Here is a 270,000-nt window from a genome sequence, read left to right on the forward strand (position 1 = left end):
CCCTTTTTACTTCACAATTAATTTGATGTAACACCACCTTTGTAAATATTCTATTGTGTCTTAACTTAAAATCATTATTTTCACACTCCTTACAATTATATTTTACATTTAAATTTTCCCATATCTTTTTTTCATTCAATTCTGGAAAAACTGTTTTCCAAAATTTTTCAGCAGCCGGCCTTCTATAACATTTTCCTACCATTATTCTATACAATATTTTCACTGGTATAGTAGATAAATGTACTTTCTTCTCACTGCTACCAATGAACAAATTAGGAAATACAAACAGATTTTCTCTTTCAACCTCACTATTTATTAAATCCACCCATGCGCTTGGTATGCTATTTTTTTTCTTGTCATACATATTATTCACTGTTCCCCTTCCCACCTCTTCATCCCATTCCTTGATAATATCAAAAATAGCTTCTTCAGGTAAAAACCCTGGAATTACCTCATAGGTATAATCTTTTATTTGTCGTAGACCTGCACTCCTAAATACTTTATTATACAAAACTTGTTCTTTGTTCTTGATTTTCTCATTCAGAAATATAGGTTGATTTATAATCAGGTCAATATGACCACATTCATAATATACATTAGGCAACAACTCTGCCCATGCATTTAGCACCTCTTTATAAAAATCTGGTACCTTTTCAAACATTTTCCTTTTAAGCCCCATCAATAAACCATTATCTCCACATCCACCACTCTCCTCTAAGTAGACCTTAAAGAAGTGTTTCCAGCCATAATCTTCACTGTCATACAAATATTTCTTTACTGTTTTTATCCTAATAGCTTTTCTTTTGACATCTAAATCTACAAGTTTTAAACCTCCATCCACATAGTCAGCTATCAATGTTTTCTGAGATATTCTAACACCTTTACCATCCCATATAAAATTAGACACCACCTTATTTAATTCATTTAGCACCCACTCAGGCATGTCCAGGACTCCCAAAACATACACACATTTAGATAATACCAAAGCATTTGCAACCATTACTTTACCTTTTAACTTTAATTTTCTATTTTTCCAGAAATTTAACGTTAGCTTGACCTTATTAAGGATCCCAGTCCAAGTTATATATTTTGCCTCTTTCTCCTTTACACCAATGTTTACTCCCAGCACTTTAATAAAATCCCTTGCTATCTTGAATGGAATCTCACACTTATTTGCATCGATATCCCCAACAAACATTATTTCAGTCTTCTCTATATTAACTTTAGCGCCCGATGCCTTACCATATATATCTATGATTCTCATAATGCTTCCAATGCTTCCTATATCTTTCACAGTGCAAGTAGTGTCATCAGCGTACTGATGTACAACACTGATACCACCACCTGGGATTCCGACACCCCTTACCTCTTTATTACTATTTATTAATGTAGCTAACGGTTCTGTAGAAACACTGTACAACAGAGCTGACAAAGGACAGCCCTGCCTTACTGACCTCTCTACAGGAAAAGTATCTGTTAACACTCCGTTACATTTGACACAACTTTTAGCCCCGCTGTACAACAGGTTGATCCAAGATACAAACTTTGGCCCAAAACCAAACCTCTCCATAGTCTGTAATAGGAAGCTATGCTCCACTCTATCAAAGGCTTTGTTAAAATCCAAACTTAATACTATACCGCCTTCATTTTTCATTTGATTAACAACATCTCTAATTGTACAAATTACATCTGCAACATCTCTTCCAGGTATACCGTAGGCTTGTGTTGATGCAATAATACTCCCAATCACCTTTTTCATCCTATTCGCTAACACTTTAGTCAATATCTTATAATCCGAATTTAGAAGACTGATAGGCCTATAATTTTCTAACTTTAATCTACTGCCCCTATTCTTGAATAAAATCGTTAACATACCAGTTGACATAGACTCAGGGATTTCCTTATTCTCTTCCATATAATGAAACACCTTCCCTAAAATGGGTGCCAAAATATCTACAAAGACTTTATAGAACTCATTTGTTAAACCATCCAAACCCGGACTTTTATTGCCTTGAGTGTTAACAATTGCTTCCTTGATTTCCATAATCGAAATCTCTTCATCACACATCATTCTATCTACCTGAGATACTTTGGCACTAATTGTATCCAACACTTTTTCAACACACACTTTATCTACATCATTCTTTTTGTAAAGATTTCTGTAAAAGGTTTCAACTGTATCTAAGATCTCAACAAAATCGTTTACCTTTACACCTTTTTCATCTTCCAACTCTACAATGTAACTCTTAGTTTGTTTTCTTTTTTCAAGCCCCAAAAAAAAGGATGTACATTTCTCTCCCTCCAAAGCGTACTGTGCCCTACTCCTAACAATAGCACCCAAACATTTCTTTTTTTCATAACGACCCAGCTCTGCATGGATTTTCAAATAGTTCACAACATCATAGTCCGGATCAGTATCAGCCTTTTCAAGTTCATGCAACATCCTATTTCTAAGCATTGTTTCCTTCTGCTTATCTAACCGGTTGTGATTTCTAGCATACCTAATACTCCTGTTTTTTCCTTTTCCTTTCACTTCCTCCCACCATAAACACACATTCTCTTTTAACAGTACATTAGACATTTCATCATTAATACATTCAACAATTTCATTTCTATATCCTTCCTCCTTTAACAGACTGGCATTTAAACACCAGACACCTCCCCCTCTCCTCTCCACACCAAAACCCATTTGAAATGACATTACTGCGTGATCACTATATGCTGTAAAGTTATATGACATCTTCTTAACATGCTGCACCAATTCTTGTTTTGCTAGACATAAATCAATTCTGCTTTGTTTTAATTCCTTTAGCACCACCTGCCTTCTAGAAAACACTCTTCTGTTTGGATTTTCAGCCCTCCATATATCTACTAGATTCTCCTCATTCCTAAGTTTCCATAATGCATTTCTAGAAGAGTCATATCTGAATCTAGCACAACTAGAGGCATCCATTCTACTACACCTCACATTAAAGTCTCCTATCAATATACAGTTTTCTGAGCACAGTGTTTTTAAGTTGTGAAACATTTCTCTCCTTTCAGATTCAATGTTTGAAGCATAAACATTGATTAAACGAAAAACTACATTTTGCACTTCAAATTCAATTGCAATAAGTCTGCCATCATTGTCTGCATATATTTGTTTTACATTTTGAACCACGTCGTTTTTTATCAAAATAGCCACACCACATGTTTTATCACTTCCATGACTACAAAAAATTAACTCAGACCATTTACTCTTAATCTCCTGTATTTTGGAATCTGTCCAATTGGTCTCTTGAAAACACAACATGTCTGCCTTAACAGACACTAAAACCTGCTCAAATTTGCTCATGTTTCTCAAACTGTTACCATTTAGGGATGCGACTGTAATCATTATTAATGTGTGCAGAGGTATAATCAGAGCAAAACAAGTCCTTTCAAAACCGACTTTTTCTTTTTTCCAAATCCCATCATCTCCCTAGTTTTCGACAATGACCTCTTATTTTTTGCAAACAACTGATGATCCTCACTATCTATTTCATCCTCCGTCTCCTGATTTGGAGCGGCAGGGAAGCCTTTTGAAAAGTGCGCTTTAACAGTGCCAGTGACTTCAGTGGACCCAGCTCGCTCTTTGGTGTAATTTTTACACACGCTTGAAACTGGCTCAGGCACCTGAGAAGCACCTTGCACCATCTCTACCTGTGTATGTATTTCACCCATCATGTGCTGCTGTTCCACCTTGTCAGCAGCAGAGACCAAAACTGCGTCTCGTGTTTTGCCAGAAGACATTACAGGCTCTTCAGGCATATCTGCCACTGTCTCTGAAGTCACACTCCCCATGTCACTCTCTTTTTCTCCCTCCATAAACACACTCCCCTCCTCTTCCTCAGAAGTGAGGTCCATTGTTTGCAAAAGTAAGTGATCTTTTCCCTTCTTACAGCTACATCTAACTTTCGGTCTGTCACACATTTCACACACATTACCTATGTTCAAACATTCTCTGGCATAATGCCCTTGTTCACTACATTTATGGCAAGTGAATTCTGGACATTCCTTAAGTATGTGCCCCGGCTGAATACATAGTCTACATACCTTCACTTGATTGTCATGGATTACACGAAAATATTCAAATCCCTCGACAGTGTTAAATTTGGTAGAATATGGCAAGGATTGCACATTGTCTGTGAACTTCACCTTGCAAAATCTCGTCCCGTCTACAATGTCTGTTCCTGGCCACATCCTCCTCTTGATTGGCGTGGTCGCCTTCACTTTCCAGCCTCTTAGTTTCTCATATATCTCTCCATCTGTAATGTATGCAGGCAAGTTCAAAAAGGACACCACAAGCTCATCGTTCCCAAGCTCTTTAGCCATGATTTGACAGTTCTTTATCTTTAGCCCGTCCATTAGTCTTTCTTTTCCCTTTACATGAGACATTGTTATTTCATACTTATTTCCGTCTCTCATTCTACATCCAAGTATTGTTCCACAAACTTCCCTTATTCCTCTCAGCAATTCCATCGTTGTTATTTTCCCTTCTCCAATTATTTCTACGTTCACCGTCAGTTCCTTCTCATACTTTCTTTTCTTCAGTTCTTCATTTGAAATTCTAATTTCACTGTTGTCCTTTCTCGTCGTCGTTTGTATTCTTGATGTTGACGCCATGTTGTCCATCCGGTTATTTTAATCAATATCCCCCAAACAGCTCACGCCGATGGGGGATACTAACAAAAAAGTTTCAAAGAAAATCAACTACAATCACACACAAACTTTCAAACTTATAAATCAAATAAACCTCCAAAAAACTATATCCTCTCTCAAGCACTCAGACACCTGCCGCTCATCCACTTCCTGAAATTCCAAAAAGGGGCGTATTCAGGCTGGTATGGCCGTAAGCGAGGGAACAACTCTTGGTACACTATATAAAGTCAATGTGTCACTCACTCTGAAAGGGACACAGAAACGTATCCACTTTGTGACACAAACTGAAGAAGCTCAACCCCTGCTTACATTTCCAATATATATATATATATATATTTGAGTCTTGTTGGGGGGGGGGAAGAGGGCATATCCTATGTTGATTTATGACAAGTTCATTGACTAGGGCCCTATAAAATAGGCGTTGCGGACCGAATCACAGAATCCAGACATTAAACCGAAATTCAACAATATTCAAACATTTATTGAACTTATTAGTAAGAAATCAACTAAAACTATTCAACTTGTTAGAAAACGCATTAATTTGCCCAAGTCAATCATAAGACATGAACAAAATGCATCAGTGATTCGTATTTCCATGAACTTTCTGAAACGGCACAGGAATGCCCCTGTCTGTGTGCATGTGTGCGGTGCGCGCGTATATCTACACTTTGTGTAGCCGTTAGCGATGATGCTAATGATAACCTTCTTCTGGTAGGGAAGGAATGGCTTTCCCCAAAACCTTCGCAAGTAAATGTTAACTACAAAGTAGCCTATGCCTGCCTGGCAGAATTATACCGTGATCATTTGCATCACTCCAGTGGCCATTTGTTCTACAGCAACACCGCTTAACCAAACAAAGGTCTCTTCCTGGTGCACGCTTGCATTTAAGGGTAACTACACCCCAAAATCTAAATGTCTTACATTTTTCCCAGACCTCACAAATGGTCACCTGATAGGGTTTAAACAATGTTGTGGACATAGAACATCCAATTGTGCTGTTTTGCTATTAAAAAGGTGTACTTTTGAGAGCGAAAACCTGCCAAAACAGGGACAAACGGTCAACGGGGAAATCTAAACAGAGAAAAGGGAACTTGGGAATTAACGGAATCAGGCAAAACATTGAAGGGATTTTATAGTGCCCTAATGGACTACAGACATTGACTGTCTCCTAGACTAAAAACAAAGGCTGCATGTACTGCCTATATTTTGAGGGAAACGCACTGTCCATTATTTGATTTGATCAGGGCAGGGCAGCACACACAAACTGCATTTAGTCCAATAACAATCCATGAAATTATTAGGGTGATAAATAAAAGGCAGTTGCTCCATGACACAAGAGCACGCTCTACTGGGACAAAAAGCTTACAGCACCTGGTATTCCCAGGCGGTCTCCCATCCAAGTACTGACCAGGCCCGACCCTGCTTAGCTTCCGAGATCGGACGAGATCGGGCGAATTCAGGCTGGTATGGCCGTAAGCGAGGGAACAACTCTTGGTACACTATATAAAGTCAATGTGTCACTCACTCTGAAAGGGACACAGAAACGTATCCACTTTGTGAAACAAACTGAAGAAGCTCAACCCTTGCTTACATTTCCAATATATATATATATATATATATATATATATATATATTTGAGTCTTGTGGGGGGGGGGGGGGAAGAGGGCATATCCTATGTTGATTTTTAACAAGTTCATTGACTAGGGCCCTATAAAATAGGCGTTGCGGACCGAATCACGGAATCCAGACATTAAACCGAAATTCAACAATATTCAAACATTTATTGAACTTAGTAAGAAATCAACTAAATCTATTCAACTTGTTAGAAAACGCATTCATTTGCCCAAGTCAATCATAAGACATGAACAAAATGCATCAGTGATTCGTATTTCCATGAACTTTCTGGCACAGGAATGCCCCTGTCTGTGTGCATGTGTGCGGTGCGCGCGTATGTCTACACTTTGTGTAGCCGTTAGCGATGATGCTAATGATAACCTTCTTCTGGTAGGGAAGGAATGGCTTTCCCCAAAACCTTCGCAAGTAAATGTTAACTACAAAGTAGCCTATGCCTGCCTGGCAGAATTATACCGTGATCATTTGCATCACTCCAGTGGCCATTTGTTCTACAGCAACACCGCTTAACCAAACAAAGGTCTCTTCCTGGTGCACGCTTGCATTTAAGGGTAAGTACACCCCAACATCTAAATGTCTTACATTTTTCCCAGACCTCACAAATGGTCACCTGATAGGGTTTAAACATTGTTGTGGACATAGAACATCCAATTGTGCTGTTTTGCTATTAAAAAGGTGTACTTTTGAGAGCGAAAACCTGCCAAAACAGGGACAAACGGTCAACGGAGAAATCTAAACGGAGAAAAGGGAACTTGGGAATTAACGGAATCAGGCAAAACATTGAAGGGATTTTATAGTGCCCTAATGGACTACAGACATTGACTGTCTCCTAGACTAAAAACAAAGGCTCCATGTACTGCCTATATTTTGAGGGAAACGCACTGTCCATTATTTGATTTGATCAGGGCAGGGAAGCACACACAAACTGCATTTAGTCCAATAACAATCCATGATATTATTTGGGTGATAAATAAAAGGCAGTTGCTCCATGACACAAGAGCACGCTCTACTGGGACAAAAAGCTTACAGCACCTGGTATTCCCAGGCGGTCTCCCATCCAAGTACTAACCAGGCCCGACCCTGCTTAGCTTCCAAGATCGGACAAGATCGGGCGTATTCAGGCTGGTATGGCCGTAAGCGAGGGAACAACTCTTGGTACACTATATAAAGTCAATGTGTCACTCACTCTGAAAGGGACACAGAAACGTATCCACTTTGTGACACAAACTGAAGAAGCTCAACCCTTGCTTACATTTCCAATATATATATATTTGAGTCTTGTTGGGGGGGGAGGAAGAGGGCATATCCTATGTTGATTTATGACAAGTTCATTGACTAGGGCCCTATAAAATAGGCGTTGCGGACCGAATTACGGAATCTAGACATTAAACCGAAATTCAACAATATTCAAACATTTATTGAACTTAGTAAGAAATCAACTAAATCTATTCAACTTGTTAGAAAACGCATTCATTTGCCCAAGTCAATCATAAGACATGAACAAAATGCATCAGTGATTCGTATTTCCATGAACTTTCTGGCACGGCACAGGAATGCCCCTGTCTGTGTGCATGTGTGCGGTGCGCGCGTATGTCTACACTTTGTGTAGCCGTTAGCGATGATGCTAATGATAACCTTCTTCTGGTAGGGAAGGAATGGCTTTCCCCAAAACCTTCGCAAGTAAATGTTAACTACAAAGTAGCCTATGCCTGCCTGGCAGAATAATACCGTGATCATTTGCATCACTCCAGTGGCCATTTGTTCTACAGCAACACCGCTTAACCAAACAAAGGTCTCTTCCTGGTGCACGCTTGCATTTAAGGGTAACTACACCCCAAAATCTAAATGTCTTACATTTTTTCCAGACCTCACAAATGGTCACCTGATAGGGTTTAAACATTGTTGTGGACATAGAACATCCAATTGTGCTGTTTTGCTATTAAAAAGGTGTACTTTTGAGAGCGAAAACCTGCCAAAACAGGGACAAACGGTCAACGGGGAAATCTAAACGGAGAAAAGGGAACTTGGGAATTAACGGAATCAGGCAAAACATTGAAGGGATTTTATAGTGCCCTAATGGACTACAGACATTGACTGTCTCCTAGACTAAAAACAAAGGCTGCATGTACTGCCTATATTTTGAGGGAAACGCACTGTCCATTATTTGATTTGATCAGGGCAGGGCAGCACACACAAACTGCATTTAGTCCAATAACAATCCATGATATTATTAGGGTGATAAATAAAAGGCAGTTGCTCCATGACACAAGAGCACGCTCTACTGGGACAAAAAACTTACAGCACCTGGTATTCCCAGGCGGTCTACCATCCAAGTACTAACCAGGCCCAACCCTGCTTAGCTTCCGAGATCGGACGAGATCAGGCGTATTCAGGCTGGTATGGCCGTAAGCGAGGGAACAACTCTTGGTACACTATATAAAGTCAATGTGTCACTCACTCTGAAAGGGACACAGAAACGTATCCACTTTGTGACACAAACTGAAGAAGCTCAACCCCTGCTTACATTTGCAATATATATATATATATATTTGAGTCTTGTTGGGGGGGGGGGGGAAGAGGGCATATCCTATGTTGATTTATGACAAGTTCATTGACTAGGGCCCTATAAAATAGGCGTTGCGGACCGAATCACGGAATCCAGACATTAAACCGAAATTCAACAATATTCAAACATTTATTGAACTTAGTAAGAAATCAACTAAATCTATTCAACTTGTTAGAAAACGCATTCATTTGCCCAAGTCAATCATAAGACATGAACAAAATGCATCAGTGATTCGTATTTCCATGAACTTTCTGAAACGGCACAGGAATGCCCCTGTCTGTGTGCATGTGTGCGGTGCGCGCGTATGTCTACACTTTGTGTAGCCGTTAGCGATGATGCTAATGATAACCTTCTTCTGGTAGGGAAGGAATGGCTTTCCCCAAAACCTTTGCAAGTAAATGTTAACTACAAAGTAGCCTATGCCTGCCTGGCAGAATTATACCGTGATCATTTGCATCACTCCAGTTGCCATTTGTTCTACAGCAACACCGCTTAACCAAACAAAGGTCTCTTCCTGGTGCATGCTTGCATTTAAGGGTAACTACACCCCAACATCTAAATGTGTTACATTTTTCCCAGACCTCACAAATGGTCACCTGATAGGGTTTAAACATTGTTGTGGACATAGAACATCCAATTGTGCTGTTTTGCTATTAAAAAGGTGTACTTTTGAGAGCAAAAACCTGCCAAAACAGGGACAAACGGTCAACGGGGAAATCTAAACGGAGAAAAGGGAACTTGGGAATTAACGGAATCAGGCAAAACATTGAAGGGATTTTATAGTGCCCTAATGGACTACAGACATTGACTGTCTCCTAGACTAAAAACAAAGGCTGCATGTACTGCCTATATTTTGAGGGAAACGCACTGTCCATTATTTGATTTGATCAGGGCAGGGAAGCACACACAAACTGCATTTAGTCCAATAACAATCCATGATATTATTAGGGTGATAAATAAAAGGCAGTTGCTCCATGACACAAGAGCACGCTCTACTGGGACAAAAAGCTTACAGCACCTGGTATTCCCAGGCAGTCTCCCATCCAAGTACTAACCAGGCCCGACCCTGCTTAGCTTCCGAGATCGGACAAGATCGGGCGTATTCAGGCTGGTATGGCCACAAGCGAGAGAACAACTCTTGGTACACTATATAAAGTCAATGTGTCACTCACTCTGAAAGGGACACAGAAACGTATCCACTTTGTGACACAAACTGAAGAAGCTCAACCCTTGCTTACATTTCCAATATATATATATTTGAGTCTTGTTGGGGGGGGGGGAAGAGGGCATATCCTATGTTGATTTATGACAAGTTCATTGACTAGGGCCCTATAAAATAGGCGTTGCGGACCGAATTACGGAATCTAGACATTAAACCGAAATTCAACAATATTCAAACATTTATTGAACTTAGTAAGAAATCAACTAAATCTATTCAACTTGTTAGAAAACGCATTCATTTGCCCAAGTCAATCATAAGACATGAACAAAATGCATCAGTGATTCGTATTTCCATGAACTTTCTGGCACGGCACAGGAATGCCCCTGTCTGTGTGCATGTGTGCGGTGCGCGCGTATGTCTACACTTTGTGTAGCCGTTAGCGATGATGCTAATGATAACCTTCTTCTGGTAGGGAAGGAATGGCTTTCCCCAAAACCTTCGCAAGTAAATGTTAACTACAAAGTAGCCTATGCCTGCCTGGCAGAATAATACCGTGATCATTTGCATCACTCCAGTGGCCATTTGTTCTACAGCAACACCGCTTAACCAAACAAAGGTCTCTTCCTGGTGCACGCTTGCATTTAAGGGTAACTACACACCAAAATCTAAATGTCTTACATTTTTTCCAGACCTCACAAATGGTCACCTGATAGGGTTTAAACATTGTTGTGGACATAGAACATCCAATTGTGCTGTTTTGCTATTAAAAAGGTGTACTTTTGAGAGCGAAAACCTGCCAAAACAGGGACAAACGGTCAACGGGGAAATCTAAACGGAGAAAAGGGAACTTGGGAATTAACGGAATCAGGCAAAACATTGAAGGGATTTTATAGTGCCCTAATGGACTACAGACATTGACTGTCTCCTAGACTAAAAACAAAGGCTGCATGTACTGCCTATATTTTGAGGGAAACGCACTGTCCATTATTTGATTTGATCAGGGCAGGGCAGCACACACAAACTGCATTTAGTCCAATAACAATCCATGATATTATTAGGGTGATAAATAAAAGGCAGTTGCTCCATGACACAAGAGCACGCTCTACTGGGACAAAAAACTTACAGCACCTGGTATTCCCAGGCGGTCTACCATCCAAGTACTAACCAGGCCCAACCCTACTTAGCTTCCGAGATCGGACGAGATCAGGCGTATTTTTTTTTTTTTTTTTTTTTTTTTTTTTTTTTAAATTAACCCATCTTTATATCATAGCTTCATATTTCACATCTTCACATCATATCATAGCTTCACAGCTTCTTTTTACATATCATAGCTTCATATTTCACATCATTTCTTCACATCTCATAGCTTCACAGCTTCTTTTTACATATCATAGCTTCATATTTCACATCTCATCGCTTCACAGCTTATTTTCATATCATAGCTTCATATTTCACATCACTTCTTCACATCTCATAGCTTCACAGCTTCTTTTTACATATCATAGCTTCATATTTCACATCACTTCTTCACATCTCATAGCTTCACAGCTTCTTTTTACATATCATAGCTTCATATTTCACATCTCATAGCTTCACAGCTTATTTTTACATATCATAGCTTCATATTTCACATCTCATAGCTTCACAGCTTATTTTTTCCATATCATATCTTCATATTTCACATCTTCACATCTCAGCCTATAACGCAGATTATCAGTCCACGTCATAGCTTCTTACATGCTTTTACAGCAACTGGTATTCCAAGGTGGTCCCCCATCCAAGTACTAACCAGCCCTAAACCTGCTTAGCTTCCGAGATCTGATGAGATCGGGCGTATTCAGGCTGGTATGGCCGTAAGCGAGGGAACAACTCTTGGTACACTATATAAAGTCAATGTGTCACTCACTCTGAAAGGGACACAGAAACGTATCCACTTTGTGACACAAACTGAAGAAGCTCAACCCTTGCTTACATTTCCAATATATAGATATATATTTGAGTCTTGTTGGGGGGGGGGGGGGGGGAGAGGGCATATCCTATGTTAATTTATGACAAGTTCATTGACTAGGGCCCTATAAAATAGGCGTTGCGGACCGAATCACGGAATCCAGACATTAAACCGAAATTCAACAATATTCAAACATTTATTGAACTTAGTAAGAAATCAACTAAATCTATTCAACTTGTTAGAAAACGCATTCATTTGCCCAAGTCAATCATAAGACATGAACAAAATGCATCAGTGATTCGTATTTCCATGAACTTTCTGGCATGGCACAGGAATGCCCCTGTCTGTGTGCATGTGTGCGGTGCGCGCGTATGTCTACACTTTGTGTAGCCGTTAGCGATGATGCTAATGATAACCTTCTTCTGGTAGGGAAGGATTGGCTTTCCCCAAAACCTTCGCAAGTAAATGTTAACTACAAAGTAGCCTATGCCTGCCTGGCAGAATTATACCGTGATCATTTGCATCACTCCAGTGGCCATTTGTTCTACAGCAACACCGCTTAACCAAACAAAGGTCTCTTCCTGGTGCACGCTTGCATTTAAGGGTAACTACACCCCAAAATCTAAATGTCTTACATTTTTCCCAGACCTCACAAATGGTCACCTGATAGGGTTTAAACATTGTTGTGGACATAGAACATCCAATTGTGCTGTTTTGCTATTAAAAAGGTGTACTTTTGAGAGCGAAAACCTGCCAAAACAGGGACAAACGGTCAACGGGGAAATCTAAACGGAGAAAAGGGAACTTGGGAATTAACGGAATCAGGCAAAACATTGAAGGGATTTTATAGTGCCCTAATGGACTACATACATTGACTGTCTCCTAGACTAAAAACAAAGGCTGCATGTACTGCCTATATTTTGAGGGAAACGCACTGTCCATTATTTGATTTGATGAGGGCAGGGCAGCACACACAAACTGCATTTAGTCCAATAACAATCCATGATATTATTAGGGTGATAAATAAAAGGCAGTTGCTCCATGACACAAGAGCACACTCTACTGGGACAAAAAGCTTACAGCACCTGGTATTCCCAGGCGGTCTACCATCCAAGTACTAACCAGGCCCGACCCTGCTTAGCTTCCGAGATCGGGCGTATTTATTTTTTTTTTTTTAAGTTTAATTCCTCCACATCATAGCTTCCTATATCATGTCATAGCTCCTTACGAAACACCATAGCTTCAGAGCTTTTATTTACATGTCAAAGCTTCTTATATCACAGCTCCTAATAACCCATCATAGCTTCACAGCTTATTTTTCCATATCATAGCTTCATATTTCACATCACATCTTCACATCTCAGCATATAACACAGATTATCAGTCCACGTCATAGCTTCTTACATGCTTTTTACAGCAACTGGTATTCCAAGGTGGTCCCCCATCCAAGTACTAACCAGCCCTAAACCTGCTTAGCTTCTGAGATCTGACGAGATCGGGCGTATTTTTTTTTTTTTTTTTTTTTTTTTTTTTTTTTTTTTAAATTAACCCATCTTTATATCATAGCTTCATATTTCACATCTTCACATCATATCATAGCTTCACAGCTTCTTTTTTACATATCATAGCTTCATATTTCACATCATTTCTTCACATCTCATAGCTTCACAGCTTCTTTTTACATATCATAGCTTCATATTTCACATCATTTCTTCACATCTCATAGCTTCACAGCTTCTTTTTACATATCATAGCTTCATATTTCACATCTTCACATCATATCATAGCTTCACAGCTTCTTTTACATATCATAGCTTCATATTTCACATCACTTCTTCACATCTCATAGCTTCACAGCTTCTTTTTTTTTTTACATATCATAGCTTCATATTTCACATCTCATAGCTTCACAGCTTATTTTACATATCATAGCTTCATATTTCACATCTCATAGCTTCACAGCTTATTTTCCATATCATATCTTCATATTTCACATCTTCACATCTCAGCCTATAACGCAGATTATCAGTCCACGTCATAGCTTCTTACATGCTTTTACAGCAACTGGTATTCCAAGGTGGTCCCCCATCCAAGTACTAACCAGCCCTAAACCTGCTTAGCTTCCGAGATCTGACGAGATCGGGCGTATTCAGGCTGGTATGGCCGTAAGCGATGGAACAACTCTTGGTACACTATATAAAGTCAATGTGTCACTCACTCTGAAAGGGACACAGAAACGTATCCACTTTGTGACACAAACTGAAGAAGCTCAACCCCTGCTTACATTTGCAATATATATATATATATTTGAGTCTTGTTGGGGGGGGGGGGAAGAGGGCATATCCTATGTTGATTTATGACAAGTTCATTGACTAGGGCCCTATAAAATAGGCGTTGCGGACCGAATCACGGAATCCAGACATTAAACCGAAATTCAACAATATTCAAACATTTATTGAACTTAGTAAGAAATCAACTAAATCTATTCAACTTGTTAGAAAACGCATTCATTTGCCCAAGTCAATCATAAGACATGAACAAAATGCATCAGTGATTCGTATTTCCATGAACTTTCTGAAACGGCACAGGAATGCCCCTGTCTGTGTGCATGTGTGCGGTGCGCGCGTATGTCTACACTTTGTGTAGCCGTTAGCGATGATGCTAATGATAACCTTCTTCTGGTAGGGAAGGAATGGCTTTCCCCAAAACCTTTGCAAGTAAATGTTAACTACAAAGTAGCCTATGCCTGCCTGGCAGAATTATACCGTGATCATTTGCATCACTCCAGTTGCCATTTGTTCTACAGCAACACCGCTTAACCAAACAAAGGTCTCTTCCTGGTGCATGCTTGCATTTAAGGGTAACTACACCCCAACATCTAAATGTCTTACATTTTTCCCAGACCTCACAAATGGTCACCTGATAGGGTTTAAACATTGTTGTGGACATAGAACATCCAATTGTGCTGTTTTGCTATTAAAAAGGTGTACTTTTGAGAGCGAAAACCTGCCAAAACAGGGACAAACGGTCAACGGGGAAATCTAAACGGAGAAAAGGGAACTTGGGAATTAACGGAATCAGGCAAAACATTGAAGGGATTTTATAGTGCCCTAATGGACTACAGACATTGACTGTCTCCTAGACTAAAAACAAAGGCTGCATGTACTGCCTATATTTTGAGGGAAACGCACTGTCCATTATTTGATTTGATTTGATCAGGGCAGGGCAGCACACAAACTGCATTTAGTCCAATAACAATCCATGATATTATTAGGGTGATAAATAAAAAGCAGTTGCTCCATGACACAAGAGCACGCTCTACTGGGACAAAAAGCTTACAGCACCTGGTATTCCCAGGCGGTCTCCCATCCAAGTACTAACCAGGCCAAACCCTGCTTAGCTTCCGAGATTGGACGAGATCGGGCGTATTTTTTTTTTTTTTTTTTTTTTTTTTATTTAAATTAACCCATCTTTATATCATAGCTTCATATTTCACATCTTCACATCATATCATAGCTTCACAGCTTCTTTTTACATATCATAGCTTCATATTTCACATCATTTCTTCACATCTCATAGCTTCACAGCTTCTTTTTACATATCATAGCTTCATATTTCACATCTCATCGCTTCACAGCTTATTTTCATATCATAGCTTCATATTTCACATCACTTCTTCACATCTCATAGCTTCACAGCTTCTTTTTACATATCATAGCTTCATATTTCACATCACTTCTTCACATCTCATAGCTTCACAGCTTCTTTTTACATATCATAGCTTCATATTTCACATCTCATAGCTTCACAGCTTATTTTTTACATATCATAGCTTCATATTTCACATCTCATAGCTTCACAGCTTATTTTTTCCATATCATATCTTCATATTTCACATCTTCACATCTCAGCCTATAACGCAGATTATCAGTCCACGTCATAGCTTCTTACATGCTTTTTACAGCAACTGGTATTCCAAGGTGGTCCCCCATCCAAGTACTAACCAGCCCTAAACCTGCTTAGCTTCCGAGATCGGACGAGATCGGGCGTATTCAGGCTGGTATGGCCGTAAGCGAGGGAACAACTCTTGGTACACTATATAAAGTCAATGTGTCACTCACTCTGAAAGGGACACAGAAACGTATCCACTTTGTGACACAAACTGAAGAAGCTCAACCCCTGCTTACATTTCCAATAGATATATATATATATATATATTTGAGTCTTGTTGGGGGGGGGGGAAGAGGGCATATCCTATGTTGATTTATGACAAGTTCATTGACTAGGGCCCTATAAAATAGGCGTTGCGGACCGAATCATGGAATCCAGACATTAAACCGAAATTCAACAATATTCAAACATTTATTGAACTTAGTAAGAAATCAACTAAATCTATTCAACTTGTTAGAAAACGCATTCATTTGCCCAAGTCAATCATAAGACATGAACAAAATGCATCAGTGATTCGTATTTCCATGAACTTTCTGAAACGGCACAGGAATGCCCCTGTCTGTGTGCATGTGTGCGGTGCGCGCGTATGTCTACACTTTGTGTAGCCGTTAGCGATGATGCTAATGATAACCTTCTTCTGGTAGGGAAGGAATGGCTTTCCCCAAAACCTTTGCAAGTAAATGTTAACTACAAAGTAGCCTATGCCTGCATGGCAGAATTATACCGTGATCATTTGCATCACTCCAGTTGCCATTTGTTCTACAGCAACACCGCTTAACCAAACAAAGGTCTCTTCCTGGTGCATGCTTGCATTTAAGGGTAACTACACCCCAACATCTAAATGTCTTACATTTTTCCCAGACCTCACAAATGGTCACCTGATAGGGTTTAAACATTGTTGTGGACATAGAACATCCAATTGTGCTGTTTTGCTATTAAAAAGGTGTACTTTTGAGAGCGAAAACCTGCCAAAACAGGGACAAACGGTCAACGGGGAAATCTAAACGGAGAAAAGGGAACTTGGGAATTAACGGAATCAGGCAAAACATTGAAGGGATTGTATAGTGCCCTAATGGACTACAGACATTGACTGTCTCCTAGACTAAAAACAAAGGCTGCATGTACTGCCTATATTTTGAGGGAAACGTACTGTCCATTATTTGATTTGATTTGATCAGGGCAGGGCAGCACACAAACTGCATTTAGTCCAATAACAATCCATGATATTATTAGGGTGATAAATAAAAAGCAGTTGCTCCATGACACAAGAGCACGCTCTACTGGGACAAAAAGCTTACAGCACCTGGTATTCCCAGGCGGTCTCCCTTCCAAGTACTAACCAGGCCCGACCCTGCTTAGCTTCAAAGATCGGACTAGATCAGGCATATTTTTTTTTTTTTTTTTATTTTTTTTTTTTATAACCCATCATAGCTTTACAGCTTATTTTTTTTACATATCATAGCTTCATATTTCACATCACATCTTCACAGCTTATTTTTTACATATCATAGCTTCATATTTCACATCACATCTTCACATCTCATAGCTTCACAGCTTATTTTTACATATCATAGCTTCATATTTCACATCACATCTTCACATCTCATAGCTTCACAGCTTATTTTTTACATATCATAGCTTCATATTTCACATCACATCTTCCCATCTCATAGCTTCACAGCTTATTTTTTTACATATCATAGCTTCATATTTCACATCACATCTTCACATCTCAGCCTATAACACAGATTATCAGTCCACGTCACAGCTTCTTACATGCTTTTACAGCAACTGGTATTCCAAGGTGGTCCCCCATCCAAGTACTAACCAGCCCTAAACCTGCTTAGCTTCCGAGATCTGACGAGATCGGGCGTATTCAGGCTGGTATGGCCGTAAGCGAGGGAACAACTCTTGGTACACTATATAAAGTCAATGTGTCACTCACTCTGAAAGGGACACAGAAACGTATCCACTTTGTGACACAAACTGAAGAAGCTCAACCCCTGCTTACATTTCCAATATATATATATATATTTGAGTCTTGTTGGGGGGGGGGGGGAAGAGGGCATATCCTATGTTGATTTATGACAAGTTCATTGACTAGGGCCCTATAAAATAGGCGTTGCGGACCGAATCACGGAATCCAGACATTAAACCGAAATTCAACAATATTCAAACATTTATTGAACTTAGTAAGAAATCAACTAAATCTATTCAACTTGTTAGAAAACGCATTCATTTGCCCAAGTCAATCATAAGACATGAACAAAATGCATCAGTGATTCGTATTTCCATGAACTTTCTGAAACGGCACAGGAATGCCCCTGTCTGTGTGCATGTGTGCGGTGCGCGCGTATGTCTACACTTTGTGTAGCCGTTAGCGATGATGCTAATGATAACCTTCTTCTGGTAGGGAAGGAATGGCTTTCCCCAAAACCTTTGCAAGTAAATGTTAACTACAAAGTAGCCTATGCCTGCCTGGCAGAATTATACCGTGATCATTTGCATCACTCCAGTTGCCATTTGTTCTACAGCAACACCGCTTAACCAAACAAAGGTCTCTTCCTGGTGCATGCTTGCATTTAAGGGTAACTACACCCCAACATCTAAATGTCTTACATTTTTCCCAGACCTCACAAATGGTCACCTGATAGGGTTTAAACATTGTTGTGGACATAGAACATCCAATTGTGCTGTTTTGCTATTAAAAAGGTGTACTTTTGAGAGCGAAAACCTGCCAAAACAGGGACAAACGGTCAACGGGGAAATCTAAACGGAGAAAAGGGAACTTGGGAATTAACGGAATCAGGCAAAACATTGAAGGGATTGTATAGTGCCCTAATGGACTACAGACATTGACTGTCTCCTAGACTAAAAACAAAGGCTGCATGTACTGCCTATATTTTGAGGGAAACGCACTGTCCATTATTTGATTTGATTTGATCAGGGCAGGGCAGCACACAAACTGCATTTAGTCCAAAAACAATCCATGATATTATTAGGGTGATAAATAAAAAGCAGTTGCTCCATGACACAAGAGCACGCTCTACTGGGACAAAAAGCTTACAGCACCTGGTATTCCCAGGCGGTCTCCCATCCAAGTACTAACCAGGCCCAACCCTGCTTAGCTTCAGAGATCGGACGAGATCGGGCGTATTCAGGCTGGTATGGCCGTAAGCGAGGGAACAACTCTTGGTACACTATATAAAGTCAATGTGTCACTCACTCTGAAAGGGACACAGAAACGTATCCACTTTGTGACACAAACTGAAGAAGCTCAACCCCTGCTTACATTTCCAATATATATATATATATATATTTGAGTCTTGTTGGGGGGGGGGGGAAGAGGGCATATCCTATGTTGATTTATGACAAGTTCATTGACTAGGGCCCTATAAAATAGGCGTTGCGGACCGAATCACGGAATCCAGACATTAAACCGAAATTCAACAATATTCAAACATTTATTGAACTTAGTAAGAAATCAACTAAATCTATTCAACTTGTTAGAAAACGCATTAATTTGCCCAAGTCAATCATAAGACATGAACAAAATGCATCAGTGATTCGTATTTCCATGAACTTTCTGAAACGGCACAGGAATGCCCCTGTCTGTGTGCATGTGTGCGGTGCGCGCGTATGTCTACACTTTGTGTAGCCGTTAGCGATGATGCTAATGATAACCTTCTTCTGGTAGGGAAGGAATGGCTTTCCCCAAAACCTTCGCAAGTAAATGTTAACTACAAAGTAGCCTATGCCTGCCTGGCAGAATTATACCGTGATCATTTGCATCACTCCAGTTGCCATTTGTTCTACAGCAACACCGCTTAACCAAACAAAGGTCTCTTCCTGGTGCATGCTTGCATTTAAGGGTAACTACACCCCAACATCTAAATGTCTTACATTTTTCCCAGACCTCACAAATGGTCACCTGATAGGGTTTAAACATTGTTGTGGACATAGAACATCCAATTGTGCTGTTTTGCTATTAAAAATGTGTACTTTTGAGAGCGAAAACCTGCCAAAACAGGGACAAACGGTCAACGGGGAAATCTAAACGGAGAAAAGGGAACTTGGGAATTAACGGAATCAGGCAAAACATTGAAGGGATTTTATAGTGCCCTAATGGACTACAGACATTGTCTGTCTCCTAGACTAAAAACAAAGGCTGCATGTACTGCCTATATTTTGAGGGAAACGCACTGTCCATTATTTGATTTGATTTGATCAGGGCAGGGCAGCACACAAACTGCATTTAGTCCAATAACAATCCATGATATTATTAGGGTGATAAATAAAAAGCAGTTGCTCCATGACACAAGAGCACGCTCTACTGGGCCAAAAAGCTTACAGCACCTGGTATTCCCAGGCGGTCTCCCTTCCAAGTACTAACCAGGCACGACCCTGCTTAGCTTCCGAGATCGGACGAGATCGGGCGTATTCAGGCTGGTATGGCCGTAAGCAAGGGAACAACTCTTGGTACACTATATAAAGTCAATGTGTCACTCACTCTGAAAGGGACACAGAAACGTATCCACTTTGTGACACAAACTGAAGAAGCTCAACCCCTGCTTACATTTCCAATATATATATATATATATATTTGAGTCTTGTTGGGGGGGGGGGGAAGAGGGCATATCCTATGTTGATTTATGACAAGTTCATTGACTAGGGCCCTATAAAATAGGCGTTGCGGACCGAATCACGGAATCCAGACATTAAACCGAAATTCAACAATATTCAAACATTTATTGAACTTAGTAAGAAATCAACTAAATCTATTCAACTTGTTAGAAAACGCATTCATTTGCCCAAGTCAATCATAAGACATGAACAAAATGCATCAGTGATTCGTATTTCCATGAACTTTCTGAAACGGCACAGGAATGCCCCTGTCTGTGTGCATGTGTGCGGTGCGCGCGTATGTCTACACTTTGTGTAGCCGTTAGCGATGATGCTAATGATAACCTTCTTCTGGTAGGGAAGGAATGGCTTTCCCCAAAACCTTCGCAAGTAAATGTTAACTACAAAGTAGCCTATGCTTGCATGGCAGAATTATACCGTGATCATTTGCATCACTCCAGTTGCCATTTGTTCTACAGCAACACCGCTTAACCAAACAAAGGTCTCTTCCTGGTGCATGCTTGCATTTAAGGGTAACTACACCCCAACATCTAAATGTCTTACATTTTTCCCAGACCTCACAAATGGTCACCTGATAGGGTTTAAACATTGTTGTGGACATAGAACATCCAATTGTGCTGTTTTGCTATTAAAAAGGTGTACTTTTGAGAGCGAAAACCTGCCAAAACAGGGACAAACGGTCAACGGGGAAATCTAAACGGAGAAAAGGGAACTTGGGAATTAACGGAATCAGGCAAAACATTGAAGGGATTGTATAGTGCCCTAATGGACTACAGACATTGACTGTCTCCTAGACTAAAAACAAAGGCTGCATGTACTGCCTATATTTTGAGGGAAACGCACTGTCCATTATTTGATTTGATTTGATCAGGGCAGGGCAGCACACAAACTGCATTTAGTCCAATAACAATCCATGATATTATTAGGGTGATAAATAAAAAGCAGTTGCTCCATGACACAAGAGCACGCTCTACTGGGACAAAAAGCTTACAGCACCTGGTATTCCCAGGCGGTCTCCCATCCAAGTACTAACCAGGCACAACCCTGCTTAGCTTCAGATATCGGACGAGATCCGGCGTATTTTTTTTATTTATTTTTTATTATGAAAACCAGACAATTTTACATAATTTCAATCATCATTAAAGGGTGAACAATTCACCCTTTTACAAAATCAGAAAGAAAATACAATAAATCAACAATTAAAACACTCACCTAATCTCAATTAATAATTAAACACAAGTTTTCCATTTGCTGAAATTCTAATAAATGTACTCCCCCACACAAATTCTTTTTCAAAGTTGCCCCCACCATATCTCTGCATTATCTCTATATTTCCCTCCAACATACTCTTAAAAAGTACCTCCACACTCACACATTTCCCTTCATAATGCCCCAAGTTCCTTCTTAGTCCTACAGCATATCGAGCATGACTTAAAACATAATTAACCAAATTAAAATTCAAAACCTTACTTTTCCCATTAATACCAAAAAGAAAAAATCTCCTCCATTCCACCCCATTAAAAATCTCCTCCCCCCAATGTTTCACTAATAGCTCCTTTAAAAACTCATGAAAACCTCTTATTCTACTGCATTCAATGAAAAAGTGCATAAAGTTTTCCACCTCTATATGACAAATGTCACATTCTCTATTAATATTTCTGTTGATTTGATGTAAGACCACATTAGTAAAAATCCTATTATGTTTTATTTTAAAATCATTGTCTTCACATTCTATGGAGTTCCCCTTTACATTAACATTCCTCCATATTGACTTCACATCCAAATCTACAAAAACCTCCGACCACACTTTCTCCGAAGCAGGCACTCTTATCTCTTTTAAAATACATTTACTATAGACTGTTTTAACTTTCAAGCCTGACAAATCACATTTCACTCCACCACTTTCATACAATAAAACCGGCAAACCCCTGGCTCTCTTAACCGCCCCTGTATTTATTAAAACACCCCACTCCTTCGGAATGCACCCTAAAATTCTCTTATACATATTTTCTACTGTAGTTTTGCTTATTTCATCCTCAACCTCAACAACATTGTCATAAATCGCTTGTACCGGTAGAAACCCCGGCCTGACCTCATACAGAATATCACCAATCTGTCGCATCCCAGCTCTCATAAAATATTTACAATACAACATTGTATTATTATATTTGATCTTTGGATTCAAAAAGATAGGCTGATTTAAAATATTTTCCAAACTGTTACATTCATAAGAAATGTGTGGTAAAACCTGCCCCCAAGCCTCGAAAACTTCCTTATAAAACAAAGGTATATTTCCCAACATTTCTTGTTTTACACTCATTAATAAACCATTATCCCCTATCCTCCCAACCTCCTGCAAATACTCTGCAAAAAACTTTTTCCACCCGTAATCTAATTCCCCATATAAATACTTCCGAACCATTTTCACTCTTATTGCTATTTTCCTCACCCTTAAATCCACTAACTTCAAGCCCCCCTCCTCATAACCCGCAATCAATGTTTTAAAAGCGATTTTCGCCCCCTTCCCATCCCATAAAAATTCAACTAAAATCTTATTCATTTCAATTAAAACCCATTCTGGCACATCTAAGACATTCATGACGTGAATACAAATTGACATCAGTAAAGAATTTATAACAATAACCTTCCCCTTTAATTTTAACAACCTCCCCTTCCACATATTTACAACCTTTCTGACTTTATTTATCACCCCACTCCATGTCAAATCCCTAGCTTCTTTTTCTTTTACACCTAAAAAAACTCCTAACACCTTAAAATATTCTTTGGCCTCATTAAAAGGAAAATTCCCCTCATTTACCTTCCCAATATACATTACAACAGACTTTTCCATATTAACTTTAGCTCCTGATGCTCTTCCATATACTTTAAAACCTTCTATTACCCTTTTTACACTGCCCTCATCTCTAACTGTTATAGTTGTGTCATCTGCATATTGGTGAATCAAACTAAATCCCCCCTGTGGAGTCTGTACACAATTAATAAAATTATCCTTCTTAAGAAAAGCCGCTAAAGGCTCAGCTGATAAAACATACAATAAAGCAGATAAAGGACATCCCTGTCTCACAGATCTCTCCAGAGTAAAAGAATCGGTTAAAACCCCATTGCATTTCACCCTACTTTTTGCATTTCTATATAATAATTTAATCCACCCTATTATTTTATTACCAAAGCCAAATCTTTCCAAGACCCTAAACATAAAATCATGTTCTACTCTATCAAAAGCCTTATTTAAATCTATGCTTAAAACAATACCTCCTATCTTATCCCCGTTCATTTTGTGTATCACGTCTCTAATCGTATTAATTGTGTCAGCTATATCTCTCCCAGGAACACTATAATTCTGTGTTGATGCTATAATATCATGTAAAACTCTCTTCATCCTATTCGCTAAAATTTTGGCTAAAATCTTGTAATCCACATTTAATAAACTAATTGGCCTATAATTTTCCAATTTCACCTTACTCCCTTTGTTTTTATATAAAATAGTTATCATTCCTGTCACCATTGATTCTGATACACAATCATTCTCCTCCATATAGTGATAAACCTCCAATAAAATAGGTGCTAAAAGACTTTCATAAACTTTATAAAACTCTGCAATGATACCATCTACACCAGGGCTCTTATTCACCTGTAAACCCTTTATCGCATCCATCACTTCATTTACTGTAATCTTCCCATCACACATCACCTTATCTTCTCCATTAATTTTCACCTCCACACTATCTAAAATCTCCTGTACACACCCCTCATCCACCTCCCCTTTTTTAAATAAGTCCTTATAAAAACTCTGCACTGTCTCTAAGATCTCTACATAATCATCTACTACTTCCCCCTTTACATTTTCAATCTGTCTAAGATATGTTCTTCTTTGAGTACTCTTCTCTAATCCAAGAAAAAAAGAAGTGCATTTCTCCCCCTCCAAAAAATACTTTGCTTTGCTTCTTATAATGGCCCCCATACACTTATCCATGTCATATTTACTCAATTTTGCTCTCAACTCTAAAAACTTTTCTATATTATAATTAGGTTCACTGTCACACTTCCCCATTTCCTCAACCAATTTGGCTCTCAACTCATTTTCTTTTCTTTTCATCCTGCCTCTCTTTTGCCTTGCATATCTTATACTAAAACCTTTTATTTTTTCCTTAACCTTGTCCCACCATACACACTTATCCTCCCCTTTCTGCTTATCCTCCATTTCACATATTATCAAAGATTTAAGTTGTTTACAATAATCCTCATCCCCCAAATAACTCGCATTCATACACCATGTACCACCTCCTATTCTTTCTTTGTCTAAACCCACCGAGAAATTTAAACATGCATGATCACTGAGTGTTGTAAATACATACTTAACATCTTTCATACAATCCCTTAAATCTTCTTTAACTAAAATCAAATCTATTCTGGTTTGTTTTAACTCCCCTAAAACCACCTGCCTTCTAGAAAATTCTCGTTTATCGGGATTGTCATCTCTCCATATGTCAATAAGTTTTTTCTCAACCATCATTTTCTTTAAAACCCCTCTAGATGCATCATTTCTAAAAGCAGCTCCCCTTGTCATATCTAATCTGTCCAATTTCACATTAAAATCCCCCACCACGATGCAATTTCCCACACTCCATCGTCCCACTTCAACAAATAAACCCTTGCGCTCTATTTCATTATTTGGCGCATAAACATTTATAATTCTAAACTTCATATCCATATACTCAAAATCTAAAACTAAAATCCTCCCATTATTATCATCATGTACATGTACCACTTTATCCACCACATCCTTTCTCACTAGAATAGCAACCCCACTAGAATTCCCTCTACCATTATTAACAAAAATAAAATCCCTCCATATTTGTTTTACGTTCAATACACAATCATTGTCCCAATGCGTCTCTTGTAGGCATAAGATATCCACATTCTTCATTTGAACTATATTTTGAAATTTATCCATCGTCCTTAAACCATTTACATTTAGGGACACAAACTTAACCATTTCAAAAAATAATAAAATGAAAAGAAATACCTTCATTGTCCTCTACTTTTTGTCCTGTTTCTTTCCTCTTCTATCCTTCTTCTCCCCCGCCGTCGCTTTCCTCTTCCTGTAGCTTTCCCTTAGTTTTTCTACCTTTGCCCCTTCGTCCGTATCAGATATCTCCTCCAAGCCCATTTCGTCCAACCAACTCAAGTTCTTTACTCCCACATCCGTTGTGCTCCCCGTATCTCTCTCCATCTCTGGTATTGTCGTCAAACTCAAACTGCCCTCCATGTCTTCACCCCCTGCGGTACTCGCAGGGCCTGAGCTTTCCCCAAAAATCTGCGCGTCCCCAGTGCCTCCACCCAGCCCGATCCCCCCCTCCTCCTGTAAACTCCCTCTTCTCATCTCTGAGTCCAAGCTGCTCCCTATTTCGTCTGCCTTTTGCTCTTCCATCTCTCCACCTTCCTCCACATCCTCTTCCCCATCCTCTTCTTCTCCTCCCGGTGATACATCAGCTTCCATTAAGAGGTCCTGGCTCTCCTCCTCACTTACAACCTCTCCACAGTTGCACTCATCGGTTCCCTTCCGACATCCTGCGCAAACTGCCCTATCCCTCGCTCCAGCACATTCCCTCGCATAGTGTCCCTGGTTTCCGCACTTAAAACACCTAAAGTCAGGGCAGTCCTTTAAAATATGTCCAGGTTGAATACACAGGCGACATACCCTAACCTGCTTGTCATGAATCACCCTGAAATATTCACCACCCTCCATTGTCTCGAACTTAGTGGAATACGGCAAGGACTGCACGGTGTCCGTGAACTTTACCTTACAGTATCTTGTCCCATCCACGATTTCCGTACCCGGCCAGACTCTCCTTCTGATTTCTGAGACCGCAGCTACACCCCAGATCCGCAGTTTATCCAGTATAGCTCCGTCTTCGATATAAACTGGCAAATTCATAAACGAGACTATGAGTTCGTTTGCAATCATATCTCTCGCCATTACCTTCGTGTTCTTAATCATGAACCCATCCATTAAACACTCTTTTCCATTTTCATCCCCCATCGTGACTTCGTATTTCCTTTCTCCTTTTATTCTGCACCCCACCACCTTTCCGCACACATCTTTAATTGATCTTAGTAATTCCATCGTCGTTATCTTGTCTTCTCCCATCAATTCCACTGCCACTGTTCGTTCCTTGCCGTATTTTGAGCCACCTTCAGGTCCAAGTTTTGTCCGTTGCGCATTGCCTTTGTCTTTATCCGTTCCATTATTCTTTGCCATGTTGTCCGTCATTAACCAAACAGAAAAAAAGTCTCAAAAAACTCACCCCCAAGCAGCAGAACTGCAAGGGGGGGAAAAAACTAACTAACCTTAAACTTAATTGAATTCAAAATCAAACAAATGTCCTTCAATAAACTAAGAAACTCAAGGAAATAGTTCTCTCCCAAACACTCACTTACAGCTTAATCACCTGCACCTGTCTCACTCAACTCACCGGAAGGGTGTATTCAGGCTGGTATGGCCGTAAGCGAGGGAACAACTCTTGGTACACTATATAAAGTCAATGTGTCACTCACTCTGAAAGGGACACAGAAACGTATCCACTTTGTGACACAAACTGAAGAAGCTCAACCCCTGCTTACATTTCCAATATATATATATATATATATTTGAGTCTTGTTGGGGGGGGGGGGGGGGAAGAGGGCATATCCTATGTTGATTTATGACAAGTTCATTGACTAGGGCCCTATAAAATAGGCGTTGCGGACCGAATCACGGAATCCAGACATTAAACCGAAATTCAACAATATTCAAACATTTATTGAACTTAGTAAGAAATCAACTAAATCTATTCAACTTGTTAGAAAACGCATTCATTTGCCCAAGTCAATCATAAGACATGAACAAAATGCATCAGTGATTCGTATTTCCATGAACTTTCTGAAACGGCACAGGAATGCCCCTGTCTGTGTGCATGTGTGCGGTGCGCGCGTATGTCTACACTTTGTGTAGCCGTTAGCGATGATGCTAATGATAACCTTCTTCTGGTAGGGAAGGAATGGCTTTCCCCAAAACCTTCGCAAGTAAATGTTAACTACAAAGTAGCCTATGCCTGCCTGGCAGAATTATACCGTGATCATTTGCATCACTCCAGTTGCCATTTGTTCTACAGCAACACCGCTTAACCAAACAAAGGTCTCTTCCTGGTGCATGCTTGCATTTAAGGGTAACTACACCCCAACATCTAAATGTCTTACATTTTTCCCAGACCTCACAAATGGTCACCTGATAGGGTTTAAACATTGTTGTGGACATAGAACATCCAATTGTGCTGTTTTGCTATTAAAAAGGTGTACTTTTGAGAGCGAAAACCTGCCAAAACAGGGACAAACGGTCAACGGGGAAATCTAAACGGAGAAAAGGGAACTTGGGAATTAACGGAATCAGGCAAAACATTGAAGGGATTGTATAGTGCCCTAATGGACTACAGACATTGACTGTCTCCTAGACTAAAAACAAAGGCTGCATGTACTGCCTATATTTTGAGGGAAACGCACTGTCCATTATTTGATTTGATTTGATCAGGGCAGGGCAGCACACAAACTGCATTTAGTCCAATAACAATCCATGATATTATTAGGGTGATAAATAAAAAGCAGTTGCTCCATGACACAAGAGCACGCTCTACTGGGACAAAAAGCTTACAGCACCTGGTATTCCCAGGCGGTCTCCCTTCCAAGTACTAACCAGGCACGACCCTGCTTAGCTTCCGAGATCAGATGAGATCGGGCGTATTCAGGCTGGTATGGCCGTAAGCAAGGGAACAACTCTTGGTACACTATATAAAGTCAATGTGTCACTCACTCTGAAAGGGACACAGAAACGTATCCACTTTGTGACACAAACTGAAGAAGCTCAACCCCTGCTTACATTTCCAATATATATATATATATATTTGAGTCTTGTTGGGGGGGGGGGAAGAGGGCATATCCTATGTTGATTTATGACAAGTTCATTGACTAGGGCCCTATAAAATAGGCGTTGCGGACCGAATCACGGAATCCAGACATTAAACCGAAATTCAACAATATTCAAACATTTATTGAACTTAGTAAGAAATCAACTAAATCTATTCAACTTGTTAGAAAACGCATTCATTTGCCCAAGTCAATCATAAGACATGAACAAAATGCATCAGTGATTCGTATTTCCATGAACTTTCTGAAACGGCACAGGAATGCCCCTGTCTGTGTGCATGTGTGCGGTGCGCGCGTATGTCTACACTTTGTGTAGCCGTTAGCGATGATGCTAATGATAACCTTCTTCTGGTAGGGAAGGAATGGCTTTCCCCAAAACCTTCGCAAGTAAATGTTAACTACAAAGTAGCCTATGCCTGCATGGCAGAATTATACCGTGATCATTTGCATCACTCCAGTTGCCATTTGTTCTACAGCAACACCGCTTAACCAAACAAAGGTCTCTTCCTGGTGCATGCTTGCATTTAAGGGTAACTACACCCCAACATCTAAATGTCTTACATTTTTCCCAGACCTCACAAATGGTCACAAATGGCTTTGTAGAGCAGTCTGTGCTGTGCTGTGGTCGGGAGAGGTTGTGTTTTCTCTAGCAGGAGGTAAGCTTGAGGTAAGCTTGGCTTCTTATATGGTGTTGAGTAAAGCTTAAACCATGCATTTGATCGTAGGTAGGTAGTTGTAGTTAGGTATTGTAGGTAGTTTATTTAGGTAGTTATTGTAGGTTTCCGTAGGTAATTATTGTAGGTAAGTATTGTTTACGGCGGAGCCCGGAGAAAGCACGAGGCTAGCTAGCTAGCGGGTAGCTACTGGTAACGTTTAGCAACGGTGGAGAGTTGTTTCCAATGTTAATGTGCTAGCTAGCCAACGTTTAATTTTTGCTGCGTTATGAAAGGAACTAGACACGGACACGAATTATCTGTTTAGTGTGTTAACACACTATTGGTAGTTTGTTGTAACCAAGTATTGGTGCTAAACTGTGTGTTATTGGATGCTAGCATGCTAGTTAGCCATGGCGTCATAGTTAGGCATCGTGGGCTGTTGTGGGTAGTTACTGTAGGTTAGCATTGTTTTTCGGCGGTGCCGGGTCTAGCACGAAGCTAGCTAGCTAGCCGTTCTTCAAACAAAGTCAACACAGTGGCCATTGCTAGCTAGCCAACACGACCAGCTAACTGTACTGTAGTAGCTAAATACAATATACTTATGCTAGCTAGCCAACCTTTAATTATTGCTGCGTTATGAAAGGAACTAGACACGGACGCGAATGATCTGTTTAGTGTGTTAACACACTATTGGTAGTCTGTTGTAACCAAGTATTGGTGCTAAACTGTGTGTTATTGGATGCTAGCATGCTAGTTAGCTATGGTGTCATAGTTAGGCATCGTGGGCTGTTGTGGGTAGTTAATGTAGGTTGGCATTGTCTTCGGTGTAGCACGTTACTGCTATCTTCAACTTAATGGTGCCCACTTTATCTGGGATGGAGTCTCCTCTCCATCTCTCCAGATTTGACATCACACTGGCTAGAGGAACCTGGTGTACCCGCCACCCGCCAGTAGCTGTCATTTGATTTGAACTGTCTAATCAGAGACTTCAACACATTAGTTCCCACAATGAGTTCATCAACCTGCCCATCAACAATAAGCACTGGGACTACATAACAGAAGCCATAAAGTTGAATTTTTAAGTCACACATGCCCACTGGGCTAGTTTGTTCCCACCACAACCCACCAGGATGATGTCTGAAGGAGCTAGAAAGTTCCCCTCTACCACTCCTGCCTCCCTCAACCGAGGTACAATATCTGCGCGCAGAGTAGTAGCCATGGACCCACTATCTAACATCCCCTTCAGCTCAACTTTATCCTGTACTAGCACAGTGGTGTAAAACAAACTGTCATTCTGATTGTGTTCTGAAAAATGACTGTGTTGTTCTTGGGTACTGACTCACAAAAGTAAGAATAAACAGATTGGATATCATCATCAGTGGAGAAAAAATAAGAATGCCCCACATTGCCCTCATTTAGCAGACGCTCTTATCCAGAGCGACTTACAGTTAGTGCATACGTTATTAATTTTTTTCATACCCCCCGTGGGAATCGAACCCACAACCCTGGCGTTGCAAACACCATGCTCTACGAACTGAGCCGGCCATTCCCTCCACTACCCTGGTCCAATTGTGCGCCGCCCCATGGGTCTCCCGGTCGCGGCCGGCTACGACAGAGCCTGGATTCAAACCAGGATCTCTAGTGGCACAGCTAGCACTGCGATGTAGTGCCTTAGACCACTGCGCCACTCACAGACTGAGTATTGCTGACCAGAGCCTTCTCTAACAAAGTCAAAACTTTCTTTAACGTCCCACCCTCAGATACAGATGGTACCTGGTCTGGTTCACGGCCACATTGAGAAAAAGATGACACATTAGGTCTTTTCACAGGACCCACTCCCTCCTGAGGGCAGTCAAAAACAGCAGCAACCTGCTGTGAAAGTTGTGTTCTACATGCTTTACGTTCCCTTAACAGTTCATCCAACCGATCCTGTACCTCACTGGCTGTCCAGTCACGAATGGGTTTGCTCTTGAACACTTGGGCCAACTCTTTATCAGGACAGTTGCGTACAAACATGACTGCCAACTCTGAGCACTGATTGGGTAAGGTCCTGCCCTCACTCACAAGGTACTGTTCGGCTGCCTCTGCAGCTTTGTTAAGCCTAATCCAGAAATCTATTGGACCCTCGTTAGCATATGGTTTGATTGAATAGAAATCAGCTAATGGCATACCTGAGCAGACAGTATCCCCAAAGTGTTGCTTGAAAACACTGAACACCGCCTTAACATCTGTGACAACAAGGTTGTTACGCTTCCAGACTTTGGTCACATCCCGTGCTCTCCCCATGAGCCTAGACATCACCTCCCCAACATTCCCAGACCCAGTGTAACCCCTCTTCTCTAGGTAGACTTCCATTAACTCCTCCCACTCCAGGACAGAGTACTTATCTGAGCCATCACCCCTAAAAAGAGGTGGAGCACTAACATCTGACTTCACAACCAGATTCAGCTTGGACGCATCAATAAAGGTTGACCCACACTGCTCAGGCAGGGGAAACTGCTGGGGTTGGTGAGGGGGACGGGCAGGAGAAAGACTTGAAACCCCAGGCTGCAGTAAACTCGCTCTGATAGATTCTCCTATCTCTGAACCAATCTGCTTAATAAGGTCACTAAGCTGACTCGGAGGCGTCCCATTATCACCGAGTACTGTGGATGATGGTACATCAAAAGACAGAGGTGGGATACCCTGGTCAGGTGGAACAAACATGTAGCATATTCATTAGATACAGGTATTCGTGCCTCCCAGTGCTTGCAAACTCAGGACTAGCAAACGCTCTACTCCCAGGAGCTGACTGTACAATTGGTGTAAATGGAAGGACACCCCTCCCTCTACCCACACTAAAATCCACAGCATAACACGTCTTATGGATTTGAGAATCTTCCATGGCTCAACAGAGCACTAAAATACAATGTAATTTAGTGCATTCAAATACCAAAAAAAATTTATGCAATAAACAAATTCATCCAAAACATACAAATAAGCACGAATACATGTATCTAATGAATATGCTACATTCACTTTCACTGTTTACAGTATATATTCACTTACAGTAAGCCATCAACAAATTCACATGCGCAGGTCGTGCACCTCATCCACATGCACAGCTCCGGCGGTCGGCTTGAGCTGACCAGTCGGCAGGTCACGTAATTAGGACACTGCCACAACTGGAATTCTGATGGTTGGATAATTTTTATTCGACCTGCACACGAAGAGACAACACACAATATGTTAGCTCTTGGTGCAGCCACAGCTCTCGGGCACCTTGCTAGTTGAAGGTCAGGCAAAAATGAACAGGTGCTGCATGCACACATTCAGTGCCTAACAACACACTATACAATACAAGTAAAATGATATACAACATAATTCTGACAAAATAAATGACATACCTGTACACGAAGAGACAACACACAATAGCTTAGCCCTTGGTGCAGCCACAGCTCTCGGGCACCTGCGTGAGCACATAGCAACTCACTCAAACACTGACCCAAATACTCCCGAGTTACAATAGGTACCCTAATTAGCGAGCTCGGTGAAAGTTGTTAACATACATCTTTATATTGTCCACATTGTAACAAAACCTGTAGTTGCGTAACAGCACTTTGTGTAACTTTACCACAGTTTTATATCGACAAATTACGGCGCCAAGGACAACATACCTTGCTAGTTGAAGGTCAGGCAAAAGAGAACAATAAGAGGGTACATAAATACAGATAACCCGCGATGGACCAAACCAAAATATACACAACTTTTACAATTAGGTGTATTTGCAATATAGATACATAAAAATGTTTGCACACCAAAAAATAACATTAGCTATGCAGCTTTAATTAAATAAAGAAACCACATTGAATTATTATTATTATTAACTTATTAACATCCCCTCTTGACCTGGCCTACTTGAACTGTCCTTGTGTGCAATTTGGTGCATAATCTAGGGGAACAACATCACACTACTACACATATAATTCAAGTCATACCTTTATTGTCATTCATGCTCTTATTTTTAACCTAGTAGTTTTGCAAAAGTGTAACCTGCGTCAATTCTAGGAAATATTGGAATAACGTGCTTAAGAGGAGCCCTGACACGCACAACAGGATAACACAACTACCACATTTTCAATTGACAATCATTGATTTAAATGGATGTGGTCAATAGATTTGTATAGGCATATATACTAATTTAATTTAACTTGTAAGCCAAGGTTGGATTAGTAGGTCTATGCAACATGCACCTGGATAACCGCGTCATGAATCGGAACGGGCTCCAACGTCCTCATATACACATTATGACAAAATAAAGATCTTAATATTTCACGAAATAAAGACATAGAAGAAAACAGGTTCTAGAAACTCAATTTCTCCATGGCAATAGAATGTAAACATGTAAATTGCGCCAAACATATCCAAATATCGCCTACAACTCAATTCTCAGCGCAGCATATTGGACGACTCCACAGGCATTGATCATTCGCGACTTTAAGTCATTCCTGTTATCTCTAGAGCATCCCGTATATTTATAGCGCTGCATTTCGTCCCCCTCTGACCATGGATAGGGTTGGGAGCATTCCTGAGTTCACTTATGGTCCCACTAAGGTAATCTTAGGAGATATTCCTTTTGGCATACTGTAAATGCCTGTGCATAATGTACCTAATAAAGCATAATTGTTTTAATTATCTTCAAAGGAATTCTGTAGAAGCAGCCTTTATTTTCAGACTCTGCAGGCCTGCTGGGAGGAAGCATATTACAATAAACAGGTAAGATTCATCCCACAAAAAAAGTAACCACAGAAAAAAAGAGATAGATTTAATCCCAAAACAAGAGTTTTATTTCAAGACAGTTTAGAGAAGATGGTCATAAGAGTTTTTAATATCACTTGCAAATTGTGAGACATGAGCAGTTGTGAAATGTTGCGAGAGGCCCTTCTGAAAGCACATTATATGGTCTTTAGTGGCACGGTCTCACACCTTACCTCATCTTGCAGAAGAAGTTCATGGTCCACTATCTGCTGCTCCAGAGTCGAGGCCAGGTCTCGCCCCATGTCACCATGGAGCACATGAGCGACTGGCTGGTGTCTCAGGGCAAAAAATCCCTTAGGGAGAGGTGAGTACCACATCAGCTCTCACCTTCACTGCCATTCTCTGTCACCAGCAGCACTCCAGGAGGTGTGGGTAAAATAAACAACAGATAAATAGGAAGCCAGGAAAGTTGAAATGCTTTGTGTTTTATTTGAAGGGTGTGGAAGGAAACCCTGGAGGAGGGGAACGAACTCGCTCGGCTGGTAAGAGAATGAGAGTTAGAGACTTAGACTATCAGTCAGTGAGCTCCTTTCTAGCCTTTCAACAACTAGTCAGTACAGAAGAATATATCTGTTGTGAAATTACACTAATGGGACTTCCTGTTTCCTACGGCAGACCTGGGAAGTAAACACCTGCCTAAAAATGATTGACATGGAGCACAAGGCTGTCTGCAAGCTCCGCCGCTCTATGCACACCACCTCTCCAGCTGGCGCTGACATGTGAGTTCCATGTATTGCCCTGCATACAGCTTGCTCCATTCATCTACACATCTGGAGCTATGCAGAAAATAACTAGGGCAGTGTTCTCTGTGTGAACATTGCACATCGTTTAGCTTTCTCTGCTGCTTTTTGTTGATTTCAGCGACCCCAAGGTCCACATCATCGTGGAGAGAGCTGTGAGGAGCATTCTGGACAAGCTGTCCAATAAGCCCTGTAGCAACCTGCTCATCCCATCCCAGGTGGTGGTGGAGCTGGTGCCTAGGATCCTCCTGGCCCTGTGGCTTCAGCCAGAGGAAGGCCATTCAGATCACCCCATCCTCCTAAGCGGGATGGCTGTGAGTATGGTGGTGGCCGTAGGGGAGAAGCTCTCCAACACGTTGAAGGCCTCTTCTCCTCACACCCCTTTCTCCCGGGCTGCTGCTTTTGACTCTGTGAGGTCGATCCTCGGGAGAATCAGCCAGTCCTTCTCCCTGGATGACCTCAAGACCCCTTTTTTTATGAGCTCTGTCTGTGCCTTTGTGGCGGACGAGGTGAAAAGCTACTTCCAGCCTACTGCAGACACCCTGCGAGTTCCCCCTGTCCTAGTGGTGGCCTTCTCCGCCACACTACCAGCTGATATCCAAGCAGGTGAGTAGCACTCATAGAAAGCACTCTGACAGATGCCTTTTGTCATGACATCCTGGTGCCTTGTAGTAGTAGAGCCAATCAGGATTTTAATTGTCACCCCTAACACAGATGCAGACCAGGCTTCTTCCCACCTGGAGGTTGTGGAAATCCCCCATAACACAGAGGCAGACCCAGCTTCTTCCCACCCGGAGGTTGTGGACCTCACCCCTAACACAGAGAAAGACCCGGCTTCTGCCCACCTGGAGGTTGAGGGATTCACCCCTAACACAGAGTTTGACCCAGCTTCTCCCCACCTAGATGTTGTTGACATCACCTGTAGCAGAGAGGAAGACCCGGCTTCTTCCCACATAGTGGTTTTGGACATCACCCCTAACACAGAGGCACACCTGGCTTCTTCCCACCTGGAGGTTGCTGACAAAACCCGTAGCACAGAGGCAGACCCGGTATCTTACCACCTGGAAGTTGAGGACATCACCCCTAACACAGAGGCACACCTGGCTTCTTCCCATCAGGAGCTTGTGGACATCACCCCAAACACAGAGGCAGACCCGGGTTCTTCCCACCTAGAGATTGCGGTCATCAACCCTTACAAAGAGATACACCTGGCTTCTTTCCACCTGGAGGTTGTGAACGTCACCCCTAACACAGAGGCTGAGACGGTTTCTACCCACCTGAAGTTTGTGGACATCACCCCTAACACAGAGTCAGACCCTGCTTCTTCCCACCGTATGGTTGTTGACATCACCCATAACTCAGAGGCAGACCCAGCATCTTCCCACCTGGAGGTTGTGGACATCACCCCTAACACAGAGGCAGACCCGGCTTCTTCTCACCTGGAGGTTGTGGACATCACCCCTAACAAAGAGGCACACCTTGCTTCTTCCCACCTGGAGGTTGTGGACATCACCCCTAACAAAGAGGCACACCTGGCTTCTTCCCACAAGGAGCTTGTGGACATCACCCCTAACACAGAGGCTGAGACGGCTTCTACCCACCTGAAGTTTGTGGTCATCACCCCTAACACAGAGTTAGACCCGGCTTCTTCCTATCAGGAGGTTGTGGAAACCACACCTAACACAGAGACAGACCCGGCTTCTTCCCACCTGGAGCTTGTGGACATCACCCCAAACACAGAGGCAGACCCGGCTTCTTCCCACCTAGAGATTGCGGACATCAATTCTAACAAAGAGGCACACCTGGCTTCTTCCCACCTGGAGGTTGTGAACATCACCCCTAACAAAGAGGCAGACCCGGCTTCTTCCCACCTGAAGGTTGTGAACATCACCCCTAACAAAGAGGCAGACCCGGCTTCTTCCCACCTGAAGGTTGTGGACATCAACCCTAACACAGAGGCAGATCCTGCTTCTTCCCACCTGGAGTTTGTGGACATCACCCCTAACACAGATGCAGACCCGGCTTCTTACCACCTAGAGGTTGTGGACATCACCCCAAACACAGAGGCAGATCCTGCTTCTTCCCACCTGGAGCTTGTGGACCTCACCCCTAACACAGATGCATACCCTGCTTCTTCACTCTTGGAGGTTGTGGACGTCACACCTGAAGAAAAGCCTCTCATGGTGGCCGTCTACGCCACTCTGCCATCTGACATCCAAGCAGGTGAGTAAGACTTATAGAAAGCACTCTGACAGGTGCCGTTCATCATGATAACATGTAAAGTGTTGGTCCCATGTTTCATGAGCTGAAATAAAAGATCCCATTCAACTGGCCAGTGTTTAGAACCTACGGTTTGCATTTATTTACATTCTGTCCCGCTTTTGTCCCTTTCCAGAGGATGATGCTGTGGTCACCCTGGACGTCACCCCACACGTCACCAAGGACGTGACCCTGGATGTTCCATCCAGGGCGAGGAAAGGGGCAGTCCAGCGTTTTTTTTGCAGGCTTTGGAGGGCAGTGTGCTGCTGCGCTTGCCACAAGGAAGAGGAGGAACAATATTAACTATTCATTAGACCAGAAACAGGATTGAACCATATACCATTAAATTCTTTGCATTATAGTTGCCTTCAATTCTGATTTTCTTCTGTTTAATTCTTAATTAATTTCAGAACATTTCTCTAAACTTTGTGGAGTAGGTTGTATAAATAGGTGGGAAACATCCCAATCCCAATTTTAATGCTTTTAATAATTAACTTATTACATTTTTTTTAGATGTATTATTTGACAAAAAAGTGGAGGGCGCGACAAAAAAACTTTAATCATCATAGAAAACTCTTGCTCACTATTAAAAATGCATTGTTTTATTTAAGCAAGGTTAAAAGATTAACGTTTCGGCCTAGTCTATGACAATATGCAAGTTGTGTTTGCCCAGTTAAAGGGGGACCCAGACTCACCCTGGTTCTTGAGGGTTGCAGACACTGAATAATTATCATTTGAAATAAATGGCACTTTTCAAGTCTTGACTAAAAATCTTTAATGAATATGAATTTAAATACAATTGACTTGAGGATCAGAGCAGGCAGGCTGACTGGCTTGCCCTGAAGGCCCTCTGCCTCTACCTCTGTGTGGTTAATCTCAGCCAAGAGGTTGTATGGGTTGTCTGTCTCTCTCTGGGTGTGAATCACTATCACTATGACCTCTCGCTCCGCCTGCCCGTTGGCCTGATTAGAAGGCTTCCCCTCTCATTCCTTGTTCACAGGAGCAGGGGTGATGGCATCCGGGGTAACCTCCTCCTCTCCTGTATCTAACCCATCTTTCTGGCTGTGAGTTCGACTGAGGTCACTCGTTCTCTCTCCCAGGGTGTTGGATAGTTTCTCCTCCTCTGTGTCTTGTGTATTTTCTACATTGTAGAATAATAGTGAAGACATCAAAACTATTAAATAACACATATGGCATCATGTAGTAACCCAAAATGTGTTACACATATCAAAATATATTTCAGATTTGAGATTCTTCAAAGTAGCCACCCTTTGCCTTGATCACAGCTTTGTACATACAGAATAATACGAAATGTTCTGAGACCAGGTTGCGCTTTCACCTCCCCCGGTAAGAGGGGAATAAGGCAACCTCAGAGTTACATTCAAGGATACTTTATTGACACACACGGATGAAATGGACATGGAAAGGCAGTGGAATGATAGTGGTCCTGTAATGGACAGATAACAGGGGTAATGAATATGCACAATATCTGATAGCACAAGTAGAGCAACAACGCTATTAACAAAGGAAGGGCTGTATTAATGGCATAATGCTACCTGCGGAGTATTACACAACACAGTAAAACACAGAGAGGCAACTTACAATAGGCAATGGTAGTAAATATAAAGAACAACAAGTAAGAATGATATACATGTTACAAACTCACTTTGTGCACGTACACTATCCCACGGTATATCTGTGCATTCAAATTGTCATCGATAAATGCAATTGTGTTCATTGTCTGTAGCTTATGCCTGCCCATACCATAACCCCACTGCCACCATGGAGCATTCACAACGTTGACATCAGCCAACAGCTCGCCCATACGCTGCTGTACAAGTGGTCTGAAGTCGTGAGGCCAGTTAGAAGTACTGCCAAATTCTCTAAAGCCGCCTTGGCTTATGGTTGAGAAATTAACATAAACATATCTGTTAACAGCTCTGGTGGACATTCCTGCAGTCCGTAAGCCAATTGCACGCTGCCTCAAAACTTGAAACATCTGTGCATTGTGTTGTGTGACAAAACTGCACATTTTAGAGTGGCATTTTATTATCCTCAGCACAAGGTGCACCTGTGTAATTATCATGCTGTTTAATCAGCTTCTTGATATGCCATATTTGTCAGGTGGATGGATTATCTTGGCAAAGGAGAAATGCTCGCTTACAGGGATGAAAACAAATTTGTGCACACAATTTGAGAAAAATAAGCTTTTTGTGCGAACAAAATATTTCACGCTTTTATTTCAGCTCATGAAACATGGGACCAACACTTTACATATTGCGTTAATATTTTTGTTCAGTGTAGTTATTAGGTTGGGAGAATGGGATCCTATCTGGGCTAGCTAAAGCCAACTTCATGGTTAGTAGTATGACAGAGAAAAAATAACAAGACAAATTTAAACATCACAAATCTGAGGGGGCAGGTGACCCTGTGCCCCCTTTGGGCATGACGTCTCTGCTATCAACCACATCATTCTGTCTCCGTGAATATTCAAAACAGACACATTCATTCAGGTCTGGTACAGTTCCTACCATATAGATCAGGGATGGACAATTCCTGTCCTCGGGGGCCGGAGTGGTGTCACACTTTTTCCGCACACTCTAGGAGCTCAGATGCAATAATTTAATAACCTAATAACCAAAGTTTCGACAGACAAGCTGTCTTCATCAGGGTATCCTGACGTTGGTTATTAAGTTATTAAATTATTGCATCTGAGCTCCTAGAGTGTGCGGCTCTCCTTTTCTTTTTCAAGTGTTCTACTCCGATAGCCAGCACCTCGCCTAAATAGGTGTGCGTTTCTTTCGCCTCCATATTAATCTGGTACTGGTCCTACCATATAGATCAGGCATGGACAATTCCAGTCCTTGGGGGTCGGAGTGGTGTCACACTTTTTCCCCATCCCTAGCAAACACAGCTGATTAAACTTATTGCATTCTAAACTGAAGCCCATGAGTAATTGATTATTAGAGTCAAATGTGTTAGCTGGGGCTGGGGAACAAGTGTAACACCAATCAGGTCCCGAGGACTGGAGTTGCCCATCCCTGATATAGATGCTCTGTTTGCACACATCGAGGGATGTGGTGACAGTGGAGACAAGGGAACACACATAAACAGCTTTGTCCTTTTAGAAGGTCGTCATAATCCTTACATAAATATGATGTGTATGCAAGAAATGCAGAGCCACTTCCAAAAACATATTGACAGAGTCTAGTATCTAGTAATCTAATCAATTAGTTTTCAATCCCTTTGTTATGGCAAGCCTAAATAATCTCAGGAGTAAAAATGTGCTTAACAAGTCACATAATCAGTTAGATGGACTCACTATGTGTGCAATAATAGTGATTTTCAAATGACTACATAATCTCTGTACCCCACACATACAATTATCTATAAGGTCCCTCAGTCCAGCAGTGAATTTGAAACATAGATTCAACCACAAAGACCAGGGAGGTTTTCCAATGCCTCGCAAAGTAGGGCACCTTTTGGTAGATGGGTACAATTAAAGCAGACATTGAATATTCCTTTGAGCATGGTGAAGGTATTAATTACGCTTTGGATGGTGTATTAATACACCCAGTCACTACAAAAATACAGGCGTCCTTCCTAACTCAGCTGCAGGAGAGGAAGGAAAACTATCAGGGATTTCACCATGAGGCCAATGGTGGCTTTAAAACAGTTAGAAAGTTTAATGGCTTTGATAGGAGAAAACTGAGGATGAATCATCAACATTGTAGTTACTCCACAATACTAACCTAATTGACAGAGTATGCACTCACTAACTGTAAGTCGCTCTGGATAAGAGCGTCTGCTAAATGACTAAAATGTAAATGTAAAAGAAGGAAACCTTACATGCTGTCACGGTTTCGGCCGAGGCTGCCTCTCTCCCTTGTTCGGGCAGGTTTCGGCGTTCGTCGTCTCCGGAATTCTAGCTGCCACCGCTGTATGTTTCATGTTCGTTTGCTTTTGTCTGTTTGTTTCCACACCTGTTTCTGTTTTGACGTAATTAGTGTCCTATAAGTTTCTCGTTGTGTTTGTCTAGTGTTGTGTGTAATTATTTTCCGTCAGTTGTGTGTATTGCTCGGTTGAGCTTCTCTCCACTACGCTGGAGGATTATCGCACCTGTTTGTGCGCGGTTACATTTGGTCGCACCTGTTTGTGCGCGGTTACATTTTGTCGCACCTGTTTGTGCGCTGTTTATTTTCGCCTTCGGGCCAAGTTGTCCTTGTGCCTATGTATGGGCCGTAATACAAGAGATTGGAATATCGTTCTGAGTCCTGCGTTTGATTCCAACATTGCACCTACAGCACGCCCTGACAGAATTACACACCATCTATGGAATCAGCAGGAGCCGAAGCGGCCCAGACGAGACTGGAGGCCCAGGTTCGGGACCAACAAGATCAGCTCCTGCAGATGGGGAACGCCCTGCAGGAGGTGATTTCCACCCTCCGAGGCTGGGGTACGCCTCCACCGCCTCCCTCCCTGCCAGCACCATCGGCCAGCCCGCCCATTCCAGCGCCGGAACCTCGAGGAGTCCGACTATCTCTCCCGAGGGCCTACGACGGAACCGCGGCTGGGTGTCAGGGATTCCTACTCCAGGTGGAGCTATACCTGGCCACAGTGCACCCGGCACCTTCAGGGCATGAGAGCGTGTCCGCCCTGATCTCCTGCCTGGCCGGAAAAGCGTTGGAGTGGGCCAACGCGGAGTGGAGGAAGATCGACGCCACGACGATTACTTACAACGAGTTCTCCCGCCGCTTCAGGGCGGTGTTTGACCATCCCCCGGAGGGGAAAGCGGCGGGGGAGCGTCTGGTCTTCCTCCGGCAGGGGAGGAGAAGTGCCCAGGAATTCGCGCTCGAATTCCGTACTCTAGCGGCAGATGCAGGGTGGAATGATCAGGCCCTCATCGATCTATACAGATGTAGCCTACGAGAGGACGTCCGTCGGGAGCTGGCTTGTAGGGACACCAGCCTCTCTTTCGACCAGCTGGTTGACATGTCCATCAGGCTGGATAACCTGCTGGCTACCCGCGGACGTCCTGCGGAGGGTCCGTCCATTTCACCCTCCAGCGCCTCCGAGCCGTGTCCTATGGAGCTCGGGGGCGCTGGCGCTAGAGAGAGGAGGAGTCGGCAGGCTAGGGGGTCCATCCACTGCACCAACTGTGGTCGGGGAGGACACACCGCGGCTAGGTGCTGGGGATGGCCTCCTAGGGGAGATGACGACAGGTCCCGCACTGGGGATTCCCTCCAGGTGAGTAGGCGCCCCACTCACCCAGAGCTCACTGTTGCCCATTTTTGTATGCCTGTACGTTTTCCACAGGTAGCACCTCATTCCCAGCATAAGGCGCTGGTAGATTCAGGCGCGGCTGGGAATTTTATTGATAAAAAGTTTTGTTTAGCGTTAGGGATTCCCCTCATTCCTGTTGATGTTCCTTTTCCCGTTCACGCCCTAGATAGTCGTCCGTTGGGTACGGGCTTAATCAGGGAGGTCACGGCGCCGCTTAGGATGTGTGCGCAGGGGGATCATCAGGAGATGATTCAGCTGTTCCTGATTGACTCTCCTGCGTATCCGGTGGTGCTGGGCATGCCCTGGTTGAGTACCCATAACCCAGTTATTTCGTGGCAGGAGAGGGCTCTGATGGAGTGGTCTGCTCAGTGTGTGGGTAGATGTTTGGGCGTTTCCGTAGGGGCTACCTCGGTGGAGAGTCCAAACCAGGTGCCCGCATTGCGCGTTCCACCTGAGTATGGGGATTTGGCTATTGCGTTTAGTAAGGCGAGGGCGACGCGGTTGCCACCCCATAGGCAGGGGGATTGTGCGATAGACCTCCAGGCAGGAGCTGCGCTCCCACGGAGCCATGTGTATCCTCTGTCTCAGGAGGAGAAGAAAGCTATGGAGATTTACATAGACGAATCGCTGAGACAAGGATACATACGGCCTTCCACTTCCCCTGCGTCCTCGAGTTTCTTTTTCGTGAAGAAAAAGGATGGTGGTTTGCGCCCGTGCATCGATTACCGTGGTCTCAATCAGATTACGGTGAAGTATAGTTATCCACTCCCGCTGATTGCGACCATGACTGAGTCGTTGCATGGGGCGCGTTTCTTCACGAAATTAGATCTCAGGAGCGCGTACAACTTGGTGCGCATCAGGGAGGGTGATGAATGGAAAACAGCCTTTAGTACCACCTCGGGCCATTACGAGTATCTGGTCATGCCATACGGGTTGATGAACGCTCCGTCAGTTTTCCAATCATTTGTGGATGAGATCTTCAGGGACATGCAGGGGCAGGGGGTGGTGGTGTACATTGATGACATTCTCGTGTACTCACCTACCCGTGTCGAGCATGTGGCCCTGGTGCGTAGAGTGTTGCGGAGGCTGGTGGAGCACGACCTGTATGTGAAGGCAGAGAAGTGTCTGTTTTTCCAGGAGTCGGTCTCCTTTTTGGGTTATCAGTTGTCTGCGTCAGGGGTGAAGATGGAGGTAGACCGGGTGTCGGCCGTGCGTAATTGGCAAACACCAACCACTGTGAAGGAGGTGCAGCAGTTTTTGGGGTTTGCAAATTACTACAGGAGGTTTATCCGGGGTTTTGGACAGGTGGCAGCTCCCATCACGTCTCTGTTGAAGGGGGGTCCGGTGCGTCTGCAGTGGTCGGCCGAGGCGGACAGGGCGTTTGGGAGGCTGAAGGACCTGTTTACCTCGGCCCCGGTGCTGGCGCATCCGGATCCCTCTTTGCCGTTCCAGGTAGAGGTGGACGCGTCGGAGGCCGGTTTAGGAGCCGTGCTTTCACAACGGTCTGGCGCGCCACCTAAACTCCGCCCCTGTGCTTTTTATTCTAAGAAGCTCAGTCCGGCGGAGCGGAACTATGACGTAGGGGACAGGGAGCTGTTAGCCGTGGTACAGGCTCTAAAGGTGTGGAGGCACTGGCTTGAGGGGGCTCAACACCCTTTCCTCATTTTGACGGACCACCGTAACCTGGAGTACATCCGGGCGGCGAGGAGGCTGAACCCTCGCCAGGCAAGATGGAGTATGTTCTTGACCAGGTTTACTTTTAAGATCACGTACATCCCTGGGTCACAGAATGGCAAGGCAGATGCGCTGTCTCGGCGGTATGACACGGAGGAGAGGTCCGTGGAGCCCACTCCCATACTGCCTGAGTCGTGTCTGGTGGCACCGGTAGTGTGGGAGGTCGATGCTGAACTCGAGCGGGCGTTACGCACCGACCCTAGTCCACCACAGTGCCCGGAGGGTCGGAAGTACGTTCCGCTCGAGGTTCGGGATCGATTGATCTATTGGGCTCACACGTCACCCTCCTCTGGACATCCGGGTATCGGCCGGACAGTGCACTGTCTTAGTGCCAAGTACTGGTGGCCCACGTTGGCAAGGGATGTGAGGGTTTATGTTTCCTCCTGCTCGGTGTGCGCCCAGTGTAAGGCGCCTAGACATCTACCTAGGGGTAAGTTGCTACCCCTGCCCGTTCCACAACGACCATGGTCCCACCTCTCAGTGGACTTTATAACAGACCTTCCCCTCTCCCAAGGGAATACGACCATCCTGGTCGTTGTGGACCGGTTCTCTAAGGCCTGTCGTTTGCTCCCCATGCCGGGTCTTCCTACTGCCCTACAAACTGCCGAGGCATTGTTTACCCATGTGTTCCGGCACTACGGGGTACCCGAGGACATTGTGGCTGATCGGGGTCCCCAATTCACCTCCAGAGTCTGGAGAGCGTTTATGGAGCGGTTGGGGGTCTCGGTGAGCCTCACCTCGGGTTACCACCCGGAGAGTAATGGGCAGGTGGAACGCGTAAACCAGGATGTGGGTAGGTTTCTCAGAACATACTGCCAGGACCGGCCGGAGGAGTGGTCAAGGTACGTTCCCTGGGCCGAGATGGCCCAGAATTCCCTACGCCATTCCTCCACTAACCTAACTCCATTTCAATGTGTGTTAGGTTACCAGCCGGTTCTGGCACCCTGGCAGCAGAGCCAGATCGAGGCTCCTGCGGTGGATGAGTGGGCGCGGCGCTCGGAGGAGACTTGGAACGCTGCACACGTCCACCTGCAGCGGGCCCTCCGACGTCAGAAGGCGAGCGCTGATCTCCACCGCAGTGAGGCACCGGTGTACGCACCTGGTGATCGAGTCTGGCTCTCTACCAGAAACCTGCCCCTCCGCCTGCCCTGTCGGAAACTGGGTCGGCGGTTTGTAGGGCCATTTAAAGTCCTGAGAAGGTTGAACGAGGTATGTTATAGATTACAGCTACCTGTGGAGTATAAGTGTATTAACCCCTCGTTCCATGTGTCCCTTCTCAGGCCGGTGGTAGCGGGCCCACTCCAAGAAAATGAGATCTTGGAGACTCCTCCGCCCCCGTTGGACATCGAGGGGGCACCGGCGTACTCCGTGAGATCCATCTTGGATTCGAGACGTCGGATGGGGGGTCTCCAGTATCTAGTGGAGTGGGAGGGGTACGGTCCGGAGGAGCGGTGCTGGGTGCCGAGGAGAGACGTTTTGGACCCGTCGCTCCTGACGGAATTCCATCGGGGGCATCCGACGCGCCCTGCTCCGCGTCCTCCTGGTCGTCCCCGAGGCCGGAGTCGGCGCACGTCTGGAGCCGCGCGTCAAGGGGGGGGTACTGTCACGGTTTCGGCCGAGGCTGCCTCTCTCCCTTGTTCGGGCAGGTTTCGGCGTTCGTCGTCTCCGGAATTCTAGCTGCCACCGCTGTATGTTTCATGTTCGTTTGCTTTTGTCTGTTTGTTTCCACACCTGTTTCTGTTTTGACGTAATTAGTGTCCTATAAGTTTCTCGTTGTGTTTGTCTAGTGTTGTGTGTAATTATTTTCCGTCAGTTGTGTGTATTGCTCGGTTGAGCTTCTCTCCACTACGCTGGAGGATTATCGCACCTGTTTGTGCGCGGTTACATTTGGTCGCACCTGTTTGTGCGCGGTTACATTTTGTCGCACCTGTTTGTGCGCTGTTTATTTTCGCCTTCGGGCCAAGTTGTCCTTGTGCCTATGTATGGGCCGTAATACAAGAGATTGGAATATCGTTCTGAGTCCTGCGTTTGATTCCAACATTGCACCTACAGCACGCCCTGACACATGCATTGTGTTTGCAATAAGGCACTAAAGTAAAACTGCAAATAATGTGGCAAAGAAATTAACTTTATGTCCTGAATACAAAGTGTAATGTTTGGGGCAAATCCAACACAACACATCACTGAGTACCACTCTTCATATTTCCAAGCATGGTGGTGGCTGCATCATGTTATGGGTATGCATGTCATTGGCAAGGACTAGAGACTTTTTTAGGATAAAAAGAAACAGAATAGAGCTAAGTACAGTCAGAATCCTAGAGGAAAACCTGGTTCAGTCTGCTTTCCAACAGACACTGGGAGACAAATTCCCTCTTCAGCAGGACAATAACCTAAAACACAAGGCCAAATATTCACTGGAGTTGCTTACCAAGATGACATTGAATGTTCCTGAGTGGCTTAGTTACAGTTTTGACTTAATTTGGCTTGAAAAGTTATGGCAAAAAAAAAAATGGCTGTCTATATAATGTATATTGCATATATTTTACAATCCAGTTGTGCAAAGCTCTTGGAGACTTACCCAGAAAGACACAGCTTTAATCGACTCAGGGGTGTGAATACTTATATAAATGAGATATTTCTGTATTTCATTTCCAATACATTTTCAAAAATTTCAAAAACGTGTTTTCACTTTGTCATTATGGGGTATTGTATGTAGCTGCGTGAGAGAAAATATTATAATTGAATCCATTTTGAATTCAGGCTGTAAGAAAACAACATGTGGAATAAGTTAAGGGGTATGAATACTTTCTGAATGTACTGTATATCTGCAAGAAAATGATAAATATGTGAATGTTTGAAAGGGGGTCATATAAACATTGCCTTATTTATATTTTTACAGACAATATTAAGTGAATTCTGTCTGAAATAGTCATGCTATAATGGGCATAGTTTCTCAGACCAAATTTCCATTCTGGCTGAAACAAAGCAATCTGATCATGCTCCAGTCAAATATAGCTATAGGGAATGCCTATACATTGTCCAATCTCCTTCCACACATTGATTTCATTCTTCGCATCTTTATTCAGAAACAAACAAACTTGAAATTAAGTGCTGTTTCAGTGTCTTGTTGCAGGTTGTGCAATGTTCAAAAGTGTGTGTGATATTAGCATTAACTTGTGTGTGTGGTGTCAAGTGTGGATGGTCCTATGTATGCAAATAGCCGAGATTGGATATTTCAGCACCATGGACAGCAGCGACATTGGGATAGCGAGATCTGTAATTCAGCAACACATGACACTGGATAGCGGCTGTCTCAGGTGAACTTGGCATTGGGAAAATCCCATCTAATAGGAAACGAGGCATAGGAGGCAAAAAGACTGAAGGAGAAGACTCCCACAGGAACTCTATGCTTAACTGTTCTGCCACATTCATTTCAAATGTTACATTTTTCGATTTGTAAATAAAAGGGAACACATCTGCAAATAATGTAAATTGACTTTTCTAACTACACTGTACAGCTTTAGTGTGTCTGTGTGTCATAGGTACAACTGCAAGCAATTCGCTTCTCAAATCCTTCTCAAATGTCTGTTTAATGTGAGAAACTAAATTAAAAACAACCGTTAGACTAATACAATGCGTACTGTCACAAATTATTACTATTCCCAACAAGACAACGAAGTGATGGTCTTTACCCACCATGGAGACTTATAAAGTCTACTTCCCCCCCACCAAAAGTTCCCACGCGGAGCGATGTTGTTTACTACATCATTATGCATATGCAGCGTGGTTCGTTCTGCGTTGTGTACTTTTAATTAGGACACTGCCACAACTGGAATTCTGATGGTTGGATAATTTTTATTCGACCTGCACACGAAGAGACAAAAAAAAAGATGTTAGCCCTTGGTGCAGCCACAGCTCTCGGGCACCTTGCTAGTTGAAGGTCAGGCAAAAGAGAACAGGTGCTGCATAAACACATTCAGTGCCTAACAACACACTATACAATACAAGTAAAATGATATTCAACATAATTCTGACAAAATAAATGACATACCTGTACACGAAGAGACAACACACAATAGGTTAGCCCTTGGTGCAGCCACAGCTCTCGGGCACCTGCGTGAGCACATAGAAACTCACTCAAACACTGACCCAAATACTCCCGAGTTACAATAGGTACCCAAATTAGCGAGCTTGGTGAAAGTTGTTAACATAAATCTTTATATTGTCCACATTGTAACAAAACCTATAGTTGCGTAACAGCACTTTGTGTAACTTTACCACAGTTTTATATTGACAAATTACGGCGCCAAGGACAACATACCTTGCTAGTTGAAGGACAGGCAAAAGAGAACAATAAGAGGGTACATAAATACAGATAACCCGCGATGGACCAAACCAAAATATACACAACTTTTACAATTAGGTGTATTTACAATATAGATATATAAAAATGTTTGTACACCAAAAAATTACATTAGCTATGCAGCTGTAATTAAATAAAAACCACATTGAATTAATATTATTATTATTATTATTATTAACTTATTAACATCCCCTCTTGACCTGGCCTAGTTGAACTGTCCTTGTGTGCAATTTGGTGCATAATCTAGGGGAACAACATCACACTACTACATTCACCCCTACTGTTTTACACTATATTATAAACACAAAGCAAAGAAAGAAAAAAAACATTCCACACCCACAGGGCGACTGTCACACTCTGGTTCTAGGACTTTTTGTGTTTAGTCAGGGTGTGTAGATTTCCGTGTGTTGTGTACTGTGGGTAGTGTCTAGGTGTTCGCGTTCTATGTTTGGTCAGTGACTCCCAATCGGAGGTAACGAGTGTCAGCTGTCGGCTCGTTATCTCTGATTGGGAGCCATATTTAAATGTCTGTGTTCACCTTGTGGTTGTGGGTTTTTGTTCTTTATTCAGTCGGTGTAACTGAGGACGTCACGGATCGTGTTTTGTTTTGTCGTGTGTTTCAAAATTAAAATCATATCATGTTCACTCCCAACGCTGCGCTTTGGTCATACTTCATTGGCGATCGTGACAGAAAAACCCACCACAACGAGACCAAGCAGCAGTTGGATAACGAGTGGTGGAGCCAGAAGAGCGAAGGTTGGGAGAGGACTATGGAGGCCTGGTCCACCGAGAGGAGAGACCCCCAGAAAATTTTTAGGGGGGGGCTCACGACGTCGGGGCAGAAGGTGTACGGCCCGGAGGAGTGCAAGAGGTTGGCAGATATGGCCGCCAGTTTAAGGGGGCCACTGGTTACGAAGGGGATGGAAAGTGTGGAGGCACGGCGAGAGGTACTGGGGGGTGTTTCCAGTCCGGTCCGGCCCGTTCCTGATCCCCGTGTAGGGCCAGGGGTGTGTGTCCCCAGTGTGGTTCTGTCTGTCCCTGCTCAACGCACCAAGCCTACGGGGTGCGTCGCCAGCCCAGCTCGGCCTGTTCCTGCGCCCCGCACCAAGTCTGTGGTGCGTTTCGCCAGCCCAGCCCGGCCTGTCCCTGCTCAACGCACCGAGCCTACGGGGTGCGTTGTCAGCCCTGTCCAGCCAGAGCCGTCCGCCAGACAGGATCAGCCAGAGCCTTCCGCCAGACAGGATCAGCCAGAGCCTTCCGCCAGCCATGAGCAGCCAGATCCTTCCGCCAGCCATGAGCAGCCAGATCCGTCAGCCAGCCATGAGCAGCCAGATCCGTCAGCCATCCATGAGCAGCCAGATCCGTCAGCCAGCCATGAGCAGCCAGATCCGTCAGCCAGCCATGAGCCGTCCAGCCAGGATCCGCCAGAGCCGTCCAGCCAGGAGCCGTCCAGCCAGGATCCGCCAGAGCCGTCCAGCCAGGATCCGCCAGAGCCGTCCAGCCGGGATCCGCCAGAGCCTTCCAGCCGGGATCCGCCAGAGCCTTCCAGCCAGGATCCGCCAGAGCCGTCCAGCCAGGATCCGCCAGAGCCGTCCAGCCGGGATCCGCCAGAGCCGTCCAGCCGGGATCCGCCAGAGCCGTCCAGCCGGGATCCGCCAGAGCCGTCCAGCCGGGATCCGCCAGAGCCGTCCAGCCAGGATCCACGCACCAAGCCAGGGGCGCGTGTCGTCAGTCCGGTTCCGGCCAGCGGGGCTAGGCAGGACCAGGGGTACTTTGGGGGGTTGGAGAGGAAGTGGGGAGGAAGCCCGGAGCCGGAGCCGCCGCCGAGGAGGAATGCCCACCCAGCCCTCCCCTGTTTGCTTGTAGTTAGGCGCGGTCGCAGTCCGCGCCTTTGGGGGGGGGGTACTGTCACACTCTGGTTCTAGGACTTTTTGTGTTTAGTCAGGGTGTGTAGATTTCCGTGTGTTGTGTACTGTGGGTAGTGTCTAGGTGTTCGCGTTCTATGTTTGGTCAGTGACTCCCAATCGGAGGTAACGAGTGTCAGCTGTCGGCTCGTTATCTCTGATTGGGAGCCATATTTAAATGTCTGTGTTCACCTTGTGGTTGTGGGTTTTTGTTCTTTATTCAGTCGGTGTAACTGAGGACGTCACGGATCGTGTTTTGTTTTGTCGTGTGTTTCAAAATTAAAATCATCATGTTCACTCCCAACGCTGCGCTTTGGTCATACTTCATTGGCGATCGTGACAGCGACAGAGTAACCCAGTGTAGTCCCTTAATTCTAGACCCACAAATGGTCGATCAGCTGGAAAGCTATCCCGTGAAGGATTAGGAAAAATAAGAGGTAGCTAATCCCTTATTCAACCCTATACAAAAAATGCCAAATACATTTTATGCTGATGAACTACACACAAAGTTACATGAATTGTCAAAAATATTAGACAAACCCACAAATCACTCTAAGACCCACTTAGATTACCACATACACACAACAAAGAAAAGGTAGGCAATATCCTACCGTCACTGAGAAACCAAGAATTGTTTCATTTCCTGTGTAGACATAGTTTGGATTAGCCTATTCACTGGATTAATAAATCTACCTAGTCTAGTCCGAACACCCTCACCCAAAAACCTAGCAGGAATGTCACGGACAGCACCAACCGTGCTCAAAGGTCTAACCTCAGGTTGGGGAGTACTACAGATCAGCATATCCGGAGCCAGCACACTTTCAATTTCCGACTCAACACTAGTAGTGTCAGACGACTGATCAGAATCCTGGTAGATTGTCACAGACCAGACTGACAAAGCATCTTCAACCAAGTTAACAACATCAGGCACAGCACCATCCCAGCTGAGTGGAGTTTCACTATCAGAATTCTTGTAGGCTTTGGGGATCTCAGCCCCGAAACCTGAAGGATCTGGAGAAGGTCTGTATGGAGGAGTGGGCCAAAATCCCTGCTGCAGTGTGTGCAAACCTGGTCAAGACCTACAGGAAACGTATGATCTCTGTAATTGCAAACAAAGGTTTCTGTACCAAATAATAAGTTCTGCTTTTCTGATGTATCAAATACTTATGTCATGCAATAAAATGCAAATTAATTACTTAAAAATCATACAATGTGATTTTCTGGATTTTTGTTTTACATTCCGTCTCTCACAGTTGAAGTGTATGTATGATAAAAATTACAGACCTCTACATGCTTTGTAAGTAGGAAAACCTGCAAAATTGGCAGTGTATCAAATACTTGTTCTCCCCACTGTATGTACTGGATATCATTTTTATTTTACATTTTTAGTCATTTTTAGTCATACTGGCCCCCCGTGGGAATCGAACCCACAACCCTGGCGTTGCAAACGCCATGCTCTACCAACTGAGCAACATCCCTGCCGGCCATTCCCTCCCCTACCCTGGATAACGCTGGGCCAATTGTGCGGCGCCCCATGGGTCTCCCGGTCGCAGCCGGCTACGACAGAGCCTGGATTCGAACCAGAATCTCTAGTGGCACAGCTAGCACTGCGATGCAGTGCCTTAGACCACTGCGCCACTCAAAGGGTGCCAGCTTTGCAACCCATCTCTGCTCGCATGCATCGTCTCGGCTTTGTAAGAATATATTTGAGTGGATCGTTGTCGGTCCACACAGTAAACTTATGCCCTCGCAGCCAATGGCTGAATTTATCATGAATGGCCCATTTCATGGCTAGAAATTCCAGCCGGTGAGCAGGATACTTGGATTGTGCATGATTAAGAGATTTACTAGCAAAAGCTATCGGCCTGGCTATGTCCTTCCCATCTTGCACTTGTGATAGTACAGCTCCCAAAACACTAGTAGATGCATCCACGGAAAGTAGAAATGGCTGAGAAAAATCTGGATGAACCAGCAGTGCCTGGTCAACTAGTGCTGATTTCAAAGCTTCAAAAGCGAGTCGACATTCGGCAGTCCAGTCTGCAGCAGTGAGCCTGCGAGGGGGACCAGGCCTCTTCCTACCCTTGCCTCTCCTAGGCTTCTTCTGACCTGTAGTTAGCTGAAACAATGGCCTAGCAACCATGGAACAATTCTCAATGTAGTGCTAATAGTATACTACCATACCAAGGAAATAACCTATTTTGATAGGAGACGGTGTGACACCATCAGCTTCACTCTCAGCTTCACTCGCAGTCACATTCAAAATGGTTTGAACTTTAGCAGGGTCAGTGGCTACACCCTCCTGAGAAATGATGTGGCCCAAAAACTTTACAGACCTCCTCAGAAACTTGCACTTAGACGGAGACAGTTTAAGGTTGTGCGCCTGCAACCGCTGAAAAACCATCTCAAGTCTCTGCAGACTCTCTTCCTCCGTCTTAGCAAAAACCATCAGATCATCCAAGTAACAAAGGAGACTTAGAACGTTTTGGTCACCAAAGATGGTCAGCATCATTCTCATAAAAGTAGCCGGGCTGTTGCAGAGGCCCTGAGGTAACCGATTGTACTCGTGCAGACCTAAAGGGGAGGAAAAGGCAGTGTATTTCTTGTCCTCTTCATGCAGTGGCACGTTGTAATACCCTGACGTCAAATCCATTGTGCTGAAGAAGGCATTACCTCCCAGCGCGGCCAGTACATCAGCCTGATGAGGCAGGGGATGAGCATCCTTTACTGTGCGGGCATTTAACCACCTGAAGTCAGTACATAGGCGCAAGTCCCCATTCTTTTTCCATACCAGCACCAATGGTGAGGCATACTCGCTGCTGGATTTTCTGACGATTTCCTTTTCCTCCATATCATCCAGTGTTTCCCTGAGTTTTTGGTAATGAGCTGGAGACAGCCTACGATAAGGTCATCGAAATGGGCGGTCATCAGTCAGCCGTATGCGAAGGCAGAACTCCTTTGCCTCGCCACAATCTAGGCTATGTCTAGAGAACACTGTGTCATACTTCCCAATTAAGTTGACAAGTTTATCTTTCCAGAACTGTGAAACTGGACACTCCTCAACAGACAGGCCTTGAAGTCCAAGATTCCTCAGTGTACTGTTGCCATTATCTACACTGCCACCAACTGAACTCTTAGCTGTCAGACTGCCATGTGATCTGTCACATTGAGCCTTTGCCACATTCTGATGAGCTGCTTGCTGCTTGACATCATTAAAATACTCCAATGCAATGCAAGGGTACACATCCGCCACTTTAGCATTTCGTCTCAGGGTAACTGCCGATGTTGTTGGATTCACAATCTTCACAGGGAGCCATCCATCCCCCCACAGAGGCGTAACTACTCTCCCCACTAGTATGTGTCGATTCACACAACGAGACGTGCTGGGCTCGACAACAACAGTACTGCCCACAGAGAGTTTTGTCTTTGGCGGTAGGCGGCCCCACACCAGATGCTCACTCATGGGTTGGAGCGTTACTGCTATCTTCAACTTAATGGTGCCCACTTTATCTGGGATGGAGTCTCCTCTCCATCTCTCCAGATTTGACATCACACTGGCTAGAGGAACCTGGTGTACCCGCCACCCGCCAGTAGCTGTCATTTGATTTGAACTGTCTAACCAGAGACTTCAACACATTAGTTCCCACAATGAGTTCATCAACCTGCCCATCAACAATAAGCACTGGGACTACATAACAGAAGCCATAAAGTTGAATTTTTAAGTCACACATGCCCACTGGGCTAGTTTGTTCCCACCACAACCCACCAGGATGATGTCTGAAGGAGCTAGAAAGTTCCCCTCTACCACTCCTGCCTCCCTCAACCGAGGAACAATATCTGCGCGCAGAGTAGTAGCCATGGACCCACTATCTAACATCCCCTTCAGCTCAACTTTATCCTGTACTAGCACAGTGGTGTAAAACAAACTGTCATTCTGATTGTGTTCTGAAAAATGACTGTGTTGTTCTTGGGTACTGACTCACAAAAGTAAGAATAAACAGATTGGATATCATCATCAGTGGAGGAAAAATAAGAATGCCCCACATTGCCCTCATTTAGCAGACGCTCTTATCCAGAGCGACTTACAGTTAGTGCATACGTTATTAAATTTTTTCATACCCCCCGTGGGAATCAAACCCACAACCCTGGCGTTGCAAACACCATGCTCTACGAACTGAGCCGGCCATTCCCTCCACGACACTGGTCCAATTGTGCGCCGCCCCATGGGTCTCCCGGTCGCGGCCGGCTACGACAGAGCCTGGATTCGAACCAGGATCTCTAGTGGCACAGCTAGCACTGCGATGTAGTGCCTTAGACCACTGCGCCACTCACAGACTGAGTATTGCTGACCAGAGCCTTCTCTAACAAAGTCAAAACTTTCTTTAATGTCCCACCCTCAGATACAGATGGTGCCAGGTCTGGTTCACGGCCACATTGAGAAAAAGATGACACATTAGGTCTTTTCACAGGACCCACTCCCTCCTGAGGGCAGTCAAAAACAGCAGCAACCTGCTGTGAAAGTTGTGTTCTACATGCTTTACGTTCCCTTAACAGTTCATCCAACCGATCCTGTACCTCACTGGCTGTCCAGTCACGAATGGGTTTGCTCTTGAACACTTGGGCCAACTCTTTATCAGGACAGTTGCGTACAAACATGACTGCCAACTCTGAGCACTGATTGGGTAAGGTCCTGCCCTCACTCACAAGGTACTGTTCGGCTGCCTCTGCAGCTTTGTTAAGCCTAATCCAGAAATCTATTGGACCCTCATTAGCTTATGGTTTGATTGAATAGAAATCAGCTAATGGCATACCTGAGCAGACAGTATCCCCAAAGTGTTGCTTGAAAACACTGAACACCGCCTTAACATCTGTGACAACAAGGTTGTTACGCTTCCAGACTTTGGTCACATCCCGTGCCCTCCCCATGAGCCTAGACATCACCTCCCCAACATTCCCAGACCCAGTGTAACCCCTCTTCTCTAGGTAGACTTCCATTAACTCCTCCCACTCCAGGACAGAGTACTTATCTGAGCCATCACCCCTAAAAAGAGGTGGAGCACTAACATCTGACTTCACAACCAGATTCAGCTTGGACGCATCAATAAAGGTTGACCCACACTGCTCAGGCAGGGGAAACTGCTGGGGTTGGTGAGGGGGACGGGCAGGAGAAAGACTTGAAACCCCAGGCTGCAGTAAACTCGCTCTGATAGATTCTCCTATCTCTGAACCAATCTGCTTAATAAGGTCACTAAGCTGACTCGGAGGCATCCCATTATCACCGAGTACTGTGGATGATGGTACTTCAAAAGACAGAGGTGGGATACCCTGGTCAGGTGGAACAAACAGCCTACCCCTCCCAGTGCTTGCAAACTCAGGACTAGCAAACGCTCTACTCCCAGGAGCTGACTGTACAATTGGTGTAAATGGAAGGACACCCCTCCCTCTACCCACACTAAAATCCCCAGCATAACACGTCTTATGGATTTGAGAATCTTCCATGGCTCAACAGAGCACTAAAATACAATGTAATTTAGTGCATTTAAATACCCCAAAAAATTAATGCAATAAACAAATTCATCCAAAACATACAAATAAGCACGAATACCTGTATCTAATGAATATGCTACATTCACTTTCACTGTTTACAGTATATATTCACTTACAGTAAGCCATCAACAAATTCACATGCGCAGGTCGTGCACCTCATCCACATGCACAGCTCCGGCGGTCGGCTTGAGCTGACCAGTCGGCAGGTCACGTAATTAGGACACTGCCACAACTGGAATTCTGATGGTTGGATAATTTTTATTCGACCTGCACACGAAGAGACAACACACAATATGTTAGCTCTTGGTGCAGCCACAGCTCTCGGGCACCTTGCTAGTTGAAGGTCAGGCAAAAGAGAACAGGTGCTGCATGCACACATTCCGTGCCTAACAACACACTATACAATACAAGTAAAATGATATACAACATAATTCTGACAAAATAAATGACATACCTGTACACGAAGAGACAACACACAATAGCTTAGCCCTTGGTGCAGCCACAGCTCTCGGGCACCTGCGTGAGCACATAGAAACTCACTGTCTAATCAGAGACTTCAACACATTAGTTCCCACAATGAGTTCATCAACCTGCCCATCAACAATAAGCACTGGGACTACATAACAGAAGCCATAAAGTTGCATTTGTAAGTCACACATGCCCACTGGGCTAGTTTGTTCCCACCACAACCCACCAGGATGATGTCTGAAGGAGCTAGAAAGTTCCCCTCTACCACTCCTGCCTCCCTCAACCGAGGTACAATATCTGCGCGCAGAGTAGTAGCCATGGACCCACTATCTAACATCCCCTTCAGCTCAACTTTATCCTGTACTAGCACAGTGGTGTAAAACAAACTGTCATTCTGAGTAATTCTCATTGTGTTCTGAAAAATGACTGTGTTGTTCTTGGGTACTGACTCACAAAAGTAAGAATAAACAGATTGGATATCATCATCAGTGGAGGAAAAATAAGAATGCCCCACATTGCCCTCCTCAGAACGGAGGCTTTCTAGTTTTCCTGAGACCTGCCAGTCTGTCCACATCCAGGGTTCTGTCGCTGCCCAGCCTCACTACAGTCAAAGCTCATGTGGCCCGGAGAAAAGCACTTGACGCACAGCTGGTGCATCTGACAGTGAGCTTTGGTCCAGTGATTAGTGCTTCCACAGTCAGCGCACTCATGCTGACGTTTGTGGAACTGTTTACGGGGCCCTCTACATTTAACATGTTTAAGTCATTTAGCAGACGCTCTTATCCAGAGCGACTTACAGTTAGTGCATACGTAACTTTTTTTTTTCATACCCCCCGTGGGAATCGAACCCACAACCCTGGCGTTGCAAACACCATGCGCTACGAACTGAGCCGGCCATTCCCTCCACTACCCTAGGCGACGCTGGTCCAATTGTGCGCCGCCCCATGGGTCTCCCGGTCGCGGCCGGCTACGACAGAGCCTGGATTCAAACCAGGATCTCCAGTCCCCCAGGACTGTGTTGTGTTACCTGCTTGACAATAGTATTGATGTCCCCCAGGAGAGCAGCAGCAGGTTGCACGTTGTTCCCCATCTCCTCAGCACACAGATCAACCTTGACATTGACCTTGACATAAATAACGTATGTGGAACGTTACTACAACATACCAGCAACGACACGACAGGAAGAGCGCCGTGCGTGACACATGTAACAGCAGCTGGAGGAGTGGCCAAACCTCAAGCTAAACACAACAGAAATAACCAGGCACCACCACATAATGCTAAGGCTGACACACACACGTTCCCTTTTATAAACCGGGTGACTCGAGCCCTGAATGCTGATTGGCTGAAAGCTGTGGTATATCTGACCGTATAACATGGGTCACGTTGAGGGAGGAGGTCAGAGACCTGGCCGTGTTGTGCCAGGATAACAACCTCTCCCTCAACGTGACCAAGACAAAGGAGATGATTGTGGACTACAGGAAAAAAAAGAGGACTGAGCACGCCCCCATTCTCATCGACGGGGCTGTAGTGGAACAGGTTGAGAGCTTCAAGTTCCTTGGTGTCCACATCACCAACGAACTATCATGGTCCAAACACACCAAGACAGTCGTGAAGAGGGCACGACAAAGCCTATTCCCCCTCAGGAGATTGAAAAGATTTGGCATGGGTCCTCAGATCCTCAAAAAATTATACAGCTGCACCATCGAGAGCATCCTGACTGGTTGCATCACCGCCTGGTATGGCAACTGCTTGGCCTCCGACCGCAAGGCACTACAGAGGGTAGTGTGTACGGCCCAGTACATCACTGGGGCCAAGTTTCCTGCCATCCAGGACCTCTATACCAGGCGGTGTCAGAGGAAGGCCCTCAAAATTGTCAAAGACTCCAGCCACCCTAGTCATAGACTGTTCTCTCTGCTACCGCACGGCAAGCGGTACCGGAGTGCCAAGTCTAGGTCCAAAAGACTTCTCAACAGCTTCTACCCCCAAGCCTTAAGACTCCTGAACAGCTAATCATGGCTACCCGGACTATTTGCACTGCCCCCCCACCCCATCCTTTTACGCTGCTGCTACTCTGTTAATTATTTATGCATAGTCACTTTAACTCTACCCACATGTACATATTACTTCAACTACCTCAACTAGCCGGTGCCCCCGCACATTGACTCTGCACCGGTACCCACCTGTATATATAGCCTCCCTACTGTTATTTTATTTTACTTCTGCTCTTTTTTTCTCAACACTTTTTTTGTTGTTGTTTTATTTTTACTTTTTTGTTTAAAATAAATGCACTGTTGGTTAAGGGCTGTAAGTAAGCATTTCACTGTAATGTCTGCACCTGTTGTATTACGGCGCATGTGGCCAATAAAATTTGATTTGATTTGATTTGAAATTTATTTTGACTGTTCGAATTACGTTGGTAACCAGTTTATAATAGCAATAAGGCACCTCTGGGGTTTGTGGTATAGGGCCAATATACCACGGCTAAGGGCTGTATCGTCGAGGCACTCTGCGTTGCATCGTGCTTAAGAACAGCCCCTAGACGTGGTATATTGGCCATATACCACACCCCCTCGGGCCTTATTGCTTAAATATAGATGTACTGTACAGCACTAAGACAGCCATGACATTATTTGGAGAGACCACAAAGACTTATAGAGAAGCTATATAATTGATAGACTAAATCCAATAGACTGAGTCAAATACCTTTATACCTGGTTACAATGAAATGTAGTTCACTATGAAATGACCTGTGACTAGGGTTGCAAAATTACAGTTACTTTCCCCAAATTCCCAGAAATCCCTGTTGGAAGATTCCAGAAATCAGAACGGAATAAGCAGAAAATCTGGAATCCGAAAAAAAGAAGGAAAAAAAAGAAACCCTACTGGTGACCTTTGACCTAGCTGGATGACCTTTACTTGGGTGTCAAACCTGGGGGGAAGGCCAAAGTGCAGGATCCAGTTGAGTCTGGCACCAAGTAGGACCACAACATCAGACTGGAGCAGAGCTCTGCAGTCCCCACCAAGACCATAGAACCAGGAGGATAGGAAGAGGAGGAGGAGGAGGAAGAGAGGAGGAGGAGGATAGGAAGAGAGGAGGAGGAGGATAGGAAGAGAGGAGGAGGAGAGCAGGGACAAAACAAAATGTAATGAAAAGAGGCTAGTTATAGGAGTAGTGTAGTTGTTTGATTGACACCAGTTTACATTGACATGACCTGGCCAGGAGAGACTAGTTATAGATAGGGATTTCAGGAGTTTCGTGGTCCGTTCAAATGGTCAGGGAAATTCTTGGTCCTACTTATACAGTCAATGGTCTGTACATGAATATGATGCCAGCTGAGAGAAGGAGAGGCTGACCTGGAGCGGGCAGCAGCAACACAGTTGGGGTGATCGTCAGGCAGCACCCCTTTACCCATGGGGGTGGGCAGGAAGGGCAGGTCACACCCCTCCACCAGCTCCTTCAGAGCCCCCTCTGCTCTTCAATGGGCTGCACCTGCAGAGGGACACAGACAGAGGGCACTGCCACACGGATTTCAACAGACTGGTCTTCACAACTGGGATGCATTCAGCTGAGCAAAACGTTGTGCAACGTTCAGATAGAAATATAGCATGTAGAACGAACGTGCCTCTCAGACAGGTAGAATGAGAAATCATGTCAACAACATTTGTCGACTGAACGTGGCCCAGTTTTCAACTGAACCGTGGTACAGTGCTATATGTGTTACAGTGCGTCTCAGCTGGCTATTGATCTCTCTTGGACAGACGCACGTAACATAACTGGAAGTAGCGTCTGTCAACAGAATGGGATGTGACAACTTTGTTCCGGTACGCTGATTTTTCACCACTAATCATTTGGACAAATCCCGATTTCGCAGGTGCTCGCATCTTTTCAATTTCAGAACGGGAGGGGACATTTGGCCCATAAACTTGCCGGAAACTTGCAGAGAGTTTCCGTTTAGGGGGGTGGAGAGTTCGCAAGTGGCGTTAGTATCTTTCTCTTAACATCTCCCCAGACCTTATCCAAGTATCTGACGCAATTATGCAAGATTTTAGTTCTGTTTCCCCCAGATTATCTGGCTATTAAAAAAGCAATGCCTACCTTTGCCAATGATGAGTAAAGTCCGTTTGGCTCCTTTCAGGACCGCCAGTGCTTCTGTGATCACCATATGGTCAGCCATACTCACAGGAGGAGGTGGACTACAGGGCACCTCTCTGACAAAGGAAATAATAAATAATAGGTCAAACATTAAACATGTTACCTAGCAACTTTATTGCATATGTAAATAAACCATGAAGGTCTATCGAGGCTTATTGCTATTCTCTGATGAGAATATTTTGATATAGTGCTATATTTTCTAAGTAATTTAATTTCTGGTTCACTTCAGACGTTAAAAGGTATAACAAGATAAAATAAAAATGACTACGGTGATGTGAATTCAGAGGTATACATATTCAACAGTAACACATTAGTATACATTTTAAATGGATGAAAGACAGTGATGGCCACTAACCTGGCTCTGCTCCTGTCCAATTTAGCATTGACCATGTCCCCAGATATGTCTACGTATACAGCACCTGGACGTCCATACATGCTAGTGCGTGCTGCCTTAGACATACCAAACACCCTTAAATTCAGATCAATTAAGGCTGTGCTGTGCTCTTATGAAGCAGTTAAGGTACCTTGCTAAGCTGGAAAATTAGTGGTCAGAAAAAAGACAATTGCAGGTGATACCAAATGATATGAAGAGGACTACACAGAGGGAGTCAGAGTAGACTGTATACCTTCTCTACCACTGAGGAGATCATATCCAGACTGCTAGACCTAGCAGAGAACTTACTGTACAATCTGCATGCCTCCACCTGACAGAGAAAGAGGACCACAAATAACAAATTATTTCCTCTTTCAGCAATTAAACTGCTAGGGCCAGTTTCCCAGACAGAGATTCTCTATTGAGTTTGCTTTTTAGGCCATGACTAGGCTTAATCTGTGTCCTGGGAAACAACCCCCTAATGTTCAAAAGTCATAAATATCATGGTTCAATCGGTACCTGTGGAAACTCTTGAAATGCCACAGTGGTCTCTTGGTTTTGATCGGAGGAGCCTCCAATAACAATCACAGGCCTACAGAGAGAGAGGTATCACACAATGACATCAACTGACAATCTGAGATAGTTTGGAGTCCTCAGATCATTTTTTGCAGTGTGCGGATAGCATCCCTTCTTTTGAAAGGACCACTGAACATGAGTAGTAGGGTCTTCTGTTTGTGGAGTTCTAGCATACCAGCAGTTCATGTTAGCGTTGGCCATTCCACCAAGTGCATGGATGAGTCCCGGTCCAGACACAACCAGACACGCACCTGGACTGGAGAGGAACAGACAGACAGAGGGACAGACAGGAAGACAGGCAGACAGACACACAAAGGGTCAGACAGACAGGCAGACATAATTAGCAATGCAAAAAAGCTATGAAACTGACCCTCACACACTACACGCTCCTGTAGTCTATGTACGGGTAGTTAATATCACATGATTTGGGGAGAGCTGGTTTAGTAATAAAAAGGTGGCTTATGGCTTGTTCATTGCGCATTCCCACATACTTGATTCCTGAGGCTTGAGCTGCCTTAGCTACTTCAATGACTGGAACACCAACTATTCCAAACATATATTCTACATTCTGTAGAGAGTTACATGTAGATACAGTATATTTACCTTTTTTTAAACATTTTTAGTCATTTAGCAGACGCTCTTATCCAGAGCGATTTACAGTTAGTGAGTGCATACATTTTCATACTGAATTGTATATGAATTGTTACAATGTAGTTTAGATTTTCTTTGCATTGACACACACATTGGCATGCATCAACAAGGGTGTTAACATATACTATTCCACATAAACATCTAAATGTTTTTCTACAACAATATTAATAGTTAGCTATACCAGTGCAATGACCTATGGCACACTTTCACAACTCATAGTGTTACATTCTCACTGCCAAGGACATGATCAGCGACTAATATATTATTAGCAACACGGTTACACAGTATAACACTGTTTTATATATATTGCACACACTTCACCTGAGCTTTTAGTGCCTCTGCAATGAGCTGAGCCCCAGTCACATCTTCCATTATTATTGTCGAGAAATCTGTTCAAAGTGCAAACGCGGTTAGCAATGATTTCTTGGACTTGTTGTTCAGTAGCTTATAAATCGTGTTTAGATCTCTTGCAAATCATTAGTTTTGTCTGCTTTCCAGCATGCATTACATGAGTAGCTTTTTCTTCTTCAGTGGGGTTTATAGGCAGTTGGCATCCAACGTTATGGTGCATTACTGCCCCCTATTGTACAGAAGTGTGGACATGAGCCGTGCAATAGCAGTCATGAATATTTAATAAACTAGTAGCATTTTTCTTTTTTTATTGCAAGAAATACATAATAAGCCCTCATTATGTGTTTATAACTGCACTTTACTTAACACTTAACTCAGTTAAGTCATTATGAGTGTATGACAGTATGAGAAAAAAAAATGTATGCACTCACTAACTGTAAGTCGCTCTGGATAAGACCTTCTGCTAAATGACTAAAATGTAAAATGTAAATGACTTGAGTGTATGCATTATAGATATAGGCTTCATAGAAAGTGTTACAAATGTTCTCCTGTCATCTTATAGGAGATCCATTCATGGATTTAGTTATGGCTTGAGAATGTGACTGGTCTACGGAGTTCTCCTTTATGTCTGTCTTTATATGTGACAACAACTTTTCTGTATTATGTGTATTTCCACAATCAATAATCATAAACGGTACTTCACTATGAATACTTTTGACTATGTGGTTTGAAGTACTTTACCGTTATCTTGCACATACATGAAGACTACTATAGACAGAAATCAATGCAGTAATGTTTTATTAAATAAAGGCTCTGATTAAAATATCATATTAATAAAATCAGGCATTTGGCTAATTCTTCTTCCCAGAAGCTCCTGTGAATGGTTTGGAGATGGCTCTGGAGAGAGCGTGTAACACCCTGACTATGAGTGGGCGTTTACGGGACTGGGACTCCTGGGGAGCAGGGGCCGGTGTGGTTGTCAGGTCCTCCTTGGGTGGGGAAGTGGATGGAACCTCTGGAACCTCACACTCAGCATCTGTCATGAGAACATTTCATAATCAGAAAATGAATGTGTGTGTTTGTGTCTGTCCGTCTGTCCGTCTGCCTGTCCGTCTGTCTGCCTGTCTGCCTGTCTGTCCGTCTGCCTGTCTGTCCGTCTGTATGCCTGCCTGCCTGTCTGTCTGTCTGTCTGTCTGTCCGTCAGTCTGTCTGTCTGTCTGTCTGCCTGCCTGCCTGTCCGTCTGCCTGTCCGTCTGTCTGTCTGCCTGTTTGCCTGTCTTTTTGTCTGCCTGTATGTCTGTCTGCCCGTCCGTCTGCCTGTCAGTCTGCCTGTCTGTCTGCATGTCTGTCCGTCGGTCTGCCTGTATCTGTTGTCACTGTTTTAACAAGCTTGTCATAGGGTGATACATCAATATGACATTATCGATGCTTATCACTTACCCTGTGAAATATTTATTTTATTATTTATTTATAAAATAAATGAGTCTCTCTGAGATGTTTGGTAGGCAGCGCATCCTGTTCAGGGTGTCTCTTCGGTTCCCCTTTTGTCTTGAACAGCTGTTGACAAAACACATCAGGACAACTGAGCCTGTGTAAAATACAGAGTGTGCATCCTAAAAGGCACCCTATTCGCTACGTAAGGCACTACTTTTGACAAGGGCCCAGAGAGCTCTGGTAAAAAGTTGTGCACTATATAGGGAATAGGGTGCCATTTGGGACTCTCCCATGTGTATTAGGATTGCATTACAGCGTCCTCACTCAACCTCCTAAAGACAATGACAACAGTTTTGTTCTAATGCTGAGAGACAATAGGGGTGTAGTGAATCTGTAGGGTAAATTTCAGCCCTGCCTTACAGAGGTAATCTCAAAACACAGAGCACCCTACCTTAATCATGATCTTTGGAAACTTATGCATTTTCGGTAGGAAACGCCACTTCCTGTTCTTCTTAGTCTCTTCCCCTCTGGCAGAGGGAAGACGGGCCATGCCGTCAGCCTTTACATCAGCCGGGCTAAGGCTCCTGGCAGGGAATTCCTCAGTAGCATTAAGGTCAGCTACAACACCATGAGTGATGTCACTTGTGGCATTGCTGGTGTCTGAGTGAGAAGAGCACGCTAGTGTGACCGACCTGTGTACAATAACTGGGAGAAGAGGACGCAGCCATTGAAGTCAGTCACTGCATCCCAAATGGCATTCTCTTCACTTTATAGTGCACTACTTTTGACCAGGGCCCATAGGGTCTGGTCAAAAGTAGTGCACTAAATATGGAAGAAGGTGCCATTTTGGACACAACCAGTGAATTTCACATCATAAAACGCAATGTATTGAGCATCATGTTACAATTAAGTCCTATGCAGATGAAAATAGGTACTTTCACTTACCATCCTCCATTGTAGACTTGGACACATAAGTCAGGCTGTCCATCACCACGTCTGTCATCAACTTGATGACCTGATCCAAAACCATTTCAGCCGATGGTGGCATAGGCCTTCCCATACACTGCCCCAGGAGTCTCCTAACAGAAGTCTGGGCAAAGTTGTAAATGAGCTCTGAGGCATCGTCCTTTGACAGCTTCCTCAGGGCTGGTTTAGGCAGCGCTGGTTGAGAGAGGCTTCTGTGGCCAACCATGGATTGAAGCTGGCGGTTTATGGTTATCTCCTGAATGAGACCATGGACCTTTGCGATCAGGTTGCCAGATGCACCTTGAAGGGCTTCAAATGACAGGAGCCTATCCAGATGTTCTTCTGCTGAAGTCATCTCTGGGTCGTCCGTCTTCAATGTGTCCATTATAGTTTTCACTATGATATTGGTGTCAGATATGTTTATTTCTTGTTGGCTCACAAGCGTTGACCGTGAACCTGTCTCGTCCATTGCGATAGAGGTATGGGATTCTGTCCTTGTGATTTCATCGGCAGCGCTCATGTCAGGCAACTGGTCAAGGCTCTCCAGTACAGAGTCTAACATGTTAGTGGCTATCAGACACTCCTCACTTGCAATCTGCCCAACAGATGAACTCTCAGAGTTGGCCACTCTACACTTGATCACATTTAGGATCAAGCTGAGCGTCTTCTTTGCAGTTTTGCTAAAGCCTTCTTGGCTGACTGCCACTGTTACGTCTTTTAGAGCCACAAGAGGTTTGCAACTTTCACTCAATCCACTGCCGTGGAGAGGAGAGGCTCTCTTCAAACTGTTGTTGCTCACAACTGACATACTCCTGGTGGGCAGAGTGACATCCTCACTGCATGTGTCAATTATATGGTGGTCTGTTGAAGAGCCACTCGAAGACACAAGGGCTTTAGACCTTTTAGCCAAACAGACTTTTGACAAAGGCTTCTCACTTCTCACAGACGGAGGGCGGCTCCTGTCCTCAACAAGAGCAGTGTCAGCGGACTTAGAATGTCTGAGTGTCTCCACAGGGGCGGAGTCCAGCACATATTTGGCTGTGGTGACTGACACTGGTGGAAAAGAGAAAAAGATGTTCAGTCTATCCTTTACTCTGTGGTACATGGTTTGAGCAGCATCCAATAAGTTGTCAAAGACAACTCTGGGTTTGAGCTGGAACTCCAGCTTTTTCTCTCCTACTGGGAAGGAGTCTGCGTCGTCCACAGTGTACTGGGATACACTTTCAAGGTCTTGCATGATAATATTTACTATATCTTCGGCTGTAGAAACCGCATGGTGTGAGAAGGTGGTGCTAGGCATGCTCTGTAGCAAAGAATGGCTGGCTTTGCTAGCAGCTCTGAGAATGGTCTCACTCACAATGTGTTTGGCCTTAGCTCGGAACTCAGCACTGTGAAAGCTCTGGATGGAAATGTTAGAGGTTCTGCTGGCTGCACTAAGAGATCGCGTGAGTGTGGCAATCTCGGCTGATGTCACATCACTCGAAATGGTGAGGTCCTCCAATTTCGAAATTATCGAGTCCAACTTCTGGTTGAAGTCGAAGGATGAATTTGACGTGCTCTCCCCAACGGAAGCGGAGCAGTCTTCCTTTGAAGTGTCCACCCTCAGCACCGAGATCACCTGTTTGATTACCCCTTTAGTGCAGGTGTCGAGGGTGAGCTGGTAGGCTGAGGCTGGGGACTTAGAAGGGTCTTACTGTCTGTCTTCTGTACAGGAGACACTGCCAAAGTGGCCTCAGTTACAGGAGATTCCTGCACAGTGGCCTCAGTTACAAGTAGTCCAGTTGCAGAAAGCTCGATTTGCACAGGAGTATTTTTTCCCTCAGTGAGATGGTGGGAGGTGAACAGCTTCCTTAGTTTGTCCAGGGTTTTGGTATAAATCTTCTGGGAACCTGAACTCACTTCCACCCAGAACATTTTGCGACCTGATTTCGTACGCATGGAGGCCTTATTGACCTCAGATACCTCATGCAGGTCGGAAATAATTCCACCAAAGAGATCAGAGGATGCCTCCTCAATATTCTCTGAGGAAACATGGACAGATAGGATTTCCGACAGTTTCCCACAAGTGTCGGTTTTATCCAGCGCAGCAGTATATGTCACAGCTGCATCCTGAATGACCTGAGTGATGCATTGCTCAGCTTTGACAATATACTCCTCCACTGGTTGACCATGGAGGATGTCAACTTTATCAGCAGGGAGCTCCTTCTGAATACTCACATTCTCCTCTGATGGGCATGGGTTGTTGAAGATAATGCTCTCAGTGACCATCTTAGAGGAGGCGAGAGATGAGTCGAGAAGCAGAGATCTGTATATTGTCGAGGTGGACATCTCTGGGTGCTTTATCACAGCAGCCTCCTCCAAAATGGCCGACGGGCCCTGGAGGATGTCAGAGATATCCATGTCCTCAATGGTCTCTACCAGAGACGATAGTAGGTCTCTGGCTGCCAGGTTGGTAGGTCTCTGGTTCTCAAGCTCTGTTTTGATTGCTTGACAGGCAGTTGCCAGAGCAACAACAGAGCGAGAACACAACTGCTTCAAGGTGGAGTCAGAAAAAGATGATGACAGATCTGTCATGGACATGGTGGAGAGTTGACTCTCAGAGACAAATGGGCTGAGTTTGACAGACACCTGTCTGACCAAGTCCCCAGCAAGAGCTCTCATATCTATTGCTCCACTAGCTGAGTTGTGGGAGCAGGCACTCTGTGGCCTTGACGGGTTCCTGTTATCCAAAAATCCTGTTATCCAAAAAACCTCAAGTACAAGATCCACAACATCGGATGACACTTCTGTCACTCTGTTGTCGGACAGAAATGTACTTGGATGAATGGTGCCTGCATTCACAATCCAGTCGCAAATGGAGTTGTTGGACTGACTCTGGACTAGTGGAACTAGACAGGTTTCACTTGGACCTTGGCCAAAGAGCTCTGCCATTTTGAGCAGAACTGATCTTAAGAATTGGAAATGTTCAGCAGTGGGTCGTTGTTGGACAGTCTGGTGGATGGTCTGCTAGCCGATCTGTGAACCACTAGGCTTTGTATTTCTGCCGAAATGGCAGTTAGAAAATAGGTCAAGGGGCTGGACGCTCTCCCCTCATTTCCTCCGTTGGCTTTAGCCTTGATGATGCTATCTATGATGATGACTATGACCTGTCCAGCCAGAGGACCCAAGATGGCCTCAAGCTCCCTCTCTAACTCAAGGGGAGACTTGTGGCCGAGCGCAATATGCTCTATGGCATGGGAATACATCTTAGAAGTCGCCATGCTTAGCATCTCTTGGGCAAACTGTTGACTTGCTGAGATACTTCCAGTCAGCAGAACTAGAGTTCCCTGACTGACACTTCGCATTAGCTCAGCCAATCTGGAGTTGAGAAGGTTTATAACCAACTCGACAATACCCATCATAAACTTGCCGTCCGTTGACATTTTGCTAGGTCTGTATTTCTCCTGTCTACTCCGTTTGGGCAGCGGTACGATGTCACCCTGCGACTGGCCGCTCTGGACCATGTCGAAGACAGAGTCCTCAGAGATGCCAAACACAGATCTCAGTGGTGCTGAGTGTTGTCTGTGTCTCATCTCTCTATCGCCACCCTCAGGTGAGGAGACATATCGCTCTTCGTTCTCACTTAGCAAAGAGGTCATGGACCTGCAGAATGCACAACATAAATGAATAGTATATGGTAACAAAATAAAAAATATGATCCAAGAATTTGGGACACAAACTCAACCTTGTTATTATTATTCAAAGGAAGCATTGTGAACCATCTCAAACCACACTCAGAGCAAACATTAACATTCAGAGTAAACGTTTTAGAGTGGTTGTGTAGTATCTAAGTAGTATTTCTCACTAAGTGGATCTGGAATGGATATTTGTACCTATAACAGGAAATACCTGCAAAAAGAGGAGGGGATAGAGCTAGGTATCTGTGAGAGGAGGGGATAGGGCTAGATACCTGTGAGAGGAGGGGATAGGGCTAGGTACCTGTGAGAGGAGGGGATAGGGCTAGGTACCTGTGAGAGGAGGGGATAGGGCTAGGTACCTGTGAGAGGCGTGGATAGGGGTAGGTACCTGTGAGAGGAGGGGATAGGGCTAGGTACCTGTGAAAGGAGGGGATAGGGCTAGGTACCTTTGAGAGGCGTGGATAGGGGTAGGTACCTGTGAGAGGAGGGGATAGGGCTAGGTACCTTTGAGAGGCGTGGATAGGGGTAGGTACCTGTGAGAGGAGGGGATAGGGGTAGGTACCTGTGAGAGGAGAGGATAGGGCTAGGTACCTTTGAGAGGAGGGGATAGGGCTAGGTACCTGTGAGAGGAGAGGATAGGGCTAGGTACCTTTGAGAGGAGGGGATAGGGCTAGGTACCTGTGAGAGGCATGGATAGGGCTAGGTACCTGTTAGAGGCATGGATAGGGCTAGGTACCTGTGAGAGGCATGGATAAGGCTAGGTACCTGTGAGAGGCGTGGATAGGGCTAGGTACCTGTGAGAGGAGGTGATAGGGCTAGGTACCTGTTAGAGGCATGGATAGGGCTAGGTACCTGTGAGAGGAGGGGATAGGGCTAGGTACCTGTGAGAGGAGGGGATAGGGCTAGGTACCTGTGAGAGGCGTGGATAGGGGTAGGTACCTGTGAGAGGAGGGGATAGGGCTAGGTACCTGTGAGAGGCGTGGATAGGGGTAGGTACCTGTGAGAGGAGGGGATAGGGGTAGGTACCTGTGAGAGGAGGGGATAGGGCTAGGTACCTGTGAGAGGAGGGGATAGGGCTAGGTACCTGTGAGAGGAGGGGATAGGGCTAGGTACCTGTGAGAGGCGTGGATAGGGGTAGGTACCTGTGAGAGGAGGGGATAGGGCTAGGTACCTGTGAAAGGTGGGGATAGGGCTAGGTACCTTTGAGAGGCGTGGATAGGGGTAGGTACCTGTGAGAGGAGGGGATAGGGCTAGGTACCTTTGAGAGGCGTGGATAGGGGTAGGTACCTGTGAGAGGAGGGGATAGGGGTAGGTACCTTTGAGAGGAGGGGATAGGGCTAGGTACCTGTGCGAGGAGAGGATAGGGCTAGGTACCTTTGAGAGGAGCGGATAGGGCTAGGTACCTGTGAGAGGCATGGATAGGGCTAGGTACCTGTTAGAGGCATGGATAGGGCTAGGTACCTGTGAGAGGCGTGGATAAGGCTAGGTACCTGTGAGATGCGTGGATAGGGCTAGGTACCTGTGAGAGGAGGGGATAGGGCTAGGTACCTGTGAGAGGAGGGGAAAGGCGTGGGACTGCGTGTGCTGCAGGCAGTTCTGGCGCTGGTGCACCTGCTGGGTCCTCCACTACAGCTGAATCTGACGCTGCGGCCAAGAGAGGTCACCTCTCCTGCCTCATTACTTCCTGATCCAGAAGAGCTTGGCGAATCAGAGAGCTCTATCTGCATGGTGAGGTCAAGGGCGGGAACAACCACAGTGGATGTAGACTCCATCACCCATGCTACAATATCCATGCACTTGGCACTAAACTCATGTCTGCTCATCTGCAATGTTAAAAGACCATACAGAGTTAGTTTGTTAAAGGGGCTGCACTGATATAAAATGTAGAACCATTTACTCAAGCTAGTCAATTAAAGCAGTGGTTCAGGATTAAAGGTCCTGCAGGATTTCCACAAATGAATGTTTGGTCCATTTTACCAACATTAACTACTTTAGAGGTGACTATAACTCACCCCGGCACGCATATTCTCACTCAGCAGATTCCAATGGCTGAAAAGTAAATAAATGCAAGTACACAATGAACTACATGACATTACCTCTATTATCTTAGACTATGTTATGGATGGACATTACCTCTATTATTTTAGATTACGTTATGGATGGACATTACCTCTATGATTTTAGATTACGTTATGGATGGACATTACCTCTATTATTTTAGATTACGTTATGGATGGACATTACCTCTATTATTTTAGATTACGTTATGGATGGACATTACCTCTATTATTTTAGATTACGTTATGGATGGACATTACCTCTATTATCTTAGATTACGTTATGGATGGACATTACCTCTATTATCTTAGACTACGTTATGGATGGACCTCTATGGAACTAGGCCACACCCAGACATCCCTGATTGGTTATTTGGTCCGTTGAGTCCTTTGTATTGGCCCGAGACTATGGGAGACTCTCAATCTCCTCGCCTCCTTCTCAAAACCCATTGGATGAGAAGGTCAGAAGGGCGGGACCTCTGGCTTTCTCATCCAATGGGTTTTGAGAAGAGAGGACACGAGGAGTATGCAATTGAGATAGGGAACATATCTAGGGGATGCATGGGGAAGCCAAAGAGCAACTTACTCGTCCTTCATGTCCTGCACAAAGGTGTGTAGGTCTGGGTAGCTTCTCTTTCCCCTGCTGAGGGTGAGGCTGGTCTGGGAAGTTTCATCCTTGTGGGTCACGGTAGTGAAGGTCACCACTGCAGCCTGATGGCGACAACAGAAAGCAGAGTTAGGCTGTAATTCAATTTTGCGTCATTAAAACACAAAATATCTCAATGAAATGTCATACATGTAATAGAAAAATACATCAAATACATCAACTTGTCCGAGAGAGATTTACATGGTTACAAAAACGTCACGCCACTTTTTTCCAAGATGGCGAAGTAGTGTAGTCCTGTTTCTGTCGTGTGTCTGTAAATAGCCTGTAAATACCCTGTTTTTTGTATTTTTCGTACATATTTCCCTATCAGACTTTTCATCCTTCTACAAAATATACTTTCCTGCAACCCGCCTCACTCAATGTGGAACGGATTCTATTATCGACTTACCTTTATCTAGAATCTAGAATCTCCAGTTGAAACTAGCTAGCCAGCTAACTAGCTACTTGCTATTAGCCACAGCTAGCGGTGTTTCACCCAGAACATTGGATTTTTTTCCGCGGGATTAATTTTAATCACTGGACATTGATCACCGGATATTCGGCCAGTCTGCACAGCGCGTTATCGACCCAGAACATATCAGTTTTTCCGCCGGAATCACTGAATCACTGGACCTTTAACTCCGGATTCATCGCTACCAGCTAGCTACCACCAGCCAGCTACAACAAAACGGACGCTGTGGTCTGGCTAATCATCCTGAGCTAGGCCCATCGCCCATCTCCCGGCTATCTACCTCTCTGTCAACCGGACGGGACCACCTAGTGTTGACACGGAGCCCCGCCGATCCTACACGACTGGTCTGCCGACGAAATCGTCTGATGTGGTTACGACGTTAACCACGAAGATTCCATCCATCTGCTAGCCCTGGCCCGCTAGCACATGCTAGCCGTGGCCTCTTACTAGTGCTTCACCACCGGACCTTATGATAACTCAGATATACAGCTGATATCTGCTGGACTGTTCCTTTTTACGGTACTACATCCTGTTTATGTTTAGCCTCAGCCCAAACATGGTTAGTTTATTGTTGTTTCGGTTATTTCTAATTGTACTATATCACTGTAGACCCCCCAGCCTAGCTAAACCTGCCTTAGATAGCTCCTTTGCACCTTCCCCTATACACGCGGAGACCGACTCAATTGATGACTCCAGCGATGCTATCTCTTTCATTGTTACCCAACGCTTAGGTTGACCTCCACTTTACTCATATCCTTCCATATCCTTGTCTGTACATAATGCCCTGAATCTTTTCTATAACACCCGGAAATCTGCCCCCTTTATTCTATGTACCCAACGCACTAGAAGACCAGTTCTTAAAGCCTTTAGCCGTATCCTTATTCTAGTCCTCCTCTGTTCCTCTGGTGATGTAGAGGCTAACCCAGGCCCTGCAGCCCTCAGTATCACTCCTACTCCCCAGGCGCTATCATTTGATGACTTCTGTAATCGCAAAAGTCTTGGTTTCTTGCACATAAATATCAGAAGTCTACTTCCTAAGTTTGAGTTATTCACTGCGTTAGCACACTCTGCCAACCCTGATGTTCTAGCAGTGTCTGAATCCTGGCTCAGGAAGGCCACCAAAAATTCTGAAATGTCCATCCCCAACTATAACATTTTCCGTCTAGATAGAACTGCCAAAGGGGGTGGAGTTGCAATCTACTGTAGAGATAGCCTGCAGAGCTCTATCATACTATCCAGGTCTGTGCCCAAACAGTTTGAGCTTCTACTTCTAAAAATCCACCTTTCCAGAAATAAGTCTCTCACTGTTGCCGCTTGCTACAGACCCCCCTCAGCCCCCAGCTGTGCCCTGGACACCATATGTGAATTGATTGCCCCCTATTTATCCTCAGAGTTTGTACTGCTTGGTGACCTAAATTGGGATATGCTTAATACCCCAGCCATCCTACAATCCAAGCTAGATGCCCTCAACCTCACGCAAATTATCAACGAACCTACCAGGTACAACCCTAAATCCGTAAACATGGGTACCCTCATAGATATCATCCTGACTAACATACCCTCTAAATACACCTCAGCTGTCTTCAACCAAGATCTCAGCGATCACTGCCTTATTGCCTGCGTCCGTAACGGGTCCGCGGTCAAACGGCCACCCCTCATCACTGTCAAACGCTCCCTAAAACACTTTAGCGAGGAGGCCTTCCTAATTGACCTGGCCCAGGTATCCTGGATGGATATAGATCTCATTCCGTCAGTAGAGGATGCCTGGTTGTTCCTTAAAAGTAATTTCCTCTCAATCTTAAATAAACATGCCCCATTCAAAAAATACAGAACTAAGAACCGATATAGCCCCTGGTTCTCCTCAGACTTGACTGCCCTTGACCAGCACAAAAACATCCTGTGGCGTACAGCATTAGCATCAAATAGCCCCCGCGATATGCAACTTTTCAGGGAAGTTAGGAACCAATATACACAAGCAGTCAGGAAAGCAAAGGCTAACTTTTTCAAACAGAAATTTGCATCCTGTAGCACTAACTCCAAAAAGTTTTGGGACACTGTAAAGTCCATGGAGAATAAGAGCACTTCCTCCCAGCTGCCCACTGCACTGAGGCTAGGAAACACTATCACCACCGATAAATCTACAATAATCGAGAATTTCAACAAGCATTTTGCTACAGCTGGCCATGCTTTCCATCTGGCTACCACTAACCCGGCCACCAACTCTGCACCCTCTGCTGCAACTTGCCCATGCCCCCCCCGCTTCTCCTTCACACAAATTCAGACAGCTGATGTTTTGAAAGCGCTGCAAAATCTGGACCCCTACAAATCAGCTGGGCTAGACAATCTGGACCCTTTCTTTCTAAAACTAGCCGCCGAAATTGTCGCAACCCCTATTACTAGTCTGTTCAACCTCTCTTTCATAACGTCTGAGATCCCCAGAGATTGGAAAGCTGCCGCGGTCATCCCCCTCTTCAAAGGGGGTGACACTCTAGATCCAAACTGCTACAGACCTATATCCATCCTGCCCTGCCTTTCGAAAGTATTCGAAAGCCAAGTTAACAAACAGATCATCGACCATTTCGAATACCACCGTACCTTCTCCGCTATGCAATCCGGTTTCCGAGCTGGTCACGGGTGCACGTCAGCCACGCTCAAGGTCCTAAACGATATTATAACCGCGATTGATAATAGACAGTACTGTGCAGCCGTCTTCATCGACCTGGCCAAGGCTTTCGACTCTGTCAACCACCGCATTCTTATTGGCAGACTAAATAGCCTTGGTTTCTCAAATGACTGCCTCGCCTGGTTCACCAACTACTTCTCAGATAGAGTTCAGTGTGTCAAATCGGAGGGCCTGTTGTCTGGACCTATGGCAGTCTCTATGGGGGTGCCACAGGGTTCAATTCTTGGGCCGACACTTTTCTCCGTGTATATCAATGATGTCGCTCTTGCTGCTGGTGACTCTCAGATCCACCTCTACGCAGACGACACCATTTTGTATACATCTGGCCCTTCATTGGACACTGTGTTAACAAACCTCCAAACGAGCTTCAATGCCATACAACAATCCTTCAGTAGCCTTCAACTGCTCTTAAACACTAGTAAAACTAAATGCATGCTTTTCAATCGAACGCTGCTAGCACCCGCCCACCCAACTAGAATCACCACTCTCGACGGGTCTGACCTAGAGTATGTGGACAACTACAAATATCTAGGTGTCTGGTTAGACTGTAAACTCAACTTCCAGACTCACATAAAGAATCTCCAATCCAAAGTTAAATCTAGAATCGGCTTCCTATTTCGCAACAAAGCCTCCTTCACTCATGCTGCCAAACATGCCCTCGTAAAACTGACTATCCTACCGATCCTTGACTTCGGCGATGTCATTTACAAAATAGCCTCCAACACTCTACTCAGCAAACTGGATGTAGTCTATCACAGTGCCATCCGTTTTGTCTCCAAAGCCCCATACACTACCCACCACTGTGACCTGTACGCTCTTGTTGGCTGGTCCTCACTACATGTTCGTCGTCAAACCCACTGGCTCCAGGCCATCTATAAATCACTGCTAGGCAAATCCCCGCCTTATCTTAGCTCATTGGTCACCATAGCAGCACCCACCCGTAGTCTGCGCTCCAGCAGGTATATCTCACTGGTCATTCCCAAAGCCAACACCTCCTTTGTCCGCCATTCCTTCCAGTTCTCTGCTGCCAATGACTGGAACGAATTGCAAAAATCTCTGAAGCTGGAGACTCTTATCTCCCTCAATAACTTTAAGCATCAGTTGTCAGAGCACCTTACCGATCACTGCACCTGTACACAGCCCATCTGAAATTAGCCCACCCAACTACCTCATCCCTATATTGTTATTTATTTTGCTCTTTTGCACCCCAGTATCTCTATTTGCACATAATCTCTTGCACATCTAGCATTCCAGTGTTAATACTATTGTAATTATTCTGCACTATAGCCAATTTATTGCCTTACCTCCATAACTTGCTACATTTGCACACACTGTATATATATTTTCTGTTGTATTTCTGACTTTATGTTTTCTTACCCCATATGTAACTCTGTGTTGTTTTTATTGCACTACTTTGCTTTATCTTGGCCAGGTCGCAGTTGTAAATGAGAACCTGTTCTCAACTGGCTTACCTGGTTAAATAAAGGTGAAATAAATAAAAATAAAATAAAAATAAAAGCCTACACGAAATACAGCCCTTATTTTATGTGTTTCTAAAATCGCCTATGGGAAAAATTAATGGTGGAAAAACGATTGGAACCATTTCCCTGTTTGACCGCTAGGTTTTATGGGTATTATCACACCTCCACTGTAACACTCTATAGAGGGGTTGGTTGTTTAGCAACAAAACTGGCATGCAACTATGGGGCAAAATAGACAGGGTTTGACTTAGACAACATGTAAACTATATTTAGTCTCTAAATGTTTAATGCAAACATAAATACATTTGAACAATGAACTCGTCTCAAATACATTGTTACAGTTGTTGTTGGTTAGCTAGGTAGCGAATTTTAGTCATTGCATAGACATGATATCAGTCAAAACACCTCAAAACAAGACATGGTATCAATAACACCATACAACGAGCTGAAACATGCCATAGAGCTACGATTCCCCACATGGCAGCTTGTTGTTAGCTGAGGTACAGAATCATAACAAGATACACGACTTCCGGCCATCGATGCGCGAGCATCATTTTCGTGACGTCAGCCAACCCTTCTATGGCTCCTGGTCAAAAGTAGTACACTAGCCTACATAGGGAATAGGGTGCCATTTTGGACGAATTTATGAAGGTGCTGTCATAACCTTTGACCCCCATTTGACCCTACTGTACCTTTAGCCAACTCTCATGACTCCCCGGCCATATACTTTCTAGTTTGATATTACAGCATGAATAGCACATTATTTCATTTGTTAAACAATATTTAATCCACAGTAATTAATATAATTGAAGATTTAAAAATAAATAACATGTCTACCTTGAACTCTTTATTCTCCATCTCCTTGCAAAATCAGCACATTTCCTTGCCAAAATGAACGCGCATCCAGAGCGAAAACAAACGCAATCCTCCAGCACTAGGGAGGATTAGACTGAACTGCTCCAGCGGTTTTTGATCAGTTTCAACATTTATCAGTGATGACGTAACAATGACCTGTACAGATTTGACGCACTTTCGATCTCGTGCTGATGCAACACTCTGTGTTGTTGAAAGCTCATGTATGGAAATCCTGCGAGTTGTAAACAAATGTAGGCTATTGTTGCACTTAAAACTGTAATGTTGAGGACGCCATGAAAAATAAAATACATAACCCACACCGTTAGGCCAAGGTACATGCAATATTCATCACTTTGCCAATAGACTTCTTGTTCCTTGTTGTATGTAGCCTTTCTTTTGGGATTAGCACCACTGTCACCTAGAAATTGATACTGCGGTTGTCACATAAAACAGATAACCCATAGTTCATTATTAAATAACATAACTCATTTCTTTATTTTATTACTCATAAAATATACAGCAATCTTCAGATACTGAAAGAATTCATGGGAGTTTCGAATTCAGTCACTATTTCATATGTACATGCTAGTTTCATCCTTTTAAAGAAAAAAAAGGACACGAAAAAACCTGTGAACCTCCTGATCCTGATTTGACGAACATAGCATATGTATTGTACATATTTCCAGTTAAAATTATTTTCAAAAAGAGACAAAAACGGGGGTTTGAACAAGCAATCACATAAAAGGATTGAGTGGTTTCATTTTTTTGAAGAAGTTAAGCAAGCAAAACCTGTCAAAATACATTGATTATAAGACCAAGACAAATAATATATATATATTTTTTTCAACAGAAGAAAATCTAAATGCTGCTGTCCTACCATTGGTTTACAGTGTTTCTCCTCTCCAAGGGAGGCATGTTTTCCCCCTCGTATGCCTCGGAATAGTATCAGTGCTTTTCACAAACGTTGTAGTACTTAGTGTGCATCATTGTTTTCGCTCATACAGCTGCCCCTACTCTCCTAACCTCCCCTCAGTAACTAAAGAAGGCACAAAATGATGACATAAATATCACAAGAAAGAATACATGAATTAATAATTTACTTTCTAAAATATTTTCTAGAGGGCAAAGGACAGGTAGGTTTAATAACGCAAATGTAAAAAGTCCTGTCGCTCACATACAAATGCAAAATCTAAATGGCACCCTATTCTTTATAGAGTACACTACTTTTGACCAGAACCCTATGGCCCTGGTCAAAAGTAGTGTACTATAAAGGGAATAGGGTGCCATTGGGGATGGAAATTCTTTGAAATTACTCATGAGAGCAAATACTACGATTCTTTGGTTCCCACAGAGGGTCAGGAGCTTAAGACATGAATGATTTTATTAAAATGTTTGTTCATAAAAAATAAATGATTTCCCCTCCTCCCACATGGATTACAGACAAGAGGCTAGGTGCGTTCTGACTGTCTTAGTGTGCGGATAAACATGACCATCACTCTCATAAAACTTAAATGAAACATCACTCCTTATGTTTTTTCTCAGGCCAAAACGCTCAATCCCATTTCTACTGTCAAAACAGGTTTTGAAAAGGCTTCTTCCACATCTTTTGGTCCATGTCTGTTTTTCACTCAGTGAAGTGCTACTATCCCCTTGGACTACAGGTTATTGCCGTCATAAGGTGTCCGTCTGTCTGTTGGCTGGACAGTTTCTACCGTTTAGGACCTTTGTGGGTAAAGGTAAAGGTGGGGTATAGCAGCAGCAGTTCCTCTGAAGTCCAGTATCTGCTGGAAGGACACCTGGTGGTATGAGAGGATGAGTGTGGCCAGCCAGCCTGTTGTGCCTCCCCCTCTCCCTCCCTCCCTCCCTCCATTTCTCTCTCTCCAACTGCGGGACTCTTAAGGCTCCTGTGCGGACTGTCTCGGCTCGTGCCCTCCCAAAGCTGGCTGTGGTGATTTAAGACACGGTGTGTATGTGTGGATTTGTTTGTGGCCTCTGCCCCACTTCACTGTCCATCCGCCTGCCCTTGGCTCCCCTCCTAGGCAGCGACCACCACCCCCCTCAGTATGTCTCTGAGTCTGAGTCGTTGAGTTCCTCATCCTTGTAGAAGCCTCCATCGTGGTCGCGGTGGCCGATGTTGTTGAAGCTGCAGTAGGAGCTGTGCTCGCTGCGCAGCACGGGCAGGCTGTCGAAGGTCACACTCTTGGAGGGGCTGGTGGTGTAGTGGTTAATGGCACTGAAGGACAGGCTGGGTGCCGGGTTGCAGGGGGACACGGGCATCATGGTGGCCAGGATCAGCGCCAGGCAGTCCGCCACGTCTTTGTTGGGGGCGCAGGCCAAGGCAGGCGTGTAACCTGAGGGGTTCAAACAGAACAGCAGAGGGTCACTTCAGGAGCATCACCGTTTACTATAACACTTTTGGTGAAAAACATGAAATAACACCAGGCTAGGAGATACAAAGTTAAGACAATAACCAAGCAGTGGACTAGAGAGAAACATTTGTGGACACATTGAGAAGAGAAGTACAGAAGAAAACGGTGTTAGCGTTATGGATCTTACCATTCTCATCGACTGCGAGCACACTAGTAGCTCCTGAACCACCACCGTCAGACCATTTCTGGCTGCAACGTGTAACGGCCTGAGGAGAAAGTACCGTCAGATTAGCCAGCAGCAAATGAGGATACCTCCCAAATGCCAGACTATTCCCTATATAGTGCACTTCTTCTAATTCTTCTGGCCCAATTAATACAGCTGAACCATACGTACGTCTGTAAGGCTGCGTTAGTCGAGTTGATGAGGTTCCTGTCTGTAATCTTCTCCAATATCAACAAAGCACTGGTTTCATGCCCCTTTAAAAACCAGAGTCAAACATGTCAGACCAAAATTTCAACCAGAGAGAGCCAACTGTTCAGATGAACGTCATCTTCATGTGGGGATGCTCACCTTACTGCAGGCCAGATGAAGAGCAGTGTTCTTGACTGCATCCTGCAGGGTGAGCTCTGCTTTGGCACTGCTCACCAACAGCTCTGACACAGACAGAGAAACATAAAGAAACTCAATTAGGAAATTAAGCGACTTATTAAAATGTAAAACAGACATGTTGAACTTAAGCCGGCTGGGCGAGGCAAAGCGGAGGAGAGGGGGCTGCGTACCGACAGCGTTGGTTTGTCCGTTCTCAGCAGCCATCATGAGGGAGGTCTTCCCGGAGGCATCGGGGGAGTTGACCTGGGCGTTGTGGCCTAGCAGCAGCTGAAGACACTCCACGTGGTCCGTGAAAGCCGCCGCATGCAGGGGGGTCCTGGAGAGAGAGGAAACTTATTTCACCGATATCATGTAGGACTGTTGTAAACAAGTTTGTTCAATTAACCCTGTTTATACCATAGAAATATAAAATCACTAATAGATGTATTAAAAGTAATCTACAATCCCTCATCCAACCCCAGAGGTCATTTTATTCCCAAGACAACATTATTCTCCAGAAGAAAAGGACTTTGTCATGTGCTGTAGTTACCGGTTCTTGGTGTCAGTGGCGTTGACAATGGCCGGCCCCAGAGTGTCAATCAGCATCTCTGCAGCCCCCTCGTTGTCATTGATCACAGCTCAGTGGAGGGGGCTGAACGAGTTGCCCTCGGTCTTGTGGAAAACCTCCTGTTCCAGCAGCACCTCTACACACGTGTCATGGCCTAGTGGAAGATTGATTCATACCGGAAAAAGATGACGTCGCTGCAGACCACAACAATACTCTCAGAGAAAGCTACACATCTGACAATGGTGAAGTCACAAAATATGTTTTAGCTACAACATATGCTATGTCAATCCCTGACAAAGTCCTGTTTCAGTGTAAGGTCCTCCACTGAGAGTCATAACCCCTAATTCTGTTGTAGTCTTGTTCATTCCCCCACATGGCTCCGTCCACACCAATCGAATGCTTTTCAAGCCACAAGAGGGAGTGAATGAGTGTACACTTCATGGAGGAGAGAACAGAGCTACAGTCCAGTTAGTCAGTACGTACCGTTGTATGTAGGGGTGTAACGATCCATCTACTACATCGATGTATCGATTTATATTCCTATGATCCAACTACATCGATCTGTGCTCGGCGAGTTGGCCTTTTGGACAACATATATCACTCTAACATCGTTTTAAAATGTAATAAATCGATTGTATCGATACTAGGAAATAACCCATTGGATTTAAGCACGTCAGACTTTATATGGATGTTTTTTCTTAGCACTTTTAATGATAAAGGCTTTAAACATTACTCGATTCAGTCTGCCTATCCGTGACGTCATCGCCCCACGCCAGCAGCAGCGCAAAGGCGCAAAGACAACAAAACATAGCATGGCGGACGACAGAGGAGAAGCCGACGAGCGAGAAATTATCAAGCCACCATTGCGGTCCTTACAAGGAACAGGAATCTAGGAAACTTCACCTGCACTGTCCAGTATCCAGGTATTTATTTCAGTCACACTGGTTGAATTTTTGGCTAAAAGGTTACTGAATCGATTTCAAGTCACTGAATCGTTTCGGATCGTATCGTTCTAAATGAACCAATATCGTCCTTGAATCGTATCGACAACCACGAATCGTGATACAAATCGAATCGTTACACCCCTAGTTGTATGGCCTGCCTAATTCAGGGACATGTTTACGGTGCTGAAGAGAGAAAATCAGAAAAGATCTAGTGTTCCGTTAGTCCAGTACGTACCGTTGTAGCAGGCCCAGTGTAGTGGCGTGTAGCCCTGGTTGTCTGTGATGACGGGGAGGGTCTCCACTGACTGGGCGGCGTGTAGGAGCCCCCCCAGCACCCCGATGTGTCTGGATGCCGCCGCCAGGTGGACAGGGGTCCGCCCCTTACAGTCCCGAACCAGGAAGCTGGCGCTGTGCTGCAGCAGGGCCTCCACACACTCCTCATGACCCGTCAACGCCTGGGAGGAAGGGCGGGGAGACAAGAATGGATTTGAATAACTAATAATCAATGATATAATAATGAATCATCAATTATTACAAATGATGTCTGGAGGCAGGTCCCCCTACAGGGATGAATACACCACTACCCATGGACAACTACTTTTCTGAAGATAATATGTATATTTGAGCCTCCCCGTCTCTTTCTGTGTGTGAGCGTATACAGCCAGCTCTCCTCCTCACCCCTCTGTGTAGCGCTGTTCTGCCCCACTTGTCTTTGGCTTCTACGCTGGCTCCCTTGTTGAGCAGTGAGTACACACAGTCTGTGTGTCCGCTCAGCACCGACAGCATCAGAGGGGTTCTGATACACAAGACAACAAGGTCATATTACAAACTGGTAATAACCAGGCTGAGTCCCAAATGGCAACCTATTCCCTATATGGTACACTACTTTTGACCCGAGCCCATAGGGTTCTGGTTTAAAGTAGTGCACCAAGTAGGGCATAGGGTGCCATTTGGGACGTAGACCTAGTGTCAAAATCTCTTTATTTCAGGAATTGTATCCAAAACCCAATTGACTTACTGTCCATTCCCGTCTTGAACGTCCACTGCACTCTGGAGGTCAGCATTTCCAATCAGCAAACGCAAACACTCCGAATGACCGTTGGTAGCTAGAGGAGGATAAACAGAGAGGATATAAGAATGTGAGATGATTGACCGTTGGTAGCTAGAGGAGGCTAAACAGAGAGGATATAAAAATGTGAGATGATTGACCGTTGGTAGCTAGAGGAGGCTAAACAGAGAGGATATGAGCTGATTGCTGGACGACTATTACCTTCACATGAACAGACAGATTTCTAGAACAGTGGTATTGGTAGATGACAATGATGTTAACACAGCAGATAATAAAACATTTTGGGGCTGAGGCCCTCGAAGCCTGTCACCTGCTAGCTGTGTACCTGGCTCTGGATAGAAGTCCCCCTGTGCACTGATCTAGGATCAGCTTACCCTCCCCAGATCCTCAGCAATAATGACAAAAAATGACCTTAGATCAGTGTGTAGTGGGCATTTTCACACTATGCTATATAATATCCCTAGAGTGGACATTGGCGTCCTAGCAACATGACCAAACAAATGTCCATCTTGGTAAGGAAAACTTTTGAATTACAGAATCTCTAGGTCTTACGTGATATCCTATGCGTACCTGCAGCGTGGATGGGGGTCCTCTTCAGGGTGAAGTCTTTAACCAGGATGGAGGCTCCCTGGTTGATGAGGACGTCAACACACTCCACATGGCCTTTAAAGGCATTCAGGTCCAGAGGGGTGCGCCCCTGGCTGTTCCTCACGTCTAGATCCAGCAGAGACTGAACCAGGACCTCCATAGCATGGTGGTGGCCGTGGTACGCCTGAATGGAAACAAACACACAGTCTGAAGCAAAGTCCAGTGGTATGCCTGAACAGATATACACTCCTAATATAATCAATGTCCTATAGTAGACCAGTGGTATGCCTGAACAGATATACACTCCTAATATAATCAATGTCCTATAGTAGACCAGTGGTATGCCTGAACAGATATACACTCCTAATATAATCAATGTCCTATAGTAGACCAGTGGTATGCCTGAACAGATATACACTCCTAATATAATCAATGTCCTATAGTAGACCAGTGGTATGCCAGAACAGATATACACTCCTAATATAATCAATGTCCTATAGTAGACCAGTGGTATGCCTGAACAGATATACACTCCTAATATAATCAATGTCCTATAGTAGACCAGTGGTATGCCAGAACAGATATACACTCCTAATATAATCAATGTCCTATAGTAGACCAGTGGTATGCCAGAACAGATATACACTCCTAATATAATCAATGTCCTATAGTAGACCAGTGGTATGCCAGAACAGATATACACTCCTAATATAATCAATGTCCTATAGTAGACCAGTGGTATGCCAGAACAGATATACACTCCTAATATAATCAATGTCCTATAGTAGACCAGTGGTATGCCAGAACAGATATACACTCCTAATATAATCAATGTCCTATAGTAGACCAGTGGTATGCCAGAACAGATATACACTCCTAATATAATCAATGTCCTATAGTAGACCAGTGGTGCGCCTGAACAGAAATACACTCCTAATATAATCAATGTCCTATAGTAGACCAGTGGTGCGCCTGAACAGATATACACTCCTAATATAATCAATGTCCTATAGTAGACCAGTGGTATGCCAGAACAGATATACACTCCTAATATAATCAATGTCCTATAGTAGACCAGTGGTATGCCAGAACAGATATACACTCCTAATATAATCAATGTCCTATAGTAGACCAGTGGTGCGCCTGAACAGAAATACACTCCTAATATAATCAATGTCCTATAGTAGACCAGTGGTATGACTGAACAGATATACACTCTTAATATAATCAATGTCCTATAGTAGACCAGTGGTATGCCTGAACAGAAACAGTCCTAGACCTCTAAAGTAGACCAGTGTCTCTCAAATCGGGTGCCCATTTTTTCTCCCGCCCAGCATCAACATCGAAGGTCCCTGCCAAGCGTGAGATTTAGAAACAAACACACTACTACTCCTCTGTTGGAGGTTGATTAACTCAAATGGCAAAATAAGGAAATCATCCTCATCATCACCGTGTCAAAATATGCATGTATTTTACACTAATCAGGAACAGATAGGAACATGGTGTGTGAGTGTCTGGACAATCAACTTTTCGTGGAAAAACAACACCATGCCTGCATCCCAGATAGCACCCTATTTCCCATGTAGTGCAGTACTTTTGATCTGGGCCCATAAGGTTCTGGTCAAAAGTAGTGCACTAAATAGGGAATAGGGTGCCATTTGTCATGTGGCGAGACCCCTACAGGAGCAGGTAGGCTTTACTCACAGCTAAGTGTAGGGGGCTGATGGGAGCTCTGACATCAGAGTCGTTCAGGATGTCTGTCCCTGAGGTTTCCATTAGCTGGGGAAAGACAAGGACGGGCCAGTTTAGACTTGTAACATATTTACTTTGAAGGTTAGTCTAGTAGCATGTTTCATGTTGTAAATCTCAGTGACCAGCCCCTGCAGACATACTGGGGTGTTGCATTCGTATCTTAAACAAGCTAGTGTGAGGAAAAGTAACCAACTGGTACTTACCACATCTAAAGGTGTTTCACTTGCAATCTGGAAAAAGAACATCAAGAGTGACGATGCGGCCACGACAAACATGCAACCACACCTTAAAACCTACTGAATATCAACGTCTGTCCCAAATGGCACCCTATTCCCTATATAGTGCATTACTTTTGACCAGAGCCCTATGGGCCCTACATCCATTTGGGACGCAGACAAAATGGTCTGTGAATGCAGGGCGTCTAGTCCCCTGTGGTTCTGACTCACCAGCTCCAGACAGAGGCGGTGTCCGTACGCAGACGCGTAATGGACTGCGTTGTAGCCCTGATTGTCCCTGATCCCTGGGTTAGCGTCGTTTCGCAGCAAATATTCCAGACACCTAGAGGTCAGAGGTCAAGAGTTCACTAATCATTATACCAACATCAAGACAGACAGATAAGCAAGCAGAGACACTTTCCCAAAGGAGACGTGGCCAAGCTTTCACACTGCAGATTTAACACTAGTATGTATTCAAACACGGCCAACAACATACTCTAGACTACAGTGAAATGTGAAAGGTCATGGCACCACAACATACTCTCCAGACTACAGTGAAATGTGAAAGGTCATGGCACCACAACATACTCTCCAGACTACAGTGAAATGTGAAAGGTCATGGCACCACAACATACTCTCCAGACTACAGTGAAATGTGAAAGGTCATGGCACCACAACATACTCTCCAGACTACAGTGAAATGTGAAAGGTCATGGCACCACAACACACACAACAGTAAGAGAGGTGTGAGACGTACTTTCCGTCTGTGTCGGAGGCAGCAGCGTAGTGGAGCGGGGTGCAACCCCTTTTATCCAGATCGTTCACACTGGCCCCAGACCCCACCAAGGCAAACAGACACTGGTAGTTACAATTGGCTGCCGCATAATGCAGAGGACTCCTAGAAGAACGCACAGAAACCATTCAACATCAACAACAGAAACAGCTTATTGGAGCTGTAAAACATTTACATTTTACATTTACGTCATTTAGCAGACACTCTTATCCAGTGCGACTTACAGGAGCAATTAGGGTTAAGTGCCTTGCTGCAGTGCACATAGACACATTTTTCACCTAGTCAGTTAGGGGATTTGAACCAGCAACCTTTCGGTTACTGACCCAACGCTTTTAACCGCTAGGCTAAAGAAAGGCTTAAAGAAAAGAGAAACCCGTACACTGCTCTTGCTAGTATCACTGTTTTTATAATGCTAATAAAAGCAATAATAAAAAGTGATACTAGCAAGAGCAGTTTGCAGGTTTCTCTTCTCTTTCAAGAAGATATAAAGACAATTTAGACCAGAGCGCAAGTCAATACCACCATGGCATGGAACCACATTATACAGAAATTATACTGCACTAATGATCTATACGATTTTTTTATACTGCTAAACAATGTGAAATGTAAGAGTGTGAATATGTGTTTGTTCTTTCTGGTGGCTTTCCAGTTCATGAACTAAATATTCCTTGGTGTAAAGCCTGGACCAGTCCACTCACCCAACAGCTGCTGCAGCATGTAAACAGGTCCTTCCAAAGTCGTCAGGGGTGTCTATATCAAAGCCTGATGAGAGGAGCTTCCGACAGCAGTCAGAGAACCCACTGAGAGCAGACAGGTGGAGGCGGAACATCCCATGGACGCCTCGCCTGCAACACATTTTTACATTTTAGACTTTAAGCAGACACTCTTATCCAGAGCGACTTACAGTTGATTCAGCTAAGATTGGAAACAGCACCACATCACAGTCCTCATTAAACCCCACAGCAGATCAACACATCAGCATGCTGCAATGCCCTGTCTATCAACCCCCCACACACCACAATGTGTTGAGCATAGTCTCCAAGCGGGAATTCGGTCAATGACAGAATTGCAGATGCATGTTGCATTTTTGCTGGAAACTGTGTGTGTTCTCACTTGGCTGTGTCAGCTCCGTTCGTGATGAGTGTATTGATGAGTAACTCATGGCCGTAGCGAGCAGAGATGTGCAGAGGTGTGTTTCCATTCTTTTCTTCACAGTCGATCTCAGCACCTACAGAACACACACACACACACACACAGACACACACAGACACACACAGACACACACACATACACACACACAGACACACACACACGTCAACCACTTGACCCTAGAGGCCTCATGAAGCTTCATGTTCAACCACATTGCAAGTAACATTGCTCTGTGCCAGTGAATCATGGTTTGAAGACAAAAGACAATGCTGAAGAGCCTACTGGTTCATATATATTCAGTTGAGAGCATTCACAGCGACTCACCATTCTGGATGATGGCTTGAGATCTGGAGAAGCGTCCGTGGATGGCCGTCATGTGGAGGGGGGTCTTTCCATCTTTACTCTGCAGATAGAAAGACAAAGATGGTTCACACGGCAGTCTGTGCTGCTGACCACAGGCAAAATCAAACACGTATTGGAGGAGCGCTTGATGGCATTTAGTTTGCATTGTTAGGCCTATTCCATTGGTATTTGAATGTAGACCAGGGCCAAATACTAAGCCATGTGCTGCGTCAGTGTGTGCGTCCCAAATGGCACCCTATTTATAAGTACACTACTTTTTGAACCAAAGTAGTGTACTTATAAAGGGAACAGGGTGCCATTTGGGACACAGACAGTGTCATCACGGCTCCTTGCTCTATGGGCCCCTGGTCAAAAGTAGTGCACTACATAGGGAATAGGGTGTTATTTAGTTCAGACACAGTGTTGGTCATCCGGTCTCCTCACCTTGATGTTGACGAGGGCCCCGTTGCCCACCAGCAGCTCCAGGCAGAGCGCCCCATGGCGCGAGGCGGCCGTGAAGTGGAGTGGGGCGAAACCCTTCTCGTACACCTGGTTCACGTTGGCGCCACACTCGATCAGCTCATTCACCACCACATCATGCCCGTTGTAGCATGCCACGTGGAGGGGGGTGTTACCGTACCCATTGGGCTAATTTATCTGGAGGGAGCAAGGGAGGGAAAAGAGTGGAGAGAGAGAGAGAGAGGGGGGGGGGGGGAGAACAAAACAATACATTCCTGATCAGGTCACTTGGTTCTGAAAACCCCCTGGTCCAACCTCTCTCTCTTCATTACTTGGTTCTGAAAACCCCCTGGTCCAACCTCTCTCTCTTCATTACTTGGTTATGAAAACCCCCTGGTCCAACCTCTCTCTCTTCATTACTTGGTTAGGAAAACCCCCTGGTCCAACCTCTCTCTCTTCATTACTTGGTTCTGAAAAACCCCTGGTCCAACCTCTCTCTCTTCATTACTTGGTTATGAAAACCCCCTGGTCCAACCTCTCTCTCTTCATTACTTGGTTCTGAAAAAACCCTGGTCCAACCTCTCTCTCTTCATTGCTTGGTTATGAAAACCCCCTGGTCCAACCTCTCTCTCTTCATTACTTGGTTCTGAAAACCCCCTGGTCCAACCTCTCTCTCTTCATTACTTGGTTCTGAAAAACCCCTGGTCCAACCTCTCTCTCTTCATTACTTGGTTATGAAAACCCCCTGGTCCAACCTCTCTCTCTTCATTACTTGGTTATGAAAACCCCCTGGTCCAACCTCTCTCTCTTCATTACTTGGTTATGAAAACCCCCTGGTCCAACCTCTCTCTCTTCATTACTTGGTTCTGAAAACCCCCTGGTCCAACCTCTCTCTCTTCATTACTTGGTTATGAAAACCCCCTGGTCCAACCTCTCTCTCTTCATTACTTGGTTCTGAAAACCCCCTGGTCCAACCTCTCTCTCTTCATTACTTGGTTATGAAAACCCCCTGGTCCAACCTCTCTCTCTTCATTACTTGGTTCTGAAACCCCCCTGGTCCAACCTCTCTCTCTTCATTACTTGGTTATGAAAACCCCCTGGTCCAACCTCTCTCTCTTCATCACTTGGTTATGAAAACCCCTTGGTCCAACCTCTCTCTCTTCATTACTAAGCTAGCTAGCTAACTCACCTCCTGGATTAGCTGGTGAGTTGCTAATAGCAACGGTTGCAACTAAAAACAATATCCTTTTAGCCAGCTACATTCGTTCGCAGCGACGCCGTTTTTCAAACAAAGTCAACACAGTAGCCATTGCTAGCCAGCCAACACTACCAGCAGGCTGTGGTAGCTAAATACAATATCTTTGTGCTAGCTACCCAACGTTTAATCGTTGCTGCGTTATGAAAGGTAAGCTTGGCTTCTTATATGGTGTTGAGTTAAGCTTAAACCATGTATTTAGATTGTAGGTAGGTATTGTAGTTTGGTATTATAGGTAGCTTACTCAGGTAGTTATTGAAGGTTATTGTAGGTAATTATTGTAGGTAAGGACTGTATTCGGCGGACTCCGGCGAAGCACGAGGCTAGCCTACCCACTACTTGGACCAACAAAGCTAGCTAGCTAGCTAGCGGGTAGCTACTGGTAACTCTTTGCAACTATGGTTAATTGTTTCCAATGTTATTTCATGGTTAAGAGTACCTGTGATTGAGCCAGCTAGCTGCTACCATTCAGCTGTTTTTCTAACCTCATCCGAGGCATTAACGTTAGGTGGTTGGTAGCTGCTGTACTTAATTATAGCTACTGATAACAGTCTGCTGTAGTTTACAACAATTCTAATTTCTAAAGTGGAAGTTGGGAGAGTTTTACTCGGGTGGTTCAGTGAAACAATTATAGTTTCTGAGGTGGAAGTTGGGAGAGTTATATATATATATTTTTTTTTGGTGAGGGAGGCCTGCTCTCTCCTTTCCCTGATGTTTAGTTCATTTCATCCCGATCTCCTCTGCATTATTGTAGCCATCTGCTGCAGCCTGTCAACTATGCCTCTACCTATCCCTGTTCTCTCCTCTCCGCACAGGCTACACAAACGCCCCACACCGCGTGGCTGCTGCCTCTCTAACCTGGTGGTCCCTGCACGCACCACACACCTCAGGCAGCCTCTGGAACTGCCGTTCTGCCGCCAACAAGGCTGACTTCATCCCAGCCTATGCCACCCTCCAGTCCCTCGACTTCCTGGCACTGACGGAAACATGGATTACCACTGAAAACACTGCTACTCCTACTGCCCTCTCCTCGTCTGACCATGTGTTCTCGCATACCCCGAGAGCATCTGGTCAGAGGGGTGGTGGCACAGGAATCCTCATCTCTCCCAAGTGGTCATTCTCAATTTTTCCCCTAACCCATCTGTCTATCTCCTCATTTGAATTCCACGCTGTCACAGTCACTAGCCCATTTAAGCTTAATATCCTTGTCATCTATCGCCCTCCAGGTTCCCTTGGAGAGTTCATCAATGAGCTTGACGCCTTGATAAGTTCCTTTCCTGAGGATGGCTCACCCTTCACAGTTTTGGGTGATTTCAACCTCCCCACGTCTACATTTGACTCATTTCTCTCTGCCTCCTTCTTTCCACTCCTCTCCTCTTTTGACCTCACCCTCTCACCATCCCCCCCCACTCACAAGGCAGGCAATACGCTTGACTTCATCTTTACTAGATGTTGCTCTTCTACTAATCTCACTGCAACTCCCCTCCATGTCTCCGACCACTACTTTGTATCCTTTTCTCTCTCGCTCTCCTCCAACACTACTCACTCTGCCCCTACACAGATGGTAACGCGCCGCCGCAACCTTCGCTCTCTCTCTCCCACTACTCTCTCCTCTTCCATCCTATCATCTCTTCCCTCTGCTCAATCCTTCTCCCTCCAATCTCCTGATTCTGCCTCCTCAACCCTCCTCTCCTCCCTTTCTGCATCCTTTGACTCCCTGTGTCCCCTATCCTCCCGGCCGGCTCGGTCCTCCCCTCCAGCTCTGTGGCTTGATGACTCATTGCGAGCTCACAGAACAGAGCTCCGGGCAGCTGAGCGGAAATGGAAGAAAACTAGACTCCCTGCCGACCTGGCATCTTTTCACTCCCTCCTCTCTACATTTTCTTCATCTGTTTCTGCTGCTAAGGCCACTTTCTACCACTCTAAATTCCAAGCATCTGCCTCTAACCCTAGGAAGCTCTTTGCCACATTCTCCTCACTGCTGAATCCCCCCCCCCCCCCTCTCTGTGGATGACTTTGTCAACCACTTTGAAAAAAAGGTTGACGACATCCGATCCTCGTTTGTTAAGTCTAATGACACTGCTGGTCCTGCTCACACTGCCCTACCCTATGCTTTGACTTCTTTCTCCCCTCTCTCTCCAGATAAAATCTTGCGACTAGTGACTGCAGGCCGCCCAACAACCTGCCCGCTTGACCCCATCCCCTCCTCTCTTCTCCAGACCATCTCCGGTGACCTTCTCCCCTACCTCACCTCGCTGATCAACTCATCCTTGACCGCTGGCCATGTCCCTTCCGTCTTCAAGAGAGCGAGAGTTGCACCCCTTCTCAAAAAACCAACACTCGATCCCACTGATGTCAACAACTACAGACCAGTATCCCTTCTTTCTTTTCTTTCCAAAACTATTGAGCGTGCCGTCTTTAGCCAACTCTCTTGCTATCTCTCTCAGAATGACCTTCTTGATCCAAACCAGTCAGGTTTCAGGACTGGTCATTCAACTGAGACTGCTCTTCTCTGTGTCACGGAGGCTCTCCGCACTGCTAAAGCTAACTCTCTCTCCTCTGCTCTTGTCCTCCTAGACCTGTCTGCTGCCTTTGATACAGTGAACCATCAGATCCTCCTCTCCACCCTCTCCGAGCTGGGCATCTCCGGCGCGGCTCACTCCTGGATTGCGTCCTACCTGACCGGTCGCTCCTACCAAGTGGCGTGGCGAGAAGCTGTCTCCGCACCACGTGCTCTCACCACTGGTGTCCCCCAGGGCTCAGTTCTAGGCCCTCTCCTTTTCTCCCTATACACCAAGTCACTTGGCTCTGTCATATCCTCACATGGCCTCTCCTATCATTGCTACGCTGACGATACACAACTAATCTTCTCCTTTCCCCCTTCTGATAACCAGGTGGCGAATCGCATCTCTGCATGTCTGGCCGACATATCAGTATGGATGACGGATCACCACCTCAAGCTGAACCCTGGCAAGACGGAGCTACTCTTCCTCCCGGGGAAGGACTGCCCGTTCCATGATCTCGCATTCACGGTTGACAACTCCGTTGTGTCCTCCTCCCAGAGTGCGAAGAGCCTTGGCGTGACCCTGGACAACACCCTGTCGTTCTCCGCCAACATCAAGGCGGTGACCCGATCCTGCAGGTTCATGCTCTACAACATTCGGAGAGTATGACCCTGCCTTACACAGGAAGCGGCACAGGTCCTAATCCAGGCACTTGTCATCTCCCGTCTGGATTACTGCAACTCGCTGTTGGCTGGGCTCCCTGCCTGTGCCATTAAACCCCTACAACTAATCCAGAATGCCGCAGCCCGTCTGGTGTTCAACCTTCCCAAGTTCTCTCACGTCACCCCCCTCCTCCGCACACTCCACTGGCTTCCAGTTGAAGCTCGCATCCGTTACAAGACCATGGTGCTTGCCTATGGAGCAGTGAGGGGAACGGCACCTCCGTACCTTCAGGCTCTGATCAGTCCTTACACCCAGGCGAGGGCATTGCGTTCATCCACCTCTGGCCTGCTGGCTCCCCTTCCTCTGCGGAAGCATAGTTCCCGCTCAGCCCAGTCAAAGCTGTTCGCTGCTCTGGCACCCCAATGGTGGAACAAGCTCCCTCACGACGCCAGGACAGCGGAGTCACTCACCACCTTCCGGAGACATTTGAAACCCCACCTCTTTAAGGAACACCTGGGATAGGATAAAGTAATCCTTCTACCCCCCCCCACTCCCCAAAAAAAATAAAAAAAATAAAGTATAATTGTAAAGTGGTTATCCCACTGGCTATAGGGTGTTTGTAGTCGCTCTGGATAAGAGCATCTGCTAAATGACGTAAATGTGCCCTTGAGCAAGGCACTTAACCCTAATTGCTCCTGTAAGTCGCTCTGGATAAGGGCGTCTGCTAAATGACTAAAATGTAAATGTAAATTACTTGGTTATGAAAAACCCCTGGTCCAACCTCTCTCTCTTCATTACTTGGTTCTGAAAACCCCCTGGTCCAACCTCTCTCTCTTCATTACTTGGTTATGAAAACCCCCTGGTCCAACCTCTCTCTCTTCATTACTTGGTTATGAAAACCCCCTGGTCCAACCTCTCTCTCTTCATTACCTGGTTATGAAAACCCCCTGGTCCAACCTCTCTCTCTTCATTACTTGGTTCTGAAAACCCCCTGGTCCAACCTCTCTCTCTTCATTACTTGGTTATGAAAAACCCCTGGTCCAACCTCTCTCTCTTCATTACTTGGTTATGAAAACCCCCTGGTCCAACCTCTCTCTCTTCATTACTTGGTTATGAAAACCCCCTGGTCCAAATCACTGGCTCTAACCTCTCTCTCTTCATTACTATTATGAAAACCCCCTACACATTTGAATGCGTGTTGACTCACATCCACACCAAGGTCCAGGAGGTACTTGACCACACTGATCATTCCACTGGAGGCTGCAGAGTGGAGAGGGGTGTAGGCCTTCTTGTTTTTACAGGACACCTCTGATCCATGAGAGGCCAGCAGTTTCACCACCTCAATGTGCCCTATGGTAGAGAGAGAGGGGGAGGGATAAATAGAGAGAGAGAGAGAGAGAGAGAGAGAGAGAGAGAGAGAGAGAGAGAGAGAGAGAGAGAGAGAGAGAGAGAGAGAGAGAGAGAGAGAGAGAGAGAGAGAGAGAGAGAGAGAGAGAGAGAGAGAGAGGGGAGGGAGATAGTAAGGGGGTTAAGAGAGAAACAGAGATACAAACACAGAGAGATAGGCAGAGAGAGGGAGAGATAGATTAGTTTACAGTGGTACACAGCACCATAAGCAACACCTACATCATGTTAGTACAACTGAAAACATCTAATCAACCTACTTAGTACATGATTCTGACATAATAACACACTAGACGTGGCTCATACAGCTGAGCTGTGAGACTAACACACAGTCCATTCATTCATTCATTCATTGGTATAAAGGACATTAGTCAGAATGTAAATGATGTGGTAAACTCATCACCCATGTAAGCAGCCCAGTGGATTGCTCGGCGATCCTTCTTGTCAAAGGCATTAATGTTGGCTCCTCTGGAGAGAAGCAGCCTCACCATCTAACAGGGAGAGGAGAGAGAAACAAAACACAGGTTGAGGAAAACTAAACAGCAAAATCCGCTAAATCTGGCTTCAAAGCCTTCCCTTTAAAATTATATATTTTGTATTCACAATGAATGAAAGATAACATGTAAAGACATGGTACATTTCTCCCCTTTTAGTCCCCCTTTGACCTCCCCCTCCCCCCAGAATGCCTCCAAACACATTTAAAAAGAAAGGGAAAGTAATTGAGTTACATGTCAGAAAACAAAACAAAAGTATACAACAACGTTACTTCAAGCAAAAATGTAATAGCCTAACAATTTCAGGTGATTAAGTGATTTTATAGGCCTATATAGCAGTAATCTCAAGGTGGGGCCAAGAGTACTAATCTGGAGGAAGTGTTTGGAGCTGTTCAAAATAGGATATCATCGGGTCCCAGGAGGAATAAAATGAGTTGGTTGACCCTCGAATGGTAACTTCATTTTTTCTCATTTTAGGAACAGCTTCAGATCTTTGAGCCAAAGAGAGGCTAAGGGAGGATTGATAGATTTCCAATCCAATAAAATCCTTCTGCGGGCTAACATGGAGGCAAAGGCAATGGCATCTAGCTGTCTATTGGTCAGAGAAGGATTGTTGTTTGGTACTCCAAAAATAGCAATTTCTGCACTAGGCTGCAACTTTATATCAAATGCTTCAGAAAGGGTTTTAAATAGTGGACAAATAATCTGCCAGACGGGGACAGGACCAGAACATGTGGGTCAAGTCCGCCAAGGAGCTTTTACACCTGTCACATGTACCATCAATATTTGGGTAGAATTTGGACAATCTGGCCTTACTGAAATGGATACGGTAAAGTACCTTAAACTGTATAAGGCTGAGCCGGGCACAAGAGGAGCTTCCATTTACCCTCAGTAAGGCATTTCACACTCAGATCGGATTTTATTAAAAGCCTCCTCTGAACAAACTCAAGCATACAACTAGGGCTGTGATGGTCATGGAACTTCAGGTGTCGGTGATTGGCGTGTCTTATGTACGTGGTCATCGACAAAACTGACAGCTGACAGGGGGGCGGGACGGACATTAGCAAAGGAAAACATTAGCGCGTTTAGGCCAGTCTTGCTCTCAAGTTTGGGGAAGCTAATTTTCTCCATGAAAAATATCAAGCATTCCATGCATCATCACATTTGCAAACTTATTTAAAAAAAAAAAAAATTGTTCACCTTTATTTAACCAGGTAAGCCAGTTGAGAACAAGTTCTCATTTACAACTGCGACCTGGCCAAGATAAAGCAAAGCAGTGCGATAAAAACAACACAGAGTTACATTTGGGGTAAAAAAACATAAAGTCAAAAATACAACAGAAAATATATATACAGTGTGTGCAAATGTAGCAAGTTATGGAGGTAAGGCAATAAATAGGCTATAGTGCAAAATAATTACAATAGTATTAACACTGGAATGCTAGATGTGCAAGAGATTATGTGCAAATAGAGATACCGGGGTGCAAAAGAGCAAAATAAATAACAATATAGGGATGAGGTAGTTGGGTGGGCTAATTTCAGATGGGCTGTGTACAGGTGCAGTGATCGGTAAGGTGCTCTGACAACTGATGCTTAAAGTTAGTGAGGGAGATAAGAGTCTCCAGCTTCAGAGATTTTTGCAATTCGTTCCAGTCATTGGCAGCAGAGAACTGGAAGGAATGGCGGCCAAAGGAGGTGTTGGCTTTGGGAATGACCAGTGAGATATACCTGCTGGAGCGCAGACTACGGGTGGGTGCTGCTATGGTGACCAATGAGCTAAGATAAGGCGGGGATTTGCCTAGCAGTGATTTATAGATGGCCTGGAGCCAGTGGGTTTGACGACGAACATGTAGTGAGGACCAGCCAACAAGAGCGTACAGGTCACAGTGGTGGGTAGTGTATGGGGCTTTGGAGACAAAACGGATGGCACTGTGATAGACTACATCCAGTTTGCTGAGTAGAGTGTTGGAGGCTATTTTGTAAATGACATCGCCGAAGTCAAGGATCGGTAGGATAGTCAGTTTTACGAGGGCATGTTTGGCAGCATGAGTGAAGGAGGCTTTGTTTGCGAAATAGGAAGCCGATTCTAGATTTAACTTTGGATTGGAGATTCTTTATGTGAGTCTGGAAGGAGAGTTTACAGTCTAAACAGACACCTAGGTATTTGTAGTTGTCCACATACTCCAGGTCATACCCGTCGAGAGTGGTGATTCTAGTCGGGTGGGCGGGTGCCAGCAGCGTTCGATTGAAAAGCATACATTTAGTTTTACTAGTGTTTAAGAGCAGTTGGAGGCTACTGAAGGAGTGTTGTATGGCATTGAAGCTCGTTTGGAGGTTTGTTAACACAGTGTCCAATGAAGGGCCAGATGTATACAAAATGGTGTCGTCTGCGTAGAGGTGGATCTGAGAGTCACCAGCAGCAAGAGCGACATCATTGATATACACGGAGAAAAGTGTCGGCCCAAGAATTGAACCCTGTGGCACCCCCATAGAGACTGCCATAGGTCCAGACAACAGGCCCTCCGATTTGACACACTGAACTCTATCTGAGAAGTAGTTGGTGAACCAGGCGAGGCAGTCATTTGAGAAACCAAGGCTATTTAGTCTGCCAATAAGAATGCGGTGGTTGACAGAGTCGAAAGCCTTGGCCAGGTCGATGAAGACGGCTGCACAGTACTGTCTATTATCAATTGCGGTTATAATATCGTTTAGGACCTTGAGCGTGGCTGAAGTGCACCCATGACCAGCTCGGAACTTATGTAAAATAGCTGACTATTCCTAATGTGATTAGTAAATTGGATAGTCATAATTTAGGCTAATAATATAACTCAATCACAGGCTGTTCAATGCAGCGGGTGGTGGAGTAGGTTTCTTTTCACTGGAAAAATGTGGCCTTTTATTATTTTAAAATCACGCAATTCTACTACACTTTATATGACTAGAGAGATTAGCAGAATCTTTTTCAACACGACTTTCAAGTGGCACTGACCCAGTGATAAAGACAGTGAATATGCACACTCACCGGGGATATAGCCGATGCCAATAATACTGTTCCCTCAATTAAGTTGAGGATTTTGATCATTAAAAAGACATTAGTATTTTCATCTTCTTCTCTTTGAAGCAATAAGCCAATTGCTTTCCAAACTGTTTTCCCTCCATTGTATTTTGAAAAATTGCGATATGCCTGGTTGAGCCTCTCTTTCACTGACATTCACAACTCAACAGTCATCTATTTGGAAGCCTATTCGCCGCACCCGCTGCCTTCCGACAGGCTACGCGATTTAAAACAATCCAGAAGAAGCTAATGATCATGCTTTCTGGTATAGTATACACACGTAACATGTAGGATTCCCAGAATATGTTCTATATTCTCATTATTAACTCATTATAATCAGTGGTTTAATTAGAGTATGATTGGCTAAATAAAACAATGGGCCTATGGTAATGCAACATTAAGTGATTCAAGGAAACTAGCCTATTTTGTTTGTTTATTTGCTCGGGCATCTGAATTACAATTATTCATGAACAATAATTTTGCATAGCTTATTCTTTTAACATTGAATAGCCTATAAATGGTTATTACAGCTTAGTTATTAAAACTTAATTTCTCACAAGAATGAGGTTGTGAATTGGGAGGTTCAGCTCGGTCTGGGCCTTACTAGGTCCCTCTTTTAAATCGCCAGCTCTGCTAAAAAGTGCCCACCAGAGTTCTACATAGGCCTAGAACACGGCCTGTGCTCTGGCTTCACATTGATGGTGACAGCGAGATGGAGATTGTGGCCAAAGCAATTTAGCCAAGGCCAGTTCAGTTGCCTCACTTCAGCCACAATGTTGGCCCTGTTGTCTGTGGCGATACAGGACATTAGATTTTCGTCAAGGGCCCAGTCAAGGAATTCCGGAATGTAGGTTGTTTCCAAACAGTTGGATTTCAGTGTCCAGTCTTTCGTCAGATAGTGCACTGTTAGGTTCATGTAAGGAGTCATATTTACACTTGACCACATGTCCATATTCAGTGCAAAAATAAACAAATCTACGTCCTTTAGCTCTGCCTTGTCACGGTGCTGTGTATGGGTGTGGTGTAGAATCAGGCGCAGGCAGCAGAGGGTAAGTCCAACAAGACTTTACTGAGCACGAAAATTAATCCAAAACAGCCCGGAGGCAAAAGACGCACACAGGCGTAAAATACAAGCGCACACACAGGTGCGTAAATCTCTCCTCACAAAACGAGGAGGAAGCTCAGGAAAAATAGCGTACCGACACGGGTAGCGCAACCACGACACGAACAATCACACACAACACAAACCTAACAACAAGGAAACTAAATAGGGTGCTAAATGAGACCTAACACAAAACAGGTGTGACTAACAGACAAAACCAAACAAACAAGAAACATCGAGCGGTGGCAGCTAGAACTCCGGAGACGACGACCGGCGAAACCTGCCCGAACAAGGAGGAGGAGCCGCCTCGGCCGAAACCGTGACATGCCTGAACCTCCCCCTTCACCTTGTTGAACAAGGTAGGGACCGCTGTTTGAGACAAATACTTTCTCCCCGGTAACTCGTATAGTCTGTCAACTTTCCAGAGCATTTATTTGAAGGCGGGTTTCTCCACCGTTCGTAAAGGCACCATTCCTATGACTAAATAACGAGTTCCAGTGTCTGGCAGTGCTCGCCACTTATCGGTGTCCCGTTTGTGGTGCTGGAATTCTTAGTAGGTAGCCTATGGGTTTTGCGCATATTCTGCAAACAGGCTGGCCAAGTCATCTGGTTCTCCATCGTCGTTAGGTGTGAAACTGAAATGTGCCCAAACAGGTTGTTATGTTTTTTTTTTTGCTATGAGAGCCATCTTTTTCACCTCACTCCTCTGATCTACTGTAACAATGAAAAAGGTCAGAGGTGAAGGTCAGAGGTCAGAGGCTACCCACCCACCCCCAGCCTGTAGGCTATAGATCTAGAGGTACTATAGTTACCCCCGGTCCCCACTTTTCACCTCACCCCCCCCCCCCCCTCTTCAATTAACCTGAATTGACCTTCAAAGATTCTCTCCTATTCGCGCATAGAGCAGATTTGGTGATTGCGGTGCATCAAAACATAGTCCATCTATTAAACTGTCTATATCTCCTCCAACTAAGTCAGCAAAACAATACCATATAATCAATAGTTAACACTCCCGCTATGGATAAAGTATATCTACATTAAAATAAAGGTGATAAAACATTTTATGGAGAGAAAATCATACTTCTTTTTGGTTTTGACGGTAATTTTATTTTCATGGTGTTCTTCATCCAAAACCGTCAATGTCACGGTTATCCAATTACCGTCACAGCCCTACATTCAACCATTGTAAGTAATCGGATGCACAGTAAGCTCAACATGGGGATAGGACAGGTATAAAGTGTAGACTACAGTGTGTAATCATGTCCATGCTAATTGCTAACCTCCTGGTGTCCACTGAAGGCTGCATGGTGCAGCGCCGTGCGCCCGGCCCGGTCTGACACGTTCACGTTGCTGAGGAGAGGGACCAGGGCCTCGGCCCAGCGGACTGCCTTATTGGCCGCAGCGATGTGGAGCGGCGTTTGCCAGTTCTTGTCCCTGGCGTTCACATCAGCAGAGTGTTTCAATAACACCTGGACAGCCTCCTACAGGAACACAGTTCAAATAATAATAATAATATGCCATTAACAGACGCTTTTATCCAAAGCGACTTACAGTCGTGCGTGCATACATTTTTGTGTATGGGTGGTCCCGGGGATTGAACTCACTACCTTGGCGTTACAAGCGCCGTGCTCTACCAGCTGAGCTACAGAGGACCACAGTCCAAAGTTGAACAAATCATGTTCAACTTTGTTTAAAGTGCATTTAAAAATCACAACACACTTAACAGTCAAACACATATGCACAGGAGTGTGTGTGAGGGCTGACAGTATCAGTACACGTACCTCACTGCAGGAAGCCAAGGCCCGGTGCAGAGGAGTGAGCCACTTGTTGTCTTTGGCATTTACTCTGGCTCCTGGGACACAGACAGAAAAACAGGTGACAGACCGACAGGGGGACAGACCGACAGGGGACACATTCAGTGCCTAACAACACACTATACAATACAAGTAAAATGATATACAACATAATTCTGACAAAATAAATGACATACCTGTACACGAAGAGACAACACACAATAGCTTAGCCCTTGGTGCAGCCACAGCTCTCGGGCACCTGCGTGAGCACATAGAAACTCACTGTCTAATCAGAGACTTCAACACATTAGTTCCCACAATGAGTTCATCAACCTGCCCATCAACAATAAGCACTGGGACTACATAACAGAAGCCATAAAGTTGCATTTTTAAGTCACACATGCCCACTGGGCTAGTTTGTTCCCACCACAACCCACCAGGATGATGTCTGAAGGAGCTAGAAAGTTCCCCTCTACCACTCCTGCCTCCCTCAACCGCAGAGTAGTAGCCATGGACCCACTATCTAACATCCCCTTCAGCTCAACTTTATCCTGTACTAGCACAGTGGTGTAAAACAAACTGTCATTCTGAGTAATTCTCATTGTGTTCTGAAAAATGACTGTGTTGTTCTTGGGTACTGACTCACAAAAGTAAGAATAAACAGATTGGATATCATCATCAGTGGAGGAAAAATAAGAATGCCCCACATTGCCCTCCTCAGAACGGAGGCTTTCTAGTTTTCCTGAGACCTGCCAGTCTGTCCACATCCAGGGTTCTGTCGCTGCCCAGCCTCACTACAGTCAAAGCTCATGTGGCCCGGAGAAAAGCACTTGACGCACAGCTGGTGCATCTGACAGTGAGCTTTGGTCCAGTGATTAGTGCTTCCACAGTCAGCGCACTCATGCTGACGTTTGTGGAACTGTTTACGGGGCCCTCTACATTTAACATGTTTAAGTCATTTAGCAGACGCTTTTATCCAGAGCGACTTACAGTTAGTGCATACGTTATTTTTATTTTTTCATACCCCCCGTGGGAATCGAACCCACAACCCTGGCGTTGCAAACACCATGCACTACGAACTGAGCCGGCCATTCCCTCCATTACCCTAGGCGACGCTGGTCCAATTGTGCGCCGCCCCATGGGTCTCCCGGTCGCGGCCGGCTACGACAGAGCCTGGATTCAAACCAGGATCTCTAGTGGCACAGCTAGCACTGCGATGTAGTGCCTTAGACCACTGTGCCACTCACAGACTGAGTATTGCTGAGTATTGCTGACCAGAGCCTTCTCTAACAAAGTCAAAATTTTCTTTAATGTCCCACCCTCAGATACAGATGATGCCTGGTCTGGTTCACGGCCACATTGAGAAAAAGATGACACATTAGGTCTTTTCACAGGACCCACTCCCTCCTGAGGGCAGTCAAAAACAGCAGCAACCTGCTGTGAAAGTTGTGTTCTACATGCTTTACGTTCCCTTAACAGTTCATCCAACCGATCCTGTACCTCACTGGCTGTCCAGTCACGAATGGGTTTGCTCTTGAACACTTGGGCCAACTCTTTATCAGGACAGTTGCGTACAAACATGACTGCCAACTCTGAGCACTGATTGGGTAAGGTCCTGCCCTCACTCACAAGGTACTGTTCGGCTGCCTCTGCAGCTTTGTTAAGCCTAATCCAGAAATCTATTGGACCCTCATTAGCATATGGTTTGATTGAATAGAAATCAGCTAATGGCATACCTGAGCAGACAGTATCCCCAAAGTGTTGCTTGAAAACACTGAACACCGCCTTAACATCTGTGACAACAAGGTTGTTACGCTTCCAGACTTTGGTCACATCCCGTGCTCTCCCCATGAGCCTAGACATCACCTCCCCAACATTCCCAGACCCAGTGTAACCCCTCTTCTCTAGGTAGACTTCCATTAACTCCTCCCACTCCAGGACAGAGTACTTATCTGAGCCATCACCCCTAAAAAGAGGTGGAGCACTAACATCTGACTTCACAACCAGATTCAGCTTGGACGCATCAATAAAGGTTGACCCACACTGCTCAGGCAGGGGAAACTGCTGGGGTTGGTGAGGGGGACGGGCAGGAGAAAGACTTGAAACCCCAGGCTGCAGTAAACTCGCTCTGATAGATTCTCCTATCTCTGAACCAATCTGCTTAATAAGGTCACTAAGCTGACTCGGAGGCGTCCCATTATCACCGAGTACTGTGGATGATGGTACATCAAAAGACAGAGGTGGGATACCCTGGTCAGGTGGAACAAACAGCCTACCCCTCCCAGTGCTTGCAAACTCAGGACTAGCAAACGCTCTACTCCCAGGAGCTGAATGTACAATTGGTGTAAATGGAAGGACACCCCTCCCTCTACCCACACTAAAATCCACAGCATAACACGTCTTATGGATTTGAGAATCTTCCATGGCTCAACAGAGCACTAAAATACAATGTAATTTAGTGCATTCAAATACCAAAAAAAATTAATGCAATAAACAAATTCATCCAAAACATACAAATAAGCACGAATACCTGTATCTAATGAATATGCTACATTCACTTTCACTGTTTACAGTATATATTCACTTACAGTAAGCCATCAACAAATTCACATGCGCAGGTCGTGCACCTCATCCACATGCACAGCTCCGGCGGTCGGCTTGCCACAGGACACTGCCACAACTGGAATTCTGATGGTTGGATAATTTTTATTCGACCTGCACACGAAGAGACAACACACAATATGTTAGCTCTTGGTGCAGCCACAGCTCTCGGGCACCTTGCTAGTTGAAGGTCAGGCAAAAATGAACAGGTGCTGCATGCACACATTCAGTGCCTAACAACACACTATACAATACAAGTAAAATGATATACAACATAATTCTGACAAAAATAAATGACATACCTGTACACGAAGAGACAACACACAATAGCTTAGCCCTTGGTGCAGCCACAGCTCTCGGGCACCTGCGTGAGCACATAGAAACTCACTCAAACACTGACCCAAATACTCCCGAGTTACAATAGGTACCCTAATTAGCGAGCTCGGTGAAAGTTGTTAACATACATCTTTATATTGTCCACATTGTAACAAAACCTGTAGTTGCGTAACAGCACTTTGTGTAACTTTACCACAGTTTTATATCGACAAATTACGGCGCCAAGGACAACATACCTTGCTAGTTGAAGGTCAGGCAAAAGAGAACAATAAGAGGGTACATAAATACAGATAACCCGCGATGGACCAAACCAAAATATACACAACTTTTACAATTAGGTGTATTTGCAATATAGATACATAAAAATGTTTGTACACCAAAAAATAACATTAGCTATGCAGCTGTAATTAAATAAAGAAACCACATTGAATTATTATTATTATTAACTTATTAACATCCCCTCTTGACCTGGCCTACTTGAACTGTCCTTGTGTGCAATTTGGTGCATAATCTAGGGGAACAACATCACACTACTACACATATAATTCAAGTCATACCTTTATTGTCATTCATGCTCTTATTTTTAACCTAGTAGTTTTGCAAAAGTGTAACCTGCGTCAATTCTAGGAAATATTGGAATAACGTGCTTAAGAGGAGCCCTGACACGCACAACAGGATAACACAACTACCACATTTTCAATTGACAATCATTGATTTAAATGGATGTGGTCAATAGATTTGTATAGGCATATATACTAATTTAATTTAACTTGTAAGCCAAGGTTGGATTAGTAGGTCTATGCAACATGCACCTGGATAACCGCGTCATGAATCGGAACGGGCTCCAACGTCCTCATATACACATTATGACAAAATAAAGATCTTAATATTTCACGAAATAAAGACATAGAAGAAAACAGGTTCTAGAAACTCAATTTCTCCATGGCAATAGAATGTAAACATGTAAATTGCGCCAAACATATCCAAATATCGCCTACAACTCAATTCTCAGCGCAGCATATTGGACGACTCCACAGGCATTGATCATTCGCGACTTTAAGTCATTCCTGTTATCTCTAGAGCATCCCGTATATTTATAGCGCTGCATTTCGTCCCCCTCTGACCATGGATAGGGTTGGGAGCATTCCTGAGTTCACTTATGGTCCCACTAAGGTAATCTTAGGAGATATTCCTTTTGGCATACTGTAAATGCCTGTGCATAATGTACCTAATAAAGCATAATTGTTTTAATTATCTTCAAAGGAATTCTGTAGAAGCAGCCTTTATTTTCAGACTCTGCAGGCCTGCTGGGAGGAAGCATATTACAATAAACAGGTAAGATTCATCCCACAAAAAAAGTAACCACAGAAAAAAAGAGATAGATTTAATCCCAAAACAAGAGTTTTATTTCAAGACAGTTTAGAGAAGATGGTCATAAGAGTTTTTAATATGACTTGCAAATTGTGAGACATGAGCAGTTGTGAAATGAGGCCCTTCTGAAAGCACATTATATGGTCTTTAGTGGCACGGTCTCACACCTTACCTCATCTTGCAGAAGAAGTTCATGGTCCACTATCTGCTGCTCCAGAGTCGAGGCCAGGTCTCGCCCCATGTCACCATGGAGCACATGAGCGACTGGCTGGTGTCTCAGGGCAAAAAATCCCTTAGGGAGAGGTGAGTACCACGTCAGCTCTCACCTTCACTGCCATTCTCTGTCACCAGCAGCACTCCAGGAGGTGTGGGTAAAATAAACAACAGATCAATAGGAAGCCAGGAAAGTTGAAATGCTTTGTGTTTTATTTGAAGGGTGTGGAAGGAAACCCTGGAGGAGGGGAACGAACTCGCTCGGCTGGTAAGAGAATGAGAGTTAGAGACTTAGACTATCAGTCAGTGAGCTCCTTTCTAGCCTTTCAACAACTAGTCAGTACAGCAGAATATATCTGTTGTGAAATTACACTAATGGGACTTCCTGTTTCCTACGGCAGACCTGGGAAGTAAACACCTGCCTAAAAATGATTGACATGGAGCACAAGGCTGTCTGCAAGCTCCGCTGCTCTATGCACACCACCTCTCCAGCTGGCGCTGACATGTGAGTTCCATGTACTGCCCTGCATACAGCTTGCTCCATTCATCTACACATCTGGAGCTATGCAGAAAATAACTAGGGCAGTGTTCTCTGTGTGAACATTGCACATCGTTTAGCGTTCTCTGCTGCTTTTTGTTGATTTCAGCGACCCCAAGGTCCACATCATCGTGGAGAGAGCTGTGAGGAGCATTCTGGACAAGCTGTCCAATAAGCCCTGTAGCAACCTGCTCAGCCCATCCCAGGTGGTGGTGGAGCTGGTGCCCAGGATCCTCCTGGCCCTGTGGCTTCAGCCAGAGGAAGGCCATTCAGATCACCCCATCCTCCTAAGCGGGATGGCTGTGAGTATGGTGGTGGCCGTAGGGGAGAAGCTCTCCAACACGTTGAAGGCCTCTTCTCCTCACACCCCTTTCTCCCGGGCTGCTGCTTTTGACTCTGTGAGGTCGATCCTCGGGAGAATCAGCCAGTCCTTCTCCCTGGATGACCTCAAGACCCCTTTTTTTATGAGCTCTGTCTGTGCCTTTGTGGCGGACGAGGTGAAAAGCTACTTCCAGCCTACTGCAGACACCCTGCGAGTTCCCCCTGTCCTAGTGGTGGCCTTCTCCGCCACACTACCAGCTGATATCCAAGCAGGTGAGTAGCACTCATAGAAAGCACTCTGACAGATGCCTTTTGTCATGACATCCTGGTGCCTTGTAGTAGTAGAGCCAATCAGGATTTTAATTGTCACCCCTAACACAGATGCAGACCAGGCTTCTTCCCACCTGGAGGTTGTGGAAATCCCCCATAACACAGAGGCAGACCCAGCTTCTTCCCACCCGGAGGTTGTGGACATCACCCCTAACACAGAGAAAGACCCGGCTTCTGCCCACCTGGAGGTTGAGGGATTCACCCCTAACACAGAGTTTGACCCAGCTTCTCCCCACCTAGATGTTGTTGACATCACCCGTAGCAGAGAGGAAGACCCGGCTTCTTCCCACATAGTGGTTTTGGACATCACCCCTAACACAGAGGCACACCTGGCTTCTTCCCACCTGGAGGTTGCTGACAAAACCCGTAGCACAGAGGCAGACCCAGTATCTTACCACCTGGAAGTTGAGGACATCACCCCTAACACAGAGGCACACCTGGCTTCTTCCCATCAGGAGCTTGTGGACATCACCCCAAACACAGAGGCAGACCCGGGTTCTTCCCACCTAGAGATTGCGGTCATCAACCCTAACAAAGAGGCACACCTGGCTTCTTCCCACATGGAGGTTGTGAACGTCACCCCTAACACAGAGGCTGAGACGGCTTCTACCCACCTGAAGTTTGTGGACATCACCCCTAACACAGAGTCAGACCCTGCTTCTTCCCACCGTATGGTTGTTGACATCACCCATAACTCAGAGGCAGACCCAGCATCTTCCCACCTGGAGGTTGTGGACATCACCCCTAACACAGAGGCAGACCCGGCTTCTTCTCACCTGGAGGTTGTGGACATCACCCCTAACAAAGAGGCACACCTTGCTTCTTCCCACCTGGAGGTTGTGGACATCACCCCTAACAAAGAGGCACACCTGGCTTCTTCCCACAAGGAGCTTGTGGACATCACCCCTAACACAGAGTTAGACCCGGCTTCTTCCTATCAGGAGGTTGTGGAAACCACCCCTAACACAGAGACAGACCCGGCTTCTTCCCACCTGGAGCTTGTGGACATCACCCCAAACACAGAGGCAGACCCGGCTTCTTCCCACCTAGAGATTGCGGACATCAATTCTAACAAAGAGGCACACCTGGCATCTTCCCACCTGGAGGTTGTGGACATCATCCCTAACACAGAGGCAGACCCGGCTTCTTCCCACCTGGAGCTTGTGGACATCACCCCAAACACAGAGGCAGATCCTGCTTCTTCCCACCTGGAGTTTGTGGACATCACCCCTAACACAGATGCAGACCCGGCTTCTTCCCACCTAGAGGTTGTGGACATCACCCCAAACACAGAGGCAGATCCTGCTTCTTCCCACCTGGAGCTTGTGGACCTCACCCCTAACACAGATGCATACCCTGCTTCTTCACTCTTGGAGGTTGTGGACGTCACACTTGAAGAAAAGCCTCTCATGGTGGCCGTCTACGCCACTCTGCCATCTGACATCCAAGCAGGTGAGTAAGACTTATAGAAAGCACTCTGACAGGTGCCGTTCATCATGATAACATGTCAAGTGTTGGTCCCATGTTTCATGAGCTGAAATAAAATATCCCATTCAACTGGCCCGTGTTTAGAACCTACGGTTTGCATTTATTTACATTCTGTCCTGCTTTTGTCCCTTTCCAGAGGATGTTGCTGTGGTCACCCTGGACGTCACCCCACACGTTACCAAGGACGTGACCCTGGATGTTCCATGCAGGGCGAGGAAAGGGGCAGTCCAGCGTTTTTTTTGCAGGCTTTGGAGGGCAGTGTGCTGCTGCGCTTGCCACAAGGAAGAGGAGGAACAATATTAATTATTCATTAGACCAGAAACAGGATTGAACCATAGACCATTAAATTCTTTGCATTATAGTTGCCTTCAATTCTGATTTTCTTCTGTTTAATTCTTAATTAATTTCAGAACATTTCTCTAAACTTTGTGGAGTAGGTTGTATAAATAAGTGGGAAACATCCCAATCGCAATTTTAATGCTTTTAATAATTAACTTATTACATTTTTTTTAGATGTATTATTTGACAAAAAAGTGGAGGGCGCGACAAAAAAACTTTAATCATCATAGAAAACTCTTGCTCACTATTAAAAATGCATTGTTTTATTTAAGCAAGGTTAAAAGATTAACGTTTCGGTCTAGTCTATGACGATATGCAAGTTGTGTTTGCCCAGTTAAAGGGCGACCCAGACTCACCCTGGTTCTTGAGGGTTGCAGACACTGAATAATTATCATTTGAAATAAATGGCACTTTTCAAGTCTTGACTAAAAATCTTTAATGAATATGAATTTAAATACAATTGACTTGAGGATCAGAGCAGGCAGGCTGACTGGCTTGCCCTGAAGGCCCTCTGCCTCTACCTCTGTGTGGTTAATCTCAGCCAAGAGGTTGTATGGGTTGTCTGTCTCTCTCTGGGTGTGAATCACTATCACTATGACCTCTCGCTCCGCCTGCCCGTTGGCCTGATTAGAAGGCTTCCCCTCTCATTCCTTGCTCACAGGAGCAGGGGTGATGGCATCCGGGGTAACCTCCTCCTCTCCTGTATCTAACCCATCTTTCTGGCTGTGAGTTCGACTGAGGTCACTCGTTCTCTCTCCCAGGGTGTTGGATAGTTTCTCCTCCTCTGTGTCTTGTGTATTTTCTACATTGTAGAATAATAGTGAAGACATCAAAACTATTAAATAACAAATATGGCATCATGTAGTAACCAAAAACGTGTTACACATATCAAAATATGTTTGAGATGTGAGATTCTTCAAAGTAGCCACCCTTTGCCTTGATCACAGCTTTGTACATACAGAATAATACGAAATGTTCTGAGACCAGGTTGCGCTTTCACCTCCCCCGGTAAGAGGGGAATAAGGCAACCTCAGAGTTACATTCAAGGATACTTTATTGACACACACGGATGAAATGGACATGGAAAGGTAGTGGAATGATAGTGGTCCTGTAATGGACAGATAACAGGGGTAATGAATATGCACAATAACTGATAGCACAAGTAGAGCAACAACGCTATTAACAAAGGAAGGGCTGTATTAATGGCATAATGCTACCTGCGGAGTATTACACAACACAGTAAAACACAGAGAGGCAACTTACAATAGGCAATGGTAGTAAATATAAAGAACAACAAGTAAGAATGATATACATGTTACAAATTCACTTTGTGCACGTACACTATCCCACGGTATCTCTGTGCATTCAAATTGTCAGCGATAAAATGCAATTGTATTCATTGTCCGTAGCTTATGCCTGCCCATACCATAACCCCACTGCCACCATGGGGCATTCACAACGTTGACATCAGCCAACAGCTCGCCCATACGCTGCTTTACAAGTGGTCTGAAGTCGTGAGGTCAGTTAGAAGTACTGCCAAATTCTCTAAAGCCGCCTTGGCTTATGGTTGAGAAATAAACATAAACGTATCTGGCAACAGCTCTGGTGGACATTCCTGCAGTCCGTAAGCCAATTGCACGCTGCCTCAAAACTTGAAACATCTGTGCATTGTGTTGTGTGACAAAACTGCACATTTTAGAGTGGCATTTTATTGTCCTCAGCACAAGGTGCACCTGTGTAATTATCATGCTGTTTAATCAGCTTCTTGATATGCCATATTTGTCAGGTGGATGGATTATCTTGGCAAAGGAGAAATGCTCGCTTACAGGGATGTAAACAAATTTGTGTACACAATTTGAGAAAAATAAGCTTTTTGTGCGAATGGAACATTTCTGGGATTTTTATTTCAGTTCATGAAACATGGGACCAACACTTTACATGTTGCGTTTATATTTTTGTTCAGTGTAGTTATTAGGTTGGGAGATTGGGATCCTATCTGGGCTAGCTAAAGCCAACTTCATGGTTAGTAGTATGACAGAGAAAAAATAACAAGACAAATTTAAACATCACAAATCTGAGGGGGCAAGTGATCCTGTGCCCCCTTTTGGCATGACGTCTCTGCTATCAACCACATCATTCTGTCTCCGTGAATATTCAAAACAGACACATTCATTCAGGTCTGGTACTGGTCCTACCATATAGATCAGGGATGGACAATTCCAGTCCTTGGGGGTCGGAGGGGTGTCACACTTTTTCCCCATCCCTAGCAAACACAGATGATTAAACTTATTGCATTCTAAACTGAAACCCATGAGTACTTGATTATTAGAGTCAAACGTGTTAGCTGGGGCTGGGGAAAAAGTTTAACACCAATCAGGTCCCGAGGACTGGAGTTGCCCATCCCTAATATAGATGCTCTGTTTGCACGCATCGAGGGATGTGGTGAGTGACAGTGGAGACAAGGGAGCACACAGAAACAGCTTTGTCCTTTTAGAAAGTCGTCATAATCCTTAAATAAATATGATATGTATGCAAGAAATGCAGAGCCACTTCCAAAAACATATTGACAGAGTCTAGTATCTAGTAATCTAATCAATTCGTTTTCAACCCTTTGTTATGGCAAGCCTAAATAAGCTCAGGAGTAAAAATGTGCTTAACAAGTCACATAATCAGTTAGATGGACTCACTATGTGTGCAATAATAGTGATTTTTGAACGACTACACAATCTCTGTACCCCACACATGCAATTATCTATTAGGTCCCTCAGTCGAGCAGTGAATTTCAAACATAGATTCAACCATGAAGACCAGGGAGGTTTTCCAATGCCTCGCAAAAAAGGGCACCTTTTGGTAGATGGGTACAAAAAAAGCAGACATTGAATATTCCTTTGAGCATGGTGAAGGTATTAATTACGCTTTGGATGGTGTATCAATACACCCAGTCACCACATAAATACAGGTGTCCATCCTAACTCAGCTGCCAGAGAGGAAGGAAAACGCTCAGGGATTTCACCATGAGGCCAATGATGACTTTAAAACAGTTAGAAAGTTTAATGCTTTGATAGGAGAAAACTGAGGATGAATCATCAACATTGTAGTTACTCCACAATACTAACCTAATTGACAGAGTATGCACTCACTAACTGTAAGTCGCTCTGGATAAGAGCGTCTGCTAAATGACTAAAATGTAAATGTAAAAGAAGGAAACCTGTACATGCATTGTGTTTGCAATCAGGCACTAAAGTAAAACTGCAAATAATGTGGCAAAGAAATGAACTTCATGCCCTGAATACAAAGCGTAATGTTTTGGGCAAATCCAACACAACACATCACTGAGTACCACTCTTCATATTTCCAAGCATGGTGGTGGCTGCATCATGTTATGGGTATGCATGTCATTGGCAAGGACTAGATACTTTTTTAGGATAAAAATAAACGGCATAGAGCTAAGTACAGGCAGATTCCTAGAGGAAAACCTGGTTCAGTCTGCTTTCCAACAAACACTGGGAGACAAATTCCCTCTTCAGCAGGACAATAACCTAAAACACAAGGCCAAATATTCACTGGAGTTGCTTACCAAGACGACATTGAATGTTTCTGAGTGGCTTAGTTACAGTTTTGACTTAATTTGGCTTGAAAACCTATGGCAAAAAAAAAATGGCTGTCTATATAATGTATATTGCATATATTTTACAATCCAGTTGTGCAAAGCTCTTGGAGATTTACCCAGAAAGACACAGCTTTAATCGACTCAGGGGTGGGAATACTTATGTAAATGAGATATTTCTGTATGTAATTTCCAATACATTTGCAGAAATTTCAAAAGCGTGTTTTCACTTTGTCATTATGGGGTATTGTGTGTAGCTGCGTGAGAGAAAATATTATAATTGAATCCATTTTGAATTCAGGCTGTAAGAAAACAACATGTGGAATAAGTTAAGGGGTATGAATACTTTCTGAATGCACTGTATATCTGCAAGAAAGTGATAAATAAGTGACTGTTTGAAAGGGGGTCATATAAACACTGCCTTATTTATATTTTTACATATAACATAAAGTTAATTCTCTCTGAAATAGTCATGCTATAATGGGCGTCGTTTCTCAGACCAAATTTCCATTCTGGCTCAAACAAAGCAATCGGATCATGCTCCAGTCAAAAACAGCTATAGGGAATGCCTATACATTGTCCAAACTCCTTCCACACATTGATTTAATCTTTATTCAGAAAGAAACAAACTTGAAATTAAGTGTTGTTTCAGTGTCTTGTTGCAGGTTGTACAATGTTCAAAAGTGTGTGAGAGAAAAAGCATTAACTTGTGTGTGTGGTGTCAAGTGTGAATGGTCCTATGTATGCAAATAGCCGAGATTGGATATTTCAGCACCATGGACAGCAGCGACATTGGGATAGCGAGATCTGTAATTCAGCAACACATGACACTGGATAGCGGCTGTCTCAGGTGAAGTTGGCATTGGGAAAATCCCATCTAATGGGAAACGAGGCATAGGAGGCAAAAAGACTGAAGGAGAAGACTCCCACAGGAACTCTTGGCTTAACTGTTCTGCCACATTCATTTCAAATGTTAAATTTTTCGATTTGTAAATAAAAGGGAACACATCTGCAAATAATGTAAACTGTATTTTCTAACTACACTGTACAGCTTTAGTGTGTCTGTGCGTCATATGTACAACTGCAAGCAATTCGCTTCTCAAATCCTTCTCAAATGTCTTTTTAATGTGAGAAATAAAATGAAAAACAACTCTTAGACTAATACAATGCGTACTGTCACAAATTATTACTATTCCCAACAAGACAACGAAGTGATGGTCTTTACCCACCATGGAGACTTATAAAGGCTACTTCCCCCCCACCAAAAGTTCCCACGCAGAGCGATGTTGTTTACTACATCATTATGCATATAATTAAAGTCATACCTTTATTGTCATTCATGCTCTTATTTTTAACCGAGTAGTTTTGCAAAAGTGTAACCTGCGTCAATTCAGAGCTAGGAAATATTGAAATAATGTGCTTAAGAGGACCACACCCGTCGCTATGGGCGGGCCATAGGGGGCCGGGCCCGCCCCCAAAAATGCTTGGCAACCCCCACTTGAGGCACAGATCTCTTAAAAAGTGAGGTGGATCTTTCTGAGGTGGAAGTTGGGAGAGTTATATTTCAGTGAAACGTAAGTGAAGGAGGCCCCGCTCTCTCGCTTTCCCAGATGTTTAGTTCATTTCATTCCGATCTCCTTTGCATTATTATAGCCATTTTCTGTAGCCTGTCAACTATGCGTCTGTCTATCCCTGTTCTCTCCTCTCCGCACAGGCTATACAAACGCCTCACACCGCGTGGCTGCTGCCACTCTAACCTGGTGGTTCCTGCGCGCACGACCCACATGGAGTTCCAGGTCTCCGGCAGCATCTGGAACTGCCGTTCTGCGGCCAATAGGGCAGAGTTCATCTCAGCCTATGCTACCCTCCAGTTCCTCGACTTCTTGGCGCTGACGGAAACATGGATTACCACTGAAAACACTGCTACTCCTACTGCTCTCTCCTCGTCTGACCATGTGTTCTTGCATACCCCGAGAGCATCTGGTCAGCGGGGTGGTGGCACAGGAATCCTCATCTCTCCCAAGTGGACATTCTCTCTTTTTCCCCTGACCCATCTGTCTATCTCCTCATTTGAATTCCATGCTGTCACAGTCACTAGCCCATTCAAGCTTAACATCCTTATCATTTATCGCCCTCCAGGTTCCCTTGGAGAGTTCATCAATGAGCTTGACGCCTTGATAAGTTCCTTTCCTGAGGATGGCTCACCCCTCACAGTTCTGGGTGACTTTAACCTCCCTACGTCAACCTTTGATGCATTTCTCTCTGCCTCCTTCTTTCCACTCCTCTCCTCTTTTGACCTCACCCTCTCACCGTCCCCCCCTACTCACAAGGCAGGCAATACGCTTGACCTCATCTTTACTAGATGCTGTTCTTCTACTAATCTCACTGCAACTCCCCTCCATGTCTCCGACCACTACTTTGTATCCTTTTCTCTCTCGCTCTCCTCCAACACTACTCACTCTGTCCCTACTCAGATGGTAATGCGTCATCGCAACCTTCCCTCTCTCTCTCCCACTACTCTCTCCTCCTCCATCCTATCATCTCTTCCCTCTGCTCAATCCTTCTCCCTCCAATCTCCTGATTCTGCCTCCTCAACCCTCCTCTCCTCCCTTTCTGCATCCTTTGACTCTCTATGTCCCCTATCCTCCCGGCCGGCTCGGTCCTCCCCTCCTGCTCCATGGCATGACGACTTATTGCGAGCTCACAGAACAGGGCTCCGGGCAGCCGAGCGGAAATGGAGGAAAACTAGACTCCCTGCGGGTTTGGCATCTTTTCACTCCCTCCTCTCTACATTTTCTTCCTCTGTTTCTGCTGCTAAAGCCACTTTCTACTACTCTAAATTCCAAGCATCTGCCTCTAACCCTAGGAAGCTCTTTACCACCTTCACCTCCCTGCTGAATCCATTTTGAAAAGAAGGTTGACGAAATCCGATCCTCGTTTGTTAAGTCAAATGACACTGCTGGTCCTGCTCACACTGCCCTACCCTATGCTTTGACTTCTTTCTCCCCTCTCTCTCCAGATGAAATCTTGCGACTTGTGACGGCCGGCCGCCCTACAACCTGCCCGCTTGACCCTATCCCCTCCTCTCTTCTCCAGACCATTTCCGGAGACCTTCTCCCTTACCTCACCTCGCTCATCAACTCATCCTTGACCGCTGGCTATGTCCCTTCCGTCTTCAAGAGAGCGAGAGTTGCACCCCTTCTCAAAAAACCTACACTCGATCCCTCCGATGTCAACAACTACAGACTAGTCTCCCTTCTTTCTTTTCTCTCCAAAACTCTTGAGCGTGCCGTCTTTAGCCAACTCTCTTGCTATCTCTCTCAGAATGACCTTCTTGATCCAAACCAGTCAGGTTTCAAGACTGGTCATTCAACTGAGACTGCTCTTCTCTGTGTCACGGAGGCTCTCCGCACTGCCAAAGCTAACTCTCTTTCCTCTGCTCTTGTCCTTCTAGACCTGTCTGCTGCCTTTGATACTGTGAACCATCAGATCCTCCTCTCCACCCTCTCCGAGTTGGGCATCTCCGGCGCGGCTCACTCTTGGATTGCGTCCTACCTGACAGGTCGCTCCTACCAAGTGGTGTGGCAAGAATCTGTCTCCGCACCACGTGCTCTCACCACTGGTGTCCCCCAGGGCTCAGTTCTAGGCCCCCTTCTATTCTCGCTATACACCAAGTCACTTGGCTCTGTCATATCCTCACATGGCCTCTCCTATCATTGCTACGCAGACGAAACAAAACTAATCTTCTCCTTTCCCCCTTCTGATAACCAGGTTGCGAATCGCATCTCTGCATGTTTGGCAGACATATCAGTGTGGATGACGGATCACCACGTCAAGCTGAACCTCCCGGGGAAGGACTGCCTGTTCCATGATCTCGCCATCACGGTTGACAACTCTGTTGTGTCCTCCTCCCAGAGTGCAAAAAGCCTTGGCGTGACCCTGGACAACACCCTGTCGTTCTCCGCTAACATCAAGGCGGTGACCAGATCCTGTAGGTTCATGCTCTACTACATTTGGAGAGTACGACCCTGCCTTACACAGGAAGCGGCACAGGTCCTAATCCAGGCACTTGTCATCTCCCGTCTGGATTACTGCAACTCGCTGTTGGCTGGGCTCCCTGCCTGTGCCATTAAACCCCTACAACTCATCCAGAATGCCGCAGCCCGTCTGGTGTTCAACCTTCCCAAGTTCTCTCACGTCACCCCGCTCCTCCGCACACTCCACTGGCTTCCAGTTGAAGCTTGCATCTGCTACAAGACCATGGTGCTTGCCTACGGAGCTGTGAAGGCACCTCCGTACCTTCAGGCTCTGATCAGTCCCTACACCCAAACGAGGGCATTGCGTTCATCCACCTCTGGCCTGCTGGCCCCCCTACCTCTGTGGAAGCACAGTTCCCGCTCAGCCCAGTCAAAACTGTTCGCTGCTCTCGCACCCCAATGGTGGAACAACACTTGAAACCCCACCTCTTTAAGGAATACCTGGGTTAGGATAAAGTAATCCTTCTACCCCCCCCTTACCTCACCCCACAAAAAAATAAAAAAATAAAATGGTTGTAAAGTGGTTATCCACTGGCTGTAAGGTGAATGCACCAATTTTGTAAGTCGCTCTGGATAAGAGCGTCTGCTAAATGACGTAAATGTAAATGTAAAAAAAATATATATATATATATATATTATAATAGTTGCTAATTTTGTGTTGCATTAATGTTGCATTCTTTATCATTAAAACATAAAAAATATAAAGAAACAATGGTGTGATTTTGTTTGATTGATGGGAATCTACACTGCAACAGCCTATCACGGCCTTAATAAAAAGAAAGTTAGGCTACGTACGTGACGTAGCCTATGTCAGTGTAGCCGCTCAACAGTTACCGCGCATTTTTGAAAGCTGGATGAGTTTTCGCCGGCTTACTCGCTTCAGTTCGTCATATATATCCGTAAGTGGTTGAAAAGCCCACCAACAGTCTCCTCTGCCAAATTGGATACGACACCGACGCTTCCTGATGTTGTAGTTGGAGAAGGAGACCCTGGACGACAGTCTGAGCCTGATGCTAGTAGCTCCGTGGAGTCCGGGGCAGCATTTGGCCCACAACTGCCTGTTGAATCAGTGGGTATGAGTGACCTCGGCATGGACAAACCCAAACAGGTTGTGTTGAGGAAATATTCAGTCAAAATGTTTGGTTAAAAAAAACGATCATTTTCCTCTAGCTCAGGGGTGTCAAACTCATTTTAGCTCAGGGGCCACATGGAGGAAAATCTATTCCCAAGTGGGCCGGACCGGAAAAATCATGGTATATATAACTTAAAAACAACAACTTCAGATTGTTTTCTTTGTTTTAATACGATCAACATACAACATAAAGCTGGAGCCTGAGGACAGTGTGTCCAAAATAGTACAAGCACAACATCACTATTAATCATAAAACACGTCAAGTTTATTTGAAAATTTTAAAGAAAAAGAACACACAAACACACAATGCCTCAGTGATTAACAGAACTGTTTCACAGATCACAGAACTATATCAGGGTGTCATTTCTCAGGCAGAAATGTAGATAAAAATAATGAAATCCTGTTCCCCAAACAAGTGCAAGAACCACAGAGTCAAGAATAGGTTAAATATACAAATAAAATAAAATCAATTAAAAACAATAGCACATCAACATAAAAACATATAAACATAAATCTGAAAGCGTTGCTCAAACTCCCGTAACAGTCCAGTTATTTTATCTTTGAACCGCTTCATGTCTGCGACATGTTGGGTCGCGCACACATTTTTCAGACAGGGGAAGTGAGCTGCATCACCACCGGCAAGTTGCGTCTCCCACAATGACAGCTTCAACTTGAAAGAACGTATGCTGTCATAATACTGCGTGACAACTTTGTTGCGCCCTTGCAGCTGTTTGTTCAAGTTATTCAGGTGCTCTGTAACATCCACCATAAATGCAAGGTCCGGCATCCATTCTGCGGAATGAAATTCTAACACTGGTTTGCCATTTTCTTCCATGAACTGTTCAATTTCTTCTCGTAAATCAAAGAAACGCCTCAGCACAGCACCTCGGCTTAACCATCTTACCTCAGTGTGGTATGGCAGGCCATAGATGTGGTCTTTCTCTCTGAGAAGGCTGTCAAACTGACGGTGATTCAGGCTTCTGGATCGGATGAAATTAACAGTTTGGATGACCACCTTCATGACGTTATCCATCTTTAATGACTTGCAACACAAAGCCTCCTGGTGCAAAATACAGTGAAAAGTCAAAAAATCACGTCCTCCATTTGCAGATTGCACTTTCTCTCTGAACTTTGTCACAACGCCTGCTTTTTTCCCGATCATTGAGGGCGCACCTTCTGTAGCCAGGCTGACAGCGCGGGACCAGTCCCCTGACCCTGATCAGCGCGCCGACCAGTGCGGTAAAAATATCAGCTGCTGTCGTTGTATCTGTCATCGGCACCAACTCCACGAACTCCTCGGTGACGGTCAATGTGTCATCAACTCCGCGGATGAAAAAATGGCCAGTTGTGCAACATCTGTAATGTCCGTGCTTTCATCAATTGCAACCGAAAACGCAATAAATGACTTTACTTTTTGCTTCAACTGGCTGTCCAAATCCACTGAAAGATCGGAAATCCTGTCTGCAACTGTGTTTCTTGTCAGGCTGATATTTGCAAAAGCCTGCCGCTTTTCAGGGCACCAAATCTCAGCTGCCTTCATCATGCATGTTTTTACAAATTCACCCTCACTAAATGGTTTTGAAGCCACTGCGATTTCATTAGCAATGAGGTAGCTAGCTTTCACTGCAGCGTCACTGATGTCTCGGCTGTGAGTAAATACAGACTGCTGTTTCTTCAGACCCGCCAACAGTTCATTCACCTTCTCTCATCTCCGCTGTCCTTGAAAGTTGTCATATTTGTCGGCATGAAGACTCACATAGTGGCGACGAAGGTTATATTCTTTCAGCACTGCAACATGCTCTGAACACACCAAACATACAGCTTTCCCATTCAATTCCGTGATTAAATAGGATGACCATTTTTCTTGGAACACTCTGCACTCTGCGTCCACTTTTCTCTTTTTTGACAGAGACATATTGGGGCAATGAGGGTGCCAAAGCACATAATGTTAAAAGTAGAAGCCGTAATAAATATCGCGGGCAAAACAAAGTAGCTCATTGGCTGCACGTGCTTGACCTACTTGCTCTGCCCCGGTATAAACAGTTTGCTTGCTTAACACAATTGCTATTGCGCCATCCAGTGGACGAAATTGGAACAGCAGTTTATTTTATTGAAAAATTGCAGCGCATTTTTATACTTAAAAAATAAAAATAAAAAATAAAAAAATATTTTTATTTTTTAAATCATCTCGCGGGCCGGATTAAACCCGTTTGCGGGCCTGATCCGGCCCGCGGGCCGTACGTTTGACACCCCTGCTCTAGCTGGTATTTGAACAGGGACTGGCTTGAGTACTGGTGGAAAAGGACTCCGCATTTTGTTATGCGTGCAGGAAATTCAAATCTGTATCATCGGACGCGAACTTCTCCATTAAGGGATGTAATGATTGGAAGCATGCAATTGGAACAGGCAAGCGCTTAAATAAGCATGCAGCTTCAAAAGAACAGTTAGCCTGTGAAGCAATGTGGAGAGATTCAGAAAAACGTAGAGAGACAGGAAAAGAGATTTCCACTCTTAAATTTAGAGCAACTGGCTCGCAACAGATACTACATGTCAGCTGTAATTGATATGCTGGAGTTTTTAGTGGTGAATCAATTGCCGTTACGTGGAGATAATGCTGGTTTTGCCAGTGTGCTAGATGATAATAGCTCAATGGGGCTGTTTTTGTCTCTCTTTGAGTACACCATGCGCAAAGATCCTGAACTGACACGGATTACAAAAACAATCCCACAGAATGCACGCTATACCAGCCCACAGATACAAAACGAGATTCTCGAAATGATGAGCAATCTCGTGACAGAGGAGATAGTGAGACAAGTCGGCGATAGCTGGTATTAAAGTGGATGTCACACGGGATCCTTTAAGCCAAGAAAACATATCTGTAGTTGTGCGTTTTGTTGACAAACACTATGGTCTGTGTGAGCGCCTCTTGGTAATGGCCACATCTGAGAAAAGTGATGCAGAGGCTCTGACAGGTGTCATCATTGATGAGCTCACCAGCGCCGGACTCAGCACGGACAAAATCCTGAGTCAAGTTTATGATGGCGCATCACTCATGTCTGGCAGGCATGGTGGTGTGCAGAAATTGCTCCAAAACAAGCTGGATCATAACATACCATATATTCACTGCTTTAATCACCAACTTCATCTGGTTGTGATTCATGCCATGTCCAGTGAAGCAGCTGTCGATTATTTTTTTGGAGTATGCAACATGCTGTACAACTTCATCAGGAAGCCAACCGTGGCTATTCTGTACAAAGGCGATACCCTGAAACGTCTCTTGAACCAGAGATGGACTGGCCACTTGACAACGGTCAAAGTTGTGGTGAAGAGTTTTCACGACATATCCACATTACTGACGGAGGTGGAAAACACACGAGGCCTTGGAGCGGAGGTGCGCGTCGAGGCTACCGGGCTGCTTCGTGCCATTACGCAGCGCAGTTTTCTTTTCATTGCGCACCTTGTTATGAAACTGTTGTCACTTTTCGAGCCGCCTAACAGACTACTACAGGCCGAAGATATGGACTTGTTCACTGCGGTGACACTTGTGAACAGCGCTTCTGACTGCGTGAAGACAATGACATGCAAATTACATCGACAGCTATATGCCTCCATACATAGCAACAGAGAGTCATGGTAATTTGGAAACATTTGTGAATGTGGAATGAAAAACCTTCATAACCTGGTGTTGACATCATTTCATATTCTTTCATAATAATAATAATACATGATTACACTAATAATATGTATATGTTTTTTTTACAAAATAACCCACTTAACAATACAGCCATTGAAAAGCCATTTTTAAATAAAGCTTACTTCGAATTTCCATAAAGGCAGTTAGCTACAGTACACATGACAGGTGACACTACTACATTGTTCCATCTCAAAGCAGCATCAGGAATGCCGATTGCGAACCCTGGGTGACCCTCAATTGTAATTGGGTGATTCCTCATGTCATCTCTGCTTTCCCCTTTCTCAAAATGCGGGAGAAGGGAGGAAAGGAAGATGGATACGGGGTTGATGACAATGATGATGTTCAACTGATAGTATTGAACAAAATATAAACGCCATATGCAACAATTTCAACAATTTTACTGAGTTACAGTTCAAATAAAGAAATCAGTTAATTGAATAAAATAATTAGGCCCTAATCTATGGATTTCACATGACTGGAAATACAGAAATGCATCTGTTGGTCACAGATACCTTTAAAAAAAGATAAAGGCGTGGATCAGAAAACCAGTCAGTATCTGGTGTGAACACCATTTGCCTCTTGCATCAGGCTGTTGATCAGGCTGTTGATTGTGGCCTGTAGAATGTTGTCCCACTCCTCTTCAATGGCTGTGCGAAGTTGCTGGATATTGGCAGGTACTGGAACACACTGTCGTACACGTCGATCCAGAGCATCCCAAACATGCTCAATGGATGACATTTATGGTGAGTTTGCAGGCAATGGAAGAACTGGGACATTTTCAGCTTCCAGGAATTGTGTACAGATCCTCGCGACATGGGGCTGTGCATTATCATGCTGAAACATGAGGTGAGGGCGGCGGATGAATGGCACGACAATGGCCCTCAGGATCTCGTCACGGTAACTATGTGCATTGAAATTGCCATCAATAAAATGCAATCGTGTTCGTTGTCCGTAGCTTATGCCTGCTCATACCATAACCCCACCACCACCATGGGGTGTTCACAACGTTGACATCAGCAAACCGCTCACCCACACAACCTCATACACGCTGTCTGCCATCTGCCCGGTACAGTGTAAACCGGGATTAATCTGTGAAAAGCACACTTCTCCAGCGTGCCAGTGGCCATCGAAGGTGAGCATTTGTCCACTGAAGTCGGTTACGATGCCGAACTACAGTCAGATCAAGACCCTGGTGAGGTGGCTTATGGTAGAGAAATGAACATTAAATTCTCTGGCAACAGCTCTGGTGGACATTCCTGCAGTCAACATGCCAATTGCACTCTCCCTTAAAACTTGAGACATCTGTAGCATTGTGTTGTGTGACAAAACTGCACATTGTAGTGGCCTTTTCTTGTCTCCAGCACAAGGTGCACCTATGTAATGATCATGCTCTTTAATCAGCTTCTTGATATGCCACACCTGTCAGGTGGATGGATCATCTTGGCAAAGGTGAAATGCTCACTAACAGCGATGTAAACATATTTGTGCAAAACATTTGAGAGAAATAAGCGTTTTGTGCATATAGTCATTTCTGGGATCTATTATTTCAGCATACTACAGCATTTCATGCATGGTGGCTAGCTATGACAATCGGTTTGTATTGCTAGTACTGTATTGGTTGGGATAATTTTTCATTGTTTAACTAGCTAGCTAGCTAATTTACATGTCTAAACAAAAGACTCCACTTCGCCAGATGATTACATGATCTGCTTAGTAATATTATATATATCTAAAAAAATCATTTGCATTGCTAGTTATAGCCTAATGTTAGCTAGATAGCTAAAATGGAACCTAGTTGGTTAGCTTTAGCTACCTGCAGATTCATACTACAGCATTTCATGCGTCGTGGCTAGCTATGGCAATTGGTTTGTATTCCTAGTACTGTATAGATTGGGATAATGGTTCATTGTTTTGCTAGCTAGCTATCTAGCTAATTTACATATCTAAACAAAAGACTCCACTTTTCCCAATGATTACATGACCCATCAAGTTAGCCAGGTGTGTCTGGGGGTGATTACGCCCATCTATTGTATTTCATGAACATGTGAACAGGTCTAGACAATAGAGACCCATCCACTTAGCTAGATGTCAATTTAGAGAATTGTGTCTGGGTAAAATCTTTTATTGCTAAAATATTTGTAACTGGAATTTGTTTTTCAGCATCAATAGAACACGCCTGACTCTCCTCCACAAGTCATACAAGAAGAATGGTCTAATTCAAAAATAGATGGCCCAAGCAAGCGCAGGTTACACCTGAAGCATGAGGACTTGCAGCGAGTTATGAACTTCATCAACAACTATGCAGAGGATAATGCAATAGTATTACCAGGACGCCACCCAGGACACAAACACTTTGGTGGAAAGCTGCTGCCATCTCATGTGACAAAAATAGCGGTGTGGCGTCTCTACAAGGAATCAATGACAACACTTGTAAAGTATGTAAAGCATAAACAAACCCTTTTTTATTATTGCATTTACCGGCAACATGATTGGCACTATTTTTATTGATCTTACATTATTTGTGTATTTTCCAGAGGTACGTGCAGTCGGGCTGTCTTCCTTCAAGACTCTGTGGTGACAATTGCTACCCCACGTCTCAAGCACTAAGCCCAGGACAGACCTGTGCTGGCAATGCAAGAGGAACAACTATCAGGTCTTCAGATCTGCCAATCTGAAAAAACAAGTGCAGCATCTCCTGCTTGTTCAAAGTGAGCAGTCTGTCTACCAGAAGATGGTTGCTGACTACATGACCACCTGTCAAGACCTGTAGTTGTCTCTGAGGTGCCCTACTGACCCAGCAAGCAAAGACATCAGGATGCATTACAGCTTTAACAGGACAGGTTCCACTCAGAACAGGCCTCACCATGGTCGACCAAAGAAGTTGAGTGCACGTGCTCAGCGTCATATCCAGAGGATGTCTTTGGGAAATAGACATATGAGTGCTGCCAGCATTGCTGCAGAGGTTGAAGGGGTGGGGGGTCAGCCTGTCAGTGCTCAGACCATACGCCGCACACTGCATCAAATTGGTCTGCATGGCTGTCGTCCCAGAAGGATGCCTCTTCTAAAGATGATGCACAAGAAAGCCCGCAAACAGTTTGCTGAAGACAAGCAGACTAACGACATGGATTACTGGAACCATGTCCTGTGGTCTGATGAGACCAAGATAAACTTATTTGGTTCAGATGGTGTCAAGCGTGTGTGGCGGCAACTAGGTGAGGAGTACAAGCATGGTGGTGGGAGTGTCATGGTCTGGGGCTGCATGAGTGCTGCCGGCACTGGGGAGTTACAGTTCATTGAGGGAACCATGAATGCCAACATGTACTGTGACATACTGAAGCAGGGCATGATCCCTTCCCTTCGGAGACTGGTCCGCAGGGCAATATTCCAACATGATAACGACCCCAAACACACCTCCAAGACTACCACTGCCTTGCTAAAGAAGCTGAGGGTAAAGATGATGGACTGGCCAAGCATGTCTCCAGACCTAAACCCTATTGAGCATCTGTGGGGCATCCTCAAACGGAAGGTGGAAGAGTGCAAGGTCTCTAACATCCACCAGCTCCGTGATGTCGTCATGGAGGAGTGGAAGAGGACTCCAGTGGCAACCTGTGAAGCTCTGGCGAACTCCATGCCCAAGAGGGTTAAGGCAGTGCTGGAAAATGATGGTGGCCACACAAAATATTGACACTTTGGGCCCAATTTGGACATTTTCACTTAGGGGTGTACTCACTTTTGTTGCCAGCGGTTTAGACATTAATGGCTGTGTGCTGTGTTATTTTGAGGGGACAGCAAATGTACACTGTTATACAAGCTGTACACTCACTACTTTACATTGTAGCAAAGTGTCATTTCTTCAGTGAAAAGATATACTCAAATATTTACAAAAATGTAGATACTGTATATGTACACTTATTTATTTCAGCTTCAGAAGTTGACATACTTGTGGGAGGTGCTTCAGGAAGCATGGGGTGAAATCTCTTCAGATTACCTCAACAAATTGACAACTAGAATGCCAAAGGTCTGCAAGGCTGTAATTGCTGCAAATGGAGGATTCTTTGACAAAAGCAAAGTTTGAAGGACACAATTATTATTTCAATTAAAGATCATTATTTCTAACCTTGTCAATGACTACATTTCCTATTCATTTTGCTATATTTCCTATTCAAACTCATTTCATGTATGTTTTCATGGAAAACAAGGACATTTCTAAGTGACCCCAAACTTTTGAACGGTAGTGTGTGTATATATATATTTGCGAGGAAAAAATACATATGGGGGATTGGAAGTGATGCAGGCAATTACATTGATGGAAGTTACAATCTATCTGCAATATTAAAGCTGATCTACCCCCAAAAATAAAAAATAAAAAATAAAATAACAGAAACACAGCATGGTAGCAATACCACATGGCGACACAACATGGCAGCAGCACAACATGGTAGCAGCACAAAACATGGTACAAACATTATTGGGCACAGACAACCCCACGAAGGCAAGAAGGTAGAGGTAAAAATTCATCACGCAAAGCAGCCACAACTGTCAGTAAGAGTGTTCTTGATTGAGTCTTTGAATGAAGATATGGAGATAAAGCTGTCCAGTTTGAATGTTTTTTGAAGCTCAATCCAGTTGCTAGCTGCAGCAAACTGAAAAGAGGAGCGACCCAGGGATGTGTGTGCTTTGGGGAACTTTAACAGAATGTGACTGACAGAATGGGTGTTGTATGTGGAGGCTGAGGGCTGCAGTATGTGTCTCAGATAAGGGGGAGTGAGGCCTAAGAGGGTTTTCTAAATAAGCATCAACCAGTGGGTCTTGTGATGGGTATACAGATATGACCAGTTTACAGAGGAGTGTAGAGTGCAGTGATGTGTCCTATAAGGAGCATTGGTGGCAAATCTGATGGCCGAATGGTAAAGAACATCTAGCCACTCGAGAGCACCCTAACCTGCTTATCTGTAAATTACGTGCCCGTAATCTAGCATTGGAAGGATGGTCATCTGAATCAGGGTTAGTTTGGCAGCTGGGGTGAAAGAGGAGTGATTACGACAGAGGAAACCAAGTCTAGATTTAACGTTAGCCTGCAGCTTTGATATGTGCTGAGAGAAGGATAGTGTACCATCTAGCCATACTCCCAAGTACTTGTATGAGTTGAATACCTCAAGCTCTAAACCCTCAGAGGTAGTAATCACACCGGTAGGGAGAGGGGCATTCTTCTTACCAAACCGCATTACCTTTGTTTTGGAGGTATTCAGAACAAGGTTAAGGGCAGAGAAAGCTTGTTGGACACTTAGAAAGCTTTGTAGTAGAGCATTTAACACAAAATCCGGGGAGGGGCCAGCTGAGTATAAGACTGTATCATCTTCATGTAAATGGATGAGAGAGCATCCTACTACCTGAGCTATGTTGTTGATGTAAATTGAGAAGAGCGTGGGGCCTAGGATCGAGCCTTGGGGTACTCTCTTGGTGACAGGCAGTGGCTGAGACAGCAGATGTTCTGACTTTATACACTCCACTCTTTGAGAGACGTAGTTAGCAAACCAGGCCAAAGACCCCTAAGAGACACCAATACTCCTTAGTTGGCCCACAAGAATGGAATTGTCTACCGTATCAATAGCAGCACAACATTGCTTAGAGGGCACTGGTGACATCATTAAGGACCTTTAAGGTTGCAGTGACACATCCATAACCTGAGTGGAAACCAGATTGCATACCAGAGAGAATACTTTAGACATCAAGAAAGCCAGTCAGTTGATTATTGACAAGTTTTTCCAACACTTTTGATAAACAGGGCAGAATATTATATTAATGAGTGTGGTGGAGTGCATCCGGGGAATGAGAAAACATAACTGTGGCTTGGGCATTGCCAACCCAAAATCCTATGTTGCCCACCCAATTGATTATGCCAGAATCATGTTAAACGGTTAAAATAGCAGTAAGAAAGCTTTGAAACAGACAGAAAATGTCTGGCTGCCCACCCAGACATATCATCCTGAAGCGGCCCTAGGAATCACACAATTTATTGTTTATTGTGAATTATGTTAATGGTTGGCTGAGAAAAAAACGGGGACATTGATATATACTTTCACTTTGATAACACTGTTTCATTCAACAACAATAAGAGCATTAGAGCAGAGAGGCATGTACACTAGTATTTGGTTTATGTCACGAGTGCTGAAGGTGGGTGTGGTGCAGGAATCAAGCGCAGGACGCAGAAACAAAGTCCAAAAGACTTTAGTGAAATATTCACGTAGTACACGAGCACAACAGGCCCGGAGGCGAAATAAAGGCGCACACAGGCATCAAACAAAAGGCGCACTAACATGTGCGAAAACCTCTCCAAAACAACGGAGGGAAACACGTAGCACAGAACACCAAACAGAAGCGTAATCACACACAACATCTGACACACACAACGAGAACTAAATAGGACACTAATGAGCACTAACTAGAAACAGGTGTACAACATCAAGACAAAACCAAACGAACATGAAACATACAACGATGGCAGCTAGTACTCCGGGGGACGACGACCGCCGAAACCTGCCCGAGCAAGGAGGAGGAGCAGCCTCGGCAGATTCCGTGACAGTTTATCTAAGCAACAGGTCTGAGATTGCTTCCAGAGTATGTGATCAGAGTTGAACAGTTGGAAATCCCACTCATTGCTCACGGACAGCACCAGCGCTCAATGTCCTTTCCCCCATTCCGCTAAAAAACGCTCAGCACTCACAGGAAAAACAACTGCCGCTCCAAATTCACTCCATTCATAAAATATTAAAATATAAGATAATTTAACAAACACCCTATCTATTTTTGTGACTATGTACCATTTGGTTTTGAAGTAGGCTATTGTAAGAGAGAAGGGTGAATTTGTGGCCTGCAATTTGGGGCGTTATTGCATATGGGCATTCCTCAATCTGCAGGAACCCCTCTTTATACTTCTATTGGCCATTTTTAAACTAGGACTCCGCTACACAGGCAGGAGGCAGGGGCAGTCCAGTACAGTAGGTGGCGGTAATGCACCATAACATTGGATGCCAACCGCCGATAAACCCCACAGAAGAAGAGCTTGATATGTCAATGGTAGACAGTGTCCTTCGCCTTCGCCTGTCGAGCACTGTTTTCCCGCGGGAATGCCCACATGCAGGAACGGCGAATTGCGAGCCGCAATGACACTCTATTGTCGTAAGAAGTTTCAACATTACAACAACATGTCATAGGCTATTAAACAAGGACCTAACTGATGAAATGCGGCTGCTGTGTTAAAAAACTAATAGCTTTTTCTCTAATCTATTGATGATCAGATACTTCAGTTGTAACAAAACATATTTTTTTTGTATTGTTGGTTAAGGGCTTGTAAGTAAGCATTTCACTGTAAGGGCTACACCTGTTGTATTCGAAGCATGGGCTACCGAGTGACGCAGCGGTCTAAGGCACTGCATCTCAGTGCTTGAGGCGTCATTACAGACCCCCTGGTTCGATTCCAGGCTGTATCACAACCGGCCGTGATTGGGAGTCCCATAGGGCAGTGCACAATTGGCCAAGCGTCGTCCGGGTTTGGCCGGTGTAGGCTGTCATTGTAAATAAGAATTTGTTCATAACTGACTTGCCTGGTAAAATAAAAATGTGCCAAATTTGATTTGATTTTAACTAGCTCAGTTGCGCTCACATTTTTTAGTTGATAAACAACTTTAGCAATGTTACAAACTTAGACTCCTCTTTTTTAACAATAGCCTATATAGAAATCAAAATGTCTCTGGGTAGGGTAGACGTAACATTGTAAACGTAAATCCAGGACACTCCAATTAGTATGACATGTTAAGTTTCTTATGGTATGTACAGTATTCATTTATGGATGTCCATCATCCATTTCGAATTATATGTTATGAATTACAATATTCGTACAATATGTTATGAATTACAATTCGTACAATATGTTATGAATTACAATTCGTACAATATGTTATGAATTACAATATGTTGTGGCTAACGTTAGCTAGGTGGCTAATTTTAGCTAGGCTAGGAGTTAGGGGTTAAGGTTAGTGATAATGAAACCAGAAACATGTCTGTGAACATCCCAGATGCTAGATGGCACTGTCAGGGGAAACCTCAAGACGGGCTATATTTATAACGTGTTAGAAGTGCTGCTGCTTAGAGTCTGAGGGGTATGATGATGTGAGACTGCTGTGCTGAATTTTTACATGGCTATTGAAAGTGACTGTACCTGAATCCCAAATGACACCCTATTACCTAGATAGTGCACTACTTTTGACCAGAGCCCTAGGGTTCCATTCGTGAGGCAAGTTGTATCTGCAGCATTGGAATCCTCTGGTGCCCACACTGTAATGGAAAACTGTAATTTATACGGTAATTTGGATATTAACAGTAAAATACTCTGACATTTTTTATTGCAGCATACTGTAAGTTATGGCGCATTGTGGGAAAATATTGTGGGCAGGGAAAGAATTGTTGTGTTTCGTGGCATTTTTCAAATGTGAAAAAGGGGGCCCTGGGGAAGAAAGGTTGGGAACCCCTACTCTACAAGTGCAAGTGATATATAACACCAAATATTCATTGATATGCTGTAATGTGTAAACACATTATCTAACAGCCACCCTGCTTGCACCAATCTCTTGTAATTACAGTAAAATACTGTGAAATAAAAAAACCCTCCCCTCAATGAATTTCATTCATTCAGATTATGGTGGCATTTACTTTTGTACAGTATAATACAATAAATGTACTTGCTTTGATACCATAACTAGATTATATTACAGTAGATTACAGTAGTATGAAATACAGAGATTTACTTTCAGTGCCTTGCAAAAGTATTCATCCCCCTTGGCGTTTTTCCTATTTTACAACCTGTAATTTAAATGAATTTTTATTTGGATTTCATGTAATGGACATACACAAAATAGTCAAAATTGGTGAAGTGAAATGAAAAAAAAGATGTTGATTCAAAGAATTCTAAAAAATTAATAACGGAAAAGTGGTGCGTGCATATATATTCACCCCCTTTGCTATGAAGCCCCTAAATAACATCAGGTGAAACCAATTACCTTCAGAAGTCACATAATAAGTTAAATAAAGTCCACCTGTGTGCAATCTAAGTGTCACATGATCTCAGTATGTATATACACCTGTTCTGAAAGGCCCCAGTGTCTGCAACTCCACCAAGCAAGGGGCACCACCAAGCAAGCCGCACCATTAAAACCAAGTGGCTCTCCAAACAGGTCAGGGACAAAGTTGTGGAGATGTACAGATCAGGGTTGGGTTATAAAAAAATATCAGAAACTTTGAACATCCCACGGAGCACCATTAAATCCATTATAAAAAAATGGAAAGAATATGGCACCACAACAAACCTGCCAAGAGAGGGCCGCCCACCAAAACTCACGGACCAAGCAAGGAGGGCATTAATCATAGAGGCAACAAAGAGACCAACGATAACCCTGAAGGAGCTGCAAAGCTCCACAGCGGAGATTGGAGTACATGTCCATAGGACCACTATAAGCCGTACACTCCAAAGAGCTGGGCTTTACGGAAGAGTGGCCAGAAAAAAGCAGTTGCTTCAAGAAAGAAATAAGCAAACACATTTTGTGGTTGCCAAAAGGCATGTGGGAGACTCCCCAAACATATGGAAGAAGGTACTCTGATCAGATGAGACTAAAATCGAGGTTTTGTCCATCAAGGAAAACACTATGTCTGGCGCAAACCCAACACTTCTCATCACCCCGAGAACACCATCCCCACAGTGAAGCATGGTGGTGGCAGATTCATGCTGTGGGGATGGTTTTCATCGGCAGGGACTGGGAATCTGGTCAGAATTGAAGGAATGATGGATGGCGCTAAAGACAGGGAAATTCTTGAGGGAAACCTGTTTAAGCCTTCCAGAGATTTGAGACTGGGATGGAGGTTCACATTCCAGGAGGACAATGACCCTAAGCATACTGCTAAAGTAACACTCGAGTGGTTTAAGGGGAAACATTAAAATGTCTTGGAATGGCCTAGTCAAATCCCAGACCTCAATCTAATTGAGAATCTGGTGTATTAATTTTTTATTTTTCATTCACCTTTATTTAACCAGGTAAACCAGTTGAGAACAAGTTCTCATTTACAACTGTGTCACGTACGTTGATGAATGGGTCAGACCAAGGTGCAGTGTGATATGCAAACATGTTTATTTGACTTATAAACACAACGACAAAACAAGAAACGAAACGTGAAGTCCAAGGTACACAAACAACATACCTCACACAAAACAAGATCCCACAACCCACTAGTGCCAATAGGCTGCCTAAGTATGGTCCCCAATCAGAGACAACGAGCGACAGCTGCCTCTGATTGGGAACCACACCGGCCAACATAGAAATAGACATACTAGATTCTACAACAAGAACTAACACAACAAAGAATACACACAGCCTGAATCAACATATAAGCGTCCCCTGAGTCAGGGCGTGACAGTACCCCCCCCCCCCCCCAAAGGTGCGGACTCCGACCGCACAGCATAAACATAAGAGGGTAGGGGCTGGGTGGGCATTCCGCCTCGGAGGCGGATCCGGCTCCGGGCGTGACAACCACCGATTCTCCGCCTCCCTGTTGCGCCCCTGGCTTGGTGCGAGGAGCAGGAACAGGCCGGGCCGGGCTGGCGACGCGCACCACTGGCTTGGTGCGAGGGGCAGGAACAGGCCGGGCCGGGCTGGCGATGCGCACCACTGGCTTGGTGCGAAGAACAGGAACAGGCCGGGCCGGGCTGGCGACGCGCACCACTGGCTTGGTGCGAAGAACAGGAACAGGCCGGACCGGGCTGGCGACGCGCACCACTGGCTTGGTGCGAAGAACAGGAACAGGCCGGACCGGGCTGGTGACGCGCACCACTGGCTTGGTGCGAGGAACAGGAACAGGCCGGACCGGGCTGGCGACGCGCACCACTGGCTTGGTGCGAGGGGCAGGAACAGGCCGGGCCGGTGACGCGCACCACTAGCTCGGTGCGAGGGGCAGGAACAGGCCGGGCCGGGCTGATGACGCGCACCACTATCTTGGTGCGAGGGGCAGGAACAGGCCGGACCGGGCTGGCGTCGCGCACCACTGGCTTGGTGCGAGGGTCAGGAACAGACGGGCCTGGCTGGCGACGCGCACCACTAGCTTGGTGCGAGGGGCAGGAACAGGCCGGACCGGGCTGGCGACGCGCACCACTGGCTTGGTGCGAGGGACAGGAACAGGCCGGACCGGGCTGGCGACGCGCACCACTTGCTTGGTGAGGGGAGCAGGAATGGGCCGGACCGGACTAGCGACATGCACCACTTTCTTGGTGCGAGGAGCGGGACTGGGTTCCTTTATTAACCCCCGCTCCTTCTGCTGCCTAACCAGCTCCTCTCGCCGTGCCTCTACACTTTTCTTCTCCCTTTTAGCCTCCTGTAGCCTCGTCATCCACCCCGTGTGCCCCCCCAAAATTTTTTTATTGGGGTTGCCTCTCGGGTCTCCGTCGTTGGCACGGTTGGCGCCGTTTCACCTCTCCTGCCTGGGCATCTACAGTGGGGAAAAACAGTATTTAGTCAGCCACCAATTGTGCAAGTTCTCCCACTTAAAAAGATGAGAGAGGCCTGTAATTTTCATCATAGGTACAGGTTTATACAGTTGAAGTCGGAAGTTTACATACACCTTAGCCAAATACATTTAAACTCAGTTTTTCACAATTCCTGACATTTAATCCTAGTAAAAAATCCCTGTCTTAGGTCAGTTAGGATCACCACTTTATTTTAAGAATGTGAAATGTCAGAATAATAGTAGAAAGAATGATTTATTTCAGATTTTATTTATTTCATCACATTCCCAGTGGGTCAGAAGTTTACATACACTCATTTAGTATTTGGTAGCATTGCCTTTCAGTTGTTTAACTTGGCTCAAACGTTTCTGGTAGCCTTCCACAAGCTTCCCACAATAAGTTGGGTGAATTTTGGCCCATTCCTCCTGACAGAGCTGGTGTAACTAAGTCAGGTTTGTAGGCCTCCTTGGTCGCACACGCTTTTTCAGTTCTGCCCACACATTTTCTATAGGATTGAGGTCAGGGCTTTGTGATGGCCACTCCAATACCTTGACTTTGTTCTCCTTAAGCCATTTTGCCACAACTTTGGAAGTATGGTTGGGGTCATTGTCCATTTGGAAGACCCATTTGCGACCAAGCTTTAACTTCCTGACTGATGTCTTGAGATGTTGCTTCAATATATCCACATAATTTTCCTTCCTCATGATGCCATCTATTTTGTGAAGTGCACCAGTCCCTCCTGCAGCAAAGCACCCACACAGCATGATGCTGCCACCCCCGTGCTTCACGGTTGGGATGGTGTTCTTCGGCTTGCAATTTACCCCCTTTTTCCTCCAAACATAACGATGGTCATTATGGTCAAACAGTTCTATTTTTGTTTCATCAAACCAGAGGACATTTCTCCAAAAAGTACGATCTTTGTCCCCATGTGCAGTTGCAAACCATAGTCTGGCTTTTTTATGGTTGTTTTGGAGCAGTGGCTTCTTCCTTGCTGAGCGGCCTTTCAGGTTATGTCGATATAGGACTAGTTTTACTGTTGATATAGATACTTTTGTACATGTTTCCTCCAGCATCTTCACAGGGTCCTTTGCTGTTGTTCTGGGATTGATTTGCACTTTTTGAACCAAAGTACGTTCATCTCTGGGAGACAGAACGCATCTCCTTCCTGAGCTGTATGACAGCTGTGTGGTCCCATGGTGTTTATACTTGTGTACAATTGTTTGTACAGATGAACGTGGTACCTTCAGGCATTTGGAAATTGCTCCCAAGGATGAACCAGACTTGTGGAGGTCTACCATTTTGTTTCTGAGGTCATGGCTGATTTCTTTTGATTTTCCCATGATGTCAAACAAAGAGGCACTGAGTTTGAAGGTATGCCTTGAAATACATTACAGTTACACCTCCAATTGACTCAAATGATGTCAATTAGCCTATCAGAAGCTTCTAAAGCCATGATAACATAATAATAATAATATGCCATTTAGCAGACCCTTTTATCCAAAGCGACTTACAGTCATGCGTGCATACATTTTTGTGTATGGGTGGTCCCGGGGATCGAACCCACTACCTTGGCGTTACAAGCGCCGTGCTCTACCAGCTGAGCTACAGAATTTTCCAAGCTGTTTAAAGGCACAGTCAACTTAGTGTATGGAAACTTCTGACCCACTGGAATTGTGATACAGTGAATTATAAGTGAAATAATCTGTCTGTAAACAATTGTTGGAAAATGTACTTGTGTCATGCACATAGAAGATGTCCTAACCGACTTGCCAAAACTATAGTTTGTTAACAAGAAATTTGTGGAGTGGTTGAAAAACAAGTTTTAATGACTCCAACCTAAGTGTATGTAATCTTCCGACTTCAACTGTATATACTGAGATCATGTGACACTTAGATTGCACACAGGTGGACTTTATTTAACAAATTATGTGACTTCTGAAGGTAATTGGTTGCATCAGATCTTATTTAGGGGCTTCATAGCAAAGGGGGTGAATACATATGCACGCACAACTTTTCCGTTATTTATTTTGTTGAATTTTTTGAAACAAGTAATTTTTTTCATTTCCCTTCACCAATTTTGACTATTTTGTGTATGTCCATTACATGAAATCCTAATGTAATGGATTTACATGGGGCGCCATGCCCACACGAGTGCAATTGTTTTCCTTGTCCCTGCCGGAGACACTGGCAATGAGGGAGTATATCGACGAGGCACTCGTCAAGGGTCTCATCTGCCCCCTCTACCTCACCGCGGGCGCGGGCTTCTTCTTCGTGGGCAAAAAGGACGGTGGGCAGCGGCCGTGCATTGATTACCAGGCGCTCAATGACATCACGGTTAAGAACCGCTACCCACTCCCCCTGACGGCATTCGAGTCATTGCAGGGAGCCCGGGTCTTCACCAAGCTGGACTTACGAAATGTTGCCAATGCGCCTGCGGTGTACATTTACTAGTTAGCTAGCACTGTAGTGGCATCTAATATAGGATACTTGTATCAGCTGTTATAGATTAATTTCATGACGATGAGCTCCTACATGTGCTCCAGTATTAAAGTTGCCCTCCAGTGGCCGCCACATCTGGAACTCCAAGACGGACAGATAGACACACACACACATACACACACAGTGTGAGAGCTGGGTAAAATAGAATAACGCAAAAACAAATGTTGCTATTCATAGGTTGCACCTCCGTCACTGGGTTACATCATGCCATTGTTATGAACGTTCTCAAGCCGCCCACTGGCGCCTTAGTGGTGTGATAAATGGAAGCTAATGGCTGTTTAGTCTAAATAACACTATAGTGGCCTGGAAATATGATGGCATTGCTAAAGTAGGCAAATGTTTAGTAGGAAACAACTTTGCCATCATTATCATGTCGTCAAATGGATGGCAACGTTGTCATTAGCTAACAAAGTTAATCAAAAATAGCTATCAATGCTAATGTTAGCTAGCTAGCTAAAATCGGTGGTCTCCCCTAAATCTTAGCTATCTAGCTAGCTAACGTTATACTGCACCTAAAGTCAATCTGATGACATCAAAATGATGAAAATATGTTTTCCTACTAATTATTTGCCTCATTTTGCAATGTCATTGTATTTCCAAGCCACTCTAATGCACTTTTTATGAAATCATGTGTTCATTGACAATGCATTGAATAGAATACTCGATCAGTCGAACATGCTTCTCAGATAGGGGCTTGCTTGTTCCTGAGAATAGCCATTGCTAACTACCATAGTGACCCCTCAGTCGCTAATTTCAGCGCATTATTCATATATTTTGCTTGCTAGTTGTTGGCTGTGCTAGAAATGAAATAATAATTTTGTTTCAGTGCACCTTCCAAATGTGAAATTACAAGACAAAAAGGACACTTAGCTAGCTAAGCTGTTCCTCTATGTCGTCTTTCTTGTTTGTGAAGGTAAGGTAGCTAGCTGGCTAATGTCATTCCCAGAGACTTCCACACAAATGCGCACTCCATTGGGGACTTGAATATGAAGTAAACACCTGACTGTGTTATGAGTCACCACATATCCCACTTGGATGCGTTTAAGATTAATTTGTATCCATAAAGCTTCCCATGTCAGCCTAGATCAAGAAGGAGTAATGCTATGTCAAGGAGGTCCAATTGTTTTTTCCGTCTGTAGAGCCTTAGAGAACTCAGAATTCTCTGCAATGTATGTAAAGTATTGACAACACCATCTATATTGCTCAATGACACTAATATTTCCCAATGCCTCAAAAATAAAAGTTGATCAACTCAAGCAAACCGGCCATAATGTCAACCTGTGCATGAGAGGAAGCCAAGCTTGCCGAGTAGCCTATGCTAATGTTTCGGCATAATAAAGCTATTTCTCATAATAACTTGCAACCAGATTATTTCATAATAACAACATCTTTCTCATTATAACGTTAAATAGCTCAGCATCCTTAAGCTATTGGGTGTCAGTCAGAGTTATTTAACAGTATATTTAGTGAATGGGCAAGCTAAGGATGTTGATGTAAGTCATAATATTAGGAAAAGTGTATTTGATGGTTTTCATTTCTGCAGCTAGCTTGGCTGGCTAGCTGTTTCGGTAGCTACTGGCTGGCTAGCTAGCTGAGACCGAAGAGATGAGAGAAACATTTTCTGACTGAAGCACATATCTTCTGACAGTTACACAGTGCCCCCCCTAACTAGATATTTAACCCTGTTTAAAATGGACAATGTTGAGGTGGTAGAACTGACAATGACATTAATCATAGTGGTCATATAACCTATTCCATTCTACATGTAAACATGCTTGGCTCATGGCAGGTAGCCTAGAGGTTGGAGCGCTGGGCCAGTAACTGAAAGGTCGCTGGTTTGAATACCGAAGCTGAAAAATGTGTCAATGTGTCCATGACCAAGGCAGATAACAACACATTTCACTGCATTTATCCGTTATATGTTCTTTAATCTTTTTGGTATTTCCATATACAGTACCAGTCAAATGTTTGGACACACCTGCTCATTCCAGGGTTTTTCTTTATTTTTACTATTTTTTACATTGTAAAATAATAGTGAAGATGCCAAACTATGAAATAACACATATGGAATCATGTGGTAACCAAAAAAGTGTTAAACAAATCAAAATATATTATAGATTTGAGATTCTTCAAATAGCCACCCTTTGCCTTGATGACAACTTTGCACACTCTTGGCATTCTCTCAACCAGCTTCATGAGGTAGTCACCTGGAATGCATTTCAATTAACAGTTGCGCCTTCTTAAAAGCTAATTTGTGGGATTTCTTTCCTTCTTAATGTGTTTGAGCCAATCAGTTGATAGCCCTATTTGGTAAAATACCAAGTCCATATTATGGCAAGAACAGCTCAAATAAGCAAAGACAGTCCATCATTACTTTAAGGTCAGTCAATACGGAATATGTCAAGAACATTTTTACATTTTAGTCATTTAGCAGACGCTCTTATCCAGAGCGACTTACAGGAGCAATTAGGGTTAAGTACCTTGCTCAAGGGCACATCGACAGATTTTTCACCTAATCGGCTCGGGGATTAGAACCAGCGACCTTTCGGTTACTGGCACAACACTCTTAACCACTAAGCTACCTGCCGCCCCAAGAACTTTTAACGTTTCTTCAAGTGCAGTCACAAAAACCTTCATGCGCTATGATGAAACTGGCTGTCATGAGGACCGCCATAGGAAAGGAAGACCCAGAGTTACCTCTGCTGCAGAGGAAAAGTTCATTAGAGTTACCAGCCTCAGAAATTGCATCCCAAATAAATGCTTCACAGTTCAAGTCACAGACGTCTCAACATCAACTTTTCAGAGGGGCTGTGTGAATTAGGTCTTCATGGTCAAATTGCTGCAAAGAAACCACTACTAAAGGACACCAATAAGAAGAAGAGACCTGCTTGGGCAAAGTAACACGACCAATGGACATTGGAGATTTTTGGTTCCAACCACCGTGTCTTTGTGAGACGCAGAGTAGGTGAATGGATGATCTCCGCTGTGTGGTTCCCACCGTAAAGCATGGAGGAGGAGGTGTTATGGTGTGGGGGTGATTTGCTGGTGACACTGTCTGTGATTTATTTAGAATTCAAGGCACACTTAACCAGCATGGCTACCACAGCATTCTACAGCGATACACCATCCCATCAGGTTTGGGCTTAGTGGGATTATTATTTGTCTTTCAACAGGACAATGACCCAACACACCTCCAGGCTGTGTAAGGGCTATTTTACCAAGAAGGAGAGTGATGGAGTAATACATTAGATGACCTGGCCTCCACAATCACAATATTTGAGTCTTGTTGGGGGGGGGGGGGGGGGGGGGGGGGGAGAGGGCATATCCTATGTTGATTTATGACAAGTTCATTGACTAGGGCCCTATAAAATAGGCGTTGCGGACCGAATCAAGGAATCCAGACATTAAACCGAAATTTAACAATATTCAAACATTTATTGAACTTAGTAAGAAATCAACTAAATCTATTAAACTTGTTAGAAAATGCATTCATTTGCCCAAGTCAATCATAAGACATGAACAAAATGCATCAGTGATTCGTATTTCCATGAACTTTCTGAAACGGCACAGGAAAGCCCCTGTCTGTGTGCATGTGTGCGGTGCGCGCGTATGTCTACACTTTGTGTAGCCGTTAGCGATGATGCTAATGATAACCTTCTTCTGGTAGGGAAGGAATGGCTTTCCCCCAAACCTTCGCAAGTAAATGTTAACTACAAAGTAGCCTATGCCTGCCTGGCAGAATTATACCGTGATCATTTGCATCACTCCAGTTGCCATTTGTTCTACAGCAACACCGCTTAACCAAACAAAGGTCTCTTCCTGGTGCATGCTTGCATTTAAGGGTAACTACACCCCAACATCTAAATGTCTTACATTTTTCCCAGACCTCACAAATGGTCACCTGATAGGGTTTAAACATTGTTGTGGACATAGAACATCCAATTGTGCTGTTTTGCTATTAAAAAGGTGTACTTTTGAGAGCGAAAACCTGCCAAAACAGGGACAAACGGTCAACGGGGAAATCTAAACGGAGAAAAGGGAACTTGGGAATTAACGGAATCAGGCAAAACATTGAAGGGATTTTATAGTGCCCTAATGGACTACAGACATTGACTGTCTCCTAGACTAAAAACAAAGGCTGCATGTACTGCCTATATTTTGAGGGAAACGCACTGTCCATTATTTGATTTGATTAGGGCAGGGCAGGGCAGCACACAAACTGCATTTAGTCCAATAACAATCCATGATATTATTAGGGTGATAAATAAAAGGCAGTTGCTCCATGACACAAGAGCACGCTCTACTGGGACAAAAAGCTTACAGCACCTGGTATTCCCAGGCGGTCTCCCATACAAGTACTAACCAGGCCCGACCCTGCTTAGCTTCCAAGATCGGATGAGATCGGGCGTATTCAGGCTGGTATGGCCGTAAGCGCGGGAACAACTCTTGGTACACTATATAAAGTCAATGTGTCACTCACTCTGAAAGGGACACAGAAACGTATCCACTTTGTGACTCAAACTGAAGAAGCTCAACCCTTGCTTACATTTCCAATATATATATATATATATATATATATATATATATATATATATATATATATATATATATATATATATATATATATATATATATATATATATATATATATATATATATATATATATATATATATATATATATATATATATTTGAGTCTTGTTGGGGGGGGGGGGAAGAGGGCATATCCTATGTTCATTCATGACAAGTTCATTGACTAGGGCCCTATAAAATAGGCGTTGCGGACCGAATCACGGAATCCAGACATTAAACCGAAATTCAACAATATTCAAACATTTATTGAACTTAGTAAGAAATCAACTAAATCTATTCAACTTGTTAGAAAACGCATTCATTTGCCCAAGTCAATCATAAGACATGAACAAAATGCATCAGTGATTCGTATTTCCATGAACTTTCTGAAACGGCACAGGAATGCCCCTGTCTGTGTGCATGTGTGCGGTGCGCGCGTATGTCTACACTTTGTGTAGCCGTTAGCGATGATGCTAATGATAACCTTCTTCTGGTAGGGAAGGAATGGCTTTCCCCAAAACCTTCGCAAGTAAATGTTAACTACAAAGTAGCCTATGCCTGCATGGCAGAATTATACCGTGATCATTTGCATCACTCCAGTTGCCATTTGTTCTACAGCAACACCGCTTAACCAAACAAAGGTCTCTTCCTGGTGCATAATTGCATTTAAGGGTAACTACACCCCAACATCTAAATGTCTTAAATTTTTCCCAGACCTCACAAATGGTCACCTGATAGGGTTTAAACATTGTTGTGGACATAGAACATCCAATTGTGCTGTTTTGCTATTAAAAAGGTGTACTTTTGAGAGCGAAAACCTGCCAAAACAGGGACAAACGGTCAACGGGGAAATCTAAACGGAGAAAAGGGAACTTGGGAATTAACGGAATCAGGCAAAACATTGAAGGGATTGTATAGTGCCCTAATGGACTACAGACATTGACTGTCTCCTAGACTAAAAACAAAGGCTGCATGTACTGCCTATATTTTGAGGGAAACGCACTGTCCATTATTTGATTTGATTTGATCAGGGCAGGGCAGCACACAAACTGCATTTAGTCCAATAACAATCCATGATATTATTAGGGTGATAAATAAAAAGCAGTTGCTCCATGACACAAGAGCACGCTCTACTGGGACAAAAAGCTTACAGCACCTGGTATTCCCAGGCGATCTCCCATACAAGTACTAACCAGGCCCGACCCTGCTTAGCTTCCAAGATCGGATGAGATCGGGCGTATTCAGGCTGGTATGGCCGTAAGCGCGGGAACAACTCTTGGTACACTATATAAAGTCAATGTGTCACTCACTCTGAAAGGGACACAGAAACGTATCCACTTTGTGACTCAAACTGAAGAAGCTCAACCCTTGCTTACATTTCCAATATATATATATATATATATATATCTATATATATATATATATATATATATATATATATATATATTTGAGTCTTGTTGGGGGGGGGGGAAGAGGGCATATCCTATGTTCATTCATGACAAGTTCATTGACTAGGGCCCTATAAAATAGGCGTTGCGGACCGAATCACGGAATCCAGACATTAAACCGAAATTCAACAATATTCAAACATTTATTGAACTTAGTAAGAAATCAACTAAATCTATTCAACTTGTTAGAAAACGCATTCATTTGCCCAAGTCAATCATAAGACATGAACAAAATGCATCAGTGATTCGTATTTCCATGAACTTTCTGAAACGGCACAGGAATGCCCCTGTCTGTGTGCATGTGTGCGGTGCGCGCGTATGTCTACACTTTGTGTAGCCGTTAGCGATGATGCTAATGATAACCTTCTTCTGGTAGGGAAGGAATGGCTTTCCCCAAAACCTTCGCAAGTAAATGTTAACTACAAAGTAGCCTATGCCTGCATGGCAGAATTATACCGTGATCATTTGCATCACTCCAGTTGCCATTTGTTCTACAGCAACACCGCTTAACCAAACAAAGGTCTCTTCCTGGTGCATAATTGCATTTAAGGGTAACTACACCCCAACATCTAAATGTCTTAAATTTTTCCCAGACCTCACAAATGGTCACCTGATAGGGTTTAAACATTGTTGTGGACATAGAACATCCAATTGTGCTGTTTTGCTATTAAAAAGGTGTACTTTTGAGAGCGAAAACCTGCCAAAACAGGGACAAACGGTCAACGGGGAAATCTAAACGGAGAAAAGGGAACTTGGGAATTAACGGAATCAGGCAAAACATTGAAGGGATTGTATAGTGCCCTAATGGACTACAGACATTGACTGTCTCCTAGACTAAAAACAAAGGCTGCATGTACTGCCTATATTTTGAGGGAAACGCACTGTCCATTATTTGATTTGATTTGATCAGGGCAGGGCAGCACACAAACTGCATTTAGTCCAATAACAATCCATGATATTATTAGGGTGATAAATAAAAAGCAGTTGCTCCATGACACAAGAGCACGCTCTACTGGGACAAAAAGCTTACAGCACCTGGTATTCCCAGGCGATCTCCCATACAAGTACTAACCAGGCCCGACCCTGCTTAGCTTCCAAGATCGGATGAGATCGGGCGTATTCAGGCTGGTATGGCCGTAAGCGCGGGAACAACTCTTGGTACACTATATAAAGTCAATGTGTCACTCACTCTGAAAGGGACACAGAAACGTATCCACTTTGTGACTCAAACTGAAGAAGCTCAACCCCTGCTTACATTTCCAATATATATATATATATATATTTGAGTCTTGTTGGGGGGGGGGAAGAGGGCATATCCTATGTTGATTTATGACAAGTTCATTGACTAGGGCCCTATAAAATAGGCGTTGCGGACCGAATCACGGAATCCAGACATTAAACCGAAATTCAACAATATTCAAACATTTATTGAACTTAGTAAGAAATCAACTAAATCTATTCAACTTGTTAGAAAACGCATTCATTTGCCCAAGTCAATCATAAGACATGAACAAAATGCATCAGTGATTCGTATTTCCATGAACTTTCTGAAACGGCACAGGAATGCCCCTGTCTGTGTGCATGTGTGCGGTGCGCGCGTATGTCTACACTTTGTGTAGCCGTTAGCGATGATGCTAATGATAACCTTCTTCTGGTAGGGAAGGAATGGCTTTCCCCAAAACCTTCGCAAGTAAATGTTAACTACAAAGTAGCCTATGCCTGCATGGCAGAATTATACCGTGATCATTTGCATCACTCCAGTTGCCATTTGTTCTACAGCAACACCGCTTAACCAAACAAAGGTCTCTTCCTGGTGCATAATTGCATTTAAGGGTAACTACACCCCAACATCTAAATGTCTTAAATTTTTCCCAGACCTCACAAATGGTCACCTGATAGGGTTTAAACATTGTTGTGGACATAGAACATCCAATTGTGCTGTTTTGCTATTAAAAAGGTGTACTTTTGAGAGCGAAAACCTGCCAAAACAGGGACAAACGGTCAACGGGGAAATCTAAACGGAGAAAAGGGAACTTGGGAATTAACGGAATCAGGCAAAACATTGAAGGGATTGTATAGTGCCCTAATGGACTACAGACATTGACTGTCTCCTAGACTAAAAACAAAGGCTGCATGTACTGCCTATATTTTGAGGGAAACGCACTGTCCATTATTTGATTTGATTTGATCAGGGCAGGGCAGCACACAAACTGCATTTAGTCCAATAACAATCCATGATATTATTAGGGTGATAAATAAAAAGCAGTTGCTCCATGACACAAGAGCACGCTCTACTGGGACAAAAAGCTTACAGCACCTGGTATTCCCAGGCGATCTCCCATCGAAGTACTAACCAGGACCAACCCTGCTTAGCTTCCGAGATCGGACGAGATCGGGCGTATTTTTTTTTTTTTTTTTTTTTTTTTTAAATTAACCCATCTTTATATCATAGCTTCATATTTCACATCTTCACATCATATCATAGCTCCACAGCTTCTTTTTTTACATATCATAGCTTCATATTTCACATCATTTCTTCACATCTCATAGCTTCACAGCTTCTTTTTTTACATATCATAGCTTCATATTTCACATCTCATAGCTTCACAGCTTATTTTTTACATATCATAGCTTCATATTTCACATCACTTCTTCACATCTCATAGCTTCACAGCTTCTTTTTACATATCATAGCTTCATATTTCACATCACTTCTTCACATCTCATAGCTTCACAGCTTCTTTTTACATATCATAGCTTCATATTTCACATCTTCACAGCTTATTTTTACATATCATAGCTTCATATTTCACATCTCATAGCTTCACAGCTTATTTTTTCCATATCATATCTTCATATTTCACATCTTCACATCTCAGCCTATAACGCAGATTATCAGTCCACGTCATAGCTTCTTACATGCTTTTACAGCAACTGGTATTCCAAGGTGGTCCCCCATCCAAGTACTAACCAGCCCTAAACCTGCTTAGCTTCCGAGATCTGACGAGATCGGGCGTATTCAGGCTGGTATGGCCGTAAGCGAGGGAACAACTCTTGGTACACTATATAAAGTCAATGTGTCACTCACTCTGAAAGGGACACAGAAACGTATCCACTTTGTGACACAAACTGAAGAAGCTCAACCCCTGCTTACATTTCCAATATATATATGTATATATATTTGAGTCTTGTTGGGGGGGGGGGGGAGAGGGCATATCCTATGTTGATTTATGACAAGTTCATTGACTAGGGCCCTATAAAATAGGCGTTGCGGACCGAATCACGGAATCCAGACATTAAACCGAAATTCAACAATATTCAAACATTTATTGAACTTAGTAAGAAATCAACTAAATCTATTCAACTTGTTAGAAAACGCATTCATTTGCCCAAGTCAATCATAAGACATGAACAAAATGCATCAGTGATTCGTATTTCCATGAACTTTCTGAAACGGCACAGGAATGCCCCTGTCTGTGTGCATGTGTGCGGTGCGCGCGTATGTCTACACTTTGTGTAGCCGTTAGCGATGATGCTAATGATAACCTTCTTCTGGTAGGGAAGGAATGGCTTTCCCCAAAACCTTCGCAAGTAAATGTTAACTACAAAGTAGCCTATGCCTGCATGGCAGAATTATACCGTGATCATTTGCATCACTCCAGTTGCCATTTGTTCTACAGCAACACCGCTTAACCAAACAAAGGTCTCTTCCTGGTGCATAATTGCATTTAAGGGTAACTACACCCCAACATCTAAATGTCTTAAATTTTTCCCAGACCTCACAAATGGTCACCTGATAGGGTTTAAACATTGTTGTGGACATAGAACATCCAATTGTGCTGTTTTGCTATTAAAAAGGTGTACTTTTGAGAGCGAAAACCTGCCAAAACAGGGACAAACGGTCAACGGGGAAATCTAAACGGAGAAAAGGGAACTTGGGAATTAACGGAATCAGGCAAAACATTGAAGGGATTGTATAGTGCCCTAATGGACTACAGACATTGACTGTCTCCTAGACTAAAAACAAAGGCTGCATGTACTGCCTATATTTTGAGGGAAACGCACTGTCCATTATTTGATTTGATTTGATCAGGGCAGGGCAGCACACAAACTGCATTTAGTCCAATAACAATCCATGATATTATTAGGGTGATAAATAAAAAGCAGTTGCTCCATGACACAAGAGCACGCTCTACTGGGACAAAAAGCTTACAGCACCTGGTATTCCCAGGCGATCTCCCATCGAAGTACTAACCAGGCCCAACCCTGCTTAGCTTCCGAGATGGGACGAGATCGGGCGTATTTTTTTTTTTTTTTTTTTTTTTTAAATTAACCCATCTTTATATCATAGCTTCATATTTCACATCTTCACATCATATCATAGCTTCACAGCTTCTTTTTTACATATCATAGCTTCATATTTCACATCATTTCTTCACATCTCATAGCTTCACAGCTTCTTTTTACATATCATAGCTTCATATTTCACATCATTTCTTCACATCTCATAGCTTCTTTTTACATATCATAGCTTCATATTTCACATCTTCACATCATATCATAGCTTCACAGCTTCTTTTTTTTACATATCATAGCTTCATATTTCACATCACTTCTTCACATCTCATAGCTTCACAGCTTCTTTTTACATATCATAGCTTCATATTTCACATCTCATAGCTTCACAGCTTATTTTCCATATCATATCTTCATATTTCACATCTTCACATCTCAGCCTATAACGCAGATTATCAGTCCACGTCATAGCTTCTTACATGCTTTTACAGCAACTGGTATTCCAAGGTGGTCCCCCATCCAAGTACTAACCAGCCCTAAACCTGCTTAGCTTCCGAGATCTGACGAGATCGGGCGTATTCAGGCTGGTATGGCCGTAAGCGAGGGAACAACTCTTGGTACACTATATAAAGTCAATGTGTCACTCACTCTGAAAGGGACACAGAAACGTATCCACTTTGTGACACAAACTGAAGAAGCTCAACCCCTGCTTACATTTCCAATATATATATGTATATATATTTGAGTCTTGTTGGGGGGGGGGGGGAAGAGGGCATATCCTATGTTGATTTATGACAAGTTCATTGACTAGGGCCCTATAAAATAGGCGTTGCGGACCGAATCACGGAATCCAGACATTAAACCGAAATTCAACAATATTCAAACATTTATTGAACTTAGTAAGAAATCAACTAAATCTATTCAACTTGTTAGAAAACGCATTCATTTGCCCAAGTCAATCATAAGACATGAACAAAATGCATCAGTGATTCGTATTTCCATGAACTTTCTGAAACGGCACAGGAATGCCCCTGTCTGTGTGCATGTGTGCGGTGCGCGCGTATGTCTACACTTTGTGTAGCCGTTAGCGATGATGCTAATGATAACCTTCTTCTGGTAGGGAAGGAATGGCTTTCCCCAAAACCTTTGCAAGTAAATGTTAACTACAAAGTAGCCTATGCCTGCCTGGCAGAATTATACCGTGATCATTTGCATCACTCCAGTTGCCATTTGTTCTACAGCAACACCGCTTAACCAAACAAAGGTCTCTTCCTGGTGCATGCTTGCATTTAAGGGTAACTACACCCCAACATCTAAATGTCTTACATTTTTCCCAGACCTCACAAATGGTCACCTGATAGGGTTTAAACATTGTTGTGGACATAGAACATCCAATTGTGCTGTTTTGCTATTAAAAAGGTGTACTTTTGAGAGCGAAAACCTGCCAAAACAGGGACAAACGGTCAACGGGGAAATCTAAACGGAGAAAAGGGAACTTGGGAATTAACGGAATCAGGCAAAACATTGAAGGGATTGTATAGTGCCCTAATGGACTACAGACATTGACTGTCTCCTAGACTAAAAACAAAGGCTGCATGTACTGCCTATATTTTGAGGGAAACGCACTGTCCATTATTTGATTTGATTTGATCAGGGCAGGGCAGCACACAAACTGCATTTAGTCCAATAACAATCCATGATATTATTAGGGTGATAAATAAAAAGCAGTTGCTCCATGACACAAGAGCACGCTCTACTGGGACAAAAAGCTTACAGCACCTGGTATTCCCAGGCGATCTCCCATCGAAGTACTAACCAGGCCCAACCCTGCTTAGCTTCCGAGATCGGACGAGATCGGGCGTATTCAGGCTGGTATGGCCGTAAGCGAGGGAACAACTCTTGGTACACTATATAAAGTCAATGTGTCACTCACTCTGAAAGGGACACAGAAACGTATCCACTTTGTGACACAAACTGAAGAAGCTCAACCCCTGCTTACATTTCCAATATATATATGTATATATATTTGAGTCTTGTTGGGGGGGGGGGGAAGAGGGCATATCCTATGTTGATTTATGACAAGTTCATTGACTAGGGCCCTATAAAATAGGCGTTGCGGACCGAATCACGGAATCCAGACATTAAACCGAAATTCAACAATATTCAAACATTTATTGAACTTAGTAAGAAATCAACTAAATCTATTCAACTTGTTAGAAAACGCATTCATTTGCCCAAGTCAATCATAAGACATGAACAAAATGCATCAGTGATTCGTATTTCCATGAACTTTCTGAAACGGCACAGGAATGCCCCTGTCTGTGTGCATGTGTGCGGTGCGCGCGTATGTCTACACTTTGTGTAGCCGTTAGCGATGATGCTAATGATAACCTTCTTCTGGTAGGGAAGGAATGGCTTTCCCCAAAACCTTTGCAAGTAAATGTTAACTACAAAGTAGCCTATGCCTGCCTGGCAGAATTATACCGTGATCATTTGCATCACTCCAGTTGCCATTTGTTCTACAGCAACACCGCTTAACCAAACAAAGGTCTCTTCCTGGTGCATGCTTGCATTTAAGGGTAACTACACCCCAACATCTAAATGTCTTACATTTTTCCCAGACCTCACAAATGGTCACCTGATAGGGTTTAAACATTGTTGTGGACATAGAACATCCAATTGTGCTGTTTTGCTATTAAAAAGGTGTACTTTTGAGAGCGAAAACCTGCCAAAACAGGGACAAACGGTCAACGGGGAAATCTAAACGGAGAAAAGGGAACTTGGGAATTAACGGAATCAGGCAAAACATTGAAGGGATTGTATAGTGCCCTAATGGACTACAGACATTGACTGTCTCCTAGACTAAAAACAAAGGCTGCATGTACTGCCTATATTTTGAGGGAAACGCACTGTCCATTATTTGATTTGATTTGATCAGGGCAGGGCAGCACACAAACTGCATTTAGTCCAATAACAATCCATGATATTATTAGGGTGATAAATAAAAAGCAGTTGCTCCATGACACAAGAGCACGCTCTACTGGGACAAAAAGCTTACAGCACCTGGTATTCCCAGGCGATCTCCCATCCAAGTACTAACCAGGCCCAACCCTGCTTAGCTTCCGAGATCGGACGAGATCGGGCGTATTTTTTTTTTTGTTTTTTTGTTTTTTTTATTATCAAAAAATTCAATTTTTTACAATATTTACAGTACAATATTACAAAGAACAATACAGAAGACACTAGCCTAACATAGGCAGGTGAACAATTCACCCCCTATCAAATCAAAAAACCCAAAGAAATAAAAATACAAAAAAAACTAGTATACAAAAAAACCCAGACATGACTAAGACATAACAAATTTCACCCACAAAATAGGCAGATTAAAAGCAACCCCCTATCAAATAAAAATAAACAAAGAAAATATTCAAAATAATTCTTTCAAAAATTATAAGTGATTCCTCCACCATCCACCTTTGCAATCAACCCACACCCCTCAACAAAATGTTCATCAAAATCTTCCATCCCATAATTAAACAACATATCCATGTGTTTACTAAACAGTGATATAAAAATACCCCACACCTTCACCCTCTTCCTGTCAAAAAAACCATAATTCCTCCTACAAAAAATAGCATACCTCACAAAACTCAAAACAATATTCAACAAGCACACATTAACGCCATCACATTTACCAGATACTCCAAATAACACAAGTTCCTCCCACACATACTTTTTCAAGAAATCACCCCCCCAGTTTTTACTTAACATTTCCTTAACTTTACAAAAAATATATTTTAATTCCTCACATTCTATAAACAAATGCATAAGCGTTTCTGGGAAACATCCACATATATCGCATTCCCTTTTTACTTCACAATTAATTTGATGTAACACCACCTTTGTAAATATTCTATTGTGTCTTAATTTAAAATCATTATTTTCACACTCCTTACAATTATATTTTACATTTAAATTTTCCCATATATTTTTTTCATTCAATTCTGGAAAAACTGTTTTCCAAAATTTTTCAGCAGCCGGCCTTCTATAACATTTTCCTACCATTATTCTATACAATATTTTCACTGGTATAGTAGATAAATGTACTTTCTTCTTACTGCTACCAATGAACAAAGTAGGAAATACAAACAGATTTTCTCTTTCCACTTCACTATTTATTAAATCCACCCATGCGCTTGGTATACTATTTTTTATCTTGTCATACATATTATTCACTGTTCCCCTTCCCACCTCTTCATCCCATTCCTTGATAATATCAAAAATAGCTTCTTCAGGTAAAAACCCTGGAATTACCTCATATGTATAATCTTTTATTTGTCGTAGACCTGCACTCCTAAATACTTTATTATACAAAACTTGTTCTTTGTTCTTGATTTTCTCATTCAGAAATATAGGTTGATTCATAATCAGGTCAATATGACCACATTCATAATATACATTAGGCAACAACTCTGCCCATGCATTTAGCACCTCTTTATAAAAATCTGGTACTTTTTCAAACATTTTCCTTTTAAGCCCCATCAATAAACCATTATCTCCACATCCACCACTCTCCTCTAAGTAGACCTTAAAGAAGTGTTTCCAGCCATAATCTTCACTGTCATACAAATATTTCTTTACTGTTTTTATCCTAATAGCTTTTCTTTTGACATCTAAATCTACAAGTTTTAAACCTCCATCCACATAGTCAGCTATCAATGTTTTCTGAGATATTCTAACACCTTTACCATCCCATATAAAATTAGACACCACCTTATTTAATTCATTTAGCACCCACTCAGGCATGTCCAGGACTCCCAAAACATACACAAATTTAGATAATACCAAAGCATTTGCAACAATTACTTTACCTTTTAACTTTAATTTTCTATTTTTCCAGAAATTCAACGTTAGCTTGACTTTATTAAGGATCCCAGTCCAAGTTATATCTTTTGCCTCTTTCTCCTTTACACCAATGTTTACTCCCAGCACTTTAATAAAATCCCTTGCTATCTTGAATGGAATCTCACACTTATTTGCATCGATATCCCCAACAAACATTATTTCAGTCTTCTCTATATTAACTTTAGCGCCCGATGCCTTACCATATATATCTATGATTCTCATAATGCTTCCAATGCTTCCTATATCCTTCACAGTGCAAGTAGTGTCATCAGCGTACTGATGTACAACACTGATACCACCACCTGGGATTCTGACACCCCTTACCTCTTTATTACTATTTATTAATGTAGCTAACGGTTCTGTAGAAACACTGTACAACAGAGCTGACAAAGGACAGCCCTGCCTTACTGACCTCTCTACAGGAAAAGTATCTGTTAATACTCCGTTACATTTGACACAACTTTTAGCCCCGCTGTACAACAGGTTGATCCAAGATACAAACTTTGGCCCAAAACCAAACCTCTCCATAGTCTGTAATAGGAAGCTATGCTCCACTCTATCAAAAGCTTTGTTAAAATCCAAACTTAATACTATACCGCCTTCATTTTTCATTTGATTAACAACATCTCTAATTGTACAAATTACATCTGCAACATCTCTTCCAGGTATACCGTAGGCTTGTGTTGATGCAATAATACTCCCAATCACCTTTTTCATCCTATTCGCTAACACTTTAGTCAATATCTTATAATCCGAATTTAGAAGACTAATAGGCCTATAATTTTCTAACTTTAATCTACTGCCCCTATTCTTGAATAATATCGTTAACATACCAGTTGACATAGACTCAGGGATTTCCTTATTCTCTTCCATATAATGAAACACCTTCCCTAAAATGGGTGCCAAAATATCTACAAAGACTTTATAGAACTCATTTGTTAAACCATCCAAACCCGGACTTTTATTGCCTTGAGTGTTAACAATTGCTTCCTTGATTTCCATAATCGAAATCTCTTCATCACACATCATTCTATCTACCTGAGATACTTTGGCACTAATTGTATCCAACACTTTTTCAACACACACTTTATCTACATCATTCTTTTTGTAAAGATTTCTGTAAAAGGATTCAACTGTATCTAAGATCTCAACAAAATCGTTTACCTTTACACCTTTTTCATCTTCCAACTCTACAATGTAACTCTTAGTTTGTTTTCTTTTTTCCAGCCCCCAAAAAAAGGATGTACATTTCTCTCCCTCCAAAGCGTACTGTGCCCTACTCCTAACAATAGCACCCAAACATTTCTTTTTTTCATAACGACCCAGCTCTGCATGGATTTTCAAATAGTTCACAACATCATAGTCTGGATCAGTATCAGCCTTTTCAAGTTCATGCAACATCCTATTTCTAAGCATTGTTTCTTTCTGCTTATCTAACCGGTTGTGATTTCTAGCATACCTAATACTCCTGTTTTTTACTTTTCCTTTCACTTCCTCCCACCATAAACACACATTCTCTTTTAACAGTACATTAGACATTTTATCATTAATACATTCAACAATTTCATTTCTATATCCTTCCTCCTTTAACAGACTGGCATTTAAACACCAGACACCTCCCCCTCTCCTCTCCACACCAAAACCCATTTGAAATGACATTACTGCGTGATCACTATATGCTGTAAAGTTATATGACATCTTCTTAACATGCTGCACCAATTCTTGTTTTGCTAGACATGAATCAATTCTGCTTTGTTTTAATTCCTTTAGCACCACCTGCCTTCTAGAAAACACTCTTCTGTTTGGATTTTCAGCCCTCCATATATCTACTAGATTCTCCTCATTCATAAGTTTCCATAATGCATTTCTAGAAGAGTCATATCTGAATCTAGCACAACTAGAGGCATCCATTCTACTACACCTCACATTAAAGTCTCCTATCAATATACAGTTTTCTGAGCACAGTGTTTTTAAGTTGTGAAACATTTCTCTCCTTTCAGATTCAATGTTTGAAGCATAAACATTGATTAAACGAAAAACTACATTTTGCACTTCAAATTCAATTGCAATAAGTCTGCCATCATTGTCAGCATATATTTGTTTTACATTTTGAACCACATCGTTTTTTATCAAAATAGCCACACCACATGTTTTATCACTTCCATGACTACAAAAAATTAAATCAGACCATTTACTCTTAATCTCCTGTATTTTGGAATCTGTCCAATTGGTCTCTTGAAAACACAACATGTCTGCCTTAACAGACACTAAAACCTGCTCAAATTTGCTCATGTTTCTCAAACTGTTACCATTTAGGGATGCGACTGTAATCATTATTAATGTGTGCAGAGGTATAATCAGAGCAAAACAAGTCCTTTCAAAACCTACTTTTTCTTTTTTCCAAATCCCATCATCTCCCTAGTTTTCGACAATGACCTCTTATTTTTTGCAAACAACTGATGATCCTCACTATCTATTTCATCCTCCGTCTCCTGATTTGGAGCGGCAGGGAAGCCTTTTGAAAAGTGCGCTTTAACAGTGCCAGTGACTTCAGTGGACCCAGCTCGCTCTTTGGTGTAATTTTTACACACGCTTGAAACTGGCTCAGGCACCTGAGAAGCACCTTGCACCATCTCTACCTGTGTATGTATTTCACCCATCATGTGCTGCTGTTCCACCTTGTCAGCAGCAGAGACCAAAACTGCGTCTCGTGTTTTGCCAGAAGACATTACAGGCTCTTCAGGCATATCTGCCACTGTCTCTGAAGTCACACTCCCCATGTCACTCTCTTTTTCTCCCTCCATAAACACACTCCCCTCCTCTTCCTCAGAAGTGAGGTCCATTGTTTGCAAAAGTAAGTGATCTTTTCCCTTCTTACAGCTACATCTAACTTTCGGTCTGTCACACATTTCACACACATTACCTATGTTCAAACATTCTCTGGCATAATGCCCTTGTTCACTACATTTATGGCAAGTGAATTCTGGACATTCCTTAAGTATGTGCCCCGGCTGAATACATAGTCTACATACCTTCACTTGATTGTCATGGATTACACGAAAATATTCAAATCCCTCGACAGTGTTAAATTTGGTAGAATATGGCAAGGATTGCACATTGTCTGTGAACTTCACCTTGCAAAATCTCGTCCCGTCTACAATGTCTGTTCCTGGCCACATCCTCCTCTTGATTGGCGTGGTCGCCTTCACTTTCCAGCCTCTTAGTTTCTCATATATCTCTCCATCTGTAATGTATGCAGGCAAGTTCAAAAAGGACACCACAAGCTCATCGTTCCCAAGCTCTTTAGCCATGATTTGACAGTTCTTTATCTTTAGCCCGTCCATTAGTCTTTCTTTTCCCTTTACATGAGACATTGTTATTTCATACTTATTTCCGTCTCTCATTCTACATCCAAGTATTGTTCCACAAACTTCCCTTATTCCTCTCAGCAATTCCATCGTTGTTATTTTCCCTTCTCCAATTATTTCCACGTTCACCGTCAGTTCCTTCTCATACTTTCTTTTCTTCAGTTCTTCATTTGAAATTCTGATTTCACTGTTGTCCTTTCTCGTCGTCGTTTGTATTCTTGATGTTGACGCCATGTTGTCCATCCGGTTATTTTAATCACTATCCCCCAAACAGCTCACGCCGATGGGGGATAATAACAAAAAAGTTTCAAAGAAAATCAACTACAATCACACACAAACTTTCAAACTTATAAATCAAATAAACCTCCAAAAAACGATATCCTCTCTCAAGCACTCAGACACCTGCCGCTCATCCACTTCCTGAAATTCCAAAAAGGGGCGTATTCAGGCTGGTATGGCCGTAAGCGAGGGAACAACTCTTGGTACACTATATAAAGTCAATGTGTCACTCACTCTGAAAGGGACACAGAAACGTATCCACTTTGTGACACAAACTGAAGAAGCTCAACCCCTGCTTACATTTCCAATATATATATATATATATTTGAGTCTTGTTGGGGGGGGGGAAGAGGGCATATCCTATGTTGATTTATGACAAGTTCATTGACTAGGGCCCTATAAAATAGGCGTTGCGGACCGAATCACGGAATCCAGACATTAAACCGAAATTCAACAATATTCAAACATTTATTGAACTTAGTAAGAAATCAACTAAATCTATTCAACTTGTTAGAAAACGCATTCATTTGCCCAAGTCAATCATAAGACATGAACAAAATGCATCAGTGATTCGTATTTCCATGAACTTTCTGAAACGGCACAGGAATGCCCCTGTCTGTGTGCATGTGTGCGGTGCGCGCGTATGTCTACACTTTGTGTAGCCGTTAGCGATGATGCTAATGATAACCTTCTTCTGGTAGGGAAGGAATGCCTTTCCCCAAAACCTCCGCAAGTAAATGTTAACTACAAAGTAGCCTATGCCTGCATGGCAGAATTATACCGTGATCATTTGCATCACTCCAGTTGCCATTTGTTCTACAGCAACACCGCTTAACCAAACAAAGGTCTCTTCCTGGTGCATAATTGCATTTAAGGGTAACTACACCCCAACATCTAAATGTCTTACATTTTTCCCAGACCTCACAAATGGTCACCTGATAGGGTTCAAACATTGTTGTGGACATAGAACATCCAATTGTGCTGTTTTGCTATTAAAAAGGTGTACTTTTGAGAGCGAAAACCTGCAAAAACAGGGACAAACGGTCAACGGGGAAATCTAAACGGAGAAAAGGGAACTTGGGAATTAACGGAATCAGGCAAAACATTGAAGGGATTGTATAGTGCCCTAATGGACTACAGACATTGACTGTCTCCTAGACTTAAAACAAAGGCTGCATGTACTGCCTATATTTTGAGGGAAACGCACTGTCCATTATTTGATTTGATTTGATCAGGGCAGGGCAGCACACAAACTGCATTTAGTCCAATAACAATCCATGATATTTTTAGGGTGATAAATAAAAAGCAGTTGCTCCATGACACAAGAGCACGCTCTACTGGGACAAAAAGCTTACAGCACCTGGTATTCCCAGGCGGTCTCCCATCCAAGTACTAACCAGACCCGACCCTGCTTAGCTTCCGAGATCGGACGAGATCGGGCGTATTCAGGCTGGTATGGCCGTAAGCGAGGGAACAACTCTTGGTACACTATATAAAGTCAATGTGTCACTCACTCTGAAAGGGACACAGAAACGTATCCACTTTGTGACACAAACTGAAGAAGCTCAACCCCTGCTTACATTTCCAATATATATATATATATATATATATTTGAGTCTTGTTGGGGGGGGGGGGAAGAGGGCATATCCTATGTTGATTTATGACAAGTTCATTGACTAGGGCCCTATAAAATAGGCGTTGCGGACCGAATCACGGAATCCAGACATTAAACCGAAATTCAACAATATTCAAACATTTATTGAACTTAGTAAGAAATCAACTAAATCTATTCAACTTGTTAGAAAACGCATTCATTTGCCCAAGTCAATCATAAGACATGAACAAAATGCATCAGTGATTCGTATTTCCATGAACTTTCTGAAACGGCACAGGAATGCCCCTGTCTGTGTGCATGTGTGCGGTGCGCGCGTATGTCTACACTTTGTGTAGCCGTTAGCGATGATGCTAATGATAACCTTCTTCTGGTAGGGAAGGAATGGCTTTCCCCAAAACCTTCGCAAGTAAATGTTAACTACAAAGTAGCCTATGCCTGCATGGCAGAATTATACCGTGATCATTTGCATCACTCCAGTTGCCATTTGTTCTACAGCAACACCGCTTAACCAAACAAAGGTCTCTTCCTGGTGCATGCTTGCATTTAAGGGTAACTACACCCCAACATCTAAATGTCTTACATTTTTCCCAGACCTAAAAAAATGGTCACCTGATAGGGTTTAAACATTGTTGTGGACATAGAACATCCAATTGTGCTGTTTTGCTATTAAAAAGGTGTACTTTTTAGAGCGAAAACCTGCCAAAACAGGGACAAACGGTCAACGGGGAAATCTAAACGGAGAAAAGGGAACTTGGGAATTAACGGAATCAGGCAAAACATTGAAGGGATTGTATAGTGCCCTAATGGACTACATACATTGACTGTCTCCTAGACTAAAAACAAAGGCTGCATGTACTGCCTATATTTTGAGGGAAACGCACTGTCCATTATTTGATTTGATTTGATCAGGGCAGGGCAGCACACAAACTGCATTTAGTCCAATAACAATCCATGATATTATTAGGGTGATAAATAAAAAGCAGTTGCTCCATGACACAAGAGCACGCTCTACTGGGACAAAAAGCTTACAGCACCTGGTATTCCCAGGCGGTCTCCCATCCAAGTACTAACCAGGCCCGACCCTGCTTAGCTTCCGAAATCGGACGAGATCGGGCGTATTCAGGCTGGTATGGCCGTAAGCGAGGGAACAACTCTTGGTACACTATATAAAGTCAATGTGTCACTCACTCTGAAAGGGACACAGAAACGTATCCACTTTGTGACACAAACTGAAGAAGCTCAACCCCTGCTTACATTTCCAATATATATATATATATATATATTTGAGTCTTGTTGGGGGGGGGGGGAAGAGGGCATATCCTATGTTGATTTATGACAAGTTCATTGACTAGGGCCCTATAAAATAGGCGTTGCGGACCGAATCACGGAATCCAGACATTAAACCGAAATTCAACAATATTCAAACATTTATTGAACTTAGTAAGAAATCAACTAAATCTATTCAACTTGTTAGAAAACGCATTCATTTGCCCAAGTCAATCATAAGACATGAACAAAATGCATCGGTGATTCGTATTTACATGAACTTTCTGGCACGGCACAGGAATGCCCCTGTCTGTGTGCATGTGTGCGGTGCGCGCGTATGTCTACACTTTGTGTAGCCGTTAGCGATGATGCTAATGATAACCTTCTTCTGGTAGGGAAGGAATGGCTTTCCCCAAAACCTTCGCAAGTAAATGTTAACTACAAAGTAGCCTATGCCTGCCTGGCAGAATTATACCGTGATCATTTGCATCACTCCAGTGGCCTTTTGTTCTACAGCAACACCGCTTAACCAAACAAAGGTCTCTTCCTGGTGCACGCTTGCATTTAAGGGTAACTACACCCCAAAATCTAAATGTCTTACATTTTCCCCAGACCTCACAAATGGTCACCTGATATGGTTTAAACATTGTTGTGGACATAGAACATCCAATTGTGCTGTTTTGCTATTAAAAAGGTGTACTTTTGAGAGCGAAAACCTGCCAAAACAGGGACAAACGGTCAACGGGGAAATCTAAACGGAGAAAAGGGAACTTGGGAATTAACAGAATCAGGCAAAACATTGAAGGGATTTTATAGTGCCCTAATGGACTACAGACATTGACTGTCTCCTAGACTAAAAACAAAGGCTGCATGTACTGCCTATATTTTGAGGGAAACGCACTGTCCATTATTTGATTTGATCAGGGCAGGGCAGCACACACAAACTGCATTTAGTCCAATAACAATCCATGATATTATTAGGGTGATAAATAAAAGGCAGTTGCTCCATGACACAAGAGCACGCTCTACTGGGACAAAAAGCTTACAGCACCTGGTATTCCCAGGCGGTCTCCCATCCAAGTACGAACCAGGCCCGACGCTGCTTAGCTTACGAGATCAGACGAGATCAGGCGTATTCAGGATGGTATGGCCGTAAGCGACGGAACAACTCTTGGTACACTATATAAAGTCAATGTGTCACTCACTCTGAAAGGGACACAGAAACGTATCCACTTTGTGACACAAACTGAAGAAGCTCAACCCTTGCTTACATTTCCAATATATAGATATATATTTGAGTCTTGTTGGGGGGGGGGGGGGGGGCATATCCTATGTTGATTTATGACAAGTTCATTGACTAGGGCCCTATAAAATAGGCGTTGCGGACCGAATCACGGAATCCAGACATTAAACCGAAATTCAACAATATTCAAACATTTATTGAACTTAGTAAGAAATCAACTAAATCTATTCAACTTGTTAGAAAACGCATTCATTTGCCCAAGTCAATCATAAGACATGAACAAAATGCATCAGTGATTCGTATTTCCATGAACTTTCTGGCACGGCACAGGAATGCCCCTGTCTGTGTGCATGTGTGCGGTGCGCGCGTATGTCTACACTTTGTGTAGCCGTTAGTGATGATGCTAATGATAACCTTCTTCTGGTAGGGAAGGAATGGCTTTCCCCAAAACCTTCGCAAGTAAATGTTAACTACAAAGTAGCCTATGCCTGCCTGGCAGAATTATACCGTGATCATTTGCATCACTCCAGTGGCCATTTGTTCTACAGCAACACCGCTTAACCAAACAAAGGTCTCTTCCTGGTGCACGCTTGCATTTAAGGGTAACTACACCCCAAAATCTAAATGTCTTACATTTTCCCCAGACCTCACAAATGGTCACCTGATATGGTTTAAACATTGTTGTGGACATAGAACATCCAATTGTGCTGTTTTGCTATTAAAAAGGTGTACTTTTGAGAGCGAAAACCTGCCAAAACAGGGACAAACGGTCAACGGGGAAATCTAAACGGAGAAAAGGGAACTTGGGAATTAACAGAATCAGGCAAAACATTGAAGGGATTTTATAGTGCCCTAATGGACTACAGACATTGTCTGTCTCCTAGACTAAAAACAAAGGCTGCATGTACTGCCTATATTTTGAGGGAAACGCACTGTCCATTATTTGATTTGATTTGATCAGGGCAGGGCAGCACACAAACTGCATTTAGTCCAATAACAATCCATGATATTATTAGGGTGATAAATAAAAAGCAGTTGCTCCATGACACAAGAGCACGCTCTACTGGGACAAAAAGCTTACAGCACCTGGTATTCCCAGGCGGTCTCCCTTCCAAGTATTAACCAGGCACGACCCTGCTTAGCTTCCGAGATCGGACGAGATCGGGCGTATATTTATTTATTTTTTTTTATTTATTTTATTATCAAAAAATTCAATTTTTTACAATATTTACAGTACAATATTACAAAGAACAATACAGAAGACACTAGCCTAACATAGGCAGGTGAACAATTCACCCCCTATCAAATCAAAGAACCCAAAGAAATAAAAATACAACAAAAACTAGTATACAAAAAAACCCAGACATGACTAAGACATAACAAATTCCACCCACAAAATAGGCAGATAAAAGCCACCCCCTATCAAATAAAATAAACAAAGAAAATATTCAAAATAATTCTTTCAAAAATTATAAGTGATTCCTCCACCATCCACCTTTGCAATCAACCCACACCCCTCAACAAAATGTTCATCAAAATCAAAACGGCACAGGAATGCCCCTGTCTGTGTGCATGTGTGCGGTGCGCGCGTATGTCTACACTTTGTGTAGCCGTTAGCGATGATGCTAATGATAACCTTCTTCTGGTAGGGAAGGAATGGCTTTCCCCAAAACCTTCGCAAGTAAATGTTAACTACAAAGTAGCCTATGCCTGCCTGGCAGAATTATACCGTGATCATTTGCATCACTCCAGTGGCCATTTGTTCTACAGCAACACCGCTTAACCAAACAAAGGTCTCTTCCTGGTGCACGCTTGCATTTAAGGGTAACTACACCCCAAAATCTAAATGTCTTACATTTTTCCCAGACCTCACAAATGGTCACAAATGGCTTTGTAGAGCAGTCTGTGCTGTGCTGTGGTCGGGAGAGGTTGTGTTTTCTCTAGCAGGAGGTAAGCTTGAGGTAAGCTTGGCTTCTTATATGGTGTTGAGTAAACCTTAAACCATGCATTTGATCGTAGGTAGGTAGTTGTAGTTAGGTATTGTAGGTAGTTTATTTAGGTAGTTATTGTAGGTTTCCGTAGGTAATTATTGTAGGTAAGTATTGTTTACGGCGGAGCCCGGAGAAAGCACGAGGCTAGCTAGCTAGCGGGTAGCTACTGGTAACGTTTAGCAACGGTGGAGAGTTGTTTCCAATGTTAATGTGCTAGCTAGCCAACGTTTAATTTTTGCTGCGTTATGAAAGGAACTAGACACGGACACGAATTATCTGTTTAGTGTGTTAACACACTATTGGTAGTTTGTTGTAACCAAGTATTGGTGCTAAACTGTGTGTTATTGGATGCTAGCATGCTAGTTAGCCATGGCGTCATAGTTAGGCATCGTGGGCTGTTGTGGGTAGTTACTGTAGGTTAGCATTGTTTTTCGGCGGTGCCGGGTCTAGCACGAAGCTAGCTAGCTAGCCGTTCTTCAAACAAAGTCAACACAGTGGCCATTGCTAGCTAGCCAACACGACCAGCTAACTGTACTGTAGTAGCTAAATACAATATACTTATGCTAGCTAGCCAACCTTTAATTATTGCTGCGTTATGAAAGGAACTAGACACGGACGCGAATGATCTGTTTAGTGTGTTAACACACTATTGGTAGTCTGTTGTAACCAAGTATTGGTGCTAAACTGTGTGTTATTGGATGCTAGCATGCTAGTTAGCTATGGTGTCATAGTTAGGCATCGTGGGCTGTTGTGGGTAGTTAATGTAGGTTGGCATTGTCTTCGGTGTAGCACGTTACTGCTATCTTCAACTTAATGGTGCCCACTTTATCTGGGATGGAGTCTCCTCTCCATCTCTCCAGATTTGACATCACACTGGCTAGAGGAACCTGGTGTACCCGCCACCCGCCAGTAGCTGTCATTTGATTTGAACTGTCTAATCAGAGACTTCAACACATTAGTTCCCACAATGAGTTCATCAACCTGCCCATCAACAATAAGCACTGGGACTACATAACAGAAGCCATAAAGTTGAATTTTTAAGTCACACATGCCCACTGGGCTAGTTTGTTCCCACCACAACCCACCAGGATGATGTCTGAAGGAGCTAGAAAGTTCCCCTCTACCACTCCTGCCTCCCTCAACCGAGGTACAATATCTGCGCGCAGAGTAGTAGCCATGGACCCACTATCTAACATCCCCTTCAGCTCAACTTTATCCTGTACTAGCACAGTGGTGTAAAACAAACTGTCATTCTGATTGTGTTCTGAAAAATGACTGTGTTGTTCTTGGGTACTGACTCACAAAAGTAAGAATAAACAGATTGGATATCATCATCAGTGGAGAAAAAATAAGAATGCCCCACATTGCCCTCATTTAGCAGACACTCTTATCCAGAGCGACTTACAGTTAGTGCATTCGTTATTAATTTTTTTCATACCGCCCGTGGGAATCGAACCCACAACCCTGGCGTTGCAAACACCATGCTCTACGAACTGAGCCAGCCATTCCCTCCACTACCCTAGGCGACGCTGGTCCAATTGTGCGCCGCCCCATGGGTCTCCCGGTCGCGGCCGGCTACGACAGAGCCTGGATTCGAACCAGGATCTCTAGTGGCACAGCTAGCACTGCGATGTAGTGCCTTAGACCACTGCGCCACTCACAGACTGAGTATTGCTGACCAGAGCCTTCTCTAACAAAGTCAAAACTTTCTTTAACGTCCCACCCTCAGATACAGATGGTACCTGGTCTGGTTCACGGCCACATTGAGAAAAAGATGACACATTAGGTCTTTTCACAGGACCCACTCCCTCCTGAGGGCAGTCAAAAACAGCAGCAACCTGCTGTGAAAGTTGTGTTCTACATGCTTTACGTTCCCTTAACAGTTCATCCAACCGATCCTGTACCTCACTGGCTGTCCAGTCACGAATGGGTTTGCTCTTGAACACTTGGGCCAACTCTTTATCAGGACAGTTGCGTACAAACATGACTGCCAACTCTGAGCACTGATTGGGTAAGGTCCTGCCCTTACTCACAAGGTACTGTTCGGCTGCCTCTGCAGCTTTGTTAAGCCTAATCCAGAAATCTATTGGACCCTCATTAGCATATGGTTTGATTGAATAGAAATCAGCTAATGGCATACCTGAGCAGACAGTATCCCCAAAGTGTTGCTTGAAAACACTGAACACCGCCTTAACATCTGTGACAACAAGGTTGTTACGCTTCCAGACTTTGGTCACATCCCGTGCTCTCCCCATGAGCCTAGACATCACCTCCCCAACATTCCCAGACCCAGTGTAACCCCTCTTCTCTAGGTAGACTTCCATTAACTCCTCCCACTCCAGGACAGAGTACTTATCTGAGCCATCACCCCTAAAAAGAGGTGGAGCACTAACATCTGACTTCACAACCAGATTCAGCTTGGACGCATCAATAAAGGTTGACCCACACTGCTCAGGCAGGGGAAACTGCTGGGGTTGGTGAGGGGGACGGGCAGGAGAAAGACTTGAAACCCCAGGCTGCAGTAAACTCGCTCTGATAGATTCTCCGATCTCTGAACCAATCTGCTTAATAAGGTCACTAAGCTGACTCGGAGGCGTCCCATTATCACCGAGTACTGTGGATGATGGTACATCAAAAGACAGAGGTGGGATACCCTGGTCAGGTGGAACAAACATGTAGCATATTCATTAGATACAGGTATTCGTGCCTCCCAGTGCTTGCAAACTCAGGACTAGCAAACGCTCTACTCCCAGGAGCTGACTGTACAATTGGTGTAAATGGAAGGACACCCCTCCCTCTACCCACACTAAAATCCACAGCATAACACGTCTTATGGATTTGAGAATCTTCCATGGCTCAACAGAGCACTAAAATACAATGTAATTTAGTGCATTCAAATACCAAAAAAAATTAATGCAATAAACAAATTCATCCAAAACATACAAATAAGCACGAATACCTGTATCTAATGAATATGCTACATTCACTTTCACTGTTTACAGTATATATTCACTTACAGTAAGCCATCAACAAATTCACATGCGCAGGTCGTGCACCTCATCCACATGCACAGCTCCGGCGGTCGGCTTGAGCTGACCAGTCGGCAGGTCACGTAATTAGGACACTGCCACAACTGGAATTCTGATGGTTGGATAATTTTTATTCGACCTGCACACGAAGAGACAACACACAATATGTTAGCTCTTGGTGCAGCCACAGCTCTCGGGCACCTTGCTAGTTGAAGGTCAGGCAAAAATGAACAGGTGCTGCATGCACACATTCAGTGCCTAACAACACACTATACAATACAAGTAAAATGATATACAACATAATTCTGACAAAAATAAATGACATACCTGTACACGAAGAGACAACACACAATAGCTTAGCCCTTGGTGCAGCCACAGCTCTCGGGCACCTGCGTGAGCACATAGAAACTCACTCAAACACTGACCCAAATACTCCCGAGTTACAATAGGTACCCTAATTAGCGAGCTCGGTGAAAGTTGTTAACATACATCTTTATATTGTCCACATTGTAACAAAACCTGTAGTTGCGTAACAGCACTTTGTGTAACTTTACCACAGTTTTATATCGACAAATTACGGCGCCAAGGACAACATACCTTGCTAGTTGAAGGTCAGGCAAAAGAGAACAATAAGAGGGTACATAAATACAGATAACCCGCGATGGACCAAACCAAAATATACACAACTTTTACAATTAGGTGTATTTGCAATATAGATACATAAAAATGTTTGTACACCAAAAAATAACATTAGCTATGCAGCTGTAATTAAATAAAGAAACCACATTGAATTATTATTATTATTAACTTATTAACATCCCCTCTTGACCTGGCCTACTTGAACTGTCCTTGTGTGCAATTTGGTGCATAATCTAGGGGAACAACATCACACTACTACACATATAATTCAAGTCATACCTTTATTGTCATTCATGCTCTTATTTTTAACCTAGTAGTTTTGCAAAAGTGTAACCTGCGTCAATTCTAGGAAATATTGGAATAACGTGCTTAAGAGGAGCCCTGACACGCACAACAGGATAACACAACTACCACATTTTCAATTGACAATCATTGATTTAAATGGATGTGGTCAATAGATTTGTATAGGCATATATACTAATTTAATTTAACTTGTAAGCCAAGGTTGGATGAGTAGGTCTATGCAACATGCACCTGGATAACCGCGTCATGAATCGGAACGGGCTCCAACGTCCTCATATACACATTATGACAAAATAAAGATCTTAATATTTCACGAAATAAAGACATAGAAGAAAACAGGTTCTAGAAACTCAATTTCTCCATGGCAATAGAATGTAAACATGTAAATTGCGCCAAACATATCCAAATATCGCCTACAACTCAATTCTCAGCGCAGCATATTGGACGACTCCACAGGCATTGATCATTCGCGACTTTAAGTCATTCCTGTTATCTCTAGAGCATCCCGTATATTTATAGCGCTGCATTTCGTCCCCCTCTGACCATGGATAGGGTTGGGAGCATTCCTGAGTTCACTTATGGTCCCACTAAGGTAATCTTAGGAGATATTCCTTTTGGCATACTGTAAATGCCTGTGCATAATGTACCTAATAAAGCATAATTGTTTTAATTATCTTCAAAGGAATTCTGTAGAAGCAGCCTTTATTTTCAGACTCTGCAGGCCTGCTGGGAGGAAGCATATTACAATAAACAGGTAAGATTCATCCCACAAAAAAAGTAACCACAGAAAAAAAGAGATAGATTTAATCCCAAAACAAGAGTTTTATTTCAAGACAGTTTAGAGAAGATGGTCATAAGAGTTTTTAATATCACTTGCAAATTGTGAGACATGAGCAGTTGTGAAATGTTGCGAGAGGCCCTTCTGAAAGCACATTATATGGTCTTTAGTGGCACGGTCTCACACCTTACCTCATCTTGCAGAAGAAGTTCATGGTCCACTATCTGCTGCTCCAGAGTCGAGGCCAGGTCTCGCCCCATGTCACCATGGAGCACATGAGCGACTGGCTGGTGTCTCAGGGCAAAAAATCCCTTAGGGAGAGGTGAGTACCACGTCAGCTCTCACCTTCACTGCCATTCTCTGTCACCAGCAGCACTCCAGGAGGTGTGGGTAAAATAAACAACAGATAAATAGGAAGCCAGGAAAGTTGAAATGCTTTGTGTTTTATTTGAAGGGTGTGGAAGGAAACCCTGGAGGAGGGGAACGAACTCGCTCGGCTGGTAAGAGAATGAGAGTTAGAGACTTAGACTATCAGTCAGTGAGCTCCTTTCTAGCCTTTCAACAACTAGTCAGTACAGCAGAATATATCTGTTGTGAAATTACACTAATGGGACTTCCTGTTTCCTACTGCAGACCTGGGAAGTAAACACCTGCCTAAAAATGATTGACATGGAGCACAAGGCTGTCTGCAAGCTCCGCCGCTCTATGCACACCACCTCTCCAGCTGGCGCTGACATGTGAGTTCCATGTATTGCCCTGCATACAGCTTGCTCCATTCATCTACACATCTGGAGCTATGCAGAAAATAACTAGGGCAGTGTTCTCTGTGTGAACATTGCACATCGTTTAGCTTTCTCTGCTGCTTTTTGTTGATTTCAGCGACCCCAAGGTCCACATCATCGTGGAGAGAGCTGTGAGGAGCATTCTGGACAAGCTGTCCAATAAGCCCTGTAGCAACCTGCTCAGCCCATCCCAGGTGGTGGTGGAGCTGGTGCCTAGGATCCTCCTGGCCCTGTGGCTTCAGCCAGAGGAAGGCCATTCAGATCACCCCATCCTCCTAAGCGGGATGGCTGTGAGTATGGTGGTGGCCGTAGGGGAGAAGCTCTCCAACACGTTGAAGGCCTCTTCTCCTCACACCCCTTTCTCCCGGGCTGCTGCTTTTGACTCTGTGAGGTCGATCCTCGGGAGAATCAGCCAGTCCTTCTCCCTGGATGACCTCAAGACCCCTTTTTTTATGAGCTCTGTCTGTGCCTTTGTGGCGGACGAGGTGAAAAGCTACTTCCAGCCTACTGCAGACACCCTGCGAGTTCCCCCTGTCCTAGTGGTGGCCTTCTCCGCCACACTACCAGCTGATATCCAAGCAGGTGAGTAGCACTCATAGAAAGCACTCTGACAGATGCCTTTTGTCATGACATCCTGGTGCCTTGTAGTAGTAGAGCCAATCAGGATTTTAATTGTCACCCCTAACACAGATGCAGACCAGGCTTCTTCCCACCTGGAGGTTGTGGAAATCCCCCATAACACAGAGGCAGACCCAGCTTCTTCCCACCCGGAGGTTGTGGACATCACCCCTAACACAGAGAAAGACCCGGCTTCTGCCCACCTGGAGGTTGAGGGATTCACCCCTAACACAGAGTTTGACCCAGCTTCTCCCCACCTAGATGTTGTTGACATCACCTGTAGCAGAGAGGAAGAACCGGCTTCTTCCCACATAGTGGTTTTGGACATCACCCCTAACACAGAGGCACACCTGGCTTCTTCCCACCTGGAGGTTGCTGACAAAACCCGTAGCACAGAGGCAGACCCGGTATCTTACCACCTGGAAGTTGAGGACATCACCCCTAACACAGAGGCACACCTGGCTTCTTCCCATCAGGAGCTTGTGGACATCACCCCAAACACAGAGGCAGACCCGGGTTCTTCCCACCTAGAGATTGCGGTCATCAACCCTAACAAAGAGATACACCTGGCTTCTTTCCACCTGGAGGTTGTGAACGTCACCCCTAACACAGAGGCTGAGACGGTTTCTACCCACCTGAAGTTTGTGGACATCACCCCTAACACAGAGTCAGACCCTGCTTCTTCCCACCGTATGGTTGTTGACATCACCCATAACTCAGAGGCAGACCCAGCATCTTCCCACCTGGAGGTTGTGGACATCACCCCTAACACAGAGGCAGACCCGGCTTCTTCTCACCTGGAGGTTGTGGACATCACCCCTAACAAAGAGGCACACCTTGCTTCTTCCCACCTGGAGGTTGTGGACATCACCCCTAACAAAGAGGCACACCTGGCTTCTTCCCACAAGGAGCTTGTGGACATCACCCCTAACACAGAGGCTGAGACGGCTTCTACCCACCTGAAGTTTGTGGTCATCACCCCTAACACAGAGTTAGACCCGGCTTCTTCCGATCAGGAGGTTGTGGAAACCACCCCTAACACAGAGACAGACCCGGCTTCTTCCCACCTGGAGCTTGTGGACATCACCCCAAACACAGAGGCAGACCCAGCTTCTTCCCACCTAGAGATTGCGGACATCAATTCTAACAAAGAGGCACACCTGGCTTCTTCCCACCTGGAGGTTGTGAACATCACCCCTAACAAAGAGGCAGACCCGGCTTCTTCCCACCTGAAGGTTGTGGACATCAACCCTAACACAGAGGCAGATCCTGCTTCTTCCCACCTGGAGTTTGTGGACATCACCCCTAACACAGATGCAGACCCGGCTTCTTACCACCTAGAGGTTGTGGACATCACCCCAAACACAGAGGCAGATCCTGCTTCTTCCCACCTGGAGCTTGTGGACCTCACCCCTAACACAGATGCATACCCTGCTTCTTCACTCTTGGAGGTTGTGGACGTCACACCTGAAGAAAAGCCTCTCATGGTGGCCGTCTACGCCACTCTGCCATCTGACATCCAAGCAGGTGAGTAAGACTTATAGAAAGCACTCTGACAGGTGCCGTTCATCATGATAACATGTAAAGTGTTGGTCCCATGTTTCATGAGCTGAAATAAAAGATCCCATTCAACTGGCCAGTGTTTAGAACCTACGGTTTGCATTTATTTACATTCTGTCCCGCTTTTGTCCCTTTCCAGAGGATGATGCTGTGGTCACCCTGGACGTCACCCCACACGTCACCAAGGACGTGACCCTGGATGTTCCATGCAGGGCGAGGAAAGGGGCAGTCCAGCGTTTTTTTTGCAGGCTTTGGAGGGCAGTGTGCTGCTACGCTTGCCACAAGGAAGAGGAGGAACAATATTAACTACTCATTAGACCAGAAACAGGATTGAACCATATACCATTAAATTCTTTGCATTATAGTTGCCTTCAATTCTGATTTTCTTCTGTTTAATTCTTAATTAATTTCAGAACATTTCTCTAAACTTTGTGGAGTAGGTTGTATAAATAGGTGGGAAACATCCCAATCCCAAGTTTAATGCTTTTAATAATTAACTTATTACATTTTTTTTAGATGTATTATTTGACAAAAAAGTGGAGGGCGCGACAAAAAAACTTTAATCATCATAGAAAACTCTTGCTCACTATTAAAAATGCATTGTTTTATTTAAGCAAGGTTAAAAGATTAACGTTTCGGCCTAGTCTATGACAATATGCAAGTTGTGTTTGCCCAGTTAAAGGGGGACCCAGACTCACCCTGGTTCTTGAGGGTTGCAGACACTGAATAATTATCATTTGAAATAAATGGCACTTTTCAAGTCTTGACTAAAAATCTTTAATGAATATGAATTTAAATACAATTGACTTGAGGATCAGAGCAGGCAGGCTGACTGGCTTGCCCTGAAGGCCCTCTGCCTCTACCTCTGTGTGGTTAATCGTTCTCTCTCCCAGGGTGTTGGATAGTTTCTCCTCCTCTGTGTCTTGTGTATTTTCTACATTGTAGAATAATAGTGAAGACATCAAAACTATTAAATAACACATATGGCATCATGTAGTAACCCAAAATGTGTTACACATATCAAAATATATTTCAGATTTGAGATTCTTCAAAGTAGCCACCCTTTGCCTTGATCACAGCTTTGTACATACAGAATAATACGAAATGTTCTGAGACCAGGTTGCGCTTTCACCTCCCCCGGTAAGAGGGGAATAAGGCAACCTCAGAGTTACATTCAAGGATACTTTATTGACACACACGGATGAAATGGACATGGAAAGGTAGTGGAATGATAGTGGTCCTGTAATGGACAGATAACAGGGGTAATGAATATGCACAATATCTGATAGCACAAGTAGAGCAACAACGCTATTAACAAAGGAAGGGCTGTATTAATGGCATAATGCTACCTGCGGAGTATTACACAACACAGTAAAACACAGAGAGGCAACTTACAATAGGCAATGGTAGTAAATATAAAGAACAACAAGTAAGAATGATATACATGTTACAAACTCACTTTGTGCACGTACACTATCCCACGGTATATCTGTGCATTCAAATTGTCATCGATAAATGCAATTGTGTTCATTGTCTGTAGCTTATGCCTGCCCATACCATAACCCCACTGCCACCATGGAGCATTCACAACGTTGACATCAGCCAACAGCTCGCCCATACGCTGCTTTACAAGTGGTCTGAAGTCGTGAAGCCAGTTAGAAGTACTGCCAAATTCTCTAAAGCCGCCTTGGCTTATGGTTGAGAAATTAACATAAACATATCTGTTAACAGCTCTGGTGGACATTCCTGCAGTCCGTAAGCCAATTGCACGCTGCCTCAAAACTTGAAACATCTGTGCATTGTGTTGTGTGACAAAACTGCACATTTTAGAGTGGCATTTTATTATCCTCAGCACAAGATGCACCTGTGTAATTATCATGCTGTTTAATCAGCTTCTTGATATGCCATATTTGTCAGGTGGATGGATTATCTTGGCAAAGGAGAAATGCTCGCTTACAGGGATGAAAACAAATTTGTGCACACAATTTGAGAAAAATAAGCTTTTTGTGCGAACAAAATATTTCACGCTTTTATTTCAGCTCATGAAACATGGGACCAACACTTTACATATTGCGTTAATATTTTTGTTCAGTGTAGTTATTAGGTTGGGAGAATGGGATCCTATCTGGGCTAGCTAAAGCCAACTTCATGGTTAGTAGTATGACAGAGAAAAAATAACAAGACAAATTTAAACATCACAAATCTGAGGGGGCAGGTGACCCTGTGCCCCCTTTGGGCATGACGTCTCTGCTATCAACCACATCATTCTGTCTCCGTGAATATTCAAAACAGACACATTCATTCAGGTCTGGTACAGTTCCTACCATATAGATCAGGGATGGACAATTCCTGTCCTTGGGGGCCGGAGTGGTGTCACACTTTTTCCGCACACTCTAGGAGCTCAGATGCAATAATTTAATAACCTAATAACCAAAGTTTCGACAGACAAGCTGTCTTCATCAGGGTATCCTGACGTTGGTTATTAAGTTATTAAATTATTGCATCTGAGCTCCTAGAGTGTGCGGCTCTCCTTTTCTTTTTCAAGTGTTCTACTCCGATAGCCAGCACCTCGCCTAAATAGGTGTGCGTTTCTTTCGCCTCCATATTAATCTGGTACTGGTCCTACCATATAGATCAGGCATGGACAATTCCAGTCCTTGGGGGTCGGAGTGGTGTCACACTTTTTCCCCATCCCTAGCAAACACAGCTGATTAAACTAATTGCATTCTAAACTGAAGCCCATGAGTAATTGATTATTAGAGTCAAATGTGTTAGCTGGGGCTGGGGAACAAGTGTAACACCAATCAGGTCCCGAGGACTGGAGTTGCCCATCCCTGATATAGATGCTCTGTTTGCACACATCGAGGGATGTGGTGACAGTGGAGACAAGGGAACACACATAAACAGCTTTGTCCTTTTAGAAGGTCGTCATAATCCTTACATAAATATGATGTGTATGCAAGAAATGCAGAGCCACTTCCAAAAACATATTGACAGAGTCTAGTATCTAGTAATCTAATCAATTAGTTTTCAACCCCTTTGTTATGGCAAGCCTAAATAATCTCAGGAGTAAAAATGTGCTTAACAAGTCACATAATCAGTTAGATGGACTCACTATGTGTGCAATAATAGTGATTTTCAAATGACTACATAATCTCTGTACCCCACACATACAATTATCTATAAGGTCCCTCAGTCCAGCAGTGAATTTGAAACATAGATTCAACCACAAAGACCAGGGAGGTTTTCCAATGCCTCGCAAAGTAGGGCACCTTTTGGTAGATGGGTACAATTAAAGCAGACATTGAATATTCCTTTGAGCATGGTGAAGGTATTAATTACGCTTTGGATGGTGTATTAATACACCCAGTCACTACAAAAATACAGGCGTCCTTCCTAACTCAGCTGCAGGAGAGGAAGGAAAACTATCAGGGATTTCACCATGAGGCCAATGGTGGCTTTAAAACAGTTAGAAAGTTTAATGGCTTTGATAGGAGAAAACTGAGGATGAATCATCAACATTGTAGTTACTCCACAATACTAACCTAATTGACAGAGTATGCACTCACTAACTGTAAGTCGCTCTGGATAAGAGCGTCTGCTAAATGACTAAAATGTAAATGTAAAAGAAGGAAACCTTACATGCATTGTGTTTGCAATAAGGCACTAAAGTAAAACTGCAAATAATGTGGCAAAGAAATTAACTTTATGTCCTGAATACAAAGTGTAATGTTTGGGGCAAATCCAACACAACACATCACTGAGTACCACTCTTCATATTTCCAAGCATGGTGGTGGCTGCATCATGTTATGGGTATGCATGCCATTGGCAAGGACTAGAGACTTTTTTTAGGATAAAAAGAAACAGAATAGAGCTAAGTACAGTCAGAATCCTAGAGGAAAACCTGGTTCAGTCTGCTTTCCAACAGACACTGGGAGACAAATTCCCTCTTCAGCAGGACAATAACCTAAAACACAAGGCCAAATATTCACTGGAGTTGCTTACCAAGATGACATTGAATGTTCCTGAGTGGCTTAGTTACAGTTTTGACTTAATTTGGCTTGAAAACTTATGGCAAAAAAAAAAAATGGCTGTCTATATAATGTATATTGCATATATTTTACAATCCAGTTGTGCAAAGCTCTTGGAGACTTACCCAGAAAGACACAGCTTTAATCGACTCAGGGGTGTGAATACTTATATAAATGAGATATTTCTGTATTTCATTTCCAATACATTTTCAAAAATTTCAAAAACTTGTTTTCACTTTGTCATTATGGGGTATTGTATGTAGCTGCGTGAGAGAAAATATTATAATTGAATCCATTTTGAATTCAGGCTGTAAGAAAACAACATGTGGAATAAGTTAAGGGGTATGAATACTTTCTGAATGTACTGTATATCTGCAAGAAAATGATAAATATGTGAATGTTTGAAAGGGGGTCATATAAACATTGCCTTATTTATATTTTTACAGACAATATTAAGTGAATTCTGTCTGAAATAGTCATGCTATAATGGGCATAGTTTCTCAGACCAAATTTCCATTCTGGCTGAAACAAAGCAATCTGATCATGCTCCAGTCAAATATAGCTATAGGGAATGCCTATACATTGTCCAATCTCCTTCCACACATTGATTTCATTCTTCGCATCTTTATTCAGAAACAAACAAACTTGAAATTAAGTGCTGTTTCAGTGTCTTGTTGCAGGTTGTGCAATGTTCAAAAGTGTGTGTGATATTAGCATTAACTTGTGTGTGTGGTGTCAAGTGTGGATGGTCCTATGTATGCAAATAGCCGAGATTGGATATTTCAGCACCATGGACAGCAGCGACATTGGGATAGCGAGATCTGTAATTCAGCAACACATGACACTGGATAGCGGCTGTCTCAGGTGAACTTGGCATTGGGAAAATCCCATCTAATAGGAAACGAGGCATAGGAGGCAAAAAGACTGAAGGAGAAGACTCCCACAGGAACTCTATGCTTAACTGTTCTGCCACATTCATTTCAAATGTTACATTTTTCGATTTGTAAATAAAAGGGAACACATCTGCAAATAATGTAAATTGACTTTTCTAACTACACTGTACAGCTTTAGTGTGTCTGTGTGTCATAGGTACAACTGCAAGCAATTCGCTTCTCAAATCCTTCTCAAATGTCTGTTTAATGTGAGAAACTAAATTAAAAACAACCGTTAGACTAATACAATGCGTACTGTCACAACTTATTACTATTCCCAACAAGACAACGAAGTGATGGTCTTTACCCACCATGGAGACTTATAAAGTCTACTTCCCCCCCACCAAAAGTTCCCACGCAGAGCGATGTTGTTTACTACATCATTATGCATATGCAGCGTGGTTCGTTCTGCGTTGTGTACTTTTAATTAGGACACTGCCACAACTGGAATTCTGATGGTTGGATAATTTTTATTCGACCTGCACACGAAGAGACAAAAAAAAGATGTTAGCCCTTGGTGCAGCCACAGCTCTCGGGCACCTTGCTAGTTGAAGGTCAGGCAAAAGAGAACAGGTGCTGCATAAACACATTCAGTGCCTAACAACACACTATACAATACAAGTAAAATGATATTCAGCATAATTCTGACAAAATAAATGACATACCTGTACACGAAGAGACAACACACAATAGGTTAGCCCTTGGTGCAGCCACAGCTCTCGGGCACCTGCGTGAGCACATAGAAACTCACTCAAACACTGACTCAAATACTCCCGAGTTACAATAGGTACCCAAATTAGCGAGCTTGGTGAAAGTTGTTAACATAAATCTTTATATTGTCCACATTGTAACAAAACCTATAGTTGCGTAACAGCACTTTGTGTAACTTTACCACAGTTTTATATTGACAAATTACGGCGCCAAGGACAACATACCTTGCTAGTTGAAGGACAGGCAAAAGAGAACAATAAGAGGGTACATAAATACAGATAACCCGCGATGGACCAAACCAAAATATACACAACTTTTACAATTAGGTGTATTTACAATATAGATATATAAAAATGTTTGTACACCAAAAAATTACATTAGCTATGCAGCTGTAATTAAATAAAAACCACATTGAATTAATATTATTATTATTATTATTATTAACTTATTAACATCCCCTCTTGACCTGGCCTAGTTGAACTGTCCTTGTGTGCAACTTGGTGCATAATCTAGGGGAACAACATCACACTACTACATTCACCCCTACTGTTTTACACTATATTATAAACACAAAACAAAACACATAACCTCGAAGGTAACAAGGCAAAGAAAGAAAAAAAACATTCCACACCCACAGGGCGACAGAGTAACCCAGTGTAGTCCCTTAATTCTAGACCCACAAATGGTCGATCAGCTGGAAAGCTATCCCGTGAAGGATTAGGAAAAATAAGAGGTAGCTAATCCCTTATTCAACCCTATACAAAAAATGCCAAATACATTTTATGCTGATGAACTACACACAAAGTTACATGAATTGTCAAAAATATTAGACAAACCCACAAATCACTCTAAGACCCACTTAGATTACCACATACACACAACAAAGAAAAGGTAGGCAATATCCTACCGTCACTGAGAAACCAAGAATTGTTTCATTTCCTGTGTAGACATAGTTTGGATTAGCCTATTCACTGGATTAATAAATCTACCTAGTCTAGTCCGAACACCCTCACCCAAAAACCTAGCAGGAATGTCACGGACAGCACCAACCGTGCTCAAAGGTCTAACCTCAGGTTGGGGAGTACTACAGATCAGCATATCCGGAGCCAGCACACTTTCAATTTCCGACTCAACACTAGTAGTGTCAGACGACTGATCAGAATCCTGGTAGATTGTCACAGACCAGACTGACAAAGCATCTTCAACCAAGTTAACAACATCAGGCACAGCACCATCCCAGCTGAGTGGAGTTTCACTATCAGAATTCTTGTAGGCTTTGGGGATCTCAGCCCCGAAACCTGAAGGATCTGGAGAAGGTCTGTATGGAGGAGTGGGCCAAAATCCCTGCTGCAGTGTGTGCAAACCTGGTCAAGACCTACAGGAAACGTATGATCTCTGTAATTGCAAACAAAGGTTTCTGTACCAAATAATAAGTTCTGCTTTTCTGATGTATCAAATACTTATGTCATGCAATAAAATGCAAATTAATTACTTAAAAATCATACAATGTGATTTTCTGGATTTTTGTTTTACATTCCGTCTCTCACAGTTGAAGTGTATGTATGATAAAAATTACAGACCTCTACATGCTTTGTAAGTAGGAAAACCTGCAAAATTGGCAGTGTATCAAATACTTGTTCTCCCCACTGTATGTACTGGATATCATTTTTATTTTACATTTTTAGTCATTTAGCAGACGCTCTTATCCAGAGCGACTTACAGTTAGTGAGTGCATACATCATTTTTATTTTTCATACTGGCCCCCCATGGGAATTGAACCCACAACCCTGGCGTTGCAAACGCCATGCTCTACCAACTGAGCAACATCCCTGCCGGCCATTCCCTCCCCTACCCTGGACAACGCTGGGCCAATTGTGCGGCGCCCCATGGGTCTCCCGGTCGCAGCCGGCTACGACAGAGCCTGGATTCGAACCAGAATCTCTAGTGGCACAGCTAGCACTGCGATGCAGTGCCTTAGACCACTGCGCCACTCAAAGGGTGCCAGCTTTGCAACCCATCTCTGCTCGCATGCATCGTCTCGGCTTTGTAAGAATATATTTGAGTGGATCGTTGTCGGTCCACACAGTAAACTTATGCCCTCGCAGCCAATGGCTGAATTTATCATGAATGGCCCATTTCATGGCTAGAAATTCCAGCCGGTGAGCAGGATACTTGGATTGTGCATGATTAAGAGATTTACTAGCAAAAGCTATCGGCCTGGCTATGTCCTTCCCATCTTGCACTTGTGATAGTACAGCTCCCAAAACACTAGTAGATGCATCCACGGAAAGTAGAAATGGCTGAGAAACATCTGGATGAACCAGCAGTGCCTGGTCAACTAGTGCTGATTTCAAAGCTTCAAAAGCGAGTCGACATTCGGCAGTCCAGTCTGCAGCAGTGAGCCTGCGAGGGGGACCAGGCCTCTTCCTACCCTTGCCTCTCCTAGGCTTCTTCTGACCTGTAGTTAGCTGAAACAATGGCCTAGCAACCATGGAACAATTCTCAATGTAGTGCTAATAGTATACTACCATACCAAGGAAAGAACCTATTTTGATAGGAGACGGTGTGACACCATCAGCTTCACTCTCAGCTTCACTCTCAGTCACATTCAAAATGGTTTGAACTTTAGCAGGGTCAGTGGCTACACCCTCCTGAGAAATGATGTGGCCCAAAAACTTTACAGACCTCCTCAGAAACTTGCACTTAGACGGAGACAGTTTAAGGTTGTGCGCCTGCAACCGCTGAAAAACCATCTCAAGTCTCTGCAGACTCTCTTCCTCCGTCTTAGCAAAAACCATCAGATCATCCAAGTAACAAAGGAGACTTAGAACGTTTTTGTCACCAAAGATGGTCAGCATCATTCTCATAAAAGTAGCCGGGCTGTTGCAGAGGCCCTGAGGTAACCGATTGTACTCGTGCAGACCTAAAGGGGAGGAAAAGGCAGTGTATTTCTTGTCCTCTTCATGCAGTGGCACGTTGTAATACCCTGACGTCAAATCCATTGTGCTGAAGAAGGCATTACCTCCCAGCGCGGCCAGTACATCAGCCTGATGAGGCAGGGGATGAGCATCCTTTACTGTGCGGGCATTTAACCACCTGAAGTCAGTACATAGGCGCAAGTCCCCATTCTTTTTCCATACCAGCACCAATGGTGAGGCATACTCGCTGCTGGATTTTCTGACGATTTCCTTTTCCTCCATATCATCCAGTGTTTCCCTGAGTTTTTGGTAATGAGCTGGAGACAGCCTACGATAAGGTCATCGAAATGGGCGGTCATCAGTCAGCCGTATGCGAAGGCAGAACTCCTTTGCCTCGCCACAATCTAGGCTATGTCTAGAGAACACTGTGTCATACTTCCCAATTAAGTTGACAAGTTTATCTTTCCAGAACTGTGAAACTGGACACTCCTCAACAGACAGGCCTTGAAGTCCAAGATTCCTCAGTGTACTGTTGCCATTATCTACACTGGCACCAACTGAACTCTTAGCTGTCAGACTGCCATGTGATCTGTCACATTGAGCCTTTGCCACATTCTGATGAGCTGCTTGCTGCTTGACATCATTAAAATACTCCAATGCAATGCAAGGGTACACATCCGCCACTTTAGCATTTCGTCTCAGGGTAACTGCCGATGTTGTTGGATTCACAATCTTCACAGGGAGCCATCCATCCCCCCACAGAGGCGTAACTACTCTCCCCACTAGTATGTGTCGATTCACACAACGAGACGTGCTGGGCTCGACAACAACAGTACTGCCCACAGAGAGTTTTGTCTTTGGCGGTAGGCGGCCCCACACCAGATGCTCACTCATGGGTTGGAGCGTTACTGCTATCTTCAACTTAATGGTGCCCACTTTATCTGGGATGGAGTCTCCTCTCCATCTCTCCAGATTTGACATCACACTGGCTAGAGGAACCTGGTGTACCCGCCACCCGCCAGTAGCTGTCATTTGATTTGAACTGTCTAATCAGAGACTTCAACACATTAGTTCCCACAATGAGTTCATCAACCTGCCCATCAACAATAAGCACTGGGACTACATAACAGAAGCCATAAAGTTGAATTTTTAAGTCACACATGCCCACTGGGCTAGTTTGTTCCCACCACAACCCACCAGGATGATGTCTGAAGGAGCTAGAAAGTTCCCCTCTACCACTCCTGCCTCCCTCAACCGAGGTACAATATCTGCGCGCAGAGTAGTAGCCATGGACCCACTATCTAACATCCCCTTCAGCTCAACTTTATCCTGTACTAGCACAGTGGTGTAAAACAAACTGTCATTCTGATTGTGTTCTGAAAAATGACTGTGTTGTTCTTGGGTACTGACTCACAAAAGTAAGAATAAACAGATTGGATATCATCATCAGTGGAGGAAAAATAAGAATGCCCCACATTGCCCTCATTTAGCAGACGCTCTTATCCAGAGCGACTTACAGTTAGTGCATACGTTATTAAATTTTTTCATACCCCCCGTGGGAATCAAACCCACAACCCTGGCGTTGCAAACACCATGCTCTACGAACTGAGCCGGCCATTCCCTCCACTACCCTAGGCGACGCTGGTCCAATTGTGCGCCGCCCCATGGGTCTCCCGGTCGCGGCCGGCTACGACAGAGCCTGGATTCGAACCAGGATCTCTAGTGGCACAGCTAGCACTGCGATGTAGTGCCTTAGACCACTGCGCCACTCACAGACTGAGTATTGCTGACCAGAGCCTTCTCTAACAAAGTCAAAACTTTCTTTAATGTCCCACCCTCAGATACAGATGGTGCCAGGTCTGGTTCACGGCCACATTGAGAAAAAGATGACACATTAGGTCTTTTCACAGGACCCACTCCCTCCTGAGGGCAGTCAAAAACAGCAGCAACCTGCTGTGAAAGTTGTGTTCTACATGCTTTACGTTCCCTTAACAGTTCATCCAACCGATCCTGTACCTCACTGGCTGTCCAGTCACGAATGGGTTTGCTCTTGAACACTTGGGCCAACTCTTTATCAGGACAGTTGCGTACAAACATGACTGCCAACTCTGAGCACTGATTGGGTAAGGTCCTGCCCTCACTCACAAGGTACTGTTCGGCTGCCTCTGCAGCTTTGTTAAGCCTAATCCAGAAATCTATTGGACCCTCATTAGCTTATGGTTTGATTGAATAGAAATCAGCTAATGGCATACCTGAGCAGACAGTATCCCCAAAGTGTTGCTTGAAAACACTGAACACCGCCTTAACATCTGTGACAACAAGGTTGTTACGCTTCCAGACTTTGGTCACATCCCGTGCCCTCCCCATGAGCCTAGACATCACCTCCCCAACATTCCCAGACCCAGTGTAACCCCTCTTCTCTAGGTAGACTTCCATTAACTCCTCCCACTCCAGGACAGAGTACTTATCTGAGCCATCACCCCTAAAAAGAGGTGGAGCACTAACATCTGACTTCACAACCAGATTCAGCTTGGACGCATCAATAAAGGTTGACCCACACTGCTCAGGCAGGGGAAACTGCTGGGGTTGGTGAGGGGGACGGGCAGGAGAAAGACTTGAAACCCCAGGCTGCAGTAAACTCGCTCTGATAGATTCTCCTATCTCTGAACCAATCTGCTTGATAAGGTCACTAAGCTGACTCGGAGGCATCCCATTATCACCGAGTACTGTGGATGATGGTACTTCAAAAGACAGAGGTGGGATACCCTGGTCAGGTGGAACAAACAGCCTACCCCTCCCAGTGCTTGCAAACTCAGGACTAGCAAACGCTCTACTCCCAGGAGCTGACTGTACAATTGGTGTAAATGGAAGGACACCCCTCCCTCTACCCACACTAAAATCCCCAGCATAACACGTCTTATGGATTTGAGAATCTTCCATGGCTCAACAGAGCACTAAAATACAATGTAATTTAGTGCATTTAAATACCCCAAAAAATTAATGCAATAAACAAATTCATCCAAAACATACAAATAAGCACGAATACCTGTATCTAATGAATATGCTACATTCACTTTCACTGTTTACAGTATATATTCACTTACAGTAAGCCATCAACAAATTCACATGCGCAGGTCGTGCACCTCATCCACATGCACAGCTCCGGCGGTCGGCTTGAGCTGACCAGTCGGCAGGTCACGTAATTAGGACACTGCCACAACTGGAATTCTGATGGTTGGATAATTTTTATTCGACCTGCACACGAAGAGACAACACACAATATGTTAGCTCTTGGTGCAGCCACAGCTCTCGGGCACCTTGCTAGTTGAAGGTCAGGCAAAAGAGAACAGGTGCTGCATGCACACATTCCGTGCCTAACAACACACTATACAATACAAGTAAAATGATATACAACATAATTCTGACAAAATAAATGACATACCTGTACACGAAGAGACAACACACAATAGCTTAGCCCTTGGTGCAGCCACAGCTCTCGGGCACCTGCGTGAGCACATAGAAACTCACTGTCTAATCAGAGACTTCAACACATTAGTTCCCACAATGAGTTCATCAACCTGCCCATCAACAATAAGCACTGGGACTACATAACAGAAGCCATAAAGTTGAATTTTTAAGTCACACATGCCCACTGGGCTAGTTTGTTCCCACCACAACCCACCAGGATGATGTCTGAAGGAGCTAGAAAGTTCCCCTCTACCACTCCTGCCTCCCTCAACCGAGGTACAATATCTGCGCGCAGAGTAGTAGCCATGGACCCACTATCTAACATCCCCTTCAGCTCAACTTTATCCTGTACTAGCACAGTGGTGTAAAACAAACTGTCATTCTGATTGTGTTCTGAAAAATGACTGTGTTGTTCTTGGGTACTGACTCACAAAAGTAAGAATAAACAGATTGGATATCATCATCAGTGGAGGAAAAATAAGAATGCCCCACATTGCCCTCATTTAGCAGACGCTCTTATCCAGAGCGACTTACAGTTAGTGCATACGTTATTAAATTTTTTCATACCCCCCGTGGGAATCAAACCCACAACCCTGGCGTTGCAAACACCATGCACTACGAACTGAGCCGGCCATTCCCTCCACGACGCTGGTCCAATTGTGCGCCGCCCCATGGGTCTCCCGGTCGCGGCCGGCTACGACAGAGCCTGGATTCGAACCAGGATCTCTAGTGGCACAGCTAGCACTGCGATGTAGTGCCTTAGACCACTGCGCCACTCACAGACTGAGTATTGCTGACCAGAGCCTTCTCTAACAAAGTCAAAACTTTCTTTAATGTCCCACCCTCAGATACAGATGGTGCCAGGTCTGGTTCACAGCCACATTGAGAAAAAGATGACACATTAGGTCTTTTCACAGGACCCACTCCCTCCTGAGGGCAGTCAAAAACAGCAGCAACCTGCTGTGAAAGTTGTGTTCTACATGCTTTACGTTCCCTTAACAGTTCATCCAACCGATCCTGTACCTCACTGGCTGTCCAGTCACGAATGGGTTTGCTCTTGAACACTTGGGCCAACTCTTTATCAGGACAGTTGCGTACAAACATGACTGCCAACTCTGAGCACTGATTGGGTAAGGTCCTGCCCTCACTCACAAGGTACTGTTCGGCTGCCTCTGCAGCTTTGTTAAGCCTAATCCAGAAATCTATTGGACCCTCATTAGCTTATGGTTTGATTGAATAGAAATCAGCTAATGGCATACCTGAGCAGACAGTATCCCCAAAGTGTTGCTTGAAAACACTGAACACCGCCTTAACATCTGTGACAACAAGGTTGTTACGCTTCCAGACTTTGGTCACATCCCGTGCCCTCCCCATGAGCCTAGACATCACCTCCCCAACATTCCCAGACCCAGTGTAACCCCTCTTCTCTAGGTAGACTTCCATTAACTCCTCCCACTCCAGGACAGAGTACTTATCTGAGCCATCACCCCTAAAAAGAGGTGGAGCACTAACATCTGACTTCACAACCAGATTCAGCTTGGACGCATCAATAAAGGTTGACCCACACTGCTCAGGCAGGGGAAACTGCTGGGGTTGGTGAGGGGGACGGGCAGGAGAAAGACTTGAAACCCCAGGCTGCAGTAAACTCGCTCTGATAGATTCTCCTATCTCTGAACCAATCTGCTTGATAAGGTCACTAAGCTGACTCGGAGGCATCCCATTATCACCGAGTACTGTGGATGATGGTACTTCAAAAGACAGAGGTGGGATACCCTGGTCAGGTGGAACAAACAGCCTACCCCTCCCAGTGCTTGCAAACTCAGGACTAGCAAACGCTCTACTCCCAGGAGCTGACTGTACAATTGGTGTAAATGGAAGGACACCCCTCCCTCTACCCACACTAAAATCCCCAGCATAACACGTCTTATGGATTTGAGAATCTTCCATGGCTCAACAGAGCATTAAAATACAATGTAATTTAGTGCATTTAAATACCCCAAAAAATTAATGCAATAAACAAATTCATCCAAAACATACAAATAAGCACGAATACCTGTATCTAATGAATATGCTACATTCACTTTCACTGTTTACAGTATATATTCACTTACAGTAAGCCATCAACAAATTCACATGCGCAGGTCGTGCACCTCATCCACATGCACAGCTCCGGCGGTCGGCTTGAGCTGACCAGTCGGCAGGTCACGTAATTAGGACACTGCCACAACTGGAATTCTGATGGTTGGATAATTTTTATTCGACCTGCACACGAAGAGACAACACACAATATGTTAGCTCTTGGTGCAGCCACAGCTCTCGGGCACCTTGCTAGTTGAAGGTCAGGCAAAAGAGAACAGGTGCTGCATGCACACATTCCGTGCCTAACAACACACTATACAATACAAGTAAAATGATATACAACATAATTCTGACAAAATAAATGACATACCTGTACACGAAGAGACAACACACAATAGCTTAGCCCTTGGTGCAGCCACAGCTCTCGGGCACCTGCGTGAGCACATAGAAACTCACTGTCTAATCAGAGACTTCAACACATTAGTTCCCACAATGAGTTCATCAACCTGCCCATCAACAATAAGCACTGGGACTACATAACAGAAGCCATAAAGTTGCATTTTTAAGTCACACATGCCCACTGGGCTAGTTTGTTCCCACCACAACCCACCAGGATGATGTCTGAAGGAGCTAGAAAGTTCCCCTCTACCACTCCTGCCTCCCTCAACCGAGGTACAATATCTGCGCGCAGAGTAGTAGCCATGGACCCACTATCTAACATCCCCTTCAGCTCAACTTTATCCTGTACTAGCACAGTGGTGTAAAACAAACTGTCATTCTGATTGTGTTCTGAAAAATGACTGTGTTGTTCTTGGGTACTGACTCACAAAAGTAAGAATAAACAGATTGGATATCATCATCAGTGGAGGAAAAATAAGAATGCCCCACATTGCCCTCATTTAGCAGACGCTCTTATCCAGAGCGACTTACAGTTAGTGCATACGTTATTACATTTTTTCATACCCCCCGTGGGAATCAAACCCACAACCCTGGCGTTGCAAACACCATGCACTACGAACTGAGCCGGCCATTCCCTCCACTACCCTAGGCGACGCTGGTCCAATTGTGCGCCGCCCCATGGGTCTCCCGGTCGCGGCCGGCTACGACAGAGCCTGGATTCGAACCAGGATCTCTAGTGGCACAGCTAGCACTGCGATGTAGTGCCTTAGACCACTGCGCCACTCACAGACTGAGTATTGCTGACCAGAGCCTTCTCTAACAAAGTCAAAACTTTCTTTAATGTCCCACCCTCAGATACAGATGGTGCCAGGTCTGGTTCACGGCCACATTGAGAAAAAGATGACACATTAGGTCTTTTCACAGGACCCACTCCCTCCTGAGGGCAGTCAAAAACAGCAGCAACCTGCTGTGAAAGTTGTGTTCTACATGCTTTACGTTCCCTTAACAGTTCATCCAACCGATCCTGTACCTCACTGGCTGTCCAGTCACGAATGGGTTTGCTCTTGAACACTTGGGCCAACTCTTTATCAGGACAGTTGCGTACAAACATGACTGCCAACTCTGAGCACTGATTGGGTAAGGTCCTGCCCTCACTCACAAGGTACTGTTCGGCTGCCTCTGCAGCTTTGTTAAGCCTAATCCAGAAATCTATTGGACCCTCATTAGCTTATGGTTTGATTGAATGAAATCAGCTAATGGCATACCTGAGCAGACAGTATCCCCAAAGTGTTGCTTGAAAACACTGAACACCGCCTTAACATCTGTGACAACAAGGTTGTTACGCTTCCAGACTTTGGTCACATCCCGTGCCCTCCCCATGAGCCTAGACATCACCTCCCCAACATTCCCAGACCCAGTGTAACCCCTCTTCTCTAGGTAGACTTCCATTAACTCCTCCCACTCCAGGACAGAGTACTTATCTGAGCCATCACCCCTAAAAAGAGGTGGAGCACTAACATCTGACTTCACAACCAGATTCAGCTTGGACGCATCAATAAAGGTTGACCCACACTGCTCAGGCAGGGGAAACTGCTGGGGTTGGTGAGGGGGACGGGCAGGAGAAAGACTTGAAACCCCAGGCTGCAGTAAACTCGCTCTGATAGATTCTCCTATCTCTGAACCAATCTGCTTGATAAGGTCACTAAGCTGACTCGGAGGCATCCCATTATCACCGAGTACTGTGGATGATGGTACTTCAAAAGACAGAGGTGGGATACCCTGGTCAGGTGGAACAAACAGCCTACCCCTCCCAGTGCTTGCAAACTCAGGACTAGCAAACGCTCTACTCCCAGGAGCTGACTGTACAATTGGTGTAAATGGAAGGACACCCCTCCCTCTACCCACACTAAAATCCCCAGCATAACACGTCTTATGGATTTGAGAATCTTCCATGGCTCAACAGAGCACTAAAATACAATGTAATTTAGTGCATTTAAATACCCCAAAAAATTAATGCAATAAACAAATTCATCCAAAACATACAAATAAGCACGAATACCTGTATCTAATGAATATGCTACATTCACTTTCACTGTTTACAGTATATATTCACTTACAGTAAGCCATCAACAAATTCACATGCGCAGGTCGTGCACCTCATCCACATGCACAGCTCCGGTGGTCGGCTTGAGCTGACCAGTCGGCAGGTCACGTAATTAGGACACTGCCACAACTGGAATTCTGATGGTTGGATAATTTTTATTCGACCTGCACACGAAGAGACAACACACAATATGTTAGCTCTTGGTGCAGCCACAGCTCTCGGGCACCTTGCTAGTTGAAGGTCAGGCAAAAGAGAACAGGTGCTGCATGCACACATTCCGTGCCTAACAACACACTATACAATACAAGTAAAATGATATACAACATAATTCTGACAAAATAAATGACATACCTGTACACGAAGAGACAACACACAATAGCTTAGCCCTTGGTGCAGCCACAGCTCTCGGGCACCTGCGTGAGCACATAGAAACTCACTGTCTAATCAGAGACTTCAACACATTAGTTCCCACAATGAGTTCATCAACCTGCCCATCAACAATAAGCACTGGGACTACATAACAGAAGCCATAAAGTTGCATTTTTAAGTCACACATGCCCACTGGGCTAGTTTGTTCCCACCACAATCCACCAGGATAATGTCTGAAGGAGCTAGAAAGTTCCCCTCTACCACTCCTGCCTCCCTCAACCGAGGTACAATATCTGCGCGCAGAGTAGTAGCCATGGACCCACTATCTAACATCCCCTTCAGCTCAACTTTATCCTGTACTAGCACAGTGGTGTAAAACAAACTGTCTTTCTGATTAATTCTCATTGTGTTCTGAAAAATGACTGTGTTGTTCTTGGGTACTGACTCACAAAAGTAAGAATAAACAGATTGGATATCATCATCAGTGGAGGAAAAATAAGAATGCCCCACATTGCCCTCCTCAGAACGGAGGCTTTCTAGTTTTCCTGAGACCTGCCAGTCTGTCCACATCCAGGGTTCTGTCGCTGCCCAGCCTCACTACAGTCAAAGCTCATGTGGCCCGGAGAAAAGCACTTGACGCACAGCTGGTGCATCTGACAGTGAGCTTTGGTCCAGTGATTAGTGCTTCCACAGTCAGCGCACTCATGCTGACGTTTGTGGAACTGTTTACGGGGCCCTCTACATTTAACATGTTTAAGTCATTTAGCAGACGCTCTTATCCAGAGCGACTTACAGTTAGTGCATACGTAACTTTTTTTTTTCATACCCCCCGTGGGAATCGAACCCACAACCCTGGCGTTGCAAACACCATGCTCTACGAACTGAGCCGGCCATTCCCTCCACTACCCTAGGCGACGCTGGTCCAATTGTGCGCCGCCCCATGGGTCTCCCGGTCGCGGCCGGCTACGACAGAGCCTGGATTCAAACCAGGATCTCCAGTCCCCCAGGACTGTGTTGTGTTACCTGCTTGACAATAGTATTGATGTCCCCCAGGAGAGCAGCAGCAGGTTGCACGTTGTTCCCCATCTCCTCAGCACACAGATCAACCTTGACATTGACCTTGACATAAATAACGTATGTGGAACGTTACTACAACATACCAGCAACGACACGACAGGAAGAGCGCTGTGCGTGACACATGTAACAGCAGCTGGAGGAGTGGCCAAACCTCAAGCTAAACACAACAGAAATAACCAGGCACCACCACATAATGCTAAGGCTGACACACACACGTTCCCTTTTATAAACCGGGTGACTCGAGCCCTGAATGCTGATTGGCTGAAAGCTGTGGTATATCTGACCGTATAACATGGGTCACGTTGAGGGAGGAGGTCAGAGACCTGGCCGTGTTGTGCCAGGATAACAACCTCTCCCTCAACGTGACCAAGACAAAGGAGATGATTGTGGACTACAGGAAAAAAAAGAGGACTGAGCACGCCCCCATTCTCATCGACGGGGCTGTAGTGGAACAGGTTGAGAGCTTCAAGTTCCTTGGTGTCCACATCACCAACGAACTATCATGGTCCAAACACACCAAGACAGTCGTGAAGAGGGCACTGATGAGAATATTATATATAATTTAATTTCTGGTTCACTTCAGACGTTAAAAGGTATAACAAGATAAAATAAAAATGACTACGGTGATGTGAATTCAGAGGTATACATATTCAACAGTAACACATTAGTATACATTTTAAATGGATGAAAGACAGTGATGGCCACTAACCTGGCTCTGCTCCTGTCCAATTTAGCATTGACCATGTCCCCAGATATGTCTACGTATACAGCACCTGGACGTCCATACATGCTAGTGCGTGCTGCCTTAGACATACCAAACACCCTTAAATTCAGATCAATTAAGGCTGTGCTGTGCTCTTATGAAGCAGTTAAGGTACCTTGCTAAGCTGGAAAATTAGAGGTCAGAAAAAAGACAATTGCAGGTGATACCAAATGATATGAAGAGGACTACACAGAGGGAGTCAGAGTAGACTGTATACCTTCTCTACCACTGAGGAGATCATATCCAGACTGCTCGACCTAGCAGAGAACTTACTGTACAATCTGCATGCCTCCACCTGACAGAGAAAGAGGACCACAAATAACAAATTATTTCCTCTTTCAGCAATTAAACTGCTAGGGCCAGTTTCCCAGACAGAGATTCTCTATTGAGTTTGCTTTTTAGGCCATGACTAGGCTTAATCTGTGTCCTGGGAAACAACCCCCTAATGTTCAAAAGTCATAAATATCATGGTTCAATCGGTACCTGTGGAAACTCTTGAAACGCCCCAGTGGTCTCTTGGTTTTGATCGGAGGAGCCTCCAATAACAATCACAGGCCTACAGAGAGAGAGGTATCACACAATGACATCAACTGACAATCTGAGATAGTTTGGAGTCCTCAGATCATTTTTTGCAGTGTGCGGATAGCATCCCTTCTTTTGAAAGGACCACTGAACATGAGTAGTAGGGTCTTCTGTTTGTGGAGTTCTAGCATACCAGCAGTTCATGTTAGCGTTGGCCATTCTACCAAGTGCATGGATGAGTCCCGGTCCAGACACAACCAGACACGCACCTGGACTGGAGAGGAACAGACAGACAGAGGGACAGACAGGAAGACAGGCAGACAGACACATAAAGGGTCAGACAGACAGGCAGACATAATTAGCAATGCAAAAAAGCTATGAAACTGACCCTCACACACTACACGCTCCTGTAGTCTATGTACGGGTAGTTAATATCACATGATTTGGGGAGAGCTGGTTTAGTAATAAAAAGGTGGCTTATGGCTTGTTCATTGCGCATTCCCACATACTTGATTCCTGAGGCTTGAGCTGCCTTAGCTACTTCAATGACTGGAACACCAACTATTCCAAACATATATTCTACATTCTGTAGAGAGTTACATGTAGATACAGTATATTTACCTTTTTTTAAACATTTTTAGTCATTTAGCAGACGCTCTTATCCAGAGCGATTTACAGTTAGTGAGTGCATACATTTTCATACTGAATTGTATATGAATTGTTACAATGTAGTTTAGATTTTCTTTGCATTGACACACACATTGGCATGCATCAACAAGGGTGTTAACATATACTATTCCACATAAACATCTAAATGTTTTTCTACAACAATATTAATAGTTAGCTATACCAGTGCAATGACCTATGGCACACTTTCACAACTCATAGTGTTACATTCTCACTGCCAAGGACATGATCAGCGACTAATATATTATTAGCAACACGGTTACACAGTATAACACTGTTTTATATATATTGCACTGTCAGAGTGGTGTAGGTGGATGAGTAGGAATCAGGCGCAGGAAACCAGGAGGACTTCAACAGAACTTTACTAAAGTCCAAACACAAATATCAGTCGCCAACCCAACCGGGTGGCGCGAACAATTACGCACAAAAACACAGTGCGGAAACAACAAGAAAAGCGCACACAGTGCGAGCTCTCGAAAATACACAATAACGAGAGAACAAACTCGTAGAAGCAGGCTGACATAAACAATCACGCATAACACCTGACCCAAACACACAAAACTAAATAAGGGAACAATTAAGACACAAATAAGGGACAGGTGTTATGAACAGACAAAACCAAATGAACATGAAACATAGAACGGTGGCAGCTAGTACTCCGGAGACGACGACCGCCGAAGCCTGCCCAAACAAGGAAGAGGAGCAGCCTCGGCCGAAACCGTGACAGTACCCCCCCCTTGACGCGCGGCTCCAGCCGTGCGCCGACCCGGAGCTCGGGGACGACCCGGACGACGCGGAGCAGGGCGCGCAGGATGACCCCGATGGAAATCGGTCAGTAGGGACTGGTCTAATACGTCCCTCCTTGGCACCCAGCACCGCTCCTCCGGGCCGTACCCCTCCCACTCCACGAGATATTGAAGACCCCCCATCCGGCGTCTAGAATCCAGGATGGACCTCACGGTATACGCCGGAGCCCCCTCGATGTCCAACGGGGGCGGAGGAGTCTCCTCAATCTCAAAGTCCTGGAGTGGACCAGCTACCACCGGCCTGAGGAGAGACACATGGAACGAGGGGTTAATATTTTTGTAATCAACAGGTAGTTCTAACCTATAACTCAAACCGCCGACCCAGCTTCCGGCAGGGCAGGCGGAGGGGCAGGTTTCTGGTTGAGAGCCAGACTCGATCTCCAGGTGCGTACACTGGCCCCTCACTGCGGTGTAGGTCGGCGCTCGTCTTCTGTCGACGTATGGCACGCTGCAGATGGACGTGTGCAGCGTCCCACGTCTCCTCCGAGCGCCGCACCCACTCATCCACAGCGGGGGCCTCGATCTGGCTCTCATGCCATGGTGCCAGAACCGGCTGGTACCCTAACACACACTGAAAAGGGGTTAGTTGGGTGGAGGAGTGGCGAAGAGAGTTCTGTGCCATCTCGGCCCAGGGCACATATCTCGCCCACTCCTCCGGCCGGCCCTGACAGTATGACCTCAGAAACCTACCCACATCCTGGTTGACACGTTCAACCTGCCCATTACTCTCCGGGTGGTAACCCGAGGTAAGGCTTACCGAAACCCCCAACCGTTCCATAAATGCTCTCCACACTCTAGAGGTGAACTGGGGGCCTCGGTCAGACACTATATCCTCGGGTACCCCGTAATGCCGGAAGACATGGGTGAACAGAGCCTCTGCGGTCTGTAGGGCAGTGGGTAGACCCGGCATGGGAAGGAGACGACAGGCCTTAGAGAACCGATCCACAACGACCAGGATGGTAGTATTCCCCTGTGAGGGGGGAAGGTCGGTAACAAAATCCACCGAGAGGTGGGACCAGGGTCGTTGTGGAATAGGCAGGGGTTGTAACTTACCCCTGGGCAAATGTCTGGGCGCCTTACACTGGGCACACACCGAACAGGAGGAGACATAAATCCTCACATCCCTAGCTAACGTTGGCCACCAGTACTTCGTGCTAAGGCAGTGCACTGTCCGGCCGATACCCGGATGGCCAGAGGAGGGGGACGTATGAGCCCAACAAATGAGGCGATCGCGTACCTCGAGCGGAACGTACGTCCGACCCACAGGACACTGTGGAGGACTCGGGTCGGTGCGTAACGCCCGCTCGATCTCACCATCAACCTCCCACACCACCGGAGCAACCAGACAAGACTCCGGTAGTATGGGCGTGGACTCAACTGACCTCTCCTCTGCGTCATACCGCCGAGACAGAGCATCTGCCTTCCCGTTCTGGGACCCAGGGATGTATGTGATTTTAAACACAAACCGGGCTAGGAACATAGTCCAGCGAGCCTGGCGAGGATTCAGTCTCCTAGCTGCCCGGATGTACTCCAGGTTACGATGGTCAGTTAGAATGAGGAAAGGGTGTTGAGCCCCCTCGGGCCAATGCCGCCACACCTTTAGGGCCTGTACCACGGCTAACAGCTCCCTGTCTCCTACGTCATAATTCCGCTCCGCCGGACTGAGCTTCTTTGAGTAAAACGCACAGGGACGGAGTTTAGGTGGAGTGCCAGAACGCTGGGAAAGAACGGCCCCTATCCCGGCCTCTGACGCGTCCACCTCTACTTGGAACGGTAAAGAGGGATCCGGATGCGCCAACACCGGCGCCGAGGTAAACAGGTCCTTCAGTCTCCCAAATGCCCTGTCCGCCTCAGCTGACCACCGCAAGCGCACCGGACCCCCCTTTAACAGAGACGTTATGGGAGCTGCCACCTGTCCAAAACCCCGGATAAACCTCCGGTAATAATTCGCAAAACCCAAGAACCGTTGCACCTCCTTCACAGTGGTTGGGGTCTGCCAATTACGCACAGCTGACACCCGGTCTACCTCCATCTTCACCCCTGACGCAGATAACTGGTAACCCAGAAAGGAGACCGACTTCTGAAAAAACAGACGTTCCCCCGCCGCCTTCCCCTCTGGTGGATGGTCGAACACAGCACGGAAGCGGCGGGAGAACTCCGCATAGTTCGTGGTAGCGGCGTCCATTCTCCTCCACTCGGCGTTGGCCCACTCCAACGCCTTGCCGGTGAGACAGGAGATGAGGGCTGAGACGCTCTCGTGTCCCGAGGGCGCCGGGTGTACGGTGGCGAGGTAGAGCTCCACCTGCAGCAGGAACCCTTGACACCCGGCAGTGGAGCCGTCGTACGCCCTCGGGAGCGAGAGCCGAATCCCACTAGGTTCCGGAGATGAGACAGGAGGGCTGACCGATGGGGCTGGTTCGGTTCGTGGAGGTGTGGGAACCCCGCTGGTCTCCCATCGGTGCAGCGTATTCATCACCCCCTCCAGGGCATGACAGACCTGGTTGATGCGGTCCTCCTGACCACGAAGACGTTCAGCCATCTCGGCTGTCGGCGCGGTCGCTCCTGCTGATTCCATGGAAGTGATGCGTGATTCTGTCAGAGTGGTGTAGGTGGATGAGTAGGAATCAGGCGCAGGAAACCAGGAGGACTTCAACAGAACTTTACTAAAGTCCAAACACAAATATCAGTCGCCAACCCAACCGGGTGGCGCGAACAATTACGCACGAAAACACAGTGCGGAAACAACAAGAAAAGCGCACACAGTGCGAGCTCTCGAAAATACACAATAACGAGAGAACAAACTCGTAGAAGCAGGCTGACATAAACAATCACGCATAACACCTGACCCAAACACACGAAACTAAATAAGGGAACAATTAAGACACAAATAAGGGACAGGTGTTATGAACAGACAAAACCAAATGAACATGAAACATAGAACGGTGGCAGCTAGTACTCCGGAGACGACGACCGCCGAAGCCTGCCCGAACAAGGAAGAGGAGCAGCCTCGGCCGAAACCGTGACATGCACACACTTCACCTGAGCTTTTAGTGCCTCTGCAATGAGCTGAGCCCCAGTCACATCTTCCATTATTATTGTCGAGAAATCTGTTCAAAGTGCAAACGCGGTTAGCAATGATTTCTTGGACTTGTTGTTCAGTAGCTTATAAATCGTGTTTAGATCTCTTGCAAATCATTAGTTTTGTCTGCTTTCCAGCATGCATTACATGAGTAGCTTTTTCTTCTTCAGTGGGGTTTATAGGCAGTTGGCATCCAACGTTATGGTGCATTACTGCCCCCTATTGTACAGAAGTGTGGACATGAGCCGTGCAATAGCAGTCATGAATATTTAATAAACTAGTAGCATTTTTCTTTTTTTATTGCAAGAAATACATAATAAGCCCTCATTATGTGTTTATAACTGCACTTTACTTAACACTTAACTCAGTTAAGTCATTATGAGTGTATGACAGTATGAAAAAAAAAATGTATGCACTCACTAACTGTAAGTCGCTCTGGATAAGAGCTTCTGCTAAATGACTAAAATGTAAAATGTAAATGACTTGAGTGTATGCATTATAGATATAGGCTTCATAGAAAGTGTTACAAATGTTCTCCTGTCATCTTATAGGAGATCCATTCATGGATTTAGTTATGGCTTGAGAATGTGACTGGTCTACGGAGTTCTCCTTTATGTCTGTCTTTATATGTGACAACAACTTTTCTGTATTATGTGTATTTCCACAATCAATAATCATAAACGGTACTTCACTATGAATACTTTTGACTATGTGGTTTGAAGTACTTTACCGTTATCTTGCATGAAGACTACTATAGACAGAAATCAATGCAGTAATGTTTTATTAAATAAAGGCTCTGATTAAAATATCATATTAATAAAATCAGGCATTTGGCTAATTCTTCTTCCCAGAAGCTCCTGTGAATGGTTTGGAGATGGCTCTGGAGAGAGCGTGTAACACCCTGACTATGAGTGGGCGTTTACGGGACTGGGACTCCTGGGGAGCAGGGGCCGGTGTGGTTGTCAGGTCCTCCTTGGGTGGGGAAGTGGATGGAACCTCTGGAACCTCACACTCAGCATCTGTCATGAGAACATTTCATAATCAGAAAATGAATGTGTGTGTTTGTGTCTGTCCGTCTGTCCGTCTGCCTGTCCGTCTGTCTGCCTGTCTGCCTGTCTGCCTGTCTGTCCGTCTGCCTGTCTGTCCGTCTGTATGCCTGTCTGCCTGTCTGTCTGTCTGTCTGTCCGTCAGTCTGTCTGTCTGTCTGCCTGCCTGCCTGTCCGTCTGCCTGTCCGTCTGTCTGTCTGCCTGTTTGCCTGTCTTTTTGTCTGCCTGTATGTCTGTCTGCCCGTCCGTCTGCCTGTCAGTCTGCCTGTCTGTCTGCATGTCTGTCCGTCGGTCTGCCTGTATCTGTTGTCACTGTTTTAACAAGCTTGTCATAGGGTGATACATCAATATGACATTATCGATGCTTATCACTTACCCTGTGAAATATGAGTCTCTCTGAGATGTTTGGTAGGCAGCGCATCCTGTTCAGGGTGTCTCTTCGGTTCCCCTTTTGTCTTGAACAGCTGTTGACAAAACACATCAGGACAACTGAGCCTGTGTAAAATACAGAGTGTGCATCCTAAAAGGCACCCTATTCGCTACGTAAGGCACTACTTTTGACAAGGGCCCAGAGAGCTCTGGTAAAAAGTCGTGCACTATATAGGGAATAGGGTGCCATTTGGGACTCTCCCATGTGTATTAGGATTGCATTACAGCGTCCTCACTCAACCTCCTAAAGACAATGACAACAGTTTTGTTCTAATGCTGAGAGACAATAGGGGTGTAGTGAATCTGTAGGGTAAATTTCAGCCCTGCCTTACAGAGGTAATCTCAAAACACAGAGCACCCTACCTTAATCATGATCTTTGGAAACTTATGCATTTTCGGTAGGAAACGCCACTTCCTGTTCTTCTTAGTCTCTTCCCCTCTGGCAGAGGGAAGACGGGCCATGCCGTCAGCCTTTACATCAGCCGGGCTAAGGCTCCTGGCAGGGAATTCCTCAGTAGCATTATGGTCAGCTACAACACCATGAGTGATGTCACTTGTGGCATTGCTGGTGTCTGAGTGAGAAGAGCACGCTAGTGTGACCGACCTGTGTACAATAACTGGGAGAAGAGGACGCAGCCATTGAAGTCAGTCACTGCATCCCAAATGGCATTCTCTTCACTTTATAGTGCACTACTTTTGACCAGGGCCCATAGGGTCTGGTCAAAAGTAGTGCACTAAATATGGAAGAAGGTGCCATTTTGGACACAACCAGTGAATTTCACATCATAAAACGCAATGTATTGAGCATCATGTTACAATTAAGTCCTATGCAGATGAAAATAGGTACTTTCACTTACCATCCTCCATTGTAGACTTGGACACATAAGTCAGGCTGTCCATCACCACGTCTGTCATCAACTTGATGACCTGATCCAAAACCATTTCAGCCGATGGTGGCATAGGCCTTCCCATACACTGCCCCAGGAGTCTCCTAACAGAAGTCTGGGCAAAGTTGTAAATGAGCTCTGAGGCATCGTCCTTTGACAGCTTCCTCAGGGCTGGTTTAGGCAGCGCTGGTTGAGAGAGGCTTCTGTGGCCAACCATGGATTGAAGCTGGCGGTTTATGGTTATCTCCTGAATGAGACCATGGACCTTTGCGATCAGGTTGCCAGATGCACCTTGAAGGGCTTCAACTGACAGGAGCCTATCCAGATGTTCTTCTGCTGAAGTCATCTCTGGGTCGTCCGTCTTCAATGTGTCCATTATAGTTTTCACTATGATATTGGTGTCAGATATGTTTATTTCTTGTTGGCTCACAAGCGTTGACCGTGAACCTGTCTCGTCCATTGCGATAGAGGTATGGGATTCTGTCCTTGTGATTTCATCGGCAGCGCTCATGTCAGGCAACTGGTCAAGGCTCTCCAGTACAGAGTCTAACATGTTAGTGGCTATCAGACACTCCTCACTTGCAATCTGCCCAACAGATGAACTCTCAGAGTTGGCCACTCTACACTTGATCACATTTAGGATCAAGCTGAGCGTCTTCTTTGCAGTTTTGCTAAAGCCTTCTTGGCTGACTGCCACTGTTACGTCTTTTAGAGCCACAAGAGGTTTGCAACTTTCACTCAATCCACTGCCGTGGAGAGGAGAGGCTCTCTTCAAACTGTTGTTGCTCACAACTGACATACTCCTGGTGGGCAGAGTGACATCCTCACTGCATGTGTCAATTATATGGTGGTCTGTTGAAGAGCCACTCGAAGACACAAGGGCTTTAGACCTTTTAGCCAAACAGACTTTTGACAAAGGCTTCTCACTTCTCACAGACGGAGGGCGGCTCCTGTCCTCAACAAGAGCAGTGTCAGCGGACTTAGAATGTCTGAGTGTCTCCACAGGGGCGGAGTCCAGCACATATTTGGCTGTGGTGACTGACACTGGTGGAAAAGAGAAAAAGATGTTCAGTCTATCCTTTACTCTGTGGTACATGGTTTGAGCAGCATCCAATAAGTTGTCAAAGACAACTCTGGGTTTGAGCTGGAACTCCAGCTTTTTCTCTCCTAGTGGGAAGGAGTCTGCGTCGTCCACAGTGTACTGGGATACACTTTCAAGGTCTTGCATGATAATATTTACTATATCTTCGGCTGTAGAAACCGCATGGTGTGAGAAGGTGGTGCTAGGCATGCTCTGTAGCAAAGAATGGCTGGCTTTGCTAGCAGCTCTGAGAATGGTCTCACTCACAATGTGTTTGGCCTTAGCTCGGAACTCAGCACTGTGAAAGCTCTGGATGGAAATGTTAGAGGTTCTGCTGGCTGCACTAAGAGATCGCGTGAGTGTGGCAATCTCGGCTGATGTCACATCACTCGAAATGGTGAGGTCCTCCAATTTCGAAATTATCGAGTCCAACTTCTGGTTGAAGTCGAAGGATGAATTTGACGTGCTCTCCCCAACGGAAGCGGAGCAGTCTTCCTTTGAAGTGTCCACCCTCAGCACCGAGATCACCTGTTTGATTACCCCTTTAGTGCAGGTGTCGAGGGTGAGCTGGTAGGCTGAGGCTGGGGACTTAGAAGGGTCTTACTGTCTGTCTTCTGTACAGGAGACACTGCCAAAGTGGCCTCAGTTACAGGAGATTCCTGCACAGTGGCCTCAGTTACAAGTAGTCCAGTTGCAGAAAGCTCGATTTGCACAGGAGTATTTTTTCCCTCAGTGAGATGGTGGGAGGTGAACAGCTTCCTTAGTTTGTCCAGGGTTTTGGTATAAATCTTCTGGGAACCTGAACTCACTTCCACCCAGAACATTTTGCGACCTGATTTCGTACGCATGGAGGCCTTATTGACCTCAGATACCTCATGCAGGTCGGAAATAATTCCACCAAAGAGATCAGAGGATGCCTCCTCAATATTCTCTGAGGAAACATGGACAGATAGGATTTCCGACAGTTTCCCACAAGTGTCGGTTTTATCCAGCGCAGCAGTATATGTCACAGCTGCATCCTGAATGACCTGAGTGATGCATTGCTCAGCTTTGACAATATACTCCTCCACTGGTTGACCATGGAGGATGTCAACTTTATCAGCAGGGAGCTCCTTCTGAATACTCACATTCTCCTCTGATGGGCATGGGTTGTTGAAGATAATGCTCTCAGTGACCATCTTAGAGGAGGCGAGAGATGAGTCGAGAAGCAGAGATCTGTATATTGTCGAGGTGGACATCTCTGGGTGCTTTATCACAGCAGCCTCCTCCAAAATGGCCGACGGGCCCTGGAGGATGTCAGAGATATCCATGTCCTCAATGGTCTCTACCAGAGACGATAGTAGGTCTCTGGCTGCCAGGTTGGTAGGTCTCTGGTTCTCAAGCTCTGTTTTGATTGCTTGACAGGCAGTTGCCAGAGCAACAACAGAGCGAGAACACAACTGCTTCAAGGTGGAGTCAGAAAAAGATGATGACAGATCTGTCATGGACATGGTGGAGAGTTGACTCTCAGAGACAAATGGGCTGAGTTTGACAGACACCTGTCTGACCAAGTCCCCAGCAAGAGCTCTCATATCTATTGCTCCACTAGCTGAGTTGTGGGAGCAGGCACTCTGTGGCCTTGACGGGTTCCTGTTATCCAAAAATCCTGTTATCCAAAAAACCTCAAGTACAAGATCCACAACATCGGATGACACTTCTGTCACTCTGTTGTCGGACAGAAATGTACTTGGATGAATGGTGCCTGCATTCACAGTCCAGTCGCAAATGGAGTTGTTGGACTGACTCTGGACTAGTGGAACTAGACAGGTTTCACTTGGACCTTGGCCAAAGAGCTCTGCCATTTTGAGCAGAACTGATCTTAAGACCTTTGACTTGGAAATGTTCAGCAGTGGGTCGTTGTTGGACAGTCTGGTGGATGGTCTGCTAGCCGATCTGTGAACCACTAGGCTTTGTATTTCTGCCGAAATGGCAGTTAGAAAATAGGTCAAGGGGCTGGACGCTCTCCCCTCATTTCCTCCGTTGGCTTTAGCCTTGATGATGCTATCTATGATGATGACTATGACCTGTCCAGCCAGAGGACCCAAGATGGCCTCAAGCTCCCTCTCTAACTCAAGGGGAGACTTGTGGCCGAGCGCAATATGCTCTATGGCATGGGAATACATCTTAGAAGTCGCCATGCTTAGCATCTCTTGGGCAAACTGTTGACTTGCTGAGATACTTCCAGTCAGCAGAACTAGAGTTCCCTGACTGACACTTCGCATTAGCTCAGCCAATCTGGAGTTGAGAAGGTTTATAACCAACTCGACAATACCCATCATAAACTTGCCGTCCGTTGACATTTTGCTAGGTCTGTATTTCTCCTGTCTACTCCGTTTGGGCAGCGGTACGATGTCACCCTGCGACTGGCCGCTCTGGACCATGTCGAAGACAGAGTCCTCAGAGATGCCAAACACAGATCTCAGTGGTGCTGAGTGTTGTCTGTGTCTCATCTCTCTATCGCCACCCTCAGGTGAGGAGACATATCGCTCTTCGTTCTCACTTAGCAAAGAGGTCATGGACCTGCAGAATGCACAACATAAATGAATAGTATATGGTAACAAAATAAAAAATATGATCCAAGAATTTGGGACACAAACTCAACCTTGTTATTATTATTCAAAGGAAGCATTGTGAACCATCTCAAACCACACTCAGAGCAAACATTAACATTCAGAGTAAACGTTTTAGAGTGGTTGTGTAGTATCTAAGTAGTATTTCTCACTAAGTGGATCTGGAATGGATATTTGTACCTATAACAGGAAATACCTGCAAAAAGAGGAGGGGATAGAGCTAGGTATCTGTGAGAGGAGGGGATAGGGCTAGGTACCTGTGAGAGGAGGGGATAGGGCTAGGTACCTGTGAGAGGAGGGGATAGGGCTAGGTACCTGTGAGAGGAGGGGATAGGGCTAGGTACCTGTGAGAGGAGGGGATAGGGCTAGGTACCTGTGAGAGGCGTGGATAGGGGTAGGTACCTGTGAGAGGAGGGGATAGGGCTAGGTACCTGTGAAAGGAGGGGATAGGGCTAGGTACCTTTGAGAGGCGTGGATAGGGGTAGGTACCTGTGAGAGGAGGGGATAGGGCTAGGTACCTTTGAGAGGCGTGGATAGGGGTAGGTACCTGTGAGAGGAGGGGATAGGGGTAGGTACCTGTGAGAGGAGAGGATAGGGCTAGGTACCTTTGAGAGGAGGGGATAGGGCTAGGTACCTGTGAGAGGAGAGGATAGGGCTAGGTACCTTTGAGAGGAGGGGATAGGGCTAGGTACCTGTGAGAGGCATGGATAGGGCTAGGTACCTGTTAGAGGCATGGATAGGGCTAGGTACCTGTGAGAGGCATGGATAAGGCTAGGTACCTGTGAGAGGCGTGGATAGGGCTAGGTACCTGTGAGAGGAGGTGATAGGGCTAGGTACCTGTTAGAGGCATGGATAGGGCTAGGTACCTGTGAGAGGAGGGGATAGGGCTAGGTACCTGTGAGAGGAGGGGATAGGGCTAGGTACCTGTGAGAGGCGTGGATAGGGGTAGGTACCTGTGAGAGGAGGGGATAGGGCTAGGTACCTGTGAGAGGCGTGGATAGGGGTAGGTACCTGTGAGAGGAGGGGATAGGGGTAGGTACCTGTGAGAGGAGGGGATAGGGCTAGGTACCTGTGAGAGGAGGGGATAGGGCTAGGTACCTGTGAGAGGAGGGGATAGGGCTAGGTACCTGTGAGAGGCGTGGATAGGGGTAGGTACCTGTGAGAGGAGGGGATAGGGCTAGGTACCTGTGAAAGGAGGGGATAGGGCTAGGTACCTTTGAGAGGCGTGGATAGGGGTAGGTACCTGTGAGAGGAGGGGATAGGGCTAGGTACCTTTGAGAGGCGTGGATAGGGGTAGGTACCTGTGAGAGGAGGGGATAGGGGTAGGTACCTTTGAGAGGAGGGGATAGGGCTAGGTACCTGTGCGAGGAGAGGATAGGGCTAGGTACCTTTGAGAGGAGCGGATAGGGCTAGGTACCTGTGAGAGGCATGGATAGGGCTAGGTACCTGTTAGAGGCATGGATAGGGCTAGGTACCTGTGTGAGGCGTGGATAAGGCTAGGTACCTGTGAGATGCGTGGATAGGGCTAGGTACCTGTGAGAGGAGGGGATAGGGCTAGGTACCTGTGAGAGGAGGGGAAAGGCGTGGGAGTGCGTGTGCTGCAGGCAGTTCTGGCGCTGGTGCACCTGCTGGGTCCTCCACTACAGCTGAATCTGACGCTGCGGCCAAGAGAGGTCACCTCTCCTGCCTCATTACTTCCTGATCCAGAAGAGCTTGGCGAATCAGAGAGCTCTATCTGCATGGTGAGGTCAAGGGCGGGAACAACCACAGTGGATGTAGACTCCATCACCCATGCTACAATATCCATGCACTTGGCACTAAACTCATGTCTGCTCATCTGCAATGTTAAAAGACCATACAGAGTTAGTTTGTTAAAGGGGCTGCACTGATATAAAATGTAGAACCATTTACTCAAGCTAGTCAATTAAAGCAGTGGTTCAGGATTAAAGGTCCTGCAGGATTTCCACAAATGAATGTTTGGTCCATTTTACCAACATTAACTACTTTAGAGGTGACTATAACTCACCCCGGCACGCATATTCTCACTCAGCAGATTCCAATGGCTGAAAAGTAAATAAATGCAAGTACACAATGAACTACATGACATTACCTCTATTATCTTAGACTATGTTATGGATGGACATTACCTCTATTATTTTAGATTACGTTATGGATGGACATTACCTCTATGATTTTAGATTACGTTATGGATGGACATTACCTCTATTATTTTAGATTACGTTATGGATGGACATTACCTCTATTATTTTAGATTACGTTATGGATGGACATTACCTCTATTATCTTAGATTACGTTATGGATGGACATTACCTCTATTATCTTAGACTACGTTATGGATGGACCTCTATGGAACTAGGCCACACCCAGACATCCCTGATTGGTTATTTGGTCCGTTGAGTCCTTTGTATTGGCCCGAGACTATGGGAGACTCTCAATCTCCTCGCCTCCTTCTCAAAACCCATTGGATGAGAAGGTCAGAAGGGCGGGACCTCTGGCTTTCTCATCCAATGGGTTTTGAGAAGAGAGGACACGAGGAGTATGCAATTGAGATAGGGAACATATCTAGGGGATGCATGGGGAAGCCAAAGAGCAACTTACTCGTCCTTCATGTCCTGCACAAAGGTGTGTAGGTCTGGGTAGCTTCTCTTTCCCCTGCTGAGGGTGAGGCTGGTCTGGGAAGTTTCATCCTTGTGGGTCACGGTAGTGAAGGTCACCACTGCAGCCTGATGGCGACAACAGAAAGCAGAGTTAGGCTGTAATTCAATTTTGCGTCATTAAAACACAAAATATCTCAATGAAATGTCATACATGTAATAGAAAAATACATCAAATACATCAACTTGTCCGAGAGAGATTTACATGGTTACAAAAACGTCACGCCACTTTTTTCCAAGATGGCGAAGTAGTGCAGTCCTGTTTCTGTCGTGTGTCTGTAACAGCCTGTAAATACCCTGTTTTTTGTATTTTTCGTACATATTTCCCTATCAGACTTTTCATCCTTCTACAAAATATACTTTCCTGCAACCCGCCTCACTCAATGTGGAACGGATTCTATTATCGACTTACCTTTATCTAGAATCTAGAATCTCCAGTTGAAACTAGCTAGCCAGCTAACTAGCTACTTGCTATTAGCCACAGCTAGCGGTGTTTCACCCAGAACATTGGATTTTTTTCCGCGGGATTAATTTTAATCACTTGACATTGATCACCGGATATTCGGCCAGTCTGCACAGCGCGTTATCGACCCAGAACATATCAGTTTTTCCGCCGGAATCACTGGACCTTTAACTCCGGATTCATCGCTACCAGCTAGCTACCACCAGCCAGCTACAACAAAACGGACGCTGTGGTCTGGCTAATCATCCTGAGCTAGGCCCATCGCCCATCTCCCGGCTATCTACCTCTCTGTCAACCGGACGGGACCACCTAGTGTTGACACGGAGCCCCGCCGATCCTACACGACTGGTCTGCCGACGAAATCGTCTGATGTGGTTACGACGTTAACCACGAAGATTCCATCCATCTGCTAGCCCTGGCCCGCTAGCACACGCTAGCCGTGGCCTCTTACTAGTGCTTCACCACCGGACCTTATGATAACTCAGATATACAGCTGATATCTGCTGGACTGTTCCTTTTTACGGTACTACATCCTGTTTATGTTTAGCCTCAGCCCAAACATGGTTAGTTTATTGTTGTTTCGGTTATTTCTAATTGTACTATATCACTGTAGACCCCCCATCCTAGCTAAACCTGCCTTAGATAGCTCCTTTGCACCTTCCCCTATACACGCGGAGACCGACTCAATTGATGACTCCAGCGATGCTATCTCTTTCATTGTTACCCAACGCTTAGGTTTACCTCCACTTTACTCATATCCTTCCATATCCTTGTCTGTACATAATGCCCTGAATCTTTTCTATAACACCCGGAAATCTGCCCCCTTTATTCTATGTACCCAACGCACTAGAAGACCAGTTCTTAAAGCCTTTAGCCGTATCCTTATTCTAGTCCTCCTCTGTTCCTCTGGTGATGTAGAGGCTAACCCAGGCCCTGCAGCCCTCAGTATCACTCCTACTCCCCAGGCGCTATCATTTGATGACTTCTGTAATCGCAAAAGTCTTGGTTACTTGCACATAAATATCAGAAGTCTACTTCCTAAGTTTGAGTTATTCACTGCGTTAGCACACTCTGCCAACCCTGATGTTCTAGCAGTGTCTGAATCCTGGCTCAGGAAGGCCACCAAAAATTCTGAAATGTCCATCCCCAACTATAACATTTTCCGTCTAGATAGAACTGCCAAAGGGGGTGGAGTTGCAATCTACTGTAGAGATAGCCTGCAGAGCTCTATCATACTATCCAGGTCTGTGCCCAAACAGTTTGAGCTTCTACTTCTAAAAATCCACCTTTCCAGAAATAAGTCTCTCACTGTTTCCGCTTGCTACAGACCCCCCTCAGCCCCCAGCTGTGCCCTGGACACCATATGTGAATTGATTGCCCCCCATTTATCCTCAGAGTTTGTACTGCTTGGTGACCTAAATTGGGATATGCTTAATACCCCAGCCATCCTACAATCCAAGCTAGATGCCCTCAACCTCACGCAAATTATCAACGAACCTACCAGGTACAACCCTAAATCCGTAAACATGGGTACCCTCATAGATATCATCCTGACTAACATACCCTCTAAATACACCTCAGCTGTCTTCAACCAGGATCTCAGCGATCACTGCCTTATTGCCTGCGTCCGTAACGGGTCCGCGGTCAAACGGCCACCCCTCATCACTGTCAAACGCTCCCTAAAACACTTTAGCGAGGAGGCCTTCCTAATTGACCTGGCCCAGGTATCCTGGATGGATATAGATCTCATTCCGTCAGTAGAGGATGCCTGGTTGTTCCTTAAAAGTAATTTCCTCTCAATCTTAAATAAACATGCCCCATTCAAAAAATACAGAACTAAGAACCGATATAGCCCCTGGTTCTCCTCAGACTTGACTGCCCTTGACCAGCACAAAAACATCCTGTGGCGTACAGCATTAGCATCAAATAGCCCCCGCGATATGCAACTTTTCAGGGAAGTTAGGAACCAATATACACAAGCAGTCAGGAAAGCAAAGGCTAACTTTTTCAAACAGAAATTTGCATCCTGGTGCACTAACTCCAAAAAGTTTTGGGACACTGTAAAGTCCATGGAGAATAAGAGCACTTCCTCCCAGCTGCCCACTGCACTGAGGCTAGGAAACTCTATCACCACCGATAAATCTACAATAATCGAGAATTTCAACAAGCATTTTGCTACAGCTGGCCATGCTTTCCATCTGGCTACCACTAACCCGGCCACCAACTCTGCACCCTCTGCTGCAACTTGCCCATGCCCCCCCCGCTTCTCCTTCACACAAATTCAGACAGCTGATGTTTTGAAAGCGCTGCAAAATCTGGACCCCTACAAATCAGCTGGGCTAGACAATCTGGACCCTTTCTTTCTAAAACTAGCCGCCGAAATTGTCGCAACCCCTATTACTAGTCTGTTCAACCTCTCTTTCATAACGTCTGAGATCCCCAGAGATTGGAAAGCTGCCGCGGTCATCCCCCTCTTCAAAGGGGGTGACACTCTAGATCCAAACTGCTACAGACCTATATCCATCCTGCCCTGCCTTTCGAAAGTATTCGAAAGCCAAGTTAACAAACAGATCATCGACCATTTCGAATACCACCGTACCTTCTCCGCTATGCAATCCGGTTTCCGAGCTGGTCACGGGTGCACGTCAGCCACACTCAAGGTCCTAAACGATATTATAACCGCGATTGATAATAGACAGTACTGTGCAGCCGTCTTCATCGACCTGGCCAAGGCTTTCGACTCTGTCAACCACCGCATTCTTATTGGCAGACTAAATAGCCTTGGTTTCTCAAATGACTGCCTCGCCTGGTTCACCAACTACTTCTCAGATAGAGTTCAGTGTGTCAAATCGGAGGGCCTGTTGTCTGGACCTATGGCAGTCTCTATGGGGGTGCCACAGGGTTAAATTCTTGGGCCGACACTTTTCTCCGTGTATATCAATGATGTCGCTCTTGCTGCTGGTGACTCTCAGATCCACCTCTACGCAGACGACACCATTTTGTATACATCTGGCCCTTCATTGGACACTGTGTTAACAAACCTCCAAACGAGCTTCAATGCCATACAACAATCCTTCAGTAGCCTTCAACTGCTCTTAAACACTAGTAAAACTAAATGCATGCTTTTCAATCGAACGCTGCTAGCACCCGCCCACCCAACTAGAATCACCACTCTCGACGGGTCTGACCTAGAGTATGTGGACAACTACAAATATCTAGGTGTCTGGTTAGACTGTAAACTCAACTTCCAGACTCACATAAAGAATCTCCAATCCAAAGTTAAATATAGAATCGGCTTCCTATTTCGCAACAAAGCCTCCTTCACTCATGCTGCCAAACATGCCCTCGTAAAACTGACTATCCTACCGATCCTTGACTTCGGCGATGTCATTTACAAAATAGCCTCCAACACTCTACTCAGCAAACTGGATGTAGTCTATCACAGTGCCATCCGTTTTGTCTCCAAAGCCCCATACACTACCCACCACTGTGACCTGTACGCTCTTGTTGGCTGGTCCTCACTACATGTTCGTCGTCAAACCCACTGGCTCCAGGCCATCTATAAATCACTGCTAGGCAAATCCCCGCCTTATCTTAGCTCATTGGTCACCATAGCAGCACCCACCCGTAGTCTGCGCTCCAGCAGGTATATCTCACTGGTCATTCCCAAAGCCAACACCTCCTTTGGCCGCCATTCCTTCCAGTTCTCTGCTGCCAATGACTGGAACGAATTGCAAAAATCTCTGAAGCTGGAGACTCTTATCTCCCTCAATAACTTTAAGCATCAGTTGTCAGAGCACCTTACCGATCACTGCACCTGTACACAGCCCATCTGAAATTAGCCCACCCAACTACCTCATCCCTATATTGTTATTTATTTTGCTCTTTTGCACCCCAGTATCTCTATTTGCACATAATCTCTTGCACATCTAGCATTCCAGTGTTAATACTATTGTAATTATTCTGCACTATAGCCTATTTATTGCCTTACCTCCATAACTTGCTACATTTGCACACACTGTATATATATTTTCTGTTGTATTTCTGACTTTATGTTTTTTTACCCCATATGTAACTCTGTGTTGTTTTTATTGCACTACTTTGCTTTATCTTGGCCAGGTCGCAGTTGTAAATGAGAACCTGTTCTCAACTGGCTTACCTGGTTAAATAAAGGTGAAATAAATAAAATAAAAATAAAAATAAAAGCCTACACGAAATACAGCCCTTATTTTATGTGTTTCTAAAATCGCCTATGGGAAAAATTTATGGTGGAAAAACGATTGGAACCATTTCCCTGTTTGACCGCTAGGTTTTATGGGTATTATCACACCTCCACTGTAACACTCTATAGAGGGGTTGGTTGTTTAGCAACAAAACTGGCATGCAACTATGGGGCAAAATAGACAGGGTTTGACTTAGACAACATGTAAACTATATTTAGTCTCTAAATGTTTAATGCAAACATAAATACATTTGAACAATGAACTCGTCTCAAATACATTGTTACAGTTGTTGTTGGTTAGCTAGGTAGCGAATTTTAGTCATTGCATAGACATGATATCAGTCAAAACACCTCAAAACAAGACATGGTATCAATAACACCATACAACGAGCTGAAACATGCCATAGAGCTACGATTCCCCACATGGCAGCTTGTTGTTAGCTGAGGTACAGAATCATAACAAGATACACGACTTCCGGCCATCGATGCGCGAGCATCATTTTCGTGACGTCAGCCAACCCTTCTATGGCTCCTGGTCAAAAGTAGTACACTAGCCTACATAGGGAATAGGGTGCCATTTTGGACGAATTTATGAAGGTGCTGTCATAACCTTTGACCCCCATTTGACCCTACTGTACCTTTAGCCAACTCTCATGACTCCCCGGCCATATACTTTCTAGTTTGATATTACAGCATGAATAGCACATTATTTCATTTGTTAAACAATATTTAATCCACAGTAATTAATATAATTGAAGATTTAAAAATAAATAACATGTCTACCTTGAACTCTTTATTCTCCATCTCCTTGCAAAATCAGCACATTTCCTTGACAAAATGAACGCGCATCCAGAGCGAAAACAAACGCAATCCTCCAGCACTAGGGAGGATTAGACTGAACTGCTCCAGCGGTTTTTGATCAGTTTCAACATTTATCAGTGATGACGTAACAATGACCTGTTCAGATTTTACGCACTTTCGATCTCGTGCTGATGCAACACTCTGTGTTGTTGAAAGCTCATGTATGGAAATCCTGCGAGTTGTAAACAAATGTAGGCTATTGTTGCCCTTAAAACTGTAATGTTGAGGACGCCATGAAAAATAAAATACATAACCCACACCGTTAGGCCAAGGTACATGCAATATTCATCACTTTGCCAATAGACTTCTTGTTCCTTGTTGTATGTAGCCTTTCTTTTGGGATTAGCACCACTGTCACCTAGAAATTGATACTGCGGTTGTCACATAAAACAGATAACCCATAGTTCATTATTAAATAACATAACTCATTTCTTTATTTTATTACTCATAAAATATACAGCAATCTTCAGATACTGAAAGAATTCATGGGAGTTTCGAATTCAGTCACTATTTCATATGTACATGCTAGTTTCATCCTTTTAAAGAAAAAAAAAGGACACGAAAAAACCTGTGAACCTCCTGATCCTGATTTGACGAACATAGCATATGTATTGTACATATTTCCAGTTAAAATTATTTTCAAAAAGAGACAAAAACGGGGGTTTGAACAAGCAATCACATAAAAGGATTGAGTGGTTTCATTTTTTTGAAGAAGTTAAGCAAGCAAAACCTGTCAAAATACATTGATTATAAGACCAAGACAAATAATATATATATATTTTTTTCAACAGAAGAAAATCTAAATGCTGCTGTCCTACCATTGGTTTACAGTGTTTCTCCTCTCCAAGGGAGGCATGTTTTCCCCCTCGTATGCCTCGGAATAGTATCAGTGCTTTTCACAAACGTTGTAGTACTTAGTGTGCATCATTGTTTTCGCTCATACAGCTGCCCCTACTCTCCTAACCTCCCCTCAGTAACTAAAGAAGGCACAAAATGATGACATAAATATCACAAGAAAGAATACATGAATTAATAATTTACTTTCTAAAATATTTTCTAGAGGGCAAAGGACAGGTAGGTTTAATAACGCAAATGTAAAAAGTCCTGTCGCTCACATACAAATGCAAAATCTAAATGGCACCCTATTCTTTATAGAGTACACTACTTTTGACCAGAACCCTATGGCCCTGGTCAAAAGTAGTGTACTATAAAGGGAATAGGGTGCCATTGGGGATGGAAATTCTTTGAAATTACTCATGAGAGCAAATACTACGATTCTTTGGTTCCCACAGAGGGTCAGGAGCTTAAGACATGAATGATTTTATTAAAATGTTTGTTCATAAAAAATAAATGATTTCCCCTCCTCCCACATGGATTACAGACAAGAGGCTAGGTGCGTTCTGACTGTCTTAGTGTGCGGATAAACATGACCATCACTCTCATAAAACTTAAATGAAACATCACTCCTTATGTTTTTTCTCAGGCCAAAACGCTCAATCCCATTTCTACTGTCAAAACAGGTTTTGAAAAGGCTTCTTCCACATCTTTTGGTCCATGTCTGTTTTTCACTCAGTGAAGTGCTACTATCCCCTTGGACTACAGGTTATTGCCGTCATAAGGTGTCCGTCTGTCTGTTGGCTGGACAGTTTCTACCGTTTAGGACCTTTGTGGGTAAAGGTAAAGGTGGGGTATAGCAGCAGCAGTTCCTCTGAAGTCCAGTATCTGCTGGAAGGACACCTGGTGGTATGAGAGGATGAGTGTGGCCAGCCAGCCTGTTGTGCCTCCCCCTCTCCCTCCCTCCCTCCCTCCATTTCTCTCTCTCCAACTGCGGGACTCTTAAGGCTCCTGTGCGGACTGTCTCGGCTCGTGCCCTCCCAAAGCTGGCTGTGGTGATTTAAGACACGGTGTGTATGTGTGGATTTGTTTGTGGCCTCTGCCCCACTTCACTGTCCATCCGCCTGCCCTTGGCTCCCCTCCTGGGCAGCGACCACCACCCCCCTCAGTATGTCTTTGAGTCTGAGTCGTTGAGTTCCTCATCCTTGTAGAAGCCTCCATCGTGGTCGCGGTGGCCGATGTTGTTGAAGCTGCAGTAGGAGCTGTGCTCGCTGCGCAGCACGGGCAGGCTGTCGAAGGTCACACTCTTGGAGGGGCTGGTGGTGTAGTGGTTAATGGCACTGAAGGACAGGCTGGGCGCCGGGTTGCAGGGGGACACGGGCATCATGGTGGCCAGGATCAGCGCCAGGCAGTCCGCCACGTCTTTGTTGGGGGCGCAGGCCAAGGCAGGCGTGTAACCTGAGGGGTTCAAACAGAACAGCAGAGGGTCACTTCAGGAGCATCACCGTTTACTATAACACTTTTGGTGAAAAACATGAAATAACACCAGGCTAGGAGATACAAAGTTAAGACAATAACCAAGCAGTGGACTAGAGAGAAACATTTGTGGACACATTGAGAAGAGAAGTACAGAAGAAAACGGTGTTAGCATTATGGATCTTACCATTCTCATCGACTGCGAGCACACTAGTAGCTCCTGAACCACCACCGTCAGACCATTTCTGGCTGCAACGTGTAACGGCCTGAGGAGAAAGTACCGTCAGATTAGCCAGCAGCAAATGAGGATACCTCCCAAATGCCAGACTATTCCCTATATAGTGCACTTCTTCTAATTCTTCTGGCCCAATTAATACAGCTGAACCATACGTACGTCTGTAAGGCTGCGTTAGTCGAGTTGATGAGGTTCCTGTCTGTAATCTTCTCCAATATCAACAAAGCACTGGTTTCATGCCCCTTTAAAAACCAGAGTCAAACATGTCAGACCAAAATTTCAACCAGAGAGAGCCAACTGTTCAGATGAACGTCATCTTCATGTGGGGATGCTCACCTTACTGCAGGCCAGATGAAGAGCAGTGTTCTTGACTTCATCCTGCAGGGTGAGCTCTGCTTTGGCACTGCTCACCAACAGCTCTGACACAGACAGAGAAACATAAAGAAACTCAATTAGGAAATTAAGCGACTTATTAAAATGTAAAACAGACATGTTGAACTTAAGCCGGCTGGGCGAGGCAAAGCGGAGGAGAGGGGGCTGCGTACCGACAGCGTTGGTTTGTCCGTTCTCAGCAGCCATCATGAGGGAGGTCTTCCCGGAGGCATCGGGGGAGTTGACCTGGGCGTTGTGGCCTAGCAGCAGCTGAAGACACTCCACGTGGTCCGTGAAAGCCGCCGCATGCAGGGGGGTCCTGGAGAGAGAGGAAACTTATTTCACCGATATCATGTAGGACTGTTGTAAACAAGTTTGTTCAATTAACCCTGTTTATACCATAGAAATATAAAATCACTAATAGATGTATTAAAAGTAATCTACAATCCCTCATCCAACCCCAGAGGTCATTTTATTCCCAAGACAACATTATTCTCCAGAAGAAAAGGACTTTGTCATGTGCTGTAGTTACCGGTTCTTGGTGTCAGTGGCGTTGACAATGGGGCCCCAGAGTGTCAATCAGCATCTCTGCAGCCCCCTCGTTGTCATTGATCACAGCTCAGTGGAGGGGGCTGAACGAGTTGCCCTCGGTCTTGTGGAAAACCTCCTGTTCCAGCAGCACCTCTACACACGTGTCATGGCCTAGTGGAAGATTGATTCATACCGGAAAAAGATGACGTCGCTGCAGACCACAACAATACTCTCAGAGAAAGCTACACATCTGACAATGGTGAAGTCACAAAATATGTTTTAGCTACAACATATGCTATGTCAATCCCTGACAAAGTCCTGTTTCAGTGTAAGGTCCTCCACTGAGAGTCATAACCCCTAATTCTGTTGTAGTCTTGTTCATTCCCCCACATGGCTCCGTCCACACCAATCGAATGCTTTTCAAGCCACAAGAGGGAGTGAATGAGTGTACACTTCATGGAGGAGAGAACAGAGCTACAGTCCAGTTAGTCAGTACGTACCGTTGTATGTAGGGGTGTAACGATCCATCTACTACATCGATGTATCGATTTATATTCCTATGATCCAACTACATCGATCTGTGCTCGGCGAGTTGGCCTTTTGGACAACATATATCACTCTAACATCGTTTTAAAATGTAATAAATCGATTGTATCGATACTAGGAAATAACCCATTGGATTTAAGCACGTCAGACTTTATATGGATGTTTTTTCTTAGCACTTTTAATGATAAAGGCTTTAAACATTACTCGATTCAGTCTGCCTATCCGTGACGTCATCGCCCCACGCCAGCAGCAGCGCAAAGGCGCAAAGACAACAAAACATAGCATGGCGGACGACAGAGGAGAAGCCGACGAGCGAGAAATTATCAAGCCACCATTGCGGTCCTTACAAGGAACAGGAATCTAGGAAACTTCACCTGCACTGTCCAGTATCCAGGTATTTATTTCAGTCACACTGGTTGAATTTTTGGCTAAAAGGTTACTGAATCGATTTCAAGTCACTGAATCGTTTCGGATCGTATCGTTCTAAATGAACCAATATCGTCCTTGAATCGTATCGACAACCACGAATCGTGATACAAATCGAATCGTTACACCCCTAGTTGTATGGCCTGCCTAATTCAGGGACATGTTTACGGTGCTGAAGAGAGAAAATCAGAAAAGATCTAGTGTTCCGTTAGTCCAGTACGTACCGTTGTAGCAGGCCCAGTGTAGTGGCGTGTAGCCCTGGTTGTCTGTGATGACGGGGAGGGTCTCCACTGACTGGGCGGCGTGTAGGAGCCCCCCCAGCACCCCGATGTGTCTGGATGCCGCCGCCAGGTGGACAGGGGTCCGCCCCTTACAGTCCCGAACCAGGAAGCTGGCGCTGTGCTGCAGCAGGGCCTCCACACACTCCTCATGACCCGTCAACGCCTGGGAGGAAGGGCGGGGAGACAAGAATGGATTTGAATAACTAATAATCAATGATATAATAATGAATCATCAATTATTACAAATGATGTCTGGAGGCAGGTCCCCCTACAGGGATGAATACACCACTACCCATGGACAACTACTTTTCTGAAGATAATATGTATATTTGAGCCTCCCCGTCTCTTTCTGTGTGTGAGCGTATACAGCCAGCTCTCCTCCTCACCCCTCTGTGTAGCGCTGTTCTGCCCCACTTGTCTTTGGCTTCTACGCTGGCTCCCTTGTTGAGCAGTGAGTACACACAGTCTGTGTGTCCGCTCAGCACCGACAGCATCAGAGGGGTTCTGATACACAAGACAACAAGGTCATATTACAAACTGGTAATAACCAGGCTGAGTCCCAAATGGCAACCTATTCCCTATATGGTACACTACTTTTGACCCGAGCCCATAGGGTTCTGGTTTAAAGTAGTGCACCAAGTAGGGCATAGGGTGCCATTTGGGACGTAGACCTAGTGTCAAAATCTCTTTATTTCAGGAATTGTATCCAAAACCCAATTGACTTACTGTCCATTCCCGTCTTGAACGTCCACTGCACTCTGGAGGTCAGCATTTCCAATCAGCAAACGCAAACACTCCAAATGACCGTTGGTAGCTAGAGGAGGATAAACAGAGAGGATATAAGAATGTGAGATGATTGACCGTTGGTAGCTAGAGGAGGCTAAACAGAGAGGATATAAGAATGTGAGATGATTGACCGTTGGTAGCTAGAGGAGGCTAAACAGAGAGGATATGAGCTGATTGCTGGACGACTATTACCTTCACATGAACAGACAGATTTCTAGAACAGTGGTATTGGTAGATGACATCCTCATGATGTTAACACAGCAGATAATAAAACATTTTGGGGCTGAGGCCCTCGAAGCCTGTCACCTGCTAGCTGTGTACCTGGCTCTGGATAGAAGTCCCCCTGTGCACTGATCTAGGATCAGCTTACCCTCCCCAGATCCTCAGCAATAATGACAAAAAATGACCTTAGATCAGTGTGTAGTGGGCATTTTCACACTATGCTATATAATATCCCTAGAGTGGACATTGGCGTCCTAGCAACATGACCAAACAAATGTCCATCTTGGTAAGGAAAACTTTTGAATTACAGAATCTCTAGGTCTTACGTGATATCCTATGCGTACCTGCAGCGTGGATGGGGGTCCTCTTCAGGGTGAAGTCTTTAACCAGGATGGAGGCTCCCTGGTTGATGAGGACGTCAACACACTCCACATGGCCTTTAAAGGCATTCAGGTCCAGAGGGGTGCGCCCCTGGCTGTTCCTCACGTCTAGATCCAGCAGAGACTGAACCAGGACCTCCATAGCATGGTGGTGGCCGTGGTACGCCTGAATGGAAACAAACACACAGTCTGAAGCAAAGTCCAGTGGTATGCCTGAACAGATATACACTCCTAATATAATCAATGTCCTATAGTAGACCAGTGGTATGCCTGAACAGATATACACTCCTAATATAATCAATGTCCTATAGTAGACCAGTGGTATGCCTGAACAGATATACACTCCTAATATAATCAATGTCCTATAGTAGACCAGTGGTATGCCAGAACAGATATACACTCCTAATATAATCAATGTCCTATAGTAGACCAGTGGTATGCCAGAACAGATATACACTCCTAATATAATCAATGTCCTATAGTAGACCAGTGGTATGCCTGAACAGATATACACTCCTAATATAATCAATGTCCTATAGTAGACCAGTGGTATGCCAGAACAGATATACACTCCTAATATAATCAATGTCCTATAGTAGACCAGTGGTATGCCAGAACAGATATACACTCCTAATATAATCAATGTCCTATAGTAGACCAGTGGTATGCCAGAACAGATATACACTCCTAATATAATCAATGTCCTATAGTAGACCAGTGGTATGCCAGAACAGATATACACTCCTAATATAATCAATGTCCTATAGTAGACCAGTGGTGCGCCTGAACAGAAATACACTCCTAATATAATCAATGTCCTATAGTAGACCAGTGGTGCGCCTGAACAGATATACACTCCTAATATAATCAATGTTCTATAGTAGACCAGTGGTATGCCAGAACAGATATACACTCCTAATATAATCAATGTCCTATAGTAGACCAGTGGTATGCCAGAACAGATATACACTCCTAATATAATCAATGTCCTATAGTAGACCAGTGGTGCGCCTGAACAGAAATACACTCCTAATATAATCAATGTCCTATAGTAGACCAGTGGTATGCCTGAACAGATATACACTCTTAATATAATCAATGTCCTATAGTAGACCAGTGGTATGCCTGAACAGAAACAGTCCTAGACCTCTAAAGTAGACCAGTGTCTCTCAAATCGGGTGCCCATTTTTTCTCCCGCCCAGCATCAACATCGAAGGTCCCTGCCAAGCGTGAGATTTAGAAACAAACACACTACTACTCCTCTGTTGGAGGTTGATTAACTCAAATGGCAAAATAAGGAAATCATCCTCATCATCACCGTGTCAAAATATGCATGTATTTTACACTAATCAGGAACAGATAGGAACATGGTGTGTGAGTGTCTGGACAATCAACTTTTCGTGGAAAAACAACACCATGCCTGCATCCCAGATAGCACCCTATTTCCCATGTAGTGCAGTACTTTTGATCTGGGCCCATAAGGTTCTGGTCAAAAGTAGTGCACTAAATAGGGAATAGGGTGCCATTTGTCATGTGGCGAGACCCCTACAGGAGCAGGTAGGCTTTACTCACAGCTAAGTGTAGGGGGCTGATGGGAGCTCTGACATCAGAGTCGTTCAGGATGTCTGTCCCTGAGGTTTCCATTAGCTGGGGAAAGACAAGGACGGGCCAGTTTAGACTTGTAACATATTTACTTTGAAGGTTAGTCTAGTAGCATGTTTCATGTTGTAAATCTCAGTGACCAGCCCCTGCAGACATACTGGGGTGTTGAATTCGTATCTTAAACAAGCTAGTGTGAGGAAAAGTAACCAACTGGTACTTACCACATCTAAAGGTGTTTCACTTGCAATCTGGAAAAAGAACATCAAGAGTGACGATGCGGCCACGACAAACATGCAACCACACCTTAAAACCTACTGAATATCAACGTCTGTCCCAAATGGCACCCTATTCCCTATATAGTGCATTACTTTTGACCAGAGCCCTATGGGCCCTACATCCATTTGGGACGCAGACAAAATGGTCTGTGAATGCAGGGCGTCTAGTCCCCTGTGGTTCTGACTCACCAGCTCCAGACAGAGGCGGTGTCCGTACGCAGACGCGTAATGGACTGCGTTGTAGCCCTGATTGTCCCTGATCCCTGGGTTAGCGTCGTTTCGCAGCAAATATTCCAGACACCTAGAGGTCAGAGGTCAAGAGTTCACTAATCATTATACCAACATCAAGACAGACAGATAAGCAAGCAGAGACACTTTCCCAAAGGAGACGTGGCCAAGCTTTCATACTGCAGATTTAACACTAGTATGTATTCAAACACGGCCAACAACATACTCTAGACTACAGTGAAATGTGAAAGGTCATGGCACCACAACATACTCTCCAGACTACAGTGAAATGTGAAAGGTCATGGCACCACAACATACTCTCCAGACTACAGTGAAATGTGAAAGGTCATGGCACCACAACATACTCTCCAGACTACAGTGAAATGTGAAAGGTCATGGCACCACAACATACTCTCCAGACTACAGTGAAATGTGAAAGGTCATGGCACCACAACATACTCTCCAGACTACAGTGAAATGTGAAAGGTCATGGCACCACAACATACTCTCCAGACTACAGTGAAATGTGAAAGGTCATGGCACCACAACATACTCTCCAGACTACAGTGAAATGTGAAAGGTCATGGCACCACAACATACTCTCCAGACTACAGTGAAATGTGAAAGGTCATGGCACCACAACATACTCTCCAGACTACAGTGAAATGTGAAAGGTCATGGCACCACAACACACACAACAGTAAGAGAGGTGTGAGACGTACTTTCCGTCTGTGTCGGAGGCAGCAGCGTAGTGGAGCGGGGTGCAACCCCTTTTATCCAGATCGTTCACACTGGCCCCAGACCCCACCAAGGCAAACAGACACTGGTAGTTACAATTGGCTGCCGCATAATGCAGAGGACTCCTAGAAGAACGCACAGAAACCATTCAACATCAACAACAGAAACAACTTATTGGAGCTGTAAAACATTTACATTTTACATTTACGTCATTTAGCAGACACTCTTATCCAGTGCGACTTACAGGAGCAATTAGGGTTAAGTGCCTTGCTGCAGTGCACATAGACACATTTTTCACCTAGTCAGCTAGGGGATTTGAACCAGCAACCTTTCGGTTACTGACCCAACACTCTTAACCGCTAGGCTACCTGCCGCCCAATATTTCCCATAATAATTCCTATATGCCCCTATACTATATTCCCCATTATCATAAAGATCACATATGAAAGTTATTTGATGCCACAGACAGACCTTCCGAAGCTGTCCTTTCTGTTGAAGTCTGCCCCTGTGTTGAGCAGCAGATTCAGACAGTCCAGGTTCCTGGTAACAAGATATCAAGTTCAGAAAGGCCCTCGTACATCTGAGCTATCAGGTGAATGGTAACAAGATATCAAGTTCAGAAAGGCTCTCGTACATCTGAGCTATCAGGTGGATGGTAACAAGATATCAAGTTCAGAAAGGCTCTCGTACATCTGAGCTATCAGGTGGATGGTAACAAGATATCAAGTTCAGAAAGGCCCTTTCACATCTGAGCTATCAGGTGGATGGTAACAATGAGAACCTTAAAGAAAAGAGAAACCCATACACTGCTCTTGCTAGTATCACTGTTTTTATAATGCTAATAAAAGCAATAATAAAAAGTGATACTAGCAAGAGCAGTTTGCAGGTTTCTCTTCTCTTTCAAGAAGATATAAAGACAATTTAGACCAGAGCGCAAGTCAATACCACCATGGCATGGAACCACATTATACAGAAATTATACTGCACTAATGATCTATACGATTTTTTTATACTGCTAAACAATGTGAAATGTAAGAGTGTGAATATGTGTTTGTTCTTTCTGGTGGCTTTCCAGTTCATGAACTAAATATTCCTTGGTGTAAAGCCTGGACCAGTCCACTCACCCAACAGCTGCTGCAGCATGTAAACAGGTCCTTCCAAAGTCGTCAGGTGTGTCTATATCAAAGCCTGATGAGAGGAGCTTCCGACAGCAGTCAGAGAACCCACTGAGAGCAGACAGGTGGAGGCGGAACATCCCATGGACGCCTCGCCTGCAACACATTTGTACATTTTAGACTTTAAGCAGACACTCTTATCCAGAGCGACTTACAGTTGATTCAGCTAAGATTGGAAACAGCACCACATCACAGTCCTCATTAAACCCCACAGCAGATCAACACATCAGCATGCTGCAATGCCCTGTCTATCAACCCCCCACACACCACAATGTGTTGAGCATAGTCTCCAAGCGGGAATTCGGTCAATGACAGAATTGCAGATGCATGTTGCATTTTTGCTGGAAACTGTGTGTGTTCTCACTTGGCTGTGTCAGCTCCGTTCGTGATGAGTGTATTGATGAGTAACTCATGGCCGTAGCGAGCAGAGATGTGCAGAGGTGTGTTTCCATTCTTTTCTTCACAGTCGATCTCAGCACCTACAGAACACACACACACACACACACACAGACACACACAGACACACACAGACACACACAGACACACACACACACACATACACACACACAGACACACACACACGTCAACCACTTGACCCTAGAGGCCTCATGAAGCTTCATGTTCAACCACATTGCAAGTAACATTGCTCTGTGCCAGTGAATCATGGTTTGAAGACAAAAGACAATGCTGAAGAGCCTACTGGTTCATATATATTCAGTTGAGAGCATTCACAGCGACTCACCATTCTGGATGATGGCTTGAGATCTGGAGAAGCGTCCGTGGATGGCCGTCATGTGGAGGGGGGTCTTTCCATCTTTACTCTGCAGATAGAAAGACAAAGATGGTTCACACGGCAGTCTGTGCTGCTGACCACAGGCAAAATCAAACACGTATTGGAGGAGCGCTTGATGGCATTTAGTTTGCATTGTTAGGCCTATTCCATTGGTATTTGAATGTAGACCAGGGCCAAATACTAAGCCATGTGCTGCGTCAGTGTGTGCGTCCCAAATGGCACCCTATTTATAAGTACACTACTTTTTGAACCAAAGTAGTGTACTTATAAAGGGAACAGGGTGCCATTTGGGACACAGGCAGTGTCATCACGGCTCCTTGCTCTATGGGCCCCTGGTCAAAAGTAGTGCACTACATAGGGAATAGGGTGTTATTTAGTTCAGACACAGTGTTGGTCATCCGGTCTCCTCACCTTGATGTTGACGAGGGCCCCGTTGCCCACCAGCAGCTCCAGGCAGAGCGCCCCATGGCGCGAGGCGGCCGTGAAGTGGAGTGGGGCGAAACCCTTCTCGTACACCTGGTTCACGTTGGCGCCACACTCGATCAGCTCATTCACCACCACATCCTGCCCGTTGTAGCATGCCACGTGGAGGGGGGTGTTACCGTACCCATTGGGCTAATTTATCTGGAGGGAGCAAGGGAGGGAAAAGAGTGGAGAGAGAGAGAGGGGGGGGGGGGGGGGGGGGGAACAAAACAATACATTCCTGATCAGGTCACTTGGTTCTGAAAACCCCCTGGTCCAACCTCTCTCTCTTCATTACTTGGTTCTGAAAACCCCCTGGTCCAACCTCTCTCTCTTCATTACTTGGTTATGAAAACCCCCTGGTCCAACCTCTCTCTCTTCATTACTTGGTTCTGAAACCCCCCTGGTCCAACCTCTCTCTCTTCATTACTTGGTTCTGAAACCCCCCTGGTCCAACCTCTCTCTCTTCATTACTTGGTTATGAAAACCCCCTGGTCCAACCTCTCTCTCTTCATTACTTGGTTATGAAAACCCCCTGGTCCAACCTCTCTCTCTTCATTACTTGGTTATGAAAACCCCCTGGTCCAACCTCTCTCTCTTCATTACTTGGTTATGAAAAACCCCTGGTCCAACCTCTCTCTCTTCATTACTTGGTTATGAAAACCCCCTGGTCCAACCTCTCTCTCTTCATTACTTGGTTATGAAAACCCCCTGGTCCAACCTCTCTCTCTTCATTACTTGGTTATGAAAAACCCCTGGTCCAACCTCTCTCTCTTCATTACTTGGTTATGAAAAACCCCTGGTCCAACCTCTCTCTCTTCATTACTTGGTTATGAAAACCCCCTGGTCCAACCTCTCTCTCTTCATTACTTGGTTCTGAAAACCCCCTGGTCCAACCTCTCTCTCTTCATTACTTGGTTATGAAAACCCCCTGGTCCAACCTCTCTCTCTTCATTACTTGGTTATGAAAACCCCCTGGTCCAACCTCTCTCTCTTCATTACTTGGTTCTGAAAACCCCCTGGTCCAACCTCTCTCTCTTCATTACTTGGTTATGAAAACCCCCTGGTCCAACCTCTCTCTCTTCATTACTTGGTTATGAAAACCCCCTGGTCCAACCTCTCTCTCTTCATTACTTGGTTATGAAAACCCCCTGGTCCAACCTCTCTCTCTTCATTACTTGGTTCTGAAAACCCCCTGGTCCAACCTCTCTCTCTTCATTACTTGGTTATGAAAACCCCCTGGTCCAAACTCTCTCTCTTCATTACTTGGTTCTGAAAACCCCCTGGTCCAACCTCTCTCTCTTCATTACTTGGTTCTGAAAACCCCCTGGTCCAACCTCTCCCTCTTCATTACTTGGTTATGAAAACCCCCTGGTCCAAACTCTCTCTCTTCATTACTTGGTTCTGAAAACCCCCTGGTCCAACCTCTCTCTCTTCATTACTTGGTTATGAAAACCCCCTGGTCCAACCTCTCTCTCTTCATTACTTGGTTATGAAAACCCCCTGGTCCAAATCACTGGCTCTAACCTCTCTCTCTTCATTACTATTATGAAAACCCCCTACACATTTGAATGCGTGTTGACTCACATCCACACCAAGGTCCAGGAGGTACTTGACCACACTGATCATTCCACTGGAGGCTGCAGAGTGGAGAGGGGTGTAGGCCTTCTTGTTTTTACAGGACACCTCTGATCCATGAGAGGCCAGCAGTTTCACCACCTCAATGTGCCCTATGGTAGAGAGAGAAGGGGAGGGATAAATAGAGAGAGAGAGAGAGAGAGAGAGAGAGAGAGAGAGAGAGAGAGAGAGAGAGAGAGAGAGAGAGAGAGAGAGAGAGAGAGAGAGAGAGAGAGAGAGAGAGAGAGAGAGGGGAGGGAGATAGTAAGGGGGTTAAGAGAGAAACAGAGATACAAACACAGAGAGATAGGCAGAGAGAGGGAGAGATAGATTAGTTTACAGTGGTACACAGCACCATAAGCAACACCTACATCATGTTAGTACAACTGAAAACATCTAATCAACCTACTTAGTACATGATTCTGACATAATAACACACTAGACGTGGCTCATACAGCTGAGCTGTGAGACTAACACACAGTCCATTCATTCATTCATTCATTGGTATAAAGGACATTAGTCAGAATGTAAATGATGTGGTAAACTCATCACCCATGTAAGCAGCCCAGTGGATTGCTCGGCGATCCTTCTTGTCAAAGGCATTAATGTTGGCTCCTCTGGAGAGAAGCAGCCTCACCATCTAACAGGGAGAGGAGAGAGAAACAAAACACAGGTTGAGGAAAACTAAACAGCAAAATCCGCTAAATCTGGCTTCAAAGCCTTCCCTTTAAAATTATATATTTTGTATTCACAATGAATGAAAGATAACATGTAAAGACATGGTACATTTCTCCCCTTTTAGTCCCCCTTTGACCTCCCCCTCCCCCCAGAATGCCTCCAAACACATTTAAAAAGAAAGGGAAAGTAATTGAGTTACATGTCAGAAAACAAAACAAAAGTATACAACAACGTTACTTCAAGCAAAAATGTAATAGCCTAACAATTTCAGGTGATTAAGTGATTTTATAGGCCTATATAGCAGTAATCTCAAGGTGGGGCCAAGAGTACTAATCTGGAGGAAGTGTTTGGAGCTGTTCAAAATAGGATATCATCGGGTCCCAGGAGGAATAAAATGAGTTGGTTGACCCTCGAATGGTAACTTCATTTTTTCTCATTTTAGGAACAGCTTCAGATCTTTGAGCCAAAGAGAGGCTAAGGGAGGATTGATAGATTTCCAATCCAATAAAATCCTTCTGCGGGCTAACATGGAGGCAAAGGCAATGGCATCTAGCTGTCTATTGGTCAGAGAAGGATTGTTGTTTGGTACTCCAAAAATAGCAATTTCTGCACTAGGCTGCAACTTTATATCAAATGCTTCAGAAAGGGTTTTAAATAGTGGACAAATAATCTGCCAGACGGGGACAGGACCAGAACATGTGGGTCAAGTCCACCAAGGAGCTTTTACACCTGTCACATGTACCATCAATATTTGGGTAGAATTTGGACAATCTGGCCTTACTGAAATGGATACGGTAAAGTACCTTAAACTGTATAAGGCTGAGCCGGGCACAAGAGGAGCTTCCATTTACCCTCAGTAAGGCATTTCACACTCAGATCGGATTTTATTCAAAGCCTCCTCTGAACAAACTCAAGCATACAACTAGGGCTGTGATGGTCATGGAACTTCAGGTGTCGGTGATTGGCGTGTCTTATGTACGTGGTCATCGACAAAACTGACAGCTGACAGGGGGGCGGGACGGACATTAGCAAAGGAAAACATTAGCGCGTTTAGGCCAGTCTTGCTCTCAAGTTTGGGGAAGCTAATTTTCTCCATGAAAAATATCAAGCATTCCATGCATCATCACATTTGCAAACTTATAATTTTTTTTTTATAATTGTTCACCTTTATTTAACCAGGTAAGCCAGTTGAGAACAAGTTCTCATTTACAACTGCGACCTGGCCAAGATAAAGCAAAGCAGTGCGATAAAAACAACACAGAGTTACATTTGGGGTAAAAAAACATAAAGTCAAAAATACAACAGAAAATATATATACAGTGTGTGCAAATGTAGCAAGTTATGGAGGTAAGGCAATAAATAGGCTATATTGCAAAATAATTACAATAGTATTAACACTGGAATGCTAGATGTGCAAGAGATTATGTGCAAATAGAGATACCGGGGTGCAAAAGAGCAAAATAAATAACAATATAGGGATGAGGTAGTTGGGTGGGCTAATTTCAGATGGGCTGTGTACAGGTGCAGTGATCGGTAAGGTGCTCTGACAACTGATGCTTAAAGTTAGTGAGGGAGATAAGAGTCTCCAGCTTCAGAGATTTTTGCAATTCGTTCCAGTCATTGGCAGCAGAGAACTGGAAGGAATGGCGGCCAAAGGAGGTGTTGGCTTTGGGAATGACCAGTGAGATATACCTGCTGGAGCGCAGACTACGGGTGGGTGCTGCTATGGTGACCAATGAGCTAAGATAAGGCGGGGATTTGCCTAGCAGTGATTTATAGATGGCCTGGAGCCAGTGGGTTTGACGACGAACATGTAGTGAGGACCAGCCAACAAGAGCGTACAGGTCACAGTGGTGGGTAGTGTATGGGGCTTTGGAGACAAAACGGATGGCACTGTGATAGACTACATCCAATTTGCTGAGTAGAGTGTTGGAGGCTATTTTGTAAATGACATCGCCGAAGTCAAGGATCGGTAGGATAGTCAGTTTTACGAGGGCATGTTTGGCAGCATGAGTGAAGGAGGCTTTGTTTGCGAAATAGGAAGCCGATTCTAGATTTAACTTTGGATTGGAGATTCTTTATGTGAGTCTGGAAGGAGAGTTTACAGTCTAACCAGACACCTAGGTATTTGTAGTTGTCCACATACTCTAGGTCAGACCCGTCGAGAGTGGTGATTCTAGTCGGGTGGGCGGGTGCCAGCAGCGTTCGATTGAAAAGCATACATTTAGTTTTACTAGTGTTTAAGAGCAGTTGGAGGCTACTGAAGGAGTGTTGTATGGCATTGAAGCTCGTTTGGAGGTTTGTTAACACAGTGTCCAATGAAGGGCCAGATGTATACAAAATGGTGTCGTCTGCGTAGAGGTGGATCTGAGAGTCACCAGCAGCAAGAGCGACATCATTGATATACACGGAGAAAAGTGTCGGCCCAAGAATTTAACCCTGTGGCACCCCCATAGAGACTGCCATAGGTCCAGACAACAGGCCCTCCGATTTGACACACTGAACTCTATCTGAGAAGTAGTTGGTGAACCAGGCGAGGCAGTCATTTGAGAAACCAAGGCTATTTAGTCTGCCAATAAGAATGCGGTGGTTGACAGAGTCGAAAGCCTTGGCCAGGTCGATGAAGACGGCTGCATAGTACTGTCTATTATCAATTGCGGTTATAATATCGTTTAGGACCTTGAGCGTGGCTGAAGTGCACCCATGACCAGCTCGGAACTTATGTAAAATAGCTGACTATTCCTAATGTGATTAGTAAATTGGATAGTCATAATTTAGGCTAATAATATAACTCAATCACAGGCTGTTCAATGCAGCGGGTGGTGGAGTAGGTTTCTTTTCACTGGAAAAATGTGGCCTTTTATTATTTTAAAATCACGCAATTCTACTACACTTTATATGACTAGAGATTAGCAGAATCTTTTTCAACACGACTTTCAAGTGGCACTGACCCAGTGATAAAGACAGTGAATATGCACACTCACCGGGGATATAGCCGATGCCAATAATACTGTTCCCTCAATTAAGTTGAGGATTTTGATCATTAAAAAGACATTAGTATTTTCATCTTCTTCTCTTTGAAGCAATAAGCCAATTGCTTTCCAAACTGTTTTCCCTCCATTGTATTTTGAAAAATTGCGATATGCCTGGTTGAGCCTCTCTTTCACTGACATTCACAACTCAACAGTCATCTATTTGGAAGCCTATTCGCCGCACCCGCTGCCTTCCGACAGGCTACGCGATTTAAAACAATCCAGAAGAAGCTAATGATCATGCTTTCTGGTATAGTATACACACGTAACATGTAGGATTCCCAGAATATGTTCTATATTCTCATTATTAACTCATTATAATCAGTGGTTTAATTAGAGTATGATTGGCTAAATAAAACAATGGGCCTATGGTAATGCAACATTAAGTGATTCAAGGAAACTAGCCTATTTTGTTTGTTTATTTGCTCGGGCATCTGAATTACAATTATTCATGAACAATAATTTTGCATAGCTTATTCTTTTAACATTGAATAGCCTATAAATGGTTATTACAGCTTAGTTATTAAAACTTCATTTCTCACAAGAATGAGGTTGTGAATTGGGAGGTTCAGCTCGGTCTGGGCCTTACTAGGTCCCTCTTTTAAATCGCCAGCTCTGCTAAAAAGTGCCCACCAGAGTTCTACATAGGCCTAGAACACGGCCTGTGCTCTGGCTTCACATTGATGGTGACAGCGAGATGGAGATTGTGGCCAAAGCAATTTAGCCAAGGCCAGTTCAGTTGCCTCACTTCAGCCACAATGTTGGCCCTGTTGTCTGTGGCGATACAGGACATTAGATTTTCGTCAAGGGCCCAGTCAAGGAATTCCGGAATGTAGGTTGTTTCCAAACAGTTGGATTTCAGTGTCCAGTCTTTCGTCAGATAGTGCACTGTTAGGTTCATGTAAGGAGTCATATTTACACTTGACCACATGTCCATATTCAGTGCAAAAATAAACAAATCTACGTCCTTTAGCTCTGCCTGAACCTCCCCCTTCACCTTGTTGAACAAGGTAGGGACCGCTGTTTGAGACAAATACTTTCTCCCCGGTAACTCGTATAGTCTGTCAAATTTCCAGAGCATTTATTTGAAGGCGGGTTTCTCCACAGTTCGTAAAGGCACCATTCCTATGACTAAATAACGAGTTCCAGTGTCTGGCAGTGCTCGCCACTTATCGGTGTCCCGTTTGTGGTGCTGGAATTCTTAGTAGGTAGCCTATGGGTTTTGCGCATATTCTGCAAACAGGCTGGCCAAGTCATCTGGTTCTCCATCGTCGTTAGGTGTGAAACTGAAATGTGCCCAAACAGGTTGTTATGGGGTTTTTTTTGCAATGAGAGCCATCTTTTTCACCTCACTCCTCTGATCTACTGTAACAATGAAAAAGGTCAGAGGTGAAGGTCAGAGGTCAGAGGCTACCCACCCACCCCCAGCCTGTAGGCTATAGATCTAGAGGTACTATAGTTACCCCCGGTCCCCACTTTTCACCTCACCCCCCCCCCCCCCCCCTCTTCAATTAACCTGAATTGACCTTCAAAGATTCTCTCCTATTCGCGCATAGAGCAGATTTGGTGATTGCAGTGCATCAAAAGATAGTCCATCTATTAAACTGTCTATATCTCCTCCAACTAAGTCAGCAAAACAATACCATATAATCAATAGTTAACACTCCCGCTATGGATAAAGTATATCTACATTAAAATAAAGGTGATAAAACATTTTATGGAGAGAAAATCATACTTCTTTTTGGTTTTGACGGTAATTTTATTTTCATGGTGTTCTTCATCCAAAACCGTCAATGTCACGGTTATCCAATTACCGTCACAGCCCTACATACAACCATTGTAAGTAATCGGATGCACAGTAAGCTCAACGTGGGGATAGGGCAGGTATAAAGTGTAGACTACAGTGTGTAATCATGTCCATGCTAATTGCTAACCTCCTGGTGTCCACTGAAGGCTGCATGGTGCAGCGCCGTGCGCCCGGCCCGGTCTGACACGTTCACGTTGCTGAGGAGAGGGACCAGGGCCTCGGCACAGCGGACTGCCTTATTGGCCGCAGCGATGTGGAGCGGCGTTTGCCAGTTCTTGTCCCTGGCGTTCACGTCAGTAGAGTGTTTCAATAACACCTGGACAGCCTCCTACAGGAACACAGTTCAAATCATGTTCAACTTTGTTTAAAGTGCATTTAAAAATCACAACACACTTAACAGTCAAACACATATGCACAGGAGTGTGTGTGAGGGCTGACAGTATCACTACACGTACCTCACTGCAGGAAGCCAAGGCCCGGTGCAGAGGAGTGAGCCACTTGTTGTCTTTGGCATTTACTCTGGCTCCTGGGACACAGACAGAAAAACAGGTGACAGACCGACAGGGGGACAGACCGACAGGGGACACATTCAGTGCCTAACAACACACTATACAATACAAGTAAAATGATATACAACATAATTCTGACAAAATAAATGACATACCTGTACACGAAGAGACAACACACAATAGCTTAGCCCTTGGTGCAGCCACAGCTCTCGGGCACCTGCGTGAGCACATAGAAACTCACTGTCTAATCAGAGACTTCAACACATTAGTTCCCACAATGAGTTCATCAACCTGCCCATCAACAATATGCACTGGGACTACATAACAGAAGCCATAAAGTTGAATTTTTAAGTCACACATGCCCACTGGGCTAGTTTGTTCCCACCACAACCCACCAGGATGATGTCTGAAGGAGCTAGAAAGTTCCCCTCTACCACTCCTGCCTCCCTCAACCGAGGTACAATATCTGCGCGCAGAGTAGTAGCCATGGACCCACTATCTAACATCCCCTTCAGCTCAACTTTATCCTGTACTAGCACAGTGGTGTAAAACAAACTGTCATTCTGAGTAATTCTCATTGTGTTCTGAAAAATGACTGTGTTGTTCTTGGGTACTGACTCACAAAAGTAAGAATAAACAGATTGGATATCATCATCAGTGGAGGAAAAATAAGAATGCCCCACATTGCCCTCCTCAGAACGGAGGCTTTCTAGTTTTCCTGAGACCTGCCAGTCTGTCCACATCCAGGGTTCTGTCGCTGCCCAGCCTCACTACAGTCAAAGCTCATGTGGCCCGGAGAAAAGCACTTGACGCACAGCTGGTGCATCTGACACTGAGCTTTGGTCCAGTGATTAGTGCTTCCACAGTCAGCGCACTCATGCTGAAGTTTGTGGAACTGTTTACGGGGCCCTCTACATTTAACATGTTTAAGTCATTTAGCAGACGCTCTTATCCAGAGCGACTTACAGTTAGTGCATACGTTACTTTTTTTTTTTTCATACCCCCCGTGGGAATCGAACCCACAACCCTGGCGTTGCAAACACCATGCTCTACGAACTGAGCCGGCCATTCCCTCCACTACCCTAGGCGACGCTGGTCCAATTGTGTGCCGCCCCATGGGTCTCCCGGTCGCGGCCGGCTACGACAGAGCCTGGATTCAAACCAGGATCTCTAGTGGCACAGCTAGCACTGCGATGTAGTGCCTTAGACCACTGTGCCACTCACAGACTGAGTATTGCTGAGTATTGCTGACCAGAGCCTTCTCTAACAAAGTCAAAACTTTCTTTAATGTCCCACCCTCAGATACAGATGATGCCTGGTCTGGTTCACGGCCACATTGAGAAAAAGATGACACATTAGGTCTTTTCACAGGACCCACTCCCTCCTGAGGGCAGTCAAAAACAGCAGCAACCTGCTGTGAAAGTTGTGTTCTACATGCTTTACGTTCCCTTAACAGTTCATCCAACCGATCCTGTACCTCACTGGCTGTCCAGTCACGAATGGGTTTGCTCTTGAACACTTGGGCCAACTCTTTATCAGGACAGTTGCGTACAAACATGACTGCCAATTCTGAGCACTGATTGGGTAAGGTCCTGCCCTCACTCACAAGGTACTGTTCGGCTGCCTCTGCAGCTTTGTTAAGCCTAATCCAGAAATCTATTGGACCCTCATTAGCATATGGTTTGATTGAATAGAAATCAGCTAATGGCATACCTGAGCAGACAGTATCCCCAAAGTGTTGCTTGAAAACACTGAACACCGCCTTAACATCTGTGACAACAAGGTTGTTACGCTTCCAGACTTTGGTCACATCCCGTGCCCTCCCCATGAGCCTAGACATCACCTCCCCAACATTCCCAGACCCAGTGTAACCCCTCTTCTCTAGGTAGACTTCCATTAACTTCTCCCACTCCAGGACAGAGTACTTATCTGAGCCATCACCCCTAAAAAGAGGTGGAGCACTAACATCTGACTTCACAACCAGATTCAGCTTGGACGCATCAATAAAGGTTGACCCACACTGCTCAGGCAGGGGAAACTGCTGGGGTTGGTGAGGGGGACGGGCAGGAGAAAGACTTGAAACCCCAGGCTGCAGTAAACTCGCTCTGATAGATTCTCCTATCTCTGAACCAATCTGCTTAATAAGGTCACTAAGCTGACTCGGAGGCGTCCCATTATCACCGAGTACTGTGGATGATGGTACATCAAAAGACAGAGGTGGGATACCCTGGTCAGGTGGAACAAACAGCCTACCCCTCCCAGTGCTTGCAAACTCAGGACAAGCAAACGCTCTACTCCCAGGAGCTGACTGTACAATTGGTGTAAATGGAAGGACACCCCTCCCTCTACCCACACTAAAATCCACAGCATAACACGTCTTATGGATTTGAGAATCTTCCATGGCTCAACAGAGCACTAAAATACAATGTAATTTAGTGCATTCAAATACCAAAAAAAATTTATGCAATAAACAAATTCATCCAAAACATACAAATAAGCACGAATACCTGTATCTAATGAATATTCTACATTCACTTTCACTGTTTACAGTATATATTCACTTACAGTAAGCCATCAACAAATTCACATGCGCAGGTCGTGCACCTCATCCACATGCACAGCTCCGGCGGTCGGCTTGAGCTGACCAGTCGGCAGGTCACGTAATTAGGACACTGCCACAACTGGAATTCTGATGGTTGGATAATTTTTATTCGACCTGCACACGAAGAGACAACACACAATATGTTAGCTCTTGGTGCAGCCACAGCTCTCGGGCACCTTGCTAGTTGAAGGTCAGGCAAAAATGAACAGGTGCTGCATGCACACATTCAGTGCCTAACAACACACTATACAATACAAGTAAAATGATATACAACATAATTCTGACAAAATAAATGACATACCTGTACACGAAGAGACAACACACAATAGCTTAGCCCTTGGTGCAGCCACAGCTCTCGGGCACCTGCGTGAGCACATAGAAACTCACTCAAACACTGACCCAAATACTCCCGAGTTACAATAGGTACCCTAATTAGCGAGCTCGGTGAAAGTTGTTAACATACATCTTTATATTGTCCACATTGTAACAAAACCTGTAATTGCGTAACAGCACTTTGTGTAACTTTACCACAGTTTTATATCGACAAATTACGGCGCCAAGGACAACATACCTTGCTAGTTGAAGGTCAGGCAAAAGAGAACAATAAGAGGGTACATAAATACAGATAACCCGCGATGGACCAAACCAAAATATACACAACTTTTACAATTAGGTCTATTTGCAATATAGATACATAAAAATGTTTGTACACCAAAAAATAACATTAGCTATGCAGCTGTAATTAAATAAAGAAACCACATTGAATTATTATTATTATTAACTTATTAACATCCCCTCTTGACCTGGCCTACTTGAACTGTCCTTGTGTGCAATTTGGTGCATAATCTAGGGGAACAACATCACACTACTACACATATAAATCAAGTCATACCTTTATTGTCATTCATGCTCTTATTTTTAACCTAGTAGTTTTGCAAAAGTGTAACCTGCGTCAATTCTAGGAAATATTGGAATAACGTGCTTAAGAGGAGCCCTGACACGCACAACAGGATAACACAACTACCACATTTTCAATTGACAATCATTGATTTAAATGGATGTGGTCAATAGATTTGTATAGGCATATATACTAATTTGATTTAACTTGTAAGCCAAGGTTGGATTAGTAGGTCTATGCAACATGCACCTGGATAACCGCGTCATGAATCGGAACGGGCTCCAACGTCCTCATATACACATTATGACAAAATAAAGATCTTAATATTTCACGAAATAAAGACATAGAAGAAAACAGGTTCTAGAAACTCAATTTCTCCATGGCAATAGAATGTAAACATGTAAATTGCGCCAAACATATCCAAATATCGCCTACAACTCAATTCTCAGCGCAGCATATTGGACGACTCCACAGGCATTGATCATTCGCGACTTTAAGTCATTCCTGTTATCTCTAGAGCATCCCGTATATTTATAGCGCTGCATTTCGTCCCCCTCTGACCATGGATAGGGTTGGGAGCATTCCTGAGTTCACTTATGGTCCCACTAAGGTAATCTTAGGAGATATTCCTTTTGGCATACTGTAAATGCCTGTGCATAATGTACCTAATAAAGCATAATTGTTTTAATTATCTTCAAAGGAATTCTGTAGAAGCAGCCTTTATTTTCAGACTCTGCAGGCCTGCTGGGAGGAAGCATATTACAATAAACAGGTAAGATTCATCCCACAAAAAAAGTAACCACAGAAAAAAAGAGATAGATTTAATCCCAAAACAAGAGTTTTATTTCAAGACAGTTTAGAGAAGATGGTCATAAGAGTTTTTAATATCACTTGCAAATTGTGAGACATGAGCAGTTGTGAAATGAGGCCCTTCTGAAAGCACATTATATGGTCTTTAGTGGCACGGTCTCACACCTTACCTCATCTTGCAGAAGAAGTTCATGGTCCACTATCTGCTGCTCCAGAGTCGAGGCCAGGTCTCGCCCCATGTCACCATGGAGCACATGAGCGACTGGCTGGTGTCTCAGGGCAAAAAATCCCTTAGGGAGAGGTGAGTACCACGTCAGCTCTCACCTTCACTGCCATTCTATGTCACCAGCAGCACTCCAGGAGGTGTGGGTAAAATAAACAACAGATCAATAGGAAGCCAGGAAAGTTGAAATGCTTTGTGTTTTATTTGAAGGGTGTGGAAGGAAACCCTGGAGGAGGGGAACGAACTCACACGGCTGGTAAGAGAATGAGAGTTAGAGACTTAGACTATCAGTCAGTGAGCTCCTTTCTAGCCTTTCAACAACTAGTCAGTACAGCAGAATATATCTGTTGTGAAATTACACTAATGGGACTTCCTGTTTCCTACGGCAGACCTGGGAAGTAAACACCTGCCTAAAAATGATTGACATGGAGCACAAGGCTGTCTGCAAGCTCCGCCGCTCTATGCACACCACCTCTCCAGCTGGCGCTGACATGTGAGTTCCATGTACTGCCCTGCATACAGCTTGCTCCATTCATCTACACATCTGGAGCTATGCAGAAAATAACTAGGGCAGTGTTCTCTGTGTGAACATTGCACATCGTTTAGCGTTCTCTGCTGCTTTTTGTTGATTTCAGCGACCCCAAGGTCCACATCATCGTGGAGAGAGCTGTGAGGAGCATTCTGGACAAGCTGTCCAATAAGCCCTGTAGCAACCTGCTCAGCCCATCCCAGGTGGTGGTGGAGCTGGTGCCCAGGATCCTCCTGGCCCTGTGGCTTCAGCCAGAGGAAGGCCATTCAGATCACCCCATCCTCCTAAGCGGGATGGCTGTGAGTATGGTGGTGGCCGTAGGGGAGAAGCTCTCCAACACGTTGAAGGCCTCTTCTCCTCACACCCCTTTCTCCCGGGCTGCTGCTTTTGACTCTGTGAGGTCGATCCTCGGGAGAATCAGCCAGTCCTTCTCCCTGGATGACCTCAAGACCCCTTTTTTTATGAGCTCTGTCTGTGCCTTTGTGGCGGACGAGGTGAAAAGCTACTTCCAGCCTACTGCAGACACCCTGCGAGTTCCCCCTGTCCTAGTGGTGGCCTTCTCCGCCACACTACCAGCTGATATCCAAGCAGGTGAGTAGCACTCATAGAAAGCACTCTGACAGATGCCTTTTGTCATGACATCCTGGTGCCTTGTAGTAGTAGAGCCAATCAGGATTTTAATTGTCACCCCTAACACAGATGCAGACCAGGCTTCTTCCCACCTGGAGGTTGTGGAAATCCCCCATAACACAGAGGCAGACCCAGCTTCTTCCCACCCGGAGGTTGTGGACATCACCCCTAACACAGAGAAAGACCCGGCTTCTGCCCACCTGGAGGTTGAGGGATTCACCCCTAACACAGAGTTTGACCCAGCTTCTCCCCACCTAGATGTTGTTGACATCACCCGTAGCAGAGAGGAAGACCCGGCTTCTTCCCACATAGTGGTTTTGGACATCACCCCTAACACAGAGGCACACCTGGCTTCTTCCCACCTGGAGGTTGCTGACAAAACCCGTAGCACAGAGGCAGACCCAGTATCTTACCACTTGGAAGTTGAGGACATCACCCCTAACACAGAGGCACACCTGGCTTCTTCCCATCAGGAGCTTGTGGACATCACCCCAAACACAGAGGCAGACCCGGGTTCTTCCCACCTAGAGATTGCGGTCATCAACCCTAACAAAGAGGCACACCTGGCTTCTTCCCACATGGAGGTTGTGAACGTCACCCCTAACACAGAGGCTGAGACGGCTTCTACCCACCTGAAGTTTGTGGACATCACCCCTAACATAGAGTCAGACCCTGCTTCTTCCCACCGTATGGTTGTTGACATCACCCATAACTCAGAGGCAGACCCAGCATCTTCCCACCTGGAGGTTGTGGACATCACCCCTAACACAGAGGCAGACCCGGCTTCTTCTCACCTGGAGGTTGTGGACATCACCCCTAACAAAGAGGCACACCTTGCTTCTTCCCACCTGGAGGTTGTGGACATCACCCCTAACAAAGAGGCACACCTGGCTTCTTCCCACAAGGAGCTTGTGGACATCACCCCTAACACAGAGGCTGAGACGGCTTCTACCCACCTGAAGTTTGTGGTCATCACCCCTAACACAGAGTTAGACCCGGCTTCTTCCTATCAGGAGGTTGTGGAAACCACCCCTAACACAGAGACAGACCCGGCTTCTTCCCACCTGGAGCTTGTGGACATCACCCCAAACACAGAGGCAGACCCGGCTTCTTCCCACCTAGAGATTGCGGACATCAATTCTAACAAAGAGGCACACCTGGCTTCTTCCCACCTGGAGGTTGTGAACATCACCCCTAACAAAGAGGCAGACCCGGCTTCTTCCCACCAGAAGGTTGTGGACATCAACCCTAACACAGAGGCAGAGCCAGCTTCTTCCCACCTGGAGGTTGTGGACATCATCACTAACACAGAGGCAGACCCAGCATCTTCCCACCTGGAGCTTGTGGACATCACCCCAAACACAGAGGCAGATCCTGCTTCTTCCCACCTGGAGTTTGTGGACATCACCCCTAACACAGATGCAGACCCGGCTTCTTCCCACCTAGAGGTTGTGGACATCACCCCAAACACAGAGGCAGATCCTGCTTCTTCCCACCTGGAGCTTGTGGACCTCACCCCTAACACAGATGCATACCCTGCTTCTTCACTCTTGGAGGTTGTGGACGTCACACCTGAAGAAAAGCCTCTCATGGTGGCCGTCTACGCCACTCTGCCATCTGACATCCAAGCAGGTGAGTAAGACTTATAGAAAGCACTCTGACAGGTGCCGTTCATCATGATAACATGTCAAGTGTTGGTCCCATGTTTCATGAGCTGAAATAAAAGATCCCATTCAACTGGCCAGTGTTTAGAACCTACGGTTTGCATTTATTTACATTCTGTCCTGCTTTTGTCCCTTTCCAGAGGATGTTGCTGTGGTCACCCTGGACGTCACCCCACACGTCACCAAGGACGTGACCCTGGATGTTCCATGCAGGGCGAGGAAAGGGGCAGTCCAGCGTTTTTTTTGCAGGCTTTGGAGGGCAGTGTGCTGCTGCGCTTGCCACAAGGAATAGGAGGAACAATATTAATTATTCATTAGACCAGAAACAGGATTGAACCATAGACCATTAAATTCTTTGCATTATAGTTGCCTTCAATTCTGATTTTCTTCTGTTTAATTCTTAATTAATTTCAGAACATTTCTCTAAACTTTGTGGAGTAGGTTGTATAAATAAGTGGGAAACATCCCAATCACAATTTTAATGCTTTTAATAATTAACTTATTACATTTTTTTTAGATGTATTATTTGACAAAAAAGTGGAGGGCGCGACAAAAAAACTTTAATCATCATAGAAAACTCTTGCTCACTATTAAAAATGCATTGTTTTATTTAAGCAAGGTTAAAAGATTAACGTTTCGGTCTAGTCTATGACGATATGCAAGTTGTGTTTGCCCAGTTAAAGGGCGACCCAGACTCACCCTGGTTCTTGAGGGTTGCAGACACTGAATAATTATCATTTGAAATAAATGGCACTTTTCAAGTCTTGACTAAAAATCTTTAATGAATATGAATTTAAATACAATTGACTTGAGGATCAGAGCAGGCAGGCTGACTGGCTTGCCCTGAAGGCCCTCTGCCTCTACCTCTGTGTGGTTAATCTCAGCCAAGAGGTTGTATGGGTTGTCTGTCTCTCTCTGGGTGTGAATCACTATCACTATGACCTCTCGCTCCGCCTGCCCGTTGGCCTGATTAGAAGGCTTCCCCTCTCATTCCTTGCTCACAGGAGCAGGGGTGATGGCATCCGGGGTAACCTCCTCCTCTCCTGTATCTAACCCATCTTTCTGGCTGTGATTTCGACTGAGGTCACTCGTTCTCTCTCCCAGGGTGTTGGATAGTTTCTCCTCCTCTGTGTCTTGTGTATTTTCTACATTGTAGAATAATAGTGAAGACATCAAAACTATTAAATAACACATATGGCATCATGTAGTAACCAAAAACGTGTTACACATATCAAAATATGTTTGAGATGTGAGATTCTTCAAAGTAGCCACCCTTTGCCTTGATCACAGCTTTGTACATACAGAATAATACGAAATGTTCTGAGACCAGGTTGCGCTTTCACCTCCCCCGGTAAGAGGGGAATAAGGCAACCTCAGAGTTACATTCAAGGATACTTTATTGACACACACGGATGAAATGGACATGGAAAGGTAGTAGAATGATAGTGGTCCTGTAATGGACAGATAACAGGGGTAATGAATATGCACAATATCTGATAGCACAAGTAGAGCAACAACGCTATTAACAAAGGAAGGGCTGTATTAATGGCATAATGCTACCTGCGGAGTATTACACAACACAGTAAAACACAGAGAGGCAACTTACAATAGGCAATGGTAGTAAATATAAAGAACAACAAGTAAGAATGATATACATGTTACAAATTCACTTTGTGCACGTACACTATCCCACGGTATCTCTGTGCATTCAAATTGTCATCGATAAAATGCAATTGTATTCATTGTCCGTAGCTTATGCCTGCCCATACCATAACCCCACTGCCACCATGGGGCATTCACAACGTTGACATCAGCCAACAGCTCGCCCATACGCTGCTTTACAAGTGGTCTGAAGTCGTGAGGCCAGTTAGAAGTACTGCCAAATTCTCTAAAGCCGCCTTGGCTTATGGTTGAGAAATAAACATAAACGTATCTGGCAACAGCTCTGGTGGACATTCCTGCAGTCCGTAAGCCAATTGCACGCTGCCTCAAAACTTGAAACATCTGTGCATTGTGTTGTGTGACAAAACTGCACATTTTAGAGTGGCATTTTATTGTCCTCAGCACAAGGTGCACCTGTGTAATTATCATGCTGTTTAATCAGCTTCTTGATATGCCATATTTGTCAGGTGGATGGATTATCTTGGCAAAGGAGAAATGCTCGCTTACAGGGATGTAAACAAATTTGTGTACACAATTTGAGAAAAATAAGCTTTTTGTGCGAATGGAACATTTCTGGGATTTTTATTTCAGTTCATGAAACATGGGACCAACACTTTACATGTTGCGTTTATATTTTTGTTCAGTGTAGTTATTAGGTTGGGAGATTGGGATCCTATCTGGGCTAGCTAAAGCCAACTTCATGGTTAGTAGTATGACAGAGAAAATATAACAAGACAAATTTAAACATCACAAATCTGAGGGGGCAAGTGACCCTGTGCCCCATTTGGGCATGACGTCTCTGCTATCAACCACATCATTCTGTCTCCGTGAATATTCAAAACAGACACATTCATTCAGGTCTGGTACTGGTCCTACCATATAGATCAGGGATGGACAATTCCAGTCCTTGGGGGTCGGAGGGGTGTCACACTTTTTCCCCATCCCTAGCAAACACAGATGATTAAACTTATTGCATTCTAAACTGAAACCCATGAGTACTTGATTATTAGAGTCAAACGTGTTAGCTGGGGCTGGGGAAAAAGTTTAACACCAATCAGGTCCCGAGGACTGGAGTTGCCCATCCCTAATATAGATGCTCTGTTTGCACGCATCGAGGGATGTGGTGAGTGACAGTGGAGACAAGGGAGCACACAGAAACAGCTTTGTCCTTTTAGAAAGTCGTCATAATCCTTAAATAAATATGATATGTATGCAAGAAATGCAGAGCCACTTCCAAAAACATATTGACAGAGTCTAGTATCTAGTAATCTAATCAATTAGTTTTCAACCCTTTGTTATGGCAAGCCTAAATAAGCTCAGGAGTAAAAATGTGCTTAACAAGTCACATAATCAGTTAGATGGACTCACTATGTGTGCAATAATAGTGATTTTTGAACGACTACACAATCTCTGTACCCCACACATGCAATTATCTATTAGGTCCCTCAGTCGAGCAGTGAATTTCAAACATAGATTCAACCATGAAGACCAGGGAGGTTTTCCAATGCCTCGCAAAAAAGGGCACCTTTTGGTAGATGGGTACAAAAAAAGCAGACATTGAATATTCCTTTGAGCATGGTGAAGGTATTAATTACGCTTTGGATGGTGTATCAATACACCCAGTCACCACATAAATACAGGTGTCCATCCTAACTCAGCTGCCAGAGAGGAAGGAAAACGCTCAGGGATTTCACCATGAGGCCAATGGTGACTTTAAAACAGTTAGAAAGTTTAATGCTTTGATAGGAGAAAACTGAGGATGAATCATCAACATTGTAGTTACTCCACAATACTAACCTAATTGACAGAGTATGCACTCACTAACTGTAAGTCGCTCTGGATAAGAGCGTCTGCTAAATGACTAAAATGTAAATGTAAAAGAAGGAAACCTGTACATGCATTGTGTTTGCAATCAGGCACTAAAGTAAAACTGCAAATAATGTGGCAAAGAAATGAACTTCATGCCCTGAATACAAAGCGTAATGTTTTGGGCAAATCCAACACAACACATCACTGAGTACCACTCTTCATATTTCCAAGCATGGTGGTGGCTGCATCATGTTATGGGTATGCATGTCATTGGCAAGGACTAGATACTTTTTTAGGATAAAAATAAACGGCATAGAGCTAAGTACAGGCAGATTCCTAGAGGAAAACCTGGTTCAGTCTGCTTTCCAACAAACACTGGGAGACAAATTCCCTCTTCAGCAGGACAATAACCTAAAACACAAGGCCAAATATTCACTGGAGTTGCTTACCAAGACGACATTGAATGTTTCTGAGTGGCTTAGTTACAGTTTTGACTTAATTCGGCTTGAAAACCTATGGCAAAAAAAAAATGGCTGTCTATATAATGTATATTGCATATATTTTACAATCCAGTTGTGCAAAGCTCTTGGAGATTTACCCAGAAAGACACAGCTTTAATCGACTCAGGGGTGGGAATACTTATGTAAATGAGATATTTCTGTATGTAATTTCCAATACATTTGCAGAAATTTCAAAAGCGTGTTTTCACTTTGTCATTATGGGGTATTGTGTGTAGCTGCGTGAGAGAAAATTTTATAATTGAATCCATTTTGAATTCAGGCTGTAAGAAAACAACATGTGGAATAAGTTAAGGGGTATGAATACTTTCTGAATGCACTGTATATCTGCAAGAAAGTGATAAATAAGTGACTGTTTGAAAGGGGGTCATATAAACACTGCCTTATTTATATTTTTACATATAACATAAAGTTAATTCTGTCTGAAATAGTCATGCTACAATGGGCGTCGTTTCTCAGACCAAATTTCCATTCTGGCTCAAACAAAGCAATCGGATCATGCTCCAGTCAAAAACAGCTGTAGGGAATGCCTATACATTGTCCAATCTCCTTCCACACATTGATTTCATCTTTATTCAGAAAGAAACAAACTTGAAATTAAGTGTTGTTTCAGTGTCTTGTTGCAGGTTGTACAATGTTCAAAAGTGTGTGAGAGAAAAAGCATTAACTTGTGTGTGTGGTGTCAAGTGTGAATGGTCCTATGTATGCAAATAGCCGAGATTGGATATTTCAGCACCATGGACAGCAGCGACATTGGGATAGCGAGATCTGTAATTCAGCAACACATGACCTTGGATAGCGGCTGTCTCAGGTGAAGTTGGCATTGGGAAAATCCCATCTAATGGGAAACGAGGCATAGGAGGCAAAAAGACTGAAGGAGAAGACTCCCACAGGAACTCTTGGCTTAACTGTTCTGCCACATTCATTTCAAATGTTAAATTTTTCGATTTGTAAATAAAAGGGAACACATCTGCAAATAATGTAAACTGTCTTTTCTAACTACACTGTACAGCTTTAGTGTGTCTGTGCGTCATATGTACAACTGCAAGCAATTCGCTTCTCAAATCCTTCTCAAATGTCTTTTTAATGTGAGAAATAAAATGAAAAACAACTCTTAGACTAATACAATGCGTACTGTCACAAATTATTACTATTCCCAACAAGACAACGAAGTGATGGTCTTTACCCACCATGGAGACTTATAAAGGCTACTTCCCCCCCACCAAAAGTTCCCACGCAGAGCGATGTTGTTTACTACATCATTATGCATATAATTAAAGTCATACCTTTATTGTCATTCATGCTCTTATTTTTAACCGAGTAGTTTTGCAAAAGTGTAACCTGCGTCAATTCAGAGCTAGGAAATATTGAAATAATGTGCTTAAGAGGACCACACCCGTCGCTATGGGCGGGCCATAGGGGGCCGGGCCCGCCCCCAAAAATGCTTGGCAACCCCCACTTGAGGCACAGATCTCTTAAAAAGTGAGGTGGATCTTTCTGAGGTGGAAGTTGGGAGAGTTATATTTCAGTGAAACGTAAGTGAAGGAGGCCCCGCTCTCTCGCTTTCCCAGATGTTTAGTTCATTTCATTCCGATCTCCTTTGCATTATTATAGCCATTTTCTGTAGCCTGTCAACTATGCGTCTGTCTATCCCTGTTCTCTCCTCTCCGCACAGGCTATACAAACGCCTCACACCGCGTGGCTGCTGCCACTCTAACCTGGTGGTTCCTGCGCGCACGACCCACATGGAGTTCCAGGTCTCCGGCAGCATCTGGAACTGCCGTTCTGCGGCCAATAGGGCAGAGTTCATCTCAGCCTATGCTACCCTCCAGTTCCTCGACTTCTTGGCGCTGACGGAAACATGGATTACCACTGAAAACACTGCTACTCCTACTGCTCTCTCCTCGTCTGACCATGTGTTCTTGCATACCCCGAGAGCATCTGGTCAGCGGGGTGGTGGCACAGGAATCCTCATCTCTCCCAAGTGGACATTCTCTCTTTTTCCCCTGACCCATCTGTCTATCTCCTCATTTGAATTTCATGCTGTCACAGTCACTAGCCCATTCAAGCTTAACATCCTTATCATTTATCGCCCTTCAGGTTCCCTTGGAGAGTTCATCAATGAGCTTGACGCCTTGATAAGTTCCTTTCCTGAGGATGGCTCACCCCTCACAGTTCTGGGTGACTTTAACCTCCCTACGTCAACCTTTGATGCATTTCTCTCTGCCTCCTTCTTTCCACTCCTCTCCTCTTTTGACCTCACCCTCTCACCGTCCCCCCCTACTCACAAGGCAGGCAATACGCTTGACCTCATCTTTACTAGATGCTGTTCTTCTACTAATCTCACTGCAACTCCCCTCCATGTCTCCGACCACTACTTTGTATCCTTTTCTCTCTCGCTCTCCTCCAACACTACTCACTCTGTCCCTACTCAGATGGTAATGCGTCGTCACAACCTTCCCTCTCTCTCTCCCACTACTCTCTCCTCCTCCATCCTATCATCTCTTCCCTCTGCTCAATCCTTCTCCCTCCAATCTCCTGATTCTGCCTCCTCAACCCTCCTCTCCTCCCTTTCTGCATCCTTTGACTCTCTATGTCCCCTATCCTCCCGGCCGGCTCGGTCCTCCCCTCCTGCTCCATGGCATGACGACTTATTGCGAGCTCACAGAACAGGGCTCCGGGCAGCCGAGCGGAAATGGAGGAAAACTAGACTCCCTGCGGGTTTGGCATCTTTTCACTCCCTCCTCTCTACATTTTCTTCCTCTGTTTCTGCTGCTAAAGCCACTTTCTACTACTCTAAATTCCAAGCATCTGCCTCTAACCCTAGGAAGCTCTTTACCACCTTCACCTCCCTGCTGAATCCATTTTGAAAAGAAGGTTGACGAAATCCGATCCTCGTTTGTTAAGTCAAATGACACTGCTGGTCCTGCTCACACTGCCCTACCCTATGCTTTGACTTCTTTCTCCCCTCTCTCTCCAGATGAAATCTTGCGACTTGTGACGGCCGGCCGCCCTACAACCTGCCCACTTGACCCTATCCCCTCCTCTCTTCTCCAGACCATTTCCGGAGACCTTCTCCCTTACCACAACTCATCCTTGACCGCTGGCTATGTCCCTTCCGTCTTCAAGAGAGCGAGAGTTGCACCCCTTCTCAAAAAACCTACACTCGATCCCTCCGATGTCAACAACTACAGACTAGTCTCCCTTCTTTCTTTTCTCTCCAAAACTCTTGAGCGTGCCGTCTTTAGCCAACTCTCTTGCTATCTCTCTCAGAATGACCTTCTTGATCCAAACCAGTCAGGTTTCAAGACTGGTCATTCAACTGAGACTGCTCTTCTCTGTGTCACGGAGGCTCTCCGCACTGCCAAAGCTAACTCTCTTTCCTCTGCTCTTGTCCTTCTAGACCTGTCTGCTGCCTTTGATACTGTGAACCATCAGATCCTCCTCTCCACCCTCTCCGAGTTGGGCATCTCCGGCGCGGCTCACTCTTGGATTGCGTCCTACCTGACAGGTCGCTCCTACCAAGTGGTGTGGCAAGAATCTGTCTCCGCACCACGTGCTCTCACCACTGGTGTCCCCCAGGGCTCAGTTCTAGGCCCCCTTCTATTCTCGCTATACACCAAGTCACTTGGCTCTGTCATATCCTCACATGGCCTCTCCTATCATTGCTACGCAGACGAAACAAAACTAATCTTCTCCTTTCCCCCTTCTGATAACCAGGTTGCGAATCGCATCTCTGCATGTTTGGCAGACATATCAGTGTGGATGACGGATCACCACGTCAAGCTGAACCTCCCGGGGAAGGACTGCCTGTTCCATGATCTCGCCATCACGGTTGACAACTCTGTTGTGTCCTCCTCCCAGAGTGCAAAAAGCCTTGGCGTGACCCTGGACAACACCCTGTCGTTCTCCGCTAACATCAAGGCGGTGACCAGATCCTGTAGGTTCATGCTCTACTACATTTGGAGAGTACGACCCTGCCTTACACAGGAAGCGGCACAGGTCCTAATCCAGGCACTTGTCATCTCCCGTCTGGATTACTGCAACTCGCTGTTGGCTGGGCTCCCTGCCTGTGCCATTAAACCCCTACAACTCATCCAGAATGCCGCAGCCCGTCTGGTGTTCAACCTTCCCAAGTTCTCTCACGTCACCCCGCTCCTCCGCACACTCCACTGGCTTCCAGTTGAAGCTCGCATCTGCTACAAGACCATGGTGCTTGCCTACGGAGCTGTGAAGGCACCTCCGTACCTTCAGGCTCTGATCAGTCCCTACACCCAAACGAGGGCATTGCGTTCATCCACCTCTGGCCTGCTGGCCCCCCTACCTCTGTGGAAGCACAGTTCCCGCTCAGCCCAGTCAAAACTGTTCGCTGCTCTCGCACCCCAATGGTGGAACAACACTTGAAACCCCACCTCTTTAAGGAATACCTGGGTTAGGATAAAGTAATCCTTCTACCCCCCCCTTACCTCACCCCACAAAAAAAATAAAAAATAAAATGGTTGTAAAGTGGTTATCCACTGGCTGTAAGGTGAATGCACCAATTTTGTAAGTCGCTCTGGATAAGAGCGTCTGCTAAATGACGTAAATGTAAATGTAAATGTAAAAAATATATATATATATATATATATATATATATATATATTATAATAGTTGCTAATTTTGTGTTGCATTAATGTTGCATTCTTTATCATTAAAACATAAAAAATATAAAGAAACAATGGTGTGATTTTGTTTGATTGATGGGAATCTACACTGCAACAGCCTATCACGGCCTTAATAAAAAGAAAGTTAGGCTACGTACGTGACGTAGCCTACGTCAGTGTAGCCGCTCAACAGTTACCGCGCATTTTTGAAAGCTGGATGAGTTTTCGCCGGCTTACTCGCTTCAGTTCGTCATATATATCCGTAAGTGGTTGAAAAGCCCACCAACAGTCTCCTCTGCCAAATTGGATACGACACCGACGCTTCCTGATGTTGTAGTTGGAGAAGGAGACCCTGGACGACAGTCTGAGCCTGATGCTAGTAGCTCCGTGGAGTCCGGGGCAGCATTTGGGCAACAACTGCCTGTTGAATCAGTGGGTATGAGTGACCTCGGCATGGACAAACCCAAACAGGTTGTGTTGAGGAAATATTCAGTCAAAATGTTTGGTTAAAAAAAACGATCATTTTCCTCTAGCTCAGGGGTGTCAAACTCATTTTAGCTCAGGGGCCACATGGAGGAAAATCTATTCCCAAGTGGGCCGGACCGGAAAAATCATGGTATATATAACTTAAAAACAACAACTTCAGATTGTTTTCTTTGTTTTAATACGATCAACATACAACATAAAGCTGGAGCCTGAGGACAGTGTGTCCAAAATAGTACAAGCACAACATCACTATTAATCATAAAACACGTCAAGTTTATTTGAAAATTTTAAAGAAAAAGAACACACAAACACACAATGCCTCAGTGATTAACAGAACTGTTTCACAGATCACAGAACTATATCAGGGTGTCATTTCTCAGGCAGAAATGTAGATAAAAATAATGAAATCCTGTTCCCCAAACAAGTGCAAGAACCACAGAGTCAAGAATAGGTTAAATATACAAATAAAATAAAATCAATTAAAAACAATAGCACATCAACATAAAAACATATAAACATAAATCTGAAAGCGTTGCTCAAACTCCCGTAACAGTCCAGTTATTTTATCTTTGAACCGCTTCATGTCTGCCACATGTTGGGTCGCGCACACATTTTTCAGACAGGGGAAGTGAGCTGCATCACCACCGGCAAGTTGCGTCTCCCACAATGACAGCTTCAACTTGAAAGAACGTATGCTGTCATAATACTGCGTGACAACTTTGTTGCGCCCTTGCAGCTGTTTGTTCAAGTTATTCAGGTGCTCTGTAACATCCACCATAAATGCAAGGTCCGGCATCCATTCTGCGGAATGAAATTCTAACACTGGTTTGCCATTTTCTTCCATGAACTGTTCAATTTCTTCTCGTAAATCAAAGAAACGCCTCAGCACAGCACCTCGGCTTAACCATCTTACCTCAGTGTGGTATGGCAGGCCATAGATGTGGTCTTTCTCTCTGAGAAGGCTGTCAAACTGACGGTGATTCAGGCTTCTGGATCGGATGAAATTAACAGTTTGGATGACCACCTTCATGACGTTATCCATCTTTAATGACTTGCAACACAAAGCCTCCTGGTGCAAAATACAGTGAAAAGTCAAAAAATCACGTCCTCCATTTGCAGATTGCACTTTCTCTCTGAACTTTGTCACAACGCCTGCTTTTTTCCCGATCATTGAGGGCGCACCTTCTGTAGCCAGGCTGACAGCGCGGGACCAGTCCACTCCGACCCTGATCAGCGCGCCGACCAGTGCGGTAAAAATATCAGCTGCTGTCGTTGTATCTGTCATCGGCACCAACTCCACGAACTCCTCGGTGACGGTCAATGTGTCATCAACTCCGCGGATGAAAAAATGGCCAGTTGTGCAACATCTGTAATGTCCGTGCTTTCATCAATTGCAACCGAAAACGCAATAAATGACTTTACTTTTTGCTTCAACTGGCTGTCCAAATCCACTGAAAGATCGGAAATCCTGTCTGCAACTGTGTTTCTTGTCAGGCTGATATTTGCAAAAGCCTGCCGCTTTTCAGGGCACCAAATCTCAGCTGCCTTCATCATGCATGTTTTTACAAATTCACCCTCACTAAATGGTTTTGAAGCCACTGCGATTTCATTAGCAATGAGGTAGCTAGCTTTCACTGCAGCGTCACTGATGTCTCGGCTGTGAGTAAACACAGACTGCTGTTTCTTCAGACCCGCCAACAGTTCATTCACCTTCTCTCATCTCCGCTGTCCTTGAAAGTTGTCATATTTGTCGGCATGAAGACTCACATAGTGGCGACGAAGGTTATATTCTTTCAGCACTGCAACATGCTCTGAACACACCAAACATACAGCTTTCCCATTCAATTCCGTGATTAAATAGGATGACCATATTTCTTGGAACACTCTGCACTCTGCGTCCACTTTTCTCTTTTTTGACAGAGACATATTGGGGCAATGAGGGTGCCAAAGCACATAATGTTAAAAGTAGAAGCCGTAATAAATATCGCGGGCAAAACAAAGTAGCTCATTGGCTGCACGTGCTTGACCTACTTGCTCTGCCCCGGTATAAACAGTTTGCTTGCTTAACACAATTGCTATTGCGCCATCCAGTGGACGAAATTGGAACAGCAGTTTATTTTATTGAAAAATTGCAGCGCATTTTTATACTTAAAAAATAAAAATAAAAAATAAAAAAATATTTATATTTTTTAAATCATCTCGCGGGCCGGATTAAACCCGTTTGCGGGCCTGATCCGGCCCGCGGGCCGTACGTTTGACACCCCTGCTCTAGCTGGTATTTGAACAGGGACTGGCTTGAGTACTCGGTGGAAAAGGACTCAAACTTCTCCATTAAGGGATGTAATGATTGGAAGCATGCAATTGGAACAGGCAAGGGCTTAAATAAGCATGCAGCTTCAAAAGAACAGTTAGCCTGTGAAGCAATGTGGAGAGATTCAGAAAAACGTAGAGAGACAGGAAAAGAGATTTCCACTCTTAAATTTAGAGCAACTGGCTCGCAACAGATACTACATGTCAGCTGTAATTGATATGCTGGAGTTTTTAGTGGTGAATCAATTGCCGTTACGTGGAGATAATGCTGGTTTTGCCAGTGTGCTAGATGATAATAGCTCAATGGGGCTGTTTTTGTCTCTCTTTGAGTACACCATGCGCAAAGATCCTGAACTGACACGGATTACAAAAACAATCCCACAGAATGCACGCTATACCAGCCCACAGATACAAAACGAGATTCTCGAAATGATGAGCAATCTCGTGACAGAGGAGATAGTGAGACAAGTCGGCGATAGCTGGTATTAAAGTGGATGTCACACGGGATCCTTTAAGCCAAGAAAACATATCTGTAGTTGTGCGTTTTGTTGACAAACACTATGGTCTGTGTGAGCGCCTCTTGGTAATGGCCACATCTGAGAAAAGTGATGCAGAGGCTCTGACAGGTGTCATCATTGATGAGCTCACCAGCGCCGGACTCAGCACGGACAAAATCCTGAGTCAAGTTTATGATGGCGCATCACTCATGTCTGGCAGGCATGGTGGTGTGCAGAAATTGCTCCAAAACAAGCTGGATCATAACATACCATATATTCACTGCTTTAATCACCAACTTCATCTGGTTGTGATTCATGCCATGTCCAGTGAAGCAGCTGTCGATTATTTTTTTGGAGTATGCAACATGCTGTACAACTTCATCAGGAAGCCAACCGTGGCTATTCTGTACAAAGGCGATACCCTGAAACGTCTCTTGAACCAGAGATGGACTGGCCACTTGACAACGGTCAAAGTTGTGGTGAAGAGTTTTCACGACATATCCACATTACTGACCGAGGTGGAAAACACACGAGGCCTTGGAGCGGAGGTGCGCGTCGAGGCTACCGGGCTGCTTCGTGCCATTACGCAGCGCAGTTTTCTTTTCATTGCGCACCTTGTTATGAAACTGTTGTCACTTTTCGAGCCGCCTAACAGACTACTACAGGCCGAAGATATGGACTTGTTCACTGCGGTGACACTTGTGAACAGCGCTTCTGACTGCGTGAAGACAATGACATGCAAATTACATCGACAGCTATATGCCTCCATACATAGCAACAGAGAGTCATGGTAATTTGGAAACATTTGTGAATGTGGAATGAAAAACCTTCATAACCTGGTGTTGACATCATTTCATATTCTTTCATAATAATAATAATACATGATTACACTAATAATATGTATATGTTTTTTTACAAAATAACCCACTTAACAATACAGCCATTGAAAAGCCATTTTAAAATAAAGCTTACTTCGAATTTCCATAAAGGCAGTTAGCTACAGTACACATGACAGGTGACACTACTACATTGTTCCATCTCAAAGCAGCATCAGGAATGCCGATTGCGAACCCTGGGTGACCCTCAATTGTAATTGGGTGATTCCTCATGTCATCTCTGCTTTCCCCTTTCTCAAAATGCGGGAGAAGGGAGGAAAGGAAGATGGATACGGGGTTGATGACAATGATGATGTTCAACTGATAGTATTGAACAAAATATAAACGCCATATGCAACAATTTCAACAATTTTACTGAGTTACAGTTCAAATAAAGAAATCAGTTAATTGAATAAAATAAGTAGGCCCTAATCTATGGATTTCACATGACTGGAAATACAGAAATGCATCTGTTGGTCACAGATACCTTTAAAAAAAGATAGAGGCGTGGATCAGAAAACCAGTCAGTATCTGGTGTGAACACCATTTGCCTCTTGCATCAGGCTGTTGATCAGGCTGTTGATTGTGGCCTGTAGAATGTTGTCCCACTCCTCTTCAATGGCTGTGCGAAGTTGCTGGATATTGGCAGGTACTGGAACACACTGTCGTACACGTCGATCCAGAGCATCCCAAACATGCTCAATGGATGACATTTATGGTGAGTTTGCAGGCAATGGAAGAACTGGGACATTTTCAGCTTCCAGGAATTGTGTACAGATCCTCGCGACATGGGGCTGTGCATTATCATGCTGAAACATGAGGTGAGGGCGGCGGATGAATGGCACGACAATGGCCCTCAGGATCTCGTCACGGTAACTATGTGCATTGAAATTGCCATCAATAAAATGCAATCGTGTTCGTTGTCCGTAGCTTATGCCTGCTCATACCATAACCCCACCACCACCATGGGGTGTTCACAACGTTGACATCAGCAAACCGCTCACCCACACAACCTCATACACGCTGTCTGCCATCTGCCCGGTACAGTGTAAACCGGGATTAATCTGTGAAAAGCACACTTCTCCAGCGTGCCAGTGGCCATCGAAGGTGAGCATTTGTCCACTGAAGTCGGTTACGATGCCGAACTACAGTCAGATCAAGACCCTGGTGAGGAGGTGGCTTATGGTAGAGAAATGAACATTAAATTCTCTGGCAACAGCTCTGGTGGACATTCCTGCAGTCAACATGCCAATTGCACTCTCCCTTAAAACTTGAGACATCTGTAGCATTGTGTTGTGTGACAAAACTGCACATTTTAGTGGCCTTTTCTTGTCTCCAGCACAAGGTGCACCTATGTAATGATCATGCTCTTTAATCAGCTTCTTGATATGCCACACCTGTCAGGTGGATGGATCATCTTGGCAAAGGTGAAATGCTCACTAACAGCGATGTAAACATATTTGTGCAAAACATTTGAGAGAAATAAGCGTTTTGTGCATATAGTCATTTCTGGGATCTATTATTTCAGCATACTACAGCATTTCATGCATGGTGGCTAGCTATGACAATCGGTTTGTATTGCTAGTACTGTATTGGTTGGGATAATTTTTCATTGTTTAACTAGCTAGCTAGCTAATTTACATGTCTAAACAAAAGACTCCACTTCGCCAGATGATTACATGATCTGCTTAGTAATATTATATATATCTCAAAAAATCATTTGCATTGCTAGTTATAGCCTAATGTTAGCTAGATAGCTAAAATGGAACCTAGTTGGTTAGCTTTAGCTACCTGCAGATTCATACTACAGCATTTCATGCGTCGTGGCTAGCTATGGCAATTGGTTTGTATTCCTAGTACTGTATAGATTGGGATAATGGTTCATTGTTTTGCTAGCTAGCTATCTAGCTAATTTACATATCTAAACAAAAGACTCCACTTTGCCCAATGATTACATGACCCATCAAGTTAGCCAGGTGTGTCTGGGGGTGATTACGCCCATCTATTGTATTTCATGAACATGTGAACAGGTCTAGACAATAGAGACCCATCCACTTAGCTAGATGTCAATTTAGAGAATTGTGTCTGGGTAAGCCTCATCTTTTATTGCTAAAATATTTGTAACTGGAATTTGTTTTTCAGCATCAATAGAACACGCCTGACTCTCCTCCACAAGTCATACAAGAAGAATGGTCTAATTCAAAAATAGATGGCCCAAGCAAGCGCAGGTTACACCTGAAGCATGAGGACTTGCAGCGAGTTATGAACTTCATCAACAACTATGCAGAGGATAATGCAATAGTATTACCAGGACGCCACCCAGGACACAAACACTTTGGTGGAAAGCTGCTGCCATCTCATGTGACAAAAATAGCGGTGTGGCGTCTCTACAAGGAATCAATGACAACACTTGTAAAGTATGTAAAGCATAAACAAACCCTTTTTTATTATTGCATTTACCGGCAACATGATTGGCACTATTTTTATTGATCTTACATTATTTGTGTATTTTCCAGAGGTACGTGCAGTCGGGCTGTCTTCCTTCAAGACTCTGTGGTGACAATTGCTACCCCACGTCTCAAGCACTAAGCCCAGGACAGACCTGTGCTGGCAGTGCAAGAGGAACAACTATCAGGTCTTCAGATCTGCCAATCTGAAAAAACAAGAGCAGCATCTCCTGCTTGTTCAAAGTGAGCAGTCTGTCTACCAGAAGATGGTTGCTGACTACATGACCACCTGTCAAGACCTGTAGTTGTCTCTGAGGTGCCCTACTGACCCAGCAAGCAAAGACATCAGGATGCATTACAGCTTTAACAGGACAGGTTCCACTCAGAACAGGCCTCACCATGGTCGACCAAAGAAGTTGAGTGCACGTGCTCAGCGTCATATCCAGAGGATGTCTTTGGGAAATAGACATATGAGTGCTGCCAGCATTGCTGCAGAGGTTGAAGGGGTGGGGGGTCAGCCTGTCAGTGCTCAGACCATACGCCGCACACTGCATCAAATTGGTCTGCATGGCTGTCGTCCCAGAAGGAAGCCTCTTCTAAAGATGATGCACAAGAAAGCCCGCAAACAGTTTGCTGAAGACAAGCAGACTAACGACATGGATTACTGGAACCATGTCCTGTGGTCTGATGAGACCAAGATAAACTTATTTGGTTCAGATGGTGTCAAGCGTGTGTGGCGGCAACTAGGTGAGGAGTACAAGCATGGTGGTGGGAGTGTCATGGTCTGGGGCTGCATGAGTGCTGCCGGCACTGGGGAGTTACAGTTCATTGAGGGAACCATGAATGCCAACATGTACTGTGACATACTGAAGCAGGGCATGATCCCTTCCCTTCGGAGACTGGTCCGCAGGGCAGTATTCCAACATGATAACGACCCCAAACACACCTCCAAGACTACCACTGCCTTGCTAAAGAAGCTGAGGGTAAAGATGATGGACTGGCCAAGCATGTCTCCAGACCTAAACCCTATTGAGCATCTGTGGGGCATCCTCAAACGGAAGGTGGAAGAGTGCAAGGTCTCTAACATCCACCAGCTCCGTGATGTCGTCATGGAGGAGTGGAAGAGGACTCCAGTGGCAACCTGTGAAGCTCTGGCGAACTCCATGCCCAAGAGGGTTAAGGCAGTGCTGGAAAATGATGGTGGCCACACAAAATATTGACACTTTGGGCCCAATTTGGACATTTTCACTTAGGGGTGTACTCACTTTTGTTGCCAGCGGTTTAGACATTAATGGCTGTGTGCTGTGTTATTTTGAGGGGACAGCAAATGTACACTGTTATACAAGCTGTACACTCACTACTTTACATTGTAGCAAAGTGTCATTTCTTCAGTGAAAAGATATACTCAAATATTTACAAAAATGTAGATACTGTATATGTACACTGATTTATTTCAGCTTCAGAAGTTGACATACTTGTGGGAGGTGCTTCAGGAAGCATGGGGTGAAATCTCTTCAGATTACCTCAACAAATTGACAACTAGAATGCCAAAGGTCTGCAAGGCTGTAATTGCTGCAAATGGAGGATTCTTTGACAAAAGCAAAGTTTGAAGGACACAATTATTATTTCAATTAAAGATCAATATACAACCCCACGAAGGCAAGAAGGTAGAGGTAAAAATTCATCACGCAAAGCAGCCACAACTGTCAGTAAGAGTGTTCTTGATTGAGTCTTTGAATGAAGATATGGAGATAAAGCTGTCCAGTTTGAATGTTTTTTGAAGCTCAATCCAGTTGCTAGCTGCAGCAAACTGAAAAGAGGAGCGACCCAGGGATGTGTGTGCTTTGGGGAACTTTAACAGAATGTGACTGACAGAATGGGTGTTGTATGTGGAGGCTGAGGGCTGCAGTATGTGTCTCAGATAAGGGGGAGTGAGGCCTAAGAGGGTTTTATAAATAAGCATCAACCAGTGGGTCTTGTGATGGGTATACAGATATGACCAGTTTACAGAGGAGTGTAGAGTGCAGTGATGTGTCCTATAAGGAGCATTGGTGGCAAATCTGATGGCCGAATGGTAAAGAACATCTAGCCACTCGAGAGCACCCTAACCTGCTTATCTATAAATTACGTGCCCGTAATCTAGCATTGGAAGGATGGTCATCTGAATCAGGGTTAGTTTGGCAGCTGGGGTGAAAGAGGAGTGATTACGACAGAGGAAACCAAGTCTAGATTTAACGTTAGCCTGCAGCTTTGATATGTGCTGAGAGAAGGATAGTGTACCATCTAGCCATACTCCCAAGTACTTGTATGAGTTGAATACCTCAAGCTCTAAACCCTCAGAGGTAGTAATCACACCGGTAGGGAGAGGGGCATTCTTCTTACCAAACCGCATTACCTTTGTTTTGGAGGTATTCAGAACAAGGTTAAGGGCAGAGAAAGCTTGTTGGACACTTAGAAAGCTTTGTAGTAGAGCATTTAACACAAAATCCGGGGAGGGGCCAGCTGAGTATAAGACTGTATCATCTTCATGTAAATGGATGAGAGAGCATCCTACTACCTGAGCTATGTTGTTGATGTAAATTGAGAAGAGCGTGGGGCCTAGGATCGAGCCTTGGGGTACTCTCTTGGTGACAGGCAGTGGCTGAGACAGCAGATGTTCTGACTTTATACACTCCACTCTTTGAGAGACGTAGTTAGCAAACCAGGCCAAAGACCCCTAAGAGACACCAATACTCCTTAGTTGGCCCACAAGAATGGAATTGTCTACCGTATCAATAGCAGCACAACATTGCTTAGAATCAAGGGCACTGGTGACATCATTAAGGACCTTTAAGGTTGCAGTGACACATCCATAACCTGAGTGGAAACCAGATTGCATACCAGAGAGAATACTATAGACATCAAGAAAGCCAGTCAGTTGATTATTGACAAGTTTTTCCAACACTTTTGATAAACAGGGCAGAATATTATATTAATGAGTGTGGTGGAGTGCATCCGGGGAATGAGAAAACATAACTGTGGCTTGGGCATTGCCAACCCAAAATCCTATGTTGCCCACCCAATTGATTATGCCAGAATCATGTTAAACGGTTAAAATAGCAGTAAGAAAGCTTTGAAACAGACAGAAAATGTCTGGCTGCCCACCCAGACATATCATCCTGAAGCGGCCCTAGGAATCACACAATTTATTGTTTATTGTGAATTATGTTAATGGTTCGCTGAGAAAAAAACGGGGACATTGATATATACTTTCACTTTGATAACACTGTTTCATTCAACAACAATAAGAGCATTAGAGCAGAGAGGCATGTACACTAGTATTTGGTTTATGTCACGAGTGCTGAAGGTGGGTGTGGTGCAGGAATCAAGCGCAGGACGCAGAAACAAAGTCCAAAAGACTTTAGTGAAATATTCACGTAGTACACGAGCACAACAGGCCCGGAGGCGAAATAAAGGCGCACACAGGCATCAAACAAAAGGCGCACTAACATGTGCGAAAACCTCTCCAAAACAACGGAGGGAAACACGTAGCACAGAACACCAAACAGAAGCGTAATCACACACAACATCTGACACACACAACGAGAACTAAATAGGACACTAATGAGCACTAACTAGAAACAGGTGTACAACATCAAGACAAAACCAAACGAACATGAAACATACAACGATGGCAGCTAGTACTCCGGGGGACGACGACCGCCGAAACCTGCCCGAGCAAGGAGGAGGAGCAGCCTCGGCAGATTCCGTGACAGTTTATCTAAGCAACAGGTCTGAGATTGCTTCCAGAGTATGTGATCAGAGTTGAACAGTTGGAAATCCCACTCATTGCTCACGGACAGCACCAGCGCTCAATGTCCTTTCCCCCATTCCGCTAAAAAACGCTCAGCACTCACAGGAAAAACAACTGCCGCTCCAAATTCACTCCATTCATAAAATATTAAAATATAAGATAATTTAACAAACACCCTATCTATTTTTGTGACTATGTACCATTTGGTTTTGAAGTAGGCTATTGTAAGAGAGAAGGGTGAATTTGTGGCCTGCAATTTGGGGCGTTATTGCATATGGGCATTCCTCAATCTGCAGGAACCCCTCTTTATACTTCTATTGGCCATATTTAAACTAGGACTCCGCTACACAGGCAGGAGGCAGGGGCAGTCCAGTACAGTAGGTGGCGGTAATGCACCATAACATTGGATGCCAACCGCCGATAAACCCCACAGAAGAAGAGCTTGATATGTCAATGGTAGACAGTGTCCTTCGCCTTCGCCTGTCGAGCACTGTTTTCCCGCGGGAATGCCCACATGCAGGAACGGCGAATTGCGAGCCGCAATGACACTCTATTGTCGTAAGAAGTTTCAACATTACAACAACATGTCATAGGCTATTAAACAAGGACCTAACTGATGAAATGCGGCTGCTGTGTTAAAAAACGAATAGCTTTTTCTCTAATCTATTGATGATCAGATACTTCAGTTGTAACAAAACATAATTTTTTTGCATTGTTGGTTAAGGGCTTGTAAGTAAGCATTTCACTGTAAGGGCTACACCTGTTGTATTCGAAGCATGGGCTACCGAGTGACGCAGCGGTCTAAGGCACTGCATCTCAGTGCTTGAGGCGTCATTACAGACCCCCTGGTTCGATTCCAGGCTGTATCACAACCGGCCGTGATTGGGAGTCCCATAGGGCAGTGCACAATTGGCCAAGCGTCGTCCGGGTTTGGCCGGTGTAGGCTGTCATTGTAAATAAGAATTTGTTCATAACTGACTTGCCTGGTAAAATAAAAATGTGCCAAATTTGATTTGATTTTAACTAGCTCAGTTGCGCTCACATTTTTTAGTTGATAAACAACTTTAGCAATGTTACAAACTTAGACTCCTCTTTTTTAACAATAGCCTATATAGAAATCCAAATGTCTCTGGGTAGGGTAGACGTAACATAGTAAACGTAAATCCAGGACACTCCAATTAGTATGATATGTTAAGTTTCTTATGGTATGTACAGTATTCATTTATGGATGTCCATCATCCATTTCGAATTATATGTTATGAATTACAATATTCGTACAATATGTTATGAATTACAATTCGTACAATATGTTATGAATTACAATTCGTACAATATGTTATGAATTACAATATGTTGTGGCTAACGTTAGCTAGGTGGCTAATTTTAGCTAGGCTAGGAGTTAGGGGTTAAGGTTAGTGATAATGAAACCAGAAACATGTCTGTGAACATCCCAGATGCTAGATGGCACTGTCAGGGGAAACCTCAAGACGGGCTATATTTATAACGTGTTAGAAGTGCTGCTGCTTAGAGTCTGAGGGGTATGATGATGTGAGACTGCTGTGCTGAATTTTTACATGGCTATTGAAAGTGACTGTACCTGAATCCCAAATGACACCCTATTACCTAGATAGTGCACTACTTTTGACCAGAGCCCTAGGGTTCCATTCGTGAGGCAAGTTGTATCTGCAGCATTGGAATCCTCTGGTGCCCACACTGTAATGGAAAACTGTAATTTATACGGTAATTTGGATATTAACAGTAAAATACTCTGACATTTTTTATTGCAGCATACTGTAAGTTATGGCGCATTGTGGGAAAATATTGTGGGCAGGGAAAGAATTGTTGTGTTTCGTGGCATTTTTCAAATGTGAAAAAGGGGGCCCTGGGGAAGAAAGGTTGGGAACCCCTACTCTACAAGTGCAAGTGATATATAACACCAAATATTCATTGATATGCTGTAATGTGTAAACACATTATCTAACAGCCACCCTGCTTGCACCAATCTCTTGTAATTACAGTAAAATACTGTGAAATACAAACCCCCTCCCCTCAATGAATTTCATTCATTCAGATTATGGTGGCATTTACTTTTGTACAGTATAATATAATACATGTACTTGCTTTGATACCATAACTAGATTATATTACAGTAGATTACAGTAGTATGAAATACAGAGATTTACTTTCAGTGCCTTGCAAAAGTATTCATCCCCCTTGGCGTTTTTCCTATTTTACAACCTGTAATTTAAATGAATTTTTATTTGGATTTCATGTAATGGACATACACAAAATAGTCAAAATTGGTGAAGTGAAATGAAAAAAAATATGTTGATTCAAAGAATTCTAAAAAATTTATAACGGAAAAGTGGTGCGTGCATATATATTCACCCCCTTTGCTATGAAGCCCCTAAATAACATCAGGTGAAACCAATTACCTTCAGAAGTCACATAATAAGTTAAATAAAGTCCACCTGTGTGCAATCTAAGTGTCACATGATCTCAGTATGTATATACACCTGTTCTGAAAGGCCCCAGTGTCTGCAACTCCACCAAGCAAGGGGCACCACCAAGCAAGCCGCACCATTAAAACCAAGTGGCTCTCCAAACAGGTCAGGGACAAAGTTGTGGAGATGTACAGATCAGGGTTGGGTTATAAAAAAATATCAGAAACTTTGAACATCCCACGGAGCACCATTAAATCCATTATTAAAAAATTGAAAGAATATGGCACCACAACAAACCTGCCAAGAGAGGGCCGCCCACCAAAACTCACGGACCAAGCAAGGAGGGCATTAATCATAGAGGCAACAAAGAGACCAACGATAACCCTGAAGGAGCTGCAAAGCTCCACAGCGGAGATTGGAGTACATGTCCATAGGACCACTATAAGCCGTACACTCCAAAGAGCTGGGCTTTACGGAAGAGTGGCCAGAAAAAAGCAGTTGCTTCAAGAAAGAAATAAGCAAACACATTTTGTGGTTGCCAAAAGGCATGTGGGAGACTCCCCAAACATATGGAAGAAGGTACTCTGATCAGATGAGACTAAAATCGAGGTTTTGGCCATCAAGGAAAACACTATGTCTGGCGCAAACCCAACACTTCTCATCACCCCGAGAACACCATCCCCACAGTGAAGCATGGTGGTGGCAGATTCATGCTGTGGGGATGGTTTTCATCGGCAGGGACTGGGAATCTGGTCAGAATTGAAGGAATGATGGATGGCGCTAAAGACAGGGAAATTCTTGAGGGAAACCTGTTTAAGCCTTCCAGAGATTTGAGACTGGGATGGAGGTTCACATTCCAGCAGGACAATGACCCTAAGCATACTGCTAAAGTAACACTCGAGTGGTTTAAGGGGAAACATTAAAATGTCTTGGAATGGCCTAGTCAAATCCCAGACCTCAATCTAATTGAGAATCTGGTGTATTTATTTTTTATTTTTCATTCACCTTTATTTAACCAGGTAAACCAGTTGAGAACAAGTTCTCATTTATAACTGTGTCACGTACGTTGATGAATGGGTCAGACCAAGGCGCAGTGTGATATGCAAACATGTTTATTTGACTTATAAACACAACGACAAAACAAGAAACGAAACGTGAAGTCCAAGGTACACAAACAACATACCTCACACAAAACAAGATCCCACAACCCACTAGTGCCAATAGGCTGCCTAAGTATGGTCCCCAATCAGAGACAACGAGTGACAGCTGCCTCTGATTGGGAACCACACCGGCCAACATAGAAATAGACATACTAGATTCTACAACAAGAACTAACACAACAAAGAATACACACAGCCTGAATCAACATATAAGCGTCCCCTGAGTCAGGGCGTGACAGTACCCCCCCCCCCCCCAAATGTGCGGACTCCGACCGCACAGCATAAACATAAGAGGGTAGGGGCCGGGTGGGCATTCCGCCTCGGAGGCGGATCCGGCTCCGGGCGTGACAACCACCGATTCTCCGCCTCCCTGTTGCGCCCCTGGCTTGGTGCGAGGAGCAGGAACAGGCCGGGCCGGGCTGGCGACGCGCACCACTGGCTTGGTGCGAGGGGCAGGAACAGGCCGGGCCGGGCTGGCGACGCGCACCACTGGCTTGGTGCGAAGAACAGGAACAGGCCGGACCGGGCTGGCGACGCGCACCACTGGCTTGGTGCGAAGAACAGGAACAGGCCGGACCGGGCTGGTGACGCGCACCACTGGCTTGGTGCGAGGGACAGGAACAGGCCGGACCGGGCTGGCGACGCGCACCACTGGCTTGGTGCGAGGGGCAGGAACAGGCCGGGCCGGTGACGCGCACCACTAGCTCGGTGCGAGGGGCAGGAACAGGCCGGGCCGGGCTGATGACGCGCACCACTATCTTGGTGCGAGGGGCAGGAACAGGCCGGACCGGGCTGGCGTCGCGCACCACTGGCTTGGTGCGAGGGGAAGGAACAGGCCGGGCCGGGCTGGCGACGCGCACCACTAGCTTGGTGCGAGGGGCAGGAACAGGTTGGGCCGGGCTGGCGACGCGCACCACTGGCTTGGTGCGAGGGTCAGGAACAGACGGGCCTGGCTGGCGACGCGCACCACTAGCTTGGTGCGAGGGGCAGGAACAGGCCGGACCGGGCTGGCGACGCGCACCACTGGCTTGGTGCGAGGGACAGGAACAGGCCGGACCGGGCTGGCGACGCGCACCACTTGCTTGGTGAGGGGAGCAGGAATGGGCCGGACCGGACTAGCGACATGCACCACTTTCTTGGTGCGAGGAGCGGGACTGGGTTCCTTTATTAACCCCCGCTCCTTCTGCTGCCTAACCAGCTCCTCTCGCCGTGCCTCTACACTTTTCTTCTCCCTTTTAGCCTCCTGTAGCCTCGTCATCCACCCCGTGTGCCCCCCCCAAAAAAAATTATTGGGGTTGCCTCTCGGGTCTCCGTCGTTGGCACGGTTGGCGCCGTTTCACCTCTCCTGCCTGGGCATCTACAGTGGGGAAAAACAGTATTTAGTCAGCCACCAATTGTGCAAGTTCTCCCACTTAAAAAGATGAGAGAGGCCTGTAATTTTCATCATAGGTACAGGTGTATACAGTTGAAGTCGGAAGTTTACATACACCTTAGCCAAATACATTTAAACTCAGTTTTTCACAATTCCTGACATTTAATCCTAGTAAAAAATCCCTGTCTTAGGTCAGTTAGGATCACCACTTTATTTTAAGAATGTGAAATGTCAGAATAATAGTAGAAAGAATGATTTATTTCAGATTTTATTTATTTCATCACATTCCCAGTGGGTCAGAAGTTTACATACACTCATTTAGTATTTGGTAGCATTGCCTTTCAGTTGTTTAACTTGGCTCAAACGTTTCTGGTAGCCTTCCACAAGCTTCCCACAATAAGTTGGGTGAATTTTGGCCCATTCCTCCTGACAGAGCTGGTGTAACTGAGTCAGGTTTGTAGGCCTCCTTGGTCGCACACGCTTTTTCAGTTCTGCCCACACATTTTCTATAGGATTGAGGTCAGGGCTTTGTGATGGCCACTCCAATACCTTGACTTTGTTCTCCTTAAGCCATTTTGCCACAACTTTGGAAGTATGGTTGGGGTCATTGTCCATTTGGAAGACCCATTTGCGACCAAGCTTTAACTTCCTGACTGATGTCTTGAGATGTTGCTTCAATATATCCACATAATTTTCCTTCCTCATGATGCCATCTATTTTGTGAAGTGCACCAGTCCCTCCTGCAGCAAAGCACCCACACAGCATGATGCTGCCACCCCCGTGCTTCACGGTTGGGATGGTGTTCTTCGGCTTGCAATTTACCCCCTTTTTCCTCCAAACATAACGATGGTCATTATGGTCAAACAGTTCTATTTTTGTTTCATCAAACCAGAGGACATTTCTCCAAAAAGTACGATCTTTGTCCCCATGTGCAGTTGCAAACCATAGTCTGGCTTTTTTATGGTTGTTTTGGAGCAGTGGCTTCTTCCTTGCTGAGCGGCCTTTCAGGTTATGTCGATATAGGACTAGTTTTACTGTTGATATAGATACTTTTGTACATGTTTCCTCCAGCATCTTCACAGGGTCCTTTGCTGTTGTTCTGGGATTGATTTGCACTTTTTGAACCAAAGTACGTTCATCTCTGGGAGACAGAACGCATCTCCTTCCTGAGCTGTATGACAGCTGTGTGGTCCCATGGTGTTTATACTTGTGTACAATTGTTTGTACAGATGAACGTGGTACCTTCAGGCATTTGGAAATTGCTCCCAAGGATGAACCAGACTTGTGGAGGTCTACCATTTTGTTTCTGAGGTCATGGCTGATTTCTTTTGATTTTCCCATGATGTCAAACAAAGAGGCACTGAGTTTGAAGGTATGCCTTGAAATACATTACAGTTACACCTCCAATTGACTCAAATGATGTCAATTAGCCTATCAGAAGCTTCTAAAGCCATGATAACATAATAATAATAATATGCCATTTAGCAGACCCTTTTATCCAAAGCGACTTACAGTCATGCGTGCATACATTTTTGTGTATGGGTGGTCCCGGGGATCGAACCCACTACCTTGGCGTTACAAGCGCCGTGCTCTACCAGCTGAGCTACAGAATTTTCCAAGCTGTTTAAAGGCACAGTCAACTTAGTGTATGGAAACTTCTGACCCACTGGAATTGTGATACAGTGAATTATAAGTGAAATAATCTGTCTGTAAACAATTGTTGGAAAATGTACTTGTGTCATGCACATAGAAGATGTCCTAACCGACTTGCCAAAACTATAGTTTGTTAACAAGAAATTTGTGGAGTGGTTGAAAAACAAGTTTTAATGACTCCAACCTAAGTGTATGTAATCTTCCGACTTCAACTGTATATACTGAGATCATGTGACACTTAGATTGCACACAGGTGGACTTTATTTAACAAATTATGTGACTTCTGAAGGTAATTGGTTGCATCAGATCTTATTTAGGGGCTTCATAGCAAAGAGGGTGAATACATATGCACGCACAACTTTTCCGTTATTTATTTTGTTGAATTTTTTGAAACAAGTAATTTTTTTCATTTCCCTTCACCAATTTTGACTATTTTGTGTATGTCCATTACATGAAATCCTAATTAGAATCCATTTAAATTTGAAGTTGAATACAACAAAATAGGAAAAACGCCAAGGTGAATTAATACTTTTGCAAGGCACTGTAACTCCTCACAGGCCATACGACTGCGCTATCGATCTCCTGACGGGCGCCATGCCCACACGAGTGCAATTGTTTTCCTTGTCCCTGCCGGAGACACTGGCAATGAGGGAGTATATCGACGAGGCACTCGTCAAGGGTCTCATCTGCCCCCTCTACCTCACCGCGGGCGCGGGCTTCTTCTTCGTGGGCAAAAAGGACGGTGGGCAGCGGCCGTGCATTGATTACCAGGCGCTCAATGACATCACGGTTAAGAACCGCTACCCACTCCCCCTGACGGCATTCGAGCCATTGCAGGGAGCCCGGGTCTTCACCAAGCTGGACTTACGAAATGTTGCCAATGCGCCTGCGGTGTACATTTACTAGTTAGCTAGCACTGTAGTGGCATCTAATATAGGATACTTGTATCAGCTGTTATAGATTAATTTCATGACGATGAGCTCCTACATGTGCTCCAGTATTAAAGTTGCCCTCCAGTGGCCGCCACATCTGGAACTCCAAGACGGACAGATAGACACACACACACATACACACACAGTGTGAGAGCTGGGTAAAATAGAATAACGCAAAACAAATGTTGCTATTCATAGGTTGCACCTCCGTCACTGGGTTACATCATGCCATTGTTATGAACGTTCTCAAGCCGCCCACTGGCGCCTTAGTGGTGTGATAAATGGAAGCTAATGGCTGTTTAGTCTAAATAACACTATAGTGGCCTGGAAATATGATGGCATTGCTAAAGTAGGCAAATGTTTAGTAGGAAACAACTTTGCCATCATTATCATGTCGTCAAATGGATGGCAACGTTGTCATTAGCTAACAAAGTTAATCAAAAATAGCTATCAATGCTAATGTTAGCTAGCTAGCTAAAATCGGTGGTCTCCCCTAAATCTTAGCTATCTAGCTAGCTAACGTTATACTGCACCTAAAGTCAATCTGATGACATCAAAATGATGAAAATATGTTTTCCTACTAATTATTTGCCTCATTTTGCAATGTCATTGTATTTCCAAGCCACTCTAATGCACTTTTTATGAAATCATGTGTTCATTGACAATGCATTGAATAGAATACTCGATCAGTCGAACATGCTTCTCAGATAGGGGCTTGCTTGTTCCTGAGAATAGCCATTGCTAACTACCATAGTGACCCCTCAGTCGCTAATTTCAGCGCATTATTCATATATTTTGCTTGCTAGTTGTTGGCTGTGCTAGAAATGAAATAATAATTTTGTTTCAGTGCACCTTCCAAATGTGAAATTACAAGACAAAAAGGACACTTAGCTAGCTAAGCTGTTCCTCTATGTCGTCTTTCTTGTTTGTGAAGGTAAGGTAGCTAGCTGGCTAATGTCATTCCCAGAGACTTCCACACAAATGCGCACTCCATTGGGGACTTGAATATGAAGTAAACACCTGACTGTGTTATGAGTCACCACATATCCCACTTGGATGCGTTTAAGATTAATTTGTATCCATAAAGCTTCCCATGTCAGCCTAGATCAAGAAGGAGTAATGCTATGTCAAGGAGGTCCAATTGTTTTTTCCGTCTGTAGAGCCTTAGAGAACTCAGAATTCTCTGCAATGTATGTAAAGTATTGACAACACCATCTATATTGCTCAATGACACTAATATTTCCCAATGCCTCAAAAATAAAAGTTGATCAACTCAAGCAAACCGGCCATAATGTCAACCTGTGCATGAGAGGAAGCCAAGATTGCCGAGTAGCCTATGCTAATGTTTCGGCATAATAAAGCTATTTCTCATAATAACTTGCAACCAGATTATTTCATAATAACAACATATTTCTCATTATAACGTTAAATAGCTCAGCATCCTTAAGCTATTGGGTGTCAGTCAGAGTTATTTAACAGTATATTTAGTGAATGGGCAAGCTAAGGATGTTGATGTAAGTCATAATATTAGGAAAAGTGTATTTGATGGTTTTCATTTCTGCAGCTAGCTTGGCTGGCTAGCTGTTTCGGTAGCTACTGGCTGGCTAGCTAGCTGAGACCGAAGAGATGAGAGAAAAATTTTCTGACTGAAGCACATATCTTCTGACAGTTACACAGTGCCCCCCCTAACTAGATATTTAACCCTGTTTAAAATGGACAATGTTGAGGTGGTAGAACTGACAATGAAATTAATCATAGTGGTCATATAACCTATTCCATTCTACATGTAAACATGCTTGGCTCATGGCAGGTAGCCTAGAGGTTGGAGCGCTGGGCCAGTAACTGAAAGGTCGCTGGTTTGAATACCGAAGCTGAAAAATGTGTCAATGTGTCCATGACCAAGGCAGATAACAACACATTTCACTGCATTTATCTGTTATATGTTCTTTAATCTTTTTGGTATTTCCATATACAGTACCAGTCAAATGTTTGGACACACCTGCTCATTCCAGGGTTTTTCTTTATTTTTACTATTTTTTACATTGTAAAATAATAGTGAAGATGCCAAACTATGAAATAACACATATGGAATCATGTGGTAACCAAAAAAGTGTTAAACAAATCAAAATATATTATAGATTTGAGATTCTTCAAATAGCCACCCTTTGCCTTGATGACAACTTTGCACACTCTTGGCATTCTCTCAACCAGCTTCATGAGGTAGTCACCTGGAATGCATTTCAATTAACAGTTGCGCCTTCTTAAAAGCTAATTTGTGGGATTTCTTTCCTTCTTAATGTGTTTGAGCCAATCAGTTGATAGCCCTATTTGGTAAAATACCAAGTCCATATTATGGCAAGAACAGCTCAAATAAGCAAAGACAGTCCATCATTACTTTAAGGTCAGTCAATACGGAATATGTCAAGAACATTTTTACATTTTAGTCATTTAGCAGACGCTCTTATCCAGAGCGACTTACAGGAGCAATTAGGGTTAAGTACCTTGCTCAAGGGCACATCGACAGATTTTTCACCTAATCGGCTCGGGGATTAGAACCAGCGACCTTTCGGTTACTGGCACAACACTCTTAACCACTAAGCTACCTGCCGCCCCAAGAACTTTTAACGTTTCTTCAAGTGCAGTCACAAAAACCTTCATGCGCTATGATGAAACTGGCTGTCATGAGGACCGCCATAGGAAAGGAAGACCCAGAGTTACCTCTGCTGCAGAGGAAAAGTTCATTAGAGTTACCAGCCTCAGAAATTGCATCCCAAATAAATGCTTCACAGTTCAAGTCACAGACGTCTCAACATCAACTTTTCAGAGGGGACTGTGTGAATTAGGTCTTCATGGTCAAATTGCTGCAAAGAAACCACTACTAAAGGACACCAATAAGAAGAAGAGACCTGCTTGGGCAAAGTAACACGACCAATGGACATTGGAGATTTTTGGTTCCAACCACCGTGTCTTTGTGAGACGCAGAGTAGGTGAATGGATGATCTCCGCTGTGTGGTTCCCACTGTAAAGCATGGAGGAGGAGGTGTTATGGTGTGGGGGTGATTTGCTGGTGACACTGTCTGTGATTTATTTAGAATTCAAGGCACACTTAACCAGCATGGCTACCACAGCATTCTACAGCGATACACCATCCCATCAGGTTTGGGCTTAGTGGGATTATCATTTGTCTTTCAACAGGACAATGACCCAACACACCTCCAGGCTGTGTAAGGGCTATTTTACCAAGAAGGAGAGTGATGGAGTAATACATTAGATGACCTGGCCTCCACAATCACAATATTTGAGTCTTGTTGGGGGGGGGGGGGGAGAGGGCATATCCTATGTTGATTTATGACAAGTTCATTGACTAGGGCCCTATAAAATAGGCGTTGCGGACCGAATCACGGAATCCAGACATTAAACCGAAATTCAACAATATTCAAATATTTATTGAACTTGGTAAGAAATCAACTAAATCTATTCAACTTGTTAGAAAACGCATTCATTTGCCCAAGTCAATCATAAGACATGAACAAAATGCATCAGTGATTCGTATTTCCATGAACTTTCTGAAACGGAACAGGAATGCCCCTGTCTGTGTGCATGTGTGCGGTGCGCGCGTATATCTACCCTTTCTGTAGCCGTTAGCGATGATGCTAATGATAACCTTCTTCTGGTAGGGAAGGAATGGCTTTCCCCAAAACCTTCGCAAGTAAATGTTAACTACAAAGTAGACTATGCCTGCATGGCAGAATTATACCGTGATCATTTGCATCACTCCAGTGGCCATTTGTTCTACAGCAACACCGCTTAACCAAACAAAGGTCTCTTCCTGGTGCACGCTTGCATTTAAGGGTAACTACACCCCAAAATCTAAATGTCTTACATTTTTCCCAGACCTCACAAATGGTCACCTGATAGGGTTTAAACATTGTTGTGGACATAGAACATCCAATTGTGCTGTTTTGCTATTAAAAAGGTGTACTTTTGAGAGCGAAAACCGGCCAAAACAGGGACAAACGGTCAACGGGGAAATCTAAAGGGAGAAAACGGAACTTGGGAATTAACGGAATCAGGCAAAACATTGAAGGGATTTTATAGTGCCCTAATGGACTACAGACATTGACTGTCTCCTAGACTAAAAACAAAGGCTGCATGTACTGCCTATATTTTGAGGGAAACGCACTGTCCATTATTTGATTTGATCAGGGCAGGGCAGGGCAGCACACAAACTGCATTTAGTCCAATAACAATCCATGATATTATTAGGGTGATAAATAAAAGGCAGTTGCTCCATGTCACAAGAGCACGCTCTACTGGGACAAAAATCTTACAGCACCTGGTATTCCCAGGCGGTCCCCCATTCAAGTACTAACCAGACCCGACCCTGCTTAGCTTCCGAGATCGGACGAGATCGGGTGTATTCAGGCTGGTATGGCCGTAAGCGCGGGAGCAACTCTTGGTACACTATATAAAGTCAATGTGTCACTCACTCTGAAAGGGACACAGAAACGTATCCACTTTGTGACTCAAACTGAAGAAGCTCAACCCTTGCTTACATTTCCAATATATATATATATATATTTGAGTCTTGTTGGGGGGGGGGGGGGGGGAGAGGGCATATCCTATGTTGATTTATGACAAGTTCATTGACTAGGGCCCTATAAAATAGGCGTTGCGGACCGAATCAAGGAATCCAGACATTAAACCGAAATTCAACAATATTCAAACATTTATTGAACTTAGTAAGAAATCAACTAAATCTATTCAACTTGTTAGAAAATGCATTCATTTGCCCAAGTCAATCATAAGACATGAACAAAATGCATCAGTGATTTGTATTTCCATGAACTTTCTGAAACGGCACAGGAATGCCCCTGTCTGTGTGCATGTGTGCGGTGCGCGCGTATGTCTACACTTTGTGTAGCCGTTAGCGATGATGCTAATGATAACCTTCTTCTGGTAGGGAAGGAATGGCTTTCCCCAAAACCTTCGCAAGTAAATGTTAACTACAAAGTAGCCTATGCCTGCCTGGCAGAATTATACCGTGATCATTTGCATCACTCCATTGGCCATTTGTTCTACAGCAACACCGCTTAACCAAACAAAGGTCTCTTCCTGGTGCACGCTTGCATTTAAGGGTAACTACACCCCAAAATCTAAATGTCTTACATTTTTCCCAGACCTCACAAATGGTCACCTGATAGGGTTTAAACATTGTTGTGGACATAGAACATCCAATTGTGCTGTTTTGCTATTAAAAAGGTGTACTTTTGAGAGCGAAAACCTGCCAAAACAGGGACAAACGGTCAACGGGGAAATCTAAACGGAGAAAAGGGAACTTGGGAATTAACGGAATCAGGCAAAACATTGAAGGGATTTTATAGTGCCATAATGGACTACAGACATTGACTGTCTCCTAGACTAAAAACAAAGGCTGCATGTACTGCCTATATTTTGAGGGAAACGCTCTGTCCATTGTTTGATTTGATCAGGGCAGGGCAGCACACACAAACTGCATTTAGTCCAATAACAATCCATGATATTATTAGGGTGATAAATAAAAGGCAGTTGCTCCATGACACAAGAGCACGCTCTACTGGGACAAAAAGCTTACAGCACCTGCTATTCCCAGGCAGTCTCCCATCCAAGTACTAACCAGGCCCGACCCTGCTTAGCTTCCAAGATTGGACGAGATCGGGCATATTTTTTTTCTTTTTTTTTTGTAAAATATTCATCAAATACACTTATATTATACCATGTACAGTGTTATATTCGAAAACCATACACTAGAAACTATTCTACCATAGGCAGGCGAACAATTCACCCCCTATCAAATCAAAGAACCCAAAGAAATAAAAACAAAAAACTAGTATACAAAAACCAGACATGACTAAGACATAACAAATTCCACATATTAAATAGGCAGATTTAAAAGCATCTCCCTGTCAAATAAAAATAAACATAGAAAATATCAAAATATTCCTTTCAAAAATTATAAGTGATTCCTCCACCATCCACCCTTGCAATTAACCCACTCCCCTCTACAAAAAGTTCATCAAAATCTTCCAATCCATAACTATAAAACATATCGATGTGCTTCTTAAACAAAGCTACAAAAATACCCCACACCCTTACCCTCCTCCCTTCAAAATAAGCATAATTCCTCCCACAAAAAATAGCATACCTAACAAAACTCAATACAATATTCAACAACCTCACATTAACCCCTTTACATTCATCTCCCACTCCAAATAAAACCAATTCCTCCCACGCATTCTTTTCCAACAAACCACTCCCCCAGTTTTTACATATTATTTCCTTTACTTTACAAAACATATCTTTTAAATCCTCGCATTCTACAAATAAGTGTAATAAATTTTCTGGTGCCTTACCACATATATCACATTCTCTTTTTATTTCTTTATTTATTTGATGCAGCACTACTTTTGTGTATATCCGATTATGTCTTATTTTAAAATCGTTATTTTCACATTCCAATTTATTCCCATGTAAGTATAAGTTTTTCCATAATACTTTTCGATCCATCTTCGGAAACAATTCTACCCACCTCTTCTCAGCAGCAGGCCTGTCAGTAACCAGTAATTGTTTATAAAAAACATTTGTTCTGACACTAGACAATGTTTTCCATTTATCCCCATTGTCAACATATAAATTCGGTAATACATATAAATCTTCCCAAATTCCATCTCCATTAATGACAGAAACCCATTCTGCTGGAATGCTCCTTTTCACCCATTCAAAACCATTCAATATAGTACCTTTCCAAACTGTATCATCCACATCCTTCACATTGTCATAAATGGCCTGGTCTCTTAGAAACCCAGGAATAACTTCATATACAAAGTCTTTAATAAGTCTCAGTCCAGCCCTCATAAAAAGGGGATTATACAACACTTCATCATTGAACATAATTTTGGGATTTAAAAACACAGGTTGATTCAGTATTATATCCTTATGTTCACACACATATTTTACACGAGGAAGAAATTCTCCCCATGCACGTAACACTTCCTGATAAAACAGAGGAACTTGTTCATACATAGGCTTTTTCCATATCATTAATAACCCACTCTCTTCACATCCACCATTATTATACAAATAATTCCTAAAGAACCTCTTCCACCCATATTCTTCCTCCCCATATAAATACTTCTGTATAATTTTAATTCTTAATGCTTTTCTTTTCACGTCTATGTCCACTAATTTTAGACCCCCATCTTTATACTCTGCAGCAAGTGTAGACCTAGATATTCTAGCCCCTTTGCCATCCCACAAGAAGTTAGAAACAATAGAATTAAGTTCTTTTAAAACCCACTCAGGCATCTGAAGCACACCCATGACATATACACATTTAGATATTAGTAAAGAATTTGTTACCACTACCTTTCCTTTCAATTTTAAATTCCTCCATCTCCAAAATGCCAGAGTTTGTTTGATTTTATTCAATACACCTGCCCAAGTCCTATCACATGCCTCCTTTTCATCAATACCCAAAATAACTCCCAACGCTTTAAAATAGCCATTAGCTCTTTTAAAATGATACCTACACCCATTATCATTCACTAGCCCCACATACAAAACCTCAGTCTTTTCTACATTAATCTTAGCACCTGATGCTTTCCCAAAGAGCTCAAAACACTCCATCACTCTATTTACACTTTCCACATCTCTAACAGTAATTGTAGTGTCATCTGCATATTGCTGCACAATGCTGACTCCACCCCCTGGAATAGAAACGCCTCGGATCTGGTGGTCTGCTTTAAGGAGAGCCACCAGAGGCTCAACCGACATACAATATAAGGCCGCAGACAATGGACATCCTTGCCTCACCGACCTCTCCAATGGGAAAGCATCAGTAAGTAACCCGTTACATTTTACTCTACTTACTGCAGCACCGTATAGCAGCTGTATCCAGGCCACCATTCTGCTCCCAAATCCAAAAGTTTTAAGCGTCTGCATTAGAAATGAATGTTCTACTCTATCAAAAGCTTTATTTAAATCAATGCTCAATACTACACCTCCCTCACCCTTCATATGTCTTATGACATCCCTTAAAGTGCAAATAATGTCTGCTATTTCTCTACCAGGAACACTGTAAGCCTGTGTCTCTGAAATAATACTTCCCATTACTTTATTAATTCTGTTAGCCAGCACCTTAGTTAAGATCTTATAATCTACATTTAAAATAGATAATGGCCTAAAATTTTCTAATCTTTTCCTACTTCCCTTGTTTTTATATATTATAGTTATTAAGCCAGTCGCCATCGACTCCGAGACTTCCTGAGATTGCTCCATATATTTGTACACATCTAATAAAACAGGTGCCAGTATATCCACAAATGTTTTGTAAAACTCACTTGTCAGCCCATCAGAGCCAGGGCTCTTATTTCTATGAGCAGACAAAATCGCCTCCCGTATCTCTGTGACCGCCAAGTCTGTGTCACACATGAGTCTTTCATCCTCTGATATTCTGGCATCTACATAGCTCAACACCTCTTCTATACATCCTTGATCATTGCATTCTTTTTTAAAAAGATTACTATAAAAACATTCTATTGTATCTAAAATCCCCACCAGATCATTCACTGTCTCCCCCCTCTCATTCTCGATTTCTGTAATATAGTTTCTAGCCTGCTTCTTCTTTTCTAACCCTAAAAAGAAGGATGTACATTTCTCTCCTTCTATGGCATACTGTACTCTACTCCTTACTATTGCCCCCATACATGCACTCTTTTCAAAGTTATGTACCGCAGCCTGAGCTTCCATAAAACCTGCCATATCATAACCCTCCACCGTATCAACTTTTCCCAGCTCAATGTCTAGTCTTTTATTCAAAGCTATCCTCTCCCTCTTTAAAAGAAAATTCCTTCGTCTTGCATATTTAATGCTCAACCCTCTAATCTTCTCTTTTAAACCCTCCCACCACAATCCAATATTAACACTTTTAAAATCACTCAATATTTCTCTATTTATACAATCAGAAATCATATCAATATATTTTCCTTCTTTTAGTAGCTCAGCATTCAAACACCATACACCACCCCCTCTAGAAGGCACACTAGGACCCAGCAGGAAACCAAGAGAGGCATGATCACTTAATGTATTAAAATCATACCTAATCTTTTGTATATATTGCACAACATTTTCCGCCGCTAAACAATAATCTATGCGGCTTTGCCTGAGAACCTTCAAAACAACCTGCCTCCTTGAAAAAACTCTCTGACTTGGATGCATTCCCCTCCATACATCACTCAGACAATGATCCTTCATTATCCCCAACAATACTCGCCTAGACATGTCAGAGCGCAACAAAGTACTCCTTGACGTGTCCAGTTTTGTCAATCTAACGTTAAAATCCCCAACCAATATACAGTTACCCACACAATGTTGCTCAAGTGCCTTAAAAAATACTTCTCGGTCACTCTCATTATTAGGTGCATAAACATTCAATAAAGTGTATTGCACATTTAGAAATTCAAATTTAACACTCAAAAGTCTACCCTCTTTATCCGCATACACTTGCCTAATATTCTGTACACTATCCCTCTTAATTAATATAGCAACCCCACACGTCCTCTCCCCACCATTATTATAATAAATCAAATCCATCCATCTCTTTCTTACTCCATCCATCATACTGTCAGTCCAGTGTGTCTCTTGGAAGCATAAAATATCAGCCTGTAGTAGACTCACTGTCTGTTCTAACTTTCCCATATTCCTTAGTCCATTAATATTAACAGATACAACACTCACCATAAGTACAATTAATATGTTGATTTTTCCCATCATCAAGACCCAGTCTTTTTCTTCTTCTTCTTGCTCTTCCTACTTTCCTTTGCTTCTTCCCTCACCCTTTGGACTTCACCCGCGGACACTTCACTCTCAGAGTCCTTCCTCTTCGCGGATTCCCCCTTCACATCCATACTTTCAGGAATAGTGTCAGGTACAACCCCTCCATTATCTTCATCTCCCTCACCTTCAGATGTTTCCGTTTCCTGCTCACCTCCTCCTCCTCCTCCACCATCAGGCTCCTTTCCATCTGTGCAGTAGACATCTAGGAATTCGACATCCATGCTCGCCCCAATTCCATCCCCCTCTGTCGCAGTAGATTCACCATCTCCTCCTCCTCCACCATCCTTGCCTCCTTTTTCCCCCTCCTCCACTCTCTCTTCTTCCATCTCCTCCTCCTGTTGTTCCATGTCTTCACCATCTGTTGGCCCAGTACACGTACAGCGCATTCTTCTCTCCCCACATCCATTACATGGTCTCTCCTCTCTCTCGACGCACTCTCTTGCATAGTGCCCTTGTGCTCCGCATCTCCGACATAGAAAATCAGGACAGTCCCGTACTACGTGGCCAGACTGAATACATATTCGGCACACTTTAACTTGCCTGTCATGTATCACTCGAAAGTACTCAGTCCCCTCCAACGTCTCGAACTTGGTAGAATATGGTAGTGAGCGCACCACGTCTGTAAACCGGACTTTACAGAATCTTGTGCCATCAGCGATCTCTGTTCCTGGCCATAATCTCCTCTTAATCCCAGAAACCGCCTTCACACCCCATCCTTCCAATTTTGCCACGATAGTATCGTCACTAATATACACTGGTAAATTCATGAAGGACACCACCAGCTCATCCGCTGAAATGTCCCTCGCCATTACCGTGCACGATTTGATTTTTAGTCCATCCATTAACCTCTCCTTCCCATGGACATGGGACATCGTAATCTCATACTTCTGATCACCTTTAAATCTGCACCCTATCACCGTTCCACACGCCTCCTTTATCCCTCTCAGCAATTCCATCATCGTTAATTTCTTTTCCCCAGTGATATCCACCGCCACCGTACAAGTCTTCTCATAGGACTTTTCCCTCGATGATGGTGCATCAGGAACTTTTCCTCCATGTCCAGTACTCTTTGTCTGTTCCATCGCGTAGGTCGTTGTATCCATTGTTGTCCGTCCGATTAACTAATTATATCTGTATTTTCCCCCCTTTCCTTCCCCCCCAGCAAAAGCTGCTAGGGGAGAAACAACTCTACTAATAAGTCAAAACAAAAATCAAATTCCACATAAATTACCAAACAAAAAAAGATTTCAAAACGCAGCAACCAATTCCCTCTCCTTCTCCTCCAATACCACCGCACCTGTAACCACTTCCTCAATTACCGAAAGGGGCGTATTCAGGCTGGTATGGCCGTAAGCGAGGGAACAGCTCTTGGTACACTATATAAAGTCAATGTGTCACTCACTCTGAAAGGGACACAGAAACGTATCCACTTTGTGACACAAAATGAAGAAGCTCAACCCTTGCTTACATTTCCAATATATATATATATATATATATATATATATATATATTTGAGTCTTGTTGGGGGGGGGGGGGAAGAGGGCATATCCTATGTTGATTTATGACAAGTTCATTGACTAGGGCCCTATAAAATAGGCGTTGCGGACCGAATCACGGAATCCAGACATTAAACCGAAATTCAACAATATTCAAAAATGTATTGAACTTAGTAAGAAATCAACTAAATCTATTCAACTTGTTAGAAAACGCATTCATTTGCCCAAGTCAATCATAAGACATGAACAAAATGCATCAGTGATTCGTATTTCCATGAACTTTCTGAAACGGCACAGGAAAGCCCCTGTCTGTGTGCATGTGTGCGGTGAGCGCGTATGTCTACACTTTGTGTAGCCGTTAGCGATGATGCTAATGATAACCTTCTTCTGGTAGGGAATGAATGGCTTTCCCCAAAACCTTCGCAAGTAAATGTTAACTACAAAGTAGCCTATGCCTGCCTGGCAGAATTATACCGTGATCATTTGCATCACTCCAGTGGCCATTTGTTCTACAGCAACACCGCTTAACCAAACAAAGGTCTCTTCCTGGTGCACGCTTGCATTTAAGGGTAACTACACCCAAAAATCAAAATGTCTTACATTTTTCCCAGACCTCACAAATGGTCACTTGATAGGGTTTAAACATTGTTGTGGACATAGAACATCCAATTGTGCTGTTTTGCTATTAAAAAGGTGTACTTTTGAGAGCGAAAACCTGCCAAAACAGGGACAAACGGTCAACGGGGAAATCTAAACGGATAAAAGGGAACTTGGGAATTAACGGAATCAGGCAAAACATTGAAGGGATTTTATAGTGCCCTAATGGACTACAGACATTGACTGTCTCCTAGACTAAAAACAAAAAAGGCTGCATGTACTGCCTATATTTTGAGGGAAACGCACTGTCCATTAT

The 270,000-nt window shown here is 44.2% G+C and overlaps 1 pseudogene across 1 annotated transcript; it reads right to left on the bottom strand.

Moving 5' to 3' along the window:
* Positions 1 to 57,296: 57,296 nt before the first annotated feature.
* LOC311126381 (2-hydroxyacyl-CoA lyase 1-like) lies at positions 57,297 to 186,128 on the bottom strand (annotated as a pseudogene). Its single transcript has 9 exons — positions 186,103 to 186,128; positions 61,589 to 61,669; positions 61,357 to 61,429; positions 61,091 to 61,168; positions 60,816 to 60,914; positions 60,408 to 60,516; positions 59,666 to 59,801; positions 59,213 to 59,318; positions 57,297 to 57,422 (listed from the first exon to the last, which is right to left on the bottom strand). The product of its transcript is annotated as a 2-hydroxyacyl-CoA lyase 1-like (transcript).
* Positions 186,129 to 270,000: the final 83,872 nt, after the last annotated feature.

Source organism: Coregonus lavaretus, assembly GCF_964263955.1.
Source record: "Coregonus lavaretus genome assembly, contig: HAP1_SCAFFOLD_172, whole genome shotgun sequence".
NCBI classification, from domain to species: domain Eukaryota; kingdom Metazoa; phylum Chordata; class Actinopteri; order Salmoniformes; family Salmonidae; genus Coregonus; species Coregonus lavaretus.